The sequence below is a fragment of the Anomalospiza imberbis genome, chromosome 9, assembly GCF_031753505.1.
Source record: "Anomalospiza imberbis isolate Cuckoo-Finch-1a 21T00152 chromosome 9, ASM3175350v1, whole genome shotgun sequence".
Classification (NCBI taxonomy): Eukaryota; Metazoa; Chordata; class Aves; order Passeriformes; family Viduidae; genus Anomalospiza; species Anomalospiza imberbis.
In genome coordinates this window covers 27,898,482-28,120,723 of record NC_089689.1, presented here as the reverse complement: position 1 = coordinate 28,120,723, position 222,242 = coordinate 27,898,482, and the positions used below count along the sequence as shown (strand labels likewise).

Below are 222,242 nucleotides of genomic sequence, written 5' to 3'. Positions count from 1 at the left end.
ATGACTAAATTATTCTAAGAAATTAGATCCAAAAAATTATTTCTTTTCAGCTTCTACTGCCTACATAGTTATCTCACTCAGGAACAGGGAAGGATGTCAGCATGACCAGTTGACATTGGTAAATACCAAGCTCTTACATGTACAGCAGAGTTGGCTTTCTCTATATTCTGCTCGAGAAGAGTTTGTACTAAACAGAGGAATTATTTGCTCTCCTTCCAGTTCCTGTCTTCAACTCACACAGGCAGACACAGTCTGTCGTACTGATGATCAAATAGAAGCACTGGCATTCTGGCCCCTGATTAAAGAGCAGAGCATGGCTGTGCTGGGTCAGATGAAAGGTCCAATTAGCCCAGGATCCTCCACAAACAGCAGAAGCCGTAAGAAAAGCATATGCCTGCCCTTTTCATCCAGCAGTACTTCCCCAGGACACCTCTCCTCCTGCTATCTATAGTAAAGGCACTTCCTGAGCCAGAAATTTTATCTTTAGGATTAGCAGACCTTGAAGGCTTTTTCCTCTCTTAAATTTGTTTGTGCTCTTTCTGATTCTAGGGAAACTTTTCTGACTGCAAACTTCTGTGGTAAGGAGTTATAAAGTTCTGTGTAAACAATGCAGGAAAAAGCCCTTTGGTTTGTTCTAAGCGTGCCACCTGCTAGTTTTGTTTGATGTGTCTGAGTTCCTGAGCTAGAGGAGACATTAAGCAATTGCTGTGTACTTACTTTCTTCATGCAGTCATAATTCCATCACATTCTGAATCACCCCCAAAGGTCTCACTGCCACTATCCACAGATCATGGGTACTGAGCTGAACTCACAATCTCTGCATGGTCAGGTAAGACAAAAAGCATTTTCCTGCTCTGAGTGCTCATGGATGTGGCAGTAACACAAGTACCATACCACACTGCAGTAGTCAGTACTAATAAACAGCAAGAAATAATGCCAAGGCCACTGTGAGCAAGTGGAGATGCTGCTCAGAGATGCTGCAGTAGGAAAACAACGTGCTGGTGTCAGCTGAGAGGTGCTGCTCAGGAGCACGGAACTGGCCAGGGACTTCTAGCTTCAGGCAGGTCCCAAAACCCTGAGCTCACAACAGAGGGATCCAGGAGCTCCTTCCAACTACATGCCCGGGGAAGACTTGGGGCTACTGCTCCCCCCGGTTTTCCCTGGCCCCGCTGAGGTTGCTGCATGCCCCGACGGGCTCTGCATGGCAGCAGCAGCACGAGGCCCACGCCGAGCACACCCGGCTGCCCTGGCACCCCCTGGCCTGTAACTCTGGCACACAAAGGAAACAAGTGCAGCTCCCCCTGCTCCAGAGCTCACCTAACCCCGGGAACAGCAGGAAACAGCTGTGGAGAGGAGCTCTCAGGAAAAAGGAAGGCTGAGAAAAGGGCTGTGAGAACACACAACATGAGGTGAGAAGACACAGCCTTCTGGGGAAAACCAACAGCTCCGATTCCCTCCAGAGCTCCCTGGGCCCTGCTGGGACTCACTTCAAGAGCAGGCTCTGATCCTGCATCCATCAGTGGCAACCTCCCAGCCACTATCAGGAGCTCAGGACTAAACCCCTGACACTCATGAACATCACAGGTGCACTCAAACAACAGCAGGATTTTGAACACTTGCCATAACCCCCAACCTGTCCAGCAGAGGAAATGTCGATCAGTAAATGCCAGGACACAATTCCCAGGCAGGAAAACCTAAGGAATAAGGGGGTGTATAGCAGCACCCTTTCTTTTCCCCAGCCTGGTAACAGCAGTGGATACAAGCCATGCACACCACGCTCCTGAGATCCATTCCCTGCTCTGACACTGCAGCTGCACACATCCCCAAAGGCTGTGTTAATGACCTGGCAGGCAGACTTGTCCCAAATGATTCTGCAGAATGCCTGGAGCCCTGAAAGAAGACACTATCTTGTTTACATTGACTGAGGGGGGAAAAATGCCATCTAATTATTACATAAATTCTGGCTGTAGCAGCTTCATGACTAGTTGAAAAGAGGTAACAGGCTCCAAAATGACTGATGGACCCAAGTGTTTGGATCCACCAGCTTATCAATCTAGTGCTAAGGAAGATCTTTCACATCCCTGTGTCTCTATCACTTTAACCGACCCATGATGGACAGAGAGAATAATCTCTGCTCTTCGCCTGTAAAATTGATTCATGTACTGTGACTTTTAAATTTCTTTTTATTCTATGCTATGATGAAAATAGAGAAACAAATAAAAAAACCCTGAACAACCAACCCCACAAAAAAAGCAGTATACTGTAAACACAGCACAATAATGTGAATTTTCAAAATATCTGTTTAAGTTATAAAATGTAACCTGGAGGAGAATACAATTCAAAAGACAAAATTACAATTCACACAAGAGTTTTAAACTGCATTCCTGCAGCAAACCAGCCTTGGCACCAGGAGCTTCTGTGCAGGGTACATGGGTAAATACAGCCATCATGCCACTGTGTATACAAATTAGCCAACCTAGGGTAATGCTGATATTCTAACTTTAAACCCATCTTTAGATTCCAGTGCTACATCACAGTTGAATCTGGCACTAACCCTGTGATTACGTATCAGCACATCAGTATAAAAATAATTTGTTCTGAGTTCACAGTTTTATGAAATGATAAAACATCAAAATTAGCATTCTGGCTGAAATCCACTGCATTTCCCATCAAGGCTTACACATTTAAGCAACATCTGAACCAACTGCCTATAATTACTCCTGGCAGATACTGGAGCACTTAGGCCAGCAGTAGATGCAACAGTGAAATAAATTTTTAAAGACATGCTACAAACCACTTCAAGATGCTCAGGCCAGAAGCAAACATGTGTCCATAAGCCCAATCCACGGTTTATTTTACAGGATTTGTTCACTCTTGCATAGTAAAAGCCTGAGAAGAATGACAGCCCCAAGTAATCTGTCAGTTTAAAATTAAACATTTATTTGGGCTGCAATTTCAAAAACACTCACCCCGAAGTTCCTGTCACAACTACTTAAGAGGAAGTGGGGCTGCATATTAGCTTAGGTTAAAAGAAACACTAATTCTGCACAAAACCAATTATTTATTTATTCAAAAGAACCAAGGTTTTAAAATGATAATTTAACTGAGAAACACAGAATGGAGTAACAGAAGTGTATACTAAGACTACACATAAAAACTTCCTAGCATAGAACTAGTTTATTTAGTCTCTCCTGACACTATAAATTTATTTCTGCCATGATTCTTATAGCTGGGAACAGCTGTCCCTACAAGCAACCAATTATCTCTGCATTAATCCTCCTATCCCAGACACTCTTCCCAGGAAAAAAGAAGTGCCTCTTTTTTTTTCCATATGCTAATATATATTCCTGAAGGAAAGGGACCATTAACATTACAGAGCCTTTAAAATTTTGTTGGTTTTGTATTCTATCTAAGTACACTTAAAAAAAAGTTAATTCCAACTACTTAAGCAAATGGTCTTCCAGGATAAGAATACAGAATGAAATACATGGAAATGAAATATACAAGAATGAAATACAAGGGAATGAAATACACAAGAATGAAATATACAAGAATGAAATACACAAGAATGAAATACACAAGAATGAAATACAAGGGAATGAAATACAAGGGAATGAAATACAAGGGAATTAAATACAAGGGAATTAAATACAAGACCACCTCCCCAACAATGTGTCTGCTTATTACTTTCTGAAAACCTCCGAGATGACCGAGCCCTCTCCTCTACTTCCCTGGAATTTGTTTCGTAAGTGCTCTCCAGAGAAGAGCACTAGTGCTAAGTTTATTAAACTTCCTAGCAAATCCCAGGCACCTCAACAGGGAAGGAATCTGCCAAGTTACCAGCTCCTCACCGGGGCAGAGCCTGGCACCAGCGAGGAACACGGCCGTGTTGGCAGCTCCTGAGCCAAGCACGAGTAAATTCCAGCAGGTTCCTGGGGTGTGCTCCGTGCCAGCCCAGGAGCTGCTTGGGATCACACGGGCATGACAAGGAGACACGGCTGTGAAGGTGCCAGAAAGGGGAGCTGCATGAGGATGAGGGAGGCAGTGGTGGCAGCAGGGCCAGCAGCCCCTGTGCCAGGGAGATGAGACTGGAGACTACATTTATGGAAATCTCAAGGGGATATAGAGGATTAGGCAAGTGTGTGAGAGATGTGCGTGTCCCACCTGCCCAGGTCAGGTCATCTGAGCGCTGCCCTTTCACAGAATCACAGAAAAAGCTGAGCTGGGAAAGGATACTCAAGGATCATTGAGTCCAACTCCTGCACATGCACAATACCCCAGGAGTCACACCACGTGCCTGAGAGCATGGTCCAAATGTTCCCTTGAGCTCTGCAAGGTTTGGTTCTGTGACCCTTCCAGGGGAGCCTGCTCCAGCACCCAACCACCCTTTGGGGGAAAACCTTTATCTACTGTCCAACCTCAACCACCCCTGACACAAGTTCTCGCGTCCTGTCACTCGGCATCACGAAGAAACCAGCGTGTGCCTCTCCTTTTTCCCTCACCGGGAAGCTGTATTTGAAGCATATGGAAAGGCGGCTGGGATAAATGCGATCCAACAGCACAGGAGCCACTGGGAGGATCCGTGTGCCCACCCCAGCCCCGGACAGCCTCAAACGCCTCCCCTGGCCCTGGGCACCCCTGAATGAAAAGCTGCCTGAATGAAGGGCTCCCACTGAATTACAGTGGGAGTTACATATGGCCGTGCTGCACAGAAACGTCAGAAGGAGACAACTCGGGACAGCCAGGAGGACGTAAATCCCTTCGGCTGCACGAAAAGCAGGCTCTGAGCTCATTCGGGGCGACGCGAGCGCTCAGCCCACGCACGGCCGGGGCGCGCCGCACGGGGCCCGCGGCTGCGGCGAGGGGCTCCCTGGGGAAGGAGGCGGCGCTGGTGATCAAACAACAACACGAACGCCAGACCTCCTTTTAGAGCAGCAGGATCCGAGCCCTAACGGAGGAGGACGGAGGAGGACGGAGTCCTCCGGGCGTCACGGCGGAGAAGGGGCAGGGACGGGGGCAGGGACAGGGGCAAGGAGAGGGGCGGGAGCCGCGCTGAGGCGGCGCGCGCCGCGCTCCCCTCGCGGGCGGCGGCGCCGAGGGCCGGGGGCCGCCGTGCCCCGGCCAGCGCCGTCACTTACTCGTGCAGCCATCACTTACTTGTGCCCCCGGCACTGCCCGGGCCTGCACACCGCGGCGGGGACGTCCCCTGAACCCGACGCTGCCGGGAAAGCCGCCGGGCTCCCCCTTGCCGGGCCGGCCGCGCCTGCGCCGGGAAGGGGCGGGCAGGGGAAGCGGCGGCGCCGCCGGGGGCTGAGGGGCAGCGGCGGCTCTCGGGCGAGGAATCGCCCTTCGCCCGGGTCTGCGCCGGGAACACGGCGGGGGCTTGGCGCGGTTTGGTGAACGGATGATAAATCTTATTTTCCAGCCCCGGTGCCGCGTACACGGCTGTGAAATACCGGGGGTCGCGGACGCTTTGGAGCGGTGCAAGAAGGCGCGTGGAGACCGCTGAAAAGAGCGTGTACAGTATAGGAGAATACATATATAAAAACATAAATCAAATAAATATGTAGGAACATAGAAGAATAAATAAACAGGAGGGAATGTCAGGGCTCAGGACGTCTCTCACGCTGAGCCTCCTTAAATACGCCTTAAATGAGTAAAACAGGGCTGCAAGCCGTGAGTTCGGTTGTCTGCATGGGTTCGCTCTGAGAGTTTTACCTGAAAAGCTGGAGAGTTGCTGATGTGAGGAAGAAAACCCTGGGTTTAGTTAAGGTTTGCTTAAAATGGAGAGAGGATGGGGCAGTGGGATGCCCTCAAATGCATCCCTGGAAAACAGAGAAATCACAGAATCAATGAGGTTGGAAAAGACCTTTCAGATCATCGAGTCCTACCCATGGGCCAGCCACGGCTGAGCACTCCATGGTTTGGGACCAGATCCCACCACACCCCTGCATGACCCTCCTCAACTCCATGGTCTGGGACCAGATCCCACCACACCCCTGCATGACCCTCCTCAACTCCATGGTCTGGGACCAGATCCCCCCACACCCCTGCATGACCCTCCTCAACTCCATGGTTTGGGACCAGATCCCACCACACCCCTGCATGACCCTCCTCAGCTCACGCAGGGAGGAGCAGATGGCAGCCCTCACATTCCCATCGTGTCCAAACATTTCTGGCCCCAGGGAGCCACCAGAGATTTTTCCCGTTACCCCCCAAATATTCTACAGCAGGAAATCTTGCATAAAAAAAAAGTTCTCTTGCAACATTTCCAGAGTATTCCCACTTCAGCCAGAGCAGAAATGCTGCAGGAACAACCTTGCTCAGGGAAAGATGAGTGTTTGTCTCGTGGTTAGAGCACAGGGTTCGTGGTCAGGAGCTGTGGGTTCTCATTCCAGCCTTGCCACTGAATCATTTTGAGAGCTTTGCTAGTTACTTTGTACTAGAACCAGTTAGGAATTTTCCGTTGGGGTGATTTCCTGATGGAAAACACTTCTTATACCAAACTGAAATCTGGGTGAAAATTGATTTTTCCATTGGGAATACCTTGTGTCTGGGCTGGCTTAGAAAGGACATTTGGCCCAAACTGCAGTGTTTGGGGGTTTCTTCATTAGTCCAAATGTTTTGCTTTGAATAGATAGGTTAAAAAATAAAACACCCCCCCCGACTGTAATTCCAAGTCATCTTACAGCATGGTGTGAATGTGTGCTCTTATGCACTGCTTTGCACCCCAGGAGATCTGCGGTGTAGTGAGATTTAAATTTCTGTTTTCTGAGATGTGCACATCCCAATCTGAGTCAGACCTGGCCTGTGGGGACAAATCCCAGCGTAGGGCCACCACTCTGGCCAGGGAAGCACTCCATGCAGAGAAAGTGTAAAGTTCAGAGACACAAACGAGCTGTTTCACATAAGCTCAGTGGCCTAAAACAAGGCACCATGACTGGGGAGATACCCAAATGTTTTGTTCGACTGAAAAGCAGTAGAATGAAGCCCAGAGAAATGGACCTGATTCTGTTCCAGAATCCCATTCCTCTGTTCATTAAAAACAAATTTATTTCTGCCCTCCCTATAGTCGTACACTGACAGTTTCTTTTAGTATAATACTTGTTCTCCTCCCACAATGTACTTGTAGACACCATTGAAGTCCCTTATTTGTTTTGCCAAGTTAAATACTAATCATTTATTTTCTCTCATAACAGCAAGTTGTGGATTATCTAATAGTTTTTCCTTCACTTCTCTCAGTTAGAATTCATCTTTTCTGAGCTTGAGTGATCAGTCTGCCATACTGTGTAATGTTTAAATGATAGCTTGCAAGAGACTTATACAGTGGCAATAATAATTCCCCCTGCACTCTTTTAGTTACAGACAGGCATCAAATTTGCCTTTTTTACACCTATATCACATTAGCACCTCGATTTACCCAGGTCTTTTTGCTCCAACAAATAACAAAAATAAGTACAGACAAATGTATTAACTTTTGCTTAATACATTTTTCCATTTCATCTCACTTCTCTGGTACTCACATGGTTTCTTTCCAAGAGAGTGACAAAGGAAGATATTTTCAATAACAATTATAAGTTTCCAACTTCCAAAATCAAAGACCTGAAAATGCTTTTTATTAAAGAATCCAAGCTTAGATTATCACATATTCCCAAGCCCACATGAGGCTTAATTCATTGCTCCTTTGAAATATTCTGAAAGCTGAGGGTTAAGAGGTGTTATATTAGTGCAGAATAATGATGATTAATTTGTGCTTTGTATCAAATGCAGGAGGAGCAGATACATGTGCAGTGAATCCTCTATAATTCCAAAATCTTCCTATAAACTTGAAAATATTCTATGGATGTACATGCCTTAAATGGAACTCGACCAATTTTTCCTGTTTAGCGTGTGGCTGTTGCAGTTTTCCTTCAAAAAACCCTCCCCCTTCTTCTAAGATTCTGGACAGATTCACTTGAAATACACCCTTTTGCATTTTTATTACAGAATAACTAATGAAAATTCCGTTTTAAATGCGCTTTCTGGGAGACAGCGATGTTCTTTTTTTTCGTGATTAACCAGAGCCCGTATTTCAAGCAGCAGGGAAACAGCTCCAGGTAGTGTAAATCAGCATTGCCCAAGATGGCCCTCAATCCTCAGAACAATTTAGTGGGTTTAGATGACAGTTGGCATCTTTGAAATATTCTCTTTTGCAGAACTAGACTAGATGTGACACTTGCTGGAGAAAAAATCTTGCATAAATCTGTCAAAAAAGACTCGATAATATTACTTCACTAGCTGTGGTAACCTTTGGAGGCCAAAGTCCAGACAGGTTGAGAAATGGACCATGAGTCCATAAAGGTGACAATTCCATTAACTGCAATCAGAGAGAGAGGTGAATGGTGAGATAAAGACAAATGACTCCTTCTGTAAAGAAAGGAAAATATGTGTGTGCAGGGGAGAGAGGCAGAATGAACATTTTCCAGCCTTGTCGAGGAAATAAAGACCCAGCCCTGCTCTGTTGAGATCAACACAAAAACGTCCCTTGAGCTCAGTGGGTGCAAGTTTTGCCCCAACATCCCAACTTCTGGTGAATGTCAAGCAGCTATGGACCTCTGAACACCCCAAAATTCCATTTAGATGTTTATTAGCACAAAAATAGAAGGGAAAAAAATATTTAATAAAGTTCCCACTTGCTTGTGTGCTTAGGCAGTTCATACAAGCACCTGAGGGTGGGTTTTAATCTCATTTGATGAAGTATAGCACTTCTTCAAGTGTTATAGGAAGTAGAAGCTGGGAAATACTCTGAATTAAGTGCATACTGGGCTGTTAGACCAGGACTATTCATCTAAACAGGGAGATGGGGAAGTAAAAACCAAATGAATTCTCTGCAACAAGAAGGGATTTTTGAGTGTACAGTAGAAAAAAAAAAAAAAAGGAAATTTCCTTTGGGGGATTTTTTCTGGTTTTAACAGAAATATTAAGTTACTCTTGGATACTGCAGTGGCCAAAAAGGGAAATCCCTGTTTTAAGTTTCTCTAAATATAGCTAGAAAAATAATTCCAATTTTATCAATTTGTGGCCCATTTCCTCACTTTTTGGGCAGCTCACCTTTTAATACCAAAGTCAGAAGCTGATACAAAAAAGCAGACAATATTTCAGGCTCCACCAAAATTCCAGTGTCTTGCCCAGGGCCTGTTCCTGCCTGCCCACTTGGCTGGACACCAATATCCTTTATTCTCAGGGGAGTCAGCCTTCCAAAAAACCACTTGGCACTGGAGTCAGGGCTGCTCTGTTTTCCTAACGTTCGTGGCGGGCAGGATGTTTTCCGACTCTGGTACCCAACAGTTGAGCTTTCCGACAGCACAGGGATTTTTCTTTTGAAACCACACATCCAATACCATAAGAATAAGGGAGGTTCTGTGATCCCGTGTGATCCTGGTGAGAAAATAGGATGACTTTGCTGTCACACAGAGATGCACAAAGGGAAAATGTGCATGGCTCTTGCCGCCTTTGTAAACTCTCCTTCTGTGGTGTGAATGCTGAAAAAATCCTGGCTTAAAGTCCTGTTTCATCAACTGGTTCCCCTCTGGGAAGATTGCCAGAATGAGAAGACCCCCTCCCAAAATGCCTGGTCAGAAAAGCAGCCCACTGGTGGAGTGTGGCAGAGGGAGTGCTCAGTAGTCTGTGCACACAGTGTTTTCGGCAAGTGAAAATGTTGTTTGCTCCCCAGAACATACAGTACAGATACCCCTACAACTTTTTTGCCTATCCCTTACACTCCTTGAATTTTAGAAACGTGACTTTGTCATTAACATTTTTGTTCAAGTGACTCCTGAGCTCAGTGATGTCAGGGCCAGCTCCGGCTGTGCAGCCTTTCCCTTGTGGAACAGACACTGCCCAGGGCAGGGCAGGCAGGTGACAGCTCAGCCAGGACTGGACTCTTCACTGCCCAGGAGCAAACACACTGTCCTGGGAGGCAAACTGCCAGAGACATCCCCCCAACAGCCCTGTGCCAAAACCCAGATGTGCAAAATCGTGAAATCACAATCTGTCGAGCTGGAAATGAATTTCACAAGCCAAGCTGTGAAAATCTCCTCAAATTTCACAATACCTTACATCTCCAGAAAAATGGCGAACAAAGGTTAAATATTTTTTTCTGCAACATCCTTCCAAGAGTTATTCCATAGGACATGACCAGCTTGCATGAAGTACTTTGTTACAGTGGTGATATATCACACAGTGGTGCCAAATCCAGTCAGTGTGGGGAGGATTGAAAAGGCTCAGCCACCCTGCAGGCAGTGTGTCCTGATGCCATTCCTGGCACCTTCTACAAAAGGCAGATTCTATTTTGCCCTTTGAATTCCAAAACTGGTGAACACAGTCATGGGAGGCAATCAGTCAGGATCTGTTAATTTGCAAAAAATATAACTGTCTGTTCTCCAAGGGTAAGATTAAGTGGGATCTGTACTTCCCAGATTATAAACAACACGCAGCTTTTCTCCTTAACTCATTACAAAATGTACAAATGTTCCAACGCCAGCTCTGTAATCTTTTAAAATCTTAAAACAGAACAGGGGCTCATTCCATTGCATAAAAAGAAGTTTGTAGGATCATGTAGCTACCTGCAAATCACACACAGATAAACCAAACAGCACGAGAAACAGGGATAAAGTCACCTTTTATGTAGCTGGTTCCTGTAGCAGTGAGATTGTCATGCTCTGTATACAACCCAAAACAAATTGTCTGTTTAGAATTAAAATATGATACTGTTTCCAGAAGTTTTGCCTCCAGGGAGATCATTTTATACCACAGGGCAGATTCAGCTCTGGTGTAGGATTTCTGATTTTCATGGAATTGCACCATTAAGGAATTTGGCCCAACATCTTGCCCACACTGATGCAATTCAACTTTTAAGGGACAGCTATGGGGTTTCCTCCTAAGTCAGGCCAAGTTTCTGGAACAAGGGAAGTCTGTAAAAGAAACCGTTGGAGGGATGTTTTAGTCTGGCATTTAGGAACATTCCCATATTAGAAAACGTCACAGGATTTATTTTGTATGTCTTGCATGTTAGAATTTCGTGCTTTTTCTTCTTTCCTTTCAGAGACATTGTCAGTAGGTGGTCACAGCAAAACTGGATAAACCCCAAAGAAATGTAATGAAATTATTATAGACAGAGTGAGTAGAAAGACATTTGCGGATCCAGTTCCTTCTGCCTTATCTTTGTTACATAAGCCTATTTTCCATACTTAATGTATTGCCTGAGCTTGCAATATATGATTAACAGAACGTCTGCACCACTCAGGACTCTGGAGAAAAATGTGAGATGTTAATTTGCCAACATTTTAGGTAACTTCAAATATTCTGGGCGTGACTGATCTCACAGAGTGCTTGGGATTTATGCTTTGCATGACAGATGGAAATCTAAATAAACACACTGATGCTCTCACTGATGTTGAAAACTTCTGTGCAGGAACGAAGAGCTGTAACACTTCCCTGCTCCTGGAGCTAACCTGGTATTTCCTAAAATCATGCAGCTCCGCAGGTCATGGCCCAGCAAACAGGAGTTTCCCCAGCTCTTCCTGCCAGCGCTGCATGTACCGGGCACTGTGACGGGGTGGAAATCTGATGCTGTCAAGGGTCTGGGGGAGATTATTCCCTTCCCTCTGCAGTTGGTTGAGCTGCCCAGACAGCGTGGAGCACATGCTCAGGTTCTTAAGGCTTCCTGGGAAAATCAACACCGTTTCAAAACCACACCAGAACCAAAACTATGGAAAGATTAATCGAGCTTGGGTCAAGAGGGAAGAAGGATGCAATAGCTTGTGACAGCAGTGAGCTGATAAATGATATGCCCAATTCTTAGCTCTCTTATGAATAAGTCAGAATATTCAGTGCATCGCATCAAAAACTCCTTTGGACTATTGATATAATATCTGAAAGAACATGGAAAAATGATAGGACAGTCAAAGGTACAATTTAACTTTCCTGCTTGCATTCTTACACTAAGCTGACAATCATAAAGCCTCAGTATAAATCAAATGGCGCAAATGCTCTCAGTAAATTAAAATACAGACAGAAATATGTGTAGAATATGCTTTTATGTGTGTACAAGAGTTACAAAAAACTTTGGCACAGCTGCAGTTCACACAAGAAGCAGAATGAACCTGCTTTAAGCATTCCTTAAAATCCCATTCTGCTTTGGTAACCTCTGGATTTTGCAGCTTGTCTTCCCAAATCTATGATAAAACTATCATGGCTTTAATTAACTTTTTGAGTCATTGGCCAGTCAAAAAAGCTGAAAGTGAAATAAAAAGCAAGACACGACAAAAATCAGAAATACTAGATGTATTTGCCATTTCTGTCAGCCACAGCTATGAATGTTGTGATAAAGCAAGATAAGAAATTGAGGAAGGAAATAAGTGGTAACTGCATTCTTATTTTAGAGTATTTTATATCTTATTGTTCCAAAATGAGGAGGAATATGTGACTGGGTATGTAACTCCACCCTCTCCAAGGATTGCTGGGATCATTATTTGTGAGTGTATCCAAACACCAGAAGAGTTTCCTTCCCTCCAGTCTGTTGCAGTCATGGAAATGCCATGGGACGTTCTGGTGGACACCTCATCCCTGTGGTCACAGCATACACTGGGAAGTCATCATCTTGGGACATATGGGACTGGAAAATTAGAATTGCAGATAATTATCCCATATTTCCTTCTGTGGAATCCTGGCCACTGAGGGTCAGCAGCTAAGAAGCAAATCCATGTGCAGGACATGACTCTGCCATAATGGGCACAGGACCTGACAAAGGGTTGCTGAGAGAGCAACCTTATCCTTTGTGACCACCTATCACAGTCACCTTGAATGCCAAGTGCCCTGCTTCAGTTAACTCTGGGTTTTTTCCTCCTTACTTTATTGTTTTTAAATGAACTGGCAGGTCGAAGTTTCATCTAAAGCTACTTCATATGCTTTTCTGCTTTAAAAAAAAGCCCCATCTGAGGATTATCTACTCAACATGAAGCTTTAAGAAATCACATTGATCTGGAATAAAAAAAATATCTGAGTTATTTTGTTTAAATGTTAGTGAAGGAAAGGAATCCCAGACAGAGCCGTGAATGTGACTGTTTGCCATCTTTTGAGAAAATAAATGTTCTAAGTCAGCTCAGTGGTACTTGTGCAACTGAGTTTCCAATGTTGAAAATTGACACCAATACCATGACCTGAATAACTTAAAATTTTGAACCAAGAGTAATGTCCCCCTGTAAAAGAAGGACCTCCCAAATTAAAACTCCAACTGCTCCATTTTGAGCTATAAAACTGTTTTTCCAAGCTGCTCCCTGTATTGGGCTTCAAACCAAAACTGAGTGAGTGCAGAGGAGGAAGTCTGATGTACAGCAGTTAAAATATATGAAGGATTTGGGGGGTTTTGCTACATCAAACCCTTCAAAGAACAACATATTTGCAGTTTGGTAGTGCAGGCATTTCGCTACCCACTGGAAGCGGAGGAATATCTGTCACGGAGGAATACATGGAGGAATATGCTGCTCTCAGATGATATCACAGGCTGGTCATGTCCTTGCTACTTTAACTTTTTCTCAGGCAGAAGAAAATTAGTGTCACCTGTGGTGGGTGGGTGTCCTGGTTAGCTTGTTCTCTTTCATTTTACGTACTCCTATTGGAGGGAAACAATTCAGAGGCTGAGTGGTATTTTTGGCCTTTTAATCACAGCCTGTTCAAGGCAATCCATATTTTGGCAATGGCCCACAATGTTATCTTCATCTGTTACCTATTGCCAGGTTTATTCCATAGAATTTTGCACAGATCCACAGATCCCAGGACCAAGGAGGCTTCTGGCTGGAATTCCTCCCAGCCCAGCTCCCAGCAATCCATCCCAGCCCTTTGGAGTGTGTTTAGCCTGAAAAACCCTACATTGGGACTCTGGGTTGAGCAGCAATGTTTGGGACACCCACTCGATGTCCTTAATGTTGGGTGACAGGAAAGCACGGAGGGAATGAGCCACTGCTTTTGGTTTGCAAGGTCCTGAAGCCCTGAGCTGTGGTTCTAGGGGATCTCTGCTCTTTGACAATACTTCCCACCACGTGCTCCAGCCAGGAAGATGGATGTACCTTAGTTAAAGTGAGTCATTCACTGAACCTGGGCCAAACTTTGAAGCAAATCTGGGCCAGTTTACTGCCTCAGGAGGAAACCTGGTTTTTGCATGAATTAGATGTGAAAATAAGCAGAGCCTGACTGACATCTCCTCCAAATTCCAACTGTAAGGGTAAAGCCCAGAGGGCATGAGCCTCAGGCATGACAAAAATGAGGAGGGGAAAATGAGGCTTCCTGTCTCCCCTGCAAAAGCCAGAGAGACACATTTTACTCAGGACTTAGGCTAAATTGTTAATGATTTATACACTAATTAAGTAGTGTTTATAGAATGGCTTACATATGTAAATGGCTGCAAAGATGCTTACGTTTTTCCTGCACTCTCCAATTAAACCAACTTTCATTACAGAGCAAAACAATTCCATCCCAACTTGTTACACCAGTTCTTTAGCCAGGCAGCTTTGCAGCCACTGCTCCCAGCTCAAACTGGGCTATTGTGTTTCTCTAAGGAAACTTCTGTGCTGGTTTGTAGTTGTTTTAATTCCATCACAGATCACATTCTGTTTAATGATAATTTGATTTTGCATTGCAAGACCCAGATGTACATTAAGAGGTCACAACCTTTCCATTTATCTCCTAAAGTAACTATTTTTTCCCTGAGTTCCATCAGGTTAAAACAGTTAGCAATTTTTCTCCTTGAAGTGTCCCTTCAGCTTGGCCAAGATATATAATAGATCAGTGTAGCTACAAATGCATTACAACATTAGTCATCAATTAGTTTTAAACCATCGCTGTAATATATCATTTATCCAGCTTGCTGTAGCACTATTGTGAACATTTAATTTTTTAAAGGCATCTTGATTTTTTAACCTGACGGCTGCATCCCCCTTTTGTCTCCTGTACAGACATCTCCTTAAGGAACAATAAAAATTAGATTTGTTTGACCTGCACTCAGGGTTCGTTTAAGCGAGATGGATTTTAATTGCTCTGCCCAGCCTACCAGACAGTTTTTATGTAATATCCCAGACATTTACGCACTGTCTTTTCCCTTGCTGTAAGCAGGTGTGTGTGCCCACAAATGCCTGTAAAGCAGCTCTTGCAATTCATTTCACATCTCTGACAATCCTCTGGGAGATTGCTTTCTCTGAGATACTGGTTGGCATCAAATTAAGGCCTCCGGTCCTTGCCACTTCTTCCCTCCTATCACCATTTCCTTTTGTCTTTAAGATTCACCTTCTTGTGTGGCTAATTCTAAAAGGACCTTGCTGAGGATCGAGTTCCCTGGGCTTGTGTTGTCATTGTATGGCACAGGTGACTCACGCCTGCCTCTCTCCGTGGTGAGAATGGCTACAGGGCCTTGCCTGTGTCTCCCCAAGTCCATGGTGTCCTTCCAATAAGATCTACAATTGGAAGAAGTTTGGAGTGTAAGAGAGCTCAGACTGCGAGCAGCAGGTACCTTTGAGGATCTCTAACTTCAATTAGGAAGTCAGGCGAGGAAGTTATCACTGACTCAGAGCCCGGAACACCCCGGCTGCTCTGCCAGCTCCGAGTGGAGGCACAATGAGCTCACATTTGCCCAAGATGAACTTTATTTGCTCCAGCTGCCCCATCAAGGAGAGGAGAACCTCATGTGGAGAGTTCTCTCCCTGCTATCTCTCCCCTTCCACGGGTGATACAATCTGAAGATGAGGTCCTCTGTTTTTCCTCTTCTCCCCATTCCTAAAAAGGAAGATTTGGCTGTCCCGTGAGTTACCAAATCAGCACAAAAAAATGGGCCTCCTAAGCAGTTCTTTGTGCCTACAGCTGGTTCTGGTCTCCTCTCTGTTGGACACACACATGTACTTAATTCCCAGTTGTGCTGGATGCCTATTAAAAGAACAAATCTGCAAGTGAGGAGGGTCTCTTCTGCCGTGTCAATGGAAGTGAGATATGTAAATCTCCTGCGTGCTGAGGCAAATGAATGCTCAAAGTGCTTGGGAGAACAGCTGGGAAAGAGAATAAGCAGTTTTTATTCTGCTGCAAAGTGTCACTGATCCAACTCGCTAAGCTGATCCTCATGTGGCACATTGTGCTTGCTCCATGATTCTGCCTACTGCTTCCAGGGGGGTAATTCAGAGTGCTCAGCACTTCAGTCAGCACAGAAGAAGGCACAGACCTGCTTCTCCCACAGTGCTACAGCCAGCATGGTGCAGAGCAGCAAGGGAGCACTGGGTGGGGGAAGGACAATTCCATTCAGGGGCCCTGTGAGGGAGTGGAGGTGCAGATCATGGTGAGGCACAGAGAAAGCAGTGGAGGAGCTGGGAGATCTGCCTGTCTTGCCAGCCTGGGAAGCCAGAAGAGGGTTTGGAATAATCTTGTTCCATGCCACTGCGTTTCTCTCTTTTTATCTGCCAGTGGTAAATCCCAGTCCCTCAGGAAACATCCTGGAGTGAGACTGGTACGTGATGATGGGGTAATCACAAAACATTTAAAGAAAATGAAGGGTGCTGTAGGAGGCTGTGGAAAGAAATCCTGTTTTCTTTTCTTGAAACTGAGCAGAATTGCATGTTTGACAAAACACCTGCACAGCTCAAGGAATTCACCTTCCACCTGCCCTGCCTGGGCCAACGCTCCAGTGCCACCATAAACACATGGGTGGCTTCCCTCCGGACAAGAGAGAGGAGCAGCAGAACATGGTCAGTGTTAATTGTGGCATCAGTGAAAGAAATTCAGATGAGGCATTCACTGAGAAGAGCCTTAGAAGACACTTGATGCAGAATTTGTGAACACAGCAGTGCCATCAGGAAAAGGGATGGGAGGTCCAGCACACTTACTTTGCATGTGGATAGATAATTCTTAATTTCATATTCTGTGTTTTTTTTTTCTCTGGGGCTTTTATATCCATCAGTAAGCCACACCAGTATTTTTTACTTCCCTGACAGAAGCACTGAAAATCAGAACCCATTTATTTAGTAACAAACAAATGCAGAAATAAGAGCAGGCTGTAACACTAGAATACACATTTGTAACCCTCTGAGGACCAGATACAGCAGAGCTGGAACACTCAGCAGCTGTAATGTGCACTGAGAAGTCACATTTGCTCAAGAAAAGCCACATTACTTATATTAATTGGATGTGTCCAGCTCATCCTGAGTCCACTTAAGCCTTGGCAAACCTCTAGCTCTGAGCATAACAAAGGTATTAATACTGATATTCCTTTATATTATCCCATTTACATAACGACTCCCACCTTTGCAGCCTAATACTTATTCTTTGGAACACAGAGAACTATTGACTCATATCTGGATTGGGTTGCCAAAACCTCCTAAATTTAGAGATGTTTGGAACAAGAAAGGGAGTTTGGTTCAGACCCATCCACAACAGCAAATTAAACACAAGTCATCATCAGTGCGAGCGACATTTTCGGCATGTCCAGAGCCTGGCGAGAGCTGACATTCCTTCTCCCAGAAAGATTTACAGAATTTGTGCATTGAAAAGCATTGAGGTAAACCCTGGTCTGAGGGCCAAGTGCATAAATTAGACCTGTCCCCTCCCTTCAGTAAATTACAGACGTACAGGCCATCGGTTGGCTCGCTGTGCTCTTGGCAACTCCAGCAACTCTGCGAGTGTGTGTTCACAGAAAGGGAGTTTGTGTCGTACTCACACATTTACATTTCATTTTCTGAGGTTTTGGTGCAAGGAATATGTTGTATATCATTTCTTCCCTCCATTCACATCAGATACTGGATTAAACAGGCTGAGAAAAAAGAGTAATATTAAAATGTTGGCACGAGCTGCAGTTTCTCAGCGGAATCTGTGTCGCCTGCACTTTGGTTTAAATGATGTAGGTCAATGTTAGGTCAGCAAGAAGTGCTGGATTAGCATCTGCAGAGACTGAGATCTTCTCCTCATTCACAGAACACGTCCAGATCAAGAAACTGCATTAAAGCTTCATGCACAAAGTTGCCTTAGAGGACAGGATATTTCCTCAGGCCAGCCAAGTCCTCACCTGTTCCTCCAGCCCATGGTTTATATGGAAACCAAACTGGCCAGTTGGCAGAGTGACGAGGGTCAGACACTACCAAACTGCTTCTTCAAACACTGTCAAGGCTTTTATGAGCTGTATATTTGCAGAAGTCCATGTACCTGTGAAATAACTGAATCACTGTCTTCCATGTGTCAAAATGATGCCATTTCTGGGCTGTTCCGTCTTCCTCCCACAGACCTGCCACGTTTTAGGTGGAATGCTTGGCCTGAAAACCCAAATACGAGTGGCAGCTCAGACTGGCTCTAGAAAAGGGACACGGTGAATGGCACTGGGAACCCCACACAACACACCAAAAGGACGCAGTTCACTCCAGGCTTTCAGCCTCCCAAACTGGATTAACTGTGTGAAGGTTTTCTCAATGACCTGAAGAACCAGTAGAACCTTTCATTGAAAGCTGAAAGCCTCATGTAATCAGGCAACATGGGAATTCAGGTTTCTAAAAAAAAAAACAACCAGTATTTTGAGCATACTGCAGGAACTGCTGCTACGAAGTTATGCAAATTCCAGATCTTCTGTTTCTGTAAATAAGAATTTTTCAGGGGAGAACATATAGAGGAGACAGTCGTGCTCTAGCCTGAACAGGGATTGGGAAATTCAGGCTCTAGTCCAGCTCCACTCAGACACTTCAGCTCACTGGCTTCCATTTTCCATGGTAAGACCAAAACAATGGTAATAAAAATCACAATGAAAGCAATTGAAAAATATTTGCATAATTATTTAGCGTGTGTTTGCATGCTTTGCATGTTAAGGCATTGCTCCTCATCCCACACTCTCAGGACAGATAGGGAAGTAGAAAGTGTGGAGCTGAGTGGGAACAAAACATGATGTGTGTAGAAGTAAGTTCAATTCTGTGGGAAAACAAGCTGAAATGTGTATTTAAGAGAGACTAAATATTGAAAGATTCACAGCCTGGTGGAAAAAAATCGGTGAGTTCACTTAGGGAACAAAGGCTGTGACACAGAAGGAAGGATGGAAATAATTGTGGAAGAAGCTGATGAATGGTGGGCCAGGCTGGAAATACTGGTAGAGCTGAAATTGTGACAGGTGAACAAAGAATGATGATGATGATTGATGATGATGATGATGATGATGATGATGACGACGATGATGATGATGAAGAATCCCTTTTCAGTTTGCAGAGTGATGGAACATGAGTCCTGCTGACTCAGGGTGAAACCCAGACTGGGAGATTCCGCTGCTGCAGGGCAAGGGCCACCTCGGAATCCTCGGTTATCTGGGATCCCAGCCACTTCCAAAGCACAGCTGAAGTCAAGCACCTGCCTGGGGAAGATATTGCTCCACAAGCCTTTGATGTGGCACATTTAGCAGCAGGTTCAACCAGTAATTCATTGAACAAAGCATTCAAGGCAATGGGACAAACCCATGTGGGAATTAGCCTGAGTCACATTGTGCAGGAGTGGCACCCTTAAGCTGAGCCCATCCTGGAGCTGTTCCCTTTTCATCCATTCAGGCTCTGCCACAGATTGAGTTCTCCAGCTGAAATACCAAGCTCTCCCTCATCTGGGATAAATTTTACCTTGATTTTCAGACACCACTTTATGTGGACAGGCTACATGAGGTTTCCTGAACTCTCACCCAGGGAGATGGAAATATCAGCAGGAGTTAATGGAGAGATGTCAGCTTGGGAGATTTAACTTACTGTGTCCCCTCAGTGCTTTGCCAACTTTCAGCTGAGGCTGGTTGTATGATTTGGTGAACTAAACTGGGGAAAGGCTGATTGGAGAACAAAAAATGGAGCTGGGGGTTCCATACTCCAGGAAGTAAAATGATAATCCCTTATCAAAAGACAAATATATGATACTCTGGCAGTAAAATTCATAAGAGCATCATGAGCTATAAATTAAAAAAAAAAAAAAAAAAGAAAAAGACAAAGGCATAAAGAAAAACAGAGTAATCCAGCCATGGGAAAACAGCAAGAAAAGCAGCTGGTTCAGATATTCATATTGACAAAACTCTGGCTGGATATCAAATATATCCCTTCCCACCCCAAAATCCTGTGGGCTTCAAGGGAGCACAAACATCCCTTGTCATTGTACATCGTTACTTGCCAGTCCTACTCTGTCCAACTACCAGAGCATTGACCTCTGAATGCAGATACAAGTGGTCCTTATCACCCTTTACCCCACAGTACAGTCCTGTGGGTTCATGTGGGGAGAAGCATGAGTTGCCATATGGAACATATCAGCCAAAGGAAAGTATTTCTGTCTTACAAAGAAGGCCATTCACCATCTCCCACTGGTGTCTACCATAAAACCAAAGTGAGGTTGTTTCAGCACTGTCTGGTCTCAGGGAGTGTGGATGGATGCCCATCCAGTTTTACTGCAGTCTGGAACAGAATTTCTTCATGCAAGGAGCACATTTAGCTGTCTGCAAATTCCGGAGATGTTTTCAGTAGAAGTGCAAGGTTGTGCTACCAAAGGAGAACATGAGCCAAAGATGTTCTCTTATCCATATCCTATTAAAGGTCAGCCAGAGCTCTTACCTCAGTGCTATAATGTGACCAGAAACTTAATTGAAAATATACAAAAAGGTTATTAACGAAGAGATGAAACTGTAGTAAATTTAATATAGCCCGCAGAAGGACTCTCGCTAGAAAGAGAAGGTTACATAGATAGATAGATAGGCCTTTAATTAAGGTGTATTGCTGGGTTAAGTGTAAATTTTCCAAGCAAAAATGAAGATAGAAAACTGGTAATTGCTTCCAATTTATATTATAAAAATCAGTCATATTCATTTTAGTTCCTATGACAGCCTTACTTAATTCTAAGCTTCATTCACTTAATTGGAAGGGAGAATTCTTTGAGTAAAAACATAAGGAATTGAGGAAAGAGACAGGCAGATTGCAAGAACTGAATGAACAGCACTTTAAATGAAATCATTAAAACCCCTCGTCCAAGATTCTCAGTAGATTCATATTTGCTGTCCCCAAGGGATATTTGTTATCAAAGCTGAGTAGGAAAAGATTGGGAATTATATCAGGAAAAAAAAAATCTCTAATGGTTTTTTGAAAATTGAATCTGAAGAACTCCCTCTTTCTAATACTGTCATAATTTTTCCATGTCTCAAAGTTAGTGCAGAGTAGAAACTCAGATATTTCTCTCACTGACACCTCTTGCAACTCTAGTGTCACACACAACACAAAGGTTCACAAAGGTGCACAGGAACTACATTTACCTCAACCAAATTCTCACTTTGTTCACAACAGACTTCAGGGGGGAGTACATTCAAGGAGGGCTTTGTTGTGGGTGTTCACACAACTCTCCTTGCGTAAATCAGTCTTAGGGGGAAAAAAAGCCTTCCTGAAGTGGTGAGTCTTTGTGGGTTTGGGAGTCAACCATGGTGATTAGGAAACAATCCGTGATGGCTGAGGTGGCAGATAAGAAGCACAGATGTGAAGAGCTGACATTTAAAATTGATACTCCTGGAGAATATAGGTGATTCACAAGAGCAGATATCAGAATCACTTGATGACTACTGTTGAATAATAAGTCTACATCCATTCAAAGATTAAAAAAAATCGTTGTCCTAACGAAAATTGACTTATGAGAGGGGTTTAGTTCTGCAGGGTGAATATTCACAGAGCTTTATGATGTGTAACTTCTCTCTCTCCTTCCCCTGACAAAGCCCAACACAGGATGGTCTATGGATGTAAATTCTCCACATTCTCTGTTCCTAGACAGGAGATAGAATTCTTAATTAGAATCAGCCAAGATGAACGGAATTTTAGTCCCTCCATGCATAAATGAAAACCAGTGCATCAGGAATGCATTTGTGGTGCAGGCAGTGGGTTCTGTCACAGGCAAATGCATCAGCACCATTCCTAAGTCTTTTTGGGATCCATTTAAGCAACCACTTGAAGAGGATCTGTAGCAGAAAGTGGGGAAAGCTGAGGCAAAGGTACTAAATCTCTTCCTGTCAGAAGTCAAATGATGTTAGAGAAGTTACTCCATGGATGGTTTTGGTCTACTTCTCTGGTTTCTGGAGGGAAGTGACAAGGGACACTGTTCCATCAATTGAAAAAAGAGAAGGTTAAAATGTCCAGATGCCAGTCGTTCAGAAATATAAAATAATCATGCTGCAAAAGTAATTAACACTTTCAGTTTTCAAAGGGCTGAGGAAGCTTTGACTAATTAAACAGTAAGGTTAGAGTAATTGAAACTCAGATGTTAGGTTGCTAAGGGGAACAGAAGAATAGACTGAATTAATTATCTTAGAAAATTCAAGACTAAAACACCAAAACATCCCTATGTTTACGTGAAAGGAACGAGCTCTCGGTATGTCAAGAACATTGAAGGTAGCAACAATAAATTTTTATCTGTCAGCAGGAAGGGAAGATAGAGCTCCAGAACACCCAGGGAGGATTAGGGAGAACAGTAGACAATTGACAGTGAAACACAGACAAAGCTGGGAACATAACCATAAAGTGCTTGAGGAAATCCCTAAATCCACTGGTATTAAAGCATTTACAGGGACTTTTCAATTTCATGGCAGCCTCACTATCAGAGAGTTCTGTCATTTCTGACAGTGGAAGCAGGCTCAGGTTTTCAAGTTAAAAAAGCTTTAGTGAGGTTTGAAGTTATTCCATGAAACAATTTCAGATGATTTCCCAAGATATAGCCAATAGCTACCAGTGAGCCTTAGCTGGGAATACAGAAACAAGTTTAAAAGAGGTAAGATAGAGGATGAAACGGGAGCATTTCAGCTGCTGGGTAGGGAGCACACACTGTCAGGGTTCAGTGATACCTTATCGCAACAGCAAGGCATTCTCCAACCTTTGCTTCTGCCTCTGAGCTACTTTTGCCAAAATTTATAATTATACCGAGAACTGGATCATTGAAATAACCCAAGTAGAAAAAAAAAAACCAAAAAAAAAAAACAAAACCAGGGGGTTGTCTATTTTCCTTAGCCCAGATTATGTCCATGATCTAATTGAAAGCACAGCTCCACACACAGCTGGACTGGCACCAAGAGGAGCCAGGAACCTTCAGCACAAGGGCAGAAATGAGCTTCCAAGAGTAGAAGAATTTTTTTTTTTTAATAATTGCAAATGCTTTGCTTTTGTTTTCAGTAGACATAAAATAATCTGCCTTCAGGAAAAGAGAAGTGAGATAACTTCCATTTTCCAAGGGGAAAATGAGCATCCAGGCAGTCACCATGAACCTGCTGAAATGTTGGGAGTTCACAGCCCACCTTCCCCTTCTCACTGAGACACACAGAACAAGCACATTACTTTGGCAGTTCTGATAAACATTTATTAAGAAACAAGTCCTAAAAAGAACTTTTGTGATATCTGAACAGACTAAGATGTGAAAACCCAGAAAAAGCTGAAGAAATATAATGGACACTCCCTTTGCTGTCAGTAAGAACAGGGTCTAGATATGCATAAGAAGAAGGGAAAGGGGTTATTTCAGGGAACAAACATCCATGGATCTTACCCAGAGGGGAAGACTCAGCCGCTCTTAACTGGAAGTATCCCCAGTCCTACCCTCTACCAATTCCTCCAAGAAACTCAGAGTGGTTGCTGTTACACCACAGCTCTGCCGTGCAGTGCTTGTGACAGGACACAGCACGTGTAGGGAAATGCAGCTGTTTAGATGAACTCCTCGCTGCATTTCCTGCACATGAGACCTCTCTAGCTTGATCCTTTTGCCTTTTTGTCTGCTCTGACACAACCACAAAGCTCTGGATCCCAAAGCTCAGCCAGGCCCAGGAGTTACTGCCCACCCAGCTGGTCCAGGCACCATTTCTCAGCATCCCTCGCTCATCCCCTCTCCTGCCACCTCTGCATCTTTGTGCCTTTTCATCTGGATCTTTCTCTTCCATTTTTAAACCTCTACTTCTTCCCATGTGCAGAGTCTTTACCAGCACAGTGGCACCTTCCCTGTCAGTGTTATAATCAGCTGGAAGGCAGGAGTGAATTACACTATCACCCCTGTGCTAAGAGATAACACCATGGAAGTGGTCTGAGCTCTCATGGACAGTGCACAGAGCAGGAGAGCAGAAGCCTGAGCTCATCCTGCCCCTGACACCCAGCTCAGCCTCAGGCCAGTTCCAAAGCCTGATCCCAGCCCTGCTGAAGTCATCACAAAGGGCTGCTGGGTGTAACAGCACAGGATGAGCTCCAGCATCTCTCCTCTGCTGTTGTCTCAAGGTGTCTCTAGGGTGAAAGCGTGTGAAGTGTTTTCAAAGATTTAAAGTACTACAGTTGTCATCCTACAGTTCTTATTCATTCCTGATAATTTCTGCCTGTGGGAGTAGGCCCATTGGCTCCATAGTCGTCATTATTTGTAACATTTCTTGTATTATTCACAACACATCTCCTTCTCTGACACACTTTTATTAATTTTAGAAGTGGAACATTTTTAGCAGCAACCTTTACATATTCAACAGATGCATGATATAATTAACCAAGAAATGTCGTAAGAAACACAAAGAAAATATTCTTCTCATTATATTCAATATTTAATTGCTCACAGTTATTCTCAAATCAAACCTTCTGCTGCTCAGAGAGAGTTGTCACAGATCACTTACATTGTTTCATGGGGTTTTTTTTAGTGAGGCTAAGAGCTCATTTTCTTAGTTTTAGACTGCTAATCTATCATAATGAAAAAGGAAAATCACACCCTAGGTTAAGGGCGTGGCGTTAGTACTCTACCTCCAATTTTGCAAATACCCTGTAGAGATTTTTTTTTTTACTGCATCAAACAAAGATTTACAAGTCTTGTCCCATATTGAATCTACCTGATGGAAATTTCAGCAGCCCCATAATGATGCCAGAGTTTGCATCCTCAAAGAAAAGTAAAGTAGGTCTAGAACAGATAAGGGTTTGGCCAAGTTTGCCAAAGTTTAATTTTCTGACTGAGTGGCCCATTTTTTTTCCCTTCATTATCCTAAAAGTTGGAGTTGCTCATTTTCTCTTCTGCCATCCATTCTTTGCTATTGTTACTACAGAATGAAGGAAACATTTTTTCCCCTAGGAAAGACACTTACAGGATAGAGATTCCCAAGGTGGTCTGTAGAGTAGTTGTCTCCCCTTTTTCTATTCCAAAAAAAGTTGTAATGAGCCAAAAATCTGCTACAAATGCCACCTCTAAAGAGATAAAAAAGTTGCTAAGACACTCTGAGTATATGGGCAGACTGGAACAAGGTTAAGTGAACCATTGCTGGCACCCAGAATCATGGAATCTGTGATCCTATGGACCTGTGGTCCTTGGCACATGGCAGTGAATCAGCATTTGCTTTATCTTACCTAACTTCAACTGTCTAACATCAATAAACTGCCCTCTCCAGATTCCCTACATGTTTTGCTGAGTATTAGGAAGTGGTATTAGGAAGCAACTTCAAAGGACAACTCATTCCAGCCCAGCAGAACAAAGTGAGGCGGGATGAGTCAGCTCTCGGTGCTTGTCCCCTCTGCCAACAGCTCAGGACTTGGGTGCCTAGTTGAGGCTGAATGCTTAACTTCACATGGCTGGAGCTGGGTGAAGTGAACCACATTCAGATTTGTATTCAACATCAAATCCTGCTGCTTCCCACAACCTGAATTATTTTAGTCATCAGGTGCCTTACTCACTGCCTTTTGCTGCTTTGTTCAAGGAGCATTTACAGAGTAAAAAGACTTTCCTAGAAATGAAAAGGAGAATGCTGCTTGCATTTCTAACTTTGCTTCTGGTAGTGCTCCCTGCAGGAGGGGGAGGTGTGGGTGTGGTGGGCTCTGTGTGTGTAAGAGATGGCAGTGATGCAGCAGCCAGGGAGGAGGAGATATTTCCAAGAGCTTCCTGGCAAGCAGTTGGTCATCCAGGCATCAGGAGAACACAGAAAAGGGATGACTTGGTAGCCAGAGCTGCCAGAGCTGATTCTGGTCGGTGCACCAGAATCAGCACTTTCTACAATAGAAGCAGATTTCCCAATCCTAGGGAATCTCAGCAGCTGCTGGGGCTGATTCCCTCATAGACCACTCCATGCTCTGTTTAAAATCTCCATGTTGGACTTTAAAGATGCAGCTAATGGATATCCTGGTGACTCAACATGAGTCAGTCCAATTAAGAACTGAATCAGGCTCTCCAAATATTCCCAAGAAGCTCTTCCTCTGAAGACTTCAAAGTGCATTACAGAGATTCAAAGTGCTAACAAGGATAATCCAATGATGATATCAATGCTGGCATGACACAGGGCCCATGTGACCAGGGACAAGTCCATTTAGAGACATATTTACTGCACATATTTAGCAGCCGCACAGTGATTTGGACTGGAATATAATAAAGATTGCATCTTGACAATCTTCTCTGTGGAATTCTGTAAACTGGTTGTAAAATTTTATTGAAAAAGTATTCCACTAACTATGGTAGTCTGCGGGCTTTCCTACAATAAATACCTGTCCTGCTCCATTCTGGAACATAAAATGGGCTTTACTGCTCAGCCAGATCTGTCATCTGAGCCATAAGGCCCCTGTTCACAGCTTTCACAGAGGTTGTGTCTATACTGCAAATCCAGAAGGAGAAGGGCACAGTTCAATCCATGATCTCCAAGGCTGTGGTGTGTCACTGTTAGAACCCTTCCTGACATGGCACTGGCCTGTCCCAGCTCTCCCAGCTGATGCCTTGGAATACATCGAAGTCCAAGGACTGTTCCCTGTAGACTGTCTGGATGAGGCCACCTGCTTGGGATGCAGGAATGGTGGGAAAGAGCTGAATCATGTGGATGTGAGTCACGATACACTACGGTGCGTTTGGGTTATTTTATTTTCTGGCCATAACCAGAGAGACCAGGGAATAAACGGCCACCCTTCCTGAGGCACTGAACTACTCTTCCTGAACAAGCTGCTCCCTGAAAAAAGTCCTTTGGTGAGAGAGTGCAAAAAGAAAGCTCCTGGCTTTGGGCAGGGTTTGTCCCTTGCCGTGGCTGAGCTGGGGACGGCCGTCTCCCGGGCTGCCTTCCAGCTGGATTCGGCACCAACTCATTCACTGCAAAAAGCAGAAAAAGAAACAGGAAAAAACGATATGAGGTTTCCATGGCTACTGGATTGTTTACTTTCTTCTGACTGTTATCACAAATTTTGCCATCCAAACAAGCAACAGATGTCAGAAATAAGGTTTGGGTTTAGTGAGCGTTCATTTTGGATATGCCACGGGGAAAGGTACTGACCTGGAGCCCAAGGAAGAGGCACAAGCTCATCAGTGGGCAAAACATAAAGAAAGTACAGACATCCAGATTCTAAACACTGGGCTTAGAGCTCTTCCTCAGTGCTGTTTCCCAGTTGCATTGAATTTCTAGATTTCATGTTTTTTGTTTTTTTGGGTTTTTTGGGGTTTTTTTGGTGATGGTTGTTGAAAGCAAAAGGTCAGAAGTAACCTCACATCAGGTTTTCTGAAGAAATGGCAAAAACTTTGATTTTAATATTTTAGAACAATGAAGAAAGAGCAGAAATCAAAGCCATGTAATCAGTTCCTGTTATCATTGATGCTGGAGTGCAGAACAGGTTATCCTGTATTCATTTATGATGTATTCTAGAGCAACAGGTAGAAGTACAAGTAATGCCTCTCCTGTGTGCCTGGTCAGCTTATCATTATTATTCAGATAACAAAATACAGCTTAAGTGGAAAAAAATCTCAACAATTTTTGTTAACCACTAACCAACCTTGTCCTTGCTTTCCTATGATTCTATCATCCTATTTCTCTATTTCTGCTCGCCACCCTGGTCAATTTTTTGGAGCCACACCTGGATCCCACCTTTGCTACAGAGCTTTGTTCCTTCACTACCCTCTTCCAGATGAGTTAATTTCTTTAACATACCAGCAGAATTTACTGAAAGGCTCTATAGAGAATTTCATAGCTCTGCCCAAATTTCCATCACGCAGTATAAGGACTTTGCTAAACCACAGTCTCAGTGCTGTTGATTTGGTTTTCTTGTAAATCAGACTTCTTATTCACAGTATAATAGATCACAACCCCCAGAGAGTTTCCATAGATGTTCTTTGCTGGCTAAACAGGCTGCACAAACCATGAGCTACTCAACAGTTAATAATAAGCAGCTTCTTCCCCCAGCACTTGGTTTGAAAGGACTACAAGCTCTGAGTCATTGCACAGTTGATTTGAGCTTAACCCTAATAGCTCTGTTATGTCCTGGCTTATTCCTAAATCTTCTTGGAAGCAGGAGAGTGTCAACAATAAACTTGTAAGGTTTAACACTCTTAACACCAGGTAAACTGCTTTATCTAAATTAAAAATATCAGTAGAGTCCCTTCCACTACATCACGGAGCTGTAAAGTAATGCCAGAGCAAAAGCATGTGCCTGCTGGTATATGCCTGAAGAGGTTCTGGGAATTAATTCTGCTTTGCAGAACTATTCCAGTTATTCATGTGACTCAGCGGCGGAGTCCGGGATCTTCCTGCACTCCAGGGTGACGTGCTGATTCAGGCTGGTTCAGCAGCCCGGCAGAGGAGGCACCTTATCAAAAGAAAAGCCCTCTTTGGGGACAGGCTCTCCCAGCAGCTGGGAAGGAAATTTCCGTTGCGCTCCCTGCGCTGCTCCCGTGGGGTGAGATTAGCGAGTTATTATTAGAGCTGGGTGATTTTCTTTACTCTGGGTAAAAAGGGAATCATTCTTTTCAACCAATAAAGGATTTCAGGGTACCACTGCTGTGATGTGTGTCCAGATGTGATCCCAGGGCTGAGGGCAGTGTCACAGAACAGTGCTCTACACCTCTGCTTTCAGTCGCACCTGAGGGGATTTCAGCCACTCTCGGTATTCAAGTTTTATTTATAAATGTTTTAGAAAGGATTAATACCTGGCTGACTCTTGTTACACACACATCGCAGAGGGAGCAGCAAATGGCAAGTCATTTATCAGTACCCCCTAAACTTATTCAGCTTGGTCGGGAATGACTGATCAAGATATTCTGAATAGATTAACCCTTTATAAACCAATTGCAAAAAGTCTCTGGGCCAACAGGCACTCATCAGCCCCATTATCTGACTGAATGCAGGCATCTAGGCCTGAGCATCTCAGCCAGTCAGTCCACACTCTCTGTGGGCAATATAGTCGAGGGAGTGAGCTGAGTCCTCTAAAAAAAGTAAACATCCAAAGTAGGTCTGTCAAGAAGCAGCCAAAATATTTTAAGTGACCAGCCCAGGATCTCACAAAACAGACTGTGGCATATCAAGACAATTCATATTTCCTAATTTCTGAGTTCTGAGTCCACCAGACCACAGCTGCCCTATAATCACATCATGATAGCTCTGCAGTTCTGCAGAGAAGCTGTGAATGCATTTAATCAAGGGTTTTAAATCTGCCAGCTCCAGAAAAGCAGACTTCTTTCAATATTGTCCAAAATCCAGTATTTTTGTAGGACCAGCCAGGGTAGCCAGGCCAGCAACCACCCAAACATTACAGAACCCAGAAATACCTGGTGAGGAGCAGTACCTGTACTGTGGTTCCACAGTTCATCCTGATACAAATAACAATTACAAAGTGGTTTTGAAACGTGTTGTACCAATTGCAATACCAAAGTATTGCTTCCTGTACTCACTGTTCCTCCACAGCCTCCCTCCCCTGACCTTACATTGGATTTTCTCTTGCAGGAGACATTATTTTCTGTCTGTTCTGCTGCTCACCTCTCCCACAACAAATGGTATGTGAAAAATATAGGGGAGGCACTAGATTTAACCCCTCCAATGGATAAAGAAGCAAGTACAGCAGCATGTGATATATAAATGAATTTTTAAAAATCCATCTGCTGACACAGGCTCTAGATGTATCAATGGTTTGGAGCAGAAGAAGAGGTACTGTCAATAAAAGTGAAAACAGTGCTGTCCAAAATAGAAAGGAAAGGGGAAAAAAATTTAAAACTGCCTCAAGATGTTTTTCTTTTTCACCCTTAAGACCTGGAAGTTTTCTTCAGGACTAGTCAGACTATAGCTGCTAATGGAGGTACAGCCTCTTTTAATTGCCCTCAGTCCATAAAGCTGTAAATTCTTTCCAAAAACAGGACTTCAGCATTTTTATCTACATGAGAAACTTAACTATCAGGTACTCAGAGGCATAAATCCATGTGGTATTTGAAGGTTAAAAAACAGAGGAAATGTGCAGCCTGGGAAAACTAGGGACTTTCCATTCCCGGTGTAATGAAACGACAGATTTAAAGTGCAGAGTGAGAAAAGTCACTGCAAGGAATTAGGCTTCAAGCTTCCTGAGACATACAGGCTTTGTTTTTCAAGGCTATTGATAAATCTATCAGTCTCCCGATTACTGTCCCACTCGCCCCTTGGAAAACCCTGAAAAAGAGGAATTTGCTGCCTTAATTGGAAGGGAAAGGGTTCAGAGAATATCCACTGTAAGGTCCCTCTGAAGAAGGAAAGTCCCCGGAGGCAGAACAATAATTGGTTTTGACCTTCCGCAGTTTAAGAGGCGACGAGACTTAAACACGGCCTGACAACTGCGAGTTCCAATCAAACTCAGAAAGAGGCGGAAATTGGATAAGCAAATTCCTTTTTTGTTCATGACCCCGGTCCCGCTTTCCTTTCCCCCTGCAGCATGACACATCAGAATGCGTGCCATAAATCAGCGGCGGGCCAGCCGAGCCCGTCCATGGGCAATGGCCGTGTTGTGCGCGGCTGGGTCCTGGCCTGGGCCCGGGCCGGGCTCGCCGGGCCCGGCACAAAGCCCGGCTCAGAGGAAGGAAGCCTGGTGATTTCATTGCTTGTTTTCAGCACGGTGTCAATTCCCTCGCTCCGGCTTTGGAAGGACTCTCCACAGCAGCGCTAGGAGCCGCTTGCCAATTTAAGGAAATTTGGTTTTGAATGCAGAAGCCCACAATCCTCATTCTGTCAGAAGCTGCAGCTGACAAAATGCTTTCCTTTTTGTGCATCTGAGCTCATAGAGGACACTCTTTGTCATTCCCTGCCACCGCTCCAGGAAACGTAATGTTTCCTGTGTCACCTTCCGCATGGCAAGTGCATCTTGTCTGGGTGTCCCTGCGAGCTCCTGGCAGGGCTGCAGGCATCTCTGTGCTTCCCACAGCTTGTCCCTGCCTGTGCCTGTCACCCCTGCTCTGCCTGCCACACTCCTCAACTTATTGGTTACCTGTTATTTGTTATTTGACCCCACACAGAACTTAAAACTCCTCTTTCTGCTTCAAGGACAGCTTAAGTTAATAAAGTCTCCAAGGCCAGCAGAGAATAGTTTTCCTTATAATGGACCTGAATGCCAACATACAATTAAATGTCTTTAAAAACTAAAAGAGAAATGGCAAAGGCTCACCAAATAAAACCCCATGAACTAATGGTGAGTTTTTCCACCAGCCACTTTGAGATGGTCACCGCTGAAACCCGAGCCGTGTAATTTGCAGATATGACTCACAAGAGCTGGAGGTCCAAAAGCAATAAGAGCGAAGATTGGAGAGATATCAAGGCTTTGGAGACAAAAAATCAGTTATTTTTAGGGTCTGATGAGACAGAGGTGAAAGTGTCAGTGGTCCACAATAAGGTAAGTGTGATGTTCAGGCATTTTCACAAAGTTCAAGTAGTTTCAGTTTGTCCTGGAAAGGAGGTGAAAGCTGGGAATGGCTTTGTACAGATAGGGTTACATGAGTTATGAGCAGTAGGACTGTCCCTGAGTGCCAGCTCCATGTGCTTTGACCTTTCCTCAAGTTTTGGGAAAAGTTGCTTCTCAGACATGCCTCTTTCAGCTGAACCTAAGCCCTGTTTCCATGAGCCATGGCTCTCCCAGCCTTTTCGGTGTCATGACAGCTGGCTCCTGCTGAGTCTGTGGAAAGGACTCTGTCCCAGAAGGGCTGCCTGGCTGTTTTAGGCCAGGAGTGCCCAAGGATCCAGTGTGACATTCCGAGCCCGACGGCCAAGTGGAATATCCCGACAGCCTCCAAAGCCACAGAGCAGCTGCTCAGCAACGCTGGGACTGTGAGCTGGCACCTCTCAGTGACCAGGGACACTGGGCCCCAGCCAAGTCCCACCACTGGTGTTTGGAAAGGCCAGGTTTGGATCACGCTTCAGAATTCCAGATCTCTGCCATTTGCATCCTCCACGCCTTTGCTACCAAGATGCTTCCTCACCATGAGTCCTGCCTTGTCTCATTCCTATTTAAAAAGTTTTGGTTAATTCATTTTGATTTGAGGAATTCTAGCAACAGACAACTCCCCTTCTTGCTCTGAATTTCATTCCACATGCTGAGATTTCTATGATTCCCTGCTCCCAGTTTTTCCTTCCTGTCCTTAGGAAGTATTACAGACTGTGAGCAGGAGAATGAATCCTTGTCTATAATGTTCAAGCTGTATGTAGACAAGGGGAATTACTAAAACTGGAACAGGCTCAGCACCAGCACTTTATGTAGGACAATATGTACCTCCTGAGCTGGGTGTCCTTGCTGAAGTGACACCTCTGCAGAGGAATGCTGACATTCCCAGGAATGTGTTGTGGTAGTGCAGAGGCTCCTGCAAAGACCCAGCAGGGCAGGTAAGATGGGAGCATATAAAAAAAATCTATAAATAATATTCTATAAACAAGGTTCCATAAAAAGACCTAAAAATACCAAAAGGGCATTTTTCAGTTGTTGGGAATTGTAAAGTGATTTTATTTATTTTTTGTTCTGAATAGGAATGATGTTTTAGAGCCAGATAAGAAAAGAGAAAAACCTAACATTCAAACTGCAAGATGCTGTGTACCTTTAGTGCCCCAAGAAATCAGACTGTGCTGAGTTCCCATCACAGTGGCACAACCTATCCCAAATTCGTGGTCTAACCCATTATTAACTCTTTATAGTCATCATCTGATACTTGCTCAGAGCTCAGAAAGGATCATCCATTATTCCAGGAAGTCTCAATTTAAGTAGTAAGGAATACTTGCAACTTTTGTTTCTGCATTTTGTTTTTCATTTTCGTATTTTAACTTCCTCTGCTTAACATATCCTCTTTTACTTCCTCTGCACTTCACAGTGAACAACTGGCTCAAAAATGTTCTCCCTGATTTCAGAAGACAAAGCAGAGTGGTAGCACACTGAAGGAATTTATTTGAGCTCCCTGGGCAGGACAGGAGCAGAAAGAGCCCAGTCTCTGCAAAGTCACAGTGACTCTTCCATCTGCTCCTATTTTCAATGCTGTGAGCCGCAAGAAGGAAAGCCCACAATGGCAGGGGTGACATTAGGGCAGGGAATGAGCCAAAACAAGTGTCCTGAAGTTACTTCCTAACACAGGAGCAGGGGAGGGTTTTCTGTCAGAATCCTTTGGCTCTCCCCATTGAGGCCACAGAGGTTCTGTTAAAAGGCCAGACAAGGACCCGAGACAGACAATTTTCACATTCTGTTCCAGTGCAAGGCTGCAGGACGGAGCCCAGCAGAGCCTCCTGCATGGCACCTCCTGTCTGAGCCCTGAGTTCTCCGTGCTCAGCTGTTGTGGAAGACACGGGATCCCCGGGGCTGCCGCGCGTCCACGGAGTCACGCTGGAGACGCGGCCGCTCTCCTGCCTCGGGGGGCACTTTGCCCCACAGATCATTTTGGGTCACCACGTTTGTTTGCATGGTCTGTTGAACCCCTCAAATGTACATTTTAAAGATCACCAAGGCAGAGGCTGCCGTGCTTTTGGTGGCATCTCTGTTGAATCACACTCTCCTTCGAGAGGGGCACCCGGCGCTCCCAGACATCCGTGCTATGGGAATGACACACCAGTCACACTGCTCACACCAACTGTGGCAGTAAACTCAAGTTCAACTTTGACATTTAGTTCCTGCACAGTGACTCATGGCTGCCCATGGTGCTCAGTTTAGGGATGCAAGACTTTAAAGCCAATGCAGGAAAAAATCAGCAAGCTACAGAAATTGGAAAGAGGCATTTGCTGAAATGAGGCACCTCATAATTTTTATATATTGCAGGGTAGAAACAACAGATGAGCACAAGTGCCAGCTGCTGTCTCTTTTTGCAGTGAGAACTGGCCATTTATATTTAAAGTACTTTTCACTAAGTGTACTTTTACCTGGTGTTCTTTTGATAAAGAGTCTACCAGTCAGTGGTGTCACCAAAACTGCTCAGTTTAATGAAACGATCAGCTCTGCCAATTTCCAGAGTTTTATAAAAAAATGGGACCACAAAGTTCAGAGTGCATTGAATAAAACTGTAAAGAACAGCACATGCATTGCTTATCATGTTCATCCTGTTTATAATCCTTGGCTGACTTACAGCTCCTGAGAGCCTGAGGTCTCCCAGGGCAGGTGGAAGGTGACAGCAATGAGCACATTCTGTTTCTGAAGGAACACTGAAGAATGTGGGAGCAGGGCTCCGTTGTCATCCCATGGAACCCACCATGGACATCAACCACAGCTGATCCAGACACAACCAAGTCTCCTCTGCCTGTCCCTTCTAATTTTACTAGCAATGTTCTGGATCTATTTATGCAGCTGATGCAAAGAGAGCACTAGGAAAAATAGTAATTTTTAAATCCTAAATAACTTTCTATATATAGGTGTCTAGAATTACTTCACAAATACTAATTACGAAAAATATGGTAAGTTAACAACTAGAGATTGTTTTCTTAGACTGAGTGAAGACATTCTGGAGATGAAGGAACACAATTCAGAATTTCCTTAAAATCTGTACAAACACATCTTACAAGGATGTGCTCTCTTTTTCAGAAGCTGAAAACGTGCTCCTTTGAAATATTTCATTTCCCAAGGTACAATTTCCTTGTACCTCCAACGTCTCTGTGAAACCATGAACCCCACTTTAGAGATGGAGCTGGGCTTTGAGGTCTATGATGACTTCATGAGCTGAAGAACAGCCCAGAGTGCCCAGATTTTCCTTACATTTCCACCTATAGGTATAAGATGCATTACCAAACTCCTGCAGCAGAAAATCTGTAAACAGCTAAATGAGGGCATACATACATCTGCTGCCTGGAAAATGTCCAAGGGAACATGCTCAGAAACCCAGCTCCTTTCCCTCACCTGCATCACAGAATTATTCATTTGCCTAACAGCAGTTTGAGGCAAGGAGTATGTTCAAAGGCTGGTTTAAGAGTTATTGACAGTGCTGAGGGGAAGAAAATTGCAGTGGATGTCAGTAATCTGAGAATTTTTGGACTTGAGCAGTGCTCAGATTTAGGAACAGTGATGCTGTTTCAAGGTTATGTTTGCTAATATTAGTAAGTAGTCAGACATACCAGAGTGCTGCTTTTATTTTTGTGTTGCTATTTTTCCTTAAAGTCAAAGTTTTGATTTAAGACAAAATACAGCCATGGCAGCAGGAGTGGCAGAAGTGATAGCACATCACCATTCAGCCAAGTCATTTGGATTAGTGGGTTTTGGAACAAAAAGCTTTCAGTATATTTAATTTTCTTGTCTTACATTTCTTGAGCTTGTTTCAAACCACTCAACCCTTAAAACCTCTCATGAGTCAATGTTTCTAACCCAAGACTCACAGGAGATATTCTGAATGTGCTTAAGTGGTTTAGGATCCCATTAGGCTAGGGATGAATTTCACAGAATTCACAGAATGCCCAGGTTGGAAGAGACCTTCAAGATCATCGAGTCCAACTCATGCCCTAACACTTCAACTAAACCATGGCATCAAGTGCCACATCCAGGCTTGTTTTAAACACATCCAGAGACAGTGACTCCACCACCTCCCTGGTGTACTCCCTGGAAGGTGCAAAATAAATAAATAAATAAATATTCTGAGTGCTTATCAATGGCTATAGATAAATCATCCACAGAATCCCAGACTGGTTTGGGTGGGAAGGAACATCAAAGCTCATCACATTCCATGAGCATGGGCTCCTTCCACTATCCCAGGTTGCTCCAAGTGATGCCTCAGGTTTTAGCTTTTGTATTTTCAGATTCTGTGCTGCTTTAATGTGTGGGTCTGGGCTTCACATGAGGGGATGGTGAGCTCTCTGCACAGAGCAGGGAGACAAAACAATTCCTTCTCCAGCTGGGGACCGAGGACAAATTATCCAAACCTCAGGCCCAGGAGCACAAACAACGTGGGCTGGAGAGAGAAAAACAAGCAGGATGGGGCTGCACGGGCTAAAGCTGGAATGGGACAATGAACTGCAATGTGCCCATGGAGCAGAGCTGATCCCAGGGAGAGCCCCCGGGAGCGCTCGTGCATTTTGGGACCATTTGGGTTCATCCTGGGTGCAGCCCTGGCTGGGCTCTGGTGCTGACCAGGGTGGATCCATGGAGGAGATCCTTTTGATCAATCCCTGCTTTATTCTGTGACTCTGCCCAGCCTCTGCTCTAGGGCAGCCTGCACAAGGCATCACAGGCCCTGTCCAACCTCTCCTTGAACACTTCCAGAGATCCAGGGGCAGCCACAGCTTCTCTGGGCAACCTTTGTGTGGTATCTGCAGTCAGGGGTGACCTGCTGGTGACCAGCACACTCGGTTAACACACACTGCTCCTCACACAGATTACATCACACTCTGCATGTTGCTCATTTGCTACCCAGCACCGGTCATTAAATAAACATTAATGTGACAGGCAGGCATCTTAACCAGGCACGCAAAAATAACACCAGGTGTAAAGAAACAACTTATTATACACATACAAGTAGGTAATACAGCCCAGGAAGGCAGCAGGTAATACTGTCCAGGTGCCCTCTGGTAATCCTTTAAAAATAACCTCTTACATCTTTCACATAAGATTCTTTCCCCACTTAATTCCATCTTATTACATTTTATAGAAAAATTCAAATGATGAACCTTCAGTTTCTTCAACAACACATTAGTGTGGTACAGATGCTCTGATTTGGGGTCAATTTCAGTTCTTAAAAAACAAATTACTCATAGTATGTGGGAGTGAGAAGTACTACTGTTTACCTACCTAGCTGCTCTGAAACCAGCAGACTCCCCTCACTGCTGTGCTACCTTTTTGCCATCATGATTGCAAGAAGATAACTGGCAAGTAATAATCTGTAAGCAACTCTGCCAAGAGGTAAAATTCACAGTTGAATATACATGTATGTATGTATGTATGTATGTATGATGAGGAATGGGGATGTATGCAAGGCTAAGCCCTGAATTTGGAATTCTAAACCTGGACTGGTTTGTGTGAAATTCTCACTTCACTGACCTCAAATTCAGTTTTTTTTCCCTGGAGAGTGAGCAGGTCTCACAAATGGAGTCTGTAGCTCAGCAGATTATTCAGAGGACCCAAGTCATCTCATTAACACTGGGAGATTCACCATCTAAAATCCCCATGGCCATTCTGGAGGGCTCATCCTCCAGAATTTGCTGTTAATGGCATTAAACCTCCCAAATACAGTCCCTATTTTATACCCCAAAACTAACTCAAATATAAAATTTTCCTTCAACCTCCTGCCTTTGCTTGCAAATTTCCATGAACACCTCTGTAGACCCTGTCTGGCAGCACCCAGAGGGGCTCTGTGGGGCAGGAGGAGCATGTGCTGCTGTGGGTGCTGCCCACCCTGCTCCAGCTCTGGCTTGCAGAGCAGGAGCAGCAGCGTTTCCCCCTTGGTGTTTGATGCCATTCCCCTTTCCACACAGGGAATGTGTGGCTGTGGAGGGAGGTGAACACTGATCCCAGGGCAGCATCTCACATTTCACTGCCTTTTAAAGCCCAGACCAACACTGTGCTGTCGCTGTTCTGCCTTTAAACAAGCCCTTTCATTTTGGTGCCTGGTGCAGGGCTTTTTGTTTTGTCTTTGGGTTAAAATCCTTTTAACTTGGGATTCTTTTGTGAGAGTTTTCATCCCCCTCCTGGATGTCCCACCCACTCAGCATCACTTGAAATGAAAAGATTAGATGCCAACTGGTCTCCAAGTACAGAATGAAAGAGAACAAGAAATTGTACTAAGGATCTCTCTCGGACTGCAAAAATAAAAGATGAGTTTTTATTGGCAAAGGCCTCTCTTGATCTGTTAATATCAAGGAAGACAAAATTATCTGTGTTCTTTGTGAAGCAGCAGTTGTTTTAGTGGGGAAGGAAGCCAAGACAGCTGTTAGATAGTTCAGTACAAAATACTGACAGCGACACACCAACAACAACACCAGCAGTGAGGGACTCGGCCAAACCGCCAAAACACCAAATATTATTGATGTTTCTGCTTTTCAAAGGTTTGACAAGCTGCGATAACTGAAAATTTTGAGAGTGAAAGATGACTTTTGAGTTCATCTTGGCCTAATCTGCCTAAAGGATGCTGTGGAAAAAGCAGCAAAAGCTCTCAGCTACAAAAAAACCCCATTGAGAATAGGGAGGCAGGTCTTGGTCAGCACTCAAGATTCAGTGGGGAAGGAGCCATCCCTGTTTAGTTTGGATGCAGGACTTTACTCCTTTGAGGAATGAGAGGCCGTGAGATTTCAACAGCTTTTGAGGAGTCCTCAGGTCAAGCTACTTGAACAAATGGCTTTGTCCAGATGACCTGCAGAATGCCCAACCCCATGACAAGGGATTATGAAATCATTTCTTCCACTTCCCCGGGGCAGGATGAAATATGGGGTGCACTGAGGCCGGGAGCAGACCGGAGCTTCCTGGCTGGGACCTTGCTCTCACCCTGTCGGCTCGCTCTGGTGGCCTGACCTCTCCTGCACATCATTTCCTCTGTTTCTAACATCCCAGGAAAGGTTTATTTGCAGATCTCCAAGACTGTCAGATAGATCTACAGGAATTTAACTCTGCTTTCAGCTATCCCCTCATGCACCCCACCCACCAGGTCACACCTGTACAGCTACAGGTAAGTTGCATATTAAGCTCAGCAACAGATACAGGAGGTAGGGAGCAAAATTTGGCCCATCAGCAGGAGCTCCAGCCACCACTGCAATACAGGCTGCTAAAGCCTGCAATAAATGTGCCCTCTGGCCTTTTCTGGAAGGTTTCACATCCAATTCTCCCCTTCCAGGCCTCTGTGTCCTCTGGAAAAGCTTTCTTTTACTCAACTACACCCTTCTACAGGGCACTCTGCTTCCCTCTCCAGCTGTACCGTCTAAGCTTTGCTAACTCAAATTACTGCCTAAATTGCATTTATGGGGAAAAAGAAGTCATTTTCTATGCGTGTAGAATTACACACTGGCTGTTTTCTTATAGATTTGGATCATAGAAGAACTTAGAGAAAAAAAACCCACATAAATTTACAGCCCAGCTTGGCTGGAACAGCCTTTGTCCTCCATCAGTGGATGTAGTAGAGAACAGAGTGTGACACATTTTTATAATAAGGAACAAGAAAGACCCCACAGCTCTGATGGAAATCAAAGTCCACCCCATTAACAGAAAACTCCCAGTGATGAACCTGTTCCAAAATGGAGCTCAGCCCTAGATCTCCCCAAACACTCTTTGTGAAATTATAATGAACATCCTTTTTGCAGCCTCAGTGACTCCTGCAACCTTTTCCCCCTTCTCCCTTTTTATAAGGGACGCATCACATCCTAAATTCCACAACAGATGTTCTTTACAAGGCTAGAATAATTTACAATGAGCGTTGTGTGGGTAAGGAACTCAGGCTTTTCAAAATCTCGCCTGCAGCATGCACGGTCAAACTCAGTGAAAACTCCCGAGATCCTCTAACCTACATTTGGGAACCTTCCCAAACAGAAGTGGATTTGACAAGCCAGCAAGTAGAGAGAGATAATTCTTAGAATTCAAAACTCAGTAGAAATATTTAAATCTCCACAGCAAAATTCACTTTTGGTGTCTGTTATTTCCCATCTCGGTTTTGTGCTGTGGCTCAGCATGGTTTTCACTCAGGGAGCAGATCCTTTTGACTCACCAGATTGAAGATAACCTTGCCAAAAAGGGAACTTTCAAGAAGCTGCCCACTGAATTCACAGGGGATGAAAGGAAAGTTGCAGTTCTAACAGCAACATCACCTGACAAAGTCTTTGGCATTTTATACCTAAAAAAAAAATCTTTCCTGCAATTTCTCTTAGTGTTTTCAACAGCTGGATGTTTTACTGTATTCATAGGCAGGTCCAAATATAAATAGTAGTTTCTCTACTGATCGACATACTTGGCCTATATTCAGAATCTTTTAAGATGTTTCCATTAGCTGCAGAAGAGTGTCAGGTCTTCCTCCAGTGAAATTTATTTATGAGGTCTTCTTTCCCAGCACAAAACAGGACGAGATCAGCTGGAGTCAGGCTCCTCGCTCACAGCTGGAAGCCTGTTTTCCTACTATCCTCCATGGTCATGTATCTTTATCCTCAGAATCTTTCATGGCTGCATTTTTAGATGTAATTTCCAGTGTTATGTGAAGAAAGGAGACTGAAAGAGAGGATAAGCCATATCTGGGGGGAAGACTGAGAAAGTAAAAGTCAAGGAAGGAAGCTAGTGGAAGCTGAGGCACATGGCCCCACAATTACTATTTTTAAAATATTTTATAACTACATTTACAATACTCTTAACTCATCTGGCCTGTTAAAACTCCACTCCAGAGAATCCAGAGTAACTGAATTAACCTAACTACAAAGCCCATGGCTCAAATCCTCTGGCCTTTGTCTGGGGAAGTCTTTCATTGGAGCTTTCAGCTGGAAAGAGACTGCAGGAATTAGTGGCTGTGGAGCATGCAGTTACAATAAATATATAATTCATCATGGAGGGGTTTGTTAAAACTGTTAGGAATAAAATAAATGTTCTTCTTTCCTACTGAAAAGAGATGTCAGTTTTTTTCTTATGATTACTAAAAGGGCCAGCCAGGGAGAATAAAGGCTTATTGCAAGGGAAAGCATATAGAGCCCTTTTATGAACTCTGGCTGCAGCCCTTCTCTTTGTGAGACTCTTTGTTTCAGTTTGTTTTTCAGCAGCTGTATCTGATCTGTATCTCGCACACTTTCATCCTGTGACAAAACACAGCTGCAAAGTGACTGCAAGCTTCTCATCTGTCCATCTCTGTGCATTCTCACAGATGGGACAGGTATGAGAAGCACCAAACCCGGCTTTGGGGTGTTTAATCTGATAAATAATGGCGCAGTGAGTCACGAGGGATGGCTATATCCTGGCTCATCCTTCTTGGAAGGATCAGTGTATTCACCAAAGATGCTGAAGTTCACCAGTATGAAGTGCAGGCAATTACTGGTATCACAGAGTGCCTGGAGTTGCTATCCCTTAATTAGAGTTTTTAAGGACAGAAATACTTTATTTTCAAATGCAGGATAAGAAGACCCATCACCACATGCTTAAGCCTTCCACTCTGAAAAATCCTTGGCATTCAAATAGGAGTGGCACAAGCACAACTAATGCACAACAGCCTCGAGCATCTCCTTGCCTGATTTTTGGTGACTTAGTTACAATTATTACAGGGTCCTGTTGTATAAAATGTGCATGTTAATGTTTTGTTTAGACAAAGCTGCCTTGAGAGAAAATTGTTGATTTTACACAGGCACAGTTGCAGTGAATTCAGTGCATTTTGGTCACCAAAGAACGGCCATGGATATCCCATAACTTCTAGATTTGCCATCTCCCCCCATGTATTCCCTTTTCTGAAGTTTCTTAGTTTCTCAAAGTGCATTCTCTGTAATGAGCTGCTCACCACAGATGGGTTCCTCTATTCCCTTTTCTGAAGTTTCTTAGTTTCTCAAAGTGCATTCTCTGTAATGAGCTGCTCACCACAGATGGGTTCCTCTATTCCAACCCTGCAAAAAGACCACCAGGCATAGCCACTCCCCAAACATTCCCATGGAGCCCTGTCCTTCCTGCCCCATGCGCTGCTGAAGAATCCCACAGTTGCCAATTGTGATTTACAGAGAGAGGTAAGACACACTAATGACTGCAACTCTCACCACTAATTACCACTTAATCAGACACTAATGGACTTCATTGGCCAATGCAAGTCAATGTAAAAGCCTTTGCAATTTGAAAAGAATGGGTTTAAGTTATTAAACACTGTGGATCTCAGGCACTGGTAATGGCTCACATGCCCACATTTCTCTCCACAGTTAGAAAAAAGGAATGTACAGCAAGAGCACCTGCACTGCCTGCGTGGCCACGTTTGACCTGGGCTGCACTTACAGCTTTTACTGCTCTCCTTACTCCGAGTTTGGATGCAATCAGCAAAACGAGTAGACTGGCAAACACGGAATCAGAAAACCTCCAAAATTATCAGGGGACACCTTCCACTTGGAAGTTGGACTTCCTGCCTAACCTGGCCTTGGACACTTCCAGGGATGGGGCAGCCACAGCTTCTCTGGGCACCCTGTGCCAGGGCCTCCCCACCCTCACAGGGATGAATTTTTTCCCAATATCCCATCCAACCCTACTCTCTGTCAGTGAGAAGCCATTCCCCCTTGTCCTGCCACTGCAAAGCCTTTGCAAATACACTGTTTCCATCTTTCTTGTAGACTTTTCTTGTAACCAGAGAGAAAAGCAAAGTAATCAAATATTTTGCAGGATGGAAACTCCAAGTTATTTTTAGTGAAAGGATCAAAATTAGTTCATTAAGAAGTCCTGTCTGATAATGTCAAACTATTCATATCTATAATTAATCTTTAATATCGTAGTAATTTTTAGAAGCTGAAAAGAATTGAATTCTGAAACATGGAGTCAAAATGAAAGTTGCTTTCTCAATCTCAAGTAGTATCAGTGTTTCCGTTGAAAACTTCATCAAGATCAACTTCCCCCAAAGTTCTGATTTTGGTGCCAAAACAGCATTTTCAAGAAGAAATTTATTCTGTTAAAATTAAAAATAAATTTAAAAACCCCAACAAACCAAACCAAACCAAACCAAACCCCCGAAACACAAAACCTGGCTGCCTGGCAGCCTCCACCTCTCTAAAAATAACTGAGCCAAGTCAAATCCACCCACCTTCCCTCTCCATCACAAAGGCAACCTCTCACAGTTTGATTACAAACCTCAGGGCCTGCTGTGGTTTCACTTCCAGCCGTAGGTCCCGGAGCCGGGCTGATTACAGGAACACCCCATGACTTCCTACATGAGACAGGATTTTCTGAGAAAGAATTGGCCCAGACTGCAATGCCAGTAGATCTGTCCTGGCAAATGGCTACGATGGACACTGTAGTGCAGAATAAGCTCGTTCCCCACATGGACAGGTTCAAGGTGGAAGCCCAGTCCCATCACACATCTGGCAGGCCAGCTGCTGCTCAGAGGGATGAATTTCCCACTCTCTGGATGGAGGCAGCTGTGCCAGTAGGGCTTTTCAGTGAACATCATTCAAGTGAGCAAAGGCTTCTCTCACTTTCAGGACTGAATTTTAAACCGTAGCTAAGAACATTTTGGGATCTGAGCTCTGAACTTTTCATTTGTGGGGCTGAGAGAATGCACTAGTTTAATTAAGAAACTCAGTGAACTCAAAGTAAAAAAGGAGGACCATTTCCAGAAACTAATTTAAATACTCTTTTAGAAATTGTTAATTATGTATTTAACTTTTTACTTACTGAACACTTCTTTCCACTCCTATAAACAAATCCCATATTCCTCCACATTTGGGCAACCTGGTCTAGTGGAAGGTGTCCCTGCCCATGGCATGGGGTTGGAACTGGATGAGCTTTAAGGCCCCTTCCAACCCAAACCATTCAGGGATTCCATGATTCAGAGCTGTGCAAAACCTTCAAAATTCTGATTTGGTAGCTGATACTTCCATTTTGCACCCGATTTCCATGGGTATGATTGACTTTAGAAAGAGGGAAAGCGGGGAGGAAAGGGAAACCCATGATCCACAGCAGGACAGGGAAGACAAGAAGAGCACACCCGCGTTTCTCAGCTGCTGTGCATTTACAGGCAGGAGGTCCAGGGAAGGAGAGAAATCAGGTACCCACTCTGGTGACAGCAGAGGTGTTTTTGGGTCACTAAAAATTCCAGAATTATTCCACATTTTCTCCAGTCTTCTTTTCCACTGCAAAGACCAAAACCTGCCCCGTCAGATGCCAACCAAGCTGTTACTTGTTTTGTTTTGCAGGTTGCTAAGGAACAGGGCTGTTTTTGCTTACTTGCCTCCCTTGGGCTATTTCACAACACTTTGTAATATACGCTGCTCTTTTTTGCTGCACATCTGGTTTTGATTTCAGGTTTCAGAACCCCCTCTGAAAACTGAGATATTAGTTTTTCATATCTATCATCTAGACAAAGTGCATCAGCCTGTCAAACTGAGTGCACCGGTGAGACACATTTAACCCTCTCAAGTTACCCTCCCAAAAGCTGTTTTCATTTGTTGTCGAGTTCAGACGGTGGAAGTAGCTCAAGTATTGTGTCTAATTTGCCGTGTGAAATTAGCTACAACCACCATTAAATTTTAGGTATGAAATAAAAACTCCCCATTCCTTCAAAGCATGCCAATGGATAGGAAACCCTCCTGCCTCACAAATGCTAACAAAGGGAGAGCCGTGCCTTGGATTAATTGCTCACCACAACATTAGATGCTTGACAACTTCTCCCAAAGCTCCTAATCTTTCATTTTCCTTGGAAGCAGCTACTCCCAGAAAGCAGCTAACCAGCATGGAGAGGGCTTCTCCTGTGTCTCTGGAATATGGCCTTGTGGGATGGCAGAACAGTTTGTCTTCTGGGGCAGCAGCAAACACATCCCTCAGCCTCAGCACTGGAGCTAGCCACAGGATCACGGAGTCACTGAGGTTGGGAAAGCTCTCTAAGATCATCAAGTCCAACCATTAACTCAGTGCCACTAAACCATGTCCCCAAGTGCCACATCCCCATGTTTTTTGAACATTTCCAGGGATGCTGATTCCACCACAGCCCTGGGCAGCCTGACCACACTAAAAGTGAAGAAACTTTTCCTAGTATCCGATCTAAACCTCCCCTGATGCAACTTGAGGCCATTTTCACAACCACGTACAAACAAAGTGATGGGAAGGGCATGTATTCCTGCTCTGCTGCTACCCCTAAACCAAGTGCTCCTGACCAAAGGCCTCTCCCAAAGCCTTTCTCCATACCCTCCAAGCAAAGCTCTGACAGAGAGGGGGTGGAAAGAGCTAACAGTGTTCCTTTAGTCTTCGCCCATCTGGTCCCAGCGTCATTTAAAGTTGCAATTAAAATTTATATCACTAGGCTAAGGTCACTGGGAAAGCCTCTGCCAAGAACTACATACATTTGACACCCTGCAGAGAAAAGAAACTGCCTCTGCTTTATCCTGATAGTTTGCTTTTCCCAACACCCTGAGGATTTGGCCCTTCTCAAGCCACTCTGGTGACTATCTGATCCTATAAAATTGTATATACCAGGGAATCCTCCTCTCTCAGCAGGACATGGGGTCCAGCAGGTCCCACAGCAGGACCAGGGTGATTCACTCTCTGGCCCTGCAGGCTCTGGCCCCTGGTCCTGCCCAGCAGTGCCAGGAAGTCCTGTAGTGCAGCAGGTTTGAACGACATGAGTTTTTCTAAGAAACACCAAAACTATCTGGGATTATTTATCAAAAAATACCAGCCAGGAAAGGCAGGTCTGGCACCTGCACTTTGTGCTGGATGAGCACAAAACCCCAGACTGCTGGGGCTACGAGGGCAGGATTTCCATGTGGGAAGAGTGAGGTCTTCCACAGGGCATCCACGTTCTTCAGCAATACCAGACCAACCCTAAATCCACAGCCTTCATCTTCAAAACTTTGAGTGAATTTGAAATTTTAAGTCTGATTTTCACTCTTCTCCTGAGAGCCATTCCAGCAGTGTTAAACATTCCCTCTGAAAAAATAACTGATGCCATGGAGGTTCGTACCAGTAAAAAATAAACTTGGAGACTCACAAATTTTTGTCTTACAGACTGCCCTTTCCTAAACAGGAGGACAATACCAAAGGACCACTCCACCATGGAGGTGATCTAGGTTTATAAGACTGCATAGATGCCAAATGTTGTGAATTTTAGAGACCTGCTGAGCTCTGGACACGATGCCAATGGCTGCACCTGAAGGTACTGTCCCAGTGCTGCCCAGCTTCCTTCCTGATGGGTGCTGACTGCAGCTCAGCAGCCAAAGGGAGATGCCTGAAGGACAGCTGGGCAGTGTGACGCCAGATTTTCCCTTCCCCACCTTCTCCTGGACACAGCAGAATTCAGCCAAGCATGGAGCTCCACGTGGCAAACCCAGGGCCTGGCAGGCAGTCCCCCTCCTGTTTAGGACTCTCAGGATTGGGCCAGGGCTAATTGCTACAGGGTCTCTGTGGTCCACACAACCACAGTCACTGTGATCCTGCAGTGCAGCACAGACTGAGAGCACATGGGACAAAAAGCCCCTAAAGGACAAAGCACTGTTGGTGTTGTCATTATCCCGTCACTGCTTCTTAGCTGCTCCGGGGGCAAAAGTGGAAACAAAGGTATTACATGTGGTAAACCACATCTTTCCATCTCTTTTCATCAAATCTAAACCAACCCAACGCTTGGAGCCCTCATATCCAATTTCCCCCCACACCCCTCATCCCTTTGGTGTGGTCAGGCTTTCCCCTCCCGCCAGGCCAGCCTGGAACACTCAGGCAGCTCCCTCCACCCAGTGAGGGTCCTGCCCAAAAGCCGTTCTGTGGCGTGAGCTCACCGTGACCTTTCAGCAGAGCACAGCCCTTCGTCCCTCCCGTGCTTGGAGAGGCTGGTGGAGCCCCATCTGCCGCCTGGGTGCTTCACACATAACAACAATTAATCCTTCTTCCCACGAGGCACAGGCTGGGCTCGGTGCTCGCTTCAGGATCGTCCCGATGGATGAGTGGCAGGGCAGGAGAGGGTTAATGTAGCAGTGGGGGCATAGGAGAGCTTAATCTGGAAGCAGTTTAAGTAACCTAAGGAGAATCTGATACAGACCAAATACACACGAGTACAGATGCATTTAATAGAAGCCTCTCTCTGCTCAAGATCTACAGCTGAGGCTCCTGCAGGAGAATGTGCTGTTTGGAACATCCCGTGCTCCAACCACCATGGCTATGGGAGGGATTGGAGCCAGTATTATGTGCTGGTGCTCTGAAGGACTGAATGTTCACTTCAGACTCACGTTTGGGGGATGTATATTTATGCATAGATTTTGGGATGCAGCACATCCCACTGCGAACTTGGACAGCAGCTCGCTCTTCCATCTAAGAATTCCTCTCTTAAGATATCCCAGTGTTGTGTAAATAAGGGCACAGCCCGGGCTGTTCCAGCAGCAGCTGAGCCAGGTTAAGACGTTTTCACCTCCAGCCTGCCCACAGCTGTGTATCCACTGCCCCCCATTAGGGGTTACCACCCTTTTCCATGAGCCTCATAACCACATCTGCGGACACTCCCAAATCTGGCTCTGTCAGAGAGATCCAGCTTAGCTTAAGTACTTTTTAGTAGGTTATTTGTTTGGGCTTTTTTTTCTTTCCTTTTCTTTTTTTTTTTTTTTTTTTTTTGAGCTAGCTCATCTTGAGATTGATAGTTTCTTGACTCAGTTCAGCTGCAACTGGAACAGCATCTCTGACCACACTCCAATAAAACTCTTGCAAAACTGCATCTGTCAGTCTCTTCAGGCAAAGCCTGTAAGAGTATTCTAAAGATAATATATTTAATATTATTTTGTGTGCTGCCTCGGTGTTTCCTAGGTAGTACTGGGGATTTAAATGCCTCATGGTGGACTTTTGTATGCAGCAGTCTTTTTTATCCAGCACTTTATTTAAGTTAATGAACACTCTGAAGAAACCACCACCAAAAAGCAGCAAACCCAAAACCTCCAGTGTGTCCCTCTTCCGGAGAATTCATGTTTTCCCTTAGGTGCAAGAATCCAGTAAGTCACTGGAGAACCTGATCAGAGACTGTTGATGCATTTACACTCTTTGTATTATTACTCTATTTCATTTTCAGCTCTTGGCACGTGGGACTGAGGAGGGCTGTGCAGCCAGGGCCTCGCCTGGCTGTGCCAGGAGGCAGGAAAGGTAGTTTGGGGAGACACAAATATTTGCTTCGCTGACCTCTGTGTTTGGCTCCCAAGTAGGTTTGATTTGTATTCTGGGCCGTGCTTGTGCTCTCAGGGAACACGCATAACTCAGGCCAGTTGTATGAGATGGGAGTACAAAGAGGAGCCCAGCTCAGGCTCTGACATTTAGCAAGCCAAGAGGTTTGAAAATGGAGCCAAGTCCATTGCCTGGCTTGGCTGTACGAACCAAAACACAGGCCTCGCCACTGGAATTGATTATAGACACATGAAAAGAAAATACATAAAATGATACATAAGGTTCTTGTAACCTCCAGCAGCTGATGCCAGAATACTCTCGTTGGCTTGGTCCTGCCCTGGCTCGACACCACAGTGAGTGCAGAGCTCAGCCGAGGCCGCGCTCAAGTTTTCATCAGATTAACTCTTCAGCCTGGGTCACAGCAGCCCTTGTGCCTGCTCCCAGGTCTGAGCCTTCCCTCCAGCCCCGGGGAAAGGAGGAGCTGAGCGTGAGTGCAGGATTTACAGCCCTTCAGCTGGTGCAAAAGGTGCTAGAGCTGCCCACAGGAGGAAAGGAAATTGAATTAAAGGAGATTAGGAATCTCTACAACAAAGTAGCCAGAAGGCTGTTTATGCTAAATGTAAAATCCTCCATGAGCCAGCCCCACATAAAGCATATTCTTCCTCTGCTGCAGATCCCAGGTAGCCCTCAACACAAACTGGGGGCTTTGGCTGGCATTTCTTAGCTTAATTACAGCTCATAATTTAGCTGGGAAGCTTAACCCATACAAACCACTCCACTGATTAAACAACAAAACTCAGCAGACACAAAAATGTTAGGTTTCTTGGAAGAGTGTGAGTTATTAACAGCATTCTTTCAAATGCAAAGACTTGTGCCTTTCTGTAGAGTCTCACTATTCTCCAGAAAGACACTTTTTTCTCAGTTTGAAGTATTTGATATGATAGCTTGATATGATTAATGTGACACTTTCAGGAAGGGCTCGAAAGCAGACATTGTAATTTTACTGCAATACCAGTGAGACTCAACGCTTCCCTGGAAATGGGCAGAACTAAGATGATGTTAAGCATTTTCCAGTAACCCTTGTGCAAAGTGTTGGGAGATTTTGAGCTGCTCACTGAAGGGATTGTCTGAAAAATTAATTAAGCCTTTATCCAAAAACCTGGAAAACTGAGTTACCACAACTAATTTGCTTGTGGACAAGCACCTTTCCCTTCTGACACACCAAACCCAAGGGCTTGAAGCAAATAAAATATTCCTGGAAAAAGGGCAATGAGATGATCTTTAAGGTACCTTCCAACCAAATCATTCTGTGGTCCTCAATACTGGAGTCCAATATTCAGGAATATCATAACTTCTAAGGAATGAGTAATTTACTACTAATACAGTTGCTCCTATAGCAATTTCCCTTCAGATTTCAGAAACTCCTGTGTTCTGCTAACAGAAGGCAGGAGTTCAACAGTGCACTCAAATTCTCCCAATTTAACTTGAGGTTTAGTATTTTCTAATTCAAAGACATTTCATTTGAAAGTGTTTTTGCTTTATAATAAACAGATAATAAACAGATTCTTGGTTTCCTACAATAAAAAGAGAAAAATACTGTAAACTTCAAACTTCTAAAAGGGCACATGGGACTATTCTCTAATTTTACTCTTTGGCTGTGTAATCTACACTCATTAAAAGTGAAAAGTCGAGCTCTGATTACTATGGGTGCTTTTAAATCTTGCATTTCTACCCCGAATGAAAGGCAAAATGGGCTGATGTGCTTTCACTTCTTGGTTTTAGACTTTTTTCCCCTTCTTTTTGCCATATGGCACCAAAATGCAAAGTTTGGATTTTCTAGAGTGCAAAGAAACAAACAACAAACAACAAACAAACAACACTCTTTAAAAAAATCTTTCTAAAAGGAAATACCTGTATTTAAAGTTGTAAGATATTGAAAACATTTTACAGACTATGAATTTTAGCTACTAAGTGATAGAAGGGGTCATGAAATGGCCTTGCTATGAATAATATTTGATGATCCAAATATGTAATTCTTCCCTGTTCTGCTATATTTTTCTAAAGAAGCATAATAGATAAATTCTAAAAATAATATAATTGAGTAGCAGACATAGATGGAGATTGGATTCCTGACAGCTAGCATGAGATAGACAATAATCTAACCTGATGGGAGAGGGCAAGGAACAAGAAAATGTTTCCATCTCCTCATTTTACTGTTGGAAATGGAAACATGACATCGCATGAAGGTCATATTTTGGAAGATGCTGAGCTTCTGTACATTCTGTTGTTGTGCTATAGTAACAAGCATTCTGAGAGCCTGAAAAATAGGATTTTATTTGAGGCTAGGGAAGGGGTGGCAGAGGCAGGACCCACATCCCAGGCTGATCCTGCTGTGGATGTGCAGCATCTCCCTGGTGCAGCTGCAGCCCTGCCCAGGCCGGGCACACCCTGCTCCCCACGGGCGGTGCCAAATCCTAAATGTCGAGCTGGCTGCTCTCAGCAGAGCCCAACCAAGCCTTGTGCAAATCAACAGCACATGGAGGAGTTTTCCCCACGTTCCCCACAGCTTTGGCTGCAGAGTTCAGAACATCTCACACTTTAAAGGGTGTTTGGGAACTCTGCTTTCTCCTACAGCTTGGGAAAAAAAACATCTTAATTATTATTTCATTAAAACTGTTATTTCAAAACTTGTTTTCATTCCTAAAGCAGAGCCATAATGATCCAGGCAACACTCTGAATGCAAACATACTTAACATAAAGTGGTTTTTAGAACAAACCATTAATTTCAAGACTTCCTGGTAATATATATTGCTTTTAAAGCAAATATTTTTCCATAGGTTTTGAGTCTGTTATCAGGGTTGCAATAAATTCTGCTATTCCCACATAAAGTCATTAAAAATAGAAAGGAATTATGTGTCAACTAAATTATTTCCATTGGATCAAATGAATGAATCTCATCCTTATTTTCCAGCCTTAATTCTAAACATTTCTGGAAGGAACTGAAAAATATGCAAATAGGAACAATCACTTGAAATAAAAATATGCAGGGCACGTTCTGAAAATATTGACATGAAGTGATTGACATTATCAGAGGATCTCTTTGCCTCGAGAGCTCTCAATGAAATTAAATTGTTTCTGACAAGTTCCTGAAGAAATGTTTAGTTCAAATGAAACCATATTTTCAAAAAAAAACATTTTGGAGACAAATTGTTTTTCCCTCCCATAGTGCAGAGTCCCTCCCGACTCAGGAACATAGGGGAGCTGTTTGCCCTGATGGGACTTTCAGTCTGAATTTGCCTATTTTTAGTGTCAGTGGCAACCTGGGGATTTTTCTTGCTTTTTTTTTTTTTGGTTTTTTTTTTTTTGTTTGTTTGTTTGTTTTTCTCACTATGAGTAATTTGTGCTGTAGATTGATGTTGCTGCTGTTTGTAAACAGTGGGTTTGAGCTGTTCCTAAAAGCTAGAACGGGTTTTACCAGAAGGGAGCTCGGCCTTTCCTTTAGTTTTTCTTTCTCCTGTTCCCTGTGTGTTCAGCTACACACTCAATTCCACATATTCCTGTAAATGCAAGAGCAGAATAAATGTGGGAACCACAACACTTTCAGCTGCCCCACCTCATTCTCACCCCAGAGGTTTCTAAACTGCTCCTCAGCCAAATTCTGCAGATATGCACGAGCAGCAAACCACGGCTGCCTCCAGGCCATGTCTTGTCTCCACGCTCATTTTGCAGCATTTTTCTTGGGACAAATCCCATGGGATGGATTTGGAGGCTGTTATTTATTTTTGCAACATGGCTGTGCTGAAATGGGGAAAATTCAAAATAGGACACGAGCAATAGGAACAGAAATGAAAAGACAAATGAGTTGCACACACAACCACTTTCCAAGTTGGGGTGTCCAACCCCCTCAGCCTGAGGGTCAGGGGGTGGGTTTGGGTGCCCTTGTGGGTCCTGTGGATTAAATTATCCATGTGAATAAAACATCTGGCTGGATGCAGCTGGATTTCAACTTACAGACTTTTTTAAGCCTTACTTTAAATATCTCCCCTCTTCTCCAGGACAAAATGATGGGAGAGGCTTTGTACTGCTTCCAGAAGATCAGCTGTGCTGCGTGTTGAGGCTCTCTCCTGCTGTTTCAGCAGTTCAGGCCAGAAACTGGAAGTGAAAAGGCATCTTGCTGGAAGAACCCACAATCAAGAAGTGTGGAGCCAGGTTGCAAAAGCAGGAAAACAATCAGAGGGAAGTAGGTGACCAAAAAGGAGGAAGAAGATGTTTCTAAATAATGCCTGTGTTTGTCTAGCTGGGCAGCAGAGTTACCAACTGACCAATGCAATGAAAGGAAATCTGCATTTTAACCCTGTTTCTCACAGCAGTGTATGGAAGCATCTCCTGTTGGAGTCAATGGTCACTTCTCTCCCCAAAGGTATCCATGAGAATGCTGTGGATTTCAGCTGGTAAAGTTTTGGCCTATAAAGGACAGGGCTGAAGAAATGCAATATTATTTCATAAGAGTTTCTCAATAACAAGATTTTTGATCTTCCTAACATTATCCAGAAGTAAAACACATATTTTCTTCTCAGCTGAACCCAGCTGGCTGTGTGGAAAACATTTCAAAATCTGCCACAAATCTTTGGATTTTTTTTTCCCTAATGTCTGTTAATTTAGTTAAAACAAATCAATTAAATGTCCTAATTACAACTGAAATATATAATTACATTGTGCAGTCAGTTCAGTGCATGCTAATGAAGCAATCACCACCTTCTTATTAGTCACTCTGGAAAACTAAATCCAAGTGAGAGCTGAGAAATGTTTTCTTGTATCTTCAAATTAGGCACTTGGTCCATTGTTTGCTTGTTTCTAAACTTGAAACTTAAGTTAAACTGGCAGAAGAAGATACAGAATCATTATATTCAATTTTTTTTTTCTTATAGCAAGAATTCAAGAGGAATTATCATCCCCTAATGTGCATCAGCTCAGAACATAGAGACTCTTTTTAACACCGATGTTAATATCTTGTTAAAAAGTTTTAGCAAATGAGTGTAAATTTTAAAAGACAGTACACAGCTCTTTAAAAATTACTCTTCTATAATGTCTAACTCTGGATAAGCTCCTGAACAGGTAGGGCATGATTTTAAAATATTGGGAAAATAATCTGCTGCTTAATATTGACATCTGTTGGAGGTGGGAGAGCTCAAACTGCTGATCCCTGTCCCTGTCAATGCTGTTCTCTATCAAGAGCAAGCAGCTCTGAACTCTTTTTACCTTGGATACATCCTCTGTTTTCATTCATCCCAAATCTAATTTAAATGAGAAGTATTTTAGTGAATGTGCTTCGCCTGCATAAACAGAATTATTAGAGCAGCTACTTAAATGGTAATTGATAAATGCATAAAATTACTACCATTCAAGCTGCAAATCAGTTAGCAAAATTCAATGAAGGTTTAAACATTTCATTGCATTAATGATATCAATGCATAAATTTACAGAGAGCAGCATCCAGCCACTTGGCAGCCTTCCACTGTATTTACTTAAAGGTGATAATGCATTTAAAAAGCACTTGAAGCAGAATATGTATTAAACGCTACTAAACTTGCAGAGATTTATTAGCACAGGCTTTTAGACTGTCTCTGCCCTGAAGCAAACTCATTTTTATTTCTGAAAATTAAAAAAATAGAGCAATACATCATTTTAAGAAACATCAGCAAGGTCAGTATGGGAGTTATCTTAAAATCCAGTATTTCTTCATGACAAGTACAGGTCTGTAGCCTTTAGCTGGTGTGGGACTGACTGATAACAGTGCCCCAGAAATGCTGATAACGTCCACAGGATGTTCATTTACACATTAGTGGAAAAATGGAAGTTTGGAAAATTCTCTAGGATCTCCAGAGATTAATGATCTGGCACTTCCAGCACCTTAAAGTGCTCTGATTTCTCAGGCAGCACTGAAATCCTGTCCTGTCCAGACAAAAATCAGCATTGCCAATTCTTTGGAGAACTTCAGCTGATGAACATTATTAATTGTCACAGCAGATGTGAGCAAAGGGAGCAGGAAAATATTTGCAGGTGTTTAAATGTATTTGCAAAAGTGTTCTATGAGTGTTTTTAGGGCAGAGTGGATGCAAAAGGAAATATCCTAAATATTAAATATGGATCTCAGTATAGACCAGCTTGGTACATGCCTGCACCACTGTCTTCACTGAACAGAAATCCACAGAGCTTAGAAAGCAAGTGGGGAGCAGGGCTTGGGAGTCCTCTTTGAGCTGGAATAAAACAATGTGGCTGAGGTGGTTGGTCAAACAAATGTGGGGACTGTGTGTGTTGTGTGTCCTGTCCTGGCGGCTTGGGGTGGAACCCATGGCTTCATTTCAGCAACAGAACAGCAAACACTGTTTGTGGCTGGAGAATCAAGTCAGAGTAAACTCACCACTGTGAAGAGTTTACCTGCTCCATCCCCACCTGTCAAGGCTCCTAAATGCACCTGGACCTTAAACACAAAGGGCAGCACGTTCACTGCCATGTGGAGGACATGGATGAAGGGTGCCACTTCTTGTCACCCAGCAACAACACAAGGCATAGCATTCATGTCCCAAAACCCGTGTCAGGGCTCTCTCTGAACTCCACCACACCATCCTAATTAGTGCTTTTAGTAAGGAATAACATAAATTAGTGAAATTTTGCAGCATGAACCGTCTCACTTTCCCACCAAGGTCAGAGGTGCTGGAGGCATTGTGAAGCCAGCACAACTCCTGCAGGCTGCCACAGTGAAATTCTGTCTCATGCCTGGTGGAGTCAGGAACACGGAGTGCATGTGTTAACACAGCCTGGCTCATCTGCCCCACAGAGACACATCCTGCCCTTGGGTTTTTGGGTCTATACTGACAGGGCAGGCACCCTTCTCCTGGCTGGGGCATGTTCTGAATGGCTGAGCTGCAATGAGCAGATGACAGAGATTTCTCTCTATTTTAATGGCTTTCTGGCCAAAATCCTCTCTAGAATTTAACTCAGCAAGACCTTTAAATACAACTGAGAGCAGAATTTGGCTCAGGGAGTGTTTCCCCATTTTATTCCCTACAGCTTTTCGTTACCACCTTCTAAATCTGTAATGAAACCAGGAGTGTTTTTATGGTGCTCTGTATGAGAGTGTTGCTAATAAGCAGCTCCATTAAAAATAGTAAACATAAATCATTTATTCATTTTATGCATTTCTAAGTCCACTTGAGAATATTTTTGGCTGAGCCAAGGCACAAGTAAGGGTGTTAATTATTATCTTACTAGAGCAATCAGTTAATAAGGCAGTTAGGAGAGATGTTTGTTAGGAGGTTCTGGGGTGCCCGGAGGCTACTGAAGTCATTGTCTGGGAAAGAACACGACCGCTGGAGCTAGCAGGAGTCTGGTGGCACCAACCCAAAGCCCTCGAGGCCTCTGTCTGCAAATTAGCTGAGAGGAGAAAGCAGACACCAGGTCTGAGCAGGGAGCTGTAAACAAGAGGTAGGAACTCCCGGCGCAGCTCTCACAGAGCAGAGCAGCGGCTGGGGCCCCTGCGAGGAGGCTGGAGAGGCTCAGGCAATGGGGTGGAGATGGGGAGGGAATTGGGTTCAGTTTCCTTCGCCCCACCAACAGCAGCAGCCTTTTCTGGGCTCTGCTGTCTCCTCAGGCCAAGGAACAGGGCTCTGCACCACTTACAAAGCTGAGCACCTTGAAGCAGCTCTGCTCTCCCTGGCCCATTCATCCCTTGTGAGGATGCAAAATGCTTTCAGTCTCCTGCAGGAGAGAAGAGCTCCATTATTCACTGTCCTGGCCCACCAGAGCTGGGTGGACATCCAGACCATCCAGTGGTACTGACCAAACCCATCAACTGACCGACCATGGCCAGAGGGCCTTTGCTCCCACTGTGCTTCCAGAGAGGTTGATCCCACTAAACCCACTCTGGTAAGTGGTGCTTCAATCCAGAGGCCAAGGACAGAGTGAATTTTCAGAGTAAATGTTAAAGGCTCAAGGAGAGCAGCACCCTGGGGCATCCTGCTCTTCTTCTGCCTGATTTCTGCCTGTTCACTGCTCAGCAACTCCTGCTCTGCTCTCACCACTGCAGCAGCGGGTGCCAGGAGCCAAACATCTCCATTAGTGACTTGCAGGAGGGAGGTTATCCCAGTTTCCCGAAACCGAAGGGAAACCACAGCTGTCTGCCCTCAGCCTAGGGTGTGTCAAGGAACCTGTCCACAAGGGAAGTGTTTCTGGTTATGAATGACATGCTACAACATCCCAGTGACTCTGTTAGGGATGCACTCCGAGGTGCTCCGGGGGAAGCCTGTTCTAGGAGCTAAATTCTCCCTGTGGGATGGAAGAAATATTAGAGGAATTGCTGGGGTAGGGAGGGGAAGAAGCCACTTTCTGATGTACTTCAAAGCCAAATAATCTGGCTCCTTCTGTCTGACATCCACAGGGGATGATCTTATGCAACTTCAAAACACTTAAACTGATTTGCAGCACAGAAATAATTTTAAACTGCTGCTCCTTTTACTTGTCCTCCCTAATCCAGTTAGCCCTCAAAAATATGGCTGTAGGAGAGAGATCCTGTTTCACTTGCATGTGGGAAACCCTCTTTACTTGAGACAAAACAACAAGTCCAAGAACATATCCCAGATCTATCCTACAGTTTGGATAGTACCTAAGCAGAGGCCTGTTCCCTGTCAGTGAGGGAAATACTGTCAGTCCCATTTTGCAGATGGGAAATTGAGAAAGAACGGGTTGAATAGCTAATCCAAGGACACAGGAAAATCCATAATCTGAAAATCTGGAAGTGACCCAACACCTCCTAACTTCATCCAATGGGATTGCTGTTGGGCAGATCCTTTTTTCTCTCAGGAGATTCAGTAAAGCTTCCAACAAAGCTTCCAGAGCTGACACTGTCCCTGGGAGCTCCCACTCCAACGAAAGAATGTAGATAAAAAATAAATATTAGATACATTTCATTCATTATTTAATAACCCATCAGGATTTTTGCTGGAATGGCTGGCTCTGGAGTACAACTTTGGCCAGCCATTGTCCTGACAGAGCTCCAGCATCTCTCTGCCAGAGAAACCCCTCCTTCCCACAGACAGGGAGATATTTCAGAACTATTATTCTGTAGAGTTCAATTGACACTCCAGAAGACAACTTTGCTTTTAAAGAGATTAAGTTGATTCCTTCCCATAAATTCAGTAGCTACCCCAACTATGCCTCATTGAGAAAACTTACTCTGACAAGAGTCATGAATTATAACCAGGATAAAATGTTTCATTAAAATACAGATAAGGGAACTTAGCAAGCAAGGGGTTTCTATGGGCAAAACCAATTTTGCTGCAAAAGCAAATCCATAGCCATTTTTCAGGTCACTAAGTTGAAGTCTGGGTGTTATAAATCCATCATCAATGTTTTCCTACAGCAATAGTAGCTGACACATCTGAATCCCTGGGAGCTAAAAGCATGCCAGGAGAAATGAGCACCATCAAAACACATCAGGAGGAGATGTACAGCAAGGGCTATAATGTACCTGACTGCTGACAGGACAATATTGGCTTCCCTTCCCCAAGAGTTCATCATCAACCACTGCTTCTCCATGAAGGAATTGATTTAAGGGTATCAATTAAAAATTAGCCCCAGTATCACTAGAGAGATGGGTTTAAGCATAATTAATGTAAAAAGCTTAATAGCATTCTTTTTGAGGTTCTGTTGAGTATCCCTGATGATGGTGCATGTGCAGCAGTCCCACTTCCAGGGGAGTGTAAATGATTCCCTCCTGCACTGATCCATTGGAGTAGTGGTAAAATCTTGATCATATCCATGTCAGATGGGTTCAGTTCAGAATACAACTGCCCAGAAAATTATCCCTCCCTCCCCCACAAAACATTACCATTTCATTTAAAAGTATGTTAATAATTAAGCAAACAATTGTGGATAAAATCATCTCCAAGTTTTTGTTTTTCTGGTGAAAAATGCGTGTGAAAAAAGAGCTTCTTCCTCATAATGTTCAAAGGTCATGTTTATGTCTAGATTCAAGTAAACAACAAATTTGTCAGTAACATTTTGATCAAGAGCATTATTTGCCCTAGGTGATAATCCAAGTTAATTTACAAGCAAAATGGGGTCACAGCTTCAGTGTGTGACTGAAGAAAGTCTTAGGGATTACTGCTGTGCCATCATTAAGTGTCAGGCAGTTCTGCAAAAATCCACGTCAGGGACAAGAGTTTCAAATGGGTCTTGTCAGCTGAAATACCCTTAAATGGAGGTACCAAGGTTTAGAAATTGGGTGTGTCTCACACTCCCACAGTGCTGGGTGATTTTGTCCCTTTTTGCCCTGTCCCAACACGCTGCCATCCTCAGTGTGTGACTCAGGACAGAGAAGGGGTCAGATGTAGGGCACAATGATCCATCAGGACAAGTCCCTGCCCAAGCCAGAGAAGCTCCCAGGAAAAAGCACGGCAAAGCTAAGGGTGAGGAGAGTCACTCTGGAACTGGTATTTCGGGTATCTCTTACCTCTGTCCTGAAAAAACCCTTCTCCTCATTTTTTCCAGAATTTTGTGATGCTGGCATGTAAATAATGAAGTCAGAAAAAGTTGTCTCAGTAACATCTGTAAAAAAGACTCAAATTCAGTATAATTTTTCCGTTTTTTTTTTTTTTTAATCTAATCTGGACAGTACTGTAGGAAATTGGTGCTTGAAAATCTAAATTTTGCAATATGCTTTTGGAAGCCTATATATTTTAGAAGCCTATGTATAATATATTCTATTATGAGGACATTCCACCACTCTAAATGCATTCTTATTTTAGGTATGCAATACTACCACAGTTTCAAAAATAAACATCTGAAGAAAATTCTGAGGTTTTAAAAATAAGACATTTGTAGCTTAATGTTGTTTGAAGAAATCTGGAATGGTATTAATCATTTCAGTTACTCATTGATTTCAATACAAACGTACTGAGAGATGAATACGCATCTACTGGTCATGTTAACCTGCCTTCACCAAAAAATATTTCATGTGATACAATGAAATGCTACAAATATGAATCATTACCTTCTAAATCTAAGCTAAGACCTTTAAAAATTGATATGGGTGATTTTGAAAAGTAACTTCGCCATATTTTTGCAATAATTTTGCCTCTATTTTTAATGCTTGGTTTATGTACGCATTTAGAAATTTCTTTCTACGGCCATTCAAAATAATACTGAAAAGTCAGGGCCTGGTTACTCAGTTGTTCATGACCTGGGAGCTCAAAGGCCTGTGCAGTGTCAGGGGCTCTCACAGCAGGGAGTAGGAGGGTGAATTGATGCAGGGCTCTTGCTCAGTACTCTGGAACTAAACCAGTTGTCAGAGGGAAAGGACGAGGCATGGGGCTCAGTTCCTCCCTTCTACAGACCTGGATCAGGAGCACCAGGAGGGAAGCAAAGGCATCTCCAGGCTTTCAATACCCACCTTGGCTGCATCAGTCTGAAGAGCTGTGTTTTTGGGAGGAATAGGAAGCACCAATCTGCTTTGTAGCCACAGCTCCTAATTCTCATGTTCCACCCAATGCCATTATTTGGAGACTGGCTTGTGCAATATTCTCTATTTATTACTGCTTTGGTTTTCCTTTTGTTGCAAGAATGGAGCTGACAGCTGAACACATGTACCTACGTTATGAAATCCTGCTTAACAAGGAAGAGCTAATTAGGCTGTTACAGTGTTGGCCCATGCCCTGAACGCTGCAAGAAACGCCCCACGACTGCGCTGCCCTGGGAGGGACAGGGACGTGACGCAGCACTCGGGGACTCGGCCATGGGAACCTGCCAAGAGAGACAAGTGCCTTTCCAGCCAGGCATTGCAAGAGCCTTCCTGCCATGGCAGAGCCACCGCCACCTCCTCTCTTCCCAAAATCGGTGTGCACACAATAGGGAGCGCAGAAACTTCTCACACGGCTTTTTTAACAAAGCGACCCTGAGGGCACAGCGTCAGAACTCCTGTGTGAAACTGCTTAAATCCAGCTGGTCACAGCTAAACCTTTCCTTGGAATTCTTGGCCTCAAAGTTTATGGTTTGGTACCCCAAGTCAGTCTCCTCCACAGCCTGGCTGGGATGACCACAGTCAGCAGCGCTTTTGCACATTCCCAGCACTTCCCAGGAAGGTGTCTCAGCTGAAGGACTCAGAACCCTCCACGTAATTCCAAGAGGATTACATTATTCCCAATGTAGTAGGAATAAAAAACATTCTGTATTGTAAAATGAACACAGGGTAGCCTTTTTGCACAACAAAAGCCTCCAGCCACAACACCAGCAAGAATTAAAACCACACTTCCAAGATGTCCAGCTACAGTATATATTTTATCATTATTCTGCAGACATATGTTTTGTGTGACTTGGTTCATTTATTTCCTTTTTGTTTTCAAAAGCTAACACATGGCCCTGAACAAAAATTACATTTAATTTTTTATTTGTTCAACTCAGTTAAAATCACAGCACTTGCTTTGTAGAGTTTTACATAACAATGTGCTGCTTTGTATGACTTTTATGTAATTTAATTTCAAGCTAGTAAACTAGCCTGAAATAATTTAGACAGTCTATAGAGAGTTTGTGTATTCAGTGTTAGGGACTTGCATTTTACACATTTATTCATGTCAGACTTAAAATTTGATTTGAATGCGGGAGTTAGCAGCTTCCCTGTCCCTACATAGAGATAAAATCCACAACAGGTGACAGATCCTTCCATCCTATCCAGGACTACAAGGGAGGGCTGCTAAACTCTGGTGCTCATCTGTTCAAATGGAGGACCACTGGGAAAAAAAAAAAAAAAAAAAAAAGATGTCTCAGGAAAAGCATTTTACAAGTTAAAAGGGCTGGGAAGTGTCTTGTGGAAGGCTGGGATTGCCTGATAATGATGGTTGCCTGATGGACAGACTGGATGAAGGAGACAGTTGACAAATGAGATGGTGACAGTCCCTCACTGAGCTGTCTGGACAAAGAACAACAAAATGTCAGCAGGGATAAGACAGACTGTATAAATCAGGGGAGAAGGCTTGAGCTGGAGCAAACCTGGATGTCTCGAAGCTGCTGACCAAGACACACAATACACTGTGCAGCAGTCAGGACATCAATGCAGGTTTCCTCAGTTGCTGTTTTGTCCGGGTCTGCTGTTAATAGTTTTGGACAGATCCAAAGGATCCTTTTGGAAGAGCTGCCCTCCTGCTGAACAAGGCTGGATTTCTGGGAGTGTGGCTGAACAGGGGGAAATGAGGGGATTAACACAGTCTGAGGGTGAGATCCTGGTTTTGTGGAGGGGGAGCAGTGTGGCTGGTGCTCCTGAAAGCCAGGGAAAATATCAGTGTGACCACATAGTGAGGGGAGCTGAGAGGGAGATGGCCTGAGCAAGGGGGACAAGCACATTGGTCAAGTTGGGGCCGCACTCGAGGAGCTTTTCCTGCCTCTGCCGTAGCAGGGGATCAGAAATGAGACAGAAGTGGCTCACAGAGGATGAAAACGCTCAGCACAGGCACCCCAGGTGCCAGCAGGAGAACCCACCGTGGGTCTGACTGCAGCAGTCGGTGCCCACACGGCATCGAGCAGTCGGTGCCAGATCACTTCTGAAAACAGCAGCTGATTCTTTCTGAAATTTTTTCCCCAGAACTGACTGTTTCTTGCGAGGAAGCCCCTGGAAATCAAACGAGCCGTCAGACTTGTACCACTCGAGTCTGCGTTTCTCGCCCTTCGTCTGCTTTCCTTCCTCTTTTTGTGCCTCTTCTGCTTTCGAAGGGGCGGCGTGCGGCGCAGCGGGCTCTGACAGCAGGGCTGGAGGCGGCTGCGACACAGCGCGGGCAGGGGCAGAGGAGGAGGAAGGGCAGGAGAGAGGAGGAGGAAGGAGAGCAGCACGAGGAGGAGGAAGGAGAGCTGCAGGGGAGGAGGAAGGGCAGGAGAGGAGGAGGAAGGGCAGGAGAGGAGGAGGAAGGAGAGCTGCAGGGTAGGAGGAAAAGCAGGAGAGGAGGAGGAAGGAGGGCAGAGGAGGAGGAAGGAGGGCCGCAGAGGATGAGGAAGGAGGGCAGCAGAGGAGGAGGAAGGAGGGCAGAAGGGAGGAGGAAAAGCAGGAGAAAAGGAGGAAGGGCAGCAGGGGAGGAGGAAGGAGGGCAGCAGGAGAAAGGGCAGCAGGGGAGGAGGAAGGGCAGCAGGGGAGGAGGAAGGGCAGCAGAGGAGGAGGAAGGAGGGCAGCAGGAGGAAGGGCAGCAGGGGAGGAGGAAGGAGGGCAGCAGGGGAGGAGGAAGGAGGGCAGCAGAGGAGGAGGAAGGGCAGCAGGGGAGGAGGAAGGAGGGCAGCAGAGGAGGAAGGAGAGCTGGAGAGGAGGAGGAAGGAGGGCAGCAGGAGGAAGGGCAGCAGAGGAGGAGGAAGGAGGGCAGCAGGAGGAAGGGCAGCAGAGGAGGAGGAAGGAGGGCAGCAGGAGGAAGGGCAGCAGAGGAGGAGGAAGGAGGGCAGCAGAGGAGGAGGAAGGAGGGCAGCAGCAGGCGTGGGCAGCTGTCCCGGCACCGCTGCCAGCCAGGACCACGCTCCCATCCCGGCGCAGCTCCCACCAAGGACTGGGCTCCCTCCCTCTCCCTTCAGCTGCAGCCACGCTGCAGTTCCAAAGGCTCCCAAACGCTCCGCACGCGTGTTTTAAATTACAGCTAATTCATTTTGATACGCCTTTGCCTTGGATCCGTAGACAAAATCAAAGGCAGGTTTCCCTGGGAGATACACATCAAGCTCTGCCTGCAGCTCTGGAGTGCTGCAACTCGGCTCGTAGCAACCAAGGGAAGAATCGGTTCTCCTTTCTACAGCAAGGGGTTGAAAAACAAAATAATTTCATTGTACCATAGGAAAACCGGCTTTAACAGATTGGTGAAGGCGACTTCCTCTGTGTTTTTGAGGCCTGACCAACCTCAGGACCTCAACTCCAACACAGTCAAGATTAAGCCCATTGTCTACAGAGATCACTATTACACTTAAATTCCTATTAAGGTTTCATGGTCTGAAGAGGAGGGGGTTGGGAGGAAAGTAATGAAGTTACAGGCCTTTATTGTACAAAGGCAACTGGAGACTTTTTTTAGGATGCTATCTATCAGCCTGTCTGGCAAATGTCTGCCTAGTAATAATGTACCCGTCTGCTGAAACAAGCCTAAATAATGCAGCATTATATCAATAATTAATAGGCACATGGGTCAACAAGTTCAAGATTGTTACAGGCAAAGGAGATGTGAAGGAAATGGCTCCTTCCAGGTCCTGCCAGGCCCGACATGGCAAGCGCAGCTTTGCAGAAAAGCGATGGAGGAGTGTTGGCAGCCAAATGCCAGAGCAGCACGTGCAGGGGACGCGGCTCGTGTCTGCTCAGTCCCCACTCCTCACCCAAAATAGGATGGAACTTCCCACAGAACCGAGGAGGAGAGGCAGGGAGAGTATCCCATACTCTTGATTTGGGAACCCAACCTCTCTAACCACATTCAACAGCCCAGAGGAAATGTGAGCCAAGTAGATATTGCTGATTTTAGTACCAGCTGATGATAGCAACAGCTGAGGTCACCTACTGACCAGAAAATCTGTGCCTGAAGTAACCTGAGGTATTTTAAAATGGAAAGAGAAAAGAATCAAAGTTACCATATGAAAATGAAATCAAGGTCAGAGGGGATGTCAAAGTAGAAATACAGAGGCTATATTAATAATAACATCTTTTTTTCTAAGAGGAGTGCTGAAAATCGGGGTATTTTAGTAATTGTAATTCCTCACTCTCAAACCAAGAGGGTGGGCTTCCATCTGATACAGTAGCCTCATGACATTTTTTGGGATCAAGGGACAGAAATGCAAAACTGAGGTTGCTATTTGTAAAACAAACAAAGAAAGGAGACAAAATGATTGTGAAGACTTCATCCCCTGCAGGTTTGGTCAAGTATCCACATGTCACACGTTCAAGCGGATCTATGCACACACTCCCTGCACACAACGGGACCCCTTAACAATGCAAGTATTGCTAAAAATATCAAATTAGATGTGAATACAGTATCTTGGCAAAGCAATTATAGTGTCTGTGTTAAATTTGCCTTAATAGTAGTAACTTAAATGCTTGGGGGAAAGAATTAAGATTTTGGCTAGGTTGGGTTTTATGGTGGTCACTTGGTTTTTGGGTTTTTTGGATTTGGTTTCTTGTTGGGTTTTTTGTTTGGCTTTTTTTTTTTTTTTTAACATATCTTCTATAAGAAAACACAGCAAACATCACAGTTCCATTTTCAGAAAACCACAGCCTACTCACAACCAAGTCAGTACAGAGGGAAACTGAAAGTAGAAAAGAGAGTAACAAGTTGCAAAGGCAGTTCTAGTAACAAGTCATTTTAAAAAGCAGATGACCAAAATAGAAAAATCCCAAATTAATAGTTACAGTAAAATGTGCTTTTAAAGTTGTGTGATAAGTTACTGAAGATTCTGTCAGAGGGATTTTCTTCAGAGTGAAGTCCTACAGTACAGAGAGGCTGATTTGTCCTCTGGCCTGTTTCTAACCAGCAAACACTGATCCTGCTCACTCAAGGAATTCCACCAATCTCAGAGGAGTGACACCAGCAACAAGTGAGGACAATACAGGATCCATTCCTGAGCTAAGATGAATTAATAACAGAAATCTGTGCAGTCCCAGTTCATACAGTCAAGGCTCCCAGGAATGCATTATGAAGCTTTCTTATTTTCTTCTTGCAAAGCCCCTGGCTTTGGGGTTCAAGTGTGCAAAAGCACCAGGAGACTTGTGCATCATCTCATACTCCAGAGATCCAAGGACTGGGGAGTTAATTTCTAAAGAAATTTATTTCTAAATGCTGAAGCACAAACTTTTTCTCTCCAACTTTTCCCCAGAAAACACTGTGCTGCTTTCTTGGGAGTTCCTGACCCACCAAGAAATATAGCCATGAAGGTGGCTGTGTGGGACTGTACTCAGTCAGCACACCCCACTGGGTTATGAAAATCTGCATTTAACCATACAGCTGTAAAGTTTGACAGTAAATTCCAATGCCATTTAATGTCCTTGCCTCAGGACAGAGGTTCACATTCCCTAAGGAGGATGGGCCCTGGGACTTGCAAGGGGCTCTGCAATGGGCAGTAACTCAGGAGCAGGAACACAACACCCTGCTCCTGGTAAGGGCCATGTCTCTGTCCCCTCCTCATCCCCTCCCACCTTCCATGGAACGAAAACCAGCTGCTTCTGAACCCCATCTATGCATCTGAAATCCTACGGACATGGCAAGAGAGTGGAATGTACCTCTGAGGGCATCTGCAAATGATTCCAAGATGCAAGACACTGAATAGGGAAAGGAAGTATGGCACCAAGACATAGATGGAGTGTAAATTTTCCTAATTAAAGACAATACAGTTCTATAGAAAAGATCAGATGATAGGACTCCTGACAAGAGGTGTAGAACATCATTTTATCAAGAGCCTTAGGGATGTAGATACCCAATTCTCTTTCATTCCTAGTGGCTCATTCCCTTCTCCTTTGAACATCCATGTGGAATGGTGTTAGGTTTCCTACTTCCCTCCTCAGGATAAAATGATGAAGGACATTTTTTTCAACGTATAGAATTGAATTTCCACGATTCATTTCGGGAGTAAGAGCAACCACTTCACATTTCAAAAGTAATTTGTCATAAAGACACACTTCTCTCACCTTAGTTGTCCTGAAATCAGAAGGCACCTTCTATCAATACACATAGTCCTCACCATCTTCTGACTCTTGAATTGTTGTGTCTCTGACCTTTCTTTACACCAGCTTCATTTTTATTGTGCAAAGTTCCTCAGTTCTATTATGCAAAATACTTTTCATCCATTTAAACAAAAGAGCTGGACTTCAAGGGATCCTATGTTCCCATAGCCGAAGTTTGGTAGTCAGCAAATTCACATGGCTCATTTTATATGTCCAGTTACTTGATCCCAACTCCTTTTTCACCCACATGATAGGAAGGATTATTCTTCTATTCATGCCTCAGTCTTTTCATGGATTTAGGGCACAGCTCTTAAAAATGTATAAGAGAGACAGGCATCGCCTGATTTTGCTATGGATATTTTATGAGCAAGTCTGGGTGCATGCTGTGTGCTTGAAACAAAAGACTGCACGGTGTGCTATCAGGGCAGGAGCTGTGTCATTATGTCTTGCATCCGAGGCTTCTGGGAATCTTGGGCAAGAAAAACAACAAAACAAAGGCATGGGAGAGACACCAGGATCAAGTAAATGGGTCAAGACAGCACCGATACAATTCGTTGTTGTAAGACCTGTAATTCAGTCATTTGTCAGCGATTTAGGAAGCAGCAGCCTGGCCCCTCCTTTTTTTTATTGGCTGTTAATTGGGGCTTGCATTTGTTAGTTAATTGACTTGAACTATTACCTTGAAAAGACAATACTGGTTCCTACGTGCTTCTTACTTCTGCACCTGCAGCAGCCACTGTGAGATGTTTTGGTACCAAGAACCCCTTCAGCCATTATTTATCACTGGAGTGATTAATTGACATCTGGAGCATAAACTTCCACTGGTACTGGCCTGATTAAAGGTGTTGGCTGACATTTTTCAGAGCATTCAACCACCAAAGAAGACATCAGTGATGTTCAGGTACTTGAACCTGTCAGATGTGTTTTCAAATAATGCTCTTGCAATGATCTATTCCTTGAAAAAGATGGACACAGGATGGTAGTAGGGATACAGCTCACAATCCACTGCTCACCAACCTTTCCAAATCTACTTCTCTTACCACTATTGAAAACACAAAAAAAAAAGCTATTTGTATTTTCTTTATTCTCTTTGTATCATTTTCACTATTAGGTAACTACAGACAGGCACACTCATGTGGTTCTTTACAACTGCAGAGCTGGAGGAAACTGCCCAGCTCAGTACCAGTAACAAATACCCAAGTTCTAACTGCAAACACATGCATATAAGGGCACCTTCAGCTAAAAATGTGGGTGTTTTTCTTGCAATCTTACTCAGAAATGAACTTTTAAAGGATCAGCTTTGCCAGAGATATTAGCTTCAATCTGCAGTTCCACTGCAGCTTCATCACCAGGGACGGCACAAAGGAATTTTTATGCATTGCTTTTACACGTCACTGTTCTTCCTGTTGGGAAATTTGAGTCTCCTAACAATATATTCCATGGATCCACAGGAACCCCATAATAACACTTAGAACATACACTGTCTTTTGTAAATATTACCTTATTATACTAAATGTAACAACTTCAGTTTGCTATTTATGGGAATGCTCTTTCTCAAGATGCTTCATAGTAGAGAAATGTAAATACCTCTGAAGTGGTAGTTTCTATAGAGAATTATTTTTCCACTGAATTGTAGAATAAACAGCCCAATTTTCTACAAATCTGGAGCATCTCTCTAAAGTGTCAGATAATGATACTTTACCACTCTGTAGCCATTTATGTCTTTGAAGCTTGCTGTAAATATGAACCACTTATGCCTTTGGGAGTATCCTTAGGTAGCATCATTAGCCTCACTAAGAAAGAGCAGGTAAAAGACTTTACAGAGAGTAGGGTGGAACTGCTCAGCAGCTTGATGTGCATCACACTTTTATTGCTGGCTCTGTGACAGTCCATCTTATCCCAGCCTCAGAAAGCACCAGCTTCACCCCCAGCAAGGACAGGTCTCTCTCAGCAGTAGCTCTGGAGTGAGGGCTGAACACGATCCCAAAACAGGCAGTAGGATTTTTTGGAAGCTCAGTCAGTTTTGCCCAGTGGATGTGTGAGGAGTTAGCAAGTTCACCTCAGGTTTGGCAGTGCTGTTCCATGCAACAGCCCTGGTCTGGGGTTGGTTTTTCTACAAAACTTCCAACTTGCAAGACAACAAATACAGGGAATCCATTTTTCCTCGTATCAACACAGCCTGAAGCAACTTTCATGAGAGTAACCATGGGGAATTTCTGTCCTCCCTCATCCCCTTAGGCTGTGCTCATCATGAAAGTTGAGGAAAGAAGCTGAAACTCTCCTGGGCTGAACAACCATTCCTGATTTTTTTTTTTTTTGTGTTGCCCTTTTTTCCAGGGAACAAACACAGCAACACAAAACACAGTGAGACAGCCAAGCCCCACTTTGCCCATGTCTGTCCCCTGATCCCTTCCCTCTGCACTGGGGCTGTTCCTGCTCCCCAGGCTGCTGTGGAAAGGTGCCTGGGCACCACCATTCATTCCCCAGGGTGCTGAGGTGCCAGCTCTCGCCGTGGCTGATTGTGCTGCACATCCCCATCCCCGCCGCCCCAGCCCCGCGCAGATGCCGCGCGTTAGTGCTGAGCTCGGCGTGGGAGTCGTCCCTCCTCCACACACCAGATGGTTCTGCGTTTGTTTTTAGTGCTCACCTATCTTCTCCTCGACTCCTGAGAGTCATGTGAATCTGGGAAGGGAAAAAAGAAAATACTTCCCCAGCAGCTAACAGAAAAAAAAAATATAATTATCAAGAAGTTTCCTTCTCACGTGTTATCTCAAAACACAGAGAATGTACTCAAGAAGCATTCAGAACTTTCTCAGAAAGGAGAAAAATCAGGAGAGGGGCAGATGTGGAAAGTTGCTTGGTATCCAAACAGTGTGGACAGCTCAGGCAGTGCTCCCTCTGCTCCAGGGACAGACGAGACACCCTTCAGGCCAGCCTAGATTGGATTAGACTGTCCAGCAATCAGTGCTGGGCTAGATTGTCCGCTCTGGCTGCCTTCCAGCTCCACTGCATAATGAAGGGCAGGTATTTTCCATTTCAGCCTTGTTCTTCCTAAACCAGCAGCATTCAAAAAATGGTGAATCTGCCTAATTTAGCAACGATAATCCATCTGTTTTCACTCTTTCACTTTTAAGAATGAATATGTTTTGATTTTGTCTAAACAAAATAGGTCATACTTCTGTGCTACCTGTGCAGTAAATGAACCTGCAAATATATAAATAAATAGAAACTAGTGCAAGTGAGGCATTTTATGTGTGACATTTCTTCTCTGGACTTTTTCAGTCCAATCCTACTAACTGTTGTGATTTATTCTGCAAGTTGAATGAGATCCAGTTCCTGGGGGTATATAATTATGTCTAAACATTTTTTCTCCAACTTGATTGCATGAAGAAGCCTTAAAGTGCAACCAACCCATCTGCATTCTCAAGACTTAAAAACAGGAAGACAAACAGGGAAATCTGCAAATGAATTTGTAAAAAAAGCACTTGAGGAACACCTTGGAAAAGCCTGTCTCAGGTCTTGGGTACCTGACACAGACAAGTGTGGTAATGCTGACATGCTAAGATAGAAGTTAGGTAATTTTATCCCTGGAGCCTTGGATCCTGTCAGGATTGGCATTCTTTCCCTAGGAACCCTCACTTAGCATGATAAGCAGGCCAGGAGCAAATCCAAAACACGACGAGGTCAAAATTGCATCTTTTATAATCACACTGTAGTGAAGGGAAGCAATAAGAGGCAGCAGCTCAGCTCACAGCAAAGGAGACAATGGCAAAGTGCAAAACCTAAAAATAGGGAGCTCTACAACGAAAACACCCTCAGCCAGCTACGCAAGCAGAGCCCTGTTCCCTGAGCCTTCCTTCCCTTTCGTGGATTTCTTCCACCTCATTCTTGGGCTTCTCAGCTTTCCAGGCAGAGCAATCACAGGGCACACAGAGGGGTGACGTGTGCCAGGCACCAGAACTGGTTCCTGCTTCCTGCAGGGAACTGAAAGGGTGTTCAGCAACTCCCAGAGGGGATGGTACTGCTGAAACCACTGCTGGGGCTGCAGGGATTTGGCCAGAAGTGCAGCATCTCTTCCAGCTAGGGAGAACAGTTTTGGAAAGACAAGAGTCACCTCAAATCATCAGGCTGGGTATCCTCATGGAAAAATAGCAAGTCTTAGGGTTTTTTCCATCACTGTATTATCCTGCATTTTCTTCCTATGGTTAGGGCTTGACGAACATCCATTTTCCTTTCCCCTCTGCCAGTGTCTGGTGCTCTCACATCCTGTCTCACTTCATCCATATCCTCCCATACTGCAGAACCCACTTCTCCACAAAAGTGGTTTCATTTCCTCCCCCACTTCTCCCACCACCAGGAGCCCTCTTTCCTCCTATTCCCAGCGGAGAGTGCTTTGCTCCCCAGCTGATTTGAATTCCTCCCTCCCTCTGTGGGCGAAGAATCATTCAGAGCAGTGGCATTTCAAACTCTGCAGAGAAGGTAGGTAGACTCAATCCCGAGTGGGAGTGCATATCAAGTACAATGCTAGTGGGTGCATCCAACCCCAAGACCAGAAGTTTCCAAACTTTCCTGCTGTATAAACAGTGCCTAAGGGCTGGATGCTTGCTCCTGGACATTTGTGTTGATGGCAACTACCACAGCCAAAGCCAGTGCCAGGCTATAGATATAAATATACCATATTTAATAAGTAATCTTTGTGTTGTGCATCATTATTATACCATATAATGACATGCTACCATTGCCACAGATCACAGAACATTCAGAAAGAAGTTAGACATATTATCTAGAAGAAAAGTCTGTAAAAAATGGGGAGAGTATTTCCATTCTGTTTTAACTTCCTACCATGAAATGTTTCTCTTTCATCAACAGTGCCCTTTCTATGAAGAACCACCGAATGTAACATTTTTAAACTCATGGCTTATCAACTTTCAGCCTTTTCTGCTGAAAGTGGAGTTTAATTCTTGCCTTATCCCTCCCTGCAGAGGTGGCCTGGGCTCCTGCATCACCAACAGAGCCCCTTCTAGTTAGAGGGTGATTGGAACCAGCAGCCACAGAGTTTCACCACAGCCCATGCCTCAGTGACATTTTCATTCTGAGTCACCATTTGATTCAAGGCAAGAAATAAAATTGCCACTGATGGAAGTTCTGCATAATTCTCTATCACCTGAGCACATGAAACAGAAGAGCTACAGAATGAATTAGTCCAGAACTCGGTGTGCTCAACAAATGTTGTTTAATGACTTTGCTCAGAACACCTACATGTTTTGTTCCTGTTACTTGTACAGCTCTTACATGTGACAGAGACACTAATTTTTTAACAGAGGAGGGAGGAGAGAGAAGAGTTTATGGATTCTTTTTTTACTGAGTATAATAATAGTAATATGGGGTTCCATACCATCTATGTCTCAGTGACTTTTTAAAAATATGTTCAGCCTATAATTGAAGGATAATTTTTCTTATTGCCAACTCCATCAGCTCACACTGACATCAGAAAACCCAACAGTGTTCTGGCTTATGTTTCATCACCAGTAAAGAATTTTGAAAACTGAATTTTCCTCTGTGTGCATGAGGATAATCCTTAAAATTATGGCTTTGGTTGTACCCAGCAAAGAGGCTGCAGCACATACGTGCCCCACCAGCCCCTGTATGCACTGGTGTGTCCTGGACATAAATCACAGAATCCCAGAATGGTTTGGGTTGGAAGGGAACTTGAAGTTCATCCATATGTGCGTGGGACACCTTCCACTATCCCAGGCTGCTCCAAGCCTCATCCAGCCTGGCCTTGGACACTTCCAGGGATGGGGCAGTCACAGCTGCTCTGGGCTGCAAACGAACCTTTGCAAACAGAGGGTGGGTGACTTTTCAGGAAAGTCACCTCGTAGATTGAAAAATCTACTTAAAACCAATAAAACTTCTGTTTTCCTTTGGTCATGCTTCTTCTGTGTCTGATCCTGCCCCGGTTCAGATTCCCGTGGTGTAATTAAAGAGACCACAAGTGACAGAGAAAACAAAATATGTGCAAGTGTTACACATAAAAGAATCGAGGACAAAGGTTCTTTTAAAAGCTCATTTCTGAGCGAACTGACATTGCAGTTTTTCTCACTTGGATTTCAGACAGAGGCTAGCAAAATTTACAGTAACAAACCCTTTAATTCTTACTCCATTCAGAGAATGACTCAGCACTGCAAGGAAAAGCAGCCTAAATGTTGTGAAGTTTTGACAAACCAGACGAGGAATGAGCAAGCAGGAGTGCGACGTGGAAGCAGCCACAGAGTTTGCACCTGAGGAAAACTTTGCTGATTACATTTTGGAGGTGGTTTGTCACAGGGCGGCCTCACTGCAAAGTGAAATCCCATGTGTGCATTGAATCCAGTGCCAAAGAATTCCCTTCTGGGTATAAAACCGGTCAAAGAATTACAGGAAGCCCTTCCTTGCAGAGGAAGCCAATTCCAAGTCCCCAAATGCATACCAAAACAATAACTTTCTTTCCACATTTCTCAATCTCAGGCACCTCTTTCTGCCTTTAGGGCACCTCCACCCCTATTTTCAGAGCTCTCAACTTTTCCCCATAGCCACAAGACAGCTGGTCCCCAGGAACTCACCAGCCCAGCCTCCACTTGTCTCCAAGCTTGGGATGACTTGCACTGCTCCCAGATACATTTCTTGAGAGCAACCCTTCGATAACCTGCACACTGAGATAACCCCAGGGTCCCTTCCTGCACCTCCTGACAGACCTGTCGATTTGTCCAGCTTCTGGAGGAGACACTGTGAGACCAGCAATGGAGGGGTCAGATGAGGGGTATCAGAGATAAAGAACATGCCAGGATGTGGGGGAGGGCAGGGGGAAAGGGAAGAGGTCACACAGGACCAGAGGCTGGAGGTGATCACTGTGGAAGATGCTCTGGGGTGAACTTGCAGTGTGGGCTGCAAACCTCCATGACAGCACAGCTGGGAAATCTCAGTGCGAATCCCTTCAGGTTCTACACTTCACATCCAAAAAGAGCACAAATATTTTTCTTCCTCTGGCTAATTCTTATGCAAATAGAAAGAAGTTACAAGTTACAAGAAGCTGCCGCTCCCCCTTCCAGTTTCACATCCAGTCTTTGCTTCACAGACACCAAAACACGAACACATCACGTCTGGGAAGAAACGCCTCATTCCAGATCCAGGCTGGATCTCAGACAAAAGCTGGCATGGCCTCAAATCTCCAGGAGAAGCCATCAGGGGACACTAAGACTGATCTCTTCCTGTGCCTGTTGCAACACATCTGCTTGGGCTGGGATTCCGGGCCACCCCTTTCTGACAAACGTCAGCAAGCAGCGTGTGCTCCTGAAGACTTTTACATCTGCGTCCGGCTCACGCTCACTCCAGAGGTTCCTGTTTCATATCCTGTTCTGATGGCTCTGTGTGCATCATGTCCATTAATTTCAAGTACACACAGGGGGCACAAACACTTGTATAAAAGTTTGTAAAGTCTGAGAATTTTTTAGGGGCCAGCTTCGTGTTAAAACCACACTCCTACTCCACAAATACGCACATGGACACCACAGCTTGTATTTCAGGGGAAAGGTAAGGCACAAAAATAAGAAATCTGGTTCCCAGCAACCTTCTAACATGCATCTTCAGAGACTTCCTAATTTTCAGAACCCTTATCAATGTGCCAAACTGGCTGCTAGAGCCAGCAGCTCTTCCCCATCCCAGTAAAGTGCATTGCTGTAAGTCCTTCAGAGGCAGTGATCTCTGTGAGATGGGAACAGTGAGCAGTGTCGGAGACAAGTGCTGAGCTTGAAGGAGAACAGTTCTCCCAAACAGCTGAAGTGTGTTGCAGAACTTTGAAAATCTTGTGCTTCTTACCTTTGGGAAAGAGATGTTCTGATTTCTAACAAACAAATCTCTTTGCATCCGAGGCCTGCATGGACACTGTTCTGACAGGGAACACAGCCCTTTCAGCCATCACAGCTCCTGAGCTGCCTGTTCCTGCAGTTCCAGACAGCAGAGATGGGATTCCAGGCTGCTGTGGGGCGTCCTCAGCTCACACCCACAGACTCTCAACACGCAATTCTCTGCCGACATGATTTTTCCTACATCTACCCCTGTGCTGGGCACTAATCCAGGGAAGCTAAAATCCCTCCCCCGTGACACCCACTCAGCACTACAGTATCTGTTTCCCAATCCTTCTGATAAGCGTTCCTGTTATTCTGTTCTAATCTTGTCCCAAACACACCAGCATGCCCTGAAATGAAACAGCAAAGGGGAACTCAAATAAAGCCTTTACCTGCAAGCAATTTTCCAATAAAAAGCAGAAAAATACACCCCAGTCCCAGTCCAACAGAGCATCACAGCTCCTCAATAGCAGTGACCATGCCAGGATATTCATTGAGTGCTACACTCAGCAATCAGACATGAAATAATTCCTGCAATAAAACACCAAGGGCAGGTTGTTTGGTTCTGCTTTTCATTCTGCAGGTTACAAATGTTTTGACAAATTTATCTGACTTGCAATCAGTAAATAAACAAGTCCTAGGATACTTGATGAAGGAACTGTATTTCCCTGATAGAAATACTTTCCCAGGTCATCTCCACAGGGAATGTAAGTCTTCAGTGTGTAATACACCAGTCCTAGTCCCATGGCCTACTCAGTCAGACCCAGATTATCTACATCCCCTGAGCAAGAGCTCCAACACAGCTGCTGCTGCTGCTTTTCAGTAAAATCTGGGCACAGTCCAGGCTCTCAGAGTTACCTGGTTAGTGCTGTCACTCTCTGTGCTACAGATGTGCTCCTGGGAGCAGGGCTTACTCCTCCTGTCAGCTCTAAAGGTGTAAGAGTAAAGTATATCCATGGAAAAGAATAATTATGGATTCCTGTTTCAAGTTAATCTTCATAGACACAGCATTCTGGGCTTTAGGAGTCACATGCATTTCCTCTCCAAGACAACAGGAAGATCTTCTTTCTTCCAACTCCTAACATCAGATGTGCCCTAAAAAATCTCCTGAATTGTTTCACTACCAAAACAAGGATTTTTCAGATTGAGGAAGAGAAAAAGAGGGTTTTAAACCACATAAGAAAAAGGATTTCCCCTGCATTGTTGGTTCTCCTTAGAAACTTAGAGGAGCCTGCTTTATGTACAAAACACTGAGCTCTGGGAGCATGAAACCCCTCTCAGTTCACTACAGGCACAGCAGATCCAAACAGACCATGGAGCTGGTTATTTGTGTATATTTATAGCACCTCACAACTCAGAACAGGTTGAAGACTGAACATGCAAATAAATGCATCTGAGGAATCAGAGAGTATGGTTTTTTCAGTCAAGAAAACTGCTCTGCAATTTTGGATCTTCATTTATATGTGCTTTTCTGTCTCCTAAAAGTGCTTGTATATATTTAACTGTTTCTATTGTAGTGTAAAGAACTGTGAAGAGTTTACAGTACCCTGAACATGGCCTGAAGGCTTCAGATTTATTCAGATAGAAATCACATACTTTATTAAGATAAAATATGGGACTACAGAATCAGATATAATTAATATAATGTGTCCTCATTCTCCGAGGAGGATAAAAAAGAGAGTGATAATCACTGTGAAATATCAGCCATGGATTAGACAGAGTAAGAAAGAAAAGGATTAAAATGTGGAATGTGGCTTTTGGTCAGATACTCATCTTTAGTGGAGCAAATTTCACCTAATAAGTCATTTTTCCTCCATCCACCAACCACTAATCTCTTGTAACTGTGTTCCAGGCTACAGAGCAGAGTGGGAATCCATGGAAAATGCAGGCAGGCTGCAGATCCTGGATACCTGTATTTGTGATGCTGTTGACACAGCAGTGGCTCGGGGTGCTCCTGCTCCAGCCACGTTTCCTGTTTCTATAAACATGCTCTGTTTGAAAAGGGGCTGCTCTGGGCACACATGTGCACTTTATGGCCACTCCTGTGCCAACATAAATCAGCCCCAAATGCCATCTCGGTGACATCATGTAAGTCTCATGCTTAAGGGACTCCACATCCATAAGTGAGTGGGTTCCAAACTAATTAATTTGAGGAGTCCACTTACATTTCAATCTCTCAAGCAGACAGGCTGTCCCATGGTTCCTTTGGCTTTTTTGCCTCAGACTCCCCAAATTTCACTCTTCCATTTCCTTCACTTCCTCACCTTTCAGGGTCAGAGTTTAACACCGCAAAGGGAAATGAAACAGAGAAAAACAAAACAAAACAAGCTGTGAAGCAGATTAAAGCCACATTTGACATCCAGAGGTACATGGTTCCTTTTTCAACTGCAGGTATGAAGTAGTAATAATTTTGTGCCCACAACTCACAGTGTAAGCTTGTGTTTTGAAAAAAAAGGAGTGTTTCTAAGTGCATCTTTACTAAAAAAAAAAAAAAGTCATGGCTTTTAAAATCTATTATATTTAATGGATAAGTCAGCTGAATTCTTAATTGCTCTTTTTTTACTGCTTAGAAATGGCCTGGGAAGATAAACCCTCTTACACTTCCCTCCACTCTTGCTGCTCTAAATGCACCATCTCTGAGGGGAAGGTGTTTGCAGAGCAAGCCACAGAAATGTGTTCTTCTGCTTCTGAGAGAGGATGGGTCTGCCAAGGGCCTTCTCCTGAGCAGCCCCAGCAGAACTGCCATCAGCCCATGGCTCCTGCAGAGCTCCTGCTCTGACTGCACTGCTCAGCAACACCCATCTGCTCAGAGAAAGTCACTCACTGAGGACAGAGCTCAGTTCCTTTCCCAGGAAAACCAGAAAATTAACTCCTACTGCCTTCTGTGGAGGCTGGATCAAATGTAAATGAGAAGACATGCAAGCAGTCATGGGTTGAAATGGCCCACAGGATTCGAGAGGAGAGATGATGTACAGGAGGTAATTAGCTTTTGCTTACCCAATTTATACGCCGTGCCCTGAGTCAGTGGGCATGAGGCCATTTCACAGGATCAACCCTGAGCCAAGGATTCCATGTTTCCCCAGCAGAGAAAGCTGGAAGTGTTTCACACAGCCAACACAAAGGTTCTTAGCTTGGCCCCGCGTTTCCTCCTGTAAGGCACTCACAGCTCATGAGGAGGCCACAGGGATCACAGCCCATTTCTGCAGATCCCAATCAATTCTGCAGCATTCCCACATTTGTTTGTGCAATACCAGTGCAGAACCGGTTTCTATCAGACAACCTCATTCAACTTTCATGCTTTTTGAAGAAGAGGGTGGTGATGATGTGGACATCTCTGTGAGAGATCTCCTCTGGTTCATTTTAAACACTCAACCTCACTTTCAGAAGAGATTTCAGCTTTGTTTCTGGCTTAGTCTGATGAGTGTGTAGCCCATGCAGGGACACACTCAATACTTAAAGCACAGATTTCCAGGACCTTCTGTAGAGGTCTTCATTCCAGCATGATCAATACAGACTGCAACAGTGAGAAGCCAGTAAGAGAAGTCAGACTTCATGGACCTGGTGAAAAAGGCCCAGAAAAAGAGCATAAAACCCTGTAGCAGAGCATGAGATGGCATGGCAGGGACTAACCTTTCCTGGTGAATAAATATTTAAACTTTTACTAAACTACTAACCAGGCAGAGCTGAAAGACCCTCAATTCCCAGTGGATTATTGTATTTCTTTCTTATCTGGGACACAGAAAATCAAATTTCAAAAGCCATTACCAAGGTTTTGAAAATCTAATATAATTTGCTGAACACCAGTGGCTTTCTCTACAACAGCTTAAATAAACGTGCAACACTTAGCCATGATTTTGGAGATCTGAGGGAGGAACAAGATTTTTCTTTTTTACACTTGAAGTTCTTCCTCTGTACTTGCCTTATGTCTGAAGAGATTTAAACAGAGGGGGGAAAATGTGGCTAAGGGAGTTATTTAAAAAAATTTTAAAAGTGCATGTGCACAGTCACAGAAACAAAAAAAACATGCAGAGACTTGAATTTCTTATAAGAATCTCCTTTATTTTAGAGGAGAAAGATTGCATTATTTTTATGTTTATGTAAAGATAAATCAATAAGTAGAATAATTGAACAAAACCATTAAACAAGACTAAAGTTCCCAGGTGCAATTTAACTTAACTCATGGTCATATTGGACCCTCTTGCTCGTGTTCAGAGTTTTAAAAGGTGTTTCTGGGGCTCAGAGGTGAAACAAAAGTAGCTTTTCCACACATCATCCCAAATTCAGAACTGAATTCTTCCTCTGCCACAGGGCAAATGGGTGATTCTTCCAAGCTGGAGGTGGAAGAGCCCTGAAAAAGAGACCTCAGTGCAGGGATCAGCCCCAGCTAACACAGGAACAAGGGAGATGAGAGTGGAGGAGATAAAATGAATGTGCAAGTAGGAAGGAAACATGGCACAGACTGGAGGCTTGTCTAGAGTTTTTGAGCTTTTAGGAAAAGAGATGTCTTCCACCCCATCCTGTCTCTTGTTATAGTGATCATTTTGCAACTTCCAAATTTTGATCAGCTGAAAAGGGAACGGCACTGTACTTTGCACGTGATGGTACAACATGCTAAACTGATTGGATGATACCCTGTGCCAGATTAGGGATCTCTCTGGTCCTTCTCGTATCTGTGGCTGCAACCACGCACAAAAATGTAACAAAAAAGTAAAAGGAAGTTTGCAATAAGTAGCTATGGGCAAATCTGCCCACAAGAAGTTCCTTTCTTCTCCCCTAAAAGTCAAAGCCTCATTTGGACTCTGAAGTAATTCCTGTGCCTTACACAACTCTTAATTATTTTCAATCCTTGCCGTAGTCCTTGTAAGTGTCCTCATAAACTGGATAAACACACCTTTTGGAGCGTTCTCTTCTTCCTGGTAATATTTTGTGGCAATTGATTTAAGATCCAGATAGCTTCCAAGATGCCTTAATCAACAGCATATCCTGTCCTCACCACAAAGCTCCTGAAATGTGTACGTGTTAAGTCCAGACTCCAAGAATGCAGACAGGTGCCCACAGGAGGGGGCAAAAATGCCAGAATTTCCCGTGCTGTGGCCCAGCTCCGTGGCCACCAGCTCCTGCCACACATTTGGGAAGAGGAGGTTTGAATCCAGCCCGTTATTCTTCCTTGCCCTGCTCCCCTGGAAATGGATTCTGGCTGCAGGGAAAGACTGAGGGGTGAAGGAAGTGGAAACAGAAGGACTGCAGGGATATTCCCTGCCTCTGCTACTCCCTGAAGTTGTGCTCTTGGGGACAAGGGGCAAGGAGCCTGAATTGGGGTTTTTAAGTCAGGGGAAGAGGTGGAACAAGTCTTAGGAGAATGTGGGAGGACCTGAGAAATAAAACCAGAGAACTGCTGCAGAGAACCAGAGATCCTTTGCTCAGCAAGGGACCATGCAACAAGCCAGGAATGAAATCATGGCTTGAGCAACGACTTTGTGCCACCAGTAGAATCCTGTGGGGAGCAGATGTGGAAAAGGGGGGCTCAGGCTGGAGTTTTCACACTTAGGAGCACAGGCAGGGAGCCCAGCTAAAGAGCTGAGGGGGGATGACTTATGAGGACACAGCTAAATGGTTAAACAAGTAAGGGCAGACATAACAGTCTACAAATACCCAGAGGAGTAAATGCCAAGGAGTGTGAGGAATTTTTGGAACAGCAAGATAAATTTGCCAAGACTAAGGTGCAGTGGCTTGTGACACACTTGGCCAAAGAGCTGAAGTTCTGTTGGTCGTGACTGGCTTGGGCAAAGACAGGCAAGGAACAAACCTGGGGTGTACAACAGGTGAAAGGGATTATTCGGCTCCTCCATGTTCAGTGAGCTCCAGGTCTCCATCACCAGAGAAGCTACTGGCAATGTTCACCAAGGGACAGGAGTCAGAGACAGGATTTTGGAGCCCTCTTGTAGCTGCTTTCCCCCCTTTTCGTGCTAGCAGCAATTACGAGTGTGATTTAATTGAGACAGTTTCAGGTTGATTGTACAGATGAAGAAGTCACACAGCTGCTGTTGCATAACACTCAGAACTAGAAAGACTGTCCATCACAGCAGTGTCACTATAGTTAACATCCAATTTGCCCTGGATAAAGGACGAGTGTTAAAACTGTACCTTATCTCATGCCCACTTCACCCCCTGAAATAGCTCTTCACTAGACTAGAAGTTTGTTCTGTGCTGAGCACCTGCATGAGGGGTGAGATCCAGCACAAGGTCATGTTCCAGGGAGGGAAAGGTTTCAGCAGGAGGCCTGGGGGATGTGCCTGATGCTCCACATGAGGGGAACGAGCTGCTAGGGCTACACTGAGCAGGAATGCAAGGGAAAGGGAAGGAATGCAAAGCAAAAATCGACCAAACAAAAAGGACCTTTGAGTTTTGGTTCACAGCGTGGCATTGCAGCTGTGGCAGGGTCAGGAAAAAGAGACAGCAAGATAGAAACGGAGAATGGGATTGGCTCTGAATCCCTTAGATTGCAAAATTATTGCCTCAGTAAAGGAAATAAAACAAAGGTAAAGGGGAGAAAAGAGCTCATACACAGTCCTGGATTGTGGTAAGGGGGAGAGGAAAGGGATAAAACAAACCAAAGGCACAGCCACAGGAAACAAATGTAGCCCTAAGATACCTTCTATCTCCCTCTTTTCTGACAGATGTCCATTCCCAGTCCCTGGGGATTGGTTTGAGCACTCAGGAGGATAAAGCAGTTTCCTTACTTCTTCCTGCCTTGATTGAGACACTGGCACACTAACGTGGAGTGTTGCTTAACTCAGGGCAGGAACCTACTTCTCACTTAGTCCTGAAAAACAGCCCCAGCACTGGCGTTCAGTAAAGAGGAGCCACACAACCCCTGTGGTGAGGAGGGGACTGAGAAAAACCCAGGGAAGCTGCAGGGGATTTATTTTGGCTGAGCATCTTTAGGTGGCCAGGGGATGGCTGTGAGGTTTCAATACAAGCACAGAAAGAAACATTGCTAAAGTGTCCCAAAGACAAAAGATGGATTTCAGAACTATCTAACAACAAACTGTGCTTTTTCTGCCATTTTAAGGCTTGGAAAGAGCTGACCATCCTCAGGGACATGCCACTAAATATCACAACAACATCTCAAAGCATTTTGGAGCTTTAGGTGTTGATTAGTAAGACATTATTTTGGTTTACAGGTTTACAAGATGAAGAAGCTGGGGAATTCTTTTTGCCAAAGGTTTACAAGTGGCAGGCAAAAATTACTGAGGAAGAAAGGCCTTGTAATTAAATGCTTAACTTGAGATTCAGGTTCTTCTTCTCACCTTAATGCCTAAAACACAACAGGGTACAGTGTAAATTCCCAGTCCTTGGCAAGTTGTCAGGCCCCTACAGTGGTAAGAGCTGCCTGACTATGCAGAAATGTCATTCCTGTGGTAAATATTTCTAAGAAAATTCAGGTAGTGGCAGGGTACCCAGAATTGTGCCAGGGACCGATTTTGAGTCTATTGTGTTTGTTTCCTTGCTGAGGAAGAAAAGTCTTCTCCCAGATCTCTCTGGGGCTTTCTCTCTTCAAGGTTTTATAGAAAACTCCTGACCAGGAAGCTAAAACAATTACCTGAACAGAGCCAAACAGTCTGTAAACTCTGACTCTCCCAAAGAAGCATTTTTTGATGTACAACGGTTTCCAATGCAGGAGACACCTTCTGCCCTTTAGTTTTGTGCTGTGTTACAACACATCACACTGAAAACTCAGGTAGAACACAAAAAAGAGAAAACAATCCTAACAGCGAATCCTTTTCTGGATGTTTATGGCAACCCGTAAAGTTGCTGAAACATGCCTGCTGTATTTTTAATTGTCATTTTAAATGCCAAAACCCAGAAGTCCTGCTCGTATTGTACGTGAACACAGTGTCTGCTTATGTTCAAACCCTCAGGCACTTTAAATAACTCCGCTGTACACAGAGAACGCTGTTCATTTTGTTTTTACAATTTTTGCCCATGTAGAAGGAGCTCTAACATCCCAAGAACATAAATGTACGTTCATGAGCAAGGGGCGAGATCCCAGCTGGAACCTCCCTGAGCCTTGGATCACGTTTCAGCAGTGGCACGGGCCGACAACGCCGCCGATTTCTCAGTTCCATTTACAAGAGCTGCCAGTGGAACAGCACATTGTAGACTTACTGACGTAAGGCACAGGTGAGTGCATGTCACAGGTCCAGCTCTGTGCTGATCCACAGGGAATGGCAGGCTGTTCCAGCCAGACTTCAGAGCCATTACTGCTGCAGGCCTGGAGGAACCCGGGCTGAACCCTGGTGTGTTAGTAAAGGTGGCAGCTGCCATAACAGACTTCTGTGTGGATTACCAATTTGGGGCATAAAATGAGGGTCTTTTTATTGATTCCAGTGAATTTCATACCAAGCCTCCATTGTTCTGCCCTAAAGAATAAACCATTAGAGAATTTATAAGCTAATTTGTTGGGTTTTTTTCTTTCAAAGATTAAACAGGAGCAGATCGTAATTTCCTTTAAATGCATCTATTATTCATGATATTCAGTAAGTTTTATTATGGGCTTAAAAACAACAGCATATATATCTTTATACTCAATTCCAATCTCCTACATGGGCTGTGAAACTCACATTTTATGTTTAGTTGTGATTGACCATGAAAGTCAGAGGGTAATAAGTGTTCCCTGAGTAAAGACACAGACAGGTATCTGGCCAATGTTCATTTTCAATGTTCACATTAGTTTTCTGTAAATAATCTTACATGCAATTTTGCCACTTCCTCTCTGCAGGAATCTCTGGCAGTAGGTTAGCAAACTGTGGCTTGCAGAGGGCTGACACACAGTATTTATGAACAGAGAGGAAGTAAATTAATTTCAGCATTTGATTCAACATTGGAGAAAAGCTTTTTGCAGTGTTTAATCACAGTAACAAGAGGAGGTAAAATCCCTCCTCTAGCCCAGCCTTATTACCAGGAAAGGAAAATTGCGCTGAGTTAGGACTGAAAACATGGGGTCAAAGAAAGACACACTTCCATTTCTCAGTGTCCATTCCATAATGCCAGTCTGCAACAGCTGCCACTATTTGTAAAATGTGCACAAGAGGGATAGGTGGAGAAATGAAGCCACACACACAAGGTAACACCCTTTTTAAGCAACCACCACTTTTTGCAATGACCTGTACAAGGGTCATTTAGGGTTTTCCTTCCCTTGGACTCTGGGTTTCCTGAGAGGAAGGAGAGTTGAAATACAGGAACCAGTGGCTGCACACCATTTCCAGCAGCACAGGAGACCTTCCTCATTGACACAGGTTTAGGAACCACATCTGAATGTCCAAACTTCCTGGTGTTCTCCCTTTGAAAGGAGGGAAGACGGGGGAGGAGATGGGTGGAGAAGGTGAAGAGGTGGTTCTGTCCTTTGAAAGGCCTTGCAAACACAGCAAAACTGCTCCCAAGCCCTCAAATCTGCAGGGAAAATAGGTTGTGACACGAGTGGGAAAGACGAGGAGATGTTTCAGCTAACAAAACATGCTGGACTAGCAGCACACTTCTGCTTAAAAAGCTGTTTATGATGAACAATTACTTACAGTGCCATGGCGAGATCATTAGAGGACTCAGACACTGAAGAGCATCTGGTTCATCTGGGTGAGGCCTGGAAAACTGTGTCACATATCAGCAAACACCAGCACTCCATGGGTTTTTTGTGAGGGCTGTTGGAAGGGGAGGAAATGTTCAAACTCTGGCTGCTGAGCCACTCTGTGATCTAATCCTGGCCAGGGAGAAGAAAATCTGCCCCTCTCTAGATCTGATAAGAGAAAAAACTTCAACTCCTTGGATAAGAACATCAGTTTGGCTGGGTTGTGTTGGAGATCACTTTTCCTCCTTTCAAAGGGTTAATGGGACCCCAGAGATAATAAATGGATTAAGCAGCTGTGTAGGTGCTCAGGAGATGAATCTAGGTTGATTTTTCACAAACTTAACCTAAGCAGAATGAGTCATAATTTGCACCTTGCGTCACTCAATAAATGGGTCTTTTAAAAGTCAACCCACTGTGAATGGGCTGTGATCTCTCCAAAAGCAAGAATCCTGCTCTCCTGCTCACAGGAGGATCAAAAAAGCTTTTCTCCCTAGGTTACAGCGTGATGGCAATAATAGGGACCAAACAAACAACTCCATGTTTGTGGGTTTGCCACGTCACTCTTTAAAGGTCAAAAGGTTTTTACTGAAACAACAGTTTTTGTTTCACAAAAGATGAACTCTTAATCATAAATGTGTATTAATCTCATTGCTTCTCCTGCTGTGCCTTGCAACGCTGCTTCTTTATTCAATTATGCTCCACATCAACTTTTTAATTAATACCTGTGTTCGGAAAACCTTGAAAGTTTTGATAAATAACATCTGCTTTTGTGCATTTCAACCGTGCACTTCTGTGAGAAGGAAATGTTTCTATTTTGTAGTCAGCCAGGGGAAAGAAAAGCAAGTAGAGAGGATGTCTACATGTTCACAGGGATCTCAGCACTGAGCAGACAGAATAATCATCTTTTGTTGAATACGAACCTAACGAAAAACAAATCCAACAATACCCTTTTGTTCTGAGCAAGAAAGGCAGGGCTTTAATAGTCTTTAAACGAGATAGAAAATTTCCATCCAAATGGAACCATGGAGTAGGTAGACACATTACAATGTTTTGGAGTTCAGTGATTAAATTTAATACTGTGCCAGGCAGTGATTAGTTGATGAAGGGCGTTCAAAACTAGAATGGAAACAAGGGAATTGTGGCTCCAGTTTAGCTCTGGGCCTCTCTAGCAGTTTGGTGTTCAGCTTTCTACTTTAATAGCAGTGTCAAACCAAAAAAACAAATTTGGTATGATTTGTTTCCTTAAGGAAACTCAGTGCAACTCTAAGCACATAAAGCATCAGCATTCAGGGCCAGATCCCAGAAAGGACCTGAGGTACCAACCAAAGCGCAGAAACACATCCTTTTCTTCAGTACTTTTCCAGCTCCCTACCTCAATGCCTGCACTCAGGGTACTGGTACATGTGAATCCCATTAGTAGGCACTGAATTTTCCCAAACCACTGAGCAAGAGACCCTTAATTAAGGCTTCTGAATCCCAGCCTCAGAGCTTGGTGCCTATGCCCCTTGTAGATCTTTGCCGTAGTGCATTAAACCCCTTGGTGAGCCCAATATGACACATTGTCTTAACATTGCACAAAGATGACAAATCCCCCCTGAGAACAGGAGAATAAATCCCTTTTAACTTGGCTGTGATCTCTCCTAAGCCAGCCCAACCCAGGCCATGAGCACGTGGTGCTCTGAGAAGTCACTCACGACCTGAGCCTGGTGGGTACAGGCAGATCAAGCATGCAGTGGATGAGCAAGTTCATCTGCTGGGTTTCTCAAATGGAGAATTACCCCCTAAATTCTGACCAGAGACCTTTAAAGGAATTAAAATTTTTTACTTCAGTTTCTGTTCTGTCTTGGTATGGACTGTACAGCACATCCCAGCATCTCAGTGCCTGAAGTCCTTGGTAAGACTCACATACATCTCACAAAATATAAGGAAAATTAAGATGAGATCTTTGTGCTGCAGATTACATGCCAGTTCTTTTCTTCTTCCTTTCCTGTCATCACCTGTTCCTACAGTCCAAGCAAAGGCCATCATCATTCTAATTTAAGCAAGTCCTCTTAAATTAATATCTATTTTGGCCCAGACCTGCTCTTTGCTGCATTAGTATAAATCTTTTGTCTTTTAATGGACTTTCTCCAACTATATTCTGGTCTAAGCAAGATTAGAACCTTATTTTGGTGAAAATTTGCAGGGTTATGCTAAAGGTCAGCATTGTGCCATGGATCTTGAAATCTCATTGATTCAAGGGGGAAAGAATTTACTGTTATGATTTATTATAATAGTAACATGATTTTAAAAAAAAATTATAACTTGTAGATAATGTTTCAAGCTTCTCATTGAAATTTTAAAATCCATCCATCAATTAACAATCTTTACTCACCAAGCATATTAGGTATTCCAAAAAGTGTGGATATGGCGCTTGAGGACACGTTAGTGATGAACAGGGTGGTGGTCCTGGGTTGACAGTTGGATTTGATGATCTCAGAGGTCTATTCCAACCTTAGCAACTCCGCGATTCTGTGCTATGTGTGCTAAGTTAGTCGCAGCTTTCACTACAAGAAAGTAAAACAAAAAAGTCTAGGAAAAACTGTGTTGGAGTCTGTTTAACACTTCAAATGAATGCTTGTGTAAAGCTCCTCTCAGAATCTCCATCACAGGCGACTTCCCTGACTGCCAGAAGGCCTGGGAGCTTTTCCCATCAATGTGAGAAGCAAGAGATTTGCACCTTAAGAAAAATTTCCAACTTACTCTTCGCGTATTATTTGTGCTCCAGGTGGTGGTAAGACATAAATCCTGGAAGCTCTCTCCACAATGGTCAAATGCCAAGAAATGGAGCAGTTTACTGGAACAGCAGCAGTTTCTGATGTCTTTGCAGTGCCAGTTTCAACTAGAAAGGTACAATATTTTATATTCTGAGAAGCTGAGCTAGACCATTTTGGCAAAGAGTCTGTCTGCCTAGCAGGGGTGGGGTAGGTATTTACTATCTCTATAATGACTTCCTACTGCAAGTGGGTCAGGTAATTCAAATAACTCGCCAGGGCTGCCCTTGGTGGAGTCTGGTGGAGTCTCGCCTGTGAGTAAATAGTCCCTGAGCTGCAGAGGGCACATCCTCTGTCATGTGGTGTCTCAGCCGTTTCCTGGCACTGCCCCTCCAACAAATCCTTCACTTTATCTCCCTCCCATTGTAACGGTTTCGCTGCTGAGGCTGCTGCTGCTGCACTTTCTGCTGTCAGGGGCCTGCTGTGAACTGGAAAAATACCTGCTGAAAAGACCAGTCAAGTACTCCAGTGATACCAGGGGCTCCTCCTTTCTCTGCCTCTCTTATTGGCAACCATCCAGTTTGTCAGTTCTGCTTGCCCAGCTCCAAACCAAATGTTTCAGCATCCAGCCTGCACAAATAATCAGGTTTTAAACAAAAACTGCAGCAGAAGATCAGTTTGTTGCCTGCAATCAGCGCAGTGCTTGGCTCTCCCTCACGCTGAGCCTTGATGCCTGATATTCAAACACATGGATCATGTTCGTTCTGGCATCTGGAGGGGGGTAAAAGGCACGGGGGAGTGTGTGGTGGGAAATCCCAAACTCAGCAAGGTTGCAGAGGTGCTGCCTTGCACAGTGGTTGAAATGCTAAAGGAGAGGTTTGAAGTAACTCAAATGGTAAGAAATAACTACCAGCTCCTACATGGCTCCTTGAGGCACTGAGGATGGAGAAGGATGCCCTGTCCCCTGGCAGAATAGGGCCACGAGCTGGACTCTGATGATCTTTGTTTGCCCCTTCCAACTCAAGATATTGCCTGATTTTATGGAATCTCCCTTTGCACAAACAGCCTCACCTGAGAGCTGCTGGGGAAGGACACCCTGGTCATTGAAAGAAGCTGCAAGCATTCATTATATTCCTGTTTGCCAAAAACACGGTGGCATGGCTTGGCTCACCACAAACATTTTGGGCAATGCTGTGCATATTGTACCAATAACTAAAACCAAGCAGCAAAACAAAAAGATGTTCAAAGACTCTTGAGAGCTCTGGGTTTCTGGGAACAGCTTCATGGATATTAGCATTTTAGAGTAGCTTTTTAAGGCAAAATTTCTGAAAATTAACAAGTTACTTCACAGATGAACTGTGTTGTCATGAAAAGTTCTGCTTTTCTATCTTTCCAAAGGAGCGCGCTCCTTTAAAGAACAAACGAATGTCAATATTATTCCTAAATGTAATTGAAAATTAATACTGTGCCCATGTGTCTCTTCAAACTATTCTGTTTTGATCTTCCCAAGGTTATCCTGATGCCTCAGGTTTTAGCTTTTATATTTTCACATTCTGTGCTGCTTTAGTGTGGGGGTCTGAGCTTCACATGAGGGGATGGTGAGCTCTCTGCACAGAGCAGGGAGACAAAACAATTCCTGCTCCAGCTGGGCACCAAGGACAAATGATCCAAACCTCAGGCCCAGGAGCACAAACAACGTGGGCTGGAGAGAGAAAAACAAGCAGGATGGGGCTGCACGGGCTAAAGCTGGAATGGGACAATGAACTGCAATGTGCCCATGGAGCAGAGCTGATCCCAGGGAGAGCCCCCGGGAGCGCTCGTGCATTTTGGGACCATTTGGGTTCCTCTTGGGTGCAGCCCTGGCTGGGCTCTGGTGCTGCCCAGGGTGGATCCATGGAGGCCTCCTAATAAATCCCTGCTTTATTCTTTAAATTTATTCTTTTTTCTGCCTGGTCTCTGTTCTAGGTCAGCCTTGACAAGGCATTCATCCCCGTGGCTTTGCCCCACAAAACGAGCCACAAGCCCAGCAGTGGGTGAGTCAGGACACAGAGCTGACTCTAAGAGCAGGAGCTAAGGGTGCAGCAGTGTGTGCTACGAACTGGGACTGGCAGAAGGAGAGAACACCTTGCTGTAAAACTTTTCCTTCAAGCTCCTCCACCTCCCATCAAGGCTCTCTCAGGGCCTCGAGCACCCAGCCTGAGAGCCCCAAGTCTGCACCGGGCAGACGTGAGGCACACGATGCACGCCCTGAGCGGGAAGGTGGCCCACGGGCCCCGGCACTTCTGAGCAGGGCTTTGAAAAGAGTTTCCAAGGGCCCTGCACAAAAAGCCCTTTCAAAAGTGCTCCATAAAACACACCTGAAGAAAGCCCGTTAGCTCTGCGCTCTCTGTTTAGCTCAGGTGTTGTTTTTTCACACACAGAAACACATGTACAGACTTAGTGCAGCATACAATGCCCCACTAAAGGCATCAAGTGCTGGTTATAACTCCATCCAAGATCAACAAGGTCTTTTTCCACAAGCAACCCTTTGTGTTTGGGAAGCCTTTGCCCTGAATTTTACTGTCTCCAAGTCAACCAACAGGTGCTCTGCAGTCAAACGTGAGCTATTTAAGTGCAACCTGCATAACAACTTCCCAGGCTGGCAGGCAACCTTAAATAGTAGTTAGGGATTGGAATGGGTAAGTTTTATGCAGACAAACAGAAACACTCCCAACAGGAAAAGAAGTGTGGGGGGGGGGGGAGGAGGAAAGGAAAATGATATCTTTCATGGTTTCCATTTAGTTTTCTCTTTCATATGTTGGCATAATAACCCTCAAAGAAGAGAGCAAGGCTCCCAAAACCAGACGCCGTGATAATCTGACATTATACAGTGGTTGTTCTTAAAATTTTCCAGTTTTGTTTTGGACAACAACATAATGTGCTTTTTGTGTATGGGATATTCTCTTCACTTGCACAGGGAACAGATAGCCTTTACTGCTAATACTGAAAGTATGTTATTTCAGACAAGTTGACTTATATTTTTTTTTCCCCTGGAGAAAGCACTCTGGGCTAGGAAAAAGAAAAAGAGAAAAAGCCCTCTCAGCTAGATGCCAGATGTGTCATTTTGCATTGTAAAGCCACACCACAATTTATAAGCCATGCAACTGCTCATTTGTGTACCATTCCCAGATCAGATTTTTAAGTCTGTTTCTAGGATCAGTGCATTGTAAGGCATAAAATGTGATGTTTATCAAACAAAAATCATACCCATTTGAGATGTTACACAACTACTCAAGGATCAAATGCATCCCTGCCTAAGTGTTAAGTTTCCAGGCAGTGAGGGAATTGTATTATTCAGGAGATTGTGATATTCCTGTAAGTGCCATCATTTCTGCTACTGGGATGTTTCAGTCTGCATAAAAACAAACTCTTACCTCTTCTCTGTCCTCTTCTTCCCCTGTACAAGTACTGGCACTGTGGTTTCTTACATTTAATCATAACTATTGATATTTGTGGGGCATAGGCAGGAGAGACACAGAGGAAAGATGTTCCTGGACACTGCTGGTTGTGAAACAAGAGAGGCACAGGGAGCAAATCAACTCCCTAAACAGCACCTATGGTGTTATAACAACAAAAAATAGATTTACTTTCATTATGTGGTTTTAACACAGGTTATAGCAAGCCTGATAACACACAGACATAGGAGCAGCCACTCCAGTGAGAGCCAACAGAGCTTCAACTACTGCCTAAAAACCCTCAGAGCATCACAGATGCAGCCGGAAGACCGACAGCACCTTTCCATGGGCAATGGGATAGGCAGATCTCTGCATGTGACCTGGCTCTGCTTGCACCAGAAAAGGCATCTCTTGTGCACAACTGGCTGGAATTCAATAGCACAGGGAGGGCAGATGAGATCACTTCACCTGGCCTGGCCTGCCAGACACAGCCAGCTCAGCTGGTGCAGTTTTGCTCTTTGAAGACTTGCTCAGTATCAGTTGTGCAACAGTTTATCAGCGTGGGCTGCTTCCGTAGATACGGTCGTGACCCCTAGGAGTGGAAAAACTTGTTTTGTTGTAGTGGAGGGATTTTCCTGAACTAGGTTAAATAATATTTATTGAACTAAAGTCTGCAGTTGCTGGAGCTGCTCTGGATTGACAGGAGCATGGCTGAGATCTTTCATCTTTTCTTTCATCTGCTACAATGCAGAAAATCACTGTCTGTTCATTTTTGTATTCCTTCAACCTTCAAACCAGAAACTCAGAACTGGCTTTTTGGATCCCTTGATCCTTCAGACAGAGAAATCTGACAATTCCTCAAACCACAGGAAACTTAAAAATAGCACTTGTTCCAGCACAGCTACACATTGTTGTTCTTGAAATCTGGGTTAGAAAATACTTGCAGGGTCTGAAAGAGAGAAGCCTGAAGCAGAATGTCTCTATTACTGTATTTCTTTATTTAAACAATTAACCCTGTGAACAGAAGAACTGCTGAAGCTGGATTTGTTATTGATTTTGCCCCTTAAGACAAATTCCTACATGGATTCCCCAGTGTCTAGTAAGTGTTTTTTCTCTACTGCAGTAGAGGGAGAGAGGGGGAAGCACAAGAAAGGAAGACACAGCTTGGGCCTCTGCACTGTATTCAACTTTTTATTTTCACTAAACACCTGGGATTTTATCTTCAAGGCCTCTACCCTTAATTGGAAGAACAGGTCGAAAAGGAGGAGAGATCCAGACATTTCTTTATCCTCTCTGCCCTGCAAGTTTTATCATCCAGGGAAGCAGGTGAGTTGTACAGGAACCCACTGGAGTATTCCACAGAGAACGTGTCAGGATTTCTTTTGGGAAAGCAGGACACAGGCCTCAGCTGGCACTAATCAATAGCCTCTACTGGATGCAGCAATCCTGTATTTATTTACCCTTCACCCTCACACTTCAGGGGGCAACCACACTGTTTCCCCTGGAGGAGAAGTCTCTCAGACTGATCTAAACTCAGTTAACAGCTCCAGATTCGAACTCAGATGGACGTGACTACGAAGTGCTCCTCCCTGCTGAACATGCCCACTGAAGGGTTTTATTAGCCCACACAGCAACTGCAGCTGCCTCCTTTGTCCTTACTGGAGCACACCTGGATTTAGGGATCTCCCTGGCCAGCAAAAAAAAACCAAAAAAAAAAAACAAAAAAAAAAACAAAAAAAAAAAAAAAAACAAAAAAAAAAAAAAAAACAAAAAAAAAAAAAACCAAAAAAAACACAACACTCCCTGTTGGTATAGTCTAACAAAACAATGAAATTAGAGCAATAATTGTGTCACCTAAATCCAGTACAGGGACCTACAATTTCTTACTATGCATTTACCTATTTTAAGCAGTCCCTCAGTATGATACACTTCTTCTCTTGCCCCTTTTCACACACTAGTTGCAATATTTGAATGACTTCCACTGCATTTTCAATTACAATCTGCTTGTGAAGAGCCTACAGTGTCTTGTTGATAATCCTTTTTAAGTACAGACTATCAACAAGGTCTGCAAGTGTCCAGACAGAAGCTACCCAGAGTGAAGAGGCTATGATTTGTAAATGATGTTTCTTTTCCACTGTAGGTGGATCAGTATGTGTTTAGGAAAAAATCTGCTATCTTTTGGGAATGTTTCCAGTTAACTCCATGCTAACCACATTTGATTTGCTTGGTTCTGCTTCAGGAACTGAAAGTAGCTTGGCTCCAGCATTAAATAACCGAGCAGGAAATAGCAGAAGGTTTACCATGTACAGGCTGGCCAGGGGTGGAGCAACAGATTGAACTAAAAATACAGCAAAGATTGGTTTGGGGAGATTGAGATTGGTTCCAATTTAATTAGGAGACATACAAGCTCCCAGTGCTGGTGATTAAGTTATCTTCATTGAAAACACATTGACATATTCAAATGTCACCATGCTTCAAAAAGGGAAGTGTTGAGACATAAAAGCTTAATGCCCTAAAATGAGGATCTGGTCAAAAAATGCTTTCTGCACTTTGTCAGCCTGTCCCCAGGCCCTGCAGCAGGCAGGGTGCTTCCTCTGCCCCATCCCACACACAAGTAAAAGCATTAGAGGAAACTTGTAGCTGCAGCAGAAAATTCACTAATAGTGCTAATCTTATAAGCTTAATCATGGGTGGGGATGGTATTTATTTTGAAACTGGGAGAAAGATAGGAATAGCTTCAACACTCAGATGAAAAGAGGCAAGCAAAATACAGTGCTGCAAATTCAATATAAATATACAATATATTACAGATAGAAATTTTGATTAATTTTTGGCAAGGCAGTAGTTGCAAAGTCCTTAGCAGCAGAGACTTTAACACTAAAATATCCTTACAATTGATATTTAAAATCCTTCAAACTACTGTCCAATCTTTTAGTTAACTTGTTAGAAAGATGAAATAAAAGAGTTTATGCCCTCTGATGAACACTGAGGCAGCATCAGTGCAATCAGTGAATCAAGGCAAAACCAGCAGAAAGGAAACCCAGTTTCAGACCTGGGTGGCAAAGTCTAGGTTTGTCCCTATATTATTCTTTCAACAGCAAATATTTTACTGTCTCCCAATTGCATTCCAAACAAATGAATCCTACTCCAGATCTTAACTGGACTGCAAAAATAAAACCTCGACAGCTCATTTATTGATACAGTGAAATATCCAAACAAGTAATTTTATTGCTATGAAGGAAAATATAACAGCTGGAAAAATAAACCTCAAGCTGTCATTGAGAGTTTGGCTACAGAGACAAAAAAAAAAAAAAATAAAAATAAAAAAGTGCAATGGTTGAAACAAACAGAAAAAGCCCTTCCCGAGGAATGCTGAGAATGGGGTGAGCCCCAGTTGCTCTGACTCCTGGCAGATCCATGTGGCTGCTCGGTTTGATGGATGAAGAGATCGGAAATCAGGTGGGAAAGTGCCCCCCTGAAAGTAAATCCACATTGTCTCTAACCCACCAGGGAGGGAAACTGTGGGAAAAAAATACTGCTGGCAGAGTGTGAGGCAGGAAAGCTGCCACGCTATTCTGCTCTACTTGGGAGAAAAACAGGAGGCCAGATGTTAACACAGGGTCTCCCTAGCCTGGAAAAAGGAAAGACGAAGAATACCCATCCAAGAAAGCTACTCCTACCATTATCAGTCTTCCCAGTTCTATTTAAAGAAAGCAAAAGGGCCGAGAGAAGAAGCTGGTTTGCAGCTCTGCACCAGCAGCCGCAGATAAGGGCGGTACCAGGTGTCAGCTTGCCCTGCAAAGTCACTGAAATGTCAAGGATTGTTTTTCCTCTACTCCCTTTCTCTTTCCTCCGACTGGGAACTGCCAATGTTTATTTAAAAGATATCCCTTGTGTTTGGCAGGAATGCCAGCGGGGCAGACGTTAATGGGTTCCTCTCTGGGGCTGGCAGCCTGCCAGGGTGATAAGGATAGCCTGCCTGCCCCAAGGCCCCGGGCCGGCCAGATGCTCCGCTCCACTGAGTGCTGCCGGCTTTAAAAGCTGCCTCCAACTTATATTTGACCTATAAAAATCATTAAAGAAGTAGAGAGGCAGACACGGGCTGGAGAGGGGCACTAATCCATCTGTGAGACCCAGCTCTGGTGCTTCTCCTCGGCAGAGCTGTGGAGAATTTGCTCAAAGAAGTCCCTGCCAGTGCTTCTGTTCACTGCTCTGCCCTTGAGCTGGATCTCATCCTGGGAGCCCTGAACTCGCCTGCTAAAAGCAGCACAAGCGAGGGACCTGGCTGTACTGCTGCAGCTCAGCATGGAACGATAACAAAAGCAGCCCTGCTCTGAGCTCTGCTGGGCAGAGGAGCAGCCCGGCTTCGAGCCGCAGGAGCACCGTGAATGCCAGCACCCCCTGAGACGGCAAGCCTGAAGGAATGGGATATTTTGTGTCTTGAGATATATTTAGATTAATATTGTTTACTATTAATCTTCTTCTCTGCAAAGCCCTTTCTTTCCCAACGGACTAAAAAAAAAAGCCCAGGATCACTTCACCCCTGTTATCATGTGTTTTTTGGAAGACGACCTTTTACAGACAGCACAGACTGTGATTAAGGTGCTCATAATACAATTTAGTAAAAGCAGGAGCTGGGGCACAGTAGCATTTAGTGCTGTGATTGAAAGCCTTAAAAGTTATGAGGAATTGACCAAGTAGTAATTTTATCTGTTTGGAGCTGGCAAAAAAAAAAAAAAAAAAGAAACTTTGTGCTCATTTGAGAAGCTGGGCTGCCACTAATGAAGTCAGAGCAAATAGAGCTGCTTTCCTGCTTCTCATGAGTGCAAACAACCAAGGATTATCCCAGACAGGTGTTCCCTCTAAAACAAAAACATGCACCAAGTTTTAGCTCCCACTTTTCCCCCTGGATTTCTTTTTTTTTTTTTTTTCAATTTAAACAGGACAAAAGAAACCCCCAGGGTCACATACTGTTACCTCAGGAAGGCACCACAGCCCACCTTTGCTGGTGACCTCTCCTGGTTCTGATGTGGCCCACACTAAAATCAGGTTGAGGACATGATAAAACCCTCATGTCAAGCTGTAAGTCATTCCATTCCAAGAGTGGCTGATCCTTCCAAAGGAAATTCAGTGCTGAAATAAAAATACACTTCTTTTCTTCTGACATTTCATTGTTCCTTTGCACAGCCTCTCCTGAGGTTTTTAAACAGGATTGTTCTTTGAAACAGGATTCCAGCAACGGCACAAAATTCGGACATCTGGAGCTGTAGAGCCATCCTCAGTCTCAAGGCCATCATAAGAGGAGTCAAAAGAGAACTACACAAGTCCAGACAGAACTAATGCAACAGCAACCTGAGGTCTGGAAGCTGGCCTGACTTTTCTGTTCTTTCCTTACTCGGATGGTAAGGCAGAAATTTCAGTTCCTGCCCTGAAACTTTACTGAGTTGTCAGCAGTGAAAGTTATTGAATTCTTGGATGTAGCTTTGTATTAGCATCAATTCCTGGGGTGGTTATTTACCGTGGAGGTTCTTTGGTATCAAAGTGCCTTGGACTCACAGCCATGAGTTACTGGAGCTTAAGAAAGGCAAGTCACCCATGGATGTAGTGCAAGGTAAATCACCCGTGGATGTAGTGAAGCTGAAGTCACCCATGGATGTAGTGCAGAGTCTCCAGGTTGTGATGGCACTGGCAAAGCAGTGTGGAGAAAAAAGGAGCACTTCTGCAAAGTGGGATACACAACTCAGCCTGTAAACACCATTTATTATTGTTTCTTTATCTCTCACTAGGAGACAAAGCTTGTGTTCCTCAGCAGCAGTTTTACCGCGACAAATAGCAATCCGATTCCATGGTATGACAGCTTATTCCTAGCACTAGGAGTGGGTGAACCGAGGCAGGACAGATGGAGGCTGTGCCACGATCAACATTCAGTGGGGTGTCTGTCCTCACCCACTCATCTGCCTGCTCATTCCTCTCCGACTGCTCTGGGACTGCTCTGACCCCACCCGTGAGCTGTTTCTTTCCTGCTGCCTCCTTCCTTGTTTTCCAAGAGCTTTCTTGCTGCCCACATGTGTCCCCTCCTCCTCTTGGAAGCTGTATTTTCTACAGAAGCAACAGATTGCTGTGGTGTTGTCCTCCTGATCTAATGAGAGAAACTCCTACAACAACGATGTGCATGTGCTTCTTTCCTCGTTATTTAGCAGGGGACTTGGATATACACATCTCCGCCAGGACCCTGCTTTTTCTGTGGGTCCTACCCTTACTGCCCCTGCTCTCTCAGCTTAAACAAGCTTTTCTCTCCAGCCCTGCACCTCCATCGTTTCTGCTGCTTCCCCCTGTGCAGCCCTGAGAGCCTCCACACTTCCCCTGCCCTCTGTGCCTCCTGTGGCTGCTGTTCTCCAAGGGGAAACCATTTTCACGCAGCGAGGGCAGCAGCGATCTCACTGTCACTCCACAGGTGCTTAGCAAGTTCTTAATCATCCTGTGTTTGTCCAGGCTGGAGTACAACACAGGGTTTCTCATTTCAGACACAAAAGCCTGGCTTTCAGTCAGGCAGGATGGACTCCAGGGTCACTGCTGAAGCACCGCTAGCACTGGTCCTTTTTCTGTTATCCCAGCTCTGATGAGCTCTCTGTGGTTGAGCTTTATTTTACAGGGATATCAGGTCTCAGTCTCATTTTTGCTCATTTTCATTTTATTTCTGAATCATGGATTACAGGATGGATTTTAAAACTGGCAATGATCATTGTACTGAAACTGTTCTAAGATCTCAAAAACCTATCATCTCACACGAATACATGTAGCCTTTAAAATCATCTGGGGAAGAGAAGAATTGGTTATACTCATGTTACTACAGGCAGCGAGGCTCTTACAAACCTGTGTGTTGGTAGTAACAGAACCTAGATCCAAAATGTACTCCCCAAATAGTTTTCTAAATCCCCTGGAGCACCAGCTAACAAATCCATGTTTCTGTGCTCTGGTTAGTCTCAGAAGAAAACAGCACTGCTTAGCACAAAGCCAAACTCTCCCTGACTGAGGGAAGCATAAAAGTGCATTTTGTTAGTGATTAGAGTTGTACCTGTCAAAGGGAACTTACTGCAAAGGACAATTCTTTGCCTCTCATTCCTTTCAAAACCATAACAAACCTCAGGATTATGAGGTTATTTAATTAATTCTTCTTAGAAATTTTTCTTTTACATGCCTCACCTTCTTTCTAAGCACTTTATTGGATTGCTTGTATTTCTCTGCAGATTCCACTTGCCTCTCCAAGCCTCCTGGCTGCCCCTGCCCTGGTGGGCTCCTCCTGCCACTGGTACTGACTGGCACAAAGTGCTCCAGCTCCCAGGGCTGCAGTTTGAACCCCATAAAGCAGCTCCTTCCCTTCTGGAGCCTTGAAGGACTGTGGAGGTCATTTAGAGACCAACCAGCAGCTGCTGCTGATATGGGGGAGGAGGTTGTCCAGGCTGAGGATCGTGGCTTTAAGGGAGCACCACACATGGGATTCTTATCTGAGGATAAAGTGTCTTTCCATCACTGCCAAGTCTCTCCGAGGCTGTGGCCACAGATTCTGCTGACACAGAATTCTGTGACATGCTACACAAGCCTGCGCAGGTACACACCTGTGTTCTGTTCAAACTCCAAAATTCCTCTTGTTTTTCTGGTGTTAAAGTGTCTCTTTGGTCGGAGCAAGGCCAGGACTGTGAACACCCCTTCTGAACATCCTCCCTGGGAGCCCAGCCATGCCCTGAAACTGCTCCTGTGCTCTCCATTAACATGGGAAGAAAAAAGAGCAAAGCTCCTGCGGCTCAGTTAGGTCAAATACGAGGTTTCATTTGCCTCATTTTGCTGTCATCCTGAAGGGAAAAATAGGGGGTGGGAAGGCACCAGGAGAGAAAAGCATCATAAATCATTCACTGGATTAGCAGGAGGCTGGGTCGGCAAGCCTTGCTCATTTAGCTACCTTAAATTTCATCCAACCTGCTTATCCCCCAGCTGCAGGAATAACAGACCACTTGAAAGGTAATATTTTTGCTATTAATGAAGAAAAGAAAAAATGTGATCTTTGCTGTAGCATGGGAATAATTTTTCCAGAGCTCCACAGAATGAGCCTGAGTGAATACTGCTATTTTTGGCAATAGCCCTCCTGTTTAGCTCACATCAATAATTTTAATGCTTTATTTGTGGTTTGGGCTATAAGAAATGGTGAAAGCCTGCAGAGAAAAAAAAAAAAAAAAAAAGGAAAAGTGTCAAAATTAGCTAAATAATTTTGAGTTCATGACATTCATAAAAATACATGAATGTTTCCAGAATTCTTAGAGTCTATACATGCTCATAAAGCTGAGCTATGAAAGCATTTTATTTTACATATGCAAACATCACCAAATTACTCTTTATGAGGTTTTAATTGGACCTCTAAGGTTTCAGTGGTTACAATGACAGACTGTCAAACATTCTTAGATCCCTGTGTCTTGCAACATCAGGAACACAGAGAATCTCATGTTTTGTCCCAGTAGCATTTTTCACAGTATTTTTCACTTTTCATATCGCAGCAGCACTGAGTCAGAGGCTCTGGTGTTTGAGGTACTGCCTAAACAAAGAACTAAACCAGACTTTCAAGGTCTCAAAGCTCTTTACATTTGATGGGGAGATATTTCACTCCAATAATTACAGCTGATGTTGCATCATCTTCCTTGCACTCCCTCAGCAGTTCTGACCCCTCTGTAGGTGGCCAGAGACCCCAGTGCTCCCTCTGAACATCACTTTTCCTCCTACGTGCCCCTGCTTGCTTCTTCTGCTCCAGAATCTGCTTTGGGAGAGAGAGCAGCACCTCTGGACTGTGTGTGGGGAAAGATGGGCCATAGGTTGGAACATGTTCAGCCAAGAAATCTGCTGTCTCCCAGAGCTTGTTGCAGACTGGTCACAGCAATCAAAACACTTTATTTCAGAAGAAAAAGCTTGATTCTTAGCTTGCCCTTGAAAATTGTTCCCTTCCTTTTTTACAGAACTTATCCAAGTCCTGATAATTTGTAAAAAAATAGACACAAAAATTATGTAGTTGATTTACCCTTACAAAAACCACTTTAAAGCATCAACCCACCCAAATATTCACAGTATCTTAAATGCAAGAGGAATCACACCCTAGTTAGTCATATTGCTCAGGCTGCTGTAGTTGGCCATGTGCTTCCTTATTTAAGTGGATTAATCAAGGAAAGGTATTAGCTGGGACAAATTTTGTCTCAAACAAAGTCAAGAACTGAAGATACTACTGGCATTCATTAAAATATAAAGATTCTCTCATGTTTTTACAGGCAAACAGCTACACAGAAACATCCATTCAGGCTCAGCAGATCTAGTTTGGGACTGTTGCTAAGTGAGTAACTTGGGCTAGAGAAGGAATAATCATTTTTACTACTGCATAGCAACTCTGTTTTTTTCTAAAAATTACATGTTTAGGTTCTGCAAATTCTGCGGCCAACATTAAATTCAAAATGGTCACATTAACAGAAGAAAAAAGTAAAAGTGCAAGAAGGGAAACTCTAGTGCCTTTCTCCAGTCAACAAATGCCCTTTAACGACGTCAGGCTGAGACTTACACACAGAGAATTAAGTGACCAGTAAATTTTATTTTATTTTTTTTTCCCATTTGAAGCTAACAGGCTAGCAAGGCCATCTGCATGGTGTTTACACCATGTACGGGCTGCAATTAGAAGCTGTGAATTTGGTCATTAGTTGACTGGTTTAAACACAACTGTTGGCCGAAATGCCAGGTTCAAAAGCAGCTGTTGTGGAGTGTGTTACTGTGGTTAAGACCATTCCTGAAAGCTGAAGAAAGAGGTTCAAGGCCCTCTGGAGAAAAGGGATGAGAACTCAGCTTTCCTATGGCCTGGGTAACAATACCCTTCATTAGACTTGGCTTTTTAATTCTATTTCTTTTAAATCTAATTACAAATATTTGATAAAATAGCAAGGGATTCAAAACAAATAAAATATTATGGTTATCAGATAAATTAAAGATAAACCTAACTGGGAACAGTGATAATGGACTTTTCTAGCAAAATTACAAAAAATAAGCTATCACCATAAGATATGAATGCACTGCCACCTTGATTTGAGTGTACAGAAGATAGGAGTTTTCACAATGTCCCTAAGCTGATGGGTTATCTTTCACTGTACTCCAACACACTCTAATTCTGTCATCCGTCCTCAACCCAAGAACCTCCTCCCCTTTCATACATCTTTTAAAAACCAAAATTAGTGTTTCAAAGTAGCTTTGCTGCATAACCTCCTACCTCAAGCCACTGCCTGAGGCACAGCTGCTGTGAATCATTATGTAGAAAAATATCCCCCTGAATGAGGCAGTGAAAGTGCATTAGAAAGAATATCAGGATCTCCAGAGCTGGCACAGAGAATCCCTGCAGTACAAGTTGATGAGAACGAGCAGATTTCCAGCAGCATAAAGCTTGAATAACAGTGGTTGAAAGGAACTAAATAGGAATCAGCCCCACTCTGATTAGGGGCTGCAAGGGAACATGTGGCCTCAATCAGGACAACGCTGGGCTTGAGAACAAAAGCTGCTTCTCCCATTCCTGGGGACACTTCTTGAATTACATATTCCTTTACACAGGAGACGTGCTGGGCCATGATACACAGATAACCACCAGCCCAGGCACAAGGCTTCCCTCTGCTCTACACCACTGTAATTATCTTAACCAGGGTTTACAAATAAAAGCACTGCTCCCCAGCCCCCTCATTTCAGGATATTCCACCTGTCACGATATATACCAGGAGCCACAAACCAAACAGGGCCTCTGACTTCACCTCAAACAACACATGGCCCAGGGTTTCCAAGTTATTATTTGATAATGCTGGAAGGTATTGCAGTGTGTGGTCCATGAAAGGTGTCTGAGCTGCTCACTCACCCCACAGCGAAGGACAGTTTCCCATGCTAGAATCTTTTAGCTGGCCTGTAATTTGAAAAGGATGATTTTTAGAGCTGGTTACAATTTAAACCTTCCAACGCTGAGCAGGTTTTGGACTATAATGTCAACATGCATTAGGAAGGGAAATATGAGAAAAAAATCCATTAAAATTTAGAAAATTGTCAACAACTATTTGTTTTATTTCACATTCAGAGAGCTCCAGCATCCTAGTACACATGGTACTGCACAAAGTAAATGCATCGTAAGGAGATCTAGTTTATGGAATCCCAGAATGGTTTGGGTTGGAAGGGACCTTAAAGATCATCTCCTTCCACCCTCTGCCATGTGCAGGGACACCTTCCACTAGACCAGGTTGCTCAGAGCTCCATTCAACCTTCTGGCTCAGAAGGGGAGCTCAGCTCAGTTTTTATAGAGTTGAATTCATTGTGATGTCTCCTCACACGTCAGAAAAGTGCATTTCAGCCTAATGTGCAAAAACTTAATGCAAATGTCCTTCTCCTCTTCCAGCTTTGATAGCTTTTGAACCAGCTACAAGATTTCAAAGACATTTAACGGCACAGAAGAGATGTACAAAATATGAAACTTCTATGAACTGCGTGAAAATAGGTATGTGTGTAGGCAAGAAAAAGGTGATTAGTGCTTCCAGCAAGGGAAAGGTTGCAAAATGGGCTTGTCCTTAATGAGACATCATCGGCTATTTTCCATGCTGGAAATGAGAAATGGGATGCTTTTCCCAGTGGTGAGATATTTAATTACTGTTTTGACCTTATATTCACTAAAAAACTCAACCCAGAATACCAGAGTCAATGTATTTTACTTCTCCTTCTTTGGGTTAAACTCCTTGTTTGTAAAACAGGGTAACAAGAGAATTTTCTGGTTAAAATAGTTAAAATGTGATGGTTCATCTGGAGGTGAAATAAATGGGCAAAGAGAAAACAAGAGCAGCATTTTAATTAAAAAAAAAAAAAATTAGAAAAGGAGCACCTGCTAACTTTGATCAGATTTCCTCCACTCCCCCTGGCCTGCAAATATAGACAGATGGGGTGCCTCAGGTAAAACATATCTGGCAGCATGGAAAGAGCTCTTCCCACTGGTAATGAGGAGACGGATCATATTATCTCACTAAAGTAAATATTATTTTAAGCCAAAATCTCAGTTATATTTCATGGTTTTTTTTTTTTCCTTCCATTTCTGTACAGATCCCACTGGGTTCAAGGTGAAATCATCTGGCATGTTAATAGGCTTGATCTGTAGAAAATTATGGACTAAAAAAAGCCCACCCAAACCAACAGCGAGCCGCTGTCACACATCTCATCTGGGCCATTGCTGCCGGATCAAACTCGTAGTTTGCACTGGGTACAGAGCTCCTGGGGCAATTAATTCCTTGCAGAGAGTTGTAAAGACAAGGAATGTCCAGGAGGCTGAGTGGGGAGTTCACCTTGTGGCCTGTGCAGGAGCCCAGGGCTGCACAAAGCCGTCATTCAGGGCACAGGAGGGCTGTCACTGACACAAACACTTTCCAAAACATTCTTCACTGCAGTTTTGGTGGAAGGTGTGACACAGCTTCAAATATTTGTTTCTTTGTTTCCACGGGAACAACAGCACAGTGGTTTAATAATAAAACAACATTGATCCTCGGAGTTTGAGACAGTTCCTTGATTTTTATTTTGAGTTAAAGATTTACCCTTCTATGAGTTTCCACTTTCCCCAACAACCAATGAGTTAAACTGGTTTATTTTTTATTTATTAAACTGTGGTTTAATGCCCTTTCAGTACTTTGGGGGAAAATCCAAAACATGAAAGACAAGTCTTGTGAAATTTGTATTGTCCTGCTGCATAAGCCAAGCTTTCCACTAAACACATTCAAGGAAGTTCACATTTTGTAGACTTGGAATATTTCATATCAGATCTTTAATATTCACAATCTTCAATTACCCCCTCTGAATTATGGAGTCTTGACAAAACATCATGAAAGGAGCAGAGTCCAGAAGTTGGGGCATAAAATGTCGCCAGCACTTGAACTTTAATCCCAGTTGTGAAAAGAAGGGAGGAAGTTCAAAGGTGGTTATTCACAGCTTTGTTTTAAAATTGTATTTTAAAATAAAATAATTTTTATTCTGTAAAAGTATTTTTTTACTATAAAATTTTTTGTATAAAACAGGACTATAGTAGTCCTCTCCAGTCCATAGGAAGAGGAAGACTCTTCCAGAAAGTGTGTCAGAGCAGCAGTTTACTTGAAAAGCTTCTGCAATAGGCAACTCAGAGGCATCTGCTCATTAACAACCCAGAGAACCCAAGACAGTGCTCATGTTAGGCACCAACATCCATGTTTAAAGTTGGGCTGTGGATACATTCCCCATAGATTGTGGTAAATTTACTGTACCTGAAAGTGGTAGGTTTGTTGTGTAAAAAACTAGGATTGTGACAAATAAATGGTTTTGAGACTGAAATAATTATTTCCTAAAGTGACACCATAGTGTGCTCAGACATTATTCTCAAGCTTGATGAACACATATAATTATGTGCAATTCTGACTAAAATATCTGATGCTTTTGGAAAATCAGCTGCATCAAAATACACACAAGAGATGTTCTTGCCCCTCAGAGGGATATGGATGTTTAGGTACATTTCCTTCTCCTAAGCATGAGTACCACTACTATTATTCAAAAACCCATGGAAATGGTGCCCTAGGAAGCTGCTCTGCCCAAAATGCCTCTTGTATGATAAACTATGGAAGAGTGTGAGGAGAATCTCAGCACCAGTAAATACTAGCCGTGCCGCTGGAAAATAAATAGAGGCTGACAAATTATTGCTGAGGTAATCCCCGTGAGAGTGTCTAGACTAAGGGAGTCAAATCTCCAGTCCGTAGGCTGGAGCTGGCTCCCTGGAGCCTTTCCACCAGCCTGCAGCTCCTTGTGCAACACCCACTGCAATTCAGCCCACAGGCACCTGCTTGGCGGCGCCCGAGAAGGCCACGGAGAGCAGACAGGGAGCCGGGGAATGAATCCTGCTCCCCACCACAGCTGTCTTGTCTTTCACTTCTGCTCCTCCAGCCCAGGAACGCCCCAAACATCTCTTCATCTCTTCAGATCTGCGCCAGGCACAGCATCTCCAGGTCTGCAGAGCAATGGATCCGCTCAGCCTCACTTTGTGTTCACAGGTCTGAAAGGGGTTACTTTTCCACAAGCAGTGCCTCCCTTTTGTCTCCTGCCAAGGGAAAAGAGAGGCAAGATGCAAAGGAAAGATTTTTTTTTTTCAAGTGGAGATGAAGCGAAGGGCACTGGAACAAACCCAAGCAGGAGCCAAAAATTACTAACATGGAGGAAAAAGCCCAGATCAGGAGTTGAAGGAAAAGCTGGGGTAGAGATTCCTTGAGGAAGCAACCCCTGAGTAGTGAGAAGAGACACAGAAATGTTTCATTAAGGCATTTTCTCCTTTAGGTTTTTAAAAAAATATTTTTTTTTTCAAACTTCAAATGAAATCTGTAACATTCAAAAATAAATAAATCTCTCAGCAGTGTGAGAGGAGTGCAAAATGTGTGTATTCACTCATCACCCACAGACTTGAACTGAAATAGTCATTTGGCCCTCGCCAAGGTGTGCAGCTGCTTCAGTAGTGCTGTAAATCAAAAGGTCCCCACAGTCTCCACACAAGCAAGTCTGAAGGTCACTAAGCATGATGCAACAGTCAGGCATGAAATATCTCTCACTAGACCTGGTACTTTATCATCAAGACTGGGGGGAAAAAGGAAAAAAATCTATGATGCACCTGTACTCCTTCCCATCTGTCAGGATGGGGTGAGAAAAGGCAAGGAGAAAACAACAGATTGGTTTATTGTAGTCAGGTAGACAGTGCAGCACAGCCATCCTGCTTAACATAACAAAAACAGCTTCCCCAAGCAGGGTGGGAATGACAACTTCCCTGAGATTTGGCAGATCAAACAGATGTGGGCAGTTTTGACATTTCACTAACATTTAGATCTCTCATCAGGCAGGTGACTTCATTCTCTCTGCCAAATAAACAATCCAAGCGCTTGCTCACCAGAAGGAGACTCTCGTAGTTATCTCCAAGTCATCATATCACCAACATCAAAGAGTAAGAACAGCCCCTTTCCAGTAAGGAAAACACCCCAGTACCGGTAGGAATTCAAGGCCTGACCCACCTCTGTTTTGTGAGAGGTGGCACAAGAGAAAATCACCACAAGATGAAAATCACGTGGCTTCACGGGGCCTCCATGGGCAGCTATGCACACCCCGCCGTGGCATGAAGGGTCCTGCTGTTCTCCAGGCAGTTTGATTAAATTACAGCTACTTTGAGGGACTTAAATGACTTATCACGATGAGCAGAGCAACCAAAACTATCACACACAAGAAATCACTGGTTGTCCTTCAGAGGGAAGAGGCTCTGCAGCAACTTTGAGTCTTGGGAGAAAAACACTCATTTACTTGAGGAGAGGATCTAAATGAATCCTATTTCCTTGGGGAGCTCCTGCCTTGCTCTCAGCCCACCTGTTGGATCAGTTTCTATTTAATCTTTTTCACTGGACTTTTGGCTGAAGCCCACCTATGTGTTGTTTTCCCAACTGTGCAAAAGCAGCTGCTTTCCCGAGGCCTGAGAAGACCCATCTGACACGTCATGCTCAGGGCAGAGCTGGCAGGGAACCCTCCTGGCTCTGGGACACTGCAACCCATCCACACAAACAGACCCAATCTGCTGCATCCCTGCCAGCCAGCCAGAGCTTCCATTTTTTTTAGTTGCTTCCACCATCTCTATGTTAAACAATGACTAAGACCAAAGAGAAAAATAAAGCATAGAGAAAGAAAGCAAAAAACAAACAAAAAAAACCCCCCTCCATCTAAAAAACATTCCCTATGCCAGAAGTGTTAGTTAATGAGTCTGATTATTGGAAGGCAGTCAAAAGTCCTGATTAACTAGGGGAAAAAAAAAAAGAAAAGAAAACAAAAACTCCTAACAAGACTCCATACTTTATTGACGGCAGAAATCTGTGCAGAGGGAACCATCCTCCTAGTTGGTGTCTCCCCATTACATCCACCAAGGGCATCTCCCCTGGCCCCAGCAAGGGCCAACCCAGCTCTGGGGCACAGCCAGAAGATCCGTGAGACAAGCCAAAGTAAATGTGCTTTTCCATTTTTTAAATACATGCCGCTCAAAAAGGAAATTCAGACCTTTTGAGCCACTCTGAGATTTGTCTCCTGTTTACCTACATCACAAGTAGCTCCAAAAATGTCTCAAATTCTCCCAATTCCAAGGAGACAGCATGAAGCTCCATCTTTTTGCTTTGAGATCTCTAGAGGAAAGGCAATGTCCAAGTGCCAAATACTACAGGTTTTCAGTGGTCTCCAATATCCTGAAAATATGTTATTTTTAGTATGTGGCTGGCAGAGAAAGGAAGTGTTAAATCTTGGACCAGTATCAAATCTAACTGAAAATTAGCAGCTAGGAACATCCTCTTTGATTATTTATTCCACTTTCCATATCCGAATAGCCCCAGAGGGACAGTAACAATGACAATCACTAGGAAAACACCTGCTGATGGCAGGTTAGTACAGAGCATTTGCCTGGCTCTCCCCATGAAAACATCCTGGAGTTTGTTTCCTCGTTTTTGACGAGCAGATTCCTGGTGCAAGTAGGATGGTCTGTCAGGAAAGGGCCCTCATGCTTTGCTGCAACTCCTCCATTGCAGCACTTGTAAAAGAGCAGGACACAAGAAGAAAACCACAGTCAATCCACTTCCAGGTGCCTTTATCATTTTTTAGAGGTCCTTTAACAATCACAGCCCAAGAAGTGCATTACAATTGGTTAGGGCTCATAGAGGCTCCAAGGCCTTTCCTCTCACTATCTGCTAGCAGCTTTCTAAATTAAGAAACTTATCCTGCTGCAGCTTTAACAGCATTTTGATCTCGATTACATTTGGCATGGTGCTGGGCCAGCCTTCTTTAAATTACTGGGGTTTCTATGGGCACCAGTCAGTGTAAAATTGGAATTCATGGCACTTGCCTGCAGGGTGGACAGCCTCAGAGAGGGATGGTGGAGCAGGACAAGGCTCCAGCATCGTGTTTCTCATTTATTCAACACTTAAATCAAAACTGAGATGTCACCACTGTGCTTGCAGCACTCCAGGTTTGCCCACGCTGTCAGAGAGGGGCTGAGTCAATGGCTGGGAGTCCTTGGGCACCATCCTCAGCAGGCAGGGAATCTCCTGCACCACAGGTCAGTCTCCCTCACCCATCTCATACTCACCGAATCCAAACCTCCGGTGCCCACAAGTGCCACATGGATCTGCCTCTGTCACACTCTCTGCAGTTAAAGGCAGTGGGTCTGTGAGACACCCACACAGGGAGCTGCAGATCAGGAGGGATCCATGGTGCATATGCAGCTGGCATAGCACAGGCACTCCCAAGGTGCAGAACACACTTTGACATCCCTTAAAAAAGCTGTTTTCCTAGCAGTAGTCAGTGCAAGCCTATTAGGAACCTTCTCCCTGAACCAGCCAGGCTTATCACCACTGTCAACCCACTCCTAGCAGCAAAGGCTGGGGTCTTGACTCCAATTTTGGCTGCCTTGCTGCAGCAGAGATGAAGACTTAGCTCCCAAACACATGGAATGGCCTCTACTGAAGTACTAAGCAGCTTTCAAACCCTGCTCCTCATCCCCCAGCTCCCAGCATGACCCCAGAAACACCCAAAATGTGCCAGGGTAGGGCATTTCAAAGTGCAGGACAGCACAGGCAGCTGTCACACGTGCCTTGCGCCAGAGGCAGGGCACAAACAGCTCTGAAATGCAAGGGAAAGGCTGCAGTGCTGCCAGCTAATAAAGTCAATACAAACGACACCAGCCCCTTCAGGTCAGAAGGAATGACAAGAGGGACATGCCACAGAAGGATGCGTGGAGAATTCACAGATGGACAGGCAATCTCAATTAAGCTGTCCTCCCCTCCCATTCTCCTCTGAATTACTGCTTTAAAACCCCTTAATTATCTAAACTCAATTAGTCTTAGAATATTTGAAGCTTCCTGTTCAGACTAATTTCTCTTTCCTCATTTGCAGTGCTTGACTTGCATTAAAGAACACTTAGTGCCTGTGGTAAGAACTTTGCAAAGGCGGGTCAGAAATCTGGGGTATTGACAATCTCCCCTCTATTCTTTCTGTGCCTGAGAAGATCATGCACTTAGTCCTCCAGATGAATTTTCACCAGCTCTGACATGCTTTTTCATGACTTTTTTCTTGTACCTTAAGCCAAACATTTCCATTGCTAGTAGCAACTGTCATTCATTGCAGCTATTTTCACTCCTAAAGATTTCCGTGTGTATTTTCCACAGTTATTTGCAAAACAGCAATTTTCTATTACTGCTGTTATTATTCCTGGGAAACCGAAAAACCATGGTGTTAATTCCAACAGAAAAAGAACATGAGTGGCAAAGCAGATAGCAAGAGAAGACAATAGAAGGAACCAGTTAAAAGATTCCCTTTTGTTTCAGTGATGCAGCTTCTCCATGTAGCCCAAACCTGCACATTTTCATTCAAAGGGCAGCCATAAAGTCACTGAATTTGGAGTTTCCTACTGTTTTAGCCTCTGCCGTGGTGGGTACCAATGTAAAGATTTATTTTTTTATTAGACACCTGTAAGAAACTTTAATCTTAAGGTTTTGTGCCCTTCCTGAAGTCTGAGTATCCCATTCTCCCTCCAAAACCTATATGAATATAGGTTCATTCCCCATTTCAGGTGGGGAAGCCCATGGGACCCCAACTAACACAGCTGCTGGTAAACTCACACCTCCAGGATTGCCTAAAATATTTTTAATGGACTTTTGAGTTTTACTACCTTGATTAAATCAGATTTTTAGATGCACTTCCACAAAACATGTATCTTGAATTGAAAATTTGCTACTTCCATTTAGCTTAAATCTATGTAAAAAAAAAGCTAAAATTAACCTTACAATGGTCACAGGTTGTACTAAATGAAAATATCTGTACTTAAAGCAGGTCCCTGATGCCTCATGCAGGCAAACCCTCATGGATAGGAAGCACAGACATTAAGGGCATTGCTCAAGATTAAGTAAGAAATCTCAGGGCAAGCCAGAACTGAAGCTACTCTGAGTCCTGACTCAGCTCTTTAACCACAGAGCTGTGTCCATGAGGCACTTGCTGTCTGTGCTTGGGATGCTGTGTGGGATCAGATGGAAACTGCTCCACTGCAGCTCCGCTGGGGAGCCAGACACCTCTGACTAAGGGGCAGGAGCAGGATCACACCTTTCCTGCTTCAGAGGAAACTTCTCCCTCCAGAATCGTTCTGGCCCAGAACTGGCTGGAAAAACAAGAATTAAATTTTGCAACCGTTTCTGAGATTTTGCATTTAGTTTTACTCTTGCATTGGGCTAATAGAAAAGTAGACCTTTTTTTTCATCAAAGCACAGACACAAACTTTTTTCCCTCCTGTCCCTTTGAAGGGCTCTTAGTGGGGATACGACCCATCCCCTGTACTCTCAGATCTTCACATCCTGCAGTCTCTTCCCTCCACAAGTTTTACCTCTGAGTGAAGGTTTCCAACAGACCAGTTCCTTTGAAACAATTACATTTCTACCTAAAGTTCTGGTATTAGCAAGTCATTCTTTCCCAGAGATTAGCATTTTCTTAAGACATAAAATGCAGGAGGAAGAAGCCATAGACCATGTTAGTCCTGGGTCTCAAGATGCAGATTATAATACAAAGAATCTTTTTGTGCAGTCTGTAGCTGAAAATGTCCTCCAGGCTTGGTATTGTGGAATGGCCCATTTGTGTTCCCAAGCCACTCTTTGGGTTTGGGTTTTTGTTGGATTTGGTTTGGTTTTTTGTTTCTCTTTATAGATGCTGATACACAGGAAAATGATTAAGCTTGGAATTTGTTTTTTGGCTTCCACCTAAACTGCACTCTTCATGTGAACTCCAGTTTCAGGTGAGGATCAATTTGTTGTTGTGCCTCTTTTACAGGGAATCCATGTACAGAGTGTGGAAGGATGCTCCTACCTTCTAGCCACCCAGCTGGGCTGCAGCAGCTACTGCTGAATATTCCAGGTTGTCATGTCAGCAGAGAAATTTCTGTAGTGTCAAATCCATATCAACTTCGAGTCTGGCCCTACAGGCATGAAAACCACTTCAGATAAAATGCTGTCATTTATGCAAATTATCTAAACCTGTGAATAGGGAATATTTCAGCACCCAGCAGGGATAAGAAATTTTTGACTTTGACATGGGTAAGAGTCTCCTTCTTTCACCAATAAAACATTGTGGGGAAAAACTAAAGTAAAGCTAAAACTACATAAACCAAGTTATTGTAACAGCTTCTAAAGACAGATGAGAGTCATTACATTATTTATGCACATGAGGGTACTGGGATAGACAGGATTAGATGATTTACCCTACATCAAGCAGTGAGTCAGTGACAGTTTTCTGCTGTCCAGTGAAAACACAGATGTACAGTAAGCCGAAAAGAATTCATTTATTCCCCATATCAAAAGGATAAAGGATAGAGCTTTCCCTCTAGCCCAGCTCATGGCTCCAATAAGTGTTGATAGAATTGAATTTGGCAAGCAGGAAATTCACTGCACTAGTCACACATGCAAAGCATTTGCTGAAAACAAAAACCTTAAATTACTCAATTATCAACAGTTTTCACTTGCCCAAGCCGCAGGCCTATCAAAGTTGTTTCTTGCTGCTTTCTTGAGGAATTAGAAGGATACAACCCATCCAGTGTCCAAGGCATGGCATAATCCACCAGGACATTGTGCAATGCCAGAGTCTTGCCTCATGTCTGAGTTCAAGTTGCCCAAACTGCATTACTGGGTTTCAGTCAACACCAGCTTGGATGGTGGGGTTTTTGACTTGTCCATGGCTCAGATTTTAGCAGCCTGATAGGATCAACCCTGGAAGAAGGAACAATTCAGCTGAGAGCTTGTCAGCCCTCAGAATGCCCTGAAGTGGGCCGTATCCTGCCATAAATATTTGCACAAAAATCCTGCTGACCTCAGTGGTGGTTCTGGGTACAAAATGATGGCAGGATGTGGTCACAGTGATCCTTCTAATAATAGGTTTTCCATTGAGATCAATGGACATTGGGCCCCATTTCATTGCCAAAGCTTGGGTCGGAGCTCTAAAGAGAGACATTGTTTTCCTGCAGCAGGGAGCACACACTTGCCAAACTTACTTCTGGCAAAGGCAGAGATTTATTTTTAATGCTAAACAACACCAAAACCGTCTGACACTAATTAAGAGAGTGTCTTCCTTCTGAAAGATCTCAAAGAAAAATAATTTTCCAATGTGGCTGTTGGAAAGACACACAGAAAACATAAAAAACATTAATGTATCTCCATCTAAAGTCAGATATAAAGCAAGTGAAAAACACTTTTCCTTTACCTGAATGCAATTTTAAGATGAGTTTATCATACATGGAAGTAGCAGGTGCTCAGCTCTTCAGGAAAGTCAGTTTAATATAGGTGTTGAAGACCCAGACCCCCAAATAAGTTCCTCACAGGCACATTCCTGAGTCTGTGGGCAGCACCCCAAACTCCGTTTTTCCCGAGCCCATCCCTCCCTTGGTGTTCATCACAGCTTTGATGCCTATATGTAGAAATCCTTATCTTCAGGATCCTAAAGGATGACTAAATGTTTTCCAGTGTTTTATTCATTATCCGAGTTCAACTTTAACTGATTTTAATCTTGTGGTTCTGCTATAAAGATAAGCTGTAGCCTGCCAAAGAAATAAACATTTCACAGGTTAACAGCACAACTCTTCTAAAGAGGAAGCAGGTTTGTTTTCTGCCTTATTTTCTGGAAAATGTTAAAACAATAATATGAATAAGAAGCAGTGGAGAACAAGTTGTAAAGGAGCTAATTTCCTGCTTGCAGCAGCTCTGATAAATTTCAGTCCTGGATGACAGGGGCTGTGGAGAGTGGAGAGCGAGGGGAGGGCTGGCTCTTCCTGGAAAGCCAGACAGGATAGGATTGATTTGAGACATCTTCATTGCCAGAACAGCTGGTATTGGCTAATCATCAGAAAACAGACACTTCGACCTACAGAGAGCCGGGAGCAAGGGAGACATCTGGACCAAAACTTCGCATTCCAAATGTGAAACTGAACAAAACAGCAACAGAAATAATAATTAAAAAAAAAAAAAAAAAAAAAAAAAAAGCGCCCCTCCTCACACACAAGCCTTCCTGAAGCCAAATGCCAAAGGAAGTGCCAGTGCCCTGACTAACAAAAGAATCCTGAAGCGCTGCAGGCTGCGGTGCCAGCAGCACCCAGTTGCAGTGGGAGGCTGCCCGACACGGCTGCCGGATGCTCCGTGCCTGCCGGATGGAGCAGACAGCTCAGCATGAATCATGGGGCAAAGGATTCCTTCAGTCCGGGAGGAACCGGGACAATACACAGCCTGCCTGCTGTTTGCTGCCTTTTTTTTTTTTTTTTTTTCTTTTTTTTTTTTTTTTTTACTACTCCTGACTTTGAGGGACCAGCCGTTTCCTTCCTGCTGTGGGCGTGCAGGCGGCACATGACAGCTCATCGATGGATCCGTGTGTGTGAGTGAGCGCAGGAACCGCAGGGACAGGAGCCAGCCCGGCCCCCGGGACTGAACTGACCCAGTGAAGCCCCAGAACCCCCGCTCTGATCTGAGCACATCTCCCATCACCGTCCTCCCCGGGACTGAACTGTCCCAGTGAAGCCCCGGAACCCCCGCTCTGATCTGAGCACATCTCCCATCACCGTCCTCCCTGGGACTGAACTGTCCCAGTGAAGCCCCGGAACCCCCGCTCTGATCTGAGCACATCTCCCATCACCGTCCTCCCCGGGACAGGAGCCAGCCCGGCCCCCCGGGACTGAACTGACCCAGTGAAGCCCCAGAACCTCTGCTCTGATCTGAGCACATCTCCCATCACCGTCCTCCCCGGGACTGAACTGTCCCAGTGAAGCCCCGGAACCCCCGCTCTGATCTGAGCACATCTCCCATCACCGTCCTCCCCGGGACTGAACTGTCCCAGTGAAGCCCCGGAACCCCCGCTCTGATCTGAGCACATCTCCCATCACCGTCCTCCCCGGGGACTGAACTATCCCAGTGAAGCCCCGGAACCCCCGCTCGGATCTGAGCACATCTCCCATCACCGTCCTCCCCGGGACTGAACTGACCCAGTGAAGCCCCAGAACCTCTGCTCTGATCTGAACACATCCCCCATCACCGTCCTCCCCGGGACTGAACTGTCCCAGTGAAGCCCCGGAACCTCCCCTCTGATCTGAGCACATCTCCCATCACCGTCCTCCCTGGGACTGAACTGTCCCAGTGAAGCCCTGGAACCCTCGCTCTGATCTGAGCACATCTCCCATCACCGTCCTCCCCGGGACTGAACTGTCCCAGTGAAGCCCCGGAACCCCCGCTCGGATCTGAGCACATCTCCCATCACTGTCCTCCCCGGGCAGCCCTTCATCCCGGTCATGTGCTTTGGACACACACACGGGATTACGAGTCAACCCTACAGCAGAATTTAGACTGCTGGAAATCCTTCCTGGAAGGAGGAATGTCTCCATCTCCCTGGCCACAAGGCTGGAAGCAGGACAGAGGGAAACAAAGCTTTCTTACACCCCACCAAAATTCTCCTGGAGTTCCTTAGGGTTACAGGCAAAGCTGGCTTTGGTTTACTGACTCCTCTTGCCCCACAACAGGGAGGGGAAATGCTGCTACCGGGCCACCAGGTATCTTCATTCTCATCTCTGTGTGTCTGGGAACTATTTGAACCAAGCTCTCCTGAGTCTGATGGACCACTTGAAATTATTCTCACTGGCCATCAGATTTCTGATCTCTCTACATACCCAGGTCTGTTCTTAACATTACGGTTACATGGAATCAGGCTGTCTTCTCTGGATCCTTTCAAAGGTCATTCCACCAACATCATTCTTCTCTCCGTTTCCAATAGCACTTAGCAAAGTTTCAAATCAATACCAATTTTTTTCTCTCCACGGCTTGTCAGCCAACTTCAGCATTACTAATTAAGCTCTCCTCCCTTGGCTTAGATGATTCTTTCCCCTAATGATTCCTCTTCTCCCACTCCCACCACGCCTGCACATGTTCTGATGAGGATCATCCACCAGCTTTCTGTTCCCCATGTTTTATGGGCTCCTCAGTTTCCTACTCTACACAGAAAGCACAAGAAGCAAAGAAGAAATCTCATCCACAGTCACAAAATCTACAGTGTCTCTATGCAGACAGAAATCCTTCTGCACTCCAGACCTTCCACCCAAAATTTGGGTTCCACCAAACACTTGCAAATGGCACCAGGTTGGAGTTTGGCGTTAAAACAAGGGGATGAAATGTGATGTTTAAAGAAGAGAGTGTATCAGCATCTTGAAAACAACTGCCAGCATGCCCAGTGGGTATTATTGGCCATGTTCTTAACTGATTCTTAACTGATTCTTAATATCTTTATCAGCTGAGAAATTTTCAGAGGTACTGAGTTCCTGGAGAGGGGCTGCAGAGGCAGCCACTGACCCTCTCTGCCCTCACTCTCACCTTTCCCATTACCAGAAGAGCTTCCAGCTCCCACTGCTCTTTGCACTTGTGTTTGCCATCTCAACCAAGCCCAGCAACTGCAGCAAGCTCAGATATTTACTATGGGAAAGGGTGAAAGGAACAAGTTCTGGTCATGGTCTCCCACATGTGGTGAGGCTCCTTCTTGGCTAGCAAAGTGTGAATACTGATAAACCTCCTGGCTGTGCCTTTTAGCCATGCCCTGCCATGGCTCCTGAATCAGCAGCGTGGGTGAGCTGTGGGTAGGGGAAGGTTCATGATTAACTGCTCACTGCTAACAGAAGAATGGTTTGCAAATGAGTTGCTTTAATCCCCAAGGAGTGTCTCCAGTGCCTACAATTTGTATGGTCCCATTGTACTCTTGTAACAGGTGTTTCACTTCCACGAAGCAGTTCCGGGTTTGCTGGCAGTGGAATAAGCTGCATCTCTGTGGAGTGACAATCTATAATCTTTCCTACACCTATTATTTTCCCTTTTGCCCAAATCATACAAAGATACTGATTAAGATCCATTAATAATTTATCAATTAGAAATGGAAAGTTAAATGCAACAGACTAAACAAATCGAAGAAAAAAGTAAATTCTTCACATCTGCATTTCCACTGTGTCTGAAAATTCAGAGATTTTGACCTGCCAGGGGAGATAAGTCTGTATATAACAAAATCATGTAAACCATTCACATCCCCTTTCTGTGGTTTCAAGAGGATAATACTCATATCCTCAAAAGAATCACTTAACTTTATCTCCACATCCTACAGTGATTCAGTCTTTGAAAAAAAGAGTTGTGATCCGAGTTCTTCTTACATACCCAAATTTCATACAAGACACTGGAATAAAATATTGGCATTTACAACAAAACCACAGCATGGTAATTCTATAAACGATTCCTTCAGCTTCTAAGACCCAGTTGCCTTCAGTGGACCACCACTTCAAACCTGAACTTTGCCGACTGGCTTAGCAATTTGTTCCTGCTATCATGTGACAAGTTTTTGAAGCTCACATGTGTAATGGGGCATTTGCTGCCAGTATCAAAAGAAGGAAAAAAAAAATTAAGAAATGTAGTAGAACATGAGGTTCCAATTGTCTGATAAGCAGAAACATCTGTTGGAGTCATGAGCAGTTGATTAGTGGAGTTCATTCCCAGGGTAAGGCTCCAGTAGATCAGCTCTTCTATCTAAGCATAGGATCGTAGTCACTGGAAGCATTACAAAGAGGTACAAAGAACAGGCAAAAGACACAGAAATAATTTCTTAAGGTACCAGGATCCTTAAAAACCAACACAGCTTATAACACAGTGGTCTTGGGCACTGCTTCACATGATATCAGCATGTAAAATTAACAGCTTGTATTTAAACTTCCCCACAACAGCTAAACATCTGCCAGTCTTTCAGCTATAAACCTACACTGGGTTTAAAGCTGATAACTAGAGACTGTAAAAATTCTGCTGGAAGATAAAACACAAGGTACAAGCCATCAGTCTGAGCATGTTTTGTACTTGAAAAATAATCAGACCAGTACAGGTCAAAACAATGACAAAAACATGAGTTGTTTTTTAAGATGCTGCTTGGATTTCAACCTAAAGCTTTTCCACCTCATTACACTAAGGCAAGGATTAACACCTGGGAGCATTTACACAGAAAGCAGAGGCTGATCAGAATTGCTAATTCAGCCTGTAAAGCTGCAGTGATACTGGATGGATAGAGATGTATAAACTTCTCTCATTAAGGTCACTGTTGCAGATTTGTGCTCACAACACCACAAGTCTTGGCACCCAGGAATACAAGAAACCACCAGGAAGAGGATGTCCTTAAGGCTAAGCCTCTCCTTCATTAACTTGAATATCTAATTGTAGGTTTACTGGGAATCTCAGCCCTAGCTCTTGTTCAATTCCTGGTGTCAGTGGCCTGACCTGACCTCCCAGTTTCCTGGTGCTCCATCTGCATCCACCTGTCACCCCATGCCTATTCCCCATCCAGGAATGGGGTACTATTACATTAAAAATAACAACTAAAACTTGGTAGACAGCAATTTCATTTCCCCTCCTGACTTTACTGACTATTTTGTCCTCACCAAACCCATAAAATAACAAATACAAAATACCTTGTGAGATTGGTGGGGATTGTGTTCAGTTTGATTCAACTTACTGTACAACCTTATCACAATTTTGGGAGATTTTTATTATTCAGAAATAAAAGGTGTCCCCCTTTTATCATGAAGGACAAACTTCGAAACTTCCAAAAGGCTACACTTACCTAAGGAAATTACATTTTCTGAGGGGTATCGGGGTTGATTTCAGGCTGTTTTCAGTCTATCTAAAGCACAAGTACCTCTTCACACTTCTAAAGTAAAATTTGTATTTTACTGTAAAAATTATTATCAGATGTTCCTAAAAGAACTTGTTTCCATCTGAATAGATGCAATATTTACAAGTATTTTTCTGCCTTTCAGAAAGTACTGACCTCCCACCCCTGAAGTCCCTTCCATGCTTTCCAGTTCCCTGTAAGAACCTTTCTCTCATTAAGACCTTGCTATGTGCCTATTTTTTCTTACTTGAGCTTACAGGCAGGAGGGGAATTCACCTGCCAGCACCTTTCTTGAGGTGCCAGTGAAACCAGAGATGTTCACTGGCTCTGACAACAGATCCAGCCATCCTTCCCTAGCTGAACATGTCATCAGCTTCTGAACCCACATGTTACGGTGTGTGAGTCCAAGCACGACCTCCTTTGGCTTTTCTAAGCACGCATGTGGATCCTCTTTTCAGTGTTCCTTCCTGAGAATAAGAGTGAAATTGTGTCGTCCAAGGGCCTTTTGTTGACCTTCACGACTGGCCCTTTGGCTAAACCTGACTTCTGTGGAAAAGATACATTCAGTTCTTCTCCCCTCCCACACAGCCCGAAACTTTCTACGTGTGGTTTCTCCCTTTGTTTCTTCTACAAATCTTTTTTGCCATTCCTCACTGTGCACACAGACTACCTTTCACGAATTGCCTGAACTCACTGGATGCAAACCAGATGGAACATAAACTTCAGACACCTACACAGGCACGGCTATATGCCTAATAAGCTAATTATTGACTTAATAAATTCAGGCCCTTAGCAAGGGTTATTGTTTCAGGCCACAAGCTGCTTTACCATGAACACTTAAATTCTCTAATATAAATAGTTTACACCCGCCTATCTTGGCATATGAGCAGATAAAGCTGAAGTCCATCCACAAAAGACCAACAGACCTGCCCTGGGTCACTCTTATCAGGCCTAGAGGCTTTCACTCCCTTGTTAACTTTACTAGTTATATAAATGCCACCTTTTGTCCAAAACTGCAAGCACTTTCATGGATTGCCACCAAGATTTAATGACAGACTTTGTTGCTGTGAAGACATCTCATGACATAAAAATTCCATTGCATCAGCTTGCTAATATCATAAAATTAGCTTCAATTTATATCAGAGACCTAAATTCCCAAAATTATTGGCTCTGCTGCACCTCTAGCTCTGTGATGAGGATAAGCTCTTAGTAAGAAACAAGGGCTGAAGTGAAAGAACTTTGGTGAGCCACAATGTTTCTAGAAGCCTTGGGGATGCTGCTTTCTTTCCACCAGGATTTACAAACAATACAAACCTCTAAACGGTCTGCTGATCGTGAGTGAGCTGGGGGGCAGCTCTGTGCACCTCAGCATCAGAGGTGGAAGAAGGTGCACTTAATCAGAGCAGAAAACTATCTTTCTGGGGTATCAGGGGAAGATGAAGACACAGCTCTGTCCCTTCACACTGTACACACTCATGGCTTGTGCCATTAATTGTACTGCTCCAGGAAACACACAGAGCCTTGGCTGAACAGAGGTTTGGGGATTTATCCCATTTTTTGGCTTAGGAAGGATAAATACCACCAACGCTCAACAGCCAGGATCTGTCTCATCTCTGCCTCCTCTTCCTGAGAACGGGTGAAACAGCCCCTGTGCAGGAGCTTTGGGCTGGACAGAACAAAAGGAGGGGCACTGGAAAGGGCTGTGGAGCCCCAGAGCCCAGGGAGCCGAGGAGGGACTGCTTGGTTTCGTGTCTGTCTCCGTTATGAGTAAGAGGGCCTCAAGAGCCAGGGTGTGGCAGCCTTTGGCACGGGCAGAGCGGGCACAGGAGCTGACAGGGGTTTCCTCCAGGACAGGCTGCAGTGAGAGCCAGGGCAGGAGGTTCCTGTGCCACTGGGAGCCGGGCTCCAGCCTCTGCCAGGGCTGGCTGACTCATGGCGGGGGGAAGGCAAGACTTGGCAACCTGGGCTGTCTCACACAGCGTCAGGTTTTGTTCTCCAAGGGATAACCCAGCGACTGTGTGGCACAAGGCCAAGCTCCTGAGCAAAGGACTACAGCCCTTGTCCCTCTCTGGCCATTCCTAACAGCAAAGGACCGCATCCATTCATGCAGCACACAGGCCTTGACACATCCTCATCCTCCCTGCTCCACAGAGGATGGGGGGAGGCTGCACAGGAGTGGTGCTGATGGGACCAGGACTGTCCTGCTCCTTTCCCCTGCAGCAGTCAGACCTGGCAGGCCCCAGGAGCTGGGAATATCCTCCTGGGACAGGACACCACTCCCACGCAGCACAGCGAAACCAGGGCTGTGATTCACAGGGGGAACCACTTCCCTTGGGACAGAGGTAATGGCTCCCATTTCCTGCTCTTTACCTACACAGTTTTTAAGGTTCCCATCCTCACCACAAGCATCACACAGCTTGCACAACAGTGTTTCTGGTCAGTACCTTTAAAGCTGGGATGAACCCACATGTGAGGAGAGCCCTGGGAAATGCCACCTTCCTTTTGGTAAACTCCTTCAGGATCACCATACATTGCTCTTGGGGCTCATGAAAAAAAAAAAAAAAAAAAAAAAACAAAAAAACAAAAAAAAACAAACCACTCAGGCCCTGTGAGTTTCATTAAGCCCCCATTTTACAAGTGGATAATGCACCCATGGTCTGGCTCCTGTGATGTACTGAGCACTGGGACCTGTGGCTGGCACTGTGCTCTCTGCAAAGGGGTTGAGTGGTTACTCAACCCCTATGTTCAAAGGATAACATGACATTTCACTGCAGTGGGACTGACTGTGAGATTAGAGTCAGGCAGGTGAAAGGGCTCAGTGCTGAAGTCTTTTCTGGAAAGCAATCATCTCAAAAAAGGTTTGAAGCATGATACCCCAAAAGGAGATACAATTAGGAGATACATTCACCATTTTTACAAAGCACCAGATCATAAGATAACTTATGTTTAAAGGAACCCCAGAAAGACATGTCGTTCAACCTCCTGCTCGAAGCAGAGTCAGTTATGAGGGCATACCTGGTCACTCTGGGCTCTGACTGTTCCATTTGCCTTTAGGATGCCTGTTGCAAGCATTGATGAGTTTGGGTTTTGCATTAAAACAGAAGAATTGCACTTAGTGAAGAAGAAATTATAACAGCCTTTGAAATAGCAATGAATATGGTCCACAGGAATGAATTAACAGCAAAAGACATCCCAGTGCTAATTCCTCTGATTTCCAATCTGCTCTGCTAAAGCAGTGAATAAACTGAGCTCTAGTGGTTGACTCTCTAAACTCCGTAAGTTTGCTCTCCACAAGTGGCAATGCCATTGCCAGCCCTGAGCACATGGGTTTGTACAGTTTACACAGAAACACCCTTACCAGCAAAGTGTATTTGCTTCCTGGCCAAACATACTATCAGTAAAATGTTGGCTCTTTATAATCTGCCTCCAGAGTCCATCCCTGGAAGCAATAAGCTATTGGTTAAAGATTCCTTAGATTCCTAGTGACGTTTCCGATAATGGTCCCATTTATAAACACAGATTACCGTTCCTACGCAGGGGTTGAACAGCACTGGCTTGTTCTAAAGTGTGCTTTACCCTGGGTTATCAGAACAGTAGCTGAATTCCTCCTATGCAAAAGGGCAAATTCAGATACCTTTAGTCACCTTTTTCCACCACGAGTCTCACTGAATTAACTGAAGATTGATGATCAGACAATGAACAAAGGGTTGAGCCTGCACACAGGGCTAACACGAGGGTAACCATTATACCATGGGACTTCAGACCACCTCTGCGGTGGAAAGGGCCCCAAGTTTTCTAAATTTCACCTTCAAATCACAACTTTTCCCTGTTTTATCACTATGGTTAAAGCAGTGAAACCTTCTGAGGAAGGTACGTTTATATTTTCTGAATTCCACAGTTTAACTTAATTCACGTACTGGAAGGAGACTGTCCTTGAGTTCACTATAACTGCATTCAGACAAAGGATTGCAGATGGAATAATCTAGAAAAAATACCAACATCACTAAAGGTCCTCTGCCTTAATGACAGAGTATGAAGACAGGCAACATTTTTCACTTTAAAAGCTACATGAGGGCACTTTCTGAATTCAGAATACATAGTGTGTTTCTGGCAGTCCTCCCACTGTCATTTCACGTGTTTGTCTTCCCAAAACCACACATCTGCCAAAGCTCTGGGTCACAAAATATGACACAAGGTGTATGCTGGGACCACAACCAACAGCCAAACAGAAATGCCAAGGGGAAGAACTTCTTTATTGAGTGGTATTTCCTGAATTCCAACACAACCTTTTCTGGCTACCCACTACCTTGTTTGGCAGAGGCAGGAGCATCCCTTTGCCATGGTTTTCTTAAACTTTTCTTTGCATTGTTTAGTGTCTTAAGTCTACAGCTGTAAATGGTTCTCCTAAATTATCAAATTCCATAGGTGTGTGTCACCTCCTGCCTCGTGGTACCAGAGTGTCTATCACCCTCTTCCTTATTGCCTGATCAACGATCCCCTCTAATCACCCTCTTCCTTATTGTCTAAATATTTCCTTTACTACCATTCACACATGGGAATAACTTGTTTTAACGTTTTACATGACAGATATTTCAGAAACCAGCACTATAAAACAACATCAGAATCTCAGAGCAGATCTCAGCTAACAACGTGCATTAAATGAGTGTATGGCAATCTCCTTTTTCTTTTCTTTTTTTAATCTATATCATCAGTACTCTTAACCCCACCTACTAAATCCACAGCACACACCTAGCAGTGATATAAAAGGAGCTAGAAAACTTGTTATAAACTCAGAAAAACAGATTGAGATGGTGTTCCAGATTCATAAAGAGCAGCATTTCATCCCTCCACTGCAGAATCCAGTTTTATAATAATTGTTTGTGCTGCTGACTTCCTTCAACACCTGTGACCCTGCTTGTCGTGGCCTCATTGCCTGCTGGAAACTTGGCAAAAGACAAGAGAAGAGATATTAGGGAACCAGCGCTACATCCTGAGAGAGGCCATAATGTCCAAAGGTTGAGCAGGATTGCCAGGAGCAGCCTGATAAAGGAAGGAAGCATGTGGCTCTGAGCAGACAGACTGCTGCACCCGAGCACAACATGTTCAGAGCTGGAGCTGCATCCCAATGTCTCCCACACTCCACAGAGCACACACTATCCAGGGACTCTTCCAAACAGTCCCCTTGAAAATGAATTATTTGAAGCCCCTTTTTGAAATGAGCATGTAACTGTTCAGTGCCAGAATTTCAAAGATCTTAAATTTCATAAAAACATTCCTCTTTGTTAATTCAAATTAAGGTAGGATGATTTGTTGATTTAATAAAAGAAAAAAGTCTCCTATAATGCCCCTTCTGAATTAGCATGTTCAAGCCTTTCCAAAATCCAGCTCCAGTAAAGAACTTGTCCTTAAAAATCTATCAGACTGTAACTAAGCTTGTCACTTGGCATGTGAAATAAATAAGCCAATAATCAGATCCTTCAGAAAATTTCAATTAAACCTCTAAAACTGTCTCATAAAATACCCAGCATTTGAAGAGTTTTTACTCAGAAGGAGAGCACGGCACCTAAAGGTTTCACATTAGGAAGAGCATGGGGCATTAATACTTGTTTTCCCCCTCTTTCCTACTCACCACTCGCTCAGTTACACGAGCACAGTGTTTAGTGATGCCACTCTGTGAATGTGAGCAGAAAACCCTTCCCTGGCTTTCAGCACGGATGGAACCAAGAGCCCAGCACGGCCCCACAAAGGAGCGAGCACAAGCAAAGAGCGGGACTGGCAGCCAGGGCAGGGAGGAAAAAGGACACGGATTGCTTTGGGCTCATATTGCTGCTGAGCACTTTCTATTATAAAACCATAACCTAATCTGCTTTCAAGCCTCTGACTCTGAGCTGCTTCCCACCGTGCGGCTCCTTCCCTGCGCGGATCCTACAGGGCTCTACCCCGCTCCCAAACCGCGCGGCGCGTCCGACGCCGCGCTCTGTTGTGTTTTCATTAATCACTCAACAAGAGAAGCCCAGCAGTGCCCCGAAACACAACATCTGCCTGGAGAAGCAGCAGCACAGCCCGTAAGGACGGCTCTCCCTGTGAGCCCTGGCTCGGCAGTGCTGTCCTCCCTGGGGAGCTCCGCTGTGGGAAGCAGGAGCAAGGAACTGCCTTTTTAGGACTGTGGTTGAGCAGGCTGGGAAGAGCTGGGGCAGGATCAGGGCTCTGGCAGCAGTTCCCTGGCCTTATAAGGACAAAGCCAGGTATTTTCCCAGGCAGCACATCCAGGTGAGGCCCAGCAGGGCTTCCCAGCATCTCCGGCTACCCAGGGAGACCCTTGGCCACTGCCACACCTGCCCGGTGCAGACCCACAGCCCCGCTGTCCCCAGCCTCAGAGCATTTCAAATAGGCCTTATTAGGAAACAGGGAAGCTTAATTAACTAATTGAAAGATCGTTGTGAGATCTGCAAAGCCAGATGGTTTGTGGGTGAACCGTTCTTGATATTAATGTGACATTTTAAGGCATTCACAGCAACATTTTGGAGCGCAAGTCTCTGATGTCAGGCATCTTTTTAGCTACCTACGTAAGAGGGAAGGTTTCCAGAGGTGAGGAGCAACTGGATTCTCCAAGGGCTTTGACACCCAAAACCTCAGCAATTGGTTTAAGCAATCCTCAGGAACACACATAATTAAGACTCCTCCCCAGTTGCCTAAAAATTAAGGCCACTTGACAGAAAAGCCAAAAGGTTTTAGTTTCATTCAGTTTAAGTGAGATTTCGTGTTATTACCTGTTTTGTTTTTCCAGGGAGTGAAACAAACTAAAGCACTTCAGGACAAATTCATCTATATAGGAGATACATTTGAACAGCCCTGAACATGAACTCTCCCATATTGTTGCTCTTTTTGCTTTCCTGACTCTGATTTTTATAAGTAAAAAGAAGAGGCTGAGACTGAAATAGAAAAAAAGTATCCCCTTTCCCTCAGCAATATCCATTTTAAAATTTGATTTTTGAATCTTTATCAAAAAATGGTCACAAAAATAGAGTACCACTGAGTATTTTTCATTAGGGAAATAAAAAAAAAAAATTCTTTTAGATATAGTTAAAAAATAATAATTTGCAGTGTAAAGTTAAAATGGGACACTACCCACCCAGGATTAATCCAGCTTCTCAGTTGTGATTAAGAAATGGCACATTGAAATTCAAAGAATTACCAACATATTTTGCCATCTTAAGTTTTGTGAGGCTAAACTTTGATAACTGCCTGCCTGGAGATGCTGAAAAGTGTGGGTTTAGCTGAAAGCAGCTATTTTAAACTTAAAGATATGAGAATGGCTTGACAGTTTTGATCTATACAGCATTTTAAATCCACGGAGAAGTTTCTGCTCTGCATCCCAAACCACCGCACCATTTGTACCTTCAGGTAACAACCACAGCAGGAAGACCAAAACTTGTATTCCTCTTGCCACATCCCACTTGCAACACACTGCCAAGAAAACATGGGGGAAGTACTAATTTCCCCTGGGTAATCACAGGGCCTCCATTTCTAGGATTCCTTGTGAGAGGCCCATCAACAGAAACAAGGTCACGGACAACAGGAAAAATGACACGAATTAAATAAATTAAATATGTGACAAACTTAGTCTGAGCTCAGACTTGTGTGGGACTTTCTCCAGTTGTTGACTGGGCTGGGATTACATTTTCATAGCTCCAAAGGAGCACCAGGGCAAGGCCACTTTCAGAAAAGGAATAAAAGTTTTGACACCAGGTTTCATATTGTAAATTTCTCCTTTAAAATAACCTGCTTGCCCAAGCAGTTCAGCTGCCAGAAGGGGAGAGAGGCTGGGGAACTTTATTCCCTTTTAAAAGCAATGAGTGGGCTGTGCTGCTCAGGTACACCAGGCACCGCTCCAGAACCAGGGAGCCTTGGCTCATTAGGAGCAATTAAAAAAAAGAATTCTGAGGGGACTTTAAAAACAACAACTTCCCAAAACAAAACATGCATATGTACCACATGCATTTGTTTATGCAGCTGTAATGAGTGATGAAATCCATTTATGAGCTGAAGTCACAAGATTCCAAGCAGGTCTTTGTTTAATCTCAGTAAGTCATGACATTTCCCTGCTACTTATAATAATGTGATTTGGATCAACATTTTCAAACTTTTGCACCTGTGTTTTAACACTGCTCACCATCACCAACTGCACTTCTCTGCTTCCCTGCAGACAGAACAGGCTGCTCTGGAGGCCCCACTTTGATCAAGGACCCCAAAAACAGATAGAGAAACGTGGGTTTAGTTGAATACACGCCTGCAGTTCTTGAATTCAGCACATCTTCTGCAGTTCTTGCTCAGACTGAGACTCTGGGCAACCTACAAAGAGCGTAAATAAAAATCAATGAGACCATTAGTGGGATGAATACTTAGAGCATCAGCCCTTCTATAACCACAAAGTCTGCCCAGATGGATGCCCTTAAAAGACTTTCAGAAGGTTTGCTCCAGACAACGGCTCTCATTCCAGCACGTTGCTGCGACTTGGGAGAATAAAATGAAGATAAATGCAGCTGCTTACATTAATGCAGCATTAGTGCCCTCAGTAACAAAGGTAGGACAGAGCATGCAGGAAAATAAAAGATTCAGCACAAATAACTATTAAGTTACATGTTTGGTGTATTTATAAACAGTGCCAGCCTTTAGATGTATTATTATATAGCGTTAACATCAGTAATCCTGCATATAAATCAAGACCGTGTTTTTAGCTTTGATATTAAGGAGGAGAAAAAGGGCAAGACCAAAGACATTTGGCACTGCTGTTTTTGTCATTATGCTGCTTTTAGCTTTGCAAACAGCTCTGATGTTTCGTGAGGATCAGATCAAAACTAAATGAATACAGCTCCACTGGTAACACAAACAGAGCGGGTTTGTATCAGTTCTTTCAAGAAGGGAAAAAAGCTTAGACTCCTGGGCTGAACAAAAAGTCAGTGTAGCCAATGGACCAGGACAGGGCATCCCAGACAGAGAAAAGTTCTGTGGGCCTGTGAGGTGTGAGGGAAATTGTTGCTCCAGTACCTCTGTCCGTTCTGTCTCTCCTTTGGCCCGTTCACCTCCTGCTCTCCAGAGTCCCAGAGGAGCCAGGTGGATTTTCCAGTGTGTCAGCAAGCCAAGATGGCAGGAGGATGTAAGGACAATGCAAGGATCTTTCACCTGGAATGTTTTGTTCCAAGCAGCCTCTTTTTTATGTGCAAACCCAGAAAGTACAAGACAAATTGTCCAGCAGGTTGAACCTAAATTCAGGAAGGCTCTAACAAGGCCAAAGTTAAATATGCATAACCAGCAAAGTCTGTGCATCACCCAACTGGCAGCAACAAAGTGTGTTCCTATTCCTTGCATTTTTTACCATTATTTTTGTCGACATAGGAAAATAATATGCACTATTGACTCAGAAATTTATTTATGCTAGCTATATTAATGGGAAAATAAACTATCTAGGCTATAGGCTATCTTCCTGCCTAATTCTAAGTCTATAAGGATTATATTTCATATTTCCCTTTTTCCAAAGCCCTTTTCAGTTACTTTCCTTTCTCTTTTGGGATCTACTGTATCAGAATGTCCAAAAGAAAAGGACTGAAGTCAGTGTTAAAACTGAAAAACACCTATCAGTAAAACCCATTCTTTAATATGTGAGCCTGCATTAACTAAACCCAGCTGAAAAGTTAAATTAAAATAAATAACTGTGAGAGTTAAATAAACAGTTCCCTTACTGGATTGGTTACAACTGACTAAAACTTTTCTTCCTCTTTCCACATTAAAGAAGAGCCCTAAAACCACATTTTGCATATTTTATTAGTTCAAACCTTTTCTAACCTGGTTCCCAGGTCAGACCAAGTCTAAAAAAACTTGAAGAAGTGAATCTAACATTGTTCTAAAATAACAGAATCCAATGGAGTGTGAACAACAGGACTATCAATAAATGTCTGCTCTTATTCCCAGACCCAGAGTGGAATTTAAACAACTTTTAGCCCCTAAGATTCACAATTTATTGAGCTGAACTGGCACACCAGTTTTAACAATCAATGTCACCCATCTGACGCCTCTGAGCGCTTTCACCAGAGAGAGGAACTGCACATTTGGAGAAAGAAAACATTTCTGTGATTGTTTTAAAAATCACAGTTGAAAGTTTCTTGAAAGGTCAGAAAGCGAGTTCTCCTGGTAGACACAGATTAGCAGCAGAGGGTAGGCAAGGTGCTCAGGGTGTATGGGAAGGGTAATCCATCAGATTGATAGCACCACTATGTATATGGCACAATTATATCTTATCTCCCCAGCCCTGCAACCAAAATAAACCCCATGGAAGCCTTGGAGTCTGCTTCTGTTGTCTTTAAGTACACACCCCTTAGGGCGGCGACCCGGGACACACCACAGCCTTTCTACCTCGTGTAAGACAAAAGCAAAACAAATATAATCAGTATTTTTCCTCTTAGGACTCTCACTGAGCCTCTTTGATGTGTTTTCCCTAATCGTTTTCTCTTTTTAATCATCACACTCAGGGGTTTCTGTGAGCTTATTATGGTTTGGGTTTTATGTAACCTCTTCCAGGCGGGTGCCTTCCCAAGCTCCCAACACAGCAACTGCTGTAACAGTACACAGCAACTCTACACCAAGGAATACCTTGGCCAAATGAAACCAAAAGGGAAATTTAGATGAGTACATTCTGCTTAGGTTGGAATTTTGGCTCAGACACAAGAGTTCACACTCGTGGTCTTGCAAAAAGAAGCTCTAATGGAGATACTGAAAATGAAAGTATCTCTTCTACTTCAAAGCTGAAAATCCGGCTGCTTCTACAAAGTGTTTTTCTGCTCTGGGAAATTTTACTTCTCTACACCCATTCATGAAGGGGAAATCCTTGGTCCTGCGAGTTACCTGTGGGTTTGCCATTCACTTGACTAGACCTGAGACTGCCAGTATGATTTACTGGCATAAAACCAGTTAAATTTAAATTTCCAATTTCCACGTGGCTGCCTGCCAATATTTCTTTGTCTTAGGAGCAATTATTTACATTTTATCTTGATTCTCTTTAGCAACATTCTATTTACATAGAGAATCCTTCGGTGGATTACTACATTCTCTTCAGTTTTACCTAAGAAGTCCATTGGTGTCCTATAGTTCAAAAATTGTCCTGATCCACTATTAACAAAATGACTCAATTTAGAACAGGCACCACGTAAAACTCACATAAATGGAACACCTATAAAACGTCCAGCAAACAGCTGCCCCCCCTCGTCTAAGCTGCCAGTAGATCAATGAGGTTCTAATTTCCATTTATCAGCTAAGAATTACTGCTATCACTGAGACTCGTTTGTGTTGTTCCACGTCAGGACGCTGCCCGTGGAGGAAGCAGGAGCTGGGACAAGAGCTGAGAACATTTCCTTCATGTGGGAAGGTGCCCTGCTAAGAAACTGCTTATTGAACCTGACAGCAGGCGTGTAAGCAGCATCAGAGGGAGTGATCACACGTGTACTCCCAATAAAGGGGAGGACAGGGCGGTGAAAGTCAGAGCTATTACAGGACAAATACAAATTGTTTTTAATCTCCAGGATACGAAAATATTTTCTGAGAGCTCCCAGTGCTTGGGAGAGGAGGGAGGGAAAGAAAGGGAGCAGTAAGCTCTGCTGACACTTTTCTCATGGTTTCTGTCCCCTTTTGTGGGAAAATCATTCTAGAGAAAAGCAAGAGAGGATTTGGAAACTAACAGAAAAGGACCTGCTAAAAGGTACTTTGCTCTGTAAAACTTCCCATGGGGCCTGAAAAAGCACCCTGAGCACGCCCTTTATCACACAGCTTTGCATATGAAATGCTGTTTGTTCCAGAGGCAGTTGCATATTTTTACCTGGGGGGTTATTCCTGTCAGTTGTCCCGATTACTGATGTGTGAGAAGCAAGTGAAGGAGTCAGAGCTACCACAAAGCTAGATAGAACTATTGAAGTTCGTGGGATTTCCAACATTCCCCCTCCTTACCCCAAAACCTTTGAGTGAACACTGCCATGTACATTTTTTTGTTTGGCTGCCTGGTGGGCCACCTGAAAATCATCAGCACTCCGAGAAGAAAGCAGCTCTGGTTTGTTCAGAATCTCCTTTTCAGAAGCCCTGCCGTGCATTAGCATTTCCCAGAAAGGTGCATTGTTCTACCAGCTCCCCCGGCACGCTGCCGGGCCGGGCTGTTGCAATCCTGCCGCAATCCAGCGCAGAAAGCAGAACGCTAACGCTGGCGTGCTGCTCCCACGCCCTCCCCTCTCCAGGCTTCCCATCAGCTCCGTGACGGCCTGCAAGGCACAGGATTTATTTACACAACACCGCTCCTGAGACGGGCATTTGTTCGGCTGCGGTGTGGACGAGGCTTAGGGAGCCGGAGTGAAGGTGTACTAAGCATCAAGTGAGGATGGAAGAAGCGTTTTGAGACTCGCTTGGTGGCGTTTCCAGCCGCAGCACAATTGCCTTTTAGCCTGGACAAACCAGGGAAGCTGCTGGCTTTCACAGGGAGCAGCGGTTCCGCGAGGACTTTAACCCGGGGTACGCGGTGACACCCTGGAAAGAAGCACACTCCTCTCCGGCCAGCCATTCCGGTTTTTGCCGGGCTGGACGGAGCGGGACGCGTTTCCCAAGGCCGTGCCAGCCCAGGGAGGGGACAGCGTGGGAGCCGGAAGGAGGCAGGACGGGCTCCGTGTCAGCCGGCGTCATCCCCGGCTCCGCTGGCTCCCACCTGCGCTCCTCGGCTTGCCTTAAAAAGCATTGCAGTGTGGGGAGCACAACGTCCCCCAGGTGGAGAAACAGGCAGGGAAGCCCAGGGGCTGATGGAGCCTCAGCTTCACCTCCCCGCTCCTGCGTCTGCAGCACCCATCCTCTTCCCTGAGTGGGGTACAGAGCAGAATTCCCGTGTTTCACGTGGCCACCTTCTTGCCAAAGGACTGAGAAACTGGGCTGATTCTTTAGGACGCCACCGGTGGGAAGGTGGAGAGGTGCTGGTGGCTGTGCCTCAGCATCCTCCCCTCTGGGAAGCTGCCGTGTGATAATTCCTCCTGAACGAACAACTCCAAATCACTGTCAGAGCCCCTCGAAGCAGAGACTCTGAATGTAAAGAAAACAAAACAACCCCCACAAAAAGCAAGCGCTTAGCAACTGGGAGATGCTTGGTCAAAAAGGTCAAAGAATGACCAGAGAGTTAAACTGGCATAAATCTAAGCGCCAGTATATGCTCCACACAGTCCTGGGTCAGATTCAAAATGCATTACAAGGCTCACGAACCAATAAAAATGCCATTGATTGATGTCCTAAAAGCAAATGGGGGCAGTAACGAATGTTTTATACCAACAAGTTAATACTAGATCTTCTTCCAGATGAAAATCCATTGCTTCTCCGTACCTATTGCTTACTGCATTTTAAAAAATAAAAATAGTTCATACCACTTGTCCAGCATTTATTCCCCTCAGATCTGCCTGCTTTACTCGGACTTCAGTCTCATGATGCCCATTTTACAAGGAGGGAAATCAAGCAACAAAGATGCTAAAGGTGATTAAGGGTACAAAAGCAGGGAAGAGTACAATTCCCATTTGAGCTGACTCTCTTCTCCTGTTTTTCCTTGTTGGGTGTACAGAAAATAAGATTACTTTTCATTAAACTCACAAGGTTATATTAAAGAGGTGAACAGGTTTTCTTTGGCCAAACTTATAAGTTTTCTTAGTTGTCTTGAAGGGAAATATATTCCACACCAGTACTGCTTAAGGGTTAGGTGAAAACTCTGCTGACCAGTAACATAAATGTGAAATATTCCCCTGCTCTTATTAATATTTATGTAATAATCCAGGGCTGAAATTGGCTATCATTGAACTGACCTCAGATCTCTGACATAAATGCCTATTTGAAGCACCTGGCAATGGGCTGGGAGCATCCACACCCAGAAGTGCCTTGTCTGGGCTTGCAGCTCTGCCAGCCACACACCTTTTCCTACACAGGCTGCAGGAACTGGGAAACATCAGCACAAAACGTGCTTATGTAGAGCAAGGCTATGTTGTACCATTAACTCTTACAACACACGTGCTTCATCTCCCTCATATGACTTACCTGAACCCACAGCCCTCTCCTCACTCAACTGAAACCTCTGGAAATCTGTGCTGCAGCTAGTACCCAGCTCTCCAAATACCACACAGCACTTCTGGAATGGCTTTCTAGTTGTTCCCTATTTAAAAAAAAAAAAAAAAAAGTAAAATTTTAACCAATCTGAATTTCAATTTGCAGCCATCACAGCCTTTAGGCTTTTGCTTCAGCATTGTCCTTTTATTCTGAAAATTTTCCTTGATCTTATGAACTTGTTTTTAACATATTCAAATGTTATGGCTTTTTATATGTTTCATATGTTCTCAACAGACTGTAAACAGTCCTGTGAGCTGAGCAACCCATGTGCCAAAGGCACTGCCAGCTGCTCATGGACTTGTTCTAGCACACATGGGAACAGTGCTCCTGAGCCCACTGTAAAAACACAAGATCTCAGGCAGTGACCCTTATGATTCTGGGCTAAATTTCCCATCTCTTCTTCCTTTTGAAACAAGGGAACACAGAGAGTGCCAGCACTACTGCTGCAGTGTTGGCAGCTGCATATAAGTTTTACCACAGAACAGCACTTTTGAGAGGTTGAGCATCCTGGTTCTTCTCCTGTGGAAGTGCTGAGGGTCTGCTGCGGGTGAGGCTGGGACATTCCCAGCCGTGAGGGGACAGGGCTGCCCAGACAGGGAGGAGCAGCTGTGTCACTGTGTGACAGCTCAGCTGGGATCAGAGATCGAGTTGTTGTTTATTAATCGGGTGGGACGGAGGAAGAGAAGCAGTTCAGCAGCACCTTCTCCAAAACAGAAGCCTTGAACTCTGCTTGTGCTTCCAGGCACTGTCCTTCCCAGGCCATGCCCTTTCCTCCCTTCATTGCCTTCCTTGGCTCTTTGGCAACCCTAACTGCTCCCACACCATGACTCCAACACAAATGACTATCATCCACAGTGAATGTTTCCATTTGAATTACGTGAGCAGGCCCTCTGTAAACTTCCCCACAGGCTCCACCACACTAATCCCTGGGAAGGAGCAACCTGCAGGACCTACTTTCACTGTTGAATGCTTTCTCTGTTTGTTGCTGCTCCTGTCAGAGCCATTACCCAAATTCAGACAGGTGTCCTTACATCTGCCACCCAGCAGCCACTGCTGACATTCAGGACAGGAACTCGCTGTCTGTGTCCAAGCCCGAGCCCACGGGACTGAGCAGGAAAGCTCTGACTGCTCCCTGGAAATCCCTGAGCTCTGGGCTGCTTTTCACTGGGCAGCTCTGGTCTCATGCAGACTCGCTTCCTCCCCTTCTCCTGTTGCAAGTACTGCTTTATCCCAGGTTGCCAGGAGCCTACTGTGCCAACAGCTGCTAAAACAGAGCAAGGTGTCAACTTTGGCAGGATACCAGATTGTTTATTAATTAAAAATTTCAGCAGTCTGTATCTGTCCTGAGACCCTAATCAAAACGGAGCTATTTTACCAAGGGATCTGAATGGTTAAATCTAGTTATTCTGAGGCTTTCAGTCACAACTGGCAACTACAAATAAATCCATTTTGTTGACACTACTGTCTGTTTATTGAAATACCCAAAGACCACAAAGCTAGCTTCAGTTCTCCACAGCAAAACCCCACCTCAGTAATATGGGAACATATGCACTCTTCCAGCAGGATCTTCCCCCCTGAACACAGTAAATATCTTTTCAAAGGCGTTCACCTGCCTCCCCAGCACTCAGCATCAATATGCTTCTATTTGTATGGTACATTTTTCCTGCTGCCAGCTCCCAATGCCAAGCAGAGCCGTCTGCTTCCCATATGCCACCCGTCCTCCAGTGCCTCCTCTCCTGCTTACCTTCCCCCTCTGGGCTCCCACCGTGGATCAACTGCTACTCTGCCAGCCTTCTTGGTGTGTAGAGGATTTTTCCGACTGCAAGCTCCCCAGGATGGGAACTCTGCCCAACTCTCTATTTCCCGAGCACCAGCTAAGCTGTGGTATAGAAATAATGAGCACAGAGACATTATTGGTGTGACATTTTGATTTGTAACATCCCAAACATCCTTCTAGGGGAAGGTGTCCCTGCCCACGGCAAGGGGGTTGGGACAAGATGATCTTTAAGTTCCCTTCCAACCCCAGCCATTGCAGGATTCTGAAAAGCATGGGAAGCAAGGCCCCAGGGTTCCTTTCAGACTCATCTCTAGACAATGTGGTTAACTTCTACTTGCTCAGGGTTTTGGTCAAAAACTAAAAAATACATACAAGTGTTTGAATGAAAAAATATAAAGTTCATTACTTATTTGAAAATATATTTCTGAACACTTGCAGTGACCACTGAAATCCTCTATAGCAACAATAGTGAGAAATTTAGTATAACTAGAGTGAAGAGGTCATCCCATCCACTTTAGAGACAATCATATCACATCTTTCATTCAGATGTTGCTGCACATCAACATCCAGGGTTTGAATTGCTCAGGCAGCATTCCTAGGAAAATGGAAGACATTTTTAGTGGTTCCTCCCTCACTTCTGCAGCCTTTCCGTGTGTTTACAGCACTGCTGTCCTGCCCCAGAGGTAACCCAACAGGTCTTGCAAAGCCTCCTAACTTCGCCCCACCTCCACCATTCACAATCTTGCCTCTGTAACCTACTCATTTTCCCCCATTCCACAAACTATTAGTTTCAAAGAAATTCAGAGATTAATTAAAATGATTGGTGGGATGAGTAGGTGAGGGGGACAGGCTAAAGGGCTTGACAAGAAGAAAGATGAAAAGGACTAAGTGCGTATGGCTTGGTTATGCGATGACTAATGGAGGGTGGAGGAGATGGACACGATATTCATTTACAAGTGCCTGTGGTTCTGAAGAGCATTTTTCATGTGCAAAATGAAGACTCACTCAAGACTGGCTGGTTTTTTTTACAGTTTTGTTTCCAGAGTCCTCCACATCAAGCTGTGAGTCCCACTCTTCCCCCAGCCTATCCATTCCCACCTTTCCCCTGTGTCCCCAAGTGTATTGATTTGTTTTTATTTCAGCCTCAGTTCCTGGATCTCCACCTGGCCACAGGAGTCCTGCTGGGAGCAAAGAGCAGGAGGAGAGGCCACGGAAGCCGGGGGTGGATGAGGTGGCAGCTCTGCCACGCCTGTGCTGTGCTGCAGACTTGGACCCACTTGAACCGAGGACGCAAACACGCCCCGAGGAACCGGCAAGGGACTGGGACCAGCAGAACCTGGGAATGATTTTACTTCCACTTGGCCTAAGAAAGCTCTGTTCCTCGTACCCTCTCACTCCCACCTTCTTTCACTGTGCCTTGATGGAGTAAATAAGAGAAAAATACTTGTGCTTTCTGACTCTTCAAACTCTTGTCTCCCCCAGTAGGAGAAAAGTGGTCTATAGTGGTCTATATGGTCTATAGTAATTCCTTAAGCAAGTGGAAAGCAGTGTGTGGAAATCCAGGAATTCCCAGTTTTATTCACTTTAAGATATCACATTTAGAATGTGTGAAGTCCTGTTTTTAAAAAACAAACAAAAAAATCTACATAATAATTTTCTATACAATAAAGATGTTATGGAAACTTCTCTGAGGAGAAGAAAAAGCAAAATAGTCTGGCATGTCTAAAGAAAATTATATATTGAAATATTTAATATACATGTAATAAAACTATATGGAAAAAAGTTTTTTCTTTTTCTGTGAGCACTCTTTCCAATGTAAAAAAAAAAAAACAAAAAAAAAACCAAAAAAAAACAGAAACTGACATTTATCCTTTTTTCTTTCTTATTTTTTTTCCAAATGATTTTGAAATAAGTCAAAAGCATTTGAGATGCAGGAGTGAAACAAGACAGCAAACCCATTTATTCCTGGACACCAAATATAATTTAGATGGATGTGGTGTGTGTAACAAATTTTAATTTGTCCCTGAAAAGCCATTTAATTATTCAGATTATCTGATTGCCTCACTCAAGCTTCTATTGATTGATTAGAGAAGTTTATAAATCAAAATGTGCATTACTGTTGCTCAACGCATCGGCCTCTCAGAAATACAGGGCAGGGATTGGCAAGTCCTAGCCACAAGTTTGTTTATTGAGCCATGTAAATGGCTCTGGTTTGTACCTGGGTCAGGAAGTGTTCCTTCATCCTACTAAAGGAATATTTTCTTAAGGATGTCAGGAAAGGGGGAATAAAAGCCCGGAATTAATAGGTGTTTAATAAATCAGGGCATAGCCACCAGCTCCTTGGCTAATGGCCACGAAGGATCACTATCCATTGGTCCCACTTCTGGATCTGCTCCACTCTGAAGGTCTCAGTGCTGAACTTGGGACTGAAATCTCAGCCAAGCCCTCCCCAAGGTCCCCAGTTAGGCAGGAAATCCCCTGGGAGCAGCCAAGAGCTCTTGTCTTTGATTTCAGCGCTCTCCTGCTCCCCACAACCTTCACAAGCACCTTGGCTCTCTATTGCAGGCTGGGCCGAAGAACCCGCAGGGAGCAGCAATTACCGCAATGGGTGAAGCCCAGAGCCACGGGGCCCCAGCTCCTACACGTCCCCAGCAGACTGGAATGTCTGCTCCTGAATCCCCGCCTCTGCAAGAGGAAGGAAGTGCAGAGCTGAAATGGGTGGAGGGGGGAAAAATGAAATTAAATTAATCCATCCAGCCCGATCCAGCCCTCACTGAGGTTAATCGAAACCTTGCATTGATATCAGTGGGCTCCAAAGGCAGTTTTTCAGGTTATACAAAATCTCTAAAAAATAGAGTGGTTTAAGCTATGCTAAGCATGTTCATCATAGTCTGAATTTTGCTTTCTAGGACAGAAGAAACATGCAGAAGAAAACACCAAAAGATAGAACAACACAATCAATTAAATACATAAAGCTAATCAGAATAAATTTTATTAGTGGCATTTGTCTATACAGCAAATTAATTGCATGGCTTCCTATGCACCAGATACCCCCCCCATTTTTAGCTTCATTTGGAAATATTTAACATCTTTTATTTCAAAATAAAAATCTCCACACAATAAACGACTTCGATTTCAAATCTTACATTTCTTCAGATTTTCTTCCTTGCCTTTTATAAACATGAAAACTGCGGGGCGACACAGAGGAGATCATTTATGGGCTATCTCCGGGGGCTGTAACACCTCAAGGACGGCCACATCAGGTCCGACGAGATACCCGTCTCCAACAGGGGCCAGGAGTGGGTCCCTAGGGACGCACACGAAGCCAGGAATGCCCCCCAGGCACAAGTCATTTGCAGCTCTAGGATTTCCAGAGCCAGTGTAGATGCTCCGTGATTCACAGACCTTAAGTGATTTCTCTTCTGTGAATTCATCCAATCCCGTTAAAATCCCTCCTTGCCAGGGAGCTCCAGCGCTGAACCACAGCTCTTTGGTTTATTCCGAACCTGCCAGTTTCATTTGATGCCCCTTGGCTCTGGGGCCAGAAGAGTCAGCCACTGGTTGTATGTCAACATTAAATGAATTATTTTGAGTGCTCAGTGCATTAATGAATTCCCGAGATTTTCTTATGCATGTGCAGTAACTTAGTGCTGTTTGGCTGAGCAGTTTATGCAGCTGAAGTTTGAGTTACCTGCAGCCCAGAGAGATGCTGCCTCTGTGAAGGCTGTGCAGACACCAGCAGCACACAGTGAGCCCCCACATCCAGTCCAAAACTTTTTATTTTGTGCCATAGACTGTTTACACACTGCATGTATTATTTCCATCATTCCAGTTAACAGCAGTGCTCACCATGTGGCCAAAGTCAAGTGGGAACACCAGGGAAAAACGCAGAAGGAAAGATCCCCAACGGCTTCCGAGAGGGGAGCTGGACCTTCACTTTTCCTTCACAGATGCTGATGTTTCTGTTTGCTTCACTGCTCCTTCCTATACGGTAACTGGTAATTATGTCATTATATCCAGGAAAAAATAGAACTGGGGAATTTGAAAGTGTGCTTTCAAAACTGGACCTAAGTTTGTTAGCTTCACATGTCGTGAGAAGGGGTTAAAGCTGACAGACCAAGTTCTGCACTGACAAAAAGCTGAACAGCAGCAGGCAACAGCTCCGCGTTGGAAGCATGAGGAGCACTTGTTGCACTGCTGGCAATCAAACACAGCAGAACAGCCCTGCGGTCCCTGTGCCACCCCGTATTGTCGCCGTCTGTCCTCAAATACCTGCTGCACTTTACTGCAGAGGCAGCTGCCTGGCAGCAATCCCAAATCCCCGCCACCCCGAGAGCAGGGTGTGTGCGGGGCAAGGTAGGGAAAGCGAATCCCTGTTATCAGCGCTGTGCCCCGGAACGCCGCTCCACCGAGCAGCTCCCATCTGTTGCTCCGAGGGGAACATGCCAGCAGGGACTTTTCTCCTCCACCGCGATCCTTCGGCTCCAGCCCTTATTCTCCCTCCCGACTAACCTGCAATTCCACAGCAATACTGGGACACTGTCTAAAATTAGACCGTCGCTGTCCCCTCCCCTTGGAGGACGAGTCCAGAGAAACCCATCCGCAACCCGGCTTTTTCCTGTCGGGTTTTATTTCCCCTCCGTATTCTCCCGGTTATTCCCGAGGCCGGGAATTGACGTCCCGGCTCTCTGTAGAGGCAGAGCCGTGCCGGGGGGCGGAGGTGCGGGGGCGTACGCGGACAGCCGAGCCGAAACCCGCGGCTCCCGCGGGGCTGGGCGGGCGAGCGGGGACTCCACCGGCCCCGCGGGGGCTCAGCCCGGGGCGGGGAGCGCGGGGAGCCCCCGGTGCCGCCCCCGGCGCTGCCTGGAAGCGGCGGGGGCGGCGGGACGGGGAAACCACGTGGGGCTCCCCGGGAGCGCCACCTGAAGGGCCGAACCACCGCCGGGGGAGGGAGGAGCGGCGGAGAGGGGAGAGGGAAACGCACCGCGGCCCGAAACCCGGCGGAGGCAGCGGCCGCCAAGCAAACAAACAAACAAACAAACAAACGGAGGCACAGCGCACCGGGAGCGGCGGCGGGCCGGGGCCGGGGCCGGGGCCGGGGCGGGGCGGCTCCCCGCGGTCGGGGGGCTCGGTGCCCGCTGAGGGGGCGGCCGGGCGGCGCAGCCCGCGCGCGGGCCGCGGTAACCGGATCGTTCAAAAACAAAGACGTCAGCCCACAGTGCCCCGCGCGCGCCCCCCCGGCATTACGTCATCCCACAAGGCCCCGCGCGCTCAAGAAGCTTCTGAAGGGGGGGGTGGCCATGGCGACCCGGGCCGGGCCCGCGCGCTGGGCCCTGGCCCCGCCCCCCCCGGGGACGGGGCGGCGGCAGCCAATGGGGAGCGCGCGGGGTGACATCATGCGCTATTTTTAGCGGGCTCGCGGCCGCTGATAAGTGAAGGGCTGCACGGCGGGAGCGGGCGCAGAGCGCGGGGCGGGCGGGAGCGAGAGAGAGAGAGCGCGACCGAGCGCGGCCGCCGGGACGGTGGAGCGGGACTAGCGCGGAGCCGGGCAGGGAAAGTACTTGTGGCGGCGGAGCGGCGTCCCGGCACCACCGGCACGAGGAGGAGGAGGAGGAGGAGGGCGGCGAGGCGCCCCGCCAGGCCGGGCGGGCTCTCAGCGCGGCGGCGGCAGCGGCGATCCAGTAAGGCTCCGCGTTTCTCCTTCCTCGGCTCCGCGTTCCCCTTCCCCGGGAGGGTCGGGGTGCCCGCGGGGAGCTGAGCGGCGGCCGGGCAGCTTCCCTTCCCCGGACTGTGTTCTATGAGTGCAAAGATGGAGCCTACTTTCTACGAGGATGCGCTGAGCGCCGGCTTCGCGCCGCCGGAGAGCGGCGGGTACGGATACAATAACGCCAAGGTGCTGAAGCAGAACATGACGCTGAACCTGTCCGACCCCTCCAGCAACCTGAAGCCGCACCTGAGGAACAAGAACGCCGACATCCTCACCTCGCCCGACGTGGGGCTCCTCAAACTGGCCTCGCCCGAGCTGGAGCGGCTCATCATCCAGTCCAGCAACGGGCTGATCACCACCACGCCGACCCCGACGCAGTTCCTGTGCCCCAAGAATGTCACCGACGAGCAGGAGGGGTTCGCCGAGGGCTTCGTGAGAGCTTTGGCGGAGCTGCACAACCAGAACACGCTGCCCAGCGTCACCTCGGCCGCCCAGCCTGTCACCAGCGGGATGGCACCTGTGTCCTCCATGGCCGGCAGCACCAGCTTCAACACCAGTTTGCACAGCGAGCCCCCGGTGTACGCCAACCTCAGCAACTTCAACCCCAACGCGCTCAGCTCCGCGCCCAGCTACAACGCCAACAGCATGGGATACGCGCCCCAGCATCACATAAACCCCCAGATGCCCGTGCAGCATCCCCGGCTCCAGGCTCTGAAAGAGGAGCCGCAGACTGTACCTGAAATGCCGGGGGAAACTCCTCCCCTGTCCCCCATTGACATGGAGTCACAGGAGAGAATCAAAGCCGAGAGAAAGCGCATGAGGAACAGAATCGCGGCGTCCAAATGCCGGAAAAGGAAGTTGGAAAGGATTGCCCGGTTGGAAGAAAAAGTGAAAACTTTGAAAGCCCAGAACTCAGAGCTGGCATCCACTGCCAACATGCTCAGAGAACAGGTTGCACAGCTTAAGCAGAAGGTCATGAACCACGTCAACAGCGGGTGCCAGCTCATGCTCACACAGCAGTTGCAGACGTTTTGAAGAGACTCTTCAGCGAGAACTGTGTTGTGGTACAAGTAAAACAGGAAAAATCCAAAGTGGCAGAGGCATAAAGCTAATGGCAAAAAGCTGAGAGGCTGGGTCCTGCCTGTGCTCCGCAAAGCGCATGTGTGGAAAGACTGGCAAAGCCTTCGGCCGGAGCCGGGAGTGCAGCGGCCAGCGCTGCTCCGGGAAGTGCTGTTCCTGCTCGGATGAGATGTCAGATCTTCGTTTAACATTGACCAAGACCTGCATGGACCTAACATTCGATGATCATTCAGTATTAAAGGTTAAACTGCAATAGAAACTGTAGATTGCTTTATGTAGTATTCCTTAAGAAAAAAAAAAAAAAGTGGGAGGGAGGTTTGTGGGAGGCTGATAAACAAACAAAAAAAAGAACTGTTCTGCCTGCCTTCAAGTAAATTGTGTATGTACATATCTTTTTTTATTTTATTTTATGAAAGTTGATTAATGTCAATAAACTACTTCATGACTTTGTAAGTTATTTTTATGTTGTTTATTTGGGCACTGCCCAGTATTGTTTGTAAATAAGAGGCTTTTTTTTAGCACTCTGAGTTTACCATTTGTAATAAAGTATAATTTTTTAATGTTTCTGTTTCTGGAAAAAATTCTAGAAGGTTCTATTATATTTAAGAAAAATAAAAGAATTAAAATGTATTTTTCCCCTCACAATTTTTTTTTTTTTTTTTTGGCTAGTACCTTAGTTGGGAAAATGCCCTTTGGGCTGCACTCTGAAGGGTAAGGGATTATGCTGAACTTACTCTGTAACTCCAGACATGTCCTGGAGAAGGTGTGAGGAGGGGAGGGAGAAGCCTGATCGTCCTCACTAAACTCCCACAACTTTTGGGGTTCCCCTGAAGTTGGATTCCTCAGCTGCAGCCTGCCTGCCTCCTTCTTGGGGCCCAGTTCAGACATCTGACTTCAGGCAGGGTTGTGGAGGGGTGGAAAGACAGGGAGCGAAGTTGTTCCATAACTGGAGCAACTGGCTACTTGATCTGACATGTTTTTATTAAATTAATGCCCTCAAGAAGATAAGGCAGGTGGTTGTATTAAGAGAATTATGCTGTAGGCTTCAAAAATAAAAATATTCACCTTTATCCCTGTGTTTTCTCAGGTAGGAGGTGATTCTTGTCTGTTAATATTTATGACAATGCTGCTGTCAACAGTAAAATAAGTTTGTAACCCTTCCCCTTTCTCTAAATCCTTTCCCTTTTGGGTATTACTCTGGGTTCTAACCTTGGCAATAGAAAAGCTGGGAAAACTGAACCTAGTGGGAAATGAAGATAGCAACTTGTTGAAAAACAGCAACTCCTGTTGCTTGTTTCTAGCAATCTGCTGAAAACAGCAACTTCTCAGGCACTTCCCAGGTATTTTTTACAAAACAATCCTGATTTTTAGTACAATGACAGTATACAGGTATCTCTCAGAAACATGCTACTTTACTTGAGGGGGGTGGGAAACAGCTTTATTACCAGGATTTTAAACACTGCGCCCAATTAATTTCATTTAATAAACCTATTTGTAGGCGACCAGATGTTTTCCTGTTTGCTGTTTGGAGCCAAACAGCTAAGAAAAAAATAGATGATATCAAAAGACTGCCAGAAAATATTAGAAAATTATTACTTTCAAGCAGGCAGTTTTTTTAAAAAAGTCTTTTTTTCCTTAACTTGGAATATGCTTAATTTTAATTGAAGTGACAGCATTGGTTAAGGTCACTTCAGAAAATGACTAGATAGTTATATATATATTTATATGCACATTTTTACTCTTACCAAAATAATACTCTGAAACTTGGTCAGTTCCTTAGAGGAAGCAGAGAAGTATCTTCCTCTAACTTCTTCCCCCCATCCCATCACACATTTTGTCACACAAGGGATTGTTTTAATATTTTAAAGGTGCTCGTTTGGTAGCGTCCTTCCACATCCCAAGCACGTGTCAAGGTAGGCACCGTTTGGAGGGTGTTTGCTGCTGTCAGAGGAATAGAACTGTAACAACACCAACCAAACAAAGGGTTACTAGGAGGATTCCCAAGTTTGCCAAGAGTACATTTTGCTGATGTCAGCAACCCGGAAGGTAAGTTGATTTTGACCATATGTAGGAATAGACAGCAGAGGGATAATACACAGCACTGCTGGGTGTGGTTTTACAGGGATTTAGCAAGTGCCAACTAGCAAAATAAGCAGGGCAAGGAGATTAATTACCTGCAAAGGTGCATGTTTAACTCTCAGCAGCGCTGGGTTATGGAAGAGATGTTACTAGCAAGCATTTTGCTTAATCACCTAATTACGTAAAAAATAAATACATTACATAAAATACTATGTTAATTAAACCCAGCTGAGTGACAATCTGCTCCACCCTGGCCTCATGTGCACACACAGACATTCAGAAGTGCAGTTGTGTGCTCTCTCTTGGGGTGACATTCTGTGGCAGGGGTGAGAGCTCCTGAGCAATGGCACTGCTGGCTCAGGGGGCACCACGGGTTGGGCTGCTCCTGCCACGCCAACATTTCACTGGTGTCCACTCACAGAATCTGCCAGGCAAGGTGGGTGTAGTGCCAGGGAGCTTCACAAGGAGATGAGGAGCACTTCAAAATGAACCTTTTCATTGGTCCCTCATCACATTGGAGGATCAGGCCTAAAAGAGGGCAAAGTAAGTTTCTATTCTTTCCTCCTCCATCTGTTTTGTAAACAGTGCGGTGGGCCGGGAGCCTGTTGCTATCTGGTCCACCTCAGCCTAGATTAAAATTCAGCACTCTCAGTTTATTTCTTAGTAGATCACTGTATGATCAATACACACTAGGGTAATGAAAGACCTGTGAGACCTGTGTGCACTTATATGTGGTGAAATGCAAAGTTTTAACACTTACTTAACTGCTAAGACTAAAATTGCCTAATGCACTATGGGCTTTACTGCTACAAGGAATAGTCAGTCCTCTCTGAGATTCAGAGAGAAACTCTTTTTGTTGCCCCAGCTGTATTCACAAGGGAATATTTTGCAAATAACAGCATTGTGAACATGTATTTTGTTTGGCTGTGAGTGTTGTCAACGGATTCAGGAAGTGAAGTCAGAAAAAGGCAGGGTTTCAAACAGGGCAGGCTACACAGAAATGCCTGGGCAAAGAGCCTCTAATCAGAACAACATGTTTGGGACACAGGAATATTAATTAGAATTTAGGTCTCTATTGAAACCAATAGAAGCCTCACACTTGTATCCCATGAACACAAGTGAGCTACAAAGAGGGGTTTAACCATCATTACTCACTGAATAATTTTAAATCCAAAGTACTTTTTTATGATAGGAAGACCAGTAACAATTTGACTTATTCTCCAGTTGGACAGAGTTAGAGTTACCAGCCACTTTCAGCCTCAGAACACAGTGGAAGTTTGTACAGACCCCTGTGTATCTGTAGGTCTAAAAAATACCAACCTCGAACAGAGGACTTTAAATACCAGCCTAAGGCAGCACATACCCATTTAACAATGAAGTCTAAGGAGCAGAGATTCCTCAGCTATCTCTGTTTTATAGGGAGCTGTCTGGAAATCCAGACAATATCCCTCCAATCTATGTGAAAAATGGCTGACAGTTCTGTCCCATGCAGAAGTCTAAGAAATCCATTACAATAATTACTTTCTGAAAAGCAGCTCAGGCTGGAACAAGCTCAGGCACTGCTGGAGAGCACCATGGTGTGGGCTGTGCCATGTCCAGGAGAAGCACAAGGCAGAACTGAAAAAAATCCACTTATCTTTAAAATCAAGCCTAGCACTTTCTCTGTTCTCCACCTCTTCTTCCCTCCCCTTATTCCCAAGACTCCTGTGTAACAACATGGAGTTACCCACATCAAGAACTAAAACCAGTTCAGGCAAAGTTGGCTGTGTAGAAAATAAAAGTTGCAAACACCATGAGTGAACACCAAATATTGCTAACAGGCAGATGGACAGCAAGGAAATATTTGAAATTACCATATACACAAAACCATTATGAAACAGAAGATACCTTAGGAACATCTGGCACCAGCTGAGGGACAGGGGAAGGAAGGAGGAATTAGCCTTACAAGTAAAGAAAGGGAAACTTCAAAATGCAGATGGTTTGCTTTTTGGGAAGGTAATTCTTCCAGAGAAGTGCTTGTTCCTTGGAATTACATGCACTGCCAACACCAGAGCCTGCACCCAAGGGCTGGTGGCTATCCTAACTCTCCACAGATCCATTATTGCTGACATGAACAGGATAATGTATCTTCTGAGAAGAGAATGTGCTCCTTACAAAGGAAACTTGTAGAAAGTCATCATATAATTCACCGTGAAAGCCTCTGACTACTGAAACACTTTTAGAGGGGTTTTGCACAGCAGGGCCCTCTTTTCCAATTCTGCACATCATTCTTTGCAGTGCTTTTTTGTTAAGAAACAATGCAACTACAAAAATCAAATTAGATTTTCATCATGGTCCCTTCTGTCCTTAAATATCTGAAACACTAGAAGCACAGTTACAATGGGGAAGAATGGCTTTTTAAAAAGTTAATTAAATATTGAAAACACTGCTAATTGTCTTAGTTATACAGTAACAACAGGCATCAGGGGAAAACCAAACAAAAACCTAATTCAGAAAAATGAGCAAGTAATCTGTTTTTGAAATCTCATACAGAACTTGATAGGTTATGACTGACCTGTTTAATCCAAATCTCTAGAAAATACCTAGAAACTGTGAACAAAAGCAGAGGAAAACTTAGTATTTGTTTTCCCCAGTCTCACAATTATTTTCTGGTTTTGAGTCTTATATTGTCCAAGCAATCTCTAAGTTGAACCCTTAAACAAAAGGATGAGCAACTTGCTGAAAATTCCTCTGAACTGTGAATTTCATTCCTTATTCTCTTTTTGATTAAAACCAATTCCTGTGAGACCTGGCAGCACAATAACACCAAAGATGTGGGAAACAGGATAGAATTCCAGCAGATGGAGCTCAAAAGCAAACAGTCCTGGAACCAGCTGCACAGATGCCTGGAATAGGAGCCTCTGCTTAGGTGGTGTAGTAGCCAAAAAAGACTTCAGATAAAACCTGTTACCATACAAGTGGGCTAAAACCAGAATAATTTTAACAGCTTTCCTGAATTCTTAAAAGAACCACTGCAATGAAGAGGGAGATCCTACACGATTTTAGTCATAGAATAACCACAGTTACATCAGAGGACAGTAAGAGTTCAAACTGAGTGTCCATGGCTGGTTTTGTGAATTCTCCTCCCCAGTGAGGGCTTAGCTGGCATGGCTTTTAGATGGCTGCTGTTAGGACACCCTCCTGCCTTAGATAACAAGTCATGAAAACACACACCACACAGGGACCATCCAATAACCTTGCTATCCAAACTCACAAAGCCTCTCTCTCACACAGCGCAGTACTGAAAAGAGAAAACTGAACAAGTTTTGAATCTCCACTGAATGGATCGCTGGTAAGTTTAAAAGCACAGCCAAGCACTACCAAAATTGGGGCCTACCTGTTTCAAGTGATGTGATTTTCAAAGCTGATGGCTTTGTGTGATGGCAAATCAAACCACCTTGGCAACTATGAAAAGTTCATTTTAATTTGTGTCCAAAAGCAGTTTTAGAACTTTCAACAGCAGCAAAACTTGTAAGCTGCTGCACACATCTTGCAAGCTCTGGAGGTTGTTTTATTTTCACCTGGAGAAATCAGACTCAAAAATCCATAACACTTTAGAGATACAGCTCAGGATTTATTCAGTTTAACTTCTGACACCTCACAAAGCTGGGATAGGAGGCACCACTGGTTCTCTTTATAGCTGATAGAAAAGCACTGGCCCCTTCAGAGAGTGATCTGGATAAATTAAATTGCTGCTTGAAGTGCCTGTGCCTCAGCAACGAGGTTTTTTTAACTTAGGAGCCTCCAGTCAGATAGGATGAAACCAGGGAGCAACAATTACCTGATTAGAATCAGGAGACATTCTCTACACAGAACATTTTGCAAACATCCACCACGTGTTAGTGATGAACAAATTTCCATATGCAAAGCTGTACTCTGCTGCAGCCTATACATAATGTACCCCTTTTTTTTTTCCTTATCCAAATATTATCCCCAAATATTAACTGTGCAAAACTCCTTGCAAGAAGTAATTAAAAACAAGACTTACAATGAACCCTCCAGTGGTGTCTCAGGGCTCCAGTCAAGATATGATCTTTATCTTGTTAATAATCACCAAGTGTCTGACCTAAATACCTGAAGGGGGAAAAAAGAACCTGAATTCTTCAGGCAAAATCCATCCCCAATTTTGTTTGGCTCTGCTCTCAATCATACAGATTGTCTGTTCTCCCTGCTTCCTGACTGAACAAGATAAAGTATTTATAAGCACATATATTTTAATTAGTTAAGCAAGTGCTTTAATATGCAAAACTACAAAAAACTATGTAAAAATATACAGTAAGTGCAGCTGACTCCAGAACTGATTTGCAGTTAGTCTCCAAAAAGGTTACTGACCAAAACCAACCCCTGGAAAGTCAACATCAAATTTCCTTCTTTAAATGATGAATTGTAAGCAGAATTTAATGTTCTGTGTCCAGGTTGCTCCTCTTTGAAGCAGAGATTTCTAACCAGTTTCTGGTACAGCACAATTTCCAGTTCTCAGGAGTGTGACCTATGGAAAAGCAGGCAGCTTTTCTCTAGGCAGATGTATCTGTGCTTTTAATACATCAGCATGGTTAAAGACTTAGGGATTTTATTTCCCACTTTTGCATTCCAAAAACCACCTCAGCTCAGTATATTGAGGGAAGTGCCCCTCACTACACTTCAAACTACTGACAGTTTAGGCTCTGTGTAATTTTGGAGAAGTAACAATAAAATTGACCAGTTTGGCTGTTTCTCAAAATACTGTCAGTTATCAACAAAGTAGCACAGGTCCTGAAGATGCTAAATATCCCAGTTTTGAAAATCACACCAGGGATGGATGGATGGATGGATGGATGGATGGATGGATGGATGGATGGATGGGAGGAATGGATGGGAGGAATGGATGGGAGGAATGGATGGGAGGAAGGAAGGAAGGAAGGAAGGAAGGAAGGAAGGAAGGAAGGAAGGAAGGAAGGAAGGAAGGAAGGAAGGAAGGAAGGAAGGAAGGAAGGAAGGAAGGAAGGAAGGAAGGAAGGAAGGAAGGAAGGAAGGAAGGAAGGAAGGAAGGAAGGAAGGAAGGAAGGAAGGAAGGAAGGAAGGAAGGAAGGAAGGAAGGAAGGAAGGAAGGAAGGATAAAACACTCTGTGCTAGGAGCTGGGTTTTTTCTTATCTTAGACTTAATTTTCATTTCATAAGAAAGTCACACTGCTCTATCTCTTTCAAATGGATGTTTTCAAACTGGTCCAAGTGTGAGCATCTGTATTTTTGTGCAACCCGGGGCCTCGCTGAACGACTTCAGGTAGCTTTAGCTGGTGTTTGATGAAGGCACCAAGGAAGCAGTTCAGGTTTCTGTGCCAGTTTGTGATTGGCAAACACCAACAGAGGCACCTCCTGCACGTAGGGACCTCAGCTTTGATGTGCATAAGCATATTTTCTACCTCACTGTCAGCCTAAGCAACCACCTTTTTCTTTGTCCTTTTCTTTTCCACTCTCTCTTTTGTGCTGGTAGTGCTTTTGGGAATTTTTTACCCTGCATTGCTCCCTTTATTCTGTTACCCACAGAGCTCTACAAACACCTGGAATGACAGGGAGCAACTGGGGAGGTGGAAAATAAATGCAGGTACAGACAGTGAGGATGTGGCATCTCCTGAAAGAAATGCTCACAGTACTATCCAGATTGCCACAGATCGAGCCAGAACTCCTAAATTCATTCTTCTCAATGGAACTTATAATACAAAAATGCCCAGACAGATTTTGCACCAGTTTTGCTAACTTAATTTAAGTTCACACTTTTGGTTAAACAAGCTCAGCTTCCCATATGGACAAACCTATAAAATTTGGTTTGACTTTCCCAGGGAACATTTTTCATGCAGCCATTAACTTGAATGAGAACTGAGACATTACTGTACCTGCTTATGAAACTGTTTTTGTTAGATGACTAACTTTATGCATATATGTTTAAAATTATTTAAGAGGGCAGTGAGGTTATTATTCCAAGTCTTATAAATGGACTTTTTTGCACATGTTCCTGATATTGGCTTCCATGCCTGTTTTGAATTTACTTACAAAGTACACTACCACACCCACAATTAATTTCAAGCTATTTCCTTGGCCCCCTCCGTTTGCTGCATTATCATCCTCACATGCAGAAACTGCTCCTGTGTTTTTCACTGCACAGGAAATGCCAGGCTGGCAGCATGACAAAGGCTTGGATTTTAACTAAATGTTAATGGTTGTTGCTGTGGTTTGAATGTGGCAACAATGAAAAGCTCTCACATTTGGGATCTGCAATTCCAATTTGCTACTGGCAACGCCAGTTACGTTTCCAATCAAACTCTAAAGGTAACAATGACAAAATAGGGACAAAAGCAACAAAGTAATGAGCTCAAGGAAGGAAAGATCTTCTGAGTTACTCTTTTTTTCTGTTACAAACAGCCCAATTCTCAAACCTGTTGCAAATGAGGAACACCAGCAGCTCTGTGCCGCCTGATTTTCTGAAGCCTTTCTAATGGTGCTTCCTCCTGAAATTTACTTCTAGGTGTTTTGACACTTGCACAGCCCAATCTAAGAGAGAAAAGCTCCAATTATCCCCTTTTTAACACACTGCCCATCAATCCAAGACAGCACTGCCAACCATCTCACCCCTTCCTGCCTCTCCAGGAGAGTCTCACTCCTCTGCTGGCAGTCGTGATCTATTGCAATTAAGAAGAAATAAAACTGTCTTTACATCTGTACAGAAACAGGAACAAGCAAGACCTCGCCATTGACACACAATAATAAACCCAGATTCCTCCGTGTTTCTGGGGTTCCGCTGATACCACACCAACCAAGAGCACAATCAGTAATGAATTTGAGTTCTAATTCCAGCTACAGCTGTACATGAGGAGCTCCTTTATAGTTGCACACAGAGCTTTCCATAAATGCTGATTGAGATCTGCAGTGTAGAAATACTGAGCTTAATTCTCCTTTTTTCAGGCAGGCCAGGTCTTGGCTTAAAAAACAAAGCTGAAAAGCCCCAACACAAACAACTTGGTCTTGGTCTAAATCCTCCTTCTGCTTGGATCTTCAAAATGATACTGACTTCACAGAGATCTACTCTCTGATTTAAATGATTCCACGAGTCTATGAGTTCAAAAAGAAAAGTTTTATAAGTACAGGTTCAAAACAATCAGACTCTCCATGTAGTAAAAATGACCACTTTTGCCTTACAACTAAAAATTATCATTAAATGATGATGTTCCAAAAATTTATGAAAGGCTCTTCAAATTCATGAGAAAAGTCAGAATAAAAGCAGAGCTCTCAATTACTGAGAATTTTTAATGGCTTTCTGTTTCTTTTGGGCACATCCATCAGTATTTCAGAGTCCAAAGCCTGTCCCATATGAACAACGGTATATTAAAATGTATTTTGATTTATTTATCAAACTAGGTTAAACTGTATTTAAACATTGCTGGTTCTAGTTCTAAAACTGGAGTATTAAGATTCACCACATTACAAAAAACCTAAAATTCTTCAAGTCCATTTGCCTAATATATGCTTGCCATGCCTGACATTACAAGCCTCATCCTAATCTGGAATTTAGCCATTATTTGATATTTTATGTTCTAAGATTCCTTCCCTAAGTCCGAAGCTTTAATTTAAGCCAGCTGTTCCACAATAACTCAGCATGTGTGGGATTTTCCCACTTGATGAAAATGATAAGCAGGACTTTTTTTATTTTTAAAGATATATTACGCCCATTGAGAGATGGCTCCTTTAAATAAAGGCAAAGAAATTGTCACAGTTGGTTCAGCCATGTAATAGGGAAATGATCCCATGCAGCACAGCTGGGTTTGTTGCTGGTATTGCATCGGCTATGTCATGGGTTAATGTACAAAGTTATATTGGCTTTTTTAGCTTTCCATTTTTACTGACCTGTGCACTTTGTTTCATGCTGGCAATTAATGTATGAATATTAACAAACAATATAATATTCTAAATAGACATTTTTATTCAAATTACAGCATTCACTGAGTATTACTTGTGCTCATAAGGGAGGGTGTTGAAGTGCACATCTGTACTACAGAATGCCACTGGTGTATTATTAAAATGCAGGCAGTTTTAGCATTGAAATATATTGTTTTTCAATAACATTTTGATCACAAGAAAATGGCAAATGGCCTTTAGAAAAAAAAAGCACTGTTGTACCAGATTCAATGGCAGGTAAAGGGTTAAAATCAACACCGGATTTGAGAGCAACAGAACGTTTTCCTGCAAACTCCTTCTATGGTGTGATCCAGGGGAAGGTCCAACTCAAGTGCTGGATGTTCATACAGGATTTCCTATGACTAATGCTGTCAGCATTCAAGAGTTTTGATTTAAAATGTGGGTGTTATACACAGATAGGAAATTTACCATTTACAATTTCATATTCAAAAATGAATGGAAATTGCTGTGATTTTCAGATTCATTTTCTGTATGTGGAATGATAGCATAAAATAAGGAAGTCACTGAGTGGCATATGCTGGGATTGCCTGCCAAGCTTTTACACAAGTCTTTTATATTTGGATGGGATTCACAGGTAGTTTTTACAGGAAGGCCTTTTCCTTCTTTATTTTTCAAAAGCTTTGCTAGATGGAAATTATGCCAGTGAGTAAAAAAGGGGAAGGGGGAGCAAACCACCACCTTGGTTTTGGTGTCAATTCAAGCAAAACTGAAAGTCACATCTAGATGACATTGATGTATCCTGTTGTAAAATAAACTAACAAAACCAAGCCTAGGGAGCACAAAGGATGTTTTTGATTTAAAAGTTTCAGAAACAAAGTAATACAGAAAGCAAATCAAACTGAAAAATGCAAACTTGAGATGTAATCTGTTACAATTAAGTTCAATTTGCTAATATTTCTAGCAAATCTGCTATGGCCATGTACAGACTCCAGCAGGTTTGCTCTGAATTCTGTTGAAAGCTCTGTCTGCTTCAGATAATGTTTAAATAGAGATATTTTATGGAATTAAACATGAAGTCACTAAAAGCACTTGAGCTGTCATTACAATATCCCTTCTATTCACTTCCTAATGTCACGTTTATCCCATTTTCATGATGCAATATTAACTTTTAATTGAAACTGAGATTTCCCTGTGTCTTGTGACACAAAGGAAAAAGAAGGTTGATTCCAGCTATTAAAAATCACTATTCTTTCCTTAATCTGGGTCTTCTAAAATCCCTATTGTTCTATTATTGAGCCAAGGATTTTGCTTCACTGGGAACCATGTGATATATAAATACATTTACAGGTAAATTACAGTGGGTCTAAATGCCTGTTCAGCATCTACCACATCACCTGACAGGAGTCCCACAAGTCTCAGAGAACTCTATTTAAACCTCAGAGTCTTGTAAACCCAGAATTGGTATTTAGGCAATGAGAGGGGGAAAAAGCCCATAAACCAGCCAAAAATAAAATAAAAATTTTAAAAAAGCACAAACCAAAAAAACCTTTAAAAACTTTCTCAAACAGGGAATGCTTCAACTGCTCAGTAAAGGAAACTGAATTTAGAAATGAGTGTGTTGAGGTTAGAGGGACAGTGTGGAAGAGACTCAAAAAGCCATAAGGTAGCAATTCAAAGGATGAAAAGGAAAAGTAGTGCAGGGACTATGGGAGACATCAAAAGCTTTAGGAAGGATGCCTGAAGAGATGCAGCTCTTGCAAAGACTGCTGGTGGAGGTGTGCAGCTCTCTCCAGCTGGACATCAGAACCAAACATTCAAGTTATAGAAGCTATTATTTATTATATAAAAAGGATGCTGAAATAATGAGTCAAACTTGTGCTTTGTCCACAGAGCAGCTGTGGCACAGGTACCAACCCTGTGAGAAAAGGCATTCCTCGGGAATAGAAAATCCATGCTGCTGTATTTGCATTACTCCTGTGACCAAATCTAGGTTGTTTTTTTTTTTTTTTTTTTCCAAAAGCCTCTTTATGCAGCAAATAATTCTCTGCTCCCAGTGCAGACTAGAGGAGTAAGGAATAAAAGACTTAGTTCCAGGCATGGGAATAGAGAAGTCTGAAATGAAAGCTCCAGTTCAGATGGGACTGCACATGATCTGCACAGCGATGGAAACTGAGGGGGCAGCCAGGTCATGGCTTTCCCCTGCTGCATGAATCACTCTTTGAATGGAAATTTGAGTAGGAAGACATAATGGCTTGGGAACAAAGGGAGCTGCTGGAATATCACAGGTGCAGCCCAGCACAGAAGGGTGTTTTGGGACATGCCAAGGAAAGCAAACACCATGAATCTGGAGGAGTTGTCAGGACTTCGTGATTTAGGGAGCTCTCCAAATCAACAAGGGTGTTTCTCACAGAGTCAAACAGGCCAGAGGACAGCTGAGGTCCTGAGCCAGTGCTCCAATGAATCAGGTCCTCAGTACTGGAGCTTTATTCAGAACTCAGAAAAAAGACAGGAGCTGCTAATGTCCTACTGATGTTCCTGAGAGTCAAACTGGCACTCCTCTGAGGCACCTCTCTGGAGCTGGGTGTGTAACCATATCCTCTGCTGACCTGGAGCTGAGGTGAGGTGCAGGAATCCAGACCCTGATATACAAGAAGACACTTTCTGGTGGAACCAAAATAGTCAGTTAAAGGCAGAGGATTCAAACAGAGGACAGGGGAAGCTGCCAGAACTGGGAAGGGGAGATAATATGAAAGAATCCACTCTATATCCCTCTGAATGAGAAATACAGAGAGACTGAGCAAAAGACACCAAATTATAGAATTGAGAACAGACTAAAACATCAATTACAAAGAAACAATTACATGACTGTGATTTTCTGCTACAGTAGGAAAGTTAAACTTAATTTTGATGTATAACAAACATAAACCAAATGCAACTAAAAATCCAAGATGATTTCAACCAGTTGATCAGGCTGGAGTACAACTAAATGATAATGAAGGCAAATGGAATAAATAAATGAACAAGTAATTGCTTCCATATATTTTTTTCCCAAAAGAAGAAAGGAAAAGAATACCAAATTTTAAAAAGATGTGGTCACAAGCTAGCCCCTTGAGTAATTTCAATTGTCCAAAGACTAGGAAAGTGCTATAGATAGAGAGATTTAGATAGAACAGTGAAGATGTACTGGTGACAGATTTTTATGATCACTAAGAAAAAAATGCTGCTTGGTACTGGTGTAATTTCAGAATAGTTTTCACTAAGTACTCTACCTCTACAAAGCAAATTTGGCCAAAAGGCTTCTCTGGGAGATGCAGTGACAGCACCACACCCTTCTGGGTGCAATGCTGGGGCGGTGAGGAAGGTCCTCAGTGTCTTCACCAGTTACAGAACTTCTATAAAGTATTTTCTTCTGTAAGATTTCACTGACAAAGTGCATGTTCCTGACTCAAAATCACAAGGGCTTGTTTGGTTTACAATGCAAAAAAATCTGCCCATTATGGAGAAAAACCCCGTTCCTCTCTCCATTTAGTTTTGCTGATCCTGGAAGCTGCCTCAGCATTTAGTAACTCAATACTTTTACATCATTTACCTTTTATCCTAATGATAGGATAATCATCAGACACAAAAACTTAATTTTTTTTTAACTTTGCACTATGAAAGTTGCAGTAGCTAAATATATCATTCATCAAATCAGAACATTTTTTTCTGTTTCTTTCAAGCCAACTTTTATTATATTTATTATGTTCTGAAACAAGAATGTTTCTTTTCTTTACCTCTGTGAAGCTAAACTAACAACTTTTTTTTTTCCTTCAATCTCCACTATGTAGCTTTTTAGAAAACAACCTGGCAAGTAATGCCAGGAAGAACTTAGGAAAAATACTTCCATTATTCAAAACCTGAATGGCACAAGAAATGGTTCCTAAGTAGTTTGGTCACTTTTCTTAAATTCACTTCTAAATGCATGATAAACTGGAAAACAGTCCTAATCCTCACTTAGGCTGAGTTGTGTATTTGTTAAGCCTCATTCCTGGAGTTGGATGCAGCCAGCCTGCTCTGCTGGCATTTACAGCCTTCAGTGGCACTTTGCAGATGTGCACTGTCCACTCACAGTTACCCTGGCTTGGGAACTTCATGGAAGTACTCATTAATCTTTGGGAAAAAGAACAGTTTGCATTGCTTGGGTGCAGGGCTTAATGTGACCTTCATTTGCTTATGCCTGAGGAAACAGCCCTACAGGGCTGAGATAAGACCGTGGCTTGCTTTGGAAAAAGAATAAAATACCTGGGGTATGATACCAGCTGCTGCATTATTGGTATTTTGAAAGCATCCATGAGCAGTGGACAAATGTGGGAAGCTGTGGCTTCTGCAGGTCTCTCTTTCAAGCACTGTGCCTGCCCCAGGCTCCGCAGGGGTGGCTCTGTGCTACCAAGAGGTGTGTGGGGTGGGATGGGATGGGATGGGATGGGATGGGATGGGATGGGATGGGATGGGATGGGATGGGAGCCTGAGTCAGACACAGAACACTGTCAGACTGCACAAATAATCTTTCCCAGCCCTCAGTGGGCCCCGCTCCGGCCCCTGATCCCTGTTCTGTGTGCACCACTGGGGCTGGCACTTCCCTAGGGAACAGTTCCCATCTCAACACCAGCCAGGAAGGCCCTGAGCCTGCTCCACAGAAATATGACACAAACTCATCAGTCAGCACCAAAGCTCCCCTTTGGATTCCCCTCATTTACTGCAGCTCATCTTTAGGCAAAACCAAGCTCTGCACTTTGCCTCTTGCAGACATCCTGTCTGCTCAGCTCTCCCAATGCTCTAACAAGTGAAGCTCACTGTAATCATCACCATGAACTCTTCCAGCTCTGCTGTTTCTCATTCCAGCTCTGCCTAAATATAGTTCCACCTCAACCAGCTCGGCCACACTCAGATTGCTGGTTATCCAAAGCAGAGCTCTATTCATGAGCTGTGTTTATTAAAGAAAATGTCTTGATTACCCAGAGATATTTCTGCACTCCTCACGATGTTTATTTAGATAATGATGTTGGCTGTATTATCTCTTACAGGCTGGTTATTCCACAGAGAGATCCACTCCCAACAGCCAGCTCGGCAAGAGCCTCGGTGGAGGAATGGTGACCTCTGCAGGTGCCTCAGTCCCGCAGCCACATCGCCTCACAGGCTCCTTCCACCGCACTCAAGGTGTACTTTGGGTCGCTTTCATCCTTGGGAAACTAAAATAGAGAAAATTAAATGTATATTTGATGATGACATGGCATCGAGAACACGGGCATGCGTTAATTTAAGAAATAAATGTTCATCGCTGAGAAGTCAGAAAACAATACTTCAAAGGACAAAACTTCAAAGCACTCTATAACTTCAAAGCACTGCACCATCAGTAATAAACACTTAGGACATGTCTGTGAGGTAGAAAAAAATTTTCCTTTTTTAATGCTTGTGTAAACAGGGAACAGGGATTAAGGGATTTGCCCAAGGACACAAGTTAGGAGCAAAACTGAGATTGCATGTCAGAAATAACTGACTCAAGTGTCCCAGCTACAGCCAGATTTAAACAGTTCCCTGCACAGACACTTATGCAGCAGAGGCCAAAATTGATGTCTTTCCTATCAAGGGCATCACCTGCCCTTCAGATCTACAAATTTAGTAAAGCTTGCAATTTTCTTTTTAAAACAACTTAATAAATAGCCTTTTAAAATAACCTAATAATTCAGTCCTTGGATACATGGAGCTAAAGAAGCCAGCAGAAATAAAAGTGGTCTGTGAACTACCTTATGCCCCTCTGACAACAAATAAATATAAAAGATAACAAAGAAGCCCAAAGATTTGCCTCTTCCTTCTCTCCAACTTACTTGCTTTCTTAGATCTCTAGTAATATTGAATACTGCCAATTTTATTTTTAATGTGGAGTTTACTGCTGATCCAACATATTTGTGGTGTCATGCACTTAATTAAAAGAGAAGAGGTGTTGAGCCTTAATATTTTTCCCTTCTCTAAAACATTTACATGTCAAATAAAGTGAGTTAGTAAGTGAAAAAGATATAAACAAAAAAAGCAAGCTTGAAATAGCCAATTCTGAATCTCTTTGTGAAGTCATTGTTGGAACAAAGGCTTAATTCTAAAAGTGGTTAAAATAATAATTAAAAAATAGGAGCTTCTAAAGGTTAATTTCTTAAAACAAATCTATACAACAAGCTTCCAAAACATTCTTGCCAAATATGATTATTGTTTTAAGACAGAATTTCCTCATAAGTCACATATTTATAATGAGAAACTTTTTAAAAAAAATGCATAATTATATTTTGAGGACTCTGATTTGCATCTCATAACACATCATTTACTGCTTGTTACTTTCCAAAATAAAGTGTGAAGTGGCTCTGAAAGAGATGCTGCCTGCAAATATTGTTCAAATGTTCCTCCTCAAGGCCAGGGAGAAGAACTACACCCTTCCATCTCTACCAGGACCTGCTTACCAAGGAAATTCCTGTGTTCACAACGCTGGGAAATTACTGTCATACTAATGCAATCTTAAAGAATATCACCATTTCTTTTTCTATTTTTTTCAGGAGTTCAAAAAATTCCTGTGCCATCTATAATAACTCTGCTCAGCACCCACATAACATTTTCCACTGCCAGAGCTCACAAACTTTCCTGTGCAGGTGATCAAGGATTGTTATCTCTGTTTAGCATGAGAAGAATAATAATGACAACATAAAGATCCCATTGCCCCAAACTGAGTAAGGACTGATTTACCCAAGACACAGAGAAATCTTCAGGACTTCATTCAGTCAAATCTGAAGACTGAATAATTTGCAGCTTACAGACTGAGTCAGTGGCAGATTTGGGAACACCATTCAGTCCACATTAAACCATGCTATGAGTTAACAATCATTAACTAAATGACAAAGGTTCTGCTATTCTTGGTGTAGTGCCCTTCTTTGCATTTCAGAGGAATTACTGGGTTCTTAAATTGGCTGTCAAATTCGCTGACTTGGTAACTGGCTGGCTTTCAATATATATATTAAAAGTCTTGCCTTCCCCAGCTATTTCTTCAATAAAACTTTTTTTTTTAATATAATAAATTTTGCGATCTTACTTATAAAGTTAAAGTCAACAGCAAAAAATTAAAATTCTTATCAGTCACCTTGTACATACTATTAAAGAAAATACATGCAAAGGGAACAGGACCCAGCAGAAAGAGCACTGAACTAAGAAACTGATGGCAAAATTTCCCATTTGCTTAAATAAGGTCAAGCTTTTGGCTTTTCAGCTCATTTTACCTCCAGCTTTTCCCAAACTCTGTAATCTCAATTTCTCTCTCAACTGGTTTCAAAATGTGTGGATAATTACTATTTTATTTCCTTCTCTTCCATGGGGAATTTAAACACCAATAAGTTAAATTAATTACAGCTAGATCCCAAGGTCCTACATCCATATGGAAGACTACACAGATTTGAAGCTCTAATTATACTTTAAATATTGCACACTGAATCACATGCCTTGATCCACCTCATGGAAAAGAATTAACTTCCAGACAGACTCTGGGTTAGAGCAGGAATGACAAGCTAAATGGCCTTAAATATGCCCCTGACTGGAGCTGTAGCTCATATTAGAAAGGCTGGATCATTTTTTATAACCAGCTGCTTATACAGTTTATTTTTATCTAGGTCTTCATGCTTTTATTTCATTACATTATAGGGTTTTCACCTGCATAGCTGGCAGTGTGCACTCTTTCATTTCAGATCATACAAGGTGTGTGATCATGGCAACAGTAACTATGCTGTGAATTTTCTTTTGTCATGTTTAATTGACTGGTCATTTAGGAACCAGCTTGGCCAGAGGAACAGAGAAACTCGACTAACAGCTATCTTCTATTCAAACATCAGATTCACAAAAGCATTTTTTTAATCCCTAATTATGCATTAAAAATCTGGAAGAAGACTTCCAAGTGAAATATCTTTACATATCACAGACTTTTGTTTTGTTATTAAGCTGTACTCGTTGCTAAGGAAGAACAGAGAAGATCAAAGGACTTCTAACAACAAGAACCTCAAAGGTGAGGGAGTTTTGATTTCTTTAGATTTATCACTGATCTACAATGGTTGTTAGTTCATAGTTCTATGAAAAGACTGGAATTATGTGAGCCTGCTTTGCTATTTCCTATTTATTTCCATCAAACAATACCTCAATTCACTTTTTGATTAGCAACATGATCATGAATTCAAGCAGCCTGTTTACAAATCCATATGCAATTGAAGTACTAAGGACTAAAAAAGAAGAACTTGTACAAGGCATAAATGACCCAGACCAGCTCCTGCACTGGCTGATAGAAAATGGTATTTTTACCCCAGAAAAAAAGCTGGTCCTGAGTTTCTACAGGACACGAACAGCAAAGAACTCTCGGGTGTTAGACATACTCATTTCTCAAGGTGAACGAGCCTGCAGGCTCTTTTTTTATCCATGTTTAAAGCAAGTGGAGCCAAAACTCTACAGCAAGATAAGAAAATACGTCAGTGAAGTAAATGAAAGCATTGGAGATGCCAGAAGACAGCTGGTTGGGTATTTACTTGAAAAAGATAAAGTTTGGTTTGAAAATAGCAGTGAACAGCACCAGGGGAAAAAAGACAGACCTGGGGAAAAAAAGCATCAAGGGGCTATTAAGAAGAAAGGAAAAGTAACTCCACTTTCAAGGGCAACAAAGCCTAGAAAAGATCCTGCTGCTGCCGACATCTTTGCTGCAGTAGCTAAAGGCTCCCTTCCTGACTTAGAGAAAACACTGAAGGATAATGATCTCAATGTGCTAAACCCCTCCAGTGAAACACTTCTGCATGTTGCAGCTGCTCATGGCCATCTATCCATCATGGCATATTTGCTCAGCAAAGGTGCAAGGACAGGTGTGAAGGACAGGAAAGGGAGAACAGCCCTGCACAGGGCTGCTGAGAAAGGCCATGGAGCTGCAGTCAAGCTGCTTCTCCGAGGTGGTGCTTCCTTGCACGCTCTGGATATGGAAGGCAAGACGCCACTTCACTGGGCTGCAGAGAAAAACCACAGCCACATCCTGAAGATGCTCCTGAAAGAAGAGGCAAGGAGCTGCAGGAATCAGCACAACTTTTTACACATGGCAGCTCTTAGAGATGAGAGCAGCCTGGCCAAAATGCTTTTAGAGGCTGGTGCCTCTACTGAAGGAAAGGATGAGAGAGGACAGACTGCTCTCAGTTATGCTGTTTCTCAGGGATCTGAAAACACTGCAAAGGTACTTCTAGAAGCTGGAGCCACTGTTGATTCCAACACTGTTGAAAGAGCCTTCAATAGTGACCACCCATCCATCTTCAAAATACTCCTGGAATATTCTAAAGATTTGTCTGCTGACATCATGGAGTTAGCTCTTTTTAGAGCTGTACAGAAGAATCAGCACAGTGTTGTAGCAGCTTTAATTGACAGAGGCACAGATATCAATGCCCACAACAAAAAGCATTACACTCCTTTGCTGCTGGCCTGTGAAATGGGCAAAGTGGAGTCAGCAGAAGTTCTAATGGAAAAAGGAGCAAACTTGGGAATAAGGACTCCTGCTGCAGACACAGCTTTGCACTTGGCAGTGCAGGCTGGGGCTGCTTCCATCGCAGGTCTGCTCCTGAGCAAGGGGATGGACACAAACCTCAGGAACCAAGCTGAGGAAACCCCGCTCCACGTTGCTGCCCTCCAGAATCACGGAGCACTCGTTGGCCTTTTAGTCGGTGCTGGGGCCAGAATGAACGCCGTCACTAAGGACTTTGCTACTCCCCTGCACATTGCAAGTCAGAGAGGTCACGCTGAAGTTGCCCGACAGCTGCTGCACCACAAAGCTCCTGTTAACGCTCAGGACAAGCAGGCAAAGTCCCCTTTACATTTGGCTGCTGAGCAGGGACACCAAGCACTGGCAGAGATCCTCCTGAAGGCCAGAGCTGATCCCAACGCACAGGACAAGGAGAAGAAGACTCCTCTGCACGCTGCAGCTCTGAGAGGACACCTCAGCATCGTGGAAGTGCTGTTGGCTAAGAAAGGGAGAGCTGGAGCTAAGGACATGGATGGATGCACCCCGCTGCACTACGCCGCCATGAAAGGAAACGCAGACATCCTAAAAATCCTCCTGGCCTCGGGGAAAGATAAAAATATCAATGACAGAAATGTCTGGAGGAAGACAGCCCTGCACATTGCAGCGGAGTATGGACATGGAGAGCTGATAAATCTCCTCCTGAGCCACGGGGCTGCCATCAATGCCTCGGACAGCAACAGGGACACTGCCCTGCACTGCGCCTGCAGGGCCGGGCACCTCGGCGCTGTCAGTGCCCTCCTCGGCTGGGCACGAGGAGAAAAAGCAAATTTACTGGCTGTCAACGGCCTCAGAAAAACTCCACTGCAAGTAGCGGAGTTTAATAAGACAGAAAACCAGGCTCGAATTTTAGCACTGTTGAGAAAGAAAATGTTAATAGCAAAATGAAGATGTAAAGAAAAAAACTTTACATTTAAGTGCAGAATTCTCTTTAATGTAATTTGGATAGTCCTAAAGTGGAATATGAATGAGAATTATGCTTGAGCTGGCAGAATTAAGTTAGCAAAGGTGATCTTGGGAAAAAGGGATCTTAAAGACGCTGTTAAACTTTTAAGTGTTGATTGATCTTCTGCTTCTCTCATGAATCACATATTTGGGATCTACTTAAAATGCTCTAACCTTAAATACATTGTGTTTGACCTCTTCTAGTATAAATCACAAATATAGAAAATATATTTTCATATATCTATGAATATTAGCCTGTATAGATAGCTTAGTTAGGCATTGTTTGGCAAAATCGTAAGTTAAAAAAACATCTATTACGAATAGGAAGATGTCTGTATTTCCTCAAGGTATTCCTCAGACTAGAACAATTATTAACAGTTTTTTTTTCTTTCTATCTTTTGTCATACCATTATCTAGATTTTGCATTTTTAAATAGAGAAAACAAAAACCACCACATTTGCCATTTATTAATTTCACTTTCATTCCAGCACAAATATAAAAACATATGTAGAATAAAAAGGTTGCAACAGAGTTTCTTCGTTCAAAATATTTGTATTGAGACGACAACACAAATATAAACAGAAACACTTTCTGAATCAACAGAAGTTCTCTGGGGTCATTTCCCTAATAATGATAATCAATCCTTACACTTCGCTTCAGATTACAAGCCACGTTACCACAAACACCCAAACACCTTTTGAGAAACGAAACATGGATTTAAGAATGCATGAGACTAAAACTGACTTTTTTATCGATAAAACAACACTTTAACCTGACCCTTGCAATGCCTGGTGAAGGAACAGACATGACCACGAATTTGTAGGACATAGGGGCACACAGCCGGTGTGGGCTCAGAGGATCACAGAACCATTTAGGATGGAAAAGACCTCCAAGATCGAGTCCACCCTGTGACCAATCGTCACCCTGTCAATCAGAGTACTGAGTACCACGTCCAGTCTTTTCTTAAACACCTCCAGGGATGGGGACCCCACCACCAACCTGGGCAGCGTGTTCTAATGTTTAATCACCTCTTCTGTGAAGAATTTTTTCCTAATATCCAATCTAAACCTCCCCTGGTGCAACCTGGGGCGGTTTCCTCTTGTTCTGTCCCTTGTTCCCTGGGAGCTGAGCCCAAACCCCCTCACCCCGCTCACCCTCCTGACAGGGAGCTGTGGAGAGAGAAAAGGTCGCCCCTAAGTCTGCTTTTCTCCATCCAGGCTGAGCCCCCGAGCCACTCCTCACACTTGTGCTGAGGCCCTTCCCCAGCTCTGGACACCTCCAGCCCCTCCACGTCCTTCGGGCAGTGAGGGGCCCAGACCCGCACACATCTCTGAGGGCGGCCCTCACCAGTGTGAGCTCCAGCCTCCCATCGCCGCCTCCCGCACCCCCTCAGGCCCCGCCTGTCTGTCACCCCTTTCCCTTTCGCTCTCAGCCCAGCCACGTCCCCTCAGCTCCCGGCCATGTCCCATCAGTCTGGCCGTGACCCCTCGGTCCGGCCATGTACCCCCAGTTCCCGGCCGTGTCCCCTCAGTCCGGCAGTGACCCCTCAGTCCGGCCGTGACCCCTCAGCTCCCGGCAGTGACCCCTCAGCTCTCAGCCATGTACCCCCAGTTCCCGGCCGTGTCCCCTCAGTCCGGCAGTGACCCCTCAGCCCGGCCGTGACCCCTCAGTCCGGCAGTGACCCCTCAGCTCTCAGCCATGTCCCCTCAATCCGGCCATGTACCCCCAGTTCCCGGCCGTGTCCCCTCAGTCCGGCAGTGACCCCTCAGCTCTCAGCCATGTACCCCCAGTTCCCGGCTGTGACCCCTCAGCTCCCGGCAGTGACCCCTCAGCTCTCAGCCATGTACCCCCAGTTCCCGGCTGTGTCCCCTCAGTCCGGCAGTGACCCCTCAGCTCTCAGCCATGTACCCCCAGTTCCCGGCTGTGACCCCTCAGCTCCCGGCAGTGACCCCTCAGCTCTCAGCCATGTACCCCCAGTTCCCGGCTGTGTCCCCTCAGTCCGGCAGTGACCCCTCAGCTCTCAGCCATGTACCCCCAGTTCCCGGCTGTGTCCCCTCAGTCCGGCCGTGACCCCTCAGTCCGGCAGTGACCCCTCAGCTCTCAGCCATGTCCCCTCAATCCGGCCATGTACCCCCAGTTCCCGGCTGTGTCCCCTCAGCCCGGCAGTGACCCCTCAGTCCGGCAGTGACCCCTCAGCTCTCAGCCATGTCCCCTCAATCCGGCCATGTACCCCCAGTTCCCGGCCGTGACCCCTCAGTCCGGCTGTGACCCCTCAGCTCTCAGCCATGTCCCCTCAATCTGGCCATGTACCCCCAGTTCCCGGCCGTGTCCCCTCAATCCGGCTGTGACCCCTCAGCTCCCTGCCATGTCCCCTCACTGCCGGGCCCGTTCCCTCAGCTCTCGCCCGCCCCAGCCGCCCTGCGCTCCGCCTACCCCAGCGCCATCTCCGCCTCCGCCGCGGCCGCTCCTCGGGGCGCTGCTCCCGCCCCTTCCCGCGATAGCGCCGGGCCCGCTGTCATGGCGGCGGCGGAGGAGCCCGAGGTGGACATCGAGGGGGACCCTGCGGCCGCGCCGGGGTGAGTGAGGGCCGCGAGGGGCCCGCTGCGGCTCGGCCAGCGCGCCCCGTCCCCCCGCGGCGGGCGGGGGTCGTGAGGGGAGAGCCCCTCCTGAGGGAGCGGCCCAGGCCGGGTGCTTCCCGCCGCTGCGGGAGAGACCTTGGAGTGTCACGGAGTGCCCGTGGAGAGGGGGCATCGTCGGGAAGGGCACTGGGAACGGGGCTGTGATAGCTCTGGTGTGAGGAGAACGCGGAACCGCCGCCATGGGATCCCCCGGAGCCCGGAACAGCGGTGCGAGGCTGCTGGGAGAATCCTTAAAATACCCACGGAGAAGGTGCTGGGTTGTGTAACTGTGTTAGCGAGGGAGGCTCAGGAAGCTGAACGCCGGGAGGGAGGTGCAGAAAACGGGTTCATAGAATCATGGAATGTTAAGGATTGGAAGGGACCTTAAAGATTTTCTAATGCCAACCCCCTGCCATGAACAGGGATATTTCCCACTAGAGCAGGTTGCTGAAGGCTTTATTCAGTCTCGCTTTGAATGCTGCCAAGGCTGGGGCATCCACAATCTCCCTGGGTAACCTGTGCCAGGGCATCACCATCCTCAATAATTTCTTCTTACTATCTAATCTAATTTTTCCTTCTTTCAGTTTGTACCCATTAGTCCTTGTCCTATCGCTACAGCTCCTGAAAAGAGTCCCTCTCCAGTTTCCCTGTAGCCCTTTCAGATAGTGGAAGTTTGCTATCAGGTCTCCACACAACCTTCTCTTCTCCAGGATGAGCAGCCCCAGCTCTCCCAGCCTGTCTTTGTAGAGGAGGTGCTCCAGTGCTCTTATCCACATCGTGGCTTCCTCTGGACTTGCTCCATCCCTTCCATGGCCACCTTACGTTGGGGACCCCAGAGCTGGATGCAGCACCTCACTCCAGGTGAGGTCTCACCAGAGCAAAGTCCTGCTGGCCACGCTGTTTGGATGCAGCCCAACATTCCACTGCTTTCTGGGCTTCAGCAAATTCACAGATAAGGGATGCTGAAGTGAGGCAGTGACTGCAGTGCCTCAAATCGAGCACTTGCACGTGCTGGGAGAGGTTTGTACCAGAGGCACACTGCCCTCAAGGAGCCCCTGGCACTGCTGCAGACAGGCTGCTGGCAAAGGGGGCTCTTGATCCCACCCTCTCCTGGGTATGCTCAAAAAGAAGCTGGAGTTGTGTTGATCTTTGGACATGGAGACTCATCCTGATCCTTTATCCTATAAAGAGATGTTTGAAGTGCTGCACAAAGCAGTTCAGAGCAGTAGGTGAGTTTAATTTAGTAGCACTGCAGGAAATATAGGGCTAATTAGTCTTTAGACAAGACTGAATGTTCTGGAAGTAAAGATTTTTGAAAACAAGTAATTACACAATTTCCTAAGGAGATCTTATGCTGCATGAAAATAAAAGGCAGTTGGTCAATGGTGTTAATCAGTGACAGATCTCTAATTAGTAGTTATTTACAGAAAAGATTAAATATAAAAACTGGATGAAGTCTGTATGAGCATGAGATTAAATACTGGGAGGAAACTCTTTCCTGTAAGGGTGGTGAGCCCTAGCCAGGTTGGACAGGGCTTGGAACAACCTGCTCTGGTGGGAGATGTTCCAGTCCATGACAGAGGGTTGGAATGAGATGATCTTCCAACCAAACCATTCCTGGATTTTATTTTATGGTTCTAACAACGCTGTGTGACAGGATTTTATTAAACCTTGTGCAAGTAGGAGGTCTCCTTAGCAGGGAAAGCAGTTTGTCTTTACAAAAAAATGCTTTTACCTTATCGGTGGTAAGTTGTAGAAATGTTAAGTGGAGATAATACAACTCAATGGCATTCAATATTAAAAATACAACGGTTCTGAACACTGGAATCTATTTCAGAGATCATGAAAACACAGCATCAAGCCTGCTGCAGGATCACTATCTTGATTCATCTTGGAGAACTGGCAACAGTCTTGTAAGTATTTTTTTAATCAAAGCTGCTTGTAGCAAGGTTATCAGAGCTTCTGTGTTCTCTCTTCCCTCCATGTACACGCTCTTTTAGGTTTTTAACCAGTGCTTCTTCCTTACTTTTAGAAACTATTTCTTCTCAGTGCTCAAGTACAGTGTGACAGAATTCAGATATTAAAATGTGTTTTTGTTGTTTGCAGCCCTGGACGTTGGACAGCAGCATTAGTGAAGAAAACAGGGCTGTCATTGAGAAGATGTTGCTGGAGGAAGAGTATCCTTTTGCTGATTTGGTTTTATGTTTTCCTTTAGAATGCTAAAAAGCCTTCTATTTCCAAAAGAGCTGGCCAAATCTTTCCCTGTTAAGGTGACTGAAGCCCTGCAAACTTCTAGGTAGATTGCAGAAATCCTGCTGTAGAAACTGCAGTATTTGTTTCTATGGCTGGGTAATTCTGAAGCAGTGTAATTTATCTGATTGTTAAAACCCTTACATGTACAAATATCTCTAATGCTTTGGAAATTTACTTAATTACTATTTCAGATATTATTTAACTAATAAATCACTTTCTGAAAAAATATGGCTCAACCAAAAGGAAGTGGAGAAAAGATCTATGAAAAGGTAAGATCTGTCTGGGAAAAATTCTTAGCTGAGTAGAAGTGAAAAGTCCTTCTAAAATCCTTCTTATTTGCTGGATATGCACCAGCAGCACAATTACTAATTTTTATTTTCACTCTTGCATTTGCAGCCCACATAAGAAAACTGGAAAAGTCATGTATGTACATTTTAACAATTGAATTGCATTTTTAAGTGTGGTGTCTGATTTTGTTAAGTTACCACATACTATTTTTTAAAAATTAAAGTTTGTTTTGTTTGGCTGTAAAAATTTATTTAAGAGACCTTTCAACTGGAAGAAATATTGTTGTGTGTAACAAGAGGCTAGAGTAAACCAGGTTTTGGGGAGTTTTTTGGTAGCACCGTGGTCTTTATGTTGCCTTTTTACCTGAACTTTTCTGTTGCCTGCTTTGCTGTATTTCTGTGCCATTGGTCACTGATGAATATTGAGTTGACTTGAATCTTCCATCATGATGGAGAAGCTGATGTGATTCTCAGTATTTTATTTATGAGTCACATTCATGTTTAGAGCAATGCTTGAGTTTTGCCAAAGATGGGGAGTAGTGCTCTTGTCAGAGGGTGCCTTGAGTGACTGGGATTGGAGAATATCTGGATTTGGGAAAGCACTGATTTCTGCTTCCTGCATTCCCAGGGTGCGTTCACCTACAAAATCACCTGGCTGTTCCTTGAAGTGGACATCAGAGGAAAAAGAGCTGTTTGAACAAGGACTGGTGAGTTTGTGTATATATTTGTTTGTTTGTTTGTTTGTTTATAATATTTTAAATTGAATTAATGAGTTGATCCTGAACAGTAAAGTAGTTGACATGAATAAGCATGTTGTATGATCGCAATGCTGCATTATCTATGAGAAGTGTAGTGTGTTCTGAAGGCAAATCAGGTAATAAAGTAAAATCCTTTACTGTTGTAAGGTCTGCAGAGATGATGTGGTTGTGCCAGTTGTAAAAGAGTTTGCTGTGCCAGGCACAAGGATTCCGTGGGATAAAAGGCAGCAGGGTGCCTGAAATGAGTAAAGAAGATCCTTCAGTTAAGAATAACAATAATTCTTAGTACTGGAAGCAGTTCCCTTCTTGGTAGAGCATAAATCGTGAGGTTCTTTACCATGGGTTTGCTGTAGTGTTTGTGCATTTAATGAATAATGAGGTTTTGAATCATTTGACACATGCAGTGCCGTGTCTGGGATGTCAGAGTTGGGGTCACTTCCATGTGCTTTGTTGTTTCAGGTGAAATTTGGCCGCAGGTGGACGAAAATTTCCAAACTGATCGGCACTCGAACGGTTCTGCAAGTCAAGAGCTATGCTCGGCAGTACTTCAGGAACAAGGTAAGTGGGGCATCCCTGGAGCTGGCAAAAAGGTGTTTGCCATTGGGTAGCTTGGTTTTAATCTGTATTTTCAGGGCACTGCTTTTAAAGCAGGTACTTTAATCATTCCCATATTCAGAGAAGTGGAATATCGTTATTTGCAGATTTAAATGTGAAGTCAGACCTGATTTAAAATTCCTAGAGTGACCACTGTTTTTATTGCTGGTATAACTAAACAATAAATGCAGTATAATTGTGGTCCCTTACACTGTTGGTTGTTAGTCTGAAAATGCTGGTTTTCTACTGCACAGCTCTTTCTGCTGTGTGTTGTAGTTTTAGCTTCAGCCTCATTTGAGATTTCATGGGCTTTAAGAAGAAATAACTACTTTCTAGGGCTTTTTGTCTGGAAATACATGTCAGTTTATACTTGGCCTAAAGTATACTTATAATGCTGTGTAAAAGTCAGTTTCAATGGATTAAAGTAAATTAAAATGATAAATTGAAGAAGAAACACTTCAGAATATCTGCTGTTGACATAAAACAGTCCTGATTATTTGGGAGGCAGACGGTTTTGGTTTGCTTTTTCCCTCCTAAATGTGTTTTACATTCTCCTAAGGCAAAAAATGGTGATTCAGAAAAAGAAGAGCCAAGTCACTGTGGGAGCAGCCTTCCCACTGAAGATGGGACAAAGGTGGAAGCTGGAAACTTGAGAGGCCGTGCAGACCCCAACCTGAACGCAGTGAAAATCGAAAAGCTGTCAGATGATGAGGAAGTGGACATAACTGATGACATGGATGAGCTACTCACTCCTGCCTTCCAGCAAGAAGCAGGAAAATCTGAATTATCTGTTATCCCAAAAAGTCCAATTGAAGAAACAAAAGCAGTGGAACAAGGTTTTTCATCTGCTGGCCACAGTTCTGCGACTGCTTTGCCTAAAGAAGATCCTCAGCACACCAGGCCAGAGACAGTGGATGCATTGGTATTTCCTGCTGTGGCAGCAACATGTTCCCAGCACCTGAATGGGGATAAATCTGTGAATTTGGATTACCAGCAGTACAACAATTTTGTTGAGAAAGCTAGACAAGGTGGACCAGTCACATGTCATGGGACTGCACAAGGAACCGATCAGGAGCCCAGTGAGGAGCAAAGAGACCTGGCTGATAATGGATTGCTTTTTCCTTCTCCCTGCCAAGTGGATGAAGATCATCAAGAGGAAGCAGAGGAGCTGAAGCCACCTGATCAAGAAGTGGAGGTTGACAGAAGCATCATTCTGGAAGAAGAGAAGCAGGCTATTCCTGAATTCTTTGAAGGGCGCCAGGCCAAAACACCAGAGCGTTATTTGAAAATCAGGAATTATATTTTGGATCAGTGGTGAGATGCATTAATTTCTTTTACTGAAATAAATGATTAAGATGTCCTGGTCTGATGTAGCTAAAACACTACTTAGCACTAATAGCTTACTTCTGAATAGAGTGAAATTAATTGTATGGTAGCTTGCCAGTGAATAGCATTATTAATGCTTCTTTTGCATCTTCCTGATTTTTTCTCTGGCATTCTGGAAGCTGAGCAATGAACAAACTTTAGCATTAAGGAAATAAATGTTCTGTACCAGAACAGTCTGCATTTATTTTGACTGTGCTATTTCCTTGCCATTTTTACCATCCTATGCATAAAAATGGTTTTAAGAAATGGTTCCTTAAAATTACCAATGACATTAATTCTGTAGCCCTGCCTTTACAGAAAGGCAGCAAGAAGTGCTAGAGCAAATAATGTTGACCAAAGGAATGGCTCAAATTAAGGATCAATTTGGAGCGGTGCTTGTACACTTAAATATTTTATATTCCATCTGCAAAGGATTGGTGTAAGGAAACATAGGTGTGGTAGGAGGCTCAAGATAATTTGGTTGCCAGTTTTGGTTTGTGCTTGCTTTGAAGTATAAAGAATTACTGAGTTTAACTCTGTCCTCATTCAGTTATCTTGTGCTCTGACAGCTTCTAGTTGCAAAGAGAGACTAAAATTCCATTTGACACCAGAGAAGTGTTGAACTGAGAAGATTCAGTGTCAGTTTAGAGGAAGGGATAAATGCACAGAGAGTGAAAACAGGACCTCAGTTAAAGTCCCCCAATTCCTTTGCTCCCCTGTGCTTTGTTCTGCTCTTTGACCAGTGCTGTGCTTTGTTTTAGGGAGAGATGTAAACCCAAATACCTGAACAAGACCTCGGTGCGGCCAGGCCTGAAGAACTGCGGGGACGTCAACTGCATCGGGCGGATCCACACGTACCTGGAGCTGATAGGAGCAATCAACTTTGGCTGTGGTAAAGATATTTCTGTTAGAATAGTGAGTAAAGAGCCTCTTCTGGTGCAGGGCTCAAGGACTGCCCAGCGTTAGGGTGTGCTGCTCACACAGAGGATGCACATTCATCCGTGCTAGGAAGGACCTTCCAAGCAGATTCTTTCATAGCCTTGGAAATCTAGAGGAGCTTGTAACCTATTAACAGGATTAGGAATTTTGGGCTTACACAAAACCTTCTATTTTTACTTTTTATTTTCCTTTCCTCGCGTTTAATCACACTCCAGTTGGTGGGATGTCTGTTTTGTTTCATGCTTTTCTGTGTGTCCTGATATCTGCTGTGTCTGAAATTCTGCCCTCCTTCTTATTAGGCAGAATTCAAGTAATTGTTTCTTTTCCTACACTAAATTATAACTGTTTTCTAAATAAACACCGATGCCTTCATCCTCAGGGCTAGTTTGTAAACAATTCAAGTGTTAAAATCAGGTCACCTGTTAAAAGTAAATGTGCACCTGTAACTTGATGTTGGTTTAGGGGCTCCGAATGAATTTTGGTCCAAAGCTGAATGACAGTCACCTGGGAGAGGAGCAGTGCCCCGCAATTACATTTTGTCCAAAGTAAAGTTATTAAAAATTAATTAACAAGGAGGTTTTGTTCTTTTGAAAGTGAAGTGGGAGAGGGCTACATCACCACTCAGAATGCTGACTATCAAGAGATGTCTTTGCTGTGAGGGTTTTGTTTGCTTTCTCCCCGTGCCATTTGCTCTTGTCACTTACCCGTGTCATTCCTGTGTGTGTGGCAGTGCTGAGCAGCCCTGAGCTCTGCTGACACGGGAATTGTCCCCTGTGTGTCCTGCAGAACAGGCCGTGTACAACCGGCCCCAGCCCGCCGACAGGAGCCGCTGCAGGGAGGGCAAGGACACGGTGGAAGCCTATCAGCTGGCCCAGCGCCTGCAGTCCATGGTACAGCCTGGGGGCAGCAGGAACAGGGGGAAAATCCTCCCAGCTTGCATTTATTTGCAAGCCAGGGCACCTCAGGGAATGTCTCCTCTCACTCAGGTTGCAGTTTCTTTAGGGTGCCCTGTGATTTGGGTGGCAGTCTTGGTACAGGTGTCTCACACCCACTCACGTGTTCAGGTACTTCACTCCAGCTGTCCTGCAGGCTTTCCCCTGCAGGCTGAACCCCACCTTCCCATAATTTATTAGCCACAAAATAGTGAAGTGCATTGCAGTGTGTGATTGAGTTGCTTGCATTTCAACTGTTAAATACAGTAGGTACATGTTATGCCTTCCTGAGAGCCCTATGCACACAATTAAATGCAGCGGTAACTCATTTGTAATTGCATGAATTACCAAGGCTTGCCAGAGTTAATTTTTATATTCACACTTAATGTAGCATTTTTAAGTACTTCACAGCAAACCAGTTGATGAGAGGAAAACTAAATCAATCCCAATTTAAAAATAATAAATTGAAATGTAAAGAACTGTAGCATACACTAAATGCAAACACACTGAGTTTGTGGCTTGGTGTGTTGTCTGAGCATTAATTCAGAGCTGGATATCAGTGCCCTGTTGTTGTCAGGGGTGCTGATGTTCCATGGAACACTAACAGGCGTTACAGCCTTAAACACCAAAAATTTTACTGATGATAATTCAGGACAGATTGTGAACTACTTAATTCTACAGAAATCCAGGGTGTTCTTTATTTTCTGGGAACATGTTGGAGTGTCAGTACCTTTCCTGGGGCAGTGACCTTTTGTCTGCCTGGATGAAGGAAATGCAGTTTTTTCAGGGTAGCAGCTTTGACTCATGGTGGTTTCTTGCCTCAGCGCACGAGAAGACGGCGAGTGCGGGACCCTTGGGGAAACTGGTGTGATGCAAAGGATTTGGAAGGACAGACATTTGAGGTAACCCTCCTGTGTTTTAACCTTAAATCATCAATTCTTGCTAATTGCTGGCAGGTGCTGTTGCATCAAACAGACAAGGGAACAGTTGTGTCATAGGGATTTAACCTCCCTTGTGGAAGTGTAATTTGAAAGTAGTGCAGCAGCTGGTACATCTTCATGCTGATAAATACAGCTGCATTTGGGGTTTGCACGGGGGCTTTATGCCCATAAAACTTGTTGCCTTGTAGGAGATTTTCATGACCCGTTGCTTTCAGTTAACTGCCTTTACGGGTAAGGGTAGGAGATGGGAGAATAACATTTAAGTGTTATTTTTTCAGTCCCGTATGGTTTCCTTGTGCTCATTATGCAGGTGATAATGAGTTCCTAATATTAATTCTGCTACTAGCAATATCCCCAGTAATACTGTGGTTTATTAAGTGCTTAAAAAATTCATGCAAGGTTACATATTTTATGGGAGAATTGGAAAGAGAATACATGTCTGTTCCTACAATTAAAAATTACATGAAAAGTGAAGAACTGTAAACATCCAATTTTCCTGTATATGAAGCCTTCTTAATTTTCAACCTTTCAGTAATTGCCTGTAGCAATTACTTCCATAATGGTATCATGCCATCCCTATTTTTGTGTAACTGTGGGTTAATAATTCCAACACTTCCTGTAAAATACATATTTGGATGGAAATAAAGGTTGAAAACATTCATCACTAGGGAGGGGGCATGATAAATTCTGGCTGTGGTTTGTAATGGCAGATTGTCACACCTGGATTTACACCTGGTTTGTGATGTGGGCTGTGATTTTACTGAATTTGAAGGATTTGGAGGCTGAGAGAATTCTCTTATCAGGCACCTTGTGGACTTGATCTCAGATTGTCATTCCTTCCTTGGAATGACACTGCTTGGTTCTGCCATGACTCTTGCCTCTATCCTGACTAGTCTTGTAATACACAAATTATATTAAGAGGGCAGGGATATCAAGAATTTATTCTGGGATGGTTTTGCAATCAGGGCTGAAAAAGCACTTCAGACATTAAAACATTCCATTTTAAAAAAATCTTTTCAGCATCTCTCAGCTGAAGAATTAGCAAGAAGGAGAGAGGAAGAAAAACTGAAACCTGCAAAATCTTCTAAAAGCTCGAGACAAATCAAAAGGTATTTGATCACATTGTGTTCAGACATAGGTCTGCTAGAAATGGAACAAATGTCCTGTGTAGTGTCAGGCTGGAGCCCTGCACAGCATTAATATGTATCCTGGTCTGAAATAGCAGGGATGCTTTTCAGATGTTCCATGTTGGAATTCAGGAGTGTGGGAAGTGACATTTCTGTATTTGGTGGAAGCCATGCTAATGTGGGATGAGAAAATCCAGTGAAGAAAACAAGGTTATTCCTCCTCTGCCAAGGAGACAGTGGGAAACTTGAAAAGTTTCCTGACTGTCCTGCATCTTTAGAGAAATTTTCTTTCATTTTATAGTTCCTTTGATCCCTTTCAGCTGATCCCATGCTGTTTGTTCACGGAAGAAAAGCAGGTATGTACCTCTGAGTGAATTACTGAGAAGGCTCCATTGCTTGGGTTACTTTTCTTATTATTGTGTTTATCATTTCAGGAACCCTTTCAGGTGAAAGTGTCTTCTGAAGCACTTTTAATAATGGATTTGGTGAGCATGAAGTTTTATCTTTCAAAAAGCTGTGATGTGTATGCTGTGGGTTTGGTTCTTTTTTTTTTTAATGAGCAACATAACAAGACCAAGAAAATAAAACAGGGAAGCTGTGGCTGCCCCATCCCTGGAAGTGTTCAAGGCCAGGTTGGGTGGAGCTCTGAACAACCTGTTCTAATGGAAGGTGTCCCTGCCCATGACAGGGGGGATAATGAGATAATCATTAAGGTTCTTTTCAACCCAAACCATTCTGTGATTTTTTTTTCCCCAGTCAGACCTAGAAGTGTGAGAATTTAGTATTAAATAAAGCCCCTAAAAATGAATGGGTTTTGTATTGTGCTTAATATACAACTATTGACCTTCTAGAAAAACTAATAAGATCTTTGCTACTTTACTGAGAGCTTTACTACTTACTACTCTCTGTCATACTTTAAATCTAATTTGCTTAAAGCTACTTTCTGAAACAGACTGCCCTTCTGAAATCCATGGCTTCATTTTCTCCCGGTGTGGGAATTGATTTTGTGTTTGCAAAGCAATGTGTAGGTTTTTTCAAGAATAACAGGCTGTACCAAAATAAGTGCAGTTGTTCAGCACTGCCCAGGCTGTAGTTTTTGAAGCCAACATTGCCTTGTGTATGGAAGTGTTGCACCCTTGCACTACATCTGTGGTGTATCTATAATAAGCAAATTTAATCTTTTCTGTTTGCTTTAAATGGAAGTACTGGCTATTTGAGAGTCTTGAGTTGTCTTGAGTTTTCCTTCTACATATCCTTGAGAAGTCACTGCCTTGTGAGAAATCCCACAATTTGGACTTTCCTTCTTGTTTGATCTCATTCCAGCACTCTCACGTGTCTCTGGCAGAAGTGATTGGGCTGCTCGGTGGAAAGTACTCTGAAGCTGATAAAATTGTGGAAGTAAGCGTTTGTCTTTTCACATTTTCTCTATAATATTAAAACTGAAATGATCATAGGTACAATTTGAATAGATGTAACTTATTTCTAAAAGGCAACTAATTTAATATATTAAAGTTGAAGGTCATTACTGTAGTCTTGAAATATGAGAGTCCAGCTTACATTCAAATGTCAGCTGCATCATGAGGAAGATCTGCTAAATGCCTCTTAAAATTTTGTAAGTTTTCTGTAACTGATTCACAGAATTACCAGGTTGGAAGAGACTTTCAAGATTATCAAGTCCAACCCATGCCCTAACACAACTGAACCCTGGCACCCAGTGCCACATCCAGTCTTTTTTTAAACACAACCAGGGATGGTGACTCCATCACCTCCCTGGCCAGGCCATTCCAGAACAGGAATGACTGTTTCTGTGAAAAACAATTTCCTAATATCCAACCTATATTTCCCTTGGTGCAGCTTGAGACTGTGTCCTCTGGTTCTGTCAGACTACAACCACCTTTCAGCGAGTTGTAGAGTGGGATAAGGTCACCTCTGAGTCTCCTTTTCTCCAGGCTAAGCAACCCCAGCTCCCTCAGTGGTTCCTGACAGGGTTTGTGTTCCCAGCCCCTCTCCAGCCTCGTTGCCTCCTCTGGATGCACTCGAGCGTCTCAATGTCCTTCCCAAACTGAGGGCCCCGAGCTGGACACAGCACTCAAGCTGTGCCCTCACCAGTGCCAACAACAGGGGCAGAATGACCTCCCTGCTCCTGCTGGCCACACTATTCCTGATCCAGGCCAGGATGCCCCTGGCCTTCTTGGCCACCAGGGCACACTGCTGGCTCGTGTTCAGTCTGCTGTTGACCAGCACCCCCAGGTCCCTTTCTGCCTGGGCACTGTTCAGCCCCACCGACCCCGACAACATTGCAGGAGGTTATTGTGGCCAAGATGCAGGACTCAGGCACAATAACCCCCTGCAGCCTGATGGAGGTTCCTTGCACTGGTGCAGCCGGAGGTTCTTTCCCCAGGTGTGTGCAGCAGAGCCGTGCAACAGCCTGAGCACAGGCCTGCAGTGCGAGATGGACCCGGTGTCCCAGACTCAGGCCTCGGAGTCGCTGGCGGCCAGGGGCTTCCAGGTCATCGGCTGGTACCACTCCCACCCCGCCTTCGAGCCCAGCCCCTCCATCCGCGACATCGACACGCAGGCCAAGTACCAGGTACAGCAAAGGCACACCAAAACACCCAGCAGCCCCAAAGCCTCCCTGGGCTTCAGCTGCTGCACCAATGTACCTTACATCAGCTCAGCCTGAACTGACATAAAAGCTGCTCTTTAGGTTTCGGCATTGCTGTTCTGAATAAGACTGGATTTTTGTATGTGGTGTTTTTGGTGTTTTTTAGAGCTATTTCTCCAGGGGTGGTGCCATGTTCATTGGGATGATCATAAGTCCTTACAACAGGAATAATCCTCTTCCCTATTCCCAGATCACCTGTCTGGTCATTAGTGATGAGATCAGTTCTGATGGTTCCTATCGTAAGTACCCCTATTTAATCCAGTGTCTTAATTCTCCTTTTCCTTTTGAGTGTTACAGGGAAGATGTCTGGTTTTGAACCTGAGAAATCAGTATTTATGTATTTATATTGGTAATACAAAGGCAATATATATAAATGGTGTCATTTATAATGGTAACATGGGCTGGGTAAACCCAGGAATTTCACTGAGACACTGTGGGTTGTCTGTGCTGTCAGGGTAGGAGTACACAAGTATAAATATGCACGAGATTGATCTTCTGTGTTAGTAGTTCCCACAATTCCTGAAAGAAGTGAAAGGGCTGGGACACAGGTCCCTGTTATTTACATACAGAATCCATGTGAACGGCTTAGAAACTGTTTCCCATGTCTTATTGGCCTGTGTTACAATATTCTGAACAGATTCTCTACTCGAGAAGACAGAAGTAAATAGTAAAGAATTGGCTGCTACAGTGGCCAAAAATCCTCAATTTGTGAGTAATGTGGCATTCAGCAGGTCAGAGGATCAAAGAAATGTGCCAGCTGTCCAGAGGAATACAAGACACGAAAGCTGAAATGGTGCTGGCATGAACCCCCACCTAAGGGAACAAATTCCTGATTAAAAATACCATTGGCATTTCATGAAAACAGGATCTTTTCCTTTCTTGAACAGTTAAGGCCTAGCACATAAAATTTGCTGTATTGCAAGTGATGATCAGATCTTCTGCTCTTTTCCTGACATGGATTGGAGGAAAATTCCCCTGATAACAGTTGATGGTTCTGGTAGCTGCCCTTTCTCTCTCCTCCTCCCTCTGTTTGTGAAGTCCTGGTATTTGCCTCCACATTCCAAGGTTTCCAGTTCTCTTGGCACAGCTGTAGCTGAGGCCTTGTGAGCCCACAGTTGCCTGTGTTTTTTCCAGTGGAAGCAGACAAGGGAGCCCATCTGCCTGGAGCCTCGCTGCATGGTCCTGGGCCAGGGGCAGCAGTGGCCACATCTGTGCCTCAGTTCCTGTTTACCACCCTGAGACTCCTGCACTTTTATCCTCTTCTCCCACACATCCCACCCTTGTGGGGGGCAGTTAAAATACTGACAAACTCTATTGCCCTGAGAAGTAGACATTTTTGTAGTTGTGTGCATTTTCCGTCAGAGGATCTCAGATTTCTGTTTCGTTCCTGAAATCAAGGTTTTACAAAATGCCATCTCCTCTGGCTCTTTGGAAATGATTTACTGAAATGTATAGTCTCTTTCTTTCTCCCTGATTTTTGGTAAACTAATCATGTCCTGCAAATAATTTTCTGATGGTTCTTTAAAAATGTTTTCTAGAATTCTCTTCCCCCACCTGCAGTAAACTAGAAGAATGTCTTCATTTCTGAGCAATTTCAATTTTTGAAATTGAAAACAATAGTCAGCACTTCACCATCAGCCCGTTCATACTGAAAAACCAAACCTTTTTTATTAATTTAATAACCTTATCACTCTTAGACTACAAAAGTGCAACTAAGTTAGAAACACTCAATTCATTTCTTCATTTCTGAGTTTGTTGTAGATTTCTGTCCTTCCTTATGGAACAGGAATTGGCAAGAGCAGGAAGCAGAACGGATTTGTTCCTACTCCCACCAGAATTAAATTTGGAATCCAAAACACGTCATCCTTTAACCTCCTTAATGTTGTCAAGTAACAGAACTACAGGCTTCTGCAGTCAGTAATAAATGAGGAACAGTTATGGGGAAGGAAGGGATAGCACCTAAACTAAACAGGAAAAAAAAAAAACAGTGGAGTGTAGCAGAAACACTGAATAATGATCTTCAATTGGTTGCAGGCCTGCCCTACAAATTTGAAATGGAACAGATGTTGGAGGAGCCTCAGTGGGAATTAATATTTGAAAAAACAAGGTGGATAATTGAGAAATACAGATTTTGCCACAGGTTTGTGTCCACTTCTGTTACAAACAGCCAGGTTGGAATTTTTATACATTTATTGTTACTTTTCAGTCAAGACCCATGGCTGCTTTCTCCAGCACTCCTGTTTGTTTTTCTTCCAACAGCAGCGTCCCCATGGATAAAATTTTTCATAGAGATTCTGACCTGACTTGTTTGCAGAAAGTAAGTTTTCTTATCTTATTTTTATTATGTTAGATTTTTTTAAAATGCAAATCTGTTTCATGTCAGAAGTCACCTGGAGTTACACTTTTACAAATAAGAGATGTAAATTAATGATAATAAATTATTTTTGTGGCACAGCTTATTTGCTTACAACACAGTGAGAATAAAGGTCCTCCTCTCAGAGAGGTTGGGGGTGTGCAGACACCAAGTTTGACCCTCAGTTTGGAGAGGAATTAATGGCAATTAATTACTCAGGTCTCTCCTCAGCATTTTGTGTGCTTTCAGTGTCAAGACCTGCACACGTCTCAAGAGCAGAGTTGGCCTTCCTGGTCCTTTGTTCCATCAGTAAAACAATGCTGTGCCGTGTTTCTCATGAATAAGTAGGAACTTTATTTTTCCAGTCAGTGTAGTCCCTGCTCTGGAGCTCTGACTAATGGCAGCTGTACCATTATTACACAAACAAGACAGAAACTCTGCCCAAAGCAAAAGACATTAAACAGAAAACTTGCACACAGCAATTGCACACATTGATTTTTTTGTTCTCTCTCAATGCATCTTTGCTTATAAAGTGTAAATCTAAACTTGAGTTGGTAGAATGCTCTGAAATTTAGTGGTTGGGTAATTGGTTTTAAAGACTTGGGTTTAGATCACCCTGTTCCTTTTAAATTTATAATGTACAAACACTTTTTGTAGTGTTCTTCCTAAATAAATAAATTAAAATCTCTTTGCAGTACTTATCACATAAAAGAGGGAGGAGATGACAATTTAAAACAGATTTCCTTTTCTTTTGCCTAGCTTTTGGAGTGCATGAGGAAGACTTTGGGCAAGGTAACAAACTGCCTCATTGCTGAAGAGTTCTTGACTCAGATAGAAAACTTATTTCTTTCCACATACAAGAGTGAAAAAAATGTTGAAGGAAGTGAGAATGAACGTTCACACCAATTGCCAGTGTGATGGCTTTGGAATTTCGGTTTCATTTTTTAATTTCTTCCCCTCCTCTCCATTATGTCAACTCTTTCAGAATTGTTATCCCTTTTAATAGTGACTGTTAAGAGTCCAGTGTCATCTCATTGTTGTGGTTTAAAAACACTTCGAAAGCTCCTGATGTGTGTGACCTGTGTGCCCAAGGAATGCTTAATGCTAATGAGCGCCATGGAGTTAATGATTGAGCAGCCTGATGTTTGGGAAGGAGGACACCCTGTCAAGAATGCTGTGCATCAGTCTGCAAGCAGAGCTTCTCCTCTCTCAAGTCTTTCAGTTTGGGAATTTTCTCTAATGTTTTTATCTACAAGTGCACCTCTGACTCAGGATGGGTTTGTTCCTTTGCTTTAGGGAGTGTAAGTTTGAATGAGTTCACAAAAGGGATACTTAACTGAAATGAGAGTTTTGTAGCTCAAACTTTCCTGGTGTCCAGTAAGAAGTTTCATCCAGTTGTAGCAAAATACATCACCCAATTTCTTTTTTTTCTGTTATTTTTCATATTACTTTTCCCCCTTGATTGTGATGGTCAAGTAGCTTTTTGGCACATTCTTTGCCACCTTTGCTTCTAATATTGGGGAGAAAAAGCTGACGAGTTTCATGACTTCTCAGTAGTGGATGTGCTTGTTTCCAGTGGAAATGATAACTCCTGTCCTACTACAGGTTACTTCTTTCTGACCTTCCATTCTACAGGGAGGTTTTATGTTGTTCTCCAGATCATTGTGGTTTGTTCACTTCTAATTGCCACTGTTTCCTGTGGAAACCAGAGCTCCTGATTGATGGCAAACGGAGTGCAACGAGCAGAAAAGGATTTGTGAAGAAAAAAAAAAATCCCCACTTTTTTATTCAGAGTCTTCTCTATAATGTACAGTTCAATAGAAAAACACTTGTTTATATCAGTTCCTCAATTATCATTTCATACAGTTATATATTTAGATAAATCAGCCACAGATTGATCTTGATTGAGAAGTTTCCTGATTGCAACTTGGAAATGTTTCATGAGCTGTATCACTGTGAATATTTTTAGAAAAAATGTGCTTTAAATGTTGCTTTTTAAATACTAAGGGAGCTTGACTTGTCTACAGATATTACTATTTACACATGTTTATCTTGGGCAGATTTTCTCAGAGAGGTCTAAAATATATTTGAAAGTTTCAAGCAAGACTTGGAGTTTATATCTAGAGGGAAGACAGTGGACCCACTTTTTATTTTAAGAAAATGTGTGTGTATAAATATATATATATATAGTTCTACATAACATAAATGGAATTCTGAGATTTTGTATGTTTCAACTTTTTGTTTGTGTAAAGAGATTGAAAAGCTTTAAAAACATAGAGTTACATCCCAAGGAGGGAACTCCTTCACGGAATTAATGTTCTGTTTCTGTCAGGCCTCATGAGTCTCTCTGTCACTAAGGGGAAGGAGCAGAACCCAATCAGGTGAAAATGTGAGCCCTTGAAAGTCAGTGGTTTTCCCACATTTAAGAGCTGTGGACTCAAAAGTACCGGTGGGTGTTGTGTGCTCTCTCTATGTTCAGATGTGCTGGTGCACAGCTGTAGGCCCCACTGCTGTGTGTAATTTACCACTTGGTGTATCCATCTCTCTCTGGCCTCTTGGCTCAGTCTGCGTTGACTCTAAACTCTCATCTCTGGGGCTTCCTGACCACCACTCTTGCATGGATTCCTGGATTCCTGGCTGAGCTACACTCCAGGTGGGAGAGCATTCCTGCTTATCAGTCATGGGGTGTTGGGTTGCAGTTTTGCAGTTTTCTGGAAAATCCCCCAGTGCCAATGTCCTGACAGTTCTAGTTAGAGCTGCTAGGAGGAGGATTTTCAATTTCTATTGTCACAGCACCATGAAGTAGATACTGCTCCTTGTCCACACCCTATTCCCAGCCCTTTAGGGATGAGTCAGGATTACCCAGGTAGTGCTAACAGTGTCCTGGCTGCTTCCCTCTTTAATGACCAGTGAGGTAAAGTCACACAGTTGTATTGTTGTATTTAACAGTGGTGTTATATAAGGACATTTTTGAGTAACCCAGACTTTTGAAGCGATTTTTCTGAGGATGTGGGGCAGGATTGAGCCTTTGACATGCACATAAAGGCTCCAGAATTCCAAGTGTTTGTTGTAGGGTGGTGTAGAGAAAATACAATGCTTGCACCATCAGGATCCAGTCTAGCACGCAGAATCCTCTAGGAGTTGGGAAGATCACAGTTGTGATGCTGAGCAATGATTTGTTGACAGGAGGCAGGGTAAGAAAATAAACTGACCTACTTTTCATCATTTAGTTTCACTGAGTGGTTAATGATATGAGTTTGGAAGTTGCATGCTTCCCAGGAAATAAAAATCTGTTTAACTAATATACCAGTTCTACCAAACACATTTTAGGCATGCAATTTTTTTAATGAAAAAGCTTTTTTTTTCCCAATCCAGGCTTTGTTTCAGTGGACCTGTGCAGACTAACCTGCTGTTCCTTTCGATAGGACTAATGTTAGACCTTACCAAGTTGTTGCTCAGGACATGAGAAATTGTTGAGGAGTGAGTAATATGATACAGTTAAAACTGGAATTCAGCAGGTTAGAAGAGAAAAGATAAATTAACAAAAAAACCCACAAAATAAACCCAAACAACCCCTCCCAAGATATCACGTCTGGCAAATATCCCTATGGGCATTTCTTGGCTGAATCATGTTTTGCTCTCCCAGTTACCAGAAGTGCTGCCTCACAGGGATGCAGATCTTGTGTTCAAGGGGAGGGAACATCCCTAATTTTACTTTTTTTGAACTAACCAACTTGCCAAAAACAATTCAGCTGAAATAAATAAAACCAAGAAAAACGTTAACGCTGTTGCCATTGCTATTCATTCAGTACTTTTTTTCCTTTGCTTGCTTCTCTGCTATTTCTGCCTGGTGATAGACAAGAGTCTACTAATAAAGGCTGCACATGCAATACCCAGAAAGATGTGTGTATTTGTAACAGCTTGTCTCCCAGCCGGGTCTGGAATGTCTTTGTTCCGTGTCGGTGGCCCGGGCCGAGTGACAGAGCGAAGCTCGGTTCCAGCAGAGGGAGCTTTGTCACAGCGCTGCGGGAGAGGTTCGGAACTCGGAGTAAAACTGTTCTTAGGAGTGTGTGTAAAGCCGCGGCCAGGGAGCGCGTCCAGGGCAGGAGGGCCTCGCTGGGGAGGTGTTTCCCTCAAGGTTTTACACGCGCTGTGCTTCAGTCTCGCTCAGACGATGAGCCGGTGGTGCTGGGGGCAGGGATGCTGGGATGGTACCCAGTGTTTGGCACACCCGCCACAGTCCTGGATCAGCAGCCAGAGGGGTTTGCAGAGGCGCATCCTGGAGGTGCCCCACAGATCCCTTTCCATCAGCCACATTCCCTCCCCCGAGCCGAGCCGAGCCGAGCCGGTCCAAGGGGGCTGGTTCCAGCCCTGTTAGCAGAGTCCTTCCTGCTGTGCTGGAGAGGATTCGCTCTGCTGGGCAGGGCTCAGCCGCGAGGGCTGTAGGGGGAAGAGAAGGTGTGGAGAGGACAGTGCCCCCCAGAAGGAGGGTGTGGCACAGCAGTGCCCCCCAGAAGGAGGGTTTGGCACAGCTGAGCACCCCAAGTGTCTGCACGGGGAGGGAGAGGCGCTGTGCAGGTGCTGGTGCTGGTGCTGGTGCTGTGCACCCCCGAGGAAGTGAGGGATAAGGACTGCATCCATCCCCACGGGAAGCAGCCAGTGCTTTAACGTCCCAGTGAACACTGTAATCACATGTGATGCTGGACAAAGTATTTAATGGCCTAGATAAAAGTATTCGGGTTGTTTAATTGCTGCTTTACATAGACCTACTGCCCTACTTTTACAAGGTTTAGAATTGTGCTGAGAAATTGTTTCCATGGAAGCAGAGATCACTAAAGAAATAATGCACTCCACATTTCCTACAGGATTATTCCTTTTACAGCCTGCTGTTCTAAATAATTAACTCTTGTAGTACTGTTGCAGTTTAGCATGGATTAAAATAAATAATACGTTTTCTGGTGTCATAGAGGCATTACATTTTTTAATATATATAAATAGTTGGGTATATATATATATATATATATATATATATATAGTTGGAAAAACCTGTATTTAAAGTAAGTCCTTATTTAGAAAGGGGAAAATCCACCAGTAAAAGTCAATGAAGAAGTGCACTTTTATTTTGAACTATATTTCATATTTGGCATTTAAATAATATGAAATGAAATATAGACAAGATATGGGGAGCTAGGTGATAGTTAAATGGATTTTGACTTTGAAGGAGAGATGTGAAAATTAAAAGAAAAAAGGACGTTATTGTAGTGTGGGTAAATGAATGACTTAGAAATGGGAAAAGAGTTGCTAAACTATTATAGAATCATCAACATGACAAATTGACTTACCTGGCAGTTTTAATAATCGTTTTAGCTGTAGATCTCAATTATTTTCCAAGAAAGCTAGCTGGAGTCATTATGACCTGAAGGAATATCCCGATTGTGTCCTGCTTTGGCAGAGGGTATTTACATCCCATTTCCATGTGGAGCTCTGATTTTACACCTATTCCCCGGGAGGCAGGGTCCTTCCCAGTGTGCACAGAGCCACGAGTGCAGGAGCTGGCAGGCACTGGAAGTGGGGCAGTGCTCAGGTGAGCAGCACACAGGTAGGAGCTGACTGCAAGGCATGTGGCTGGAGTGCAGTGCACACACTGCTCTGTGGTCATTACTGGCCTCAAAATAATGATTTATAAAGAGTCTGACAGGGTTTGACAAATCAGATGAACGGGACTGACTTAATTCAAACTGGAAAATCTTTGTCAGCTGCTGCCAAAGCACATGGAAATGGTAATACAGGTTTGTAGATCACTGGGAGGCTTGGGAGCCACTGGAGTGTTCTGTGAAAGGCATTATTACAGTTCAGATTGAAAAATTTCTTAAGAAATAACAAACAACTTTGTCAGGGTAACATAAACATGAAAATCAGTATTCCTAGAGCTGCCTTAGGGTGAGCATGTGCCAAAGGGAAGGCGGAAGAGAAGCTTTCCATGCTGGAAAATGAGGCTGCTCTCTGCAGCCATCAACCTTGTCAGCTGTGGTTCCTCTTGGAACAGCAGCTGCTCCAGGCAGCAACCATCAAACTCCCACAGGCTTTATTTAATAAAGCTATGAAAGTAGAAAGTCCATAACTGATAGGAATCTAGATAGTGGAATGATAGAGATGCTGTGCAGTGAAAGACACAGGAACAACCATGATGGAAGTGGAAGAGTAGGATTTCCTGCAGAAGTGGAAGAAACTCCTTCAACAGCCATTTGCATACAGTCCATGCAAAGTCTAAAGAAGGAAAAGGGCCAGCTGCTTGTCTTTAATCCATAACGGAAGCCCATGGCAGGAGCTTGGCTGCTGTCTCTTTCTTCCTTGTTGTTTCCTGATCAAGCAGGAGCGAGGGAGGCAGCTGGAGGCAGGTGCCACTCCCTGAGAAGTAACAGGGAGCTGGGAAGCTGTTGACTGGGATTTGGGAAGGAGATGCCAGTTGTTTTGGAAGAAGAACCTGTTTGGTGGGTCTGATTTGAATCAATAAAGGGAGCAGCACGCCAGTGTGTAGGAATGAGCAGCCTCCGTCAATAGATTAAAGCTTTGGATGCTGCCTGCTGTCGCTCAGGACTTTATCTGTGCTTTTCTCCTGCACTATGGAGCCTCTCTTTGGGGTTGTGCTGGGTTTGATTCTGGCAGTCGCTTCACCAGCCCATGACAGCTGTACCTGTGCGACCAACAAGTGGGCAGTGTGTGCCCAGGAGGGCCCAGGGAACTGCACCTGCAGGCTGGCAGGTTCAGATCACCCTGTAGACTGCTCAACCCTGACTTCTAAATGCTTCCTGATGAAGGCAGAAATGATCCCCCTGAAGGAGAAGCGCCTCTGGAGACCTCCCCACGGGGTGTCAGACAGCGATGGCATTTACAACCCCGACTGTGAGGACAGCGGTGACTTTAAAGCCAGGCAGTGCAATCAGTCCAGCACCTGCTGGTGCGTGAACACCGCGGGCGTGCGGAGGACGGAGAAGGGAGGCAGGAGCCTGAGCTGCAGCGAGCTGGTGCGGACAAGGTGGATCTTCATTGAGCTGACACACAAGAGGAGCTCCAGGGCCTTCGGCGTTCCCGACGTGGCAAAGGCCCTGACCCAGCTGTTTGAGAGCAGGTACAAGCTGCACCCCAAATACATCGCAGCCATCAAGTACGACCCCCCCCTTATCCAAATCCGCCTGGACCAGAACAAGAAGCCCAGGTGGGATGTAGATATAGCTGACGTGGCCTATTACTTTGAAAAAGACGTGAACAACGACTCCGTGTTTCCTTCCAACAGTACATTAACTGTGTCAGTCAATGGAGATGCTCTGGCTATTGAAAAGCTCTGGATTTACTATGTGGACGAAAAGCCCCCAGAGTTCTGCATGAGGCAGCTGGCAGCTGGCATTAGTGCTGTGGTCACCGTGGTGGTCCTCACTGCTGGCATTGGCATCGCCGTGCTGCTCCTCCTCAGGTGGCTGCGCACAAGGACATATAAAAAATTTGAGTGTAAAGAAATGAGGGAAATTAAAGCCCCAAGCTTAGAACTGCCCTGAGCGGAAAGAAGAACGGCAACTACAGGAAGAAAAGGGAAAAAACAAGGTGCAAAATACAAAGAACAGACTCCGTAATTGTGGTGGATTTGTAGTTTATTCCTTCCTACAGGAATTTGTACAGTGAATGTTCTAAATTATTCTTGTTTAGTAAGAATAAATTTTTGTCATATAAATGAATTTGGGAGTCAGTTACCTAAAAATTTAAATGACTCCTGCTTTGGAGGGTAAGAAAACTGTTACAGCTGTCTATTTAACACAACACAGAAGGCTTTCACTCCCGCTGCAGGCCTGGCTCAGATTGCTTAAAAACTTAAATACTCTGTGGGGTTCTTGGTGTATCTATTTACTGAAATTAAAACACTTGCCTCAGCATATTTGGGCTATATTGCTGCTTTTCTCATGGTAGACTTTTTTAAAATGCAGTTTGTTTTTAGTTCATGGGGGCTTTGAAAAACAAAAGTTTCTGAAACTTTTTTATCAGCAAATAATTTCATGAATATTACTAAACAAGTGTATAAGATAATGATAAGATATTTTGCAACATCAGAGGCTTTTATAGAGTGATTTGTTAGGAAACATCCCAGGTGTTGGGTCCCTTCCAGGTGCAGAGATCCCGAGTTCCCAGGTTTGTATTCAGGCAGCACAGTGAGCTATTCCCACTTGTGCTCTTTAGGAAGGGTCTGACACTCCTAGTCAGCAAAGATCCCTTGATCCCCATGCATGTGTAAGTTAACCTTGGTGCTCTGCCCACATTCCAACTCTGGAAATAGCTTTCTGTCTACCTAAATTCCCTGGGCAATTTTCATGGGACGAGATATTTTTCAGTGTTGTACAGCTTCACAGAAACACTGCACAATACTCTGGGACAGGCAGAAAAAGAGCTTTATTCCAGTTGAGCTGTGGGGGGTGGAATTTAAGAGCAGAGTGTAATTACTGAACTTGGAATTTGGCCAACAGACAACTGGACTGCTTTGCTACCTACTCATCTGCTGCATTCCTGGTTTGGAGAGTCATACTCACCGTGAAGGACATTTAAAAGAAAATAATGCTGGTTGTTGAATGTTGGGATATTGTCAGTTCCATTCTCTGTGCTGCATGTGGATGTCTAAGTCCATCACTCTCCTCTGTTTCCTGCAGCAGCACCTGCTCCACCAGGGCACTGCCACAGGGCCAGCAGCTCTTTTCTTCTCTGAATTAGTTTCAGTGTTGCTCATTTGTAATTCTAACAACAGTCAGGAATGTGCTGCTTCCACAGCAAACCACCAAAATGCAGCTCAGTTCTACTGAATGGAAAGGATATGAGGGGAAAAAGGGAAGAGGCTTTGATTCTGATTCTGCCTTTGTTTATAGACGCTGTTGGGTAATAACATTTGGTCAACATACACCATTTCCATTTGACCTCACTTGTTCACTCACCTGCTGGAAAATTCTGGGTACATACTTTGGCGCAGATGCATCATATTTTCCCAAAATAAGATTTTTATGCAACTGCAGCAGCAGCATTAATACATTCACAGTTTTGGAGCAGGGTCTATAATTCATTGTGTGCCTTACAGCAACATGTCAAAGCTGGTTGTTTGTCAGTCAGGAATACACACTTGTCTGAGAGAAGATGAAGTGAGAATTTGAGATCTAGGCTAAATCTTTCCATGTCATAGGAAAACTCAGAACTTAGCCTAACTCCACACAATTTTGCAAGCAGCCATTTATAAAACAGACTAAATTAAAAATCTAGAGCTGAGCAGCCCTCAGCTGAAGAAATCTAGGATGAGAATAAAAATTTTCCAAGTATATTGCTTAACCAATTTCTTAACTTATGCAGAGCAGATCAAAGCCATGTGTTTGAGAGGCTGGTGCTGTCCTTCGATCAGGGATCATGAGAGGTACAGTCTTTTCTGGACAGCTGCGGTGGCTTTAACCAGTCTTTTAAAATCCTTGCATTTTTCTCTTTTCCATCATAGGAAAAAATATTTTCAAGGTGAATGATGAGATTTTATATTATAATATAAACATTTCGATATAACATTCAGTAGGAGAGGCAAAAGTGACTAATTGTTGAAAAAAATCTTAACAGGTAACAGTGTTAGCATCTTTCCTTGGCCCCTGCTTTTCTTTTTAGTAGCTGAGATTGAGAAGAGAGGCTGTTGTGGTGCCATTCAAATTTTTATTATTCATTACAGGACTGCCCCATGAAAGCCCTGACTTGTGGTTGGTTATTTCTTTGCTAGTCCTTCAGCACAGTGGACTGCACACTGGTCAGGGGCTGGAAATGCACTAGGGTTGGTTAATAGGAGGGATAAGGTATCTGCAGTTAATCAAGAAAATGAGATTAATTGTAGCGCAGACAGCCTCTCCTTGGACTAGATCACTCTACTTGAATAAAACTGTGTAGAGCAACTGCAGGATGTGGACTTGAATAAACCAAACAGACCCATTGCCCCTGCTGAGTACTCATTTCTCTCCTGCCACCTCTCACACCAAATCTTTTTTGCACGTGGAAGATCTTGTATTTTACTGTAACAGTCCATCACATTCTGCCTGTTTGACCTTCTTACCACCCCTGATGTTCTCACTGAAAATGAGACAACGAGCCCTTTTTCAGCTTTAAACTTTGCAAAATGAAAATGCTTTGTATTATTTGGATTTTGAGGCTGTTAACTCTAAAATTTCTAGCTATCCTTTTCCTGATTACATCATCCTGTTTTAATGGAATGTTTGCTCATTTTATTTAAGTAATTAGGCCCTGTGCTCTCTGCAGTGGGTTCTGGGTTCTGTAGGTGATAGCAGAGAGTGCCTTTGTGCTGTTGCCTACTTGGGTTATAAAGGGGGGTGCGCTTGCTTTAACAATGCCAGAGCTGGCTGTTGCCTAAATTATGTTCTGCAGTTCCAACTGGCTGCCTTGGAAAGCTCAAATTAAACACATGCAGAGAAAAAAAATCCCCTCTCTGCACTGCAACTCTGAAGAGGCCAGTGCTGCCCTTTGCACACAGTGCCACTACCCCTGGGCAACTGCACAAAGTGAGCTTTGGCCTTCGCTTTCAACTACAACTTTTGTACCACTCACGATCTGAGGACAGTGCCAGAAGCAATGGCAGCACTACAGCAAGGAAATGAAAGATTAGGATTAAAACCCTCTTAAACTCTGTTCTCTCTACTCCCCCTGGTAAAATCCATGTCCGCCTATATCTCTGAGTATGTGCCCTGGAATTCTCTGACACAAAATGCCCGTGTTGGTCTGTAGGTGTTGGTGTGTGCACACACCTGTGTGTTCCACACCCGCATTAAAAACACACACACATCACTGTCAGAGCAGGGAAGCCCTCGGGCAAACTCGTGGCAGCAGATCCTCCTCTGTCCTCACCACTCTGCAGCCTCTAGCTCTTAGCAGTGGCAAAACAGTCAAACCTGCTGCTGTTGTGGAACAGCTAAGAATCCTCTTTTTGTCCCAACTTCTCCCACTTAAGAATAATCTTTTAGGGATGTTTAGACTGGGATTATGCCAGATGAGGTTACTGATGAGAATCTTAACGACTGCCATGTAAATACACTGAGGTCCCTCATGAAACACTGCACCTCTGGGATGTTATTGACAACTGGAGACAAAATCCCTTCAATACTTCTTGAAATGTTTAAACCTTGGGGAATCATCCTGGAAAAAGCCAAACCAATATTTACTGCTCAAATATTGAAACCATTTTTTCAGTGAACAGTTAAAGAAGTAAGTAACAGACTGGCCCTTCCTCCACTTCTCCTTAATTGGGCCAGTTAATGCTATTAAACAGATCTTCCTTGCGCAGGTATAATTATCCTTTCCAAAGCATTTCCACTGATTTGCCTCAGGGTTTTAAATACTGCAATTACTTTTTTTTTTGGTCAATGTTAAAATTAATCTTTAGTCATTACCATTGCTATCAAAGCAGGAAAAATGAGCTTCCAGAACTTTTACTATTATTTTTCAGCAGTTCTAACCACATCTCATGTACCAGGCTGCACCTAGTTAAAATTTCATCCATGCCAGGCAGCCTGACAAGATCCACATCTCATTTGCACAATGATCCCTGGTCCCTGAGGGATAACACTCCTACAGCTCCACTCCAGCTCCAATCAAGCGCCACAGAAACAATTAGGGAGACTTTGCATTATCTAAATGAAAGATTGAATTATGAAAATGTGCACTGCTAATTTTCCACTGAGGTTTTTACATGTGGGCCCAGCAGTACCGGTGGTATATGCACCCAGCCTTTTCAGGTGGTTCTTTTGAGACTAATTTTTGACATAAATTTATCTTTTGAGATCAATGCCTGTCCTTGTAAGGCTTGAAGTGAGAAATCTTAGCACTTTTGCTGTTCTGGTTGCACCCAGAAAAGCTGCTTGGAACAATTAGAAGGCAATGAAAAGAGCACTCCTTATTTCCAGCCTCTTCACACGTGTTTTGGAATTCAATTTGGCATTGAATTTTATGACAACTCTTAGAGGAACAGTTTTACATTAAATTTCTGCTTGGTTGAGTAACTTCATTTTCTGGATTTTAAATCTACTTTTTTAAAAATATCAACAACAGAGATAATATGCAACAATAGTCAACACCTATTAAATTCTTAAAGAGTATGCTCTAACTTGTATCCCAGTGGGGAAGGGGAGGGAAAAGGGCAATTAGTTCATAACACACTCCATGGATCAAGGCAGGATATTCTAATGCACAACATTTGGAAAAAACATTAACATTAATGCAAAGCATTGTCTGATCTTTTAAATCAATGCGAACTCCTGATATTTCAACTGGTCAAACAGACTAAATGGAATTTAATCCAATTTCTGACTTGCAGAAGGTGATGGAGTGCATTTTTTCAGCCAGGATTTTAGCCCAACATTCATGAACAGAAGTGAATTACTCTGAAAACTGAATTACAATACTGTCAATTAATAATTCGTTTTTCCTTGGATTTACACAAAACACAAATATTTTAATATTTTATAGTGTTTTTTTTCATTTGAAGCTGAAGACTGTATATTTTAACTGACAACTTTTTAATTGTGATGCTCAAAATTGGTAGCAGAGAGACTTTAGTACCAAATACTGAAGTATCTGTATACCATGCATAGAAAAATACTTTTTATATTCAGAGTTAAATGACTTTTCATTACTTTTATTGGATTTGGCATTTGCTTGTGTGAGTAATTTCATACATATACAAAACCTCATTTAATTCAGAACAACTACTTCTATAAAGAGAAACACAAATACTAATGGACACACCCACACAGGAAAATTGTACCTGTTAAGGTGTTAATTATTTAATTGGACTTAGGAAATCACTTATGACCTCTAAATAGGTCTTCTACAGTCTTAAAAATATTAAATTTGCTTTCTGGTCTTCTTCTGCAATGAGAATTATAGTCTTTTTTTGCAGAAAAGATGAGGCTTGTCAGCAAAAACTCTGCTACAAAACTGTCTTAATATACCTCTCTTTACCATAGAATATTCTATCTTATTTCCTCAAGGAAAAAAAAAAAGTTGCATGCACACATCTTCATTAAAATTCAAGAGAAGCAATAATATAAATTACAAGTTAGAATGTTTTTTCCACTACTCATCTATTTAGAGGAAAAAAAACCCACTCTACGACTTTCCGATTGCTCAACTGTTTACCAGATTTTCATCTAGAGATATATTTAGTGCTGGTATTTGATAGATCCTATAATTACCTGTATTTGCTGCTTGTCTGCTTTGGAGTTTTAATTGCAAGCAATGATGCTTAGGGAAACTTTGGAAGTGCAGAATGTAGAACACAACTTTTAGCCCCATTCTTGCACACTCAAAGCATCCATTGATTTTAAGAATTTAGCAAAGTAGGAATGCAGGAATAGGTCCTATATCCTTTATGCAGACAGAGTTAAACAATGCATTGGAGAAACAAATAATTGCAACAAGAAACACACAAAGAAAAAAACCCCAAACCAGTGTGTTTTCAGCAGACTCAATAAAAAGTGGAGACACAAAGGTGGAAAAATTATAGAAAAAATGGTAGAAGGCCTGAATGGCTTAGGAATGGAGAATTCTAGATGGAGAAAACAAGAAAAGTAAGCAAATACCAAGTCTAGTAAGGACATTAATGAGAGCTTTCATCTCAGTTCTTCATTTCCTGACAGCTGGGACACACAGAAGCCTTGGGTTAGACAAATTGCTTTTCTGCTGCTACAGCTCAGCCGGTTTTGTGACTGGAGCAGACAGTCACAAAAATTAATGCTGTGTGACTGACTGACAGATTTTACTCTTTGTGCTTCTTATGATAATGGCGCCTGGGCAGGTCTTAAAGGAACTTTGTCAGAGGAAATTTTAAGATTATCACTAAATAAAGCTCCTTCTTGGCCTGGACTGCAACAAGTGGTCACTATGTATTTCCCTTGGCAATGACCATCCATGCTTAGGAACTGTCACGAGGGCTCTGGTAATAAAGGTGGAACAAGGAGTACCTCAATAAACACTGAACAATACTCAGCTGTGCTCATACACAGAGGATGTGGCTCTGGAAGTCAAAGATTTGTGTTTCTTTACCTCCCACAACAACAGGGCCTCTGTTTACATTCAAGGCACCAGGGCTTATGTGCAGCCTGGGCTGCCCTGTCATTACCACACATCCCAGCCTCGCCCTCCCACAGAAAATAACTTGTTTTTTGCATCACATCGCTCAAGATGTATTTGTCAGCCAGAGGAATAGGACAAGAGCTACACGTTAAGTTAGCAGCTTGCTATTTTCTTGGGAAAAACGTCACCTCTGCTCCTACCACGGCAGCAGATCTGACTGCTCCCTGCCTGGGAGTGCCACCTGCCCTTCGGCAGCAGGAGCCACTCGTCATTTCAGGCCCCCAAAACAGAACTGCAGAATCAATCAGGTTGGAAAAGATCTCTGAAATCTGTGACAATCAACCTGTGACAGATGCCACCTTGTCAACCAGCCCGGAGCACTGAGTGCCACAACCAGTCCTTCCTTGAACCCCTCCTTGGGCAGCCCATTCCAACGTTTAGTCACCTTTTCTGTGAGGAAATTGATCTTCATGTCCAGCCTGAACTTCCTCTGGCACAACCTGAGGCCATTTTGTCTTGTCCTGACACTTGTTACTGGGGAGAAAGACTGACCTCCACCCGGCTGCAAAGTGAGAACCTCCCGACTCAGGGCTGCTCTCACCAACGAGGCTGTTGCCCACAAAGTGGGATTGTTACCTGGTGTGCAACAAGGCAACAGTTGCACACTTGAGATACTTTTTATTTCAGAGCTGCACTCCGGTTCTGGGAGTCCACAAGTCAAGCAGGACCACAAAACTTTTCCTGCTATTATTTATAAACAGGAATTAAGAGTTAGTAACTTTCCAAGCACAGCCCTTCTATTACGACTGATTACTAATTTACATACACGTTACTCTGACGAGTTAGCAATGTGTACACAGACACACATCAACACCTCGATTTGCTACATCCTTAAACCTTCGCAGTTCCTGCGTGTCCTTGACTGGGGGAAGCTGATTTAGGCTTGAAAGCATACAAAGATCTTACATCAAAGAACACCCTGATTTCAAATAATCCTGACACATTCCACATTTTGCAAGCCGGTGACACGGAAACACCGCGGGCAAAGCCAGAGTGACGGCGCTCGGGAGAATGGGCTCCGCGCCTGAAGAGGGACGCCCCTGCTCACCGCGCTGCCACAAAATGGCGGGCGCCGCCTGAGGGCAGCGGCGGCGGCGGCCCCGCCTGAGGGAGAGGACGCGGGAGCCCGGCGGCCGCTGCAGCGGCGCGGCGCCCGTCCCGCTTCTCGTTCTCCACCCCGGCTCCGTATCGACACCGGCTCCGCGGTCCGGCCCCTCCGCCGCCGCCTCCCGCGGTGGTGAGTAGGGGAGCCCGGTGGAGGAGGTCGTTCCCGGCCGCTGGGACGCGCAGCTGGGAGGCGGCCGGAGCTGTCCCCCGCCTCCCCGCCCGCCATTACCCGGGCGGGCGCCTCAGAGTGACTCGTCTCCCTCATTCTCCACTCCCGGCTCCTCGCATCAGCCCGTGTCAGGATAATCGCGGTTACACCCGAGGGTGGCGGGGCTGGGGGAGAAGCAGAGGCCGCGATTGGAGCCAGAGAGTGAAAGGGGCCCCTCAGGCGGGAGGGCCTGGGTCTGTTCCGTGCCAAGGCATTTCCACGTCCGTGAGCTAGAGGCTCCGGGCTGGCGGAGACTTGCTTTGGCGGTGTTCTGTTTCTAGGCCAGCAGTAGAGAACGAGCAATGCGCTCACAGATCCTGGTTTTCCTCGTGTACAGGAATGGCACTGGGGGGCAGGAGCCCCGCGCGGAAAGGTGATGACCCGCAAGGGACACCTGCAGTCACTCTGGTCTGGTGGTAATAAAAGTGAGAGGAGAAAAATAAAGCACACCTTGTTGTATTTTCAGTGACGCAAGATACTGACTGATACCTTTCCAAGTCGGAAGCAGATGGATGTCTTACAACTGTAACCGGATGCAGTTGTGACTGTGACCTTTTTTTGTGCAATGCAGATGTTGACAAACTAATACGTAGTATCCGTTCAGGGGAAAATGAAATAGTGAAGCAGAGTTTCTTTTTGGGTGGGCTTCTTAATACCAGTCTGCTATATATTTTTTTTTTCTTTTTTTCAGGGTAACCAACCAAAGAAGTTATGAATATCATCTGTGGGCTAAAGCTGTCGGGCAGAAACTGCATTTTGTCTCATTTGGCTTCTTTGTGCAAGCAGGGGAAGTGCAATAATCTCTCTTGGTCTTACACAGGATGGTGCCAAAGTCAGGGTGATAGAAATAGATGGCAAAGGTTGGATTTGAGTGGAAATATTATAAACTGTTTTTTGACTGGAAACCCTGACTCCTATAGAAACTTGGTTGGTAAAGGACTGAGATGTCTTTTGGATGTCCCACATACAAGTGGACAGGAAGTGTACAGGAATGCAAACCATAGTTTGGGAAGGTTTTTCTCCCAGTCTTCTCAGTCACTGGGTGAGAAGATCCCATCCCTCCTGATCAGTTCTGTAGGGCAACCCCCATGTCACTTTCCTGCTTGGAACATTCAGATCAACAGGTCTTTTCACGCATCACCAGCACTTCAGGCTGCACCAGTTCCTCTTTTCTGGATTATTGTGAAGCCAGCTCAGAAATTATTTGCCATCATTCTTGGCAGGTAAAATACTGTGTTACTTTCTTCCCAGCACAAGACCCATCATGCAAAGTGTGAGTGTGGGGAGGGATGGCAGGTATGTTTGTAGTGTTGTTTGACTGACAGTTTGCTCAACAAGAGGTGTTTTTTTTCCATTATCAGAGGTGTTAGATGTATTTTTTGCTCTTTTCCTTCTCATTTACATGTGGTAGAGAGAAATGAACCAAGACACTGCGGGGCATTCCTTCGTCTCCTGTGGGAGGGAAGAAATGCAGTGGAGTGCGAGCCAATTAAAGTATAACCCCCCCATAAGCTCCTACATGAGATGAGGCTGTAATAGAGAATACAGTAACAAATTCCTTTTCAAATATGTCCTAAGTTAACTCTGTTTGTATCTTACAGGAGCATAAGAAAGTGGTGGAAGGCGCTTCCTCCTAATAAACGGGAACTCTTCAAAGAAAGTGCAAGAAAAAACAAATGGAAGATCCTGCTGGGTGTCAGCAGCTTGGGAGTTGTATTTGTCATGTTTTATTTTACCCACTTGGAGGAGACACCCATCACTGGGCGTGCTCGACTGTTGGTGTTTGGCAAAGAGCATTTTAGGGAGCTGTCACAGATGGAATATGATATGGTAAGATTTTAGACAAGAAATAGAAAGTACTCAAAAATTGTTGCTTTTTTAGTGATGAGATAGTCCTGTTAATGAAATGGGCAAACAAACCTTGTAGTGTCCTTGATGAGTTTTGGACTTCATGCTCAGAACCCTGCAGGTTCTGTTACCTCCTCATCTTATCCCCATCCTTATATAGAATTCCCTTTCCAGGAGAAGCACATAATGGCTACAAAGCATGTAACATGCATGTAGTAAACATTCTTAACTATTTCTTGTCCATTGAATGAGGCCCTGTAATTTTGAGTTCTGTGATTTCCTGTTGTAAAGTGAAACTTGATAAGCCGTATCCTGTCAGAGACACGAGATAAGAGCAGAACAAGTACAGGATATTTTCAAATTACATGTTTGTATACATTTTGTCCACCTTAAAAATTAGGACCAATGAATTTTTTTTCAGTGGATGGAGCAGTTCAAAAGTCAGATGTTGCCTGAGACAGATGCACGCTACCAGGTTGTGGAGAGAGTTGTTGGGCATTTGTCTGAAAGCAACAAGGACGTCCCCGAAGTCTCAGCTCTCAAGTGGGTTATCCACGTGGTGGATGAACCAGGTGTAAATGCTTTTGTGCTTCCAGTAAGTTGTACACCACACACACAAAAAAATATTGAACTAGCACTTGATATGTCTCCCACTTAATTTTTATTCTCTTTGTTTACAGAATGGCCAAGTGTTTGTTTTTACTGGGTTACTGGATGCAGTTTCTGATATTCATCAGCTGTCATTTATTTTAGGACATGAAATAGCTCATGCTGTGCTGGAACATGCAGTAAGTCTTTAAGGAAAGCTGTCTAATATTCTTAAATTATTAATTCTAATTACTCTAGTTATGATTTTCCCTATCATTACCAACCAAATTTTCAGTGTGACTCTATCTAATTAATGCAAAATTGAGTTTGAAATGAGTAGCCTGCTACAGTAGATCCTCATTATTTGTGTAGCACTTAATAACTGTCAGAAGACCTGTAACACAAAGGCTGCCAGGGCTTTATTCACAGTTGTACAGGTAAATTATGACTCACTTTCAAGAGTCATTTAGAGCTTGGTCTGCAGATCCCTCTCTTACAGCACAGACATAAAGAACTGGAGGTACTCAGCAGCTCTGTTACTCCTGTAATTGTTAATACCTGCAGAAGTGTGCCTTAAAAAACTTGATACTGTTATTGTCGGAGCACACAGTTTTAGAATGACAAATTCTAGAGTACCCAGAGCTTGGTTCTTGTATGATTTTGGGTGAGCCAACAGTTCACATCATGGTTTTTTGGGCTCGGTTCAGCCAACCCTTTAAACGTCTAAAAATTATTTCTGACAATAAAGAAGAACTTGTTGAACTTCTTGTTGAGTCTGTGTCACCCAGCTGGCACAGAGAGAAGTATTGCATGATCCTATTTGTAAATGCTCTGATCAATGTCAAATAGAGCTCTGGAAAACAGAATAATCTCTTGGATTCTAAATTTAAAGGAAAGCAGCAGAAAATAAATGATAAATACATTATGTGTACTGTCCCCTTATCCCATTAGTGATCCTGTCTCAGTGATGTGTTATCTCTTCTCAAATTAATCTAAAGAACAGTCTTAGAGGTATTTTTATAGAATTTTTTATTCACACTGAGGTGTTTCCTGGCCTTTTTACTGAAGAACTTTTTGCCTCCATCCTACCTCAACCTTTGAATCTCAGAGAGTCTGACAGGCAGAATGTATTTGTTCCAGCTGTATGCAGCTTATGTGAATTCTGGCCTGAAAGTACCTTGTATCCAACTGGATTTTTTGTTTGTTTGTTTTGATACAAGCAGAGAATGTTGTGCTTGCCCTCTTCCTGTGACTCCACAGGAAAAAAAAAATCAGTGACTTTTAAAGTGTTTCTAAATTCTGCTTATGTTCTAAAGAAATGTCAGACAGTAAGGAATGAAAATTTCTGTTTGCAGGCAGAGAAAGCCAGCCTGGTTCACTTCTTGGATTTTTTCTCACTCATCTTTCTCACTATGATTTGGGCCATCTGTCCTCGTGATAGTTTGGCAGTTGTTGGCCAGTGGATTCAAAGCAAGTTGCAGGAGGTAAGACTGATGTTTTCAATTGTCCTTCCTGATTTCCTTGGAAAGATAATGTTAATCTTTTGCTACACTAAATAGTAAGTTTGGGGAGAAAGGCAAGAGGAGAAATGTAACAAAAATTAATATTTGAGTGTTATGGAATGAGATACGTTTTTAGAAATCTGATTCTGCCTTAGTTGATGCCTTAGTTGATGCTGATTTTCATTTGTCATGTTGAAGAACTTTAGGTTTCCCTAAATGACTGGATTTAGTTGCAGGCTGCAGGAGCCTGCTTGCCAGTTAAGACAGATGATTGTCTTTTAGAAAGGTAACTTGCTCTTTAAAGTTGTATATAGTAAAATAGCATGTTTTTATTTTAAGTAGTTGTTAAATTCATCCTAAATTAAATAAAATATATGAAATTCTTTAAATATATTGTTAGTGGTAAGAATGGTTTCCAAGATTAAAAAATTGAGAATCTAAACACCCTTTATATAAACCATGCTATAGTACCAGTTACTCAAATAATCTTTTCAGCCAGCAAATATTTCAGCAAAGTAAAATTCAGAGGCTTTCTGGTGCCAGTTTTCTTCAGCAGTTCAATTTACTCTTTGGACAATTACCGATCCATTTATTTTTTTAAAAAGTATATTTTTTAAATAGAAATTTGCTTAGATCATAAAACTGGAATCTGAATTGAAGTGAACGATCTCTTTGGTTTCTTTGACTTGATGCTTTTCCTGAGATTTCCCCCAGTTCCTCAAAAACATGAAGTTAAACATAACCAATCTGTTTGGGTAGTTCTTATGCTAATGGGTAAATGTGTGGATTCTGAACATAAATTATCTCTTAAGAGCTTGGATATTTGCACAAGTAGCTAAGAAACCAATACATTGATGAATTCTAGCCAGCATTTTGAAGAGCTGAATTTGGCAAAAACAAAGTGTGAATGAATCTTGAGACTACTCGTAATTTAGACAGCAAAATTCAACTCCCTGTCAGCATCTCTTCTCCTCTCCACAGAGAATGGGTACTTCGGCATCATGGGTTGGAGTTGTGCTTTAGGTTGGAAAGGAAATCTGGGTTTAAGCTCTGACTCCTTTGCAAAAGAAACATCATCTATGGGATACTCTCCTGGTTTAAAAGGCTTATCAAACCCCAGTAACGTTGAAGTGATAAATTACTTGCAAAGCTTTCATCCCATAGACAAAAGAAGCTGAAGAGGAAACTTAGTTTTTGTAGTCACCCAGGAGTGCAGTGTGTGTTTCCCTCATTCAGTATTTGCCTGTTGTGCTTACCTGAAAGTGAATCTTTCTGCACATTTTCTCAGGATGTTTCTCTTCCTCTTCTTCCATAATGGTATTTTGCTTTTCGAAGCTTTAGCATCCCATTCTGTGAAAGGGTTACTTAAGCCATGCTGTGGTACTTGCTTCTGTTTCAATATTTGTTTTTCTCTTATGTCCTTAGAGGCTTGACTTTTTGACCTGGTGACTATTGTGTATTTTTTATTATTGACTCTAAGTGTTTCCCAGTGATTCTTTGTAGGCCTTTGGGCATGTGAGCTCCAGTTCTGCCTTTCCCCCAAAGATAATGGATTTTCTTTCCTTAATAAATTGTTAACTTTTCTTATTACATTTATTTGGGGTTGTTCCTTAAGCATGTATTTCTGGACTGAAGCATATTGGCTTTGTTATAGAGCAGCAGTTATTTTATATGGGAACTAAAGCCTAGGAATTATTCTTGGAATAACACCAAGCATGACTCTGAGTTTTACTCATGCCCCACACACCAGTATGTACAGATGCAGTACTTCATATTCCTTTCTTGTCCACCTCACACCATAGGATTTGTATTTCATGTGAAAACTGGTGACTTTGGTGCATTCCACATCCCTGGAACTCCCTTTTCTTCAATATTCACAGGCAGCTCTGATAATTAAACTGAAAAATCAAATTCATCTTTTTTTGTGTCCAATTTCTGACAAGGATTTTAGATCAGTGTTTGAAGTTCTGATTTTTCACTGTAGCACATTCACAAAAGATTTTTTAAACAATTCCATTTTTCAGTAGCTGATGATTACCACTATATGCTAGATACCTCAGGACTCTTTTGTAGGTTACAAATTTCATCTCTGTCTAAAAAATGTGTAATAATTAATCAAATAGTTTATATGGCTAACTAGGAAATGGTGCTTCAGGAATTTATGACACACTAGCCCGTGGTTTCTTTGCTGTTTAGTGAATATATGTGCACCAACAGACCTGGAGGACTTTTCAAGGCAATAAAAACATGAATTCCACTTCAAGGAATTACTTTATCATCAGAAGATTTAAAAAATATATTTATAATTGCAATGTTTAAGGTCTGTATGGAAACTAAGAATTTAGAAAGTGCCCTCATCTCTGCTTACTTCTAAACCAGCATGTTTGTCTTTTAAAGCCAGCTGTGGTTGGCTTCTATTTTTGACTTGGGAAAGTAGCAAAAAGTTACAGTTACCTTTATGTATTCAAGGGACTGGAGCACTTCCTTGGCACTCTTCATTTCAAACTGGTTTGTGGTTTGTTGTTTGGCTTTTGTTGTTTTTTTTCCCCTGAAACTTCTAAGGAGGACAAATTTCTATAGCCAGATAAAGAGCTGATAGAACCTTTTTGAGCTGATAGACCTCTCTCTCTTCTCTAACCTTGCACATTTGCCATTGTTCAGTTCACATTTCCCAATGGATGACTAAACCAGGATGTTGTGACAGGTTCCTTATCTCTGCAGGAGCAGGTTGTTTAAACAAGTTCTGATTTGCATTTACTATAACATGAGAGGCTAGGGTAAGGCTGCCCAAATCTATATGAATTACATTTGAGAAAACCACCACTGTCTCTTAGGGTGTGTTAATGCTCTAGAAAAATGGGAGAGGAGTTTGGTCAGCTTTATGTCTTCTAGTTTGATTTCTCAAGGGCAATTTGCAGCTTGTGTTAGGGATAGTCATGGCAAACGAGTGATTTCTGCATGCAAATATTTATGTCTACCTTCCTTATCGTGGGCAGTTTGCCATATGAAATAGATGATACCATACTTAAAGGCATCATAAAAGTTTAGGGAACCACTGGAATTTTTTATATACCGTTGCTGCAAGAAAATTTTGATGTCAGTGGAAGAGTGAAGTGAAAATATTGTGGTGAAAAGTTGGTATTTAGCTCTCAGTTGCTGCAAAATGAGATTGGCTGCTGATAGTGCCCATGAAAATATAACTAATTTAATTAATTCCAACTGAATACAGGATCAATGAGTTACACATAATGGAATTAGAGATTACATTAAGAAAATTCATACTGATCACATGAAATGTGAGCATGATAGATAAACCCCACTTCTTATGAGAAGGTTAAAAGACAGCTACGAGGCTCCATCTTTGTACACATTCCAGACCCAGGAACAGAGCTTTGATGTGTTTCATTGCAGTTCATGTTTGATAGACCCTACAGCAGAACCCTGGAGGCTGAAGCTGATAAAGTGGGACTTCAGTTTGCTGCAAAGGTAACTACAACTGATTGGTTTTATTAGCAATAAAAATAAAATCAGCAAAAAAATAAGTACCAGACATTTTTCAGTTTCTGTTACAATCAGAGGGAGTTTCCTTCTTCATGTGGAGGTAAACTGTAAGTTTTGAAGATATATAGTTTTATGAAGTGGTGGGAAATAAAATAGTTTTTATGGGAAGACAGAGTCATTGTGGCTAATTGTGTGTAATAACGTTGAAGTGTGTAAAGCTGTGCATTACCTGCACAGTCTCCTTTCTGTATAGTTTGTTGCTATTGGAAGAAAAACCCATGTATTTGTAAAGAGGAGAACTCTAAATAGGGATCTTCCATAAGTAGGATTTAATTATATGTAAAGATTTAAAGATTTAAGTAAAATACAGCCATAATAGCAAAACAGCGTTGCTAATGTAAGGCAAAAATTTGGTCAGAAGCTACTCAGCATTTTTTCATAGTTTATTTTTTCAATTACTGTTTTTTTTTCCCCCTGGGGAATTTAAGTCTATATTAAAGGAACTGAACCAACTCTTTGATTTCTGGCTAAGTGCCATAGACTTAAGTGTGAGATACCAGTGAGAGCAGCACCATCTAGTGTTAATATTTCATTAGCAAAATTTCCTTTTAATACTTATTAATGTTTCTTTAAGGAAGGGTTTTTAATATTAACTTTGATTGTGAGATTAAAACTGCATATGTAATTTGAAGTTGTCAAGAATAACACAATCCATTAAAAAATGTAATTGCTTTGTTTGTGCTCACTGCTTTCTAATACGGAAAAAGTAGGCCATATCAGAAAGAAATAAGTGAAGTGACATATAAGCATTTCTCTGCTTGTGCAGATAACCTTTTTATACTAATAGTTTAAATAAATGAATTCAAAGGACAAAGCACCACATCTATTCCTGGGTGAGGAAATGGAAAGAAATAATTTTCTTATCTTCTGACTACTTGTCCCTCTTCTTTTCTTAGCAAATAAAGGTCAGTGTAAGAAGTCTTGTTTATTTTTCTTCTATACTTAAATGTAAAAATAGAGAAGTCTGTGGTGATACACAAAAGCAATTCTAAAAGTTACTGTTCTATGACTTTCTACAATTAAATATAGGCTTCTTGAAGAGAGTTAGGAATTCTACAGACTTACTGTTTTATTGTGTCATGGATTCCACAGATCACCCATGAAGGGCTGTGTAATCAATTACAGAAAGCTTTTCCAGTTACTCTTTAGGTATATTTACATATTAACTATTATCACCTTGCATTTTTGACTCTCAGCTTCTTCCTGTAACTTTGCCTAAAACTGTGGAGATGATTAATTTGTTCTAGTAAATATAACTTGAACTTGCAGCTGAGCTTTTTTTTTAAAGAACAAGTATATGCCAGAAATTGTAAACCTTTCCTTCCTCCTGAATTTTCTTAATGCAGGTGTAATTTTTTTAAGGCACAGGTATTAAAAGGAATAGATCCAATGTCTACATGAGTTTTTTTATCACTTTTAGATATTTTGGAACAGCTTTTTACTGTCAGATATAAGGACCATTTAAGCAGTCTTTAGAAACTTAAAATTTAAGATGTCTTTTGTAATTGAGTATCAGTTAGACTGTATTTATTACTTTAAGCATCCAGTGGTGTTTCCATTTCCCTTCTGTTCTCAGGCTTGTGTGGATGTCAGAGCCAGCAGCGTCTTTTGGCAGCAGATGGAATTGGCAGAAACCATCCAGGGGCAGCCCAAGCTGCCGGAGTGGCTCTCCACACACCCTTCCCATGAAAACAGAGCTGAGCACTTGGACCGCCTCATCCCAGAGGTGAGCAGGGCTCAGGGAAGTGCCTTTTCCTCTTAGGGAACTTGCCAGAAGTAGTTTGCTATTAATTGATTAATTAGCTGCTTTGGTATTGATTCACAATTTACTCTCATAGCACCATGCTTACCTTTCCATTTATCCTTACAGAAATTCTCCATTGCAAAGCTTTCAGCCTTAAAGGTTTTATTAAGTGAGGAAAAAGTAAGATAGCACAGATACAATTATATTCCAAGTGGTTTGGGTTTTTTTTTCTGATTTCTGATCAAAGTGTAACATTTTTTCTTTTGAATGGCCTTAGATACAGATGTGACAGTGCCACAGGTCTCATCCACTCTTTCTATCTTTTTTGCCATTTTGGAAAGGCAGTTTTTAAGTTGGATCCTTAAATTTTCTTGACTTCTCTTGCTTTTGTAGCAAATAAAAAAAATAAAATAGAGTGTTAAAGCACTCCACTGTGACACTGTTTTTCAGCAAGCTGAACTGTGTTTGGAAATGCTCTTTTTTATCATCAACTATTCTTCTCTTTTTTTTTTAAACTTTCTGTCACTTTAAGTCTTTCTCAGTTCCAAACTGTAAAGACACTTGGAAATTTATTGGCAGAGGGAGCACTAAAATGTTGAGGTGTTTGCTGACTTCAAAGGAGAAAAAAAAGAGTTTCATGAATCCTTTGATGAGAATGAATACAGTAAATATTCTAAATGATGGCATAAATCAAAGTCAGCATTAGGAATAGGAGGCTGGAGAGTGGCTAGACTGGATATTTCAAATTAATATACACACGGTTTGTACTTTGCAAAAGCAGGCTGGGAGAATGTTTTTGATGGATTTTCAAACACATTTGAGCAGCTGAATAGAAAATGATTTTTGTTGTGGAGCCTCAGTTTTAGCTAGACTGAATATAAAGGGTTCAGAATCGTTTATTTTCATAGAGTTGTTGACTGGCTTATAAAGAGGTAATGAAATAAATTACTGCTTATGTTCTACCCCAGGCCTGAGCAAATAAGTTAAGTAACTGAGCAACTGTCTAGAACTGTTATTTCTGTCTCATCTCTCATAGTTTAGCAGGTGGAGCAGCCCTCATCTTTTTACAGCTACTCTCAACTTCCAGGAGCAGTGAAGGCTGGGAAGATCTTCCAAAAGATAATTGAGAGGAGATGTTTTTGTTTGCCTTTTATCTTAAACATTCTTTGGAGCAGGATGAGAAAACAGGGGCTGAAGGCTTCCTGTTTTTAGCAAGTTCACAAGATAAGTGAGGTTGGCACTACAAAACTGGAATAAAGATGAAAGAAAATGGGTAGAGGAGGCTTCTTGTCTGAAGCATTGACTCCCCTTCTTGTGGGAGCTGCTGCCTTCACGCTGGATTTCAGGCATGGAAAGGGAATCTCAGGCTTTTATTGTTGCTCAGTATCAGCCCCTTTTGGTTTCATTGTTCACATTCTTTGAGCTTTTTAGAACAGAGTGTTTACCGTGCTTTTATTAATACCATTGATTTTTATTAATACCATTGCTTTTTTTATTAACACAATTTTTTATTAATACCATTATTTTTTATTAATTGCCATTAGATAATCAGAGCCCAGGGGAGAAGCCAGGTTATCAAAAAAGACCTTTTTATCTCTAGTACCTCTCTGTGAAGAAACTGGTACTTCTTAAGACTCAGTGCCAGATCCATCATGACTATTATTGGGTGTCACGTGCTGCTGGTTTTGGAGCTGAAATGGTTTTCAGGACAATACATCTCTTATTAGACCAGCTACTATAGCTGGAACAAATAGGGACAAGATTTTGGACTTCTCTAATCTTTCTCTACAGACTTTTAAGCAGGTTCACAATAAGATGCAATCATATAAAGTGAGAATTTTTCTTCAGGTAGTGAAATGTCACATCTCAATGAGGTGACTGAACAGTCTCAGGAAGTGTAAATTAAAGGGGAACTATCACAGGGATCCCTTTCAAGTCATTAAAAGCCTGAGAGCAAATCAAATGAGTGTTAAAGATGTTACATCTGGTTTTCTGAGCAAGCTGGAAGCTACAGCCACGCTGAGGAATCAGTAAACAAGAGAGTTATAAGCAGTTAAAAAGTAGTGCTGTCCTGGAAATGAAATAAAACAAATAAAAAGATTTGCTGTGTTTCCCCTCAGAAATTGAGGTGTTAGGATAGTAAACCAGGAAAATAGAGTATACTCCTAAATAGGAAACTGAAATCTCTTGGAATTCCTGCATGGAGGCTGGAGAGATGTGTTTTATTTTCAGAAAATGAAATCTTAAAATAATTTTGTATAGGGGTGAGGATGATCATTGTTCTGGAGACAGAGAGACTGTGGGAGTGTAGTGCTAGAGAGAAGCTACAGGATGTTCTAGTTCATCTCAATGGTTTATTTTTGTGTTCTCTGACTTGGGGCAGTGTCTGTTTCCAAGTGTGCTGTTCAAATGCAGCACTGTACGTCGGAGGAAGCCTCAGCTAAACTGAATAAAGCAGAAGGTTATCTCCTGAGCCTTGCCTGTGATACAGAAATTCATCTTGATGTGACATTTGCTTTTTTAGCATCATGTTGTTGGCTCAGATTCCGTTTTTGATTCACTGTAAGTTCAGTTTCCACTTTCTTGTGGAAATGCCATGGTGAGATCATTTAGAGACTAATAATAAGTTGGGATATATCAATTGCACTGCTTGTCTTGTTTGCTAGGTCAGTTAACTTGTCAAAAAAAGTTAATTCATTTACTTTGGAAGCACATGTTTTTGTCAAATCCACATTGGCTACTTATTATTTTTTTATTAATTTTTGTGTAGTTAATACTTTTTCCTCTGCTGCCTTTTGATACAGGAGATACATTTATTTTCCTTCCTTTTCAAAAGTGGGTTGGTATATTTGCCCTTTGCTTATGATGTGAACATTACTTCAGGTAATTCTAGTACTAGAATATGTTAATTAATCCCTATCAAGGTGGAAACAAGAATAAAAACCACATTTCTATCTGCATTTCTATCCTCCCTATCAAGTTATTAAATATTTTGTCACAATTTTTCTTTCCTATGCCAACATCAGTGGAAGGTTGGAAGTATTAACATTATATATAAGCTGCTTTTTTTCTCTATCCAGTAAAGTCTATCAATTCTTTTAATCATCTTTTTACTGCTACTTCATTAAGACTGTAAAGGCTTGAGACCAGCAGGTAGTCTGGTGTCTGTGACAGTGTGAAGGATTAATATTGGGAACTAAAAATTACTTATTTCTCTATTTGTCTCTGCTGGTAGCTTTACATGAAGGTGATAGGATGAGGGAGACCTGCCTAATTCTTCTGCCTTCCCTGCTCCCAAACATTGCAGGAGGTGACTGTGATTGTATTAATAAGAAAAACAGCTTCACCTTTGTAACTTATAAGCAAGAGTTTGGATGGTTTATTTGGGATCTCCTGAACCAGTAAGCAGCCAGGTGGCTGCCCTCACTGGAATGTGTGGTTACAGCTGTCCTGAGCAGGGAGGTGACAAGTTAACTTGGCTTTCCTTTCCATATCTGGACTTTTTCAGTGGCATGTGAGGTGATGATGTTGAATAGCTGCCTTCTACCCCCTTGCACAGCTTTATGTCTAGCAAGAACTCAGATATCCACAGGGTAAAAATGTTCACCTGAAGCACTGGTTTTTATCTTTGCTGTTGGGACTTCAGTGAAACCGTGGAAATAGGTCAGGCACTGTAGAGCCAGGAAAACCCAGAGATACAAATTTGCTAAATTAGTTTAAAAGAGGATTATGTTGCCTTTTCCAGGATACAGCCTACATCTTTATATTCCCATTTGCCTTGAATAACACTGCTTGAATAACAATGCAGTCTTGCAGTAGCTTATGTTCTAGAAGACTAGAGAAAACTCTTGGATTACCATAAATGCCAGTTTAGAAATGGATTGGTCACTGAAGCAGAAGAGTGTTCAGCAGTACAGTTACATTTGGTGACTACATGGACGATCATGCTGTAGAAAAAGAAACTGTGAAAGCTTTAGTCATATTTTTAAAAGCTTAGACAGGAACAATATTTGTATGCCTAATCCCGACTTGTGTATCCAGCAATTTGAATTTTATATTTCAGCAAGAAACAACTGGAGTAACTCTTGCTATATTTTCCTTGTTACATTTTTTTTTCTTGCTACATTTGTCTTTTTCCAAAACCATTTGTTAATTTTAAATTCTGTTTGTTTCCAGCCATTTACAGCAAACTCAACAGTTCACTGTAGTAAAGTTAGAGGAGAAATATGTTTTGGAACCTCTTTGTACAAAAAAATGAGTTAAGAAGCTCTGCTCTTCTATTTCAAAATCTGCTGTAGTAAGATGTTTCCAGTGCCTCCTGTGAAAGAATATCAAAGTGCTTCAAAATGATGGGTAAATGCTTATGCAGAGCTGTACTGGAATATTTGATTTGTTATTTCAGACAAAGCTAGTGGATATAAAGCAGATATAAAATTTCTCTTCTGTCTACAATGCAATATTAGGACTGCTGTGAAAACTGTCTTATTTTCTTCCTCCTCATGAATCCATCTAGAACAAATTAATCAGCATGTGTTTTCTGCTGACAGCCCCGAATACTGGCCAGGAGGCACCTGGCTACAACTCAGAGCAGCTCTGGCCATTGCTTTTCAGGAATCCATGATTATGAAGTGGAATAAAATGCACTTTTGAACTGGTTTTTCTATGAAAGGATTAAAACCAGAGCTGGATGTAAATCTGCAGGTGGTTTATGCTGTTAATTGAGGCCAGGACAATATTGAACAAATGTGACCATCCCACAGTGACCATTGATTAATGGCAACCATCAGGCTTGTTTTGGTCTTGGTGTTTCATTTTGCAGATCTCAAAAAAGTAGTTCTCAGTGGAGATGTAGAACCTTCTAGAGTTCTACATGTAATATTTTGCTATATGATCCATAGGATCTACTTTTCTTAATTGGTTTAAATGAGTTCTAGAAGGTTCCATGGATCCCAGTAGTTCTGTGTACAGCTGCTTAAAAAGCACTGCATCGGTCGTGTGCCAAACACAGGAACTGCCAGTTTGTGTGGTTTGATTAAGGTAAGTTCAGCTTTGTGGCCATGAACATAACTTAAGCATCCTTTAAAACAGCTGACTGTGAACAGGTTGGTATCAATTTCTCCACAGAGCCTTTGAGATGTGAGATTCAACCACTGCCATTCTTTTCTTAGATTGCCAGGCAGACAGGATGGTCTGGGGGAATGTGCTTGTGCTAATGAATTTTGGTTCTCTGGGAGATTCTCTGGCTCCTTTGTGTCTCTACTTTCTTACTTGTGAAATGCAAGCAATGGCACTTACTCAGTGAGCAGGATTAATTTAAAGTTTGGTCTCTTACTGCTGATCTTTTTACCCAGAGAAATTGTTACATTCTAGAGGAAATTATTTTCTTGTGACATTATTTTCTCGTAATGCTTGGAAACTTGGAATACTCCAAATGCTTCTTGGAGATGAGATCACGTGTGTAATATATTTTACACAATATATATGTTTAACTATAGTGATGAATCTGGATCTCTGTGCCAAACAGCTAAAAGTCCATTATGTTATTGGAGATTTTCTCTCCTTTCTTGAGTCAGATGTCTATGTATTGTTACTTCAATAATAGAACATGTCTGAGGAAGTAAATTATTCAGAGCCCTTTTTTTTTTCCTTGATGTAGTCATTTTCATTTACATTTGAATGTAAATATAAATATATGAAGCTAAGTGCAGTGTGTGGGCTGTGGGCTGGATACACCTCTGCTTAATTAAGTGGATTCCCTGCTGGGATTTTTCTTCTTTCTGAGGCATTTTAGAATATGGATTGATTCAACATTTTTCTTCAAAGTATCCTGAAAGGGCTACAAAAATTTAGTTTATATATGAATGTAAATTAAAAGGTACTGATGTAGACAAACATTGGAGAACTTCCTGTCTAATTATGTTGTACCTTTTAGAGTATCCATCCTTAGATATCATGGTGTGAGAATATAATTTCACTCTTCATTTTTCTCATTGTTTTACCATATTGCTTCATTTTGTCACAGGAATTCTTGATTTCTGTTGAGAAGTTGTTCAGGAACAATTCAGGCTTACCATTACTCTAACCAATGTGCAAATGCAAACCTGACTGGAAAGCCAAAGTCACTGACTGAAACCTTTCATGTTTTTCCTATTTGATTTGTTTTCCTATGTGTTCACAGGCTCTTAAAATAAGAGAGAGCTGCAATTGCCCATCTCTTTCTGGACCAGACCCTCGCCTTATTTTCAAACTTAACATGCAACATCTCCTGGAATCATCTAAAGGTCGAGGACCCCCAAATTCTACAAAGCAAGATCCCTCAAAACCAAAGCTGGACTTTGCTCACACTCAAAAAGTGGAAGATATGCCAGTGACTTTTGCAGTTAAACCCACAAACTGATTACTTTCATTTTCACTTTTTATAGAGCTGGTGGTCCCTGAAGTTCTATCTTACAACACAAAAATGTCTTTGAACCATGAAGAAGATGTAGCCACTCAGATTCTCCATTTCTTTTATGTGATCTCTCACTCAAAGCAATAAGGAACCATGCCCACACAAGAAGAGCAGTGTGCTGGAGCAGAAAGTTTCTTATTCATTAAGAGTTACTAAAATAAATCACTTCTCAGGGGAAAGATAATCTCATACAATCCAGTCACACAGTGTAATTTTCAGCTTTATCAGGCTCACCTTGATCAGAGGACAGATGAGCCAGAAGTGTCCCTAAAGCAGAGGGAAAAGTACAATTTTCATCACTTAAGTTGTCTGGTTTATCTTGCCATAATTTGGGTTAGATCTACTCAGCTTCATTTGAGAAATAATGAGAAGAGCTTACTGCCTGCTCCACATACAGGGTGTTTAAAAATATTAAGCTGGGAAGCGATAATAGCTATGGGCTAGATACACCCTCACTTAATTAGGTGGATTTACTGCTGGGATTTTGCTTCTTTCTGAGGCATTTTAGAATGTGGATTGATTCAACATTTTTCTTCAAAGTAACCTGAAAGGGTTGCACCAAGTTCAGTTTAAAATATAGAGTGAAATAATTTTCAGGGGAGTCTCCCTTCTGGAAGAAGCACTGAAAGAATCGTGGTAGCACCAAATGCTTTACAAAGATGCCTCTTGACTTTTTTAAATTATCAGGATGCCTCATCAGATGGATATCCATCAGATGCCTCATCCAAATGGATATAAATGATTGCTGATGTGGAGTGTATTACATAGGAGACAAATACGAGGTTTTTTGACTGCACAGCTTTTGCAGATGACTTTATCATGAAAGTGACTTCTCGTCAGGAAACTGGCATCTAAAGCTGAGCATCCCTCCCTCCCTCCTTCCCTCCCTCCCTCCCTCCCTCCCTCCCTCCCTCCTTTCTTCCTCCCCTCCCTCCCTCCCCTTGAAGTCACACTTTATATACCCTGGAGACAAATATGGACAATGTAGGTAAAGCTCTGCCTTTCAGGATGGGTGACCCACTGTACCCAGCATGTTAATCTCTGTTTGCACATGTTTGAATTGTCCTTGCTTTGCAGTTGATGGAAATACTGAAATGTTGATCTTGCAGGAAGATGTAGAAAGAGCTGGCAGTGAATGAAAATAAAAAAGGGAAATCCTGTTCCTTCATCTGTTAAGATGTATTTGCTGTTATGCTTTTTGTTACTCATTTGATCAAAACAAACATCTCTTTCATAAATGGTAATGTCTTACTTGAAGAAAACATCCAAAATATTTACAGGTTATCCTATTTTGAAACATTTTTCTATATGGAGAAGGGTAGACTTAATCATATTTCTTCAATTAAATCAGAATGCAAGCTTTTAAGAAGGAAAAAATAACCTATTCAGTGCTGTCAGTGACTTTAGTTGGAAAAACAGATTATGAAACAAGTAATGCTTTCAATGACTTCAGTCAATGAAGCTGGGTCCTTTGAGAAACACCAGCAAGTCCCTTGTCTCTGTTCAGAGGTATGTTGATGTCTGTGTAATGCTGATGATTCTAGGTCTGATTATATAGGTCTAGATTGGCTGCATATTGCTTACAAGCCGTTTTTACATCTCTGCTCAGTCCTGCTGGCAGGAGGCAGAAGGTCCAGCCTGACCATTATTCATCCATCCATTTTCATTCTTGGTGACAGGAGTTTTTGTAACAGATGCTCAGTGATGTGTTGCGGCATTTGGACATTGTCACCTGAAGGGAAACAGAAAAATACACCATTTAGATTTCCCTTGTGGATCTCAGAGTTTATCCTGCAGCACCAAAACCCCAACGCTGCTGCCTCTCTCTCCTCCAGTGTCACAGCTTGTTTTGTTATCCAGGGCTGCTGCTTGACATGCAGCTGGATGCTTGTGTCTTCTGGTAGGACTAAGGAGAACAAACGAGAGTTTTCATAGCATTCAGGATGAAGTATGAAACCACACAAATTTCATATTTCTGCTGTCTGTTTTAAGTGACTGAAGTACTGCAGCTGAAGGCGGGAGATGCAATTTTCAAGTTCACCAAGGAAGCTTTTTTAAAATTTGTAAGTAAATAGTCTTGTAACCATGATCATGGTGATGTGAGAGAAAAGGTTTCAAGGGAGGGGTAATTTCTGATATTAGACTGACAAGGGGATTATGTGTTTTTTCCAACTGTACTCATCTTATAAAACAAACCCCTCTTTTTCCAAATATACACACACAAATATAAAGTGCACACACAACACACACAAGAGTTAGGCCTCTACACTAGAACAATGTGTAGTTAAATACGTTTTCAACTGTTTCAAATGTATAGTTTTACATACAAGGTGGGATGCTGAAAACTTCAAGTTTTAATTTACTTTTTAATTCATCCCTAATACTTTTCTCAAGTGCTTTGGAAAGGGCTTCTCCTTTCTACTTTGCTTGTGCCCAACACAGAAAATGCCTTATGTTCATCTGCCTCTTGGAGGGCACTTTTTAAAAATTCTTGCTGAATACTCTATTGTGGATCTGCCTATATTGCTAAAGCATTTTCTTTTTTCTTTCTTGAACAGAAAAAAATGTTGCATTCCATAGGAAACATTTCACTTTTAAAGTCAAAGAACATAATTTTTTGTGGGTGTATATAATAATATACATAATATATAAACTATAATATATTATTATGTTATTAAAATATAATTTCAAACTATATCCCTTAGGAAAATGCTGTGGTTGCAAGCTTCTGATTATCTGTAGAAACTTCCCATTGCAATTGTATCTCACTATGGCACAGGAAGAGCAGATCTTGAAGTTCTGTGGAAGGAATTCAGTGCTTGGAAAACACAGTATGTAAGAGAGAGAATAGTGGCTAAAGTGAAAAAAGCTAAGATAGACCAGTAAAAAATCATCTGGATTTCCACCTCCTGTACTTTATGCTGCACTTCACAGCCTCCTGCTGGAAGAGTAAATACATGGTACAAGTTTCACTCTTAATGCATTTACTGTAGTGGAAGTGTTGAGAGATTTCGTGAGCAGGGGAGGTGCATTGAAGACAGTCCTGCAATAAAAATGGCTCCTTTTCCCCTTTGGTTTATCAAGTTTACTCTTTTGTTTTTGGTTAGGTATGTTTTTTTCATATTTTTTTATTTAAACTTGAAATACAGAAGTGCCAGGATAGCAAAGCAAACAGCTGTTAGAATGCTCTTTGTTCTTCAATTCTGTTTGTAGTCTCTAAAAGAGAACAATCCTGCAAGCTTGATGCTTTTTCCTCATATTATGTAGGCTGCCAGAGCTTTTTTTTTTTTCCTGGTGTGATGTTTGTATCTCAACACCCGTGGTTGAAAAACTGCTTTCTCTGTAATAGTCATGTAAGCTATTTTACAGCCATCCAGATACTCTCTGGTGAAGATCTTTGTTTCTCCAGATCTTGGGAGAATTTGAAAGGGAAGCAAGATGATCCCAAAGTGTGGTGATGGTAGAGGTGACAGGATGACTTTTCTGTCGGCAGTACAGGGTTTTTCCATGAGGTTTCCAGTCCATATTGCAGAGTGTGGGCTAAACACTCAAGGAAGAACTGATGTTAAGAACTGGCATTTCTAAATCACCTGAAGTACCTCATAAATACAGTTTTTCCATAATACCTACATAGATGGTCCTTCTAGCAGTTCTGTTGGAGATATTGGAGTCAGTAAGATGAAGATTTTAGCCAAGCTTCACAGAAACTCCAGAAAAAAATCTGGAGCAGGAACTTTGAGCCATTCCTTAGCTTAAAATATTTGTGTGTGACCAAACCAGAGTCCTCATAACAAACTGAAGTGATGGGACTTTGAGCCATTCCTTAGCTTAAAATATTTGTGTGTGACCAAACCAGAGTCCTCATAACAAACTGAAGTGATGGGCTTTGGATGATCTCTGCATTTTTTAAGTTTGTCTCCTTTCAATGTTTGTCTGCAGAGTTTGTGGGTGCCTCTTTGTTCATACTCTGCTAGGTTACAGTTATTTGTTCTTGATGTGGTTATTTCTTAGCTACTTTCTCTTATGCACAAACTGGTTGTTGTTTGCTCACTGCCCATCATCACTAAGGAGCTGATGGCTTCATCTCTTAACACGCTGGTTATTTAATCTCAAATAAGTTTGGTCTCAAATTTGTGTTTCCACAACAAAACCAAGGATTGTTTTGTATATTTATTGTAAATAAAGATAAGATAAAGCCTTGTAAAAGTTGGTTACAATTCCTCCTTTTCCATGCCCCAGCTCCAGCTTTTCCTAGAGCTGCAGGTGTTTCTGCTGGAAAGAGCAAGGGCTGCTGAGACAAATCAGGATAAACAGAAGAGGCTCCTCACTGAGTCAAAGAAGAGATGGGGCTGGAGTTGTTCCTGTGATAACTTTATTGCTGGGGCTGACAATTGTTGGCAGGTCTGTAAAGAGAACTGACTGAGTGTCTCTGGTGTCGCTCGCTGCTGCCTACACACATTGCAGCCATGCAGGAAATGTGCTCTGTGATCTCCTGAAGCCCCAGGCTGTGTGCCAAACCCAGGCCCAGCAGAATATTCCTGGCTCCCTTGTTCTGCCTGTGCTGGTTCAAGCCTGCTGCTCTTGGTGCGAGCTAGGGGCTCTTACCCTGATTTATGGACATATGCAGAGAATTGTTATCTCCAGCACATAAATTCATTATAACTATTAAACTAAGCTGAAATTGAACCTGTTGACCTGGAAGTGAATGGCTTCATAACATTTCATTAATCCTCTGAGATGTTTAATTCCTGCTAATTTGATATTTCAGATACTATCTTCTCTACAGATATAATGGCTTAATTAGTATACATTACATGATGTCTCTTCACAGTACAGCGTGTACAGTATTTATCCACTAGAAGAGTAATTCAGTAGAGTTCAATTATAATACATTGACTAGAGCATAAAAGTTGAAAAGAATATGTGCAGTAGTCGTTATATTTTAAGCATAAACATTTTTCAAGCAGTCTTCTGTTTGTTAATATCTATTGCCTTCTAAAAATGATGGTCCTAAACATTTTGTTACAGCTTATTAAAATATTGACTGAGAGCACTTTTTGGTCATACTACCATAGTCCATGTCGTAGAAATCTATTTTCCAGCTTTCAGCTTGCAAATCTTTTTACTGAAGTCACCTGTTTCAGAGCAAGTCTGTGTGACAGTTCAGGACAGTGGTGCCAGCTGGGACTGCAGGGGACAAGCAAAGGGAAAGGTTCAGGACAGTGGTGCCAGCTGGGACTGCAGGGGACAAGCAAAGGGAAAGGTTCAGGACAGTGATGCCAGCTGGGACTGCAGGGGACAAGCAAAGGGAAAGGTTCAGGACAGTGATGCCAGCTGGGACTGCAGGGGACAAGCAAAGGGAAAGGTTCAGGACAGTGGTGCCAGCTGGGACTGCAGAGGACAAGCAAAGGGAAAGGTTCAGGACAGTGGTGCCAGCTGGGACTGCAGGGGACAAGCAAAGGGAAAGGTTCAGGACAGTGGTGCCAGCTGGGACTGCAGGGGACAAGCAAAGGGAAAGGTAATGGATCTTTGGAATGTGGTCATTTTGCTGCTTCCTTCCTGTGGAAAGTCAGTAGAGGCACAGATGTGAGGAAGCTCTTGAGTAGTACCTGAATTTAGATTCAACCCAGCCACTCCCCCTCCGAACACTCTCTGCAATCTAAGGCTTGAGTTTATTAAATTTATCCTTTTTTTTTTTTCCTTCTAAAATTGATCTATATTGTATATTTGAACTCTAGAGAATCGGAGCTCCTTACTCCTTGGGATACATTGTCAGATTTCGTCCATGCACATCTGGAATAAGTAAGGGCGGAGTAAATGCTGAGGGAATAACGCAGTGTGAGTTTTCAGTCACCAGGTGGCGGCTGGGCTGCCCGAGCCGGGCTCCGGCCGATGGATGCAGCACCTGCGCCTTCAGCCCGGATTCTCTAAGTTATCCTGCCGATTTTCCCTCGGTGTTAACGGCACTGACTCCTCCCTAGAGTGCACTCGAAACATCAGGAGGAGAAAATGAACGTGTTAGCCTGGGATGTTCTTCTTTTCTTCTCTAGATTTCTCTTCTTAGAGGATGAAGGATAATGGAGAGAATAAGAGGTCAGCCAGACTTATTTGTTCAGGGGGGATGAAATGGGAGGACTCCGATTTTGTTCTCTGGTTTCAAAGCTCGGTGCTCTCTCTCTCCATCCTCCCCCCTCCCCATTCCATGTAAGGTATTTCTTGAACTAAGAAGCTGAAGGGCAGTAACTGATCTTGGTGTTTCAAGGAGTTGAAAATGTACCTCTTAGATTTCAGAGACTGCCAGATACATGAAGAGCATCTTCAAATTCTGAGCCTGGAGAAGGTTTCTATGTTTTTTTAAGTGCATGAACAAAATGGCAGATGATCCTCAAAGTGCTCAAGACCTCAGCTAGCACCCTGTCTGGTGGGGTTTTACCCTCTCCTTTGCTGTATCCTTTACCTTTATCACCTTCCCTTTGCTTTGATCATGCTGATGAGGCTACACTGCTCTGTTTCATCATCTTTTCATCCAAAAAGCTAGAAGGAAACAAAACCCTTGAGAAGCAACAGGGTCTAATTTCCACTGTCTCAATGAGGCCTCTGTTCTGTTCACATTGAGATCGCTGGCAAAATTCCCAGTAGTTAGATCTGGATTTCTCCCTCCTTAAAACAATATTCTTCCTTTTGTGCTTTATCCTCTGCTTGTCAGAATCAGCTGATTATGAGCTCCTGCACAGATGACATTTTATCTGCAGTCAGCAGGAAGGAGGCATGAATTAGGGCTTAGAAGAAAATCTTCAATAATTAGCCACCGAGGAAGGAAAACATCCAAAAAAAGTACACAGATGGAATTGACTTATTTCATTTGACTGGGCTGGAAAGTTCAGCTGTAATGATAGTGGTTAAATTAATTATGTTGATTTGGTGACAAGGAAACTAGCACGTCCCCAAATGATGTGTCTTATTTTTGAACCCAGATGAGGTAGCTGCACACTGTTGGTGATGTGTATCAGAGTCACAGATATCAGGCATTCCTTATGTGGGCTTTTCAACCCATGCTCCTTCAGGATGTGATTCATGATGGCACAATTTGGTCACACACAACCCTTAAGGCAGAGTTTGGATAAGTGCAAGGCTTTAGTGCTTTCTCTGAAATCTTTATTATTGTGAATAACTGTGATGGACACAGTTTTGGATGCTGTAGTGAGTTGTGATCTCTGTCATGAAAAGACACATTGTGCTGTAGCTGAAGTGTGTCCTGGAGCTATGCTGAGTGCTGTCCATCTTCAGCAGTGAATGGCAGGAATGGTTCTGCATCATCACTCCCACACCTGTTACAGCTCTGTTCTGCCTCAGCTGCAGCTTCAGGGACCAGAGGTGTTTGTAGGCACAGCAAACATCACACACATCACGTATGTCCCTGTATTCAATTAGAGAACTTCTCATGGTTGTCTTGGGGTGTAGAACTTAAATGTGCTTCAGCTTCAACTCCTCGGGGCTGTTTGGTCTCTCTTGTTCTGGCAAACTGATTTGTTAGTAACTTCTGACATGCTGACCGCTCTTTGTTGTCAGTATTGTGCGAGTGAGGTTCTCCTGAAATAACTTTTCCATGTGGCTGTGGAAGCCACTGACACCTGCAGACCTCTGGATTTTCTCTGTGAGTAGGTCCCAGTCTGTCAGGATATCCCTGAAGAAATGTCCATCTTAACTTTGTACTTGCAGTTTTGTCACTTTAATATTTCATGGTGCCTGTGGGACATGTATGTCAGGAGGCATCACATCTTGGAGGATGTTTCTGAATGGCCTTCATGACCTGATCCATCTAGGACTTTAGAAGGAGGACCTTGAATTTGATGGGGATAAAAAAAGACTGCCTGTAAGATGAGCACAGCATTAACAGACAGAAATATTCAGAAGGTGCTCATGCATTGATAACTGATAACACTTACCATTTTCCTGAACAATAACAGATTTGGGTATCTTTAAACTTTCCCTTTTATTCCCATTGAGGTGGAGTCAGGCTGTAACTGGTTGCCAGCAGCAGTCAGGCATGGGTGTGGAGGGATGTGGGTGCTGATAAGCAGAAGGGTCAGATCAAGATGCCATAATAAAAGCGTAGTTATTTTTAGAGGAAAAACACCCCAACACAATTTTTATACCAGTTTTGCTTATTTTATTCCACTAATAACACATTTTGCCCTGTATAACTTTGTCTGCGTAGAAACACTCTGCTCTAATTGTTTACAAATTTTTATATGTCAAAAAAATGTTTCTTACAGTCATTTAGACTTGGTGTCATTTTTATAGAGTGTGTACACAATTCTGTCTCCTGGAATAAAACACACATGTTTAATCCTCTACTGCAGGAGCTGCAGGCACAGCTCTTCCTCTCTACCACTAGGCAGAGCTGCTTTGTGATCTCTGCCTTCCTCTGAAGCTTCTTCCTCCTAACCTTTTTTCTTATACCCTGCTTTTGTACTTAAAACTTGGCTGCTTGTGAAAATTGTAGAGATAAATCCAGATTATTAGTCTATCTGATACTCTGTTCTGTATCTGTTTCCAAATAACAAGAAAAGCTTTGACAGCTGAGAGCCCAGGTGAGCTGAGGTGACTTAACCTATGGCATGTGGCAGTGGCTGCAAGTAATGTGTGGCATCTTGAACTCTGCCTGCAGAGACTTTCACCCCAGGTGCTGAGGCCTCAGTGACTCTGAATGTGCAATCTATTAGCATCTTTCACTGTAACTGTCTAATGAGTTGCAGGAATCCAGCCTGGAGGTCAGGGATGAAAGGCTTGTGTTGGAGCTGCTTAGTGAACCTGATTCCCCCATCTTTAGGAGGTCAGAAAATTCCTCCACCAAGAGAACGACCTTTGCCAGGTCACAGGGACTGATGAGCAACTTGGCCTGTGCAAATCCCAATTCTGAAGCCAGTCTTGGAAGCAGAGAGGAGTGATTTCATGTTTTCAATGATCTTCTGTATCTTTGTTAGTTTCCTAACCTAGGAAATCCTGCATCTCTTTAAATTGTACTGAATAATATGGAATAGAGCATTCTCAGGTTAGTGCTGATAGGTTTGGATTGAAGTACTTCCTGGAATTCATGTTTTTAATCTGCTCCAGTCCATCAGGGTGACCTAGTGAAAAGGGAATAGGAAAAATGCAACAAAGAAACTGTCAATTCTGAGACAATTTAATTACAGTATTTTGCTTCTACAAGAATTGCCTACATTGAGAATACAAAAATAAAAATCAACTCCCAAATCCTTGGCAAAATACAGCTTTCACAGGCTTCCTGATGCTTTAGACATTTTGGTGCAAAGGTCCATCATGAAGCTGTGTGTGATTTACAGAAAGGAAAGAGTAAAATATAAAAAAGAGTCTATATCTGCAACTGTCATCCTCACAGATGGGCTTCAAAGACCCAAAACTAGTCACCTGGGAAACTTAAAATCTTCCAGAATTCTCTCCTTTAGTATAAACATTTTAGAAAAACGTCAGTATTGTGATTATTTCAGTAAAATATGTGGATTTGTACACTGTGTGTGGAACACAAAGATGAAGGGTCTGAGGTCTCTCCAAGCAGGAGGTTTGAGCTTTTTCCTCTTTCAAAGCCAATTAGATTTTGGCCAAATCTTTGTGGTAGAAGCAGAACCAAGTTCTCCACCCCTCCTCTTCTCATTTCATAGGTGCCATGTGGTTGGGGCTTTGTTCCCTCTACTTCCTTTGATTTACACTGTCATGTAGACAAATCAAAGCCTACCCTTTATTTATTGCAGCTAGCAAGAGTGTGCTATAGACTTAATTCAGGATATGGACTCAAATCCTTCCCTGGAGCAGAGTGGAGTACTTTGTCATTTGCAAACACTTGGAAGCACAGTGCTTCAGAGTTCCTGTAAACAAGAATAAATTCAAGGAAAATTTTGAATTACATGTGTAGTTTGAATGAATACATTGGAATCAGAGCAGCACACAGCAAGACGAATCTATCCATCATGGGCATTTAGAGCAGAGCCTGTATTTGCTTTCCTTTGCTATTCACATAGATTCGATCAACATCGCACTTCTGTCATTCGCTAAACACATGGGCTCTGCTCGGCGGGACACCAGCTCATCAGTTACCCAGTGAGCAGCCTGTCACAGGGCCTGCACAGGCCGTTTGTAACTGTCACATCCCCCCAGATCCGAATCTGCCCAGAGCCTGATCCATCCAGGCCTTGGAAGCAGGCTTGCTGCACCTGAGAGCAGCCCTGCTGCTTTGAGCGGGGATGCTGGGCCTGGTGCAAGCTGTGCAGTTGGAAAGTCTGGCTCTATCCAAGTTGGAGGGTAGGCACCAGCCTGCAGCTCTGGTTTTTGCCTTATTTTTCCATCAATATCCAACGATAGTGGCACTCACTTCAACTAACTGATTTTGGAATTCTCTCTCTAAAGTCTGCTGTGTTTTTTAGGAGAGCTGCAGGAAAGGCATAGAACTCATGTTACAAACTTGGGCTGATGTGTAGGCAAACCAGGCAGAAGTGCTAAGAAAACTGCACTACCTGGAGTGAATCCCTGCCCCAATGCCAGAGCTTTTGCCAAGCTCTTTTGGATGCCAAAAAACTGCATGAGTTACAAGGTGTAGTTTTTTGTGGCCCATAATTTTCTTCCATATTTCTGCCTTCTAGAAAGCTAAGACTTTTACATCCTTTCCTGACACTGTTCTATGCCTTCAGCTGCATTTTTTGTATACATTAGTAAGTTCCTTAAAAACAGTCAGAATGATAATTTGCAACCATAACTGGTTTGGATGGGAAAGGATTTGTTCTTTTTTTCCCCCCACAGTTCAGTGCTTTCAGCTCCAGCTGTGTTTCCTTGTGCTTTTCTTCTTAGTTCTTTGCAGGGAAGTCGTGGAGTTTCATAATGATGATGCTGGACAGTAAAGCAGAGTGCTAATATTATTTTAGTTTCCTGTATCCTAAAAACTGCTGTAACGTGGATCATGTCTTTGATCCCTAATCTAGACTGAGTTCTCTTTCATGAATTTTTAAGATTATGGTTTATATTAAATGAGTAGCTGATACATTTAACTGCTACAGAGCAGGAATTGTGTAGTTGCTGCATGTAGTTCTAAGCCAAAATTTCTCAGGGATTTTGTAGTAAGGCTAGTTGCTATAGACTAAATGCTCTTTAGCTAAAATAACCAGCTAAAATAAGCCTGGTTATTTAGATTACAGATTCCCTGAAGATTATTGACATTATAGGCTTGGTAGAATACAATACTTCTTTGGGAGCATTTGTATTCTGTCACTGCAGTAATGAGTGTCCAAAAAAGGATTCGGTGACCTAGGACATTTCAATCTTGCATCTCTCCATTCCTCCATTTTGTCACTATAGCAAACAAAGCGGAAATTTTAGTGCCCCTTCTTGTTCCTGTGAGTCTGCTGATAAATCTCAGGTTCTTCTTCAAAAAATTATAATGAAACATGTGTGTGTCTTGTACACATGTTGCTGATTAATTAATTTAAGGTTTGTGATCGTCTGGGGAATTGCATTTTTGTTGCTATCACATATAGAAAACCAGTGAGCAATGGGTGCACTGCAGTGGGAGGATGTCCATGCCTCTGCATCTACCTGCTTATGTCCTTTTTCCAGCTGGAGATTTTGCCTGGGCAGGCCTTAACACCTCCAGATGTCTGGAGGACTGTCCAGAGTATCTCCTGAAACATGGCTTCCAAAAAGCCAAGTTTTTCTTCTATTTCTTAGCCCTTGCTTAGGGCAGCTGCAGGATGTGCTTCATGAGTGCATCAGCGCTGTTACTCTCAGCAGCACAGGAGCAGGCAGGCCTGTGTTAGGAATCCCAGCACTCCTTGCAGACATCCAGATGAAATCTGCAATCTGTTGTTTCCAAGGGAGATCCTGTCACAGCCCAGCAGATCCCACTAATGCAGGACTGTTCTGGTAATCAGACTGATAGTTCTTATCCTCAATTTTGTGCCATTACCCCTCAATAGCTCCCCTAAGGACTAAAACTTGCTTTTTGCTCTTGCATACCCTTCAGATACTTGATGATGACACTACATTTTCCCTTCCCCCTGCCTGCCCTGAATCCAGCCTTGGTTCACACCGAATCCCAACACACCCATATCATTTATGCTTTCACATTTTAGTTTCCAGTGAGTTTGTAAACATCTTTCTTTGACAGTGCCAGGATACTCATAATTGTGTAGATTCTGTATCATTGAGTTGTTTCAGTGACATTTCCCACTTAGGAGGGAAATGCCAGACTTCCATGGTGTCTTTGCTTTTCACCGTTTAGGTCAAACCCTGCCTGCACGCTAACATACTTGGCTGCATGTTAATTTTAGTTAATAGCTATTCAGTAAAACAATGCATCCAGCTCAAGATATATGGCACAAATTAAGCTGAATGCCCAAACAAATTCAGCAACAGACCCTGGCCTCAGCGGGCTCTTTAAGTCCAGTGTAACATCCATTTACATTGTTTTATTTCTCTCTCAAACTGTAACTTGCTCCCTGTGGGGTTACATTGACTCAGTTTCATTTTCACATGTACTGGCACCATGATAGCCTTGCATTTAAATAGTCTCATTTCATTTTGATATCATGATGTCACCTCCACAGAGGTGTTTTGAGGCTGCCTGGAGAATTCAGAGCTAATGCCCAGGCAGGGCCATCAGCTGACACATAGCTGTGCTGCACAGCAAGCTCAGCTTCCATTTCCCAGCCCAGCCTTTTCTCTGGACTGATCACAAAATGGATTTTTATATCCTTTGAGCCAGTTCCCCCTGCCACTGGCAGACACTGTATGTGTATGGGAAATACAGCCTCTGGGAAAGGTGATTGTTTTGGTCATGTGCAGGTCAGCAGTAGCTGGGACGGGACACAGGCAGGGCAGGTTCTCATGCCACTCTTATGGGAATAAATCACACAGGACTCCATTTTCTTCATGCTGGGAAAAGGCCATTCTTTATTTGCAGAACTCCCTGTATGCAGTTTTACAGACCTCGTGTGGGACTCCAGTTGGTCAGTAGTTTTCTTGCCAATTACTTTATTGGTTAGTAACAAGTTGTTATTCTGTATTGATTGGTCACTCAAACTCTCGGTTTGTATGTGCAAGAAATGTTGTTTGCGAGAGACTGTTTTCATTTTTCTATCTAAAGGTGTAAAAACAGTTTATACAGGTGCAAGCTATTTTTTTTTTACCCAGGAATAGATTGTTATGTTAACAAACTGCTCACAACAGGATTGCTTTCACATGGGAGCTTGCAACGTGCTAGCTTGACTTAGAAGAAATGGTAGGCCAGCCAGAGCAGGCCTGATTTTATATGGCTTTTTAAAATAATTTTTCTACCTTACTGCAACAACTCTTGCTCCATGGCTGGAGCCAGTGGAGAATTTGCTCTTACGTCTTGTCACGGTCAAAGCTACCTGCAAAAATCCCATTTTGCAGGGAAGTGTGAATCCATCCCCTAGATGCTGTGGAAAGTGGGTGTCTCTGTCCTCCCACCTGGCTGTTCTGGAGCCAAGAACAAGCAGATATGAGTGAGCAGATGCCCTGAGCCCTGTGAGAAGCACACACAGAGTTCCTGCAGTGCCCCGTGTGCCCTGAATAGCTCGGTAACACAGAGCACTGCCAGCTGGAAATGTCAGCGTCCCAGTGGCAATCCCTGTACGTCTGTGTGCACTCAGCATTTCACAAACAACTCCCAAATGCTGTCCTGCCACATGGAGAATTGTGCTAGAGCACCCTCTCCCAGCTCAGCCTGAGCCACCGGGGAAGGAGGGATCCAAGTTCCCGCTGTCCATAGCCTGTCTCCAAGGCCAGGACACAGCTCTGGGACTTTATCCCACACCCTCAGCTCAACAAGCCTCTTCATGGCAGCAGCACAGCCTGTACTTTAGGTCAAGGGGTTTTTTATTTATAGAGCTGCCATTAAATCAGTCTAACACAGTCATGCAGTATTTATGGTTAGATTAGACACATGACTGCATCGAAAGCAAAGAGAGATTTTCACTCCTTGATGGAACATTCACTCTGAAAGGAAGCCCTGGCTTTAATGTGTTTCTTTCCCTACTGCTATAAGATTTCCAGGGAAAAAGTCAATCAAGCTCTTTGACTCTAAAGGTGAAGTCTTTGTGGTTAGTGTTTTTCTTTTAATTATTTTCTTTAAAAATGAATGAGCTCTGCAGCTTTTGAGCTTGAGGGTTGGTGGCTTGATTTTAATTCTCTCCAACAGCAGTGAGACTACTTGGCGTGAACCTACAAAAGCAATTCTGAGAAGCTGCTGGGTTTAGGCATTTCTAGAATGATGCAAGAATAAGACCATTTGTTAGAGCTACCTCTGGGATCCAGTGCCTATGTGCATTTGTCAAAGGACACAATATTGAATGCTTCATTTTCCAAACACTGGGCTAAGATAAATTATATCTGGATGTTGAGCCTTCCTGATATAAATCAGTGGCATATCAATAATAGGATTCAGCTTTTAAAGTAAATGTGCTAAGGTCCTAGTGGGAAATAGGCTGCATTTCATGGACTTGTGCAAGGAGTATGTTCAGTGGAGGCTGCTTTTTATTCTGGCCCATGGACTAATGGGAAAGTAAGTGCAGAGAGACACAAAATAAAAGGGCTTGGGATGATGCTTTGGAACAAGCCTGGCTGACTGATGAAGTGCTGAGGGCATTCAGAAGCCCATGCAAGTGCTTTAAGATTAGAGATGAAGAAATGATGCTTTTGAAAGGTCACGTGAGACTTGGAAGTTCAAGTGAATGGGGAAGGGATACAAACAATATA

At 43.4% G+C, this 222,242-nt stretch overlaps 5 protein-coding genes and 4 long non-coding RNA genes across 15 annotated transcripts; 7 read left to right on the top strand and 2 right to left on the bottom strand.

The window, feature by feature from the left end:
- Positions 1 to 7,165: 7,165 nt before the first annotated feature.
- LOC137478813 (uncharacterized) lies at positions 7,166 to 161,912 on the bottom strand. Of its 3 annotated transcripts, XR_011001810.1 has the most exons (8): positions 161,849 to 161,912; positions 132,045 to 132,179; positions 130,232 to 130,346; positions 83,096 to 83,160; positions 75,686 to 75,784; positions 58,441 to 58,535; positions 11,493 to 12,655; positions 7,166 to 8,356 (listed from the first exon to the last, which is right to left on the bottom strand). It is a non-coding gene; the product is annotated as an uncharacterized lncRNA (long non-coding RNA). The 3 variants fall into 3 exon arrangements; XR_011001808.1 differs by lacking the exon at positions 75,686 to 75,784; XR_011001809.1 differs by lacking the exon at positions 75,686 to 75,784 and having other exon boundaries at positions 11,581 to 12,655.
- LOC137478811 (uncharacterized) lies at positions 15,548 to 19,999 on the top strand. Its single transcript, XR_011001807.1, has 2 exons — positions 15,548 to 19,156; positions 19,245 to 19,999. It is a non-coding gene; the product is annotated as an uncharacterized lncRNA (long non-coding RNA).
- Positions 137,492 to 139,494, top strand: JUN (Jun proto-oncogene, AP-1 transcription factor subunit). Its single transcript, XM_068198875.1, has one exon. The coding sequence runs from the start codon at positions 137,875 to 137,877 to the stop codon at positions 138,817 to 138,819; it is 945 nt and encodes a 314-aa protein (XP_068054976.1). The 5' UTR covers positions 137,492 to 137,874; the 3' UTR covers positions 138,820 to 139,494.
- LOC137478808 (CARD- and ANK-domain containing inflammasome adapter protein-like) lies at positions 153,165 to 159,944 on the top strand. 3 transcript variants are annotated; one of them, XR_011001805.1, is made up of 2 exons: positions 153,165 to 153,301; positions 153,933 to 155,430. XR_011001805.1 is itself a non-coding variant. In XM_068198874.1 (2 exons), the coding sequence occupies exon 2, from the start codon at positions 157,091 to 157,093 to the stop codon at positions 159,356 to 159,358; it is 2,268 nt and encodes a 755-aa protein (XP_068054975.1). In that variant the 5' UTR covers positions 153,173 to 153,301; positions 155,448 to 157,090; the 3' UTR covers positions 159,359 to 159,944. The 3 variants fall into 3 exon arrangements, 1 of the variants encoding a protein (XP_068054975.1); XR_011001806.1 differs by having other exon boundaries at positions 153,173 to 153,301; positions 153,968 to 155,430; XM_068198874.1 differs by lacking the exon at positions 153,933 to 155,430 and adding an exon at positions 155,448 to 159,944 and having other exon boundaries at positions 153,173 to 153,301.
- On the top strand, positions 161,891 to 179,996 carry MYSM1 (Myb like, SWIRM and MPN domains 1). 2 transcript variants are annotated; one of them, XM_068198877.1, is made up of 20 exons: positions 161,891 to 161,991; positions 163,871 to 163,946; positions 164,140 to 164,210; positions 164,478 to 164,555; positions 164,683 to 164,709; positions 165,202 to 165,280; positions 165,791 to 165,889; positions 166,485 to 167,239; positions 168,052 to 168,182; positions 169,016 to 169,119; positions 169,986 to 170,063; positions 171,123 to 171,211; positions 171,531 to 171,585; positions 171,664 to 171,714; positions 172,553 to 172,627; positions 173,631 to 173,819; positions 174,001 to 174,133; positions 175,929 to 176,034; positions 176,157 to 176,211; positions 177,007 to 179,996. In XM_068198877.1, the coding sequence occupies exons 1-20, from the start codon at positions 161,933 to 161,935 to the stop codon at positions 177,163 to 177,165; spliced, it is 2,469 nt and encodes an 822-aa protein (XP_068054978.1). In that variant the 5' UTR covers positions 161,891 to 161,932; the 3' UTR covers positions 177,166 to 179,996. The 2 variants fall into 2 exon arrangements, with proteins under 2 accessions (XP_068054978.1, XP_068054977.1); XM_068198876.1 differs by having other exon boundaries at positions 176,154 to 176,211.
- Positions 179,997 to 181,361: 1,365 nt separating this feature from the next.
- TACSTD2 (tumor associated calcium signal transducer 2) lies at positions 181,362 to 184,126 on the top strand. The gene has a single exon (XM_068198873.1). It carries the CDS (start codon positions 182,871 to 182,873, stop codon positions 183,798 to 183,800), a length of 930 nt encoding a protein of 309 aa, XP_068054974.1. The 5' UTR covers positions 181,362 to 182,870; the 3' UTR covers positions 183,801 to 184,126.
- A 7,050-nt stretch (positions 184,127 to 191,176) lies between these two features.
- OMA1 (OMA1 zinc metallopeptidase) lies at positions 191,177 to 207,569 on the top strand. Of its 2 annotated transcripts, none has more exons than XM_068198871.1 (9): positions 191,177 to 191,683; positions 192,453 to 192,984; positions 193,363 to 193,591; positions 194,031 to 194,204; positions 194,290 to 194,397; positions 195,553 to 195,681; positions 199,111 to 199,185; positions 200,837 to 200,986; positions 207,183 to 207,569. In XM_068198871.1, exons 2-9 carry the CDS (start codon positions 192,473 to 192,475, stop codon positions 207,399 to 207,401), a joined length of 1,596 nt encoding a protein of 531 aa, XP_068054972.1. In that variant the 5' UTR covers positions 191,177 to 191,683; positions 192,453 to 192,472; the 3' UTR covers positions 207,402 to 207,569. The 2 variants fall into 2 exon arrangements, with proteins under 2 accessions (XP_068054972.1, XP_068054973.1); XM_068198872.1 differs by lacking the exon at positions 191,177 to 191,683 and adding an exon at positions 191,717 to 191,955.
- A 232-nt stretch (positions 207,570 to 207,801) lies between these two features.
- Positions 207,802 to 208,520, bottom strand: LOC137478806 (uncharacterized). Its single transcript, XR_011001803.1, has 2 exons — positions 208,407 to 208,520; positions 207,802 to 208,354 (listed from the first exon to the last, which is right to left on the bottom strand). It is a non-coding gene; the product is annotated as an uncharacterized lncRNA (long non-coding RNA).
- On the top strand, positions 208,382 to 209,224 carry LOC137478807 (uncharacterized). Its single transcript, XR_011001804.1, has 2 exons — positions 208,382 to 208,964; positions 209,135 to 209,224. It is a non-coding gene; the product is annotated as an uncharacterized lncRNA (long non-coding RNA).
- Positions 209,225 to 222,242: the final 13,018 nt, after the last annotated feature.

Excerpts from the sequence above, each read along its gene's own strand:
- JUN (XM_068198875.1), top strand. The coding sequence starts at position 137,875 with ATGAGTGCAAAGATGGAGCCTACTTTCTACGAGGATGCGCTGAGCGCC.
- LOC137478808 (XM_068198874.1), top strand. The coding sequence starts at position 157,091 with ATGATCATGAATTCAAGCAGCCTGTTTACAAATCCATATGCAATTGAA.
- MYSM1 (XM_068198876.1), top strand. The coding sequence starts at position 161,933 with ATGGCGGCGGCGGAGGAGCCCGAGGTGGACATCGAGGGGGACCCTGCG. Across the intron at positions 161,992-163,870 it reads GACCCTGCGGCCGCGCCGGG|AGATCATGAAAACACAGCAT; the intron begins GTGAGTGAGGGC and ends AATCTATTTCAG. Across the intron at positions 176,035-176,153 it reads AAATACAGATTTTGCCACAG|CAGCGTCCCCATGGATAAAA; the intron begins GTTTGTGTCCAC and ends TTCTTCCAACAG.
- TACSTD2 (XM_068198873.1), top strand. The coding sequence starts at position 182,871 with ATGGAGCCTCTCTTTGGGGTTGTGCTGGGTTTGATTCTGGCAGTCGCT.
- OMA1 (XM_068198871.1), top strand. The coding sequence starts at position 192,473 with ATGAATATCATCTGTGGGCTAAAGCTGTCGGGCAGAAACTGCATTTTG. Across the intron at positions 192,985-193,362 it reads TTTGCCATCATTCTTGGCAG|GAGCATAAGAAAGTGGTGGA; the intron begins GTAAAATACTGT and ends TGTATCTTACAG. Across the intron at positions 194,205-194,289 it reads TAAATGCTTTTGTGCTTCCA|AATGGCCAAGTGTTTGTTTT; the intron begins GTAAGTTGTACA and ends CTTTGTTTACAG.